The 288,358-nt window shown below is 41.1% G+C and overlaps 4 protein-coding genes across 16 annotated transcripts; 3 read left to right on the top strand and 1 right to left on the bottom strand.

Moving 5' to 3' along the window:
• Nucleotides 1–41,399: 41,399 nt before the first annotated feature.
• Nucleotides 41,400–70,206, top strand: HTR2A (5-hydroxytryptamine receptor 2A). Of its 2 annotated transcripts, XM_072342345.1 has the most exons (4): nt 41,654–41,888; nt 42,373–43,032; nt 47,371–47,571; nt 65,363–66,713. In XM_072342345.1, exons 2-4 carry the CDS (start codon nt 42,627–42,629, stop codon nt 66,160–66,162), a joined length of 1,407 nt encoding a protein of 468 aa, XP_072198446.1. In that variant the 5' UTR covers nt 41,654–41,888; nt 42,373–42,626; the 3' UTR covers nt 66,163–66,713. The 2 variants fall into 2 exon arrangements, with proteins under 2 accessions (XP_072198436.1, XP_072198446.1); XM_072342335.1 differs by having other exon boundaries at nt 41,400–43,032; nt 65,363–70,206.
• An 8,040-nt stretch (nt 70,207–78,246) lies between these two features.
• ESD (esterase D) lies at nt 78,247–85,643 on the top strand. 2 transcript variants are annotated; one of them, XM_072342879.1, is made up of 9 exons: nt 78,247–78,366; nt 78,602–78,677; nt 79,196–79,284; nt 79,467–79,565; nt 82,073–82,197; nt 82,456–82,575; nt 83,592–83,690; nt 84,483–84,650; nt 85,429–85,643. In XM_072342879.1, the coding sequence occupies exons 2-9, from the start codon at nt 78,610–78,612 to the stop codon at nt 85,507–85,509; spliced, it is 849 nt and encodes a 282-aa protein (XP_072198980.1). In that variant the 5' UTR covers nt 78,247–78,366; nt 78,602–78,609; the 3' UTR covers nt 85,510–85,643. The 2 variants fall into 2 exon arrangements, with proteins under 2 accessions (XP_072198980.1, XP_072198991.1); XM_072342890.1 differs by lacking the exon at nt 78,247–78,366 and adding an exon at nt 78,389–78,458.
• A 623-nt stretch (nt 85,644–86,266) lies between these two features.
• LRCH1 (leucine rich repeats and calponin homology domain containing 1) lies at nt 86,267–199,572 on the bottom strand. Of its 11 annotated transcripts, XR_011905976.1 has the most exons (22): nt 199,193–199,572; nt 148,045–148,189; nt 141,883–142,009; nt 137,519–137,624; nt 136,846–136,982; nt 134,429–134,556; nt 130,681–130,765; nt 129,371–129,476; nt 127,885–127,994; nt 125,698–125,765; nt 124,645–124,731; nt 122,566–122,655; nt 122,419–122,455; nt 120,330–120,443; nt 119,690–119,737; nt 118,889–118,961; nt 113,818–113,922; nt 108,352–108,461; nt 107,412–107,549; nt 106,227–106,304; nt 98,452–98,709; nt 88,310–88,847 (listed from the first exon to the last, which is right to left on the bottom strand). XR_011905976.1 is itself a non-coding variant. In XM_072359309.1 (21 exons), exons 1-21 carry the CDS (start codon nt 199,455–199,457, stop codon nt 88,734–88,736), a joined length of 2,274 nt encoding a protein of 757 aa, XP_072215410.1. In that variant the 5' UTR covers nt 199,458–199,572; the 3' UTR covers nt 86,267–88,733. The 11 variants fall into 11 exon arrangements, 6 of the variants coding, with proteins under 6 accessions (XP_072215410.1, XP_072215445.1, XP_072215436.1 ...); XM_072359309.1 differs by lacking the exon at nt 98,452–98,709 and having other exon boundaries at nt 86,267–88,847; nt 113,818–113,925; XR_011905978.1 differs by lacking the exon at nt 113,818–113,922 and having other exon boundaries at nt 86,513–88,847.
• Nucleotides 199,573–262,282: 62,710 nt separating this feature from the next.
• RUBCNL (rubicon like autophagy enhancer) lies at nt 262,283–281,750 on the top strand. The gene is made up of 15 exons (XM_072339218.1): nt 262,283–262,509; nt 264,521–264,629; nt 266,837–267,508; nt 271,004–271,089; nt 273,911–274,118; nt 274,755–274,853; nt 275,624–275,666; nt 276,047–276,179; nt 276,437–276,579; nt 277,210–277,274; nt 278,295–278,533; nt 279,239–279,300; nt 280,361–280,514; nt 280,636–280,726; nt 281,175–281,750. Exons 1-15 carry the CDS (start codon nt 262,441–262,443, stop codon nt 281,285–281,287), a joined length of 2,286 nt encoding a protein of 761 aa, XP_072195319.1. The 5' UTR covers nt 262,283–262,440; the 3' UTR covers nt 281,288–281,750.
• Nucleotides 281,751–288,358: the final 6,608 nt, after the last annotated feature.

Raw genomic sequence — 288,358 nt, 5'->3', positions numbered from 1 at the left:
CTTGTTTTCCAATGTACAACAGAAACAACAGGTTGCCAGCTGCAGAAGGAGAAAAATATCATGCATTTTCAGATTATGGCTTGGCTATTGTAGCTCCCAGCAGTTGAAATGCTCCCAACAAAAGAGGTAGTTGTGGAGTCACTACAGAAGAACTGATTCCCGTGATGGGATTTGAGAGGAAAAAAATAGAAGAAATGCAGGCTGAGAAGAGGTGGAGTCTTTGGAACAGCAAGAGCCTCTGTGGTTAAATGTTCAAATACCATGGCTTCAAAACAGGCAGCAGCACAGAAGAGAAAACTGAGGCAAACGTGAGAGACAGGAGAAAATAGACATCAAGGAGATGTTTGAAGACAAATGAATGAGAAGAGCAAGGAACTTCAGGTTGAAGTACCAGAAAGTACAATGGGCTATTGCAGACCAAAGGCAGAAGTAACATCACTGGGGGTACTGGGAAAATGGTCTCCTCCCCTTGTTTTATCTCCACTTGCCTGCGAACACAGTGGAAAAGCCTGATTCACTATACCATCATGCTTCTATCACACACAGCAATGCTGTTCAATTAGTAGAAAGCCCTGTCCTGGATCACTGCATCTAGCTGATGCAGAGATTTTCATCAGTAGAGCAAGGCATGACATGCTGAGAGCTTGACTATCTCTATAACTGATGTCAAATAGCTGATTAATAGTTAAGTACATTTTGTTCCATCAATAGAAAGCAGCATTTCCTTCTGTCCACCTTGGTTTCTTTCCCTGACTGTTGCAATGTACCTGCACATACATTCTAGTCCATTAAATTGCATGATGGTTTTGATATAGTTGGGCAAATAAACAATTACAATTGAGAATGTGCGCCTTTTTTTTTTTTTTTTTTTTTTTTTTTTTTTTTTTTTTTAATCAAAATCACTGTTCCACCAACACTGCAAAGTAAGGACTGGTAAAAACAGAAGAAATTGGTAAATACAGGTTTTGATTCTCAAGTTCTTCAGTCTGGATAAGAGTACACACAACACTTTGTTACGGACACACCTTTGTTCATTTACTCATTCATGCACATTAATCATACCTACACAACAGCTCAGTTCAGCAGGAAGTATCCTGAGTTTTCATCTTTCTAAGCACAATTTCATTGTGCTACCATGGTGAAGCAGAAATGTCATAATCTCAGCACATAGAAACCCCCTTTTCTTGCTATCAGACAAGTAGCAATACACTTTTCAAGCAGACAAACTTCCTTTAATCAGGAGCTCATCTTCCTTCCTACCTTACCCACTGATCTCATGCATAGCCTCAGTATAGTCCAGGTTAGTCCAGATAGAATGATATTTCCCCATGCTTTAAATGAGTTCACTTCGTATGGCTCATAGCAAGGAAAAATAAACCAAGTTGCATTGACTGAGAGCCTTTAGGTGCTCTTTGTTCAAATTATGCCAGCAAAATGAATGAGAAGTTGATGTGATTTCCCCTCTCTTCAGCTGACTTCAGTTCATCCCTGAATAGTGATAAATCATTGGCAGAAATTCGTTTAAGTATTAATGTATCTGGAGGGCAAAACTGTTTTGCAGTGCTGTCATACTGTAGTTTGCAGCGGGAAGGGTGAATGAGTGTGTCTGTAACAGGAGAGCACCCGTGGCTCTTCATCTTTATCTGTAAGGTCCTGTCCCCTGGTCCGCCTTTCATGTGACACAGGACTTGGCTTTATGACACCATATGCTCTGGTATGTTAATTCAGAGTCCTTCACACTTCTTTCTCTACAAATTTGGTCTTCCTATACAGCCACTGAGAGATGATAATTGGAGCACCAAAGCATAGAACAGAAATTTGAATGTAGTGCCTACTTCTTCCCAGTCCCTCCCTGTCATAGGCCACAGCTTTGCAGCACTGGGAAGGAATGGCTTAATCAGTCTCTTGGACTTCAGTCTGGGAGGAGGTGTCTGTGCTTGTTGACATCATTACAGTCACAGTTCTCAATGCAGTCACAAAATCTTTTCTTCAAAGAAAGCGCAAATTTCTTCATGCAAAGTAATATGGTCGAGTTTTACACCTTGCACCAGGGGAAGCTGGCAGGGGAATGTCAGCAAAAAAAAAAAAAAAAAAAAAAAAAAGAAGAAGCGTTTAAGAAGTCCGTATTGAAATGCTATCAGTATGTACATTTGAAAATAAATAAATAAATAAATCAGGCGAATAACTTATGTTATGGAGAAATTATGTAACTATCAGAATTCTTGCTCAGAAGGAGATTTCAATCATATACTTCAGCCCAGCTTTAAAGTGTTTGTGTAACTATTTGTATTTAGAGGTAGCCAAACCATCTTGATAGGGAATATAAGTGACGTTTTCAATTCTTACAGCTTCCAGTTTCACTCACATTGCACTTAGCTGCCTGTTTACATCTCACCAGATATAAATTTTGCTGGCAGGAATACACACAGCTTTAAACTGAGTGATATAAATTTTGCTTCTGGCTCTTTTTACTCTTTGATTTAAAAAATAAAAATAAAAAATAGAACAACAACCCATAGAGTGATTATTAAGCATATATCCACGCTGATTATTACAGACAGCTATGAAGTTATCTGCAAGGACTCTTCAGCTCATTACAAACCCATTACCCATATTACAGCCATCTACACAATACTCCTTATCAAAGAAGAGTTTTAATGAGGTTTTATCTGCAAATGTCTTTTCTCTCCTTCTGGATTTGAGAGGAACAAAGAGGAGGCTGGAAAGGTGATGCTGGCAACCTGCATGTGCTGAATCTTGCCACAGGAAGGCAAGCCCACACACCTGCCAAAGGATGTCGTAGCCTATAATCCAGCCCTCAGTATGTGGACTGTGACATCAATCTGGATGGCTGATGATGATTACCATGAACTCAAATCTCAGAGTGTGATCTATTCTAACTCCAGGAATGAAAAGGGTCTCTCTTTCCATGGTCAGAATAGGATTGCTAGTCAGATGAAGAAATGTAGACCCATTGTATAGAAACACAAATTAAAGAAGACGCTGTCCAAGCAAGAAGCTCATATTCCCCTTCTCATGGAGAGTGAATGCCTCTTCACAGAAGGAAATAATTGATGGGAGGAGAACAGAAGGGAGAGTCAATTTTCAAAATGACTCTTTTTTCTTCATTGAGTGATATTAGGCAGTTCCTATAGGTGAGACTTTGAGCACATATCACAGTGTTTACACTATAGTGGCTGTTCTGGGGATGATTTGTGTCATTACTGTTCATTCAGTAATGGATCCTTAATCTCTGTGATAAACCCAAGCCCATGGGTTTCTGGCATATAAGCAAGATTTCTACAAGCTTAGGAACTGGCATTCACAAAGCAGACTAGTATCAGGTTGTGAAAATAGGCTATCTCTCATCTCTGACGTTAGTAGCTCAAGGAACTATTAAGGTTTATTTATTACTGCTGAATCTTTCTGAGAAAATTATCAGTTCATATAGATTAATTCATTATTTTGCTTCATCCTAAACTTGCCAGATTGTATTACATTATCATACATTTCCCATCAGTGAATATGTTAGTGAGGAAAGTACCAAAGCTAACAGAGAAACAAGAATATCTTCAAGCCAATGTACCTTAGTACTGTTCTGCCCAATAAATGGGCTATTGATTAGAACCGAGCACTCAGACAAATTGAGCAGGAACTGTGCTGTGGTCTAGTGCTCAAACACGAAAACAAATAGGAAGCCACTCATCGCAGTGTGATTGTTATTCACCTTAATATTAGACTCAAATTCCTCGTCTTGTTAGGTAAATTAAATTTAAAACAATTAGTAATAGGATGACAATAATATATATGTATATATTAAATTCAAGACATTGTTTTTGCATTTTGAAAAAAGCAAGGAAGCAAGGATTTAAAGAATGTACCACAAACCCCTGCTATAGGCAGGGACACCCCCATATAGGCCAAGTTGCTCAAAGCCCCATCCAACCTGGCCTTGAACACCGCCATGGACGGGGCATCCACATGTCTCCTACAAAGATGTTAAATAGCACTGGTTCCAGCACTAACCCTTGAGGAATGCCACTAGGTATCAAATACCACTTGGGCACTGAGCAGTTGCCCACAGCTATCTGAGTTCAACCATCCAGACAATCCCTTATCCAGTCAGTGGTCCATCCATCAAATCTATTTTTCTCCAATTTATGGACCAGGATCAGTGTAAAATGTTGAATCTCACCAGCTTTGGACAGGATCACAGAAAATAAACAACATTTTGGTAAAGTATCTTTCTGGAATTGTCTTTATAACTGTTTAATTCTGAAGAAGCACTTTACATGACCAGTAGTGTTGATCTTAAGTCTTTCAAAAGGCAGTTACTGAAGCTGTCAAGGAAACAAGGATAACTTTCTAAAGGTGCAGATAGGACACCAGCCTGTGGAGCCAGCATATACACAAATCTGGACCAAATCATTTGTCCCACTTGGAGACTGTTGGCGAATATATCCAGCCCTTGAACAGGATGTGCAAGTGTGTGTATGGGAATCCTGCCAGGATTCCTAGATCCTCATAGAAATTTTGAGATTGGTTGCAAGCCCTGAGCTACCAGGTTGTATGCACCTTTCTCATACTTCTGCAACTAAACATCAGCATATGAAGCAGAAGATATTAACCCTGCACAAAGTCTACTGAGCATGGCAGAGTTTACTAAAGACTATCATAGGGCCAAGCTAGAAATCACATGGAAAACTTCCTCCCAGATTCTCTCCAAACATCTAGACAAAGAAACTCCAAATGATTATGTAAAGGAATGAATACTGTTCAAAATATTTAGTTATGATCGTTTCTTGACAAGCATGCTAAACACGAGTGTGCTTGGATAAAACCTAAGAAATTTAAGCATCACAGAATCATAGAGACAATGAGATCAAAAAGCACCTCTGGAGATTACTGAGCGCAGCTCTCTGTTCTAAACAGGGTAAGCTAGAGCATACACAATCAGTTCAGTCCTGTTTGCGCTTTGAATATCTCCAGGGATGGAGACTTCTATGGCCTCCCTGGGTAATATGTTACTGTATCCAGCTGTCCTCACAATTCTGTATTTCAGTTCATGCCCATTGCCTTTTGTCCATTTCACTAGATACCACAGAGAAGTGTCTGCCTCTGTCTACTTCATTCCCTCTGTTTAGGTATATATAGACATAAATAAGATCCCCCTAAGCCTTCTCCATGCTGAAAAGTCCCAGCTCTTTCATCCTCTCCTTGAATGTCAAATGCTCCAGGGAGTCCTTTGCTGGACTCTATGTTCATATCCTTCTTGAACTGGGAAGTCTAGGACTGGATCCAGCACTCCAGATGTGTCTCACCAATGCTGAGTAGGGTGGAAGTAGTCTAAGATCACGTATCTCATCTTAAAAATCTAGTTCACCAAAGCATTTCTGCAGCTCACAAAAACAGATGTTGCAACAAACATCTAAAACCCCATATATATAATTTTATATGATTAAACTTATAGTTTCAACACTATGTTTGGAATATATATTTTGAGCTTATTTTTGTCAAAAAAAAAAAAAAAAAAAAAAAAAAAAGAAGAAGAAGAAGAAATCTTACACTGAGCATAATGATATCATCATGAAACAATGTGGTCAGTTTTGCACTGCCTTCCTTTTTGTGTAAACAGAAATTAAAATAGAAATTAAAATTTAGTAAAAAAGAAAGATGACAACAAGGGAGGGAATACAAGGAGGAAAAAAAAGAAGCTGAGTTTCTTCATGATTTCCTAAATGTTGCTAAATCTCTAAATTATATTTGTCTGAATCATGGTCAATCAATTTCACAGCAGATGGTCGCTAACAATTTACATCCTATTACCAACAGCATCTCCAAAAACATTTCATCTTTTTTGTTCTGCAAAATCTACTACACAGAGATAGTTATTCACAAATCCTTAGGTATCTATCTTCTCATCTTTTGGCACATATAATATATTTGAAATCTCATGTAGAAGGTTTACTACAGAAGTTCATGATCCTTCCGTACTATGGAACGAGCTAATTCCAGAAAAGGGACAATGATCTACCAAAAGAAATGCTGTAAATTACAGGAAAATGTAGGGAACTAAGAAATTACAGGAAACTGAAGGGAACCAAGGGTCAATTGGGTTCCTTTTTAACCAGGAGTAGATCAAAGTGATTTGTATCTGATGTTGATCAAGGGACAAGAGGGTACATCAGATTTCACTGGTTTTCACAACATTAGAAGAGAATAGAATTCAGATTACTGGTCAGGCAAAGAAGATACCCTTTGTAGCACTGTACATCATAGGAAGATATACAGTGATCTCTGCTTTAGTACAGTTAATATTCCTGAGCAGTTGTATAGTTAGGCAGTTCACACCTTCAAACAATGCAGTCTACCGATACAACTGAGGAAAGCTCAGGCATCTTGCCAGCTACCTTCCTGCTAAGCACAGATTGAAGAGATCCTTCTGAAATTGTGTATCATCAGCCTACAACAGAAGGCAGATGGGTAGAGATTGATCACTTAAATGAGTGATTCCTGTGCAACACCTGGAATTTCTCTAGGCAGGAATTTTGGTTCATTAGTGCAAAGTCCTGCCATTCATTTTAATCCCAATATAGAAGAATAACCAGATAAAAATGACCACGTGGAATGGACATAATTGTGTTAATTATTATTATTTTCTGCAAAGAAGCTACTGATCAGATCTTTGAAATATTATGAGACATTATAGCACACTCTTAATGCTGAAAATGTTTTCATATGTAATTGTTCAGAAAAGGGCATTCAAAGGTAAATGAGGGCCATCATAGCAAAGGCTACTTGTTGTTGGAGATCTAATGTCTTTAATATCCTCTAGGTAAACAAAATTAGAAGTTATTAAACCTTCAATTAAGTCCTGTCAGATGTCTAGTAATTATGTGGAAGAAATACCATGGAAGATGAAATGCTAATAGAAATGGTAGATAATGAAATAGTAGATTATGAAATTACATATGGTTCAGTAAGTAGTAATACACAGTATATGAGAAAGGAGGGATAGATAGAGGTTTCCTAAAAAGATACCTATTGCTATCCTCCCCAGCTCATAGAAGTAAAATGGCACAGGGACACAAGAGCCAAAACATATTTTGAATTGTTTTTTTCCTGAAGTCTTCTTACATATGTTATATTTAATTAATTATACAAGAATATTAGAAAGTATATATATATATATATATATAGTATATATATATATATATCAGCTAATTTGACTGGGATATTATTGGCTGTTTGTGATTAAATGCAGTCTTATGATCAACAGGCAACTTACAGATATCCAAAAACAGACACTGTGGAAAGCTAGAAGTCATGTATTCTCAAATGGTATAAATCAGTGATATTCTAAAAAGAAACTTCTGCTAGAGATGATAGATTGGGATTTATGACACATTTTGTATTTCTTTTACTTATGCATTCATTTTTTAAAAATATTTTAATGTAAAAACAACTGCTTTAAATATCCCTGCATGTCACCACAGTCAGTCATAACAATCATAGCTGAATTATATATATAGCTCTTCCTGAGCTCTGAAGCCAGTGTTACCCTGAGATCATTCAGTAATGCATTCTTAGTCTATCTGGCCATGGCACCAGTTAGTGATGCATTCCTTGGCTTTCCTCTACTGGTACATTACACTGTGTCAAAGCTACACCTCCCAGCAACACCTGATTCCTGAGGAACAGAAAATTCAGGAGCTTTCTCTAGTGGCAACTATTCCAGTAATAAAAAATTTAAGTGAAGCCAGAAAAAAAGTCCAACCAATTGATCTGGTAGAGGAGAAATTAAGTTACTCGTTAGCAAGGCATGAAAAGAAAAAGAGATTTGTACATAGCACCTTCAGACTAAAGTAATCCTCAGTTGGATACTCTGAAATCAAACTGACCTAACTTGGAGCAATAGTGATGATTTTGCCAGTATTTCTTCGACAGATGCATGTTCAGCAAACAGCTGTGACTTTGGCATGTAAGATTGCTTAGGATCTTTCCTCCAGCTGTCCATAACTCTTCTTCTGTTGTTTCACATTTGACAGCAAAGCTGTTCCATAGCTCATGTCACCAGATCAGACAGAGGCAAATATAAGAGAGTGAGGGGACAGCAAAGAGATAAATTGAATGGGCAGGTACAGATTTTGGTACACACAGCTCTAATGGTGTCTACCATGTCTTGCCAGTCCTTGCTTGACAAGCCCTGGGCTTCTCCCTTTTACAAGTGTGACAGCCCTTTGTCACAGAGTGAGGCAAGATGATTAAATGGATCACCTTATTGAGAAGGGAACCTAACAGTCAGGGTAGCCATCCAGCCCTCTATTCTCCTTGAAAATAACACACCAGAGGAAGCCAGAAGCCATTATCTTTGCTCTGCAGAATATCCTGGGAATTTAGATCTTGCAGAAAAGTCAAAGAACTGATTTTTTATTATTATTATTTTTTTTAATTTCATCAAGAAACAGACATCCTGACATATTTAAGTTTTGCCATGGTTTCTGTCTTGTCAAAACATTCCCTAGGGCCGCTATCAGTGTTCAAGGCAGCAGTCCAAAGATCCTGAGGCTGAAGAAGTTTGAGCAAGAAAAAAAGGAGGTCTCAGGCCAGTGACCTGGAGGGCAAGTGGAAGCCCTTATGTTTCCATCTCAGTGGGATCAAACAGATTTTCTACCCCTTGTTCACTGTGGGCCATCTTGACTGAAGTGGAGAGACACATCCACACATCTCATCTTAATTTGTTGTGCTTCACACCCTGGGGCAAGTCCTCTGATCTAGTGTTGTTGTTCATTTTGTAGACGACCACTACAGAGCAGCTTCACACTTTATAATTAAGAGTGAAATAGCATTGCCATGAGGTAATTAATCTCAGTGTACAAGGACCCGCTATGAGATGCATTGTGCCCTGAAGGTGCCTATTCCCATTGACTTGAAGGAGAAACTGGATTTTTCAGACATAATATACATGTGAAATGAACCACTCATTTAACTAACGATAAAACTACATAAGGAACAAAGCTATTGTGGTATTAACACATAATGAAACAAAGATTTTCCTTTTTCTTTTCTTTTCTTTTCTTTTCTTTTCTTTTCTTTTCTTTTCTTTTCTTTTCTTTTCTTTTCTTTTCTTTTCTTTTCTTTTCTTTTCTTTTCTTTTCTTTTCTTTTCTCTTCTCTTCTCTTCTCTTCTCTTCTCTTCTCTTCTCTTCTCTTCTCTTCTCTTCTCTTCTCTTCTCTTCTCTTCTCTTCTCTTCTCTTCTCTTCTCTTCTCTTCTCTTCTCTTCTCTTCTCTTCTCTTCTCTTCTCTTCTCTTCTCTTCTCTTCTTTTCTTTTCTTTTCTTTTCTTTTCTTTTCTTTTCTTTTCTTTTCTCTTCTTTTCTTTTCTTTTCTTTCTTCTCTCTCTTCTCTTCTCTTCTCTTCTCTTCTCTTCTCTTCTCTTCTCTTCTCTTCTCTTCTCTTCTCTTCTCTTCTCTTCTCTTCTCTTCTCTTCTCTTCTCTTCTCTTCTCTTCTCTTCTCTTCTCTTCTCTTCTTTTCTCTTCTTTTCTTTTTTTTAACTAGGCAAAATGCTTACTTCATCTCCTTCCCTAACCACTCAGCCCACAGAGCTGAAACTCTTTTCTGGTAGGTGGCACAGCTTCTGGGAGGTGAATACAGAAGCTGGAAGCCCAGGTTTTCCTTCTGCTTGAGAGTGCTCTTTTAAAATACTCTATACACGATGCTGCATTAACAGTAACCACAGACCACTAGAGGCTCTTAAAAAAAAATGACCACGAGGCTCTTTGCAAGTGAGCTGGTAGTGACCCCCATAAGAGAGGCTAAGACATCCCACTCTAGCAAGGTTCTTTTTATTTTTAAAGCTGATGTAATTCAACCCTACAGTTTGCAGAAAAACTTTCAAAATTCAGCAGGGAGAAAGGCCTCAGGCTAAATAAATACTTTGTCCCATCAAATTGCTTTTAACTTTGGCTGAGTTATAAGCTGTTGAAAATCATAAGCTCCTCACTAAAGTTTGAAATCCTCAGGAAAAAAAAAAAAATACTACTGTCAAAGTGCCAAAGCAAGTTAAAACATAGGAAGGAGCACTGACATATTGCTTTATTACACTGCCAAGCAACACCAGTGAGTTCTGGAAGGTCATAGGAAGTGGGAGGCTGAGCCAGGCCTTCATGATCTTGCCATAAAATAGGTACTCCCACAAGGTTGTGCCACATAAAGTAGAATCTGGTCAATTCTATGGTGTCTGGATTAAAGGTACCCTTAACCAACCTCTAAAGATATGACACCAGGCACCACCCATCCAGCTTCTGCCTAGGATGACAATCCTCTCTGACCAAGTGCTGACACATCACTGTGGCACTGGATCACAAGACTGGAATTCTGATATGATTAAGTACTCCTGAAGAGAAGATAACTAAGTCATTATGACAAATATGTCTTTCAAGTATTTCTTATTAAGCAAACAAACAAACAAAACCCAACACAAACACACACAAAAAAAACAAGTTAAATTTATAGCCACCCGAACTGCCTTGGTTTTCTGAATAATTCTCCACATCCATCATGATACTGTCTACTTCTAATCCTGTATGCTATTTTTTCCCCCTGTTGTGATCCAGTTCATCCCACACAGTGTAATGATATTCCTTGCCTAGAAGAGCATAATGATTATACATGCAACCATGATATGACTTCTCCTTTTTTTGTGGCCTTATAAAACCTTTTGTCCACAGAAAACATTGATGAAAAGTTGGTAAGATAATGTGGATTTGTTCAACAACTTTTCTTTACTTTCTGAACTTACTACCAACTTTCTGCTTTGATAGTGGCACCGAGTAATTTTGTTTAATTTTCTTTACGGAAAAATGTGATTAAAATCAGAGAATGTATTGCCACTTAATTAGTGCCCCTATTGTTACTACATTTTACTCTCTACTAGCAGCAGTAAAACTGTTGCAGGTATCTTAAGTGATGAGGTAACAGAATGTGTATTGGGGGATGACTCCCCTCAGATTTTACTGTCATAAATTTTTGCCTACTGCAAGTAGATTCTTTGATTTTGTTTTTTAATTTTTACCTCAGTTTTGGATTTTAATTCCTTGTCTTTGCTACTAAATACATATCTTCTAAATGCCTTCACGAGCTTCACTGTATAAAATATTCTAATACTTAAAGACAGCAGAATTTTTAAGTTGGGCAGCAAAAATGCAAGTTAAAAACACCTAGTTCCACTATGACTTTCTCCCTACCATCAGGCATTCTGGCAGTAATGTTGCAGGGCCTCAGACACTGCTGAATGCTAATGAATAAGTAATCTGAGCTGCAGAATTTAGCTTCAGAGCATACAAAAACCTGAACTCAACTATTGCAATCGGATACAACTCTTAAAAATATAAAGGCAGATGAAAAGATTACTACAGGCAGTTCTAAGATAACTAGCAAGCTCATGTTAGGAGAAGCTTTCCTTTCCTGCATGAATGAAAAGTCGGTTGAATCAATCAGCCAAACCTGGCCAGACCAACACAGAACTGTGTAGGTATTGATTAAATGTTGTTTTCGTAAGAGAATTCAGGCTCAAAAAGTTTATCTTTCTAATGAGAAATAGCCAATGCGCCTCCAAAATAAAAATCTGAAATGTTCTACTCCTACTCTAAAATGCGTGCTTGAAATTAAGATGTCATAGATAAGTCTTCATTTTGATAACTTTCAGAACTTTTTATATGTTTATTTATATGTTTCACTTTATTTATTTATTTATATGTTATACATGTTTATATGTTTATATGTTTCACTTCACTTATAACCAAGACTTTGCATAAGGGAAAAACTTCTAGAAAGGTGAAGAAATAGTTCTATAAAGAACAACAATTACTCTAGATTGATACTCTAGATAGATACTAAAATATTTTATTGCGAAGATTTTGTACACAATGTGTGCAAGGTAGGCACTGAAACAGGAATAAACCTTCTTACTTAAGTGGAACCTAGAAGTCTTTGGCAGATGTCTTACCAGAAATGTCTAGATATTTTCATCTAACTTCTTCACTTTATGAGAAAGGCTTTAGTACAGCAGGGCTCTGTATGATGAGTATCCTCAAATGAGGACAGCTTTAGGCCAACAGCTCTTAGCCTAGAGCTAAGAAAAGAAATACACTCCCTTCACATTCAAACTCAAGGAGGGAGTTTCAGAGAGAAAGGGTGAAAGATGCCACAAAGAAGTAAAAAGTTGGCAATGGACTCAGAATCAAAGAGCAAAGTGCTGCACCATAGGGACCTAGTACAACTGCAGTGAGATTGTGCTTTCCTGAAGACAGCTTTAATTCTCCCAAGCCAATCTGGTGTCTGAGGAAAGGGCCCTTGGACAGGATCTCAGGCATCTGTTTACATCTGCCGAGGAAATTTAAAAAACAAAGGATATAAAACTTCCTTTTAAAATGCTAGCAGAAATTATTCCACCTGCCACGGCAAAGTAAGAAGTGACAAACTGCAGCTGGAATTGTACCCTGCATGGAATATTTTTATATCTAAAGAGGATTTTATACAGAATGTTTATCACGAATACAGCTAGCTACTGGCTCTATCACAGATATAGTATTTATTAGCCCAACACTTTGTGTCTTCAGGCTAGAGGGACTGATTGCATTCAAGCAGGAATCTGAGCACTAGTGGTCCAGAAGCTGTTGACCACAACTCATCTTCATGTTGCTGATGATTTAGTAGAGGTTATGATAATATCATTTTATCAACAAACCAAGACGCTGTGCCTAAGATAAAGCAGAGGACTGAGCATTCCTACAGAGAGTACAAAAATGACTTTTCATGGTTCAATAGAGAAAGAAATAGTTCCCTTAAGACTTACTATACTTTACAGAGACATTTCCTCAGTTGACTGTAAACATGTAAATGATCATAATAACTCGAGCATGACAGAGAAAAAGAAAAACTTTGAATATTTGTTTCTCAGAAAATGGCCTCTGCAGCACTCTTCCATAAATCACACACAACTTTTATGCAGATCACTCTACTTTGACAGCAAAATGAGTAGTGTTATTCCAAGATTTATAATAGTTAAGATATTTTATCTTTTCAAGACAACAGCTTCAGGCATCAATCAAAAAATATTAATTTACCTTTCAACCGGGAAAGACTTTAAAGCCAATGCAGAAAATGAGACACATTTTTGTGTGCCCAATGATGATTCAAACCATGAAGGCGTAAGAATGCTTTTGATAAACTGTTTGCTACTGTGTGATTGAAAGGGGAATAATCAATCAGTTATTTTCAAGACATCACTAAATCTGTAAGTAATGTGTACAAGATGCAAAGAGCATTCCGCAATCAAGTAGCTTGAACTTGGCAATGTATCATTTGTAACAACAGAGCACTGTAATGCTAATGTTTACTTTGGGATACATCATTTTGCCCACAGATAAAGGAAAAAGAATGAACAGCTGCTCCTTGGTAATTGCACTTGTCAATACAATACAGCGAAGGAAACAAAAGATAAATCAACAGATAATCTTGAGGAGTGTATAGCAATTTTCATAGTTTTCTTTATCTTCCAGGTCTTATAACTACTGAAGATCCTATACTCCGAGAGTACAGAAATGGGAAATGCTGTGGGGTTCTTACCCCATGGCATTCTTTATATCTTGCAGCTCTAAGAAAACATTTTTTTTTGTTAGGAGAAGTTCCTACAGGTCATTTCAGAATTCCCCACTGAAAATACAGCTCTTTATAAATAATAAACTTGGGGAAGAAAGAGAGTTGCTTTTTACTGGTTTTGTTTCTCTCAAAAGCTGCAGAATTTTTACAACTCTCCCGAAACTAGACTGCTGCATTTATGCTGAAGTTTATGATCTTATGGAAAACTAGAATACAATTAAAACAGCAGCAGAATTGACAAGAAAGTAATTCTTATTCAAAAGTACAAGATGGTAAAGCAGAAATAGGACTTTATTCAGGTACACAAATTATATTACATTCCATGAGTTTATGTTTTAATTGAGGTAAAAAGCACCTTAATTGGATCTAGACACATTTTTGGAGGGGAAAAAAAATAGGAGTACACTTATATTTTTAGGACACTGTAAGCACTACTGCAAGATTTGAAGTTGACAAAATGCTAGATCATAAAAATTATATACGTACAAAAATATGGTGTGCTAAGCAATTCTGTGATCTATGTGTATTACGGAGATTTGTATGCAAATCTAAGCTTTGCAAACAAGAGCAATTTCCCTGCTTGGTTTAAGGATTTAGGTGTTTGCAGTCAAATTGAGTCCATTTATCCAACAAAAACACATTCCTGGCATGTGAAACAGATGTGACATGAAAGTCAGGGAGGCTTTTTTTTTACCATGAGAACTAGTGCAATGTATGGAACATAAGTGCAAGGGACTAAACACATACAGTTTAAATAAACAGACTGTGTATTTGATGAGGATGGAGATGAAAAAGCAGGTCCATTGAAGTCAACTAGTGATGGAGATGCTCTTTGGTTTTTTTAAATGGTTCTCTTTGGAACACTCCTGAAGCATCTCAGCCACTGCCTCTATGAGGATGAACTATCAGAATGCATGTCCCTGTATGGCCCTTTCTGGATGACCGTATTTTCAATTTCATGATTATCTAAAGATGACAAATAAGGTTCAAACAAATGAATCAAGGAGTAAAGGTACAAACACAACAATGAATGATGGTTAGCAGAGCTAGGTATCAGTGTAGATGCAAGTAAATTAGGTGTGTGTTGTCGTGTATAGTGTGGTGTCATGATACTCTTAAATAGTAGTTCTTAACGCAGTCTGCTCATCTGAGGAACTGCTGAACTGAGTATAGAAGTATTTCTTTGTCTCAGAAGGATATGAAAATATTGATTCTAATGTTTTTGAGGCACCAAGATAATGACACATGAAAATCTAGTGCAGATAGAATTGTCGCAGAACTGCTGTTAGCACCTCATTTTAATAGCCACAATGCAACTATTTATTGTCACTCAAAGTACCCTGACACATCCGAGGTATCCACATAGGACTGCTTCAGTAAGTTAGTTTCACTTTGATTTTTAGGTACCCATTTGTTCAAGTCGTCTGTTCAATTCTGGTTTTCATGATCAGCGTCAGTAAATTTTTCACTTAGATGCCAGTTTCTCAATTAAAATATTTTCTGTAAATTTAACAATTTTTGTAAGAGAATCTATATATTTTTCCCCAAAGCAACCCCATTAGCTTGCCATTGCATACAGAGAAACAGAGGAGGTTTTATGCTGACAAATTTCATACAATCTGCTGACAACCAATGGTGTGTGAAATGTGCAGGCATAAAAACAAATTAATGTTAATTGGAAAAGGATCCTAAACATGTGCACTTATTTTGCCAGCACATGGTTAGGAAAAATGTACATACATTTGAGCTGCGCACATCACCTGTTTCTGTGCAACAACCTTTTAATTACTGTTTAGAGTAATTGAGCTTTATATCTGTTAACAGCATTTTCCCATTAGTATTGCAGATACTGTAACAGACACACAGGAGAGAGGGGAGGAGCAGTTTCTGTTATGGGAAGTGAGATATAAACGAACAAATAGGATAACATTTTGTGTCTCCCCTCCATTTTGTTTCCCTTCGTCCCACGCATTTACACACATAAAAATATGTATCTGTATTTCTCAGGAATAAAAAGAAATAAAACAAAGGACCTGGCCTTCCCTAAAGGGAATCTGGGTTAAACAAACTGATAGTAACCACAGACTGGACCTACCCTGGTATCCAGAGGGACAGGGTTCACTTTAAATTAAAACTGGGTTCTGTGTAGCATACATCTTTCATTGCTCAGAGAAGCTGTGGGTGCCCCATCCCTGGAGGTGCTCAAGGCCAGATTGAATGAGGCTCTGAGCTGGTAGCACTGGAACTAGGTGGGCTTTAAGGTTCCTTCCATCCCAACTATTCTGCAATTCTTATGCAGCTACAGTTTAGAAAAGCAGTACCTCCCAGGCCTTGGAGAGTGTTTTTGTTGTTGCTGATGGATTGTTGTTTCTTGTGGACACTCACAAGAAACTCATTTGAAATGAAAGAATTGTTTACTTGAAAAGATTTTAGGTAGCTGTATCCCTAAACTTACCTCATGGTAGCCTATGAAATACTGCCCAGCTGAAGAGCAACTGAGAGGCTGAGATAGTCAATCCTGGCTCAATAGTGTGATGAGTCAAGAGAGCAAACTTATTTCATATTCATGTGCCCAGTAAGCTTCTGTGTTAAAGTGAAGCCACTTTTATCTTTGTGCCAATTGTCTGATTGCTTGCTGACTGGGTTTATCCCCTCAGATGCAGTGCTGGCAGTGAAGCAGAGACATGGTGAGGAGCCAGGTGAGGAACAGCCTGGTGAGGGCATCTGAATGAATGCTGTTTCTATCTGAGAGAAAAAGCAGTAGGTGAGGGAATATGAAGTTCAGCCACTGGAGCATAGTTTTAAGTACAAATTAAAACTCAGAGGAAAATGTAACTCTGAAGGTGGGCTTGATGCTGGGCTTGATGCCAATTAAGTGGAAATGCAGCCTGAAACTGTCTGCCAGAGAAACAGCAGCTCCACAGCTCTGTCACAAAAGTCTGTTTCCTTCCCTGGAAGATGCCTTTCTCATTAAAAAAGCCACACTGCCTTTTTCTTGTCCCGAAATAGCCAAAAATTTTCTTCCTTTGGTTATGACTGTTCAGTTCTTCGTCATGGCAGGAAACTGAGTTTAACTGATGAGCTACAGTTGTAATTTTCTGGAGCCAGTTTGAGGTTCATGCACACTCATCAGGGGAAAAACAGAGCTGCATATAGCAGACGTGGTTTTAGTGGAGCCTCTGTGTGTGATATCCCTTCTACCCCACACCTACCCTGAAACAGTGCAAAAAGAAAGCCCAGAGCACCTACTGCTATTGAATTAACTACTTCAGCTTCTCAAATAATTAATAGATGATTGAAATGTTTTTAACAGCTCCAAAATTCAGTCTCCAGACAATTGCTGTCACTTTAGGTCACATCTCCTAAATGTAAATTGTTTTCTTCCAAGACAAGTATGAGCAGAAGACTTGTTGAGCCTCATACAAGCCTCTGAAAGTAATGTGCCCAAAATTATGATGTCAGTCCATGATGTCAGAGGTGGTGGTAACACAATAGAGGTTGGACCTTCCCACCAATATTCCATTACATTTTGTTGTAATGGAATGTAATAGATGGCAGCAGAAGGGCAGTCTGATAGAATGGTGTCTGGCATGGAAGTGCCAATGGAGCAAAGTTATGTCACTGAATTTCTTCATTTGGAAAAAATGTCACCCACTGACGTTCACTGATACTTGCTGAGTGTTTAAGGAGACCAAGCAGTGGATGTGAGAACAGTGAGGTGATGGGTGATGCATTTCAGCAGTAGCAGCAGCAGCAGTGAGTCAACTCCATTGGAGCAGATGTTCATAGGCTTGGCTTTCGTTCATCCCAGTAGAGAATGCACAGTGAGTGGTGGTCACTATGTTTAAAAATGGTGTAATATAGCAAAGAATTTGTTCTGTGTGTTATTGTGCTCTTTGTTGTAGTTTCAATGGAAATAAATAGGAGGCATTGCTTTTGCAGCAACCTATGTATTTTAAAATCTCACTCCAGAATTTTTCCTTCTGTTTGTTACTTTGGAGCATTTATAGTTTTCCATGATACAAATCCTCATTCCTAGTCTATGAATTTTGTTATGGCTTTACCTTTTAAGATCCAAAATTGAAATTACCCCAAGGTACTCAGCCATGTTGAACAGGGAGCGGCTTATAAGCAGATCGCTTGCTGGGACCTCTGGACTATTTCTGTTAGCTGTCACTGTCTCTGGTAACAAAGGAAAAAGGAAATAAATAATATCTGGAGTTTGTAGTGGATTAGAAGCTGAGTGCAAGTCGAGAACATGCTGCTGCTGCAAGAAACTTAAATGAAATTGTGGAATAGATGAACAGAGGTTTCATAAGTGACAAAGAATGTATTTTTTCTTCCTTGCACAGCACTGTTGAGAACCTCTATGCAGTATGAAGATGTAAAAATAATGGGAAAATACAACTTGCAGTTTACGAGAGTTTTAGAAAACAAACTCTTGAGAAACAATTCTTTCATCTAGAATAGAGACCTGAAAAAAAAAACAAGACAGTAGCCCTCTCAGAAATCAAAACCTACTATAAAGCTACTATTAGGATGAGAAGTAATGGCCTTACATTTCAGCAGGGGAGGTTCAGGTTGGATAGTAAGAAGAAATTACTCCTGGAAAAAGTGGTGAGGCAGTGGCACAGGCTGCCCAGAGAAGTGGTGGAACTACTGTCCCTGGAGGTGCTTGAGAACTGTGTAGATGTGGCACTGAGGGACATAGTTAGTGGGTACGGCGGGGACGAGGCAATGGTTTAACTTGATGAGCTTAGTGGTCTTTTCTAACCTTAACAATTCCACTATTCTAAAAGAGAAATATAGGTTAAATGTTTTCTGTGTCCATCAGGCGTATTTCAATATAAACTGTTCTCATAAAAATGACTGTAATTAACAATCTCTTGCACCAAGTTTGTAACAAAAAAATCTTTGTCACAAGAGATAAACAATCCAAACGTAAGGCAATACTCTTTTAAAGTAGTGATATGTGGAAACGTGGATCTTAGGAGTATTTGGCATTTTTAGCAAGACTACAGTGCTAAGGATGCACGTTCTTCCCCAAGGAAGATAAAATGCTAAAAAGACTTATTCAAGTCTCTTGCAGGATTAATAATTTTTGTAATTCATAGGTTCACACACGTGCACTCCTACACAGACAATTTACAGGGATCCCACCAGCATGGAAACAAACACACCAAATACAAATGTCACTGTCAACACCAGAACCTGCTAGACAGATTTCATTCATCAAATATCTTTTGATATTAGCTGCCAAGTAGACAGCTGTCCTCATAGTGAAATCTCACTTTCATGAATTCTGTCCCTTTACTGCAAACATTTCCTGCTAGTTTAGTAAAGATTGTGTATAATCATTTTTTTTCTCTATACTTCTGCTTATTGCACTTTCCGTTTTCATAGAATTCAAGAACCTTTCATTTTATTTTGTACTGTATATAGTGTAACCATATGGACACTATAAACAATATGCTAAGCAGACTTCTACAATGGAACAGCTGTCCTGGATTTGGTGTGTCAGCTTAGAGTTCTCAGGAGCACTCACTCTAAAACTGCTGGACCAGTTTTGCATTCCTTTGAGAGTCCCCAGCAAATACTCAGCAAGCACGAGCCTGCTCCTGGTGTGATGTGATCCAGGTGTTAAGAGGGAAGTAGGATGGACTTATGAATGGGAATACGCTGTTTCAGTGGTTGAGACTTCACTGAAAAGTAATGCTTTTTAGGCACTAGATATTCATTGCTGCTCCAGTCCCAGCATAGACTTAAACAAAAGGTGGGACACAAAATCCTATCATATATACTGTATTTTTTCCCTGTCTTAGGCCTCAGAATAAAAATAAGATGAAGTGGAAGAATAATGTGTGATGTACTGCTCATGATTTATCCTGTCAAGCCTGTGTCAGCGCTCACCTAAGATGAGTAGTTATGGTCTGTAACCCCTTATCACCTACCTATAGTGTTCAAGTATAAATTACATTCTTTCCAAAACCTCATAAATCCTAATTAGCCTTAACTCTGATGTCCTAGAGGCTCTGATTAAGGAGATCATAGTATCTCACTTTGCTGCAGAAGCAAACTACAGTGTTCGAAGAGCAGTCTGACATAAAGTTAATAACCTAAAAGCATCATGTTTGGACCTGATACCTTTAATTATGAAAATGATGGTTGTTCCATCTGGAAATTCATAAGAAGAAACAGAATGGATAAAATAAAAGCATTTGCAAGAGGATAGTGACAATTCAGCAGTACAGTTCTTGTGGCTGTCTCTAAATTCTTTTTCATATCCATGAATATATTTTATCTCGGTGTCATTTCCTGTAGGGCAATTTGTAAGCTTGCATCTAAATTATACTCTTACTGGCCTATAATTGGAGGAGTACTGAAGGGCTTACAGCATTGCTGGTAGGAAATGTTGCCTGAAACCTGGGAATTCCACTTTTCTTCAGGCTACTGTTTTGTCTTCCTATATTTAATGACTCTTTTAAAGACAAGGGGAAAGAAAGGTTTGCTTCATAAACAGTGTCATTATTTCCTTCAAAGATAATGGTATCTCACACTCTGTGCTTCCTTCCCTTTGTTCTAAACACATTCTTTATACTTCCAGTCTTTACAGTAAGGGTATCAATTTGCTATGCATTTCTTCCATGCAAACCTACACTCCTTTTTGCTTTTCTTCCTATATGCAAACTTATGCCACTCCTCAGATAAGTTTTTGGAGTATTATTTTGAAAAAAGAGACAGTGGAAAGAATTAGAGAATTCTCCAAATAGTCCTTTTAAAGAGTCTCCATTTTTATTTTCTTCCTCCCCCTTTTGCTCTTACAATCATACTTTCTAAGTAGGAAGCAAGAAAGAAAATGAACCTGTGTTACTTCTGAAACTATTCCTTTTTATTTCAATCTTCCCTCCCCCTTCCCACTGGGAAGGGGAATATGCCACCAAAATGCGTACCTGAAATGAAGACATTCTTTCCAACTTTCAAGATAATCTACTTCAAAGAATTTTTAAGGGAAATCAGTTATTCAGTTCTGATCATGGGTACATGTAAAGTGACAAGTTGAACAGTTTTCTCCTAGGGCACATTGAGAAACTCATGATCTTAGGTTATACCTAACATTTTCCTTTGGATTTTCTGCTGGTTAAAACATCTTCCAAAGGTGACAGCAAAACAGCAGCTGTGGGCAGTTTAACTACAGCTGAGTCTGCAGTAATGTCTTCTGCATAGATGCCTCTGCCTTACATATTCATGTAGCATTTACCCTCTGTCTGTCTCTTCTTGACTTAAATTTCAGCTCTTTGCAGTGCTGCACAGTTCCCCCAGGAGCTTTGGAAGGATATTTGTCTTCCCTACATGCACAGAAAAAGTATGCCTTGCACTGAGTGAGAAGATACTCATATCTGTGTGAAAACTGATTGCTCTATATTCCATGCCTACATTGTGAAAATATCCGAAGCCTTGGAAGAGCAAATGTCAACAGTGGCCAATTTAATCCCATTGCCCGTGCTTTTCCTGAAAAAAAAACAACAAACCTTCCTCTTTACTGTGAGCTCACCATATCAGACAAATGCTGGGAGCACAAAATTACTGAACAAGGAATCATGGAATCATAGAACCACTGAGGTTAGAAAAGACCTCTAAGATCATTTAGTCCAACTATCAGCCCAGCCCCACCATGCCCACCAACCACATCCCTCAGTGCCTCATCCACACAGTTCTTGTACGTCTCCAGGGATGGTGACTCCACCACCTCTCCTGGTGCAACTTAAGGCCATTACCTCTTCTCCCAGCTATATGTGTTCCTCACTGGACACAGCATCTTCAGCACTGAGCAATGCAGACATCAGGCATTAGAGATGGGGGCAGGGGAAGATTTGTGCTGTCAGGCTGAAGGCAGAAGTACAGTTTGAGGTCATGTCTCCACTTTTCCCCCGGGCATCCCATAGGATGACATCTGCCATCCCCCAGCCAAAACACAGGCATATGGTCTCTTAGCCAGTGTCAGCAAACTGAGTGGTGATAGGCTTTATTTTTCCTTACATAAGCAAATGACAACCGTTTTAAACCTAAAAAGTGTCACAACTTGATTCTACTTCTCCAAAGTAGCCCTTAGTTTCCATTTATCTTCTAACATGGAGAGAAAATAGAAAACTAAAGTTATTTCTTTATTCGTGTCACAGCAGTGGTCTGAGAAAATATATATATATATTTCGAAAGACGAGAGGTTTTCATTTTCTCATAACAGTGAACTAAACCTTCTCTAACTAAAAAAAGTTACAAGGAAAATATAAGGTACATGCTTCTGCTTCTATGTAATAAAGGACAGCAATTCCTCCCAGGAGAAGAAAGCAGCACTCCAAGAACTACTGTCCTATATACAACAGGATTTTAGCTATCTTTCTGGCACCAGAATCTTCCCTTCTGTGCTCAGAAATAGGCAAGGAAAAAAAGAGTGCAAGACTTGGCAATGCATAAAATGCAAGAAAACTGGAAGCTACCCAAAACAACAACAAAACAAACAAACAAACAAACAAACAAAAAACAACACTAACAAAAAACACCCCTCACATTTTTCACTCATTTTTAAATGATGAAATTATAATTATGTTGACAACAATGATGCCAGCCATGCAACTGTGGCACTGGATCTGCCTGAGCATGGTTTGGTAGTTGAGACAGCAGTGATGCCCACAGATTTATCCATTCCCTTTGCTCTCCTAAAAAGGGAAATTCAATAAAACAGTAAAAAAATAAACAAATCCAACCATACAGCTCTACACTTAAATAACAGGAGGCTCCTCCTTTGTTTTAGTAGGACTACACTAACTCACTGAGGTGACATTATAAGGCCAGGCCTGAAACAAGCATAAACATCTTAGTAATGACTTTATTTTAACCTAAAAACACCATTTCCTGAGATGCAATCAGCATTCTCTCAGCAAGACACATAAAGGGAAGAGTTGTTCTTTATATTTTTATTGGTAGTGAGTTCTTGGGTCATTAGGAAGCAAATAACTGTGCCACTACAATCATGACCTCATCTTCAAACAGTAAGAGCTTCTTAGTGTTGCTTTAGTGCAAACGATGCTCCTGCTTCTTCCCCTCTTTTGTGCGCAGTGCATGGCCAGAAAGGAGTGGGAGTTACTATTTGAGTTCATGTACCACGCATAAGCCTCAGGAGAGTCTGAAGCTGAGCCCATGGTCTCCTGATGATGCCAAATATGGCTTAAATTCAGCATGGGATGAAGTTCATACCTCTTGAAATTTCTGAGAGCAGCAAGACATGCAATTCTATAAAAAGAAAAAGAAACAACAGAAGGTGAAATGACTTGGCTCAGGATATCTGCTGTCACAGCTGGGAACAGCCATGTAGTGCTTACAGTGAGAGCAGGGCAGGTCTCACTGGTGACAGGTGACTTGACAAGGGGAAATGGCTTCAAGTTGTGCCAAGGTAAATTTAGGTTAGACGTTAGGAAACACTTCTTTACAGAAAGGGTAGTTAAACACTGCAATAGGCTTCCCAGGGAGGTGGTTGAGTCACCGTCCTTGGATATGTTTAAGAGCTGTTTGGATGTGGTGCTCAGAGATACGATTTAGCAGAGGGTTGTTAGAGTTAGGGTACTATGGTTAGGCTGCGGTTGGACTTGATGATCTTTGAGGTCTTTTTCAACCTGAGTAATTCTATGACTCTATGTACCAGACACCTGGCTGGGAGACTGTGCTTTTTTTTTTTTTTGGAACCATATCATCTGTTTTTTCATTTGCACCTTCAGAATGGTAGTCAATGGTGTAAGAGAAAATCCCTCTCAAGTGGGATATTCTGTGCTACCGAAGAGAACTGAACTCACTTAAAATTGAAAAAATAAAAAATAAAAAATAAAAAAAAATCCTTGAATATATACAAAATTGGAATTCAGGAAAGGCACTGAATTCACATTCTGTGGCACAAAGCACAAAGGTAGATGTTGACATTTACTTTTCTCACATTTATGTTCCTAAAAGGAATTACACTTTCAGTTTACACAGATTTATTGCACTTGATTGCTTACCAGCATTTGATAAAGTATTAAGAAGGTAAAAACAAGTTTTTGATGCCTATTATAAGGTCCCAAGCCTCTGTGGATTACGATGATGGAGCCTTTCCTCTAAAACAGAAGGGAATCTAGATGTGAATTAGCACAAATGAAATGGCTTCAGAGGAGGGAAAAAGAGGAAAGAATAGGTAAATGCTGTTTTAAGCCACACGCACAAAAGCACATCTCTGGGGGTGCATGCTGTCCTCCTCGGTTAGTGGCAATGTGTACGCTCTGTTGCACCTGAAGACCTCAGCCGTGATTTGCTCATTGCCTGCTCCTGAGCAAAGACCCTGGAGAGAAGGGAACTCGTGGTTCTGCTTTTCTGCATCCTGCGGCAGTCTGATAAGGTCATCCACTCTCAAGCACTGTGACTCTTCTAGAATTTTCCATTCTTACTTTGCAGTAATGGGAAAATTCAGGAGTTTGTTAAACAAAGGCTTTCTGCAGCACGTTTTGTTTTCTTTCAAATTCTTCAATATTTGAGGAAAAATATTTTTCTTAAATACTCCATTTATTTTATTTTATTTTATTTTATTTTATTTTATTTTATTTTATTTTATTTTATTTTATTTTATTTTATTTTATTTTATTTTATTTTATTTTATTTTATTTTATTTTATTTTTTCTAACAGTGTTTTTCTAAAGAGCATTTCCAAGCTTCTCTAGTAGATAGCTTATGTCAGTGACTAACTCTGTAATTGGTTATCATTCCAGGTGAAGGAATGAGCTTGCGTAACACGGGTTAATCCTGCTGTAGTCCGAAGAGGCTGGTCCAAGTAGTGACTATTCCAGGATGCTGTTAAGTTTTTAACACTGCACCACCATATCCTCTCTCTGGCCATGCCAGGAAGTGATGATGCGATGATCAATGCTCTCTCTGCCCAGGGAGGCAGTGGAGTCACCATACCTGGAGGTGTTCAAGGAACATGTAGATGTGGCACTGAGAGATGTGGTTAGTGGACATGGTGGGCATAGGCTGACAGCTAGGCTGGATGATCTCAGTGGTCTTTTCCAACCTTAATGATTCTGCGACTCTATGAATTGATAATTTACACTTTCTTTCACACTATTCAGATCAGGGCTACATTCTCCACTGGCAGTGGCATTAGATTCTGGATGAGGATGTAGTTGTCCGAGTAAACTTGTTTCAGTACTAATTTCCTTTAAATCCTTCCTTTCTGCAAAGACCAGAACAGCTTAGGAGCTGCCCACTGTGGCTAGATAGGAAATTGTTTCGATCAATTTCCCACTCTGTGATGATGACACATACTGTAACTCCAGTGCCTGACTCCTACTGCTAATTTGGGTTAACACAAATGCACATCATCTCAAAATCATTTGTCAACAGCAGTGTGAGGATGCCAACCCAGGCTGTCACCATGAGATAAAGATTAGTTTAATCTTCTAAACAAGAGGATGACATCTTAGCTGGAAACGATACAAACTGAGAAAATAAAACATTTTAATTTGAAAATGGGGTTATAGAGTTCTACAAAATACAGATGATTCAGGCAAACCAGGGTGATCTTACACTGACTTTATCGTAGTTCTTATAAATCATAGCTTAATATTGCAATTGGCAAATTATTTTGAATTCGGTATTGCACCTGACTTTGACGAAAGAAGAATGGTCAGAAATTGGCATTCTCTCTTTTTCCTCAGATGAATATTGCTCTGAACAGGTTTAATTGTGACTGTACAAAGAAAAATTACAGCAGGATTTTGGCTTTTGTTGTTATCCGTTGGAGCTAGATACTAGAAAAAAAAAAGAAAAACAAAAAAAAAAAAAAAAAAAAAAAAAAAAAAAAAAAAAAAAAAACAAGTTTAATGCAATATGAAACATTTGCTGCCATCTCTGTATTTTCTAAAATCCTCATTCATAAGATTCCCTGCTGTGGATTATTCCTGAAAAGGAAGGGGATAAGACTGTGGAAGAAATATTGCCTCTTATTTTCAGCCTGCTTCTCTTTCATCCTTTTATACTTGCTTTGCTGTAGAATTCTACAAAAACTTCCTGTCTATATCATTCCTTCATGGATATCAACATTAATAATTAACTAGATCAGATCTCTCCCGTTAAGTCCCTACACTTATTTGCACCTTTTAGAACTCTTGATATGTTCTGTTTTCCTTATACGGTAGCACCAAAGCAAAAGATGTCTGCACAGATACTCTGCCCTCCGTCTGCACTGCTTCAACAAGTAGGAACAGAAACCAAACACAACCCACAACTATTTAAATGAATCCAAGGTGAAAAATATTCTGCCAGCCTACAATTCGGTCCATGATTCCCACCTTTCTTTCCCTTTGGGGAACCTGCCTTTTACGCAGTAGAAAATGAAAGCAGTTCTGTCCATGTAGTGTGTTCCCAACATTTCCATACTGTATCTCCTTAACAAAAATATCTCACTGTGCCTTAGCATCCAGCAAGTCAATTGGCAACTCTCCTCTGGTAAGTCACTCTCATCTACTCATACTGTTCTCCCTCAGAGCCAGCTCAGTGCTTTGTTGTTGCTCATCAGTGCTTTGTGCTTTCATCAGCTCACCTGCTTTGTCATTCCTATGTGACTTCTACCTGGACACCTTCTTGGCTAGCATCACTGAATGGATGGTACTTATTTGTTTGATGGTGATGAGCTGATGATCTTTGTGCTCTTTTCCAGCCCTTAAGATTCTATGATTCTATGATTCTATGATTCTTGTACCAAAGACACTGCAAGAAAAACTGATCAAAGCTGGAGGTCTTCCCATCTCTTATCCTGTCTTCTGTCTCTGCTGATAGCAGCCACTACACATCTGCTGACCCTCGAATCAAGATGCACTCTAAAAGTAAGTTCCTGGGAATTTTAAATCCTTAAGCAGACACCACTTAAAGTGATTGCATCCCAAGTAAACTTTAGGCATAAAAATCCTCCTTGCTACTTATCAGAGCCCTGTAACTTGACCACTTGTCATTACAGACAGAAGAATTACTCCTCTCCTTAAGTGAAAAAAGAGTGTAGTTTTCTTTTTCAAACCAAAAGATGGTTTTGGATTTTTGTTGTTGTTGTTTTTCAATTTAATTTTGTTTTGTTTTATTTTATTATTTTAAGACAAAGGTTAACTACTGAGATCTTACAACATGGCTTGTAAAATGTAATCATAGAATCATATAATTATTCAGGTTGGAAAAGACCTCAAGGATCATCAAGTCCAACTGCAGCCTAACCATAGTACCCTAACTCTAATAACCCTCTGATAAATCATATCCCTGAGCACCACATCCAAACGGCTCTTAAACACATTCAGGGCGGTGACTCAACCACCTCCCTGGGAAGCCTATTGCAGTGTTTAACTACCCTTTCTGTAAAGAAGTGTTTCCTAATGTCCAGCCTAAACTTTCCTTGGTGCACCTTGAGGCCATTTCCCCTCGTCATGTCACCTGTCACCTGTGAGAAGAGAACAAACCCACTCTCACTGTAAGAACCTTTCAGACACTGGAAGAGAGCAGTAAGGTCTCCCTTCAGTCTCCTCTTCCCCAGATTAAACAGCCCCAGCTTCCTTAGCCTCTCCTCGTAGGGCTGATTCTCCAAGCCCTTCACGAGCCTCGTTGCCCTTCTCTGGACCTGCTCCAGTACCTCCATATCTTTCTTGTGCTGAGGTGCCCAAAACTGGACACAGTACTTGAGGTGAGGCCTCACCAATGCTGAGTACAGGGGCAGGATGACTTCCTTAGTCCTGCTCACCACACCATTCTTGATACAAGCCATGATGCCGTTGGCCTTCTTGGCCACCTGGGCACACTGCTGGCTCACATTCAGCTGACTGTCCATCAGCACACCAAGGTCTCTTTCCATCAGGCAGCTTTTCAGCCACTCCTCCCTAAGCCTGTAAGGTTACCCAGGGTTGTTGTCACAACCAGTAATACTGGATCCAAAGCAATACCCTGTAAAGACATATGTGAATAAGAAGCATAGCACTCCTTGCCATTTTGGCTCATTTCTCAGAAGTAACTTCTCAAGACTTACCTATGGCAAGGAGCACATGTAGTCAGAAAAGCAGCACGTTGAGTGAACAAATGGAATCAAAGTTAGTGTGGTCAAATGCGAAAAAAAAAAGCAACCAAAAGATAATATCACCAGGTGCATCAAATATAGTTTAAAAAAATGCCATTGGCCAGGCATCCCTTGGGCAAAACCTGCCCTGAAAATCTGCCCAAGCATAGATTCACTTATTCTCCCACAAGGTGAGAACAATTCAATATTGCGTGAGGTGCTGGGTATAAACAAATTGACACAGTAACACTCATGGGCAGTTCTGCTTTGTTTTGCTCATCTGTATGTGCAGGACAAGGTAAGCACCTATAAATGTTTTCCTGCCAGGAGCAGGAAGGGGGTGTTTGCTGGTTTACAGCAATCACTCACAGCCCATCAGCTTTGATTACTGAATTTCTTTGCATGGAAGATCTGCCCAACTCCTTGCTCATGTGTTCTGGCAGGCCTGAAACTAACTCTGCCTGTCCATATACCACGGAAACTACCAGCTGGATCATGAACACACAACATCTTGCAAAATGTGATAGCTTACATTGTCTGAAACCTTGCCTTAGCTCACACTGCTAGAACAAGGGGTGGTAACACTGCTATGACTAAGGAATGAGAGCTGTGAAGCAATGGAAAAAGGCACTTCCTACATCAAAATTACCCTTAGAGATTGAAGTCAATTTGCTAGACTAAAAGGTATTTTATTATCAAGGGTTTTATCCCTCCTGATCTGCTTTGTTACCATGCCATAATAAACCAACTAATGTACACACATGATGGTGGAAGATTTTTCTACCTTAATGTCTCCATCTTTCCAAGACACGCCACCCTATATCAAGACCAACTCTCAATTTAGAAGATTTTCCTAGAGCATCAGGGTGTTTTTTTTTGAGGTACAAAATCCATCTTTCACGATTCCTCTGATGAACCATGTAGCCTGGTCTTCTATCTCTCTATCACATTAGCCACTAACACCACCTCTGTTCCTCCTAGCAGCTCCTGCCTAATTGACATCCCTTGTTCAGCCTCTTAGTGTAATCCTCACTATACCCCTCAACAACCAACCTGCTCAAAAATGCCTTTCTCCCACTCATGCTCACCAGTTCTCCAGAGCATCTGCATCATCTGCATTGCTTTATTCCCTTCACCTGCCATCAATCTCCCACCATGCCTGTCATTTTCCAAACCCTTTTAGCACTGACAGGGTTAATGATGGAACAAAGCAGCTGGGAAAAGGAAAGGGCAGAAGCACCTGATTCACTTTTTCTTTTTTTTCTTTTTTCTTTTTTTTTCTTTCCCCTTTTCTCGTTTTCCCTGTTTCTGAGGGTAAAATCTGCAAACACAATTTCAAGAACTGAATGAGGTTGAAATTACACTGGAGGGGACAATCTGTTCCAGCCCAGAAGGCAGTGGGAAGACAGTCCAAGCGAAAACAAATTGTCTGTCCCCAGTTGTAAAATGGAAGAACAATAGGATTAATCATCTTACACTTAGGATGTAAGGGTTTGGCAAACCTATCCTGACTGCTCTATTACCACCAAAGTTGAAGTATTGAGACTTACACACAATGAGAAATCATAAAAGTAGAGCAGCAAAAAGGATGCGGGGGATGCAGGAAGAAAGATTTGAAAGGCAAAATATGCAAAAGTTGGGCTTGAACACATCTGCAAAAGCGGCATGGTGATTTTCTTATCGATATTTGAAGGGTCTGAGCACCAAGGGGAGTTGCCTCCTTCAGCAGAAGGGATGCAATTAGGAGCAGCGGATGAAATCACAAAGGAAATGCAAACTGCCCATTGTGGAGGGGAAAATTCAAAGTCTGTTCACACAAAGATGCACAAGGAAGTGGGTGTCCCGTTGCTTGGTGTGCATAGAACTAGACTCTTTCAGTGGAAATGCAATGCTAGCAGTGGTTCTGCTCTGCCAGGGATGTTCATTAGGTCACCCAGTGGGTTTTTCCATCTGCAGACTCAATGTTCTGGGTTAAGAGACCATGAATTCAGGATTTATATGTATTTATTAACACGGCACGCAATTGCTTCTTTGCTCTGTGTCCCACAGGGTGGCATTACTTTGCTTTCCTCTGATGCCAGCACAAGCACTGCTTCAATTATTGTTGAAGGAGTGTTTTTTTTAAAGCTTTTTCCATCCAGATATGGTAAATCTATCCTGGAGTTGTACTACTGTGTAATTACGTTTAATGCATTTGAGTTGGAGGCACGAAGAAGGTGGATGCTGTAGTAGCAGGGCCATGATGGGATTTTTCTCCAGCTGATGACAACCCCAGAGCATTTCCACTTCTCACGTTTTGAAGCTATTGGCTCATTTCTGTTCTTTGACAGAGAGGCTGCATACATAAGAGATGTGGAATGAAAGCTCTTTGCTGCTTACCTCATAAAAATCAGCTGGGTATATGAAAAACAAGACCAACAGCTCATTCCAGAAGCCACGGGAGATGCCCAGAAGGCAGAGTTTGGGCAGTACTTTGTTCATTTTTTTGGACATTACAGGAATAACTGCTCTCACTTACAGCGCTCATATAAGCTGGAGATGTTACAGGAACTTGGCACAACGTATCTAAACATCTCGGGTAAGGACTGCCATCCGCTTGAAAGCCTGCACCACTGATGGGTTGAGCACCAGGCTGATTTCTGGTTTCCATGACTCTCTACAATAATTAATTTTCCATCTTCTGGGTATTGATGTGGATGGTGCCCATTTGTTTATTTTGAAGAACCACCTACCAGTCCCTGTAAGCATTTTGTGCTCATGCCTTTGCAAAGCGAAGTGGGTATCACTTCTCTTGTGGCCAAAGTAAAAGGTATCCTGTAATGCATTAAAGAGTATGGCCAGAAGTTCAAGGGAGATGGTCCTCCCCCTACACTGCATCCATTTCTGGGCTCCCCAGTTCAAAAAGATAGGGAACTCCTGAAAGGAGTCCAGTGGAGAGTCACAAAGATGATAAAGGACATGGAGTGTCTCACGTATGAGGAAAGGCTGAGTATCATGGATCTGTTCAGCCTGAGGAAAAGACTGGGGGGGGATATGATAAATATTTATCAATATCTGAAGGGAGGAGGGAGGCAGATGGATAAAGTCAGGCTCTTCTTAGTAGTGCATAGCAATAGGACAAGGAATAATAGCCTAAAAGTGAACATAGGAATATTCATACAAGCATGAGGAAGAACTTTATGTTAGGAGTAACGGAGCATTGGAACAGAGAGGTTGTGGAGTCTTCTTCTATGGAGATATTCAAGATCCAGCTGGATGCCTACCTGTGCAACCCATTGTAAGGAATCTCGCAGGGGAGTTGGACTCATGACCTCTTGAGGTCCCTTTCAACCCCTGCAATTCTGTGATTCTATGCATGATTCTCCTTACCATTTTGATGATAATACATGTATTTTGATGCATGCATTTCTGTCCTGCATTCCCCAGCATAAATGTTGTGGGTGCCTAGTCTCCACTCCATGTTACTTGAATCGCTGTTGGTGTCAGGGAAATTGCTGTCAGGAAGCTGTGATCTGCTTGGACTGGACTTGGTAGCCACAGATGTCCCTCCCATCTTCAGCAATTCCACCTCTGTGAAAGAGAACTTCTTCCTTTAATTAAACCTTCCTTCATTTTTCTTGGATCATGTTAATTCCTTTGCTCTCCCATCACCAGCACAGGATAAATCAAGCCAGACATGGCATTTCATTAGCCTGGTATTTAAGCACATATTTACAGGGAAAGGCATTCAATCAGTAGCCCTCAGCTCCAGACTCAAACTATGCCAAGATGGCACACCCCATGGGTTTTGGCCATTAGAAATTAAGACAAGGCTCATCTCCTGTCAGACTCTGGGCTGGTGCCTGATTTGTGTTCAGAGGCAACTTTTTGGCTTCAGTTTTGCATTTTAGTGCCAGGCATTACATTAAACACTGTAGAGAGCATCGAAGCAGTGATTCCATGCAGTGCTTGCAGCTCTCCTGTGTGATTTTATCGATCCCACTATGCATGTGCCAGGTGTGTCTCAGAGCTTTGAAATGTTCCAGCACCACAAGAATGTTAGATTTCTGTTCCCCTTGCAGTGTGCTTCTTGGGGACAGCTTCTGCAGCTGTTGCAGCTCTCCAAGGTTAATGTGTGGTAGGGACTGCTATCCTCACTTTCAAACTGCCCTGTGCACAACTCCTGGCTGTGATGAACAATCTTTTGTTGGTAAACTAGTTGTATTCATGATAAATCTTTCCAACAAGACAACCATGAAAGGAGAAGCTCTCTTCCTGCTGCTTGTTCTTCTGCAGATTGTGAAATCCATAAGCTCCCTACAAATAAGCAGGCACATATAAACATGCTGCTTCTAATCACTGCTAGCCTGTGAGACATCCAGGAGCACCAGGAGCCTGCTGCTGTAAAGAGAAGATCACTGATCCCTATTCTGAAGTGTCTCCCCATTATTACCTGTGCAGCTAATTATGATTTCTTGCAAAGACATATTTTCTACTGAAAGCTCTCCTGCTTGCTCTAGGTTGTCATTTTCAGACAGGTTCTCCACTGTTTTCTTTCAGACTGACATTGGTTTTCCTGTGTCAAAAGTATTAAAAGTCGGTCTCAAACAGAAAAGCCTATACATACAGCACCTTCAGCAACAGCAGCATAGAATCATAGAATCATAGAATCACCAAGGTTGGAAAAGACCTAAAAGATCATCCAATCCAACCATCCACACATTACCAACAGCTCCCACTAAACCATGTCCCTCAGCACAACATCCAGTCGTTCCTTGGACACCCCCAGGGTCACTGACTCTATCACCTCCCTGGGCAGTCCATTCCAATGCCTGACCACCCTTTCTGAGAAGTAATACTTCCTAATGTCCAGCTTGAATCTCCCCTGCTGTAGCTTGAAACCATTCCATCTGGTCCTATCACTAATGGCACGAGATAAGAGGCCGACCCCCAGCTCACTACAACCTCCCTTCAGGAAGTTATAGAGAGCAAGATCACCATAGGCCAGATTTTCTCCTCTACAACATCTGGCTTGTACAAGTGGTTTTCCTACTGCAACTGGCTATATACTGAAGTGAAAATAGGAGAATTTCCACATCCATTCCACGTCCAAATCCAATGGATTTACCATTGGCTCAAACTGCATGACACTGCATTGACATGCCAAGCTCTCATTGGTTCTAAGTTCTCAAAAAGTTTTTCCTTCTATAGCATGCCTGACAAACCATAGAGATAAAATAGTCTAAGAAATACTGAAGGATTAAAAGGGCATTAAAATACAGGTCTGACAGTGTACAAAAGCCAAGAAACGATTAGAACTTTAAAGAGAGCCTTCTAAGACCCTGAGACTCTTTTGGACAGAGATATAATTTTATTATTTTTTTTTTTGTTGTTGTTACTTTGTGAGTTTTTGCATTTGAAGTAACAGACTTCAAACCACTGATGTGGGAAAGGGTCATTCCTGGGTTTGCAAAGGAATCCAGATGGCCACAGGAGACAGAACAGAGTTTCTGTTAAAAACTTGTATGAATCTGCTCATCTGATACCTGGGTCACATGAATCTTCATAACAGCTGATATATCACCCTTCCTTCTCCTTTATTCCCTTTATTCATCAAACACCAAATTCCTCTCTATTCTCTTATACATCCTTGTCTTTCTGTTATGCAGGTCCTGCCCCATTGCAGCATCCCATGATCCTGCTATCTCGTCTCCTTATTAACTGGAATATCTGCTTTCCTGTTTGCATTCAAAGCTCCTTCCTTTCTGCCTGTGCCTCTGCTCACCACATTGTAGGTGTGGTACAGGATTGCAAGTAGCACACTGGGTCTATCATCATCCCATGTCAAGCTCATCATCCCATCATCCCATGTCAAGTGTTGAATAGCACTGACAAACTACACAAAGCCCTTCCTTGATGGTATCCTAAGTGGATAGGTACAGGACAGCTGCCTGGGCTATGTAATATGAGCAGCCAATCCACAAGGGCTGTGCATGGTGTGAGAAGTGCTCACATCTGTCCAATTATGGGACTCCTTACAACACATAAGTCTTCCACTGACTAATCCCTAAATGTCTCTGAGGACATTTCAATGGATGAGTGAAGCAGACCAGCAGCTAACCAGGAGTTACTGGTGTGCAAAGGGATGATCTACGCATTATTTCAGTGATTCACTATGTGTACCACAAAAAGCTGCTGTGTTCTGTATTGCAGTAATTGACCTTAAAAAGTCACACAGTTGGAAGTAAGGCAATGACTTTTCCCATTTGACACCAGTACTCTTAATGATTCCATGTCCTCACTCCCATCTCTCATCAATGGCTTTCAAGGAAGCATCATTAGGAAAGCATATTCCTGCAAGAGAGAGACATCAGGCTCAGTTCATTTGAGAGTAATAGTCCAATAGAATTAATTTAACATTCAGATCAGAAGTGTCCTCGGGGATTCCCACCCTACCCAGCAAGCCTCTGATGCTCTCTTCACTTTCCTTACAATTAGTTTGTAAGCCATGCATGTGCTCAGTGTGTCCATGTAGAACAGACCCTTGCTTGGCCAACAGCATGGGTTTTCCTAGAAGAAAATAAAACAATTAATTGGGCTTTTACTGGACTGCACAAAACAGTGATTACCCATATATTAGATAGTGAGAGGGTACAATTGGCACTACATGAAGTGACTGAGTTCTCCACCTGTACTCAAACTTACAGTACTTGGTGTAAGTTGACAGAATATGTGCTTTTTGGATCCTTGGTGGACTCAGAAATGAGTAGGAAGAAAATGAAAGTCAAAATGTTTACAGAGTTATCAAATCCCACTGAAAATATTTGAGCTTTCAGTAGTATTCCACTTGTTTCCTAAGTGATCTAGTGCTTTAAATAAATAGTTTTGATTGCCTTAAGTATCTAAAGAAATACATTTGAATTCCAGTGATATTCAGGAGCTAGAGTGCAGATAAGGCAGTGACTGTTGAGCTAAGTGAAATAATAAACTCTTCTATTAATCAAACTGAAAGTTTTTGTGATCTCCCCAGGACCTTCACAGCTGAATTTTATAGACTCTGAATATAAAGATTCATGAGTTGTGTTAATAAATAAATAAATAAAAAGGTAGGAATGTGTCACCAACCACCAGACCAGGCTGTCCTGACCCACATCCAGCCTGGTCTTAAATGCTTCCAGGGATGGGGCATCCACAACCTCCTTGGGCAACCTGTTCCAGTGCGTCACCACCCTCTGTGTGAAAAACTTCCTCCTAATATCTAACCTAAACCTCCCCTGTCTCAGTTTAAAACCATTCCCCCTTGTCCTATCACTATCCACCCTCATAAACAGCCATTCCCCCTCCTGTTCATATGCTCCCTTCAAGTACTGGAAGGCCACAATGAGGTCCCCCCAGACCCTTCTCTTCTCCATGCTAAACAAGCCCAGTTCACACAACCTTTCTTCACAGGAGAGGTGCTCCAGCCCTCTGAATCATCTTAGTGGCCCTCCTCTGGAGTTCAGACACTGCTGCATCAATATGTAACACATATTTACCTATCTGGAGGTGACACAATTATTTAAACATATTTTGTCATGGATTTTGATGTTTTAAGGACCAGATGCCAAGAACACACATCTTGCACGTGAACTGCCATCTTACATGAGGTGACTGAATGGTGAGGTCCAGCACAGCAGTCCAGTGAATTAGTGCCCGTAAATTTAGTTACACAGAGCACTTCTGGAACTTCTTCTATTAACACTCCCAGTGAAGAGACTCAATTGCATTTCCACAAAGGCAACTGTTTTTCAATGTATGTACAATTAGGTGGAAATCAATCTTAAATAGACAGGCACTGTCGATAAGCCAGAGACAAAATGCCATGACTGATATTTAAGGACTCAATCAGCCAAAGTATGTCTATTACAGATCTGCACCTTCTTACCAGTCAATGCTGCCCCAAAGATCTTGATTTACTGCTGGCCTGTGTTTGCCAAAACATAACAACATTGACAGAATTTTTGCATGCATCCATTAAAACTGTTCAAATTGGTCAAGTTTAATTAAACAAAACCTGTTGGTAAGACAGGTTTGCCAAGAAGGAATAGCTATAAATGCATATTTCTTGAAATATAGCATATATTCAATAACAGACGTTTATACTGATGCTAATTCATGTGCTGCATGTTTTCCACTGTAATGATCCTAAATTACATACCGTAAATTAACAAGCTTAAAAATGTACTATCCTAGGAATAAGAGAGGGAAGATGTAACAGCAGTCACCTGCTAGTTTTAATACACTGCTATTTTAATAACAAATAGTAGCTATATATATATATATATGTATATATATAGCTGTTACATATATAAGTATATATATTTAAGATTATTACTTCAAGGCTGCAGCTGTTTGGTTCTGCAGTGTCTAGCACATGATGGAAGGATAAGGCAGCCTTTAACAGTCATGCAAGGCCCTCCACAGCCTGGCAGAAAGCTCACATGTTGCACTTCCGCAATATGGTGATGTTTTTGATCACCCGATTACAAAGACATAACAGCTGATGTGATTCAGGCTTTGGATGATGATCAGTGTTATTTGGGGCAGCAGGAGAAGACAGTGCATCTTTGAGCAGGAGACTGAAGCAAATCAAACGGAAAATGATCGCTATTTCTTGGCAATTTTAACCAAGAAAAATAAAATGAATAGATTTTCATACTAATGCTGAAGTACTGAGCTTTAAGCCACAGGACTTGCAGTGATGTTTGTCAGGATGAACTGAATTTTTACCTGTAGAGGAACTGCCCAGTTTACAAATCAGGTCATCATAGAATCATGGAATCATAAAGGTTGGAAAAAGATCCCTAAGACCATCTAGTCCAAACATCAGCGCATCCGTTCCATGTGCACTAATCCATGTCCCACAGTGCCACATCCATCCTGATCAGATGAAAGCATTACACTGACAAAGAACAACTCAACCTGCCAGCTTCTTTCCAGTAAAGCTGAAATGGAAATAACCAAATGGGTTTTAGTAAACCAAAGAGCTACTCAGGTCTCTGATCATATAAAAGCAATTGTCAGTTGTATAAATAGTCTATATTTACACCTGAGAGAAAGATGGGAAAAAGAACCTTCAGGCCTCTCTGAAACAAAGCACAGATATTTATAGAGGTTTCCATAAATAAGGTTGCAGAGTTCATTTTTAAAGCATCAGAGGCCGTTCATTGCTTCAGCACAAAAACTTAATGGATGCTTGCCAGTAACGTGGCCTCTAGTGGAAAACTGCTTCCACAAAATCAACATTATATGCACGAAAAAATTAATTTTGCCCAAGGCGTTCAGGTTTCCTCTGGGAATATCAAAGCAAAATATTTTCTCCACTACATCGACTTGACTGAAATCAAATGTTTCACTTTATTTTTTAACTGAACAAGAATATTTGATTCCAATCCAGTTCAATGTGAAACTGCCTCTGGGCTTGCTGCTACAGTGGATATAAATTGTCCAGGAGAATAAGGGAATAAGATAATTTGCATCACAGCCAGGTAGCTGGCTCTCAAGAAAACATTTTTAATTCAACAATGTTAAAATGCTACATTTTGTACAAAAATGATGAAATAAAATATTTGGGTACCTTTAGAAACTGAAGTTCCTCAGAGCTTTTTCCTCCTGTGGAAAAAGAAAATAATAATGATATGAAGAAAATGTTTAAATAGACAATGTCTCACAAGAGTGGGTTTTTTCTCTCTGTGATTTCCAGCCCACAAATCATTACACCAGTTTTGTGCCACAGAAGCTTCACTGAGCTGCTCTGGAACCACATCAACATGGAAGTGATATCAGGTTTGGTGATACTGGTCCCAGTGCACATCTCTAGGCAAAGATATGCCTTAAAGTGATGCGGTTTCTCACACTTACCTCCTTGTTGGGACTGTAAGTGTGAGGAGTGGGCTGAGGATCCTGAAAGAATAGTGTTCAGTGAGAAAGAAGATGCACTATATGGCAATAGGAATGCTGTACATCCATCCACACCTCATGGATATACAAGCCATTGCGGCTTTTAAAAGCAGCCCACGAGGACACAGAATTCAGCTTGTAGGGATCTTCACCCATGGGCTGCAAAGATGAAGGATGCTGGTTCTGTGTGATTTTTGGGAAGGTGATGACAATAGTTTCTGCAGCAGAATGGGTTGAGAAGATCAAGAGATTCAGTCTGAGCTCAACCGTGGAGCATATATCACAAAGAGAGCAGCGCCATTTAGTTATTTGTTCTGGTTTATAATAACAAGGCTCTGATTCACATCTCCAGGCACCAGAGCATGAACTGAAGCCCCAGTAAATGTAAACAGAGAAACCAAATAACTGCAGGTTCAACCATGACAAAAAATTATTCACGTTCCCCTTGCCTGACTTCGAGATATCAGAGTGAACGATTAACCTCTGCAGTTTACACAGTTACTGATTACACAATCTACTCAAAACATCAAGGAAGGCAATGATAAACTCAGAGGCTTTTATACCTGGAATTATCCTGAGAAAAGCTAAGTTTAAGATTTTCAAGAACTTCTCCTCTATCAGAAGACGTTGCTGAAAAGCCACATTTTTCAGGAAGCAGTAACACACACATGATGCCAATCATAAAAAACCTGCCCAAGTGGGAAGGTTAATGGCTTACAATATTTCAAAGCAGGGCTAGGGAACAGAAGAGGGGCTCACATGAATGTCACACATTGGTGTCTTCTGGAAATCAAAAAGCAGTATGTCCCAGTGCCTGCCTTGTTTCTGAAGAACGCCTTATGCCTAGCTGCAGACCACATTATCAGCACTTCAAGCTAAGATTTCACTTAATTTACATAGGCTGTAACAGACTGCAGCTGTCTTTGTTTTCAGAGCAGACACTGCCTGGGTTTTCAGGTCAATATGTGTGAGGCTCTCCTGCTGTCAGAGTGCAAGCTTGTTTGTTTAAAAATTGAAGATCATAGGACCTACAGTTTTCCAGAGGCATTCACCTTTAGGAAAAACAATGGTCAACATTGGCTTTAGATATTGAATACAATGCAGGAGTTGTATTTAACTGCCATTTCAATGTAGAACGCTCTCAGTTCTGTAAGGAGACGGGAGCACATTGGAAAGCCCAGGTACCCTCCTTTCACTGAGTTCAGCACAGGAATGTTGGATGCTTTTGGGTTGTGTGACACCTGTAGTGATATTACATGGAAGAAAAGCCATTTTCAGGTTTTCAGAGGGGGTAGTAGTGTTAAATGGAGATCTAGAGGTAACTAACAGAATATACTTTCATCCAGTAGAATACTCAGCGTACTTTGCTAGAAGACATAGGATCATGAGATTGTTTCTGACATACTGGGCTATACAAAAGTGTTTTCTGGCCTATCCATGCTTCACATGCAAGGAAGGATATTTCATCTGACTGTGCCTCAGGTTCACATCTGACAAATAGGACAGAAGACTGTTCAGAAGACACTCAGACATCGTGGTGCTGTGTTTACAGCAGACAAAAAGGAGATGTTGAATGCTTACCTGGAGATCTTTTGACTGTATCTGTACAGGTTTCCCTCATGGCAGCATCCAACTTGTTAACACATACTGTGTACATTTCTGACGTCCAGAGTAGAGTTACATTCTAAAATGAGACTTTGGATGCAAGGAAGGTTTAAATATCTGAGTTACACTACCACAGCAATGGGGAGTTGAAGCTATCCAGTGTGGAATAGGAAGGTGACAAATTCCTGCCTTTTTCTACACTTCAGGGATCTGCTTCAGGCCTACAGGGAGCTGCAGATGTTAATCCAGGGTTCACAAAACTTTTATACACAGCCTACACACACTATTACACACAGTGCATTCATGCAAGAAACTGGAAGACCTTGTTCTAAATCTCCTTTCTAGTCTTGGAGTGAGACAAAGGTGTACAGACCTGTCTGGTACAACTGGGCTTTGCTGGTGTAACCAGCCTCTGATCCACAGCTTGGGTACTTACCTGCAGGAAAATATCTCCCATTGAAACTATTACATTAAGGAGTCATTTGAGCTTGGAGGGAGCCATGTGAGAAAACAGCAGGACATCTGGTCTCCTCAGAAAGCACTTACACCTACTCCTAGGTGAGGGGTCTTGTGTCCCTCTTTGCAAGCACAAAACCACAGAATAGAATAATGGAATCATCAAGATTGGAAAAGACTTCTAAGATCATCCAGTCCTACCAACAGCCCATCTCCACCATGCTCACTAACCATGTCCCTCAGTGCCACATCTACTCGGTTCTTGAACACCTTCAGAGACAGTGACCCCATCACCTCTCTAAACCACCTATTCCAGTGCCTCACCACCCTTTCTAAGTTCTTTTCTAATATGTAACCTGAGTGGAATCATAGAATCATTAAGGTTAGAAAAGACCCTTAAGATCACTAAGATCACTAAGTAGTCATGGTCAGCAACAGTGGAGCACATCTGCAGCAGATCTGCCTTCTCACACTCGGGGCATCTTTATGGGGATAGCTGCTAAAATCTCTGGAGAAGAGATGATGAATTCCCTTGTTGAATCTCACTTGTCACTGTTAGGGTTAAAATGTTTCTTGCAAAATTCAGTGTTATCAGCCTTCTTTACCAGCTTATGCTGTCTGACAGTCTCCTGGGCTCATCTATGGGACTGAAAAACTTTAGTGTTGAGATGAGTCATTTCAGACATCCAAGTAGTAGCTGCTCTCTGCCTTCTTTGTCCTAATCTGGTAGCCGCTGGTATGGGCGTAGATGGTTGCAAAACTGATCCCAAAGAGATTTTACTGTGAGAGACTTTACAGTAAAGAATGCCTCATAGATACAGGGCGTGTGCCCTGGGACTTCCTTTGATAAAGCTTTGACCCTTGATGAAATCAGCACATAGCAGCCAAGCTGTGGCAAGTCTCCATGTGTTTGCAGCCCCCTGGGATCTGCAGGAGGGCTAGGGATGCTGCATGCCAACCTGAGCTATGGGAGCACACACCCAAGTCCTCAGCTTAGTTTTTGGCAAGAGTTAGTCTAGGGGAATTTCTGAGGAGCATTTGTGCTATGTGGAAAATGTAAGAGTTGCTTAATTTCACTTAATTCTTGGTTCTTGTGGCAGAATGGACTGTGAGGGGCTGATCTGTGGGGGAACACACATCCCCCCTCTGCTGTGTGCCACTTTGCCATAGTGACCTGCTTCATCTGGGATGCTTCTTTGGGGCAGGCTGCTGGGGTTTGCTGTAACATCCCCTCCTGACAAATGGGAGGGACTTCAGGCTGACTTCACATTTTTATAAATAGCCAATGCCAATTTGATAACACAGACTTGGAGTTAAAACTGAAGGGGACTGATCATTGTTTCTTCCTTGTAAGGCTTGTAGAATTTCCCCTGTACATGGGAAAAGCATTGCACTTCGGTTTTCTACTACTATCTATCACTGCGAGCCTTAGATTTCATCTCTTTAAGCCTACATCCTGTGAAACGCCGTAATTGCATGCAGCTGTGTTTGCAAGGCATCCTCTGCAAATGCAACGTGTGCAAAGAAAGTGTGTGAAAAAGACCCAAGCTCAGGACCTCAAAAATACACCATGAAAAACTGCTGGGTTGCCCTGCCTTCCCCCCCCCCCTCCCACCCAAAATAAAAGCTCCTGCTTGGACTGCCCTCCCCTGCCCGTCGCTACCTTGCAGTTTGTGACATCCAAATAGTGGGAGGTCTGACAAACCGAACGAGGCAGTGAGCAAGAAATTCCATTCCTGTCGAAATCAGTAATTCCTCCTTGCTGGCTGCTTTTCTTCGTGTGCGTGCTTTCTTCTGTGTCACTGTGTGCGAAGGGCTCCGCTATTATTGTTATTATTTTAAATATAGCTTGCCCCGGGGCGGGGGAATCGCACAAGGAAAGAGCCGGCGAGCAGCCTATCTCTCAGAAGAAAAGAGCGAGCCTCGCAGCACGGGAGCTGGCTTCACTCGAGTGTGCAGTTTAGAAGTCAAAACAAAACAAAACAAAACAAAGCAAACCAAAAAGATTGATTCCAAATGCCACCGTTTTGGAGGAGGCTGAAGAAAAAGAACCCCAAACTGGCTAAATGCTGAAGGATGCAGTCAGACAGGTCACAGAGCGAACCCAAACGCAGTTTGAGCTTGGGCTCTAAAGTGCAATGTAAGTCTCTCTTAAATTGTTTTGTTTTGTTTTTAAATCATAGTATTTTTCTTTTTCTTTTTTCTTTTCCATTTTGAAGCCAGGCTGGACCAAAAGGTAGAATTAGTGACAAAAATCAGCATGGAGCAGAACGTGTAATCTCTGATATGGGGCTGAAAATGATCCTGAAATGCAACAGAAGTCAGAGACTATGGGGCGTATTATGGAGGATGCACTATAAATAAGAGCATATCTAATTCTTTCAAGAGAAAGATGCTGGACGGAATCTTTAATCAACTTTCTTAACAGGGAAGCAAGAGCTCTGCTGTTTTGTATGGCAAGCTATTTTAATACTGCTGTGTTCAAAATTGTGTGATTACAGTTACCAATAGCAATAAGATGTAGCTCCAGAGGGGAGTCCTAGTGGCTGCAAAAGTTTTTTCTCTCTTATTTCTACAACATCTTTGCTCTCTCAAGCCTCACGTCCATGGTCTCTATCTTCCAGTTTGGCTTTGCGTTTTACCTGGGTTTTCAGTGCCAACTCTGGACTTCTTATGGAACAGCAAACAAAACATTTCGGCATTTGGAATAATTCTGGTATGCTTTTCTACGTCGTGCCAATGGTAAAAATGCAGTTGACAAAGGATTGGGCTCCACCAACTTCTGCCACGGACAGCTGAGGAATGCAAAGCCTGATGGTGACGAAGGGTGACCATTTCCTATTTTTCACCATTTATCTCACCGATTTCGGACTTAGCAATGGATACCCTTTGTGATGAGGAGAGCTCTGTGAACCCAACTGCAAACTCCTTAATACAAATAAATCACGAGAGGAGACTCTACAGAAACGTTTACGGACCGGGAGAGAATAATGTGTCACATTTCTGTAACTTGACTGCAGACTCCGAAAACCTGACCAATCTTTCATGTGAAACTCCACCATGCTACTCTTCCCTCTTTCAGCTCTCAGAAAAAAACTGGCCGGCTCTGCTGACAGTGATAGTGATTGTTTTAACCATTGCTGGGAATATTCTTGTCATCATGGCTGTGTCACTGGAGAAAAAGCTGCAGAATGCCACTAACTATTTTCTCATGTCACTTGCCATAGCTGATATGCTGCTGGGTTTCCTTGTCATGCCCGTGTCAATGCTAACCATACTTTACGGTGAGTACGAGCTGCGGGATCTGCTGCATGTTGAGGGAAGCTTTAAACATTGCATGCACGTGTTGGCATTGTTCTTATTTCGATCTTACTGTAATCACTCCATGCAAGAAGCAATATATGTAAGTGGCTAGTGGACGTAAGAACAGACTGATAGATATTTACTCATTTGCTGATGGAACTGTCTCAAAAATGTATATAAAGATGCTTTGTTCTCCTTATTCTTTCATTATTTTCCCTGGCTTATAAATGTCAGTAATGATGGTGAGAATATAGGGTCCTGCCAGTTACTTTGCTTTGCAAAAATGTGCGGAGGAACTAATGACTGCCTTTAGAGTAAAAGCTGGCAACCCCTTTAATTTTTTTAATGAAGTAATTCAAACTTAAAAATTCCCTTAACACCAACATCTTACTTAGACCTCCACTTACAGAGAAAGGCTGCAATAAATATTGTGGGAGTTGAAAACTGGATGGGAATTAATCCTGCCTGATTTTTACTAATATTTACAGACGCAAAGCTAAATATCAGCTACAATACCATAAGATATTTAAGAATTACATGAATTATGACTCACAGTCCAGCCTCTTGTAGGTGATTAATATAGCAGACCTTTCTTCTCGTTTGTACTGAAATCATTTGCAGCACAGCTCGCGTAGGAAAAAGCAGCAGCCTGTGTGTTCAGTGTCAATACTGTCTGGCTGTTATCATCCCTAAACTTTGAGGAATGAGTTTTCCAGTACCACAAGCAAGTGGCTATAGTCGAAATAGAAGCCAGACAATGCCAGGAGAAAAGCTAGGTTGTTTGCAAAGGTTTCTATAGCCGCATGGTTTCAGGAGTAGAGCTGTCTGAGTGCAAGACTGTAACTTACGAGAGGTTTCATCCAGCACACTGGAAGTTTATTTCCCGGTTTCCACATTTCTACATGGTGCTGACACTGGTTAGGGTATAAGGCTGTGATTCACTGCACTAATTGTGCAATCACTCCAGCAGTTGGAGAGGCAGTGTAAAGCTGCAGAAAACATCCATTGCATAAGGCGAACGTAAACTCTTCTTGACACTGCCTGCTTCCCTGAGACAAGCAACAGGGACTCCTGCTGGCCAGGTTCTGCTGCCAAGGAAACCCCAAAGTGCCCAAAGCCCCAACGGCTGGGGAATATCTGGGAGATGAAGACTGGGATTCCTTCAGGCAGTCCTGCAAACCTCCAGGGCGTGGGCAAAGCAGGAAGGCAGCCCACAGGCAGCATCAGAGAGGTGGTATCACATGGTGACAGAATGCAAGAGAACGGCCTCAAGACATGCCAGGGGGGTTAGAATGGATACTAGGAAGAATTTTTTCATGGAGTATGTTGGTTGAGCATTGCAACGGGCTGCCCAGGGATGTGGTGGAGTCCCCATTCCTGGATGTATTTAAGAAATGTGTGGATGTGGCACTAAGGGATATGGTTTAGTGATGGAACGTAGCTCATGGTTGGACTGGATGACCCTAAAGATCTCTTCAAGTCTAAATGATTCTATGGTTCTATGCCACCCATAGTGGTAATCCCTAATCAGAATAAGGGATCTTTGTAACAGGGGTCATGCAATGAGGGTGCTCCACCACTTTCTCTGCAGCCCCTTGCAGGGAGATTTTGACAAATCTGCTCAAAACAGAGTTGATTTATTTCCCTTAACCTTATCATTATTGTATGCAATTTCTATTGGGGTTCCTTGGCCAAATATCCTGCATAACAGGAAAGGTGTATATGCCTGCAGAGCAGAAAACACAGAGAGTTGAGCAGCACCTTTTCCCACTCAAACTTGTTTCTGAACATCTCTTGGAGATTTGCCCCATGGCAGCATGGAGATGCTGTTGGGTTTATTAGCAGATGCTTCTTACCTGCTGCAGCAGGACCAGGTACTTCAAAGGGCTCCTGATGAGCTCAGAGCTAACTCTGAGGCCTCAGCTGAGGTGCTTCTGACAAGGTAGGACAGTACACAAGGCCTTCTCAGCAATCATGCCTGCCTATAAACTTTCCTCTACTCTTTTCATAGCCCTTCTTCACTCAGTTTTCCCATATCCCTGGTTGCCAATCTTGGCCAGCTTCACTTCTCTACCTCCTCTCCTGAAAGGCCTTGGGATAATACACTTCTCTTCTTGATACTATCCAGGTACAACAGGAGAAAAATCTTTTCTCATTCCAGGTGCTATTTGCCTTCCCTTTCAGCCTCTCAACCTGACAGTGCAGATGCACAAGCATCACTTGCCTCTTCTTTGGATGGGTCTCCCTCATGTGAGCTCCTGGACATCATGAGTTCACATGAGTCATGTTTTGTTTTACTTTGTTTTGTTTTGCTTTGTTTCCCCTGGATAAGTGGAAGGGTGAATTAGGCAATGGCAAGAGGATAGCACAAGGCCAAGGTGCCCCATCCCACATGTCATTTAACATGTCCTAAGGTCCCAAGGTCAGCCTGGAGGCTGCACACTTATTGACTTACACTGCATCTGCAGTTGGCTCCTCTCATCTGCCTTCCTGTTCCATAGCCATGTAGTCTCCAAGGTTTATCTATAGAATGCTGCCTGCACTAGCCCCATCAAGGTTTAGAGCATGGACAAGAAGTCTAGAAGGTGTGACAAATCTGTTCAGAAAGAGAACAGGTGCACACTGTTGAGTGCTAAAGTAGTTTATGCCTTTTCCCTGTGCAAACTATCCTGACCTGACAGAGAGGCTGCTAGGAAGACATGCTTCTGAAATCCACTGAACGCTCTCCAGAGACTGGCTTCCTCTTTGAAAGACCAGGAAAAAGATAAAACTTATCCATAAGTACCGTATGGCTTATTAGAATCAGTCACATTACAGCCAACCAAGAGCACCAGGAAATAGGTCTCCACAGTGCTTAGAGAGAGTAAATGTAATTAGGCACAGACATAACTCCTCTACCTCTAATCCTTCTGCAGCAAACTTGGTTGTAATGTGTTTCCAAATGAGCCAGGCACTCCCTGAAAAAATAATATCTTCACACAACATCAGCTTTACCATGATCCTATGAACACACTCTTGGGCAGCTTGGGTAACATCCTAAATTAAATCACCAACAGACAAGGGAAGGTTAACTGCAAAATGTGCCCCAAGAAGACTTACCGGTGGTTCCTCAGGACTAGAAAGGACCTTGGAATGATGGTCTTACAGGGCTCTGCTTAGCCTGTGCCTGCTTAACAACTGGGATAGACTATGAGCTTGCATGATTTTGTAAAAGCCCAAGGTGGGAGAGGCAACAAGCACTCAGAGGAACAGAATCAGAATCATCAATCCCAAAAGAGAAAGTCTAAAATGAACAAATAAAATTTAGTGAGGAAAAATGCAAAGTTATCCACTTAGAAAGAGATATCAAACCAACACCTGCTGGGGAAATTAGTCCAGGCTTCAGAATGTTGAAATAGATCTGACTGTCAAAATGAATCATAAGCTAAGTATGCAGCATAAGTATGATGCTTTTATACAAAAGGCCCTCATCATTCCAGGTTAGATAAGTAAGAGCAATCCCTGCAAGACCCATGAAACAGTCGGGAGGCCTTCTCAGCAGCATGAAGAACAGCATCCAGCATTGGTCCCTGCAGTCTTAGCAAGATAAATTAAATAGATTCTGGGGCAGAGAAACAAGAGGCATAAAAGTTCTGTAAACATCATCTGCAAGCAGAAGATAAAGGCTTTACTTAGTCTGGAAGAGAAAAAGATAGACAAGACATGATAGACATCTTCCAATAGCTTTCAGTAAGGGCAGTAATCAATTATTCTTCATTACCAGTGGAAAGAACAAGGAGAAAGAAAGGCTTAGTTTGCAGCAAAGAACATGTGTGATTGATACTGATAAACTCTAATGTATTAGATTTGGATTGCTGTCTCAGAGGAGGATAACAATATTCACCGATGATATTAGAATATCCTCCTTATCTAAATATGTGGAAATAAGTTACCTAAGGGTAGGTGTCACAGACATTACTGATATGCAACTAAGCATATTTCCTTCTCCAGCTGACACCAAATCTAAAGTTTCAGTTTCAGAATTGAGAAGACTTTGTAGATCAGCAGGCATTAATAACACAGTAATCACACTAATGAAAAATTCTAATGGAAAACTGAGAAATTCCACACTTGCAGCAACAAAATTCTTTCTCCTTCCATAGATTTGCTGCCAATAATTCTTGATTACAATATCAAACATTAGGAAAAGTAGAGAAATTGTCAGACAGCTTCCTTACTGCCAGCTTGTGCTAGGAGTACATGTGCAGTGAGAAAAATGCCTCACAACAAAAGATGTGACTGCATCACATTATAGCTGATGTCAACTTTCTTTTGTGCAGGATACACGTGGCCTCTGCCTAGGAAGCTCTGTGCCATTTGGATCTACTTGGACGTGCTTTTCTCCACTGCCTCCATCATGCACCTCTGTGCCATCTCATTGGATCGTTACATTGCCATTCGAAACCCCATCTACCACAGCCGGTTTAACTCAAGAACAAAGGCTTTTGCCAAAATAATCGCTGTTTGGACCATATCAGTTGGTAAGTGAGCAATATTTCAGCGTGTAATTGCTGATTTCTAGCTTTTGAGATGATGGGACAGATACACATCTCAGTCTAAAACTGTGTTCTCTGCCTGCAATGCTTTTCTTGCCACAGCCTAAGAAGTGCTGTAATGTAGTAATTAAGCAATACACAATCAACAGTGACAACACGAAATGGAGGTAAAGCTGAGCAGCAGTTATAGAAGGAATACACATCAGCAATTAGACTGCTAGGTTCAGTTTTGTCTTAAAAATGTGTTTATTTCATACACTCTATAGCCATAGAATCATAGAATCATAAAATGATACCCTCTGTACACCAGAGTCCCTTTGCTTATTAATCCAGTAGAAAACACATCATCTTCTCTGTTCATTTTTTCCCAGTCTCAGGCATTGCTAAGTGTAAGCATTCTCTGCACAACATAAAAAAGTGAAGCACTCATTAAGTTTGTCAGTACTGCATTTGTCGGTATTAGTGTGTGGTGCCTGCACTAACAAAGTCACAGAAAGATCAGAAGGAGCAAATCAGGGGTTTGTGCACCTCAGCAGTTTTCTGTAGACAGTGGCTTGCTAGCAGAGCTTCTGAATAAGATCACTATTTAAATGAATTTAGAAAAAAAAATCTATTAGTTAAGCCCTTTTGGTTAGGATATGTTTTATGTCCTACAGCAGGAGCAGTTGGCTCTTTGATATCTTGAGACACAGATTTTACTTGTTATCACTGTGGCAAGTAATCAAACATAGACCCTATTTAATCTGAAAAATGCAACTCCTTGCTTTACTGAAAGGCACACAGTGCAGCATAAGTGAAGATGGCATCCACTTTTCTGTGGATGGTTAAGGACATATGCAAGGCAGTGGTGGCTGTTTGAAGGATGGGCTGATAGGATGAGCTCAATTTCATTCACACGTAGCACATCATCAATAGAACATGGAGGTTAAATATATACAAATGAAATTTAAAAAAAAAGGACCCTGAGGTGTGCAGGAATAAAGCAGTGCTCAGGTGCTCAGCTGTTAGACATGAGGAGATAGGCTGAAGGAAGACAGTGTCAGTTCCCTGCTTGGGAACTGGGTCAGGAATGATCTATGGAGAATGTAAAGTGCTATAAAACAAGCTATAAAGGGGTTTCTGAGCTGCCCATTGCCAGCATGGCATGTTGCTATATTGAATAAAAAATAAGTAAATTATGAGGAGACTTGCTAGATCCCGGATTTTTCATGCAACTTACTGTCAGTTGGTCACTGATCCTGTCTTTATCACAGCCTGACTCAGAATAGATTGGAAGTGGTTTCTGAAGAATGAGGTCATTTATGCATCATTTACTAATAGAAAATGATTTCTGAACAAAGAGGTCTCTATGTATCATTTACCAATCTTCAGGCTCTCAGTGCTACTTAAGAGTGGCAGTGCTATAAATTATTTAACATCTTGCAGGTTCACACAGGAACAGCTAGCACAGGCAGAGACAGTGGCAGGCACAGCACACTCTCCCCAGCTCACAGTGTGGCTGCAATTTCAGTGACAAATACAGAGGGACGGGAGTTTCTCAAGGTTTTGCCCTCCAGCATCAGTTCAGATAACCTTTGGCTTCCCTTGCCTCGACAGTTTGCAGCTCAGCTGGTGCCCTGTGAACTAGCACGATGCGTGAGATGGAGAGTAAGAAGACAAAGAAAGAAATGAAATGCCTCATGTTCCCCTGTGCAGAGGCTCATTTGGCCTGGAGAAAGCAGGGGGATCTTTCAGTCAGCTTAAATAGCTCCCTCACTGTCAACATTCTTAGTTAACCCACTTGCAGAGCCCTCTCTAGTATTTCTTTACCAGGCTGCGCCCCAATCTATTTTGGCTCTTTTTGTGTGGAAGCATCCCACGTCCAGGTCATCTTTGTATCCCTCTCTGAGTCTCTTCTATCACTTCTAACATTATCTTTGAGACAGGTGGCCAGTCTGTAATATTCAAAGCATGAACATATCACAAGTTCATCCAATATCACGTTTTCTGTCTTGTCCTCAGTTCCCAACTTAATAAGTACTAAAATGCTGCTATCCTTTAGGACACACGAACCTGAATGATGCACATATGGGAAGTATTCCCCTCCAACTCATGTACAACACTTTTCTTCCTGATGTTACCTTGCTGCCTGTTGGCTGAGATTTATGAGGAACTTCTACGGTTCCCATCCAGTCAAGGGCTACCAGCATGTTTACTCTGTTCCAGCATCCACACAGACAGCCACAGATGAGCTGACTGGCACTGGCCAACACAGAGGGCTGCCAGATGCTAACTTCCATCACCATCATGGTGGGAATCATTCACCTAATCCTACTGCTTGTTTCCCGTCTTTCAACCCATCCTTTACATGTGAAAAGATCCTTCTTCCTCTGCAGACATAGCTTAATTTCCTAAGCAGTTCCTGTGTTGTGCTTCCTGGAAATTCAGAAATGTTATACCAACTGGGTCACTGTCATACACCTTCTTGCTCCCACCTGCTGACTCCTGTGAATGATTCTGTCTGATCTGTGGGTCATGGCATTCTCTCTCTGCAGAGACTCTCCTCATATTTCCCAATCTACCCATATCTCTTTCATTATGACTTCTATGATATGTAAGTAATGAAATTTCCATTCACTAAATGTTTAATTTTCCCTTTGTTTTCTAAAAGCACAAATTCGTTCAGTGAATCTCATCCAAAGTCCAGTCGATTTGTGGTCATCCTTCTGTTAGCTGTTAGCTTCAGTGATGTACGACATATATAAAAAACAAGTTGCATAAAAAAGGACAGGCAGTTTGATTGACTTGACTTCTGAAATCTTGATTTTCTTAGTAAAAAACAAAAAAACAACAAAAATACTGTGCTAACATTTGTTTTTGCATTAGTGGAAGAAGAGCATTTAGACAGCAGCCTTTCTTTCACTAGACCATGTAATGCCACAGGCAATTGGTTTAAAATGGATTCTAATTACTGTAACAGATTCTAATCGTGTCTTTAATTCTTAAATCATCCAGTACCCAGGGTGGCTAGATAATTAGATTATTTGTAGCTGTTGAAGGCAAAAGCCCATTAAACACTGAAAATTATTCCATTTGTTTTAAAGCACAGAGGTCATTAGTGAGAACAGGTGTAAAATGCCCAAGAGTTTTCTCTTCCTAGAAAAAAATTACAGTGAAATGTATTCAACAGCATTTAGCTGGAATCTATAGAAATGTAAATAGAGCCTACACTGAAAAAAGACAGGTAAAGAACCTTCCAGTCCTAGGTGAGCCCAGGAAACGTACTGCTAGGCAAATCAGAATCCTCTCCTTTAAAAATTCTTGACAGGACGATGGGAAAGAGATCATGACCATTAAGCCCTTATAGATCTCATTCCTCTGTCCTTATTTCTCTCTATCCTTCTGTTAATGATGAAGTTTGATGAAGCTCAAATCCTCTTACTCTGAGTTTTCTCTTTGCTTATAATTTCTCACTCAGCCTACACATCTGCTCACTGCCTTCAGGCAGTCTCTGCTCTCCCCAGTCATCACAGCTTGGATTTATTCTGTGCTTCTCAAGCAGAAAAAAGAAAAAGCATGAAGTGGAGTTGGACAAAGTTGGTGAAATTACCCCCATATATCCCCCTCTTAGAGTTTTCTGGTTTGTTCAAGTCTAGTTTGGGGTTGGTTTGGTATAGGAAAAGGACCGCTTGTTATTACATGAAACATACTTACCAATATTGCAAGTAATTACACACAGTGCTGTACTCTGATAAAAGACTTAAAGTTGAGCACCTAAATATGGAAGTCCTGCCGCTAACCCTAAAATATCTTCTACGCTACACTCTTTATCAAGTTGTCAGTCTCTTTGCTTCAGTTTCTTCTTTAGAAAACTTGCCTTTGCAATTCATAGCACCATTTATCATCATTTTCTTAGTTAACACTTCTATATTTTTAATATATTTGTGAAATCATCTGAGAGAGTGAGCGCACAGTTTGCTCTGCCCAGTTTAAGGATCTAAAGGGCAAACATTATAGCTTTCATGCTAGGACAGTCCCTTGGAATCTTTTCTATATGTGGATGAAAATGTCACCATAAAAATAAAATACCATAAAGATACTGTCAAAAACTGTGACACAACATGTAGAGAAAACTGCATTAATGATGACTAAGGGTCATGGCACACAATTTCATAAATACAATATTAAAGCTTCATCATCATCTCGTAGGGATTTTCTTTGTTATATTTTAAAGACACACCATGAAACTCAGTAGTCAGCAAAAGTTATGCCAGTAGAGAATTCTTTGCCATACTAATGACCTCATCTGCAGTGACATCTAACAAGTAAATGAGCTCTTCATGTGCACGTTGTCAAAGAAAATCTAACATCAAATGCTGCGATGCACATTTCTGAGTTGACTAGCACATGTATTCCAGTTATGAGGCATTACTTAAGATGGTTTTGAAAGACATAAATATCATATTTCCCTATTCATGTAAATTTTTGCCATCTTTACCTTGTGACAGAATCCTTAGTTTGATTTATTTCTCCCAGACGAGTGAATACTTCTAATCCGACAGACCAACATCTTATCTGATATCTCTCTCTCATAACTGTGTATGTTAGAAAACTTGCATTTTTAGTTCCTGCATCTTTTTATTACATTATTTGACAAGGAGGTTTTACTAACCCTCTACTGTAAAAAGAGAAAAAAAACAACAAATTGGAATAGCATAGTGTAGAGCAGCATAGAGAAGAGTGCAATATATTGGAGTAGAGTAGAAGATAAGAGTAGAGCAGAGTAGAATAGAATGAAATGGAATGGAATGGAATTGGAGTAGTTCAGTTGGAAGGAACCATCAAAGACCATCTAGTCCAACTGCCTGACCAATTCAGAGCTAACCAAAAGTTAAGGTATGTTGCTGAGGACTTCGTCCAAACCAACCTTGAGCATGGCCAGGCATGGGACATCAACCACCTCTCTAGGGAGCCTGTTGTAGTACTTGACCTCTTTTATGGGAAATAAATATTCCCTAATGCCCAGACTAAGACTCCTTTGGTGCAGCTTTGTGCCATTCCTGTCCCATCTTTGTTCCCAGATGCAGAGCCCGGCACCTCTCTCTGCTTCCCCTCCTCAGAGAGCAGCACAGAGCAATGAGGTTGCCTCTAGGCTTTCTCTTCTCCAGACTGGACAACCAAACATCCTCATCTTCTCCTCAGATGATGCACTCTCCAGCACTTTTGCAAGCTTTGTTGCAACCTCCTGGATGCTCTCAAAGACCTTAATACCCTTTTTTATATTGCAGAGCTCAGAACTGCACAAAGCATTTAAGGTGTGGCCACAACAATGCTAAATGCAGTGGGAAAATCACCTCTTTTGACTGGCTGTCCATGTTGTGTTGATATTAGTCTATGTCTTTTCTTTCTGCTTTGACTTTATTGATAAGGGCAAGTTTTACACAGCAGATGTGTATTTTTAGTAGCACAGCTATGTGGAAGGAACAGTGTGAACCAGGGTACTGATGACAGAATTTCTTCATTGTCCTTTTCTTTATTTCTTTTAACTTGTCTTCACTCAGAATATCATGAAGACTGTGTTCCTCTCATTGAAGATACTGAAAAAACAAAAACAACAACAACAAAAAAAAACATTAAGTTCAATTGGCACAAGCTGGTCCTATTATCAGGATTCTTTGAATTAATAAGTAACTCTTCTTGGCTTGCAATAAACCCTATAATCAGCCAGTCTCACTTCTGTAGGACATTTCAGAGTAATTGGAATGTTTTAAGAAAATGGGCAGTAACAGTACAGCGCCTATTATAAGTTAAGTTATTCCTCCTTCTCTGAAAGGCTATATTTTTTGGCCAGTTGTGTATCCAGCACAGTGAATAATACATGGAAGAATCTAGAAAGGATTTCCACAAATGGAGAGGGGAGAATGAATTTATGTCCTTCCCCAAGCCAACATTTCTGCAGATAACGCTATGTGAGGTGTTGCAAAATGTAAAAGGGACATGTACAAAGGCTTCTTTGATAGATCTGGTAGATCTCTACAACAGTGTACAGCCAAGAGAGGATCCTGTATTGACCAAAAAGTTATTTGAGCATGTCTAATCAGAAGAACCTGGATTTCTGCATAGCAGAAGCCACTTGCAATATAAATAAGCAGGAAAGAAGTGTGCAAGAAATCACGTTGGATTTATAAACTCTGTCACCTGTACCCTGTAATTGCAATTAATAACCTTATAAATTAAAAAAAATGACATTAAAGTAAAACTCAATTGCATAAAGAAAAAAATATCAACAAACAGAAGTTTTAAGTCCTTTTCAAATTACAGAGCCATTTCACAGCATCTGTTATGCATTCTTAAGAATGAGAATTTATTAAAGCCGGATTTTGCATTTTATAATGTTAGGAAAGATAAAGGTATCACAGAAGTGTGCTTTAAAATGAGATCTATGCATTTACCCCAATTAGCATGAACGTAGCAAACTTCTACTGACTTGGGCTGCAATTAACTTTCCCCACGCATTTCCCAGCCTGTGCCATTGGTACCATTTCTTAGCAGAAGCCCAGCTAATACATGTCATGTCAGAGCTGAGACAACATATTCCTAATTACCTGCAACAAAGTTTGAGGTTGACTGTTCCCAGGGTAAAACAAGCCCCGCTCTTCATCGTACTGCAGGACATGAGGAGGGCCCTCCAGCAAACAGAGTAGATATTTTTTGCAATAGATACAAGAGTAGTTCAGAATTTATTTTTTTTTCATTGTCAAGGTGGTTTGTGACATTTAGCAGAAAGATAAGCCTGGGGAATTTTCCCCAACACATACATTGCAACCCGTAGGTAGCAAATATGGGCAGATATAATCTACCGTTTTTCTTCTACTCTCTTAACTCTGGTATTTTCCAGATATGAGGAGAGCACTGCCTGAACTCAGAAAAGAGCAATTCAGTCAGTGTGAAGGGCATTATCCATCAGATGGGCAGTGAAGTGTGAAGTAGAGTATCCTGAATCACTATATTCAGACCAGTATATGTTGGTAAGCTGCTTTATGCCCCATTTTTCTTTCCAAATTATACACTGTGGTGGGACAGCTATGCAATAACAAGCCATTGTTACAGCCCCTCTGTGTAACTAATGCAAATCTGAACATTTGGTTGGTGAACAGTCTCTGCAAGAAGCCACAGGAGGCTCAAGGAGATGAGACAAAGATTTGTGTGGAAGTGGAACCTTGGCACAGCCGCTCAGCCAGAACCAGGGCAGTGAGGTGCAGAACATGGACCTAAGAAGACAGTGGGCAGCAAAAATAATGTGCCCAAGGCCCCAGAAAGTTCAGAGCAGTGACAGGGGTGGTTTTCTATCTCAGTACAAAAATTGCTGTTAAAGAAAATAAAATATTAAACAACTCGTCTGCCATTCAGTGTCCAGCTAAACTACAAGAGATCAAGCCAAACTGCAGGAGAAACCTCAGATAGATACCAGCAGAAACCCCAAAGTCCAGTGGAGGGTTAAACAAGTGTTAAGCAAATTACCAGCATTTATCAAATTGTACAAACTAATAATTAAAAGCCCAGAAGTGTAAAAACTGGGATAGTGGAGGATCTTGTCACTCAGACTGCTCCAGGAGCCATCTCATTAGTTGCTTATGATAGTGGAATATCTAAGATCTGCCCGTAATTTCTAGCTTATTGCTACTATATTTTATAAAGCATTACTGCGCACTTAGCAGGCAGAGAGTATAATAAGTTAGCCCTAAGGAGCCTTCAGGAGCTTCACAGCTGAACAGCAGACTGATAACACGTGAGCAGGGGAGGTCTTGATAAAAATGTATTGTGTGTCTTTCATTCCTGAAGTACAATTATACCCAAATCTGTTCTCCTGGGGGGCTGAACAGCGAACGTGGCAGGAAGCCACCTGACATGGAAGACAAAAGGGTGATTTGCTAAACAAGAGGAATGCCACAAGCAGATAAGAGTTGATCCCACTCAGAGCCTTTTGCTTTTCAAAGAGCAACATTCACAAAGACAGTGAAAACTACAAATTTGTAACTTCTTCCAAGTGAAATTAAGCCATTGCTACAGGGAACTTCGAAACATCAGTGTGATTTAAAGAACATTAAATGTGCACACAAACAGGGAAAAGGATGTCTGACCTGCTATGGTCTGTTTGTGTCCGTCAGAGGAGAGCACCAATGTCAGCCCCCACTGTATCCCAGATGACAGCAGCACTGTGGATGCCATCTGGATGCCTTGGGCTCAGAGCAGATCAGCAGCCTCCCCCAGGATCTTCCTTCATCTTCTGTCCAAGCTCAGCCAGACATCTCTTCATTCCTTTCAGATTCAGGGATAGTCGCAATCTCATATGATTTGCCATTGATAGAATGGCTTGGGTTGGACAGTGTTGCCAGCCACTAACCCAGGAACTAGATCAGTCTGCCTATGGCCCCATCCAGCCTGGCCTTGAACACCTCCAGGGATAGGACAACCACAGAATAAACTTTCCTATCCCACAGATTTTTGGAGCTTCAGTGTGATTTCCTTTAGGCCCCATGTAATGTGGTACAGCATTCTCTCTCCCTTCTGGGAGGTTCACCTTGGTTGGAGGCAGGGACTGAAGCACTGACAGATGTGCAGAACAAACCAAAGTTCATGTAGGAGAACTGGCACGTGGGATTACATGCCATGCTCACCTCACCTGAAATGCAGTGCCACTGAAATGGACACTGGGGCAAGAAGATTCCAAGAAACCTCACCAAACCCGTACAAGAATATAAGTTATGTTGTCAAACTGTGGGGCTACCAGTTTTGTAGAAGCCTCCACTGCTAACCTATGCCCTTTCTTTTGCCCATGTGATAGTTGGTAGGAAATCTCCCTTGACCTAACAGATACAGCAGCACTGATACACTGTCAATCTTCATGCTAAAGGTCTCACAGCATTGGCCCCACTGATCTCCAGGGTTGGACTTAGAATCATAGAATCAATATATTCATAGAATTAGAATCATAGAATCAATATAATCAATATTATCAATGGCTTGGGATGGAAGGGACCTCAAAGGCCATTCAGTTTTCCTTCACACTGCAGGCAGGGTTGCCACCCACTAGTTCAGGCACTGGATCAGGTTGCCCACTGGTTGCAGTGTAACTACCTACACACACAGCTGTCAAAACAAGTCTGAGGCAAGTAGTAAAAAGCTTTGGATCATGAAAACACAGCTTATAGCTCAGTCATTTAGAAAATTCGGCACTCTTGTTCAGCAGGTGTGTGTTCATCTGTAAATGCGTGTGTGTCCATGTGAAATTAATGCTTATTTTCAGCCCCACTTCATTTAATGTGATATATTATGGTATCCACATGCTTCTGAGATGAGGAGGAGGTAAAGAATCATCAGCTTTCCACTCCAACAGGTTTGAAAATGAACCTGAGGTCATAGGCAGGTATCTCTGTCCTCTCCTCCCCCAGGCACTTCCCAGTTATAAAGCAGAAGGAAAAAGTGGGTTGAGAGGGAGCTAATGAGAAAGAGAAGTTCATTTCCAGATGCAAATCTAGGCTGATCCTACGCACAAACAGTCTACCCAGAGAGGCTGTGGGGTTTTCTCCTTGTGGTTCTAGGAGTGCCACGTGGATGTGGCCCTGGGAACCCTGCTCTGGGTGTCCCTGTTGGGGCAGGGGCTGGAGCAGAGGGACCCAGAGGGCCCTGACAGCCTCATCCAGGCTGGCGTTCTGTCCACGAGTTCTCAGTATCTGGGAAGATGGGACTGAGCATGGAAAAGTGCTAGTTCATCTGAGATGTGATGCAGTAACGGGATGCCACAACACTTGTGAATCACAAATATTTCCTGTTGACATGGAGTGGGCTCCTGTAAGGATAAGCTAAGGTGTCATCCTGGGAACTAAGGCACGGTTCTTGTTCAGGTGAACAGATCAATGCTGTGTGCCACCATAGAATCATAGAGTATCCCAAGTTGGAAGAGATACATAAGGATCACAGAGCCATAACACACCCCTCACTGGAGATCAGGTTGAGTAGGTTCCTATGAATCAGTAAAGAAGCAAACAATATTCAGGATCCTTCTAGTGTTGGTTTTTAACCTCCTATGTATCCCCAGAGCCTTCTGATGCAAAAGCAAAACTAAGATGCATTCTTTTACCTTCTTCTCCGTCGATGCATTTATAATGATTTGCATTTGCACAGTCATCTTCACAAAACAACGAGATCTTCTTTTTATATAAACATTGTTCTATTTACTGAGTCTAGGGTTGGGACCTTTGACAACTTTCTCCAGACTTAACACCACTAAAATATTCAAAATCACCTTTGAGATCTGGCTGAGCATGGTGAAAGGGGGATCCATCAAATCCATGGGAGATCTGAGGAAGAATCCAGCATGTGGTACATGTTATTCCATTCTTTTGCTGTGTACAAAAGAAAATTATTTACTAGGCAATTTGGTCTTTCTTATGAAGTTACAAAAATTCTGTTCTTCGATTGATATAAATGTTATAGTAAACAAGGAGCTGCAATTCAAGTATATCACAGAATCACCAAGGTTGGAAAAGACTTAAAAGATCATCCAGTCCAACCATTCACCTATTGGTAACAGCTCCCACTAAACCATGTCCCTCAAGACAATTTCCAGTCGTTCCTTGAACACCCCCAGGGACGGCGACTCCCCTGGGCAGTCCATTCCAGTGCCTGACCATACATACATATATATATATATATATATATATGTCATCTAAAAAGGAAATTTGGATATAAATTGATAAATTATCTCAATCTTCTGAGGTTTCCACTGCTCAAGGAGAACATTATTCTCTTTGCTGGCTCTAGAATTGAAAATTTTACATATGTGTGCCCAGTGCTGCAGTGTTCTAACTCCAGGAAAAAGGGCTTTTATTCTAAAAAGACAAGAGATTCAGTTAAAATGGGCCTGTGAGAAGTGATGGCCTTAAGCTGCACCAGGGGAGGTTCAGGCTGGTTGTTAGGAAACATTTATTCTTAGAATGAGTGGTGAGGCAGTGGTACAGGCTGCCTAGAGAGGTGGTGGAGTCCCCATCCCTGGCACTGAGGGATGTGGTGAGTGGGCATGGTGGTATGGGCTGAAGACTGGATTGGGGGATTGGGACTAGAAGATCTTAGTGGTCTCTCTGAAACTCAATGATTCCATGATTTTTAAGCAAGGGCCAAAGAATGGTTAGGAAAGAACTGAAAAAACAGAAAGTCATGTTGAACTTAGGTACCAAGATTAGCTCTGGGAGATTCCTTGCTTATGACCAGGCAGCACAGATTACTCCAGCATTTCCTTTCACCTTGGAGACCTCCTTTCTGGCCATTATAGTGAACAGAAGGGGAAGGCCACTCATGCACACCTACCAAGCTAACACGATTTGGTTGCAACAGCAAGGGTCTCTTTATTTCAACTTGGTCAATCAAACTGGGGTTTGTTCCCCTTTGCTCTTTGCTGCACGCATGAATGGCATAATCTGAAATTCTCAGTCCCTAATCCTTTATTTCTTTCTAGTTGTTTGACAAGTGCAGGTTTCTGTTAGCCCCCTTAGTGAGTGGATAATCATATTACACAGAAGGATAACAACTTCTCTTTCTCTGAGATAGCTGCTGGAAGCCAGTAAGCACCCTGGCAGAAGCTTCTGCCCAAATCAAAGATAATGTCACTAGATGAAGAGCAAAGAGGACTGGCGAAAGTGGAGAAGTTCAAATGGAAATTGAAATGCAGAAATTTGTATCTTTTCCCTCACATGCTCAAAAGGATGAGAAAATCCAGCAAGGAAAATGAGAGTGACTGGACATGAAGGACACATGATTGCCAGAAAATAGTCCTGCTGCGCAGATAAGAAAGAGGGTATGGAGTGTGTATGGGCAGAAATGGTACTTGGAATTGAGAGCAAGGAAACTGCTTCCCACTGTTTGATTCCTGCTGTATCTAGGAAATAGGACGGCACGTACATTCTGTAAGTGAACAGGATTATACTAAAGCAGTAAGCAACTCCATCAGCAGTTTCCTCTCATAACTCAGCCTACCCTGGAGCCCCGGATTTCTAATCACTGGGGTGATAAAGAGGCAGCTGGCCTTCAGTTCTTGTTCTGTACTGCTCCACTAATTCTGTTTCTATTTAAATTATTATCACACTCCTGCAAATTAACTTGGACAGACAGATCTCTGCACTTCAGGAAACGGGCTACTTTCAGAAATAGGTTTCAAGATCACAAATATCACCGGCAAATATACCAGGGGGGGCATTGCTACTTTTCTGATCTTATTTTTCTAAACTGAAATAGACCAGTTATAGCATTATATTATAATAAATGATCATTTACAATAAATTTTTCACACGAAAAGAGTTGAGTTTATCTGTCTCCCACTAGGCTAAATAATATGCTTTCCAAAATATTTTCTGAGCTCCCATCAGCAAAGCCATTTCAAAATTTGCAGAATAATCCAGGTATTAGCTGTTGCCCCATTACATGAAGCTAAACGTAGCATAGCTTTACTTTTGGTTGTATAAAATAGTTCACTAAAGACAGTGTTCCAATGCAAAGATACAGGAAGCCCTCTGCATGTGCCCTCTAACAAAAAAACTTGGCCTATGGACAGAGATAAGGGAAATGTCTGGACCTTCTCAGATTCCAGCCCTTTGAGGATGGTGTCTCTGGGATGCAGAAAGGAGATGGTGCTCCACCAGCACTGTGAATTGCTTTCCTCTTACAGAAATCCATCTGAAAGGAATATGGCATGAGGGTTTGTGAGAGAAAGCTCCTCACCCATCCCCATCCCCACCACCATGTGTATCTGCCAAGGGGAAGTTCCTGTTGGGGATTCTGGGAACCCTGCCTAAGAAAGGAAGAGTTTTCATGTTGAGTTACATGGAGACTCACATGGCGATTCCCAAAATACACATCGTTTTTCAACATATTCTTTCGCTGGTGGAAATTTCCGCTTCTATTGCCACCCACCAGCAAACCGCACAGCCATGCTGTCAGCAACGTGTCTGGGACAATTTGGGCAGCAATGACATTGCAGCAGTGAAAGGTTTGTCATGACTTTAGATGAGTCAGTTGGGAAACAGCACTTTCAGGTGCATGCAGAAATCAGTTAAGTGTTTGCAGGTCTAGGGAAACAATTACCTCCCTGGGTAACGCGTCAAGCAGAGACATTAAGCCAGGCTGTGTGGCTCTCCTGTGAATGTGTAAATGGAAGTGTACAGGTAGCTGATATAAGATCCAGACACATTTACATCCTTGATGTGCAGAGGAAGACATGGTCCCCCTATAATTCCCCCCCAACGTTGTTCCCTGGGGTCTGTGTTCCTGGAGCAAGCAGACTCACCCACACAGGAACATGGTAAATCAAATAAATACATCTTATTTTGTGTGACTATTTGGGTCCAAAATATTCAAAGCCATGTGTTGACAACGTTGTCCCAAAGCAGTGCCTCAGGATCTGGCCCTCGGCATGTCTGAATCAACACAACTGCTAAAATTTGAGCTGGGAAGGCTTCATATCTTTTCATGCAGAGGTGAACAAAGCTGCTGACCTTTGTTGAGAACCTGTAGCGAGATTTCTAAAGGTATTTCCTGCCTCTTGGACTGTTGTTACAGTGCATAATAATGCTCATTTGTATTCAAATCAATCAAAATGGGCATATATGAGCTGAAAGCATGGAGACATACAGCATGACTTACAGTTTCTGCTTGAAACTGTAGGAGACTTTATGGAAGGAACCTTGACATGATGTGTTCACTCCCCCTCCTTCTCTTCACCCTAAGTAGCCCAAGTTTGTCAGTGTTCTGGGCATATTGTATATTCTGGCTCTGATTCATTTATAATCTCAGGAGCTCAAGGCAGCGACAAACCTAGTTTAGCTGTCCACTTAAAGTGGTTTTATGGCTGCTGTGCATCTCTGAAGATTTGCAAGCCAGCAGTGTGTACCACTAAATCAACTTCTGTCAGTTTTACCAGGCTTTTGGAGAGAACAGCAGGAAGGATGCTATTGCTTTACTTATCAACCCTTGGTGTTCTTAAGAGCCTTTTGTCATTCTGAAGTTGTGCCCAAATGGTTGAGGTTTAATACAGGATTTATTACCCCTCTTCACTGTTTTTGTTCTGTCTTGTGGTTTATTAAAGTCTATCGAGTTTGAAACAGCCACCTCTGTATAAATCAAGCTGTATAAATAAATCACCTTATACCAGAGGTACATGATATTTAGGGTTTGTCCACAAAGGAAAACGTGCTGATTTAAGTGGGAATATTAACTGGAAATGCAATAGCCAGCATACCTCCACAGCTTGAATGGATGCTCCCATTCTATATCAAGAGCTTCCTTGAGCCTTTTATTATGAAGTTAACTGGTGAATCAGCATAACTGTTTCCCTTATCAATGAATGCATGAATAAAGCATAGGCTGGGACCTTTTATTATCTCTGTCTGCAGTATGAGTTCAGTCTTGTCCAGACCTCAGTATTGTGTGGCTGACATTCACGGCCACGTGTGATACCTCTTAAAAACCCCCTCAGAGTGGTAGACTTGGGATGCACAGGGAAGCTTCTTTTATTTACATTTTAAGAATGACTGCCATTGAGTTTTTTGTCCTCGCTGGGATGCATTTACCATCTTCATGCCACTCGTCAAAGAGGCACAAACTGTACTTCACTCAGGAGAGAAGTTTAGTCCCCACAGAGATATGAAAAGAGTCAGGTTGGAAATTAATATATTCCACACAAGAATGCCACAATATCACTTGTAGAATCCTCCGTCTGGACTGGTAAGTACACAGAAGACAGGTTACAACTGTCAGTGTTCTCTGCAACCGAAGCTGTTCAGATTTCATAGTGGCCAGCTACCTGTGGCTGTATGGCTGTAGGGCTATCAGCGACTGCTACAGCTCTGCTGTGAAATCTCCTTTGCACTTGAAGGAATCACAAGGAGACATGAAAAACTCCAGCTACAAGCTGAAGCTCATTTCCAATCAGTCACATTTCTAAGCCAGAAATCTAGATGTGAGGTTCCAGCTCTCCAGAACATGCTCACAGCAAAACAAAGCAGATGGGGAGCTGCTGCCCTAGTGTTTTGGGTGAGGAATTATAACAGACTTTGGCCTTTTCCTTGAAAAAGCTTTCAATTACGCTAAAAATATTCCTCTTTCTAGTGCTGCTGACTCTTCTCCCATGACTCTTGGAACAGCTGAACCATAAGGTTCGTAGTAATGAAAGGCATCTTTTTACTCTGCCAACATCATTGCTTATTTTATCTCTGCAGCTCACACGAGGTCCTTGAATGAACTGAAAAAAGCACAGCCCTGCTGTTATCTATGTTGGGCAGAAACGGACGGAAAACCTGTGGTATTGCTCTGAGAAGTGTTGTATTTCCTCACAGCTGAGATGTACTGTTAGGAGCACTGGGTGTGCTTTCAGTATCCCTTCATCTCATCCTATAAAATAAAGGGGGAGTTCGCAGCTTGCCCCAGTTCATAGAAAGTGTTCATCACCTTCAACTATTTGGGCAATGTGACACCTGCAGGTGACCTCTCCCATGGTGCCATCAGACGAAGGGCAGCTACTATAGGGAACCTGATTTAGCAGGGGCGCTGAACTTGATGGTCTCCAGAGGTTCCTTCTAACCCCCACAGTTCTGTGTTTCTGTGATTTTGTGACTTCATTTTTTCTAAGCAGGATGCTTCCCAGAGCTGCTGGAGCTTTCCTCACCCTAGGAGCGCAAATTTGCATCTCACATGTTGCCTTCTCAAAGCTCAAGTTCAAGCACGTGGGCTTGTGTAGCCTTGAAACAGAAATAGAAAAACAATACCGCAGGCTCTCCGTTGGTTTCTGCCCTGGGCAGATAAGGAGGGTACTCCTGTAAGATGGCCAAAGGCACTGCCATGACTCAGTGCAAAGCTGTGCAGATAAAATAAGCTACACTGCTTAGAAAAAGCGTGAGCCTTACAGAAGCCCCAGAAGAATGGAACATTTGAAGAGAACAAAAGCTTAATATCATTACTATAATTGTTGTTTTGTATTGTGCCTGAGCTGCAGAGCATTCCTGCAGGATTGGAGATCTGTTGGCACTGGAAACTCATGAAGTGAAGAGACAGCTCGTGCTTTCACAGAGCTATCAGTTTGTGCACTGGAGCTGGAAGAGGGAGGGGAAGGGAGGTAGAGGGCAGGTGCCATTTAAGTGCTGGTGGTGTGAAGACGAATGTCAGGACTCATCTGGGAAACAGAAAGAACATTCTTGAACACATTAGGGAGGGCACAGTATCATGCTGTCATGTCAGTCAGATCATAAAATGTTTAATTCATTTTTTCCCCAAAAGCCAAACACGGTACCCAGGGCTTCTTGTTGAAGATGCAGAGGGGAGTGGGACTCCTGCATGACACTGACTTTCCACAGGATTTGGACTCCCAATTGCTTTTGTCCAAGCAGGACTCTACGATTGCTTCACAACACCACTTTTGCTCTCTTTGTGTCACATCATCCTTTTTGCTGGCTGAATGTTGCCTCTCTTGGAGAGACAGCATCCGTCTGGGGGGAGGGGAGGAAAGAAATGTTAAAGAAAAGCCCAACCACAAAGCAAACATACAACAAACAGCAGCTGTTCGATTTCAGATGGGCACTAGCAGCATGTGCAGAAGTCCCCAAGGAAATGTTTGAGTGGACTTGAATGAGGAGAATGGACTTCATCACCTGGCTTTGTTGTTCCTTACAGAACAAGAACACAGCACAAGTTCCAGGGGAAGATGAGGTTCATGCTGCTGCCAATGCTTCTGGGGCTGTGCTTTTAGAGGTCAGCCTGTAGTAGATGTCTGGCAGTACCCAAAAGAGATCCTGACTGTCTGCAGGGTGCACAGCTTCTTGGGCTGTCTCGTATCCGTGTCTCTCAGTGCTTAATTTGTCCCCATCTTTCCTCTGGCCGTTGCCATGGAAAGTTTTTTTAGCATTTAGACTGTGGACTGTATGGAAAATAACCCAATGGATTGGGTTCATTCAGACCTGCAAAAAAAAAAACAACAAAATTGTCTTTCCTCCTAAAGTCAGCATTTTACAGTACCAAGGACACTTTTAATCCTCATAATAAATAAATAAGTAAATAAATGAAGATAAAAACAGCCCAAGATAAGACAACTCTTAATTCTGACCATAGAAAAGAAAGACAGGATGTCATCTTGATCACAGCTGAGAAAAGCCTTTGCCAAGGCAGTAGGAACAAAGGGCAAACCCAGAGATTGATGCAATGGGGCAAGAACAAAGAATAAGAATTTATGCTTTTGTTGCCACCAGGTGTTATGTGCCAGTTTGATGGCAGTAAACATATATTACCTGTGGCTGAGTTTAGTTGGATGGGAGAGGGAATGGAGATTAGAGTAACAGCAGAATCCCGTGTAATGCCTGTGTTGCTCTTCACCTGCCCTTCTTTGCTGGCGCCCTCTAAAGCACAAACCACAGCTTTGTTCAGCAGACTCAGCATCCACAAGACCAACATTTTCCACTGCATCCTTTCTTAGCATGGCCCCAATAAACGTGACACAGGGACAGGAGATGTGTTGTGTTGCTGCCAAGACTTAAAATACATAATTTTTTTCCCTTCCCCTGTGTAAATTCAGTTTCCTTCGGGATGTCTGTCAATCATGGTTCTACCTGCTAGCAATCATTTACGTTCTGTAACTGCCATTTCTTTAAGAAATAATCCGTGTATAGTTAAGGTTGTTTGTTTAATTTTTCTTAAAGATTGGAAAGCAGTATTTTTTTGTTTCTGTGTTTAACCGTCCTTTTCTCTAACCCACCTTTAGGTATCTCCATGCCCATCCCTGTCTTTGGACTACAAGATGACTCCAAAGTGTTTAAGAAAGGCCACTGCCTTCTTGCAGATGACAATTTTGTACTAGTAGGCTCCTTTGCGGCATTCTTCATCCCTCTGACCATCATGGTGGTCACTTATTTTTTAACTATCAAGTCGCTGCAGAAAGAAGCCACGCTGTGCGTGAATGACATTGGCCCAAAGACCAAGTTTGCTTCTTTTAGTTTCCTCCCTCAGAGCTCCCTTTCTTCAGAGAAACTCTTCCAGCGCTCTTTGAACAGGGACATGGGGTCCTCTGGGAGGAGAACCATGCAATCCATCAGCAATGAGCAGAAGGCTTCCAAGGTCCTTGGCATCGTCTTCTTTCTGTTTGTTGTGATGTGGTGCCCGTTTTTCATCACCAATGTGATGGCTGTAATTTGTAAAGAGTCATGCAGTGAAGAAGTCATTGGTGGGCTACTTAACATATTTGTTTGGATTGGGTACCTTTCTTCAGCAGTCAATCCACTCGTATATACGCTGTTCAATAAGACCTACCGCTCAGCTTTCTCTCGTTACATTCAGTGTCGCTACAAGGAGGAGAAGAAACCTTTCCAGCTGATTTTAGTGAACACCATCCCAGCACTTGCATATAATTCTAGCCAACTCCACCTGGCTCAAATGAAGAGTTTGAAAAAAGAGGCAAAATTGATGACTAAGGATTATTCGATGGTCACGATAGGAATACGCCATATGGATGGTACCTCAAAGGGAAGCATTAGTCCAGGGAATGAAAAGGTCAGCGGCGTGTGACTCTACCAGCTGTTGGCAGCTGCCATGACAACCCCAAGTGTACACTGAAAATTTCATCTCGTGGTGAGATGCTCTGAGAGTGCAAGAAAATCAGCCCTGTCTGAGAGACCCTCCAGTAACATCACATACGCCTCGTGTTATCCTGTTGATGAAAGGCAGGGTGGAATGGTATCAAATGTGCAATTTGTTTTCATACAGTACTTTGGCTGTTTTAAGCACAGGCTTTATTAAACTTATTTTTTTAATAAGATAAGGGATATATTTCTTAAAGAAAAAAAAAATGCAATTTCTGGTATTGTAATTATGGGCTGTGAAGAAATCTACGCATTTCTTTTCTCTTTGCAAATGAAAGCTAAGCTGTCCTTTGATTTCCATGCAGGGTAGGCTCCAGCTAGTTCATCTTGCTGCAGTGGGATTTTGTTATCATTAACAGAATGAGCACTTTATGGAACTTTAAATAAAAAGATGGTTAATTTACTAATATATATTTAAAATGCATTTTAAAGCATTAAAGAAAGATCTATTAAAACCTGTATAGATGAATTATATAGAAATTTTGGTATCGGTGTTTTTATGGCTATTTTTTTCTTCCGAGTGACCATTCTGAAATGTTAATGGACTTTTCCACCGCTTGTTCTGTGTTCAGATTAGCAGTCTTCAAAAGTAAATGATACTTGAATGATCCCCCGTTTCTACCACCATTCTTAATCTTCTATTTCAGGTCTCGCACTTTATTTCCATTTAAAAAATTTCATCTGTTCTAACGTAAAACTTCAAAGTAACTTTTTCAAAAGTCATTATTGGACTTGATTCTCTGCTCCTTCCCACTGGTGTTGACGGGGAAGTGAAGAGTGAAAAGAGTGGAAAATCAAGCACAGGACTGCTAAGTAATTTCAAGAGTGATTCCATGCCTCTGCTTGATTTCAGCAGGGCCTGTTTTAAGTAATGTCAGTGAAAGTTTTTCATGAGAAAATCCTTTAGGTGAAAGGTTTCAGCAGATTCTCTCTCAATGTTTCTCTTTGGTTTAAAAGGCCATTATGAAGGCGCCCTTCTGGATTTCTTTTAGTGCTCATAGAGTCTGAATTACTCAAAACCCGTTACTTGTTCAAAATTGTTTTCCCTTGTTTTGCTGTTTTGCTGTTACAGTAGGTTGCTCAGGAATGATAGGTAGCTTGCACTATTAGGACTCAGCCTTAATGAAATATGTTTGGGCAAAACGGGCCCACTTGAAAACAACAGGACTTATCAGCAACACCATATTCCACCTGCACAGCTCTAAGGGAAGAATGCATTACATAAAAAAACACCAAATATGTTGTCTGCAAGAATGTTGTCCGATGACTTTTAGGCTTCACAGACATTTTAACTAAAGTCAGTGGGACTGTGCTGGAGAGCAGAAACACAAATGTTGCATCAAGACTTCAGTCCAAGCATTTGATTCATTACATGAACTTTACAGCCATAAGTAGGACACATTCCAGTTTCAGATCCTGTCCAATCTGAAAAATAGTACTACCTACCCAGAAGTCAAATTTCAATGCCTGAATCATTTAACAAGTCCTTCTCTTGGAGCTGTTCAGCTTCCATAGAACAATTAAACAACCACTATGGTAAAGAGAGATAAACAAATCTCATTCATCCATCAGGGTTTGGCTCAGAAGACTTTCCATTTATAATATTGAATTCTTTGGTAAGAGAAGACTTAGAATTTGGGTGGTTGTTTGGCTGATTTCCAAGCAACCACTTTTATTATTCTTCTACCTGTTACCAGTAAGATAACTAAGCCTGATGAGGTTGCAGAACAGTTTCATTCATGGGCATGTAGCCATTAATGGTTATCACCCCAAAACTGGGACCTTTGGATCCCATGACAAATCAACTGGTGTAATCACTGTGCTCACCAAGATGCTTGATGGAAACACTCAGACACCAGAATCAAAACAAAAGAGATTTAGCAGAAGGAAAAAATCAGCTCACTGTTCCTCCCTTCCTACACCCTCCCAAAGCCTGCATGGCACATCAAGAGGGGTGCAAGCCCACAGCTCCACACAGGTAGAGAAGGGATTTCAGGGGAAATCTGAAGAACATAGCTGAGCATGAGGACAGCTGCAAAGCAGATAGGAACAGCGTGACTTTCCACTGTTTGTTAAGGAGTTTAATACAGACCCTAAATGAGCAGGTTTGAACCAAGGACAACCACCAGCTCTTATTACACCATCCAGCCAGCATCTCTCCAGGGTACCCCACAGAACAGGGTGTTCAGAACATCCTGGGTCCCAGACATCTCTCTGCAAATGAAAGATGGTTTTGAGGATTCACTCTTGAGAACTCCAGGGGAAATGTAGGGAGCAATAAAACCTAAGTTCTCTGAGTAGGGAGCTCTGGATCTTGCACCAAGCCAGACTGCCTTCAAATGAGGAATACTGATCAAAGGACTCCAAGTATGAGGAGAAAGGAAACACAGGTGCTACTAAAAGTGGAGGGAAATGCTACCTTTAGTGCAATTCCTTCAAATTTTGTTGCATTTCTGTCCTTTCAAGAGAAATAAGTGGAAAGGATAGAGAGCCCTTGTCCTGTTGCCCACCTGTGCCAGGGAACAGAGCTGGCTTGTGTACCTTAACATGTATACAGGCACCCGGCACTTTTGCACAGCTCAGTTCTTCCAGATCTCCTGTTGCTGTTCAGCACAGTCTCCCCTACTTGGCTGCTCTTAATAAGCTGCTGCTGAACATTTCACATCCATCCACTGCTGATGCTCTCTGCTTACCATCTGCATTTCACCCACATGGCAGTGTAAATCAGCCTGCCGTCTCTCTCTCCTTTCACCTTCTGTTCCTCCTTCACAATGTGAAATTGCTCAGGTTGCAAATACTGACAGGGAATGTTTCAATGCAAATAGAAAGGGTTTCAATTACTTGCTTGATGTTTCATTAGAAGACAACTCTGAACATGAAATCCTTTCCCGCTTATTAAAACAAAACCTGTGTTTGGAGCCTAAGAGACTTGACAGCATTTCTTTAATTAACAGCTGGAGGCAACATAACATTTATTTTTGGTTAGAAGCGGGGATATCTGATGCCAGAGATTGTAACACTGCTAGCACTCAGATTGATGGCTTTATTGAGCGGCTTCTGCCCAAGAAAGCTCTCTAAGCCAGGAATGCGCAGCAGATGAAAACCACGATCTCCAGCTCCTTATGAAGATATCTGACAGCTTTGGAAGGACCGATTCTGCCACTTCGCACCAAAATTTTAATAGATTTTTTCTCTGTGGTTTTGCCTTAGGGATGATGACAGAGTCAATGTCTGAATTTGTAACACCCACCGTGCCAGTTCTACAAGAGGATGTTAATCAGGAGATGGCAATTATAAGATGCTATACTGCTGCCAGATGTCAAAGTTCAGCCATTTCCAATCAGAATTTGTTTATAGGCTTGGGACGAATGCTACTGTTTGATATGACCAGCTTCAGAGCAACAACTCCATCTTGAAAAGAAAAAAGTGAGTGTTTTCATTTTGCATCAGACCAGAATGGAAATTGTGAAAATTCCCAGGAAAGAAAGAAGAAAAAAGACATTCACGTTGACTAGATCAGAGGTCAGGGCCTTCCCCTGCCATACAGGAAAAGCATGACAAGTCCATCCGTCACATCCACGTCCAACAGAACTGCTTCATCTGAAAAATGCTTTAACTGACAATTTTTCAAGCAGTTCTACATTTTATTACTGCTGAGACTGCATCTAAGAAATGCCCAAAGACATGAAGCTCACCATGTATCTCCTAAGCTGGTGTGCATTCTTTATACACTTCAGGGTAAAGCATCCTAAGTATCGATCCCATCCAGCCTATCATGCACTGTACTTATGTAATTATTGGCAAATGGTGAGATGCATTCTATTTTGAATACCTGTATCTTTGCTTATGTAAATACATAGAGAGAAATGTTTGCTGTATTTTGTAAATGCTGATGTAAAACAGTGTTCTAAAGCTTTATTGTTTTGCCAGATCCCACTGCTCATAAAGCAGATTAAAATATTCAAATGCCATCGGTTGTTTTATAAACTGGAGATTTGTCTTAAATAGTAATTTTCATAGAATCATAGCATGGCCTGGGTTGAAAAGGACCATAATGCTCATCCAGTTTCAGCTCCCTGCTATGTGCAGGGTTGCCAACCACCAGACCAGGCTGCCCAGAGCCACATCCAGCCTGGAATTTTAGTTGGGTTTAATCACCCCATATGTGTACATAGTACAATATCTGCTGAAAGCTAAGGTCGTGTTAAAGCTCTTACTGAACTGGCATAGAGAAAGAACGTGTTGCAGAATTTAACTCCATCTCAGTAGTCTGCAGCCCACAATGAGCCATTGCAATTATTCTTTTTACTAAAATAGCACTCCTGATGAAAAAGGATGCACTCTTTGGCCAAATACACATAGCTTAAAATACTGAGTCTCAGAAACAACGTAACAGTAATAAACCAATTATATAAATTTCCCCAAAATGTCACACAGTGAGATTAAAATTAGTAAGCGTCACATATAAATAGCATTACAACACTTTGCAAACATAAATAACACCCGAGTCACAGAATCGCAGTGCCATCTATTGGTAATATTTCCTTTTTCATAGAGAGTATTATAGCAAGAACTCAAACTGGACTTTATTGCTATGTGATTTTTCCATGGTAATCCTAAAACGAATGTATGCCTCCAACCTGATCTTATGGCATACATGCTCTTGTTTACAGCTACAACATGTATTAGACTAGTAAGGCTGGTGATAAGAAGTCTCCTTCAAACCTAGATTTGTCCTGATGATTCACCAAGCTATAAAACATGTAAAAGAGAGCATACAATGACATCTTTTAATCCAGAAGTTATCTAACAGATGTAAACACTATTTTAGTTACAAACCTGTGAGGCACCATAGAGTGAAATGCGCCTGGTAAATCCCTGGCACGTTACCACTCATTTTTGCCTCTGTAGTACTGATCTACTGGACATTGGCTCCAAGATATGATTATTAATTACATTAATTGGAAAAGTCACTGCCACATTTACCTGTTCTGACATACAGCATCCTGACCCTTGAAATAGAACAAATCCATCTTATCCATCTGGCACTCCAAGACCTAGAAGCAAAGAAGATATTTGGAAAAGAGGATATTTGGCCTTCAGGTTTACAGTATAATCTTCTGAGGCTGCTTGTAAATTTTATGTCATGCAGTGACATTCCTTAATTTAATCGCATTGTGTTCTGTATTGGTATCTGTAATTTAATCAAAGACATCCCATGTTATCAGACACTGAAATAGCTCTAGCAGTGGTTCTGTGAACCACAGTGACTTCCACTGAGCATTATTTAACCACACACATTCCTAATTTTTCAGTTGAACTGTAGTCTAAATTTATAGGATGGAGAAAATCTGTCAAACTCAAAGGCTTCATTCAAATTCAGTGCATCATTTTACATGTGTCAGGCTACTCAGTCTTCGCAGGACATAAATTGTAATTAACTCCATCTAAATTGCTTGAATTATATTGCTATGTTTCCAGTACAAAGCAAGGCAAAATAGGTGATGGCTCTGAAGGAAAAATAAATACTAAAACAAAGGATTTTAGTTGGCTGTGGAGAAAAATGAGTGTGGCCAGGTACTCTGTTTTACAAGTGTTGGACGTGTTCAGGTTTAATTTAAAACATGTAAGGTAACAAGTCTTGGGGTGAAATGAGTATGGAAAATCAGCCCTAGGATCTTTCCTTAAAAGATCCTCATATGTTAGTAGAAAAAGCTCCCTTTTTTTATTAACATCTGTTTTCATGGTGGGAATGCTTGGGAAGGATCCTATGCCAGCAGGCTTCCTAATGGCCACATGTCAAAAGACTTGCTTCCAATCAAATCATTAGCAAAGAGATGATGAAGTAGAAGAGCACAGAGTTTGTGTAAAGAACCTACATCAATCTATGGATGTATATACTGAAGAGAGTCACCGCCGATGTGAATCAATACAGTCCCTCATCAAAAGCTCTTAAATCATCAGTCTTCACCATGGTGGCAGGACACCAATGAGGTACTATGTTGAGTCTGTGGTATTTTATCTGTAGAAAACTAGAAAATATATGTAAAAGTGACAGTATACATAGTGGAGAAATTATTGCAAAGGTTCTGCAAAGAGGTTGTGACACCATGTGATGGCTCTGGAAATGGCAGATGGAATTTTAAATTGATAAACCTAAGGTGGTACAACTCAAGGTGATTTCTTGAAGGGGAAAAATCAGTTCTAGCTCTACATACAGAATGATATGCCTCAAACTGATTGCTATCACACTGGAATGAGATTTTTGTGTTATGGAACTGTGTGAAAATTGTGCATAACTTTAAAAGATGAGAGAAAAGCAACACGGACAATCAAAATCAGAGGATGGCGTCCATATCTATTACCCAACTTGACAGGGATTCTTCAAGGACTGTGTGAATTCATGAAGGAAGAATCCAAAGAGGATTCATTAGCATTCGGATTATACGTACCTCCAGCCAGAGATCTCAGATTGCTAGATGTTAGCAGGGTGCTCTCTGGAGCTGCCTGCCGAATTCTTGTGCACATTCTTCTACCAGGTTGCACTACAACTAAATGAAGTGTTGACTGGAATGTACCACTGGTTTTCACCACTACAGTTGCTCGAGTTAAGATTTCAAGCAAAAAATGGTGATCTGTGTACATATGTAACTAAACAGTTTCCATTTTTCTATTCCTGCTCTTCCATAAATGCTTGTCCAAGTCCCTAGAAGATGTCGAGGAGTCAATTCTTAGGTCACAATTCACTGACAATGTAAAGATTAGTATTTCACAAGTTCACTTTTGCTTTTCCTATTATATGATGAAAGTTCTGCAGTGACAGAAAGATTGCTAGCTTGACTACCCTTACACACTTTGCCACTGTTTCCAAGAACCCAGAAATAAAATGGTTCACGCATCTGAACAACTGCAGCAGGAAATCGACACTACAAAATAGAAGTTAAAATGATGGCTGATGAGCTTCAGAGCAACTTTCAGGCTGGAAAGCCTGGAGAAAAAAGGGTTCTGGGGAGATATATGATAGCAGTTTTTCAGTATCTAAAGGGGGGTGTATGAGAAAGAAGAGGATAGAGTCTTCAGCAGGATCTGCTGTGATTGATAGGAGAAGGGGAAATGGTTTCAAACTAAAAGAGATGAGATTTAGATTGGATAAAAGGTGAAAGTTTTTTACAGTAAGAGTGATGAGGCAGTGGTACAGGTTGCAGAGTTGGCACAGAGAGCAGTGGATGCCCCATCCCCAGGGACATTCAAGGTGAGGCTGGATGGGGCTCTGAGCATCTGATGGAGATGTAGGTGTCCCTGTTCATTGCAGGGGAGATGGCCTTTAAATGTCCCTTCCAACTCAAACAGTTCTATGATTCTATGATTCTAACTTCACAAAAAGCCTGTTTCATAAAGTCATTAATACTGAATCATTTAAATGACAAAGAAATTCAGATGGTCCCTTTCTCTATACAGCAAAAGCAAAACTCATTTTTCACTGTGAGTCAGTCACTGAGGCTGGGTACTGATGAGAGTCTGCTAGTTAAGGTTCCATGTGTAAGCTGGCTGACACAGCTCTGAAATGAAGCAGAGAAAGGGAGGCAGTCTAAAATGACTATTTACAGCAAATGAAAAGTATCTCCGTTTGGAATTTCCAAGAGAAAATCCTTCCCTTCAAATCCAACCAGTACAAAACAGCTCAGTTCACAACAGAAGCTATAATGTAGCTACACATAACATCGGTTTTCAGTATCAAATAGTTGTGGATGATGGGCCTGAGGGCAAGCCTGGAGGTGTCGTGTAGGGGATAATTTTCCCATTGCAAGAGAATGATTAACAGCCACTCTTAGGATCCCCAAGAAAGAATACAGACTGTTTCCTGAATGTGTGTCAGTCAACCAGGAAAGGATGAAAAAACTGAACTGTGCCCTGTTCTGATGTGTCCAAGCAGCAGGTGGATAATGCGGGTGGGTCAGATGAAGGCAGAAAATTTGGAAGCAGTGTGGTCCAGTAGGTACTCCACGAAAATATTCTGAATGGTTTCATGTAACTATGTGTAGTGTCACTGACTAAGTTTTCGTGTGAGCAAAAGTCCATGGTTGGACTCAGGAAATCCATATCTCAGTTCTCCTCATTCTCCTCTTAGTCTTACAGTCAGTGAACTCTTCAAGTCAGAAGCTTTGCTTCATTGGGCTTTGAACAGTGCTTTGCACTTTTGACCTGATCTCTGTCAGTCACAATAAGTTATTTCCTTTTTTCCCCTCATTTAAATAGCCTATATCATCAGTAGTTCAGAAGAGCATCACCCTTCTTTACTGCAGCTTCAATTTTTTTTATTTATTCCAAAGTCTATTTCTTACTGAAGCCTCTCCACAAAGGCCTATTATCCTTGTCTCTGTATATTTCCTACTGCAGGAAATACAATATTATATATATATATTTCCTTAGCTGTATATCTCAGATTGCACTTCATCCCATCACCCAGGTCGTTAATAAAATCGCTAAACAGTCCTGGCTCTCGTATCGATCCATGAGAGGCGTCAGTCTGCCACCTGGACTCTGTACTGCTGATCAGTGCACTGAGTCCAGCAAGTAAGCCAAGTTTCCACCCACTAATTGAGCCTGTAGCTCGCCAGTCTGATGAAAAAAAGACCAAGGGAAGTTGCTGCAAAGTCCTTGCTGAAGCCAAAGTATTCATCATCCATTGCTCTTGCTTTGTGAGACTTCTTATCACAAAAGGTAATTAAACAGGTCAGATAAGCCATGCTCTTGTTAGAACCATGTCGGCTGTTCCCAGTCCCTTTCTTCATGTACTCAGAAATGGCTTCTGGGAGGATTTGTTCCATAACATTGCAATGGACAGTGATAAGGATGATGAGTCTTTAATCCTTTAGTTTGCTGGATTCTCCTTCTTAGAATCATAAAATCATTAATGTTGGCAAAGGCCTCTAAGACTGTCTAGTCCAACTGTCGACCTATCAGAAATACTGTCCACGAAACCATGTTTCTTAGTAGCACATCTGCACCTTCCTTGACCCCCTCCAGGGATAGTGGCTCAACCACCTCCCTGTGCAGCCTATTCCAGTGCCTGACCACTCTTTTGGAGAAAAAGTTTTTCCTAATATCCAACCTGAACTTCTCCTGGTGCAACTTGAAGCTGTTCCCTCTAGTCCTATCAATGTTACCTGAGAAAAGATGCCAACCTTGGGACTGGGGTTCCCTTGGGAACCACCACTCATAACCAGTCACCAGCTGGATTTTACTCCATTCACCGCTGCTATCCAGGCTCAGCACTCCAGCCAATTCTTTACCCAGCAAAGAGTGTACCTTCCCAGAACAGGTCTGCCAGCTTCCTCAGGAGAATACTGTGGGAGATAATGTCAAAGGCTTTGCTGAAATCTAGGTAGTCTACATCAACATCCCTCATCTACCAGGCTGGTCACCCAGTCACAATAGGAGATCATGTTGGTCAAGCAGAACCTGTCTTTCACAAATCCATGCTGGCTCGGCCTGACCCTAATTTTCTCCCTCTACATCCTAACAACTTCTTTATATTCTCTCTCCACCCCTTCTTCCACAGGAGGTAGACCCTCCTTTTCTCCTGGAGCCTTGGGAAAATCTCCCTTGCTCACCCATACTGGTCTTCTTCCCCACCAGCTCATCCTGTGGCACAGAACAGCCCACTCCTGTGATTTCCTTCTGGACGAGCACCCAGGCTTTCCAGACACCTTTACTCTTCAGGACTGACTCCAGGTTAATTCTCACTACCAGTATCCTGAGTAGTTCCAAGTCTTCCCTCTGGACTACTCACATCACATCCTTATAAGAAGGACCCACACTGCTTGCTCCAAAGGGACCCAATGGCTCTTATAGAGGTGCTTTGCCACATTTTTACTTCTGCTAAGGGTCCGCATGAGGTCTTCGTTGAAAGGCCTTCTTGAAGATGGGAGCCACGTTTGCCTTCCCTCACTCAAGAATGAGATTAAAAAATAAAGCTTATTTAAAAATAAACATTAACAATAACAATAAACCTGGACTGTTCCGACCTTTTAAACACGATACGAGATGGATTTGCAGTGACATTGCAAGGACTCCCAGCGCCATACAAGGCATTTGTTTGTTCTTTTCTGTAATTCCACTTAGTCAGCCTGAATCAAATTGAATGGGGACATTCAGAAGACCAGTATCTTTTGCCCCAGTTTCTCTCGGGACAACACCAGCATCTTATTCCACTTATTCCAGAGAAGTGGGGGAGTTATACCATTACAGAGTGACAAAACACAATTGCTGATCTTGAAATCATCTCTGAAAGCAGAAGAGATGATATAACTTGATGAAAGGTAGATGACAAAACTGTTCAGGGAAACTCCTCCATATACTTATCTGTTTAATCAAATATGGTCCCTACTAATGACTGGATGTGTTTTGTTTTGTTTTGTTTTCCTTATAGAATGAGGAGACTTGCAAAGAACACAAAAAGAGGAGACAGCATTGACAACACTGTAACTTGCATTACATTGCAAGCAAGGCCAAAAGACCCATGGACTGAACTGCCTTGCTAAGTCTTTAATGAGCAAAAAAGAAGCAATACAAGCAAGAAATGGAGCAAAGAAGAAAAAACTGTAATGAAAGTAGATAAAACAACACAGAGCATGTAGTCTCCAGTCTCTGCAATGGGTTTTGGTGGAGAAGAAGCAGCTTGGGCAAATCATGGGTAAAGAACCACCTTGAAGGGAGAGCAGTGAAATAACATCACAAGTTGCACAGAGGTGAAATCTTGACAGTAAGGAAGAAAAGAGAAGGAAATAAACTTTAGGAGATCTCACTTCTATTTAAGACAAAAAGCAAGATGGATGGATGTGATAAAGAGTGGGAAATTGGAAAATAAATCAATAATAACGAAGTGGCAGATAAATTCCCTTTCTCCCCGTGTAAAGCTTCTGCCTTGAAAAGCTGAACACTCCAAGCAGATTACGTCAATACAGTCAGCTTGAAATACACTGAGGAATCATACCGTTAACAGCCATATATGCTGCTTCAAAATGACAGATAGGATGATATTCATTTAAGAGAATGTAGAAAGTGTGGCACTACTATCATCAATTACTGAATTATGAACAACTGCTACATGAGATGGTTACATCTGTCTTGTTACTTGTTTTTATGGCAGCTGAATGCCACAAAAACAGCTCTCTGGAGGGGTGTAACACAGTCCTCACGTTATTCTCCTATGCATTTATTTTGGTCAAATCTCCTGGCAAAGCAGGCAGCCAAATGTGAATACAGTGGTGTGAATAACCAAGGAGATAATTAGATCACATGCGAAAAAGCTACAGGCTGCTCAGGGAGGCTGTGGATGCCCTGTCCTTGGAGGTGTTCAAGGCCAGGTTGGATGGGGCCCTGGGCAACCTGATCTAGTAAAGGTATAAGTTTGGTGGCCCTGCCAGGCAGGGGAGTTGGAGCTTCATGATCCTTGAGGTCCCTTCCAACCCAGGTCATTCTGTGATTCCATGATCTGTGATTGGCCTAGGGGGTTATTTCTGTCTGAAAAGACATGCAAGATAATAATCAAGTCCTGACGTCAGGGTGATGTGGGGAGGTCAGGTAAGCTCATCAGTGGGCTGCCAATTGGATCCTTCTGAATACATCACTCTGAAATGGGAACAAATTGAATGGAGGTTATCTAAGAGACTTGGATAGGAAATCAAAATCTTATCAGCATCAGTGCTGAGATAGGCAGGTTTTATACTGCCAAGAGAGAAATAGCTAAAAACAGCTGCAGATACCATCCAAAATGAGATGTATGTAATGACAGCTGACTATATGTATAGGAAAGAAAATAGCCTGGCTGAAGTTTGGATCAAGTAACTAACTGGGCAATACCTCGGTAATAAGACAAGGACATTAAAAAAAACTAACAAAACATGCACAGATTGGGAAGGAAGAAAAGTGGAGAGTGTTTTAGAAATGCTGATGAAGAGCCGTTAATTTGCTTAAGGGCAAGTTTAGCCCAGCAGGTAGAAAATACAACACGAGCCACATGAGGGGCTTGCCCCGGCCTTGCAGGCGGAGCAACGGGAGGCCGTGCCAGCCCAGGAGCCGCCCCTTCCTTCTCTCGTTCGCCGCTCGGCCTCACCGCTCCGCTGAGGTAAAGGAGCGCGGGCGGAGGGAGTGGAAGTGGGGGAGATGGCGGTGATGCCTTGCGGGCCTTCAGGCTTAGCTATGGAGGGAGCAAAGGGAGTGCGTGCTGCCTGTGGGAGCGGGCCTTGCGGCTTCCTTCAGGAAGTCCAGCCCCTCGGGGCTCGTAAAGGAAAACAGACAGGCCCGGGGAGGGGCGAAGGCTTTCCTTTCCTAGTTTAACTTGCTCCTTTTTCTTTTAACAGTTAAGGCCATGGCACTGAAGCAGGTTTCTAGCAACAAATGCTTTGAGGGGTTCCAGAAGGTGTTTGAACACGACAGGTAAACGTTGCAGAGACAGCCGAGGTGTTTATCAGGGCAGAGAATCGATCTCATTGCTGCTCATGTGCTCTGTGTGAGGGCGAGCCCTGTGTGCTCACTAACAGCTGTATTTCAGCAAGGGGATGTTGCCTGTAGTTTTATCTGCCTTCCTGCATTTCTCTGTTAATGTTGAACGTGTTTACTGTACTGAAATGCTGCAGACCTGAGATAGGAAACCAGTGTTTTTCCCGTTTAAGATGGAGCTCTCTTACTCGAGTTGTCCTGTCGCTTTCTGTACAAAGTTCAGTTCCCTCTATTGGGTATTTTGCTTCTATGCACGCTTACAGAGTGCTGCGAGCAGACAGACAAAAGGGATGAGTTCATACTGTTCATACTTCATACTGAAGGCGAACACGGAGGCATTCGTGTTCTCATTTCTGTCTTTTGAATGCAACACACTGATTCTGCTTTCTCTTTTGGATGTTATCAGCCTTGCTAAGTGCATAGCGCTGATAACAAGGACTGTTCTATTGCTACAGCACAGAGCTAAAATGCAAAATGAGATTTGGAATCTACTTGCCTCCGAAAGCAGAAACTGGGAAGTGTCCTGTGCTGTATTGGCTCTCGGGTAAGTAAAATTATGACTTCAGATAGATAACCTTCAGCATATTTAAGCTACTGTGGCCTGCATGTTTATGGCTATAGGAATCCCTTCAGTTTTTCAGAACCTTTTCTGTCTGAAGGGTTTTGGAAACTGAAACGCTGTGGGCGATATGTAGCGAAATGTATTTATTTTTTCCTTTCTTCTAGGGTTAACTTGCACAGAGCAGAATTTTATAACAAAAGCAGGTTTCCAGCAAGCTGCAGCTGAGCATGGCCTCATTGTAGTTGCACCAGACACCAGCCCACGTAAGTTTTCACAAATGACAGAAGATACTTCAGTCCTTGTAATGAAGCCCGCTATCTTTTCTAATTCTTTTATCACATGTGGAAAACATGGCTGCGTAGTTTTCTTTGTTCACAGAACTGTGTTCAGCCGACATCTCAGGACCCTTTAAGCTTATCTGCCATGCCTTAAGCTAGCAGCATGCTGTGCCCCGAGCCCTGGTTCCAGCCTAGATGGTGTTAATACCTGTCTGCTTAATAGCATGCTGCTAAAAGTTTTACCTTTGAAACTCTTCTAATTGTTGGCACTAAAACTAGAACAAAGGGGCCATTGAACTGAGCACAGATGAGGAGAGGGAAAAGATGGAAAGCAGGAAGCATGTGTTACTAGAGTTGCTTGTGCTTTGTGGCTTGCTGAGACTTAAGGACCCAAACAAATGAAAAAGCCCACCACAAAGTGGAAAAAGTACCATCACATAAAGCTATCCTATTTACTTGTTACTGTGTACTGTCTTCTGTAGGCTATTAAGTGCATGTCTCCAGAGGGTTTTGGTCTCTAGAAAAGTTTAAAGCAAACCAGGGCTTTCTTCTGTGCACCTGCAGTAGACTGCTGGTGGGATGGCCGTTTTGAAACGATGTGCTGTTATTTGTGTAAGGTTGAGCTTGTGTGTGATATGGGAAACTTACACGGTGGATTTGCAGTTACTTGAAATACAGACTTGTGGGGACGCAGTGTGCAATGCTTAGTGTTTATCAGGTTCTGCTCAAGTCTCAGGAGTGCTGTATCAGAAGATAGACTGGATCGATGGGCCCAGCCAAACTGTATGAGTTTCAATAGGGCCAAGTGTCGGGTCCTGCATTTTGGTCACAACAACCCCAGGCAACCCTAAAGGGTTGGGGAGGTGTGGCTGGAAAGCTGCCTGATGGAAAGGGACCTTGGTGTGCTGATGGACAGTCGACTGAATGTGAGCCAGCAGTGTGTCCAGGTGGCCAAGAAGGCCAATGGCATCCTGGCTTCTATCAGGAATGGTGTGGTGAGCAGAACTAGGGAAGTCATCCTGCGCCTGTACTTGGCATTGGTGAGGCCTCACCTCGAGTACTGTGTCCAGTTTTGGGTACCTCAGTACAAAAAGGACATGGAGGTACTGGAGCAGGTCCAGAGAAGGGCAACGAGGCTTGTGAAGGGCTTGGAAAATCAGCCCTATGAGGAGAGACTGAGGAAGCTGGGGCTGTTTAGTCTGGGGAAGAGGAGGCTGAGGGGAGACCTTATTGCTCTCTTCCAATACCTGAAAGATGCTTACAGTGAGAGTGGGGCCGGTCTCTTCTCACTGGTGACAGGTGGCAGGATGAGGGGAAATGGCCTCAAGTTGTGCCAGGGTAAGTTTAGGTTGGATATCAGGAAACACTTCTTTACAGAAAGGGTAGTTAAACACTGCAATAGGCTCCCCAGGGAGGTGGTTGAGTCGCCATCCCTGGATGTGTTTAAGAGCCATTTGGATGTGGTGCTCATGATTTAGCAGAGGGTTGTTAGAGTTGGGGTACTGTGGTTAGGTTGTGATTGGACTCGATGATGAAGATACAACTTTATATCCATCAAGTTGTACAAGTACCCACAGTCCCTACCACTGCTGGACTCTTAAGTCAGAAAATCACTCATTGTTCAAGGGCACTTCTCTGCAGCAAATTCAGCTTTGATCCTTGCAAAAATGTGTTTGTATGCTGTGATGAGGTGACAAGTACCTGCACAAATTGACAAGGGATTGTCACAGGGATTACACGTAGGTTTGTAGTGTAATCTGACAGTGGTAAAGAACCCACGTCATGTTGAATTGCAGATAGTGGGAACGTCTTTGAGAAGGGGAGGTTATTATAGCATATGTCACATATAGCTTGAAATATTCCATTCTGTTCTGAAAACTAGGCTAGAAGATCACAGCTAATCAAAGGGAGGGTTAGAGATGGGGTGTACTGACTTTCAAGGAGACTTCTGCAAATTTGGTTTGAAAGTATAACTTTGGAAAAGAGGGTACAGAATCACCGAATGGCCTGGGTTGGAAAGGCCAGGATCATGAAGCTCCAACTCCTCCCACCACAGGCAGGGCCACCAACACCCACATTTAATATCAGACCAGGCTGCCCAGGGCCCCATCCAACCTGGCCTTGAACACCTCCAGGGATGGGGCATCCACAGCCTCTCTGGGCAGCCTGTGCCAGCACCTCACCACTCTCTAGTAAAGAACTTCCTCCTGACATGCAACCTAAATCTTCTAACTTCCCCCTATCCAACCTAAATCTTCCCTCCTTCGACTTAAAACCATTTCCCCTTGTCCTGCTATTATAAAAGGGAGGTGTGTATGCTTCAAAGTACCATATTAATGAGTGAAAATCTGAGTTGTCTTACTGGTTGGGGGAGTAGAGACATACTGTGTAAGAAACTAATGTCCAGGGTCTCTTGACGTGAGTGACAGATTCTCTTGTTTTGAACATCTAATAGTGGTGACATAATAGAATAGAATCCATTTTCATGGTAGGTGGCTGCAATATTGAAGGAGAAGATGAAAGCTGGGATTTTGGTACCGGTGCTGGTTTTTATGTGGATGCTACTGAAGATCCTTGGAAAACAAACTATAGGATGTACTCCTACATAAGAGATGAGGTAACTTTGTTGCTGGGTTATAGTGGTATTGTTGGTGAAGCTGAAGAAGGAATGGCTGGTAGATGAAACGTTTCCTTTTGGTTTTACAGTCTGTCAAAATTGGTTTCAGACCACTATCGTGAATATAAGAGTAGAACCAGAGATGCACCTCTGGTTTCAGCATCTTCCTGGCATTAAAATGTGTCAGTTCCTTGGGTGCTTCTCTGTCTAAACATATGAAAATGGCTTTAATGTTTTTATCCCTCTCTTCCTTTACAGTTACCTAAACTGATAAATGCCAATTTTCCAACCAACCCTGAACGGATGTCTATTTTTGGGCATTCCATGGGAGGTCATGGAGCTCTCATTCTTGCTCTGAAGAATCCTGGAAAGTACAAAGTAAGATATCATACAGGTTATACAAGGAATGCTCAGGCTAATCATAGAATCATAGGCCTGGGTTGAAAGGGACCACAATGATCATCCAGTTCCAACCCCCCTGCTATGTGCAGGGTCGCCAGCAACCAGAGCAGGCTGCCCAGAGCCACATCCAGCCTGGCCTTGAATGCCTCCAGGGATGGGGCATCCACAACCTTTCTGAGCAACATCTTTCTTAAAGACTGATGTTTTTTTTTTTAATTAATTCCTTTTCAAACAGACGAGGTATCTGAAATTGCATTCATCTTCTACTTTGTTCCTGTGTATTTGATTCAGGTTATATTTGCCTTTTATACCCATAAGGGAAACTTCTTATCTCTCTTATCTCTTTTGAGATATGCTTATTGATATCAGGTGTTTCCGAAGGAGAATCGGGCATTGCTGTTTGCGGGAAGTTTAGTGGCTCTGTCTTTATCTTGTGGAGCCAGTAGTTCAGAAATTTGTTCTCACTCTTAGCACTCAAATGCTTCTTGTATTATCAAAATGAAATAAACACTGCACTGAAAATGCCAGAATCCAAGGAGATGTTTGTGGCATTCCTAAAGAAGAATGTAAGAAATAGAGCTTGGATGTTTTCCCCCAGCACCTGTGGTCTGAAATGCATGTTTCCTGACTTCTAGTCCTGCAGTTAAGTTAGCTAATTCAGGAGATGCTGCTGCATGCTCAGGCAGGCTGAGCTCCATGCCTTAGGCCTTTCTTATGTTGTTCCAAAATGGAATTGGAGGTGAAATATGCTCTCACAACACACAGCAGGCTTATTTGCTGCTTAAGGGGATTGATGACAACATCCAGCATCCAATGGGATGGGGTGTCTAACACTTCATTTCGAAGCTTGGCTCTTGTGCAAAAAGGAAGTGAACACTGTGGTTCTAGGGAGAGTGTATAATAGGATCATAGATTCTATTGATTGAAATCACTTCTCATAACTCATGTTGTGTTTTGTTGCTTTTTTTTTTTCATGCTTTCTTTCCAAATAGTCTGTATCGGCTTTTTCTCCTATCTGCAACCCTATGCAGTGCCAGTGGGGGAAGAAAGCCCTCGGTGGATATCTGGGATCAGATGTAAGCAAATGGGAGGTATGTGCTGGAACTTGCAGGCCTTTAGTAATGCGTGAATGAGTGATCTGTGGATACATTGCAGCAGAAGTCTGGAACAAAACTCTTTGAGTTGCCCATGAGCTGATGGTGCTGTTTTATCCACGCTTGGGAGTGTAGTAAACACTGCACAGGTCTGCTGGGCTGGTGTTGCTGTTGCCTGACAAGCATAATAAGACAGAAAGCTCTCATCAAACTGACTGCTGAGCCTCATGGTATCTGCAGGAGCAGCCTGGTGGAGGCTGATGCAGAGGAGCCCATTGGTACTTGGAAATTGATATTCCATAGAACATGATTAAACCAGGAGTCAGGTTTTAGCTCTAGGTCCCTAATTTAGAAATAAAAGTAGTCTTACGAGCATTGCTAAGATACAAGCACACGGATATATTGGTTGCTGTGTTATTTGGGCATACATCGTTGTGCTAGCCTGCTGCAGGACCAGATGTTGTCAATCAGGTGCTTGGTTCAGGAGGATCCACTGCAAACACTTCTATAGTTAGCAAAAGACATAGCATAGACCTGTACCACCGCTCCAGCTCGCTGCAGGTGAGCCTGATGACTGTTCTGTCATTAAACACACGCTTTTTGTTTGAATTCCAGCACTGTATAGTTACAGGGTAGCGCACAGGAGCCTGATGGCTCTCCCAGGTTGTAATTCGATGTCTTGGTCAGTATAACACAGCACTCTGTACTTACCGTTGTTTCCTCACAGTCAGTAAATTCGGCCCGTTCTAACTCACATACGTGGGTGTTGTCTCCTTTTTACTTCTGCAGGCATACGATGCTACGCAGCTCGTGAAGTCCTATCCAGACTCTCGCCTGGACATCCTGATTGATCAAGGCAAAGATGATCAGTTCCTATCAGCCGGCCAGCTGCTGCCAGATAACTTCATCGCAGCCTGCACAGAGCGGAAAATCCCAGTAGTCTTCAGACTGCAGCAGGCAAGTCGCTTCCACAGACCCTGCTGTTGGGTTGATGCTGTTTTGTTGATGAGTTTGAGGTGTGAGGGTGTTTTGTCACCGGCTGTGCTTGTAGTGACCTGAGAGTCTGCCCCTGGCTGAGGAAAGGAACGTTGCAGTTTCAGCTTCCTTGTACCACTAGGTGGGGCCGTGGCTGCACTTTCCTCGCACCGATCTGATGGTAGCTCTGTCTGCTGTTAAATCTGCCAGTGCTAAGATGGAGAGGCAGCTCATGTAGCTGATGCTGCTGTTCACAGAATGGCTCAGGTTGGAGGGGACCTTAAAGCCCACCCAGTCTCAACCCTCTGCCATGGGCAGAGCCACCCAGCAACTCAGCTGGGTCCCCATCCAGCCTGATCTGGAGTGCCTCCAGGAATGGGGCACCCACAGCTTCTCCGGGTAACTGTACACATTCAGCCTCGTGAGGCGGACTCGATTTTGCTCCCCTGGCCCTGCCTAGAGGTTCAAGGATGCAGGAAGTGTGGGAAGCCTGTCAGGGACTTCTGGGGCAAAGAACGCATCGAGTACTTCAGCAGTTTCTGTGTCTGTTGTTGCCAGCTGTCCCTTCTCACTTACCAGAAACAGTACACCCTCCTGGGCCTTCCTCAGCTGACCTGTAGAATCCTTCCTGTTATTTTTCACACCCCTCACCAAATTTACTTCCATCTGTGCCTCGGATCGCGGTTCTTTTCAACCCAGGCCATTCTATGATTCTATGAACTATCTGCACTTGCTTATTTCTTTGTCGTTGTTCTTTCAGGGCTACGATCACAGCTATTTTTTCATTGCTACGTTTATCAATGACCACATCAAACACCATGCCAAGTTCCTTAACGCTTGAACTACACAAATGGGAGCGTGGGAGTTGAAGGGTACGGCTGAACAGAACGCAGATCGTGTGTTGAAGCAGCATCTGTAAAACGGAGCTCTTCTGATTGCACTGCTAATAAAAGTCACACTTAATTTGTTGCTTCAGAGTGTCTTGGATATTCTTGCATGCTTGAAAAGTTTTAACACCACGAAGGTGAATGTTGCGTTTTTGGTCGAGAAGAAAATGAATGGATGAGTTAATGAGCTCTTAATAATATGAATGTAAGCATTTGGGACCTCAGGCCTTGTTTCTAGTGTACCTTAAGCAAAGGCAGTGAGCAACAGCGTGCCGCTGCCACTAATGGAAGACCTGTGTTTATTTCATCAGTTAGCGCTACATGAAATCATCAGTGCCACAACCAGTCAAGGTAGTTAATTAAGCTGCACGTTGTGATTTCCTGTTCTGTACACTTAATGACCAACACAAGGGTTGATGCTCTATGAAAGGAAGCAGTCTGTGCTAAAGGAGGCAGTTTGTCTTCCACTCCTTTTTTGCTCAGCAAGAAACAGGCTTATAGCATGCTTGTGGGTTTCTTTGGTTTAATAGGACCATTCCTATTCCCCAACAGGATCCTATTCCTACTTGAGCTCTGCAGTTCCTTTACTTGGCTCACACATCCACCTCCTCCATCACCCACACAGTTAAGCTCTCCAGGCATTGTCTCTTTTACAACAAACTACCAGCCAGGCACTAAGCGGTAGCCATTAAGTAGCCATTAAGTGGTTTCTACAAATGATAAGAGTTTAATCGTAACTACAGTAAGGATTTCCTATATGCGTTATGTTCACTGTTTATGGCATTATCGATCCACCATGCACGTTTTATTGCACATATAAATAGTGTACAAAGACTCGTGAAGATCCTCTTTTTAGCCATACAGGTTAAGACTGCATTAAAAAAAAAAAAACGCCTTATTACAAAATAGGTAGAGCCATTTACAGCCAGCTTTGAGCAAATACCGACAGACGCAATCGGGAGGAAGAACGACATTTTAATTATGAAAAACCAAGATTCTGTCAAAAGAATAATTACAAAGCTGCCATATATACAGTGTAAAAAAATACTCAGGAAACCTGCGTTTTGTCCCTCGAGACGCGGAAATCAATATTCCTATTTTATAGTCCAGCTTTGAATGCTCTTTAAAACGTGATAAACTCTACCTCGGACACTTATATTTTCTTTACATTGCTCGTGCTCTGTGACAAGACGGGTATTTGTGCAGCTCTGCAGAATATTAAAATACATTTTAATTCAGCGGTAAAGTGCACAGTATGTTTTATAGGAAACAATATGCCATAGCTGCCCATCCAAGTTACCATTGTAAGTAAGTAAGTCACCGTTCCCTCTATAAAACAAATGCTTTTGCTTTGGTTGAAGTAACTGCTACCTCGTGCGTACTGGGTGCCTGCAGGCCTGCTCTGACTCCATACGTCTCAGTACAGACGTTGGCAGTCCGTGGTGTTACAATGCACAGCCTCAATCCAAATACTGTACTGAAGACTGAAAGCCTGCTGCAAACACACAGCCAACTTAGCCTAGATGTGCAGTAGGGACAAGTATGCGTCGTGCTTTCAGAAAGCCCTTAATACAACGCTTCATACAACGCTTTTCTCCACATTCACTTCCTGTGTGTTCTCCCACCACATCGCCTCATTTCCATCATGGTGCACATTTCCAACCACAGCCCCTGTGCAGCACAGGCTGCTCAGCTCACCTTTCCCTCCCCCCACCCCCCAACACACACCTCTCCCACCCTGCCCACCCAACTCACACCTGCAGCCTCTGTCCAAGCTACGTAAAGTGGAAGTTCCTTCCAGACACTGCGATAATGGCTGTGCTGGGACTTCTGGATCTAAAGATGACACTTTCATAATAAATTATGCTCCTGAAAAACCTTTTCAAAACACGTAAAGCAGTAATAAGAAAGAGGAGCTTCTGTCCTATTGCTGACATGAATGTCTGTAGGATCAGACCTCTGATCCTACTACAGAACGTTGTGCTCGATTAGGGGGGAACCCAGTGACCTCAGTGAGCAGATGTAAGACAGGCTCTTGGCCCTATTAATGACTTCAGCTCCTCTTAAAGGAATTAACGAGGGGTTTTTTTTTTTTTGGCTCCCTGTTAGCGTTCTTGTGCTCTGTTCTATTTGTTCCATGGTCTTTACAAGAAAATCAAGTTACAGTGCAAAAAAACCACAATCATATTTCGAGACCCACCATCCTCCTAACGCGCGTCGTTCATTTTGTTGCGGCTAAAAGTTAAACGGCTTGTGCATAGTAAAATAAGCAATCAAAAATATTCACATTTATTTTTCAAGTTCACCTCTTTTTTCCTACGTTAAACGTCTATATACAAGTCATGGGTGTGCTCTGCTTCAGCCAATTGAATCAGTGGGTGTGGGTGTGTGGGGGGGTTGGTTTGCAGGGGGGGGGAAAGTGCTGCTGGAATGTCGGAAATAGACGGAATGCAGACAGACCTTCATCGGTGTTCCACACATTGAAAGCTAACGCATGCCGTTCCAGCTTAGCTGTCCTTTCAACTGAAGCACCTACTTGGTTTGCTTTTGCTCTTAGGTATTAGAGAGTACGGAGATGGAGAGCTACTGCACCCCTGGTAGAATAAAAATTAACTAAGTATTTATATTAAAATAAAGTGTTTAACCACAAAAAAAGCAGTAATAAAATACAGTTTCCTAATTTACATTTTGCATCCAAAGGATGAATAACAACTCGCTAATAAATAATATTCATATAAATATTTTTTTTTTTTTGTGTGTCTGGATATTTTTAAAAGGCAATAACAGCCCGAAGCGACTGCAGGAAAACCTGACGTGGCAGAAGTCTGATTTACTCTCCCTCCCTCCAAAAGTGATTGTGAGGACTCTTAGTTTAATGACACGAAGGTATCTTGCTGCAAGACAGCTGCATACTCCACACATTTTTAGGTGGCAGTTTCAGTAAGTACGGTAACAAAGTGAGCTAGAAAAGCAGTGAGGCTCCAGTTCCCTCTACAGAATGTTTCCTTTTAGTTTCTGGTTTGTAGCTGGGCGTGCGTGTACAACCTCAAAGATGACTCTAAAATCAGGAGTGTCAGAATACTCTTGGAGCACTGTTATTTCAATGCAGTCTGTAAAGACGGGCAGTGATTTGATTCTTTGATGGCACAGTGGAGCTGGTAACAGCAGAGAGTAGTTTTCACGTGAATAAAGCTTGTTTCACTGTGGTTACATCTAGCAATGCTTGAACTGTTATGCTCACTTTTACCAAGCCCTTTTCTTCTAGGATGTGGTGTGGTAGGCAGAGCTTCTCCTAGAAAAAGACAAACAGAGGACAAGATCAGGTTACTCAGTACTCGTTGCAAACCCTCGCACCCAACAAGCAGGAGCCATTTCCTGTTTGCAGTTCAAAAGAGCTTCCCAGGTTTGGATAAAGTCTCTCAATTTGGCTCTCATTAGATCTATGAATTAGCGTGAAATCTGTTCATGTTCTGGGCCTACCAGGAAAAGCAGCATATTTGGTGGTCATTACAAGTATGTGAACATCTTAAGCTAGAGTTAGGGCTGCCAGGTACACGCTGAACTTCTGCCTATGAAGTGAGATAATGAAGCATCGGCCATCATTTGGGGATGAAAGGCTGGATTTTATCAGTCAAAAGAAGTTCTGCTGCTGAGCTCTAGGAGGGCAGGTCTCGGTCCCAGGACGTCCACCTTGAAGTCACCCATTAGCATTTACAGAAAAGTGTGTGCAATGGTGTGCGTTCAACAGATGGAGCATTTCGTTCTGAGTAATTAGATGTTCATTTTAAAACACCCAGGAATCAACTTCATTTACCATCAGGACACAGCAGTTGTGGCCGGGATAAAACCCACTATCTGTCCACACAGGCTATTCTATCAGCAGGCAGTCAAATAAGAAATACTTTATCTCCTGCAGGTAAAAGGAAACCACACAGAGAACTACTGCAAAAAGGCCTGCATGGAGAGGCAGCTTTGTCACAACTGGCTCCATCTTTAAGGAAGTTGTTAACATAACTGGGTGTTCACGTTAATGAAATACACGAGACTATGAAATCAGGCACCAGGTTCATAATAAATGACTACACCACAAACCATAATTACAACTGCGAGACTCGTTGTCACAACATGGAAGCCAGAAGTGTAAAAATGGGATGACAAAAACACACAGAAAAATAAAACAGGATTAAACACAAACATGTGGATACAACGTCTGGCTCACAAAGCCCCTCCCTAAGCCGTATGTTAGGTCACTCTAAACCACCACGTATGTGATGTGCTCTGTTCTTTCCCTTGCTTGCCTGTTTTCTGCTGAGTATTCTTGCATCTGGTGACGTGAGAGATGTCAGCTAAGAGTCTCTTATTTTACCTCTATGTAATCCATGGTCATCCGTCCCATTTCCTTACATGCGCACTCTACAGTTCAGACATCACTTATCTCTTCAACATCTCTCCTCATGACCTCCTTCATGCACAACCAACACTTGGCTTTCTTAAACTTCTGTCAGGTTCACTGAAACCCCTTCCACCCTCGACAAAAGAGAACCTGAACATGATACTAACTCACTTTTCACTTCCATTCCAAGTACACAACACGGTAAGTAAAACAATGTGAGAAGCATCCAACTGATGACCACTCTAAGGTGAGGAAAACCAATCACCCTCTACCACAGTATCAGCCCAATTCCAGTTCACAGCAGTTCTTCATCTCTCAGACTTCTCCTTTTCCTTAACAGCAAAATGAAACCACTTTGCCCTGGACTCTGACCACAACAAAACCTCAATGGGAGATGCATCCATGAAGACTTTTCCTCCTTTAAGAGGAAAAACTCCACAGTAATTTCTAATAAAACCTTCATCAAGAAGAGGGTTTTGTTTGAGCCCTACCCAAACCGCATCCGTGTTCGGTTTGAGATGGACCTATTCAACCTCCAGGCTGTTGGACAGCTAAAGACAGCCAACGTAAGAGATAAAACTGCAAACTTTATTTATTAACTACAGTACCTGAAATGTAAGAGTAATGTTTTTTTTAACACCTGCGATGGCTGGAACTAATAATGAATCTATTTGTATTTTATGCTCACTTTGAAAACTGTTTTCCATCTGTTTCAGGTTTTTATTTTTATTTTAATGCTTAAGATTTGTCTTTTGTTGTTGTTGTTGTTGCTTCTTTATTTTATTTTATTTTTTTATTTTTTTTTCCTTAAAAGAGCTCATGTGTTAATGTCCACTGTATCTTGGGTCACATCAAAAGATGCGCAGCAAGCAGGCTGAAGGGTTGGCCTTTACTCTTCTCTCACAAGGCTCCGCCTGCAGTACTCCAATGAGTTCCAGGGCCCTCAACATAAGAAGAACATGGAGCTGTTGGAGCAGGTCCAGAGGAGGCTCGCAAGGATGATCAGAGGGCTGGACCACCTCTCCTATGAAGAAAGATTATGGGAGATGGGCTTGCTTAGCCCAGAGAAGAGAAGGCTCCAGGGGGACCTCATAGTGGCCTTCCAGTAGCTAAGGTGGGCATACAGCAAAGATGAGGAACATTTTTTTTCTTTTACAAGGTATGCAGAGATGGAACAAGGAGTAACTACTTAAAAAATAAAGTGGGTAGATTTAGTTTGGATATAAAGAAGAGTTTTTTCATGATGAGGGCAGTAGGGCACTGGCTGTGGGTGCCCCATCCTTGGAGCTCAAGGCCAAGTTAAATGGGACCCTAGGCAGCCTGAGCTGGTGGATGGCACTGCCCATGGCAGGGGGTTGGGACCAGATGGTCTTTAAGGCCCTTTGGACCAAAATCATTTTGTGATTCTATGATGATAGCCTAAAATACCAAGCAAATACTTTCTGCACATACAGACCAAAGAAACAGTGTCAGAGAGATTAATTTTTTTAGAGTTTGGCTAAGTAGGTATGCAATAGATAGACAAAATCCATAGTTATTCTCTCCACTTTTAGACTTCTTTCAAGTGCCTGAGCACACCAGAGTCCTATTTTGCAGATTTGGTGGCATACAATGTGCCAATATTTCATTAGTTTTCCACTCTAGATAAAAGGCATTAACATTTAGTATCTGCGGAATCAAGCAACAGTTTAGTTTAGTGTTACAAGGCTGAAGGACAGGGATTTAATCCAAAAACCCAGGACTAACACAACTTACCTTGCTAGTTATTTATGTTTAAGAATATCCTGTATTTTTCTACTGAAGCCAATTTTGCTGTAAAAAGCAGAGTTGAGGACGTTTCGCTCAGAACAAAAGAAATTCTAAACTTGCTGTTTTTTGATACCTCACAGCATTCTAAGAGCTGTTCTTTCATCTGTCATTCTTTCTCATCAGAAACAGAGTTCTTGTTTTGTAATCAATTATATACACATTTTAACTAAAAGCATAAAAGAAATTCGTGCCTCACTTCATATTAAAATGAGCAAAACGAAACCCCACTGACCTGATCCAACACAGGTGTTCCTCCTTTAACAGAGAATGCATTATCTATGCCTTTTAGTAATCCAGTCTGCATATAGACAACCTTCCTGTGCCGTCATTTACAAGATGTACACTCAAGGGAAACTATTTATAAAGGTCTACATACAACTAGATCTGCACGACTATGTACTACGAGTCAGAAGCTTCAGGACGTGTTACTGTTTATATTATACATCATTTTGCGTTAGTCCTTGAAAGATGTACAAATGACTGCTTTTCCTTTTTTTTAGGAAGAAGATGGAGTTGTATAATTCTGCAGTTATTTAAGCATGTGGCTATGATGAGCTTTCCAAACCTCTCAACAAAACCCCGCACCATCCACTTCTGAAGATCTACGTCCTAGTATGCCATCCATTAATTCGCTTGTCTAAGCACTAATCGCTATCTCCAAAACTTTGCCAACAGCTTTCAATGACTCTGCCTCACGTATTTTTTAAATCACAGGCTTATTATAATACATTTAACTTTTCTCAGAGAAGAATCAAATCTTACTAAGGATGAAATTCAGAGCACACTGGTAATAAACTCAACTCTCAATAGAACAGTGACAGTGGGTCAAGATCCCAGCTGTCTGAGACCTTGTACTCAACCACCGTCCCTGTGATGTGGCATGTTACCCATGCTTTGTTCTCTCTTACCCTCCACAATGGATACCTTCAAGCACTGGAAACCACTGATGATAGAACTCTCAAAACTTGTCATTCTGAGAAAATAAACCAGCTAAACTCACCCATGTCCCCAAGGATTTTACAAGACTCATCTTCACTTATCTCCCCCTACATTTGAAAAGATTTCAGCTTATTTTACAGTAGCATTGAACGCATAACTTCAACATAGAACATGAATCATCTTTCCTAAAAACACCCTCGTCAAAACCATTCCTGAACAAAGCCAGAAAGGCAAAAGAATTTGCTACTAATCCTCAGTTTAGAAATCCTTAGAAATGATCACAGAGGGAAGGGCCATCAATCCACTCATAATCAATCCACTCTCTTCTGTCTAGTATAAAACATAGACCAAAATTTTTGGTACAAATTTTCTCCCTAGAAGCACAGAAGAGCTTCATTATTTTCTACAGATATACATCCACCTTAAATAGACACTTTCAAACTCCTAAGAAGCAAAAGAGCAAGTTCATCAAAAGACGAAAAACAACAAACCATCCAAACAGAGGAGGCACCAATCAGGCTGAGGCACAAAGCAACACCAAAAGACAGCACAACAACCATACCCACGACCATACACGTATATGTGTGCTGCCAAGGCAACTTTCTATTCCTGGAACAAAACTTCTGATTTAAGTAGTGTAAAATTGAAACAGGAATATGCAAAGAATACACCACAGGGTATGTGAATCTTTACACATACACATCTATTTGCTGGGACATTAAATGTTTTGAAAGTCAAGCAACTGTCTGAATTGGGTTATGCTAGGGCAAACAGCTGGCAACTCAGACCAGTTCATTAACAAGAAAGTAATAGCTGCCATTCAGAAGGGCAAGTAGTGAACTGCTTGTACCATAACAAATATCCTTGGGCCCAGACACCAGGAAAAACAGAAACAAAGAAACGGAAACCTACAAATTTGGCAAGAGACATTCTGTTCTTCCTCAGATGCGTAGAATATGTAAACTCAGATCAACAGGTAAAAATAAAATACTCATAAAACAATTAAATACTGGAATGTGTCGTTTTCTCCAAGTAAGGTTTTTTTTTTTGTTTTTTTTTTTTTTAAATAAAAGTAACTCCATACAATGCTTGTTATTTCATGTATGAAGCCAACCACTCTGAAATGGAAAGACACTAAAATCCCTACATTTAAACAAGCCAGTCAAACGCATAAGGCTTGAATTTCTGTTAGGTGAAGGCACATGGATTGCCCCATCCCTGCAGGCATTCAAGGCCAGGCTGGATGTGGCTCTGGTCAGCCTGGTCTGGTGGTTGGCGACCCTGCACTTAGCAGGGGGGTTGAAACCGGATGATCACTGGGGTCCTTTTCAACCCAGGCCATTCTATGAATCTATGATTCTATTAATACGAAATTATATATTTGTAAATATATTTTTGCTAATGTCTCACTGATGATGTCTGTATATGCCCAAATGTCCGGAAGTTACCATTTGAAACACAACAGAAAAGACCAGAAGATCAAAAAGCACAGTAATCCAGGCTGCAGGTATATTTCATCAAGTTTCTCTTTTAATTTCCAAAGGAAAGATTAGTATGTTTTGTTGACTCATACACTTGTAACCAGATTCAAAAATGCAAAAAAAAACCCCAAAACTCAAACCCCAACAACCCGGAACTTCATGACTAGAGCTGCAATTCTGTAGTTAGAATTATAGCCAATGAGATGCCTAAATATGTGCATCTTCTGAACATGCGATAAATTGCAAATATTTACATAACTGCATTTGCAGAGGATGGCTTTGGACCCTTTTACAAACTCTGGCCTTCAGCCACACAATTTTAAGGTAGACAATATATTTTGCCAAAATGTCTCATAGTTGTGCTCTAACACACTGAGAAAACAGCAACCTGAACGTGGAGGGAACAGAAAGCGCAAGAAGCTTACTAAAGACAGACACATGTTAAACAGTAAGAGAAAATGTACACTTACAGGGGAGATACCAGTCATATCGTAACCATATACCTTAAAATCTAAGAGATGAAGTGAAGGAATGAGAATGTTTTGTATCAGTCAAGTAGAATGGATCATTACCTGATTTTTTATTATTTTTTTTTTATATTGCTCTTTTCTGCGTTACACAGATTATGTGCTGGAAATGACAGTGGACCATAAAGCCTCGTCTACCACTTTTTCTAAACCTGTATATATGAGTGCTTTAATTTTTTGTAGTAACAGGAGCGAGATGATAAAGAGTGAAAACAATTACACAGCAATCAGAAAACTTACTTATGTCTATGGAATAGAAGACTGGACTGAATACGTATTTACCTGGGTCTAGTCAAATTCCCACTCACATTAAGTGTAGACTTCCACTGAACTTGTTGGGAACATGACAGGATCTATAAACAGATCGCAGCTGTAAAAGCTTGTTAATAGTTAAGTGCAGAAAAAAGGCATTGAACATCTACTACACTGCACTTGAACATACTTATCTTTTTTTCTGGATCAAGGAAAAACAAAGCCAAATCCTCACATCAAAATCCCAGCTGTAATCCAGTGCAAACACAATTCACTTGTACGCAAATTAAACGAATCCATTATAATTTGTATTTATTACTTTATTGCACTAAGGATGTAATGATCTCCAGAGGATCAAAAAGTAATTAATACAGTGGGTATAGTACAAATCTGAGCAGATCAACTGATGATGAAATCACAGTTTAGAAATGCCTGATGACCATGCTGTCACTGCAAGGAAAAAAAAACCCAACTGAATGGGGAAAACATGAGGTGGAATGTAATTCATGTCAGTGGTGAACGAATGAGACACTGAACAACAGCCTAGGTTGTTTTAAAGCCCAAAGTTATCCCCTTAGTCATGAGACTGACTGTAAACATCAGCTCTATATAACATTTCAATACTGGGATCTCCTAAGAGGTGAAGAATCACCAGCCAGCAGAACTCTTGGTATCCTGAATACAACACCACAGGAAGAACAGCATGGAAGCAGGACTCTGACTTTATCCAAGAGTCCACTAGAGTAGATACCTGCTATAGTTTCCACCTCCCTGTTTAATAGAATTACTGTCTTCAGGGAGGAAAAGACTGTCATTTTTCATACCCTTACTACATTTTAGAAGTATTCTGAGAAACATTACAATATTAACTCTTAATGTAAAGTAAGGATATGTTCTACCGCTATCTCTTTCCCTTTAAGATGCATGTATTTGGAAGTGTTATCAGCATCGACTAAGAAAAACACACAGATAACCTTTGTGTACAGTATGTATGGCTGTGCTTGTCACAGAGCAATGGACATCTTTCACAGTCTGGTCCAAGATGGCTTCAACTCCGTAACTCCAAATATTGCTTGTAATGATACACTTGCATTGCTGTACATAGTTAAGGCTGAGAAAAGTGAGAAAATATACTCCAAGTTAAAGACAACTGTCTGCATGGTAAGCATATGTATAGTTCAGACTTTGGATAGGTTTGAGAATCATGCATCACAAGCACACAAGCAGTTGTCTATGCTGACACACCTCTACAAGACTGATCAGTTATTTTTCTCACCAACCTACTGAACACTGTGAATAACCACGTAATACTAGACAGTGGCACAGATACGAACCTCAGGACAGTAGCGACAACTTTTGCTACTTGGTTTTCTCATTCCAAAGAATGTTAAAATACACTCGTACATGTGGATTGGTTCTACATAGGAAATGCACAACACAAAGCATTAACGAGGGGACCTGTTTATCACACAGGGCACAGGTAAAAACCCAGCCCTACAGAAGACAATGACTCTGCCTCAAATACATACACCGGATTATAAGTAGCCATACATTAATAGCTTCTGAAGTGATTTACGTCACTTTCTCAGTTTCATGGAAAGCAATACTGTTGGAACAAGACAAAACCAAGACCTTCTGAAAGTGGAATTTTTAACATTAAGCCCAGACTCTTTACTTAGTAAGTGTGTCTGCTATTGGAACCACTGAAACTAGGTGCACAGTTAGAAGACAGGTCTGCACAGGATGAGGGCACAAGCCCATAGCTATGCACCCAAACAACTAGCAAAGTTCCTGAAGGAACTAAGAACCTAGAAGAATTAACTGAATTCATACCAAGTCACAGAAGCCACTAATGGAATCATTACACGTATGCACTGGAAGCTGCTAGAACTGATTTTATAAAGGGCTTAGTGTCTATCAGTTGTCTGAAAGTAATTTTTCCAACTTAAAACAACTAACTACATCCTTCACCCTTCATACGTGCACAGACACACTCTCGTATTAAAGCCAAGAAAACTGGAATAGAACTGCATTTAGAAGCTTTTTAATACATTTTTACAAGCATCTAAGGAATTCCAAGTATTTATAACGTAGCCTTATATCATAATCATTAGCAGAGTAATCTGTAGCAAACAACTTCTTATGCTAATTATCTCCTAAAAGTCAGATGGTAATTTTGGGATGTAATAGCCAGTGGGAAATAAATAATTCTATTTCACAGCCACAAAACTTGATACTGAACTGAGAATTTCATCAGCAGCATCTAGCAGTAGTAAATATGGGCCTATAATTGAGGCTTTATAATTTTTAAGCCTCACTATGCCTATAGTCACTTTCCATTTGTATATTTCATGTTGATATAAAATAAAATTAATACTTGTCTTATTCAAGTTTTACAAATAAATTAACAGAAAACAGAACTGGAAGGGAAGTTGAAGTCATTCAGTCCAGTGCTCTAACCATAGGCAGAGTTCAAAGACACCAAAAGGCTTCCTGACCAGTGTGTCTAACCTAATTCTTTAAAACCTCCTAGAAGGAAAATCCAAACTCTTCCTAGACAACCAATTTTCCTAGGTACACCGTGTTTACTACACTTGTCAGACAAACAAACATTACCAGCAGTTTCACAGGTGATGAAACAGAGACGAGATAAGTGACAAAACTTGCTTGATGTCACACATAAGAATGACAGAGAAAGGAATCTAACAGTTTGTTCTCAATCATATTGTATCACATCGTCTTTTGTAATCTTCGTTCTAAAATACTGTAAGTAAAGTGCCTTGCATATGAGGTGTTCCTCATGCCCAGTACTAATTTACAGTCATCTTCAAATGTTTTAAAGCAGATAAATTCTGCTTTGTGAGACAGAGGAAGAAGATTATTCCATGGAATCTGGAGGAAAACAAAATATAAGTAGGAAAATAACTACTCCAGTATGGAATTTAATCAGAACAGTAGAGATGACCAATCATCTTTAAAATTACAGTACACCTTGTTAAACTAAAGGATTTAAAACAGAGAACTATCATTCAAATTACCGTTAAGTGCTCTTTAATATAATGCACACTTCATTGGCAGCAGCTCAGAAAATATTGTCACATCTGCTGAACAGCCACCTCAGTTGCTTCAATATCTGTAGCATTCTTGGATTTTCACAAGTTCTTCTGAATGCCTTTCACAAAAGCATATCTGTCTTTTCCTAGAAAGGGTTGGCTCTGTTTAGCTTGATATACACCTAGACTTCATTCAAAAGTGGAATAAGAGCTGTTTCAGTGCTTTACCACATTCAGTGTATAGTCTAGGCAACATAAACTATAAAGAGGTACCTAAGTTCTTAAACTTGAGCTGGAGTGGGGGGAAGAGGACTTGCCTTGAGATCAGTTTGTGATGCTAATCCCTCTCTCCCCTATTTCAAGAGATTAACAAGGATATTACAAGGAAGGGAAGCGAAGGAAAAGGGAGATTTTTTTAAGACAAAGGAAGGAAATTAAGTACCTGTAATTTGTCAGAGACAAAGCAGAAAGTTTGTGTGCACATGCGAACAGGTTATGCTGTTAGCACATTCCAGTGATAAGTTATAAACATCAAGACTACAAAAAGTATGTGGAAAAGACAAAAGCCTAATAGATCCCAGGAGCGAAAGGTAGAAGTTGATTGTGGGGGTTTCTCCCCGAGGGCGAGCAGAGTGTCAACAGTCTTTCGAATGTGACGAATATCCGACTGCAGGATGTCATACGGAGAGCAGAGGTCAGCCTATCCCGAAGGGCAGCCATTAGAACAGAAAAAAACAGTGCATAAAATTAAAAATACAAAAATATAAAGATAAATTATCACAATATTCTAGCATAAACATGTAGGAATAGTTTCTTCCTAATATTGCCTTAGTTGCTAGGCACCCCAGCTTTCTTTGGTTTCCTCTAAATACTGAGGCTATCAAACAATATCTGAAAGTCAAGTTAGAAGAGCTCAGCCCTTCAAACTCTTCCAAAGTTATGCCCAGAGGTGTGTGGGGGGGGTGTATGCGATCCATTTATTCCAATGGGATCTACAACACCTTTGTCCCTCTATGCCTTAAATGCTTACATAGAATCAGCTGTAAAATCTCACTTATACAATAGCAGACAGTGGGTTAGAAAGCTGTTAAAAGTACAAGCAGCAGCAGCATGAAATCTCAGGGAAGAAATACTTAAACTGTTAGAAGCGTGTAACATTCTCTAACATAACATATAACCAAGAATCTGGTATTCAAATACCACTTTAAAATGACATCCAGAGATGGAAACTGAGAACATCACCAGCTGACTACATTAACTTTAGCAAAGTTTCTAAGAATTAGACACTAAATTCTTTAACTAGCATTTAGAAAACGTATTAGCAGGTTAAACTTCTATATTCTTTTTGCAAAGTACCATTGACTTCATGAAGTATCTTAAGCTACCTATACAAAATGAGGCATTATATGCGAAAATAATACTGATACACACACAAAATATTTAACATTACACCAACCCAAACAACAACTTGTACTTTCACAATGCAGCAATCTAAAATATTGTACCATTTTCCAATGCAAAGGAGAATGTACTATCAATGAAGGTCAGTATTTTTGAAAGGAAATTATACAGGTAAGGAAAAATATTATGTTTTGGAGGAATTTTCTGAAGTAGTTGTTCAGTTTCACTTGCTTAATGAACTGACAGTGCACCCAATAAGCAAAGGAATACGTTCCAGTTCAGATGCCTGTTCTCTGTTACTGTGATGTTTCGATGTCGAGCTAGGAAGAAATTAACCTTTAGAATGTTTAAAAAGCTCTTCTGCCCTGAAAAGTGAATAGTGAAACTGGAAATAAGTAAAACTCTAAGACTTAAATTTTACTTAGGCCAGCTGACACGTAGGAGGGGACAAACACAGCCTAGCACAAGGTTGGTATTTCTTAACAGTAATTTTATTTAGAGCAATATGAAGTGCTGATGCAGTTACATTTGATTTGCTTTGTTTTTTAAGGATGAAACCTCAAAGATAGAACAAAACATGCCAATCTTATTTAGAAGCAAAAGAGGTCTAGTACCGCATTCAGCATCTATGGCGGTAAGCTGCTTAGCAGAAAAAACTAATTTCAGTTTAAACAAACAACTCGTTGACCGTGTAATAATGCATTGCACTCCCACTAAAGACACTAATAAGCCCAGTAAATGATGCTTTCATTCAGAACGAATCAAAAAATCCAACCATATCCGAAAACAGTCTCTGCAGCAGTTAAATGAAGAAGGAAGTAATTTTGGAGTCGGGGAATGAGAGCTGGTAATAGGCTGACTTTTTAAAACAAAGACCTAAGAACTTGCTACCACCCAGGGACCAACACACTGAGAAGTATACAGGAGATGCCAAAGCGTACAAAAACAGCCAACACGTGCTGAAAAAAGTTCCCAAACTGTCATGCGGTGCTTTAGTGAAACTCAAGGACACTTGTGAAAGCCTTAGCAATTTCTGATCATTGTTGCTTATATTTGTGTCCTGCAACAATTAATTATTTGCTGTTACACTCTCACCTTAACTAAAACACTCATATTCATCCATTTTAAACCTCTGTAACGCAACTCTAGAAGTTACCATAATTATACAGATGTTGTGAAATGAGAATACCAAACTAAAATATGATATCAATAGATAGTGAAAAAATAGGTGACGTTTACTTCAGTGCAACCCCCACACAAAGAGAAACAAATAAGCAAACATCCACCCACCTCAAGCATTGTCCTTCTCATTTAAGAGACTGCAATCAACCAGTAAGAACTAAAAAGATTTGTATCACTTAACCATTACATTTATGGACTGACTTGTCAAGTCTAACATGGCTATATCATACAGCTGTCAAAATCACACATGCAGAATAAACACAGAAAGGAGTGAATGACAAAAGCACAAGCTGCTTGTGTGCAGAAACCACCCTCATTCTACGTGCTCCTGCAGTGACTGTGGAAACAGACACACGTTTCAAAACCAACCCCCCGAGACTTTGATCCTAAAAAAAAAGCCAAGGGCAAGTTTTCAGAACCAGATGAAAGAATGAAGTCTGTAGTGTGTATGCACTGTACTCAAAATGCAAGTGGAGGAATCTCATAATTAGGGTTTAAATAGTGCAACTGGAATACTGAGCCACTTAAGTCCGTACTGTAGGGCAAACAGCATTCATTACTGAGCAATGGGTGGAGAAAGGTGTCCTACCTGATAAAACTTACTGTACCGCCATGGATATCTCATGATGAAACTATGGAAAAGTAACTGGTTGTGTGAATTGATCAGAAGATAAGCATAAGCGGCAATGAAAAAATACCTTGCATCAAAATGAGAAATGTAACTCCTAGAAGAACTACTAATAAAGATAAAGCTCTAGACACTCTGGCTGATTCTTTTACTCTGCTTTGCCAATTTTAGCATGCAAAACAATCTACTGTTTTTTTTGCCTGTTTTACTTAGTTGGTAATTCCTACACTGACACGAATCAGTCATCTTGAGAAAAACTTTGGCTGACATTGTAACAAAGTGGAATTGGTTTTCAGAGGAGGTAAGATATAGTAATAACCTCATCTGCAGGATTCTGAAGTCCCCAGAATGGTCACAGTGAAGGTCTTTTGTAATTTGAGCCTTCATGAGATTATTTCATATTAAAAAAAAACAAAAAACAAAAACCAACATTTCTTACCATCACTCCTATTTGTTCAATATGTGTACTCCAAATAGCTGACTGAAAACTTGGGAAACATTGCAGAAGACTCCCATTCCCATCTGAGAAATAACTGTATGTCTTACTAAATGCTGCTCACCACTATCAACATGCTGGAACACAGGAGCTCAGTAAATCTGCTGAAAAACCAGCTGTGAAAGATTTTATCACCATCTTTTATCAAGAGAAATTACCCCTGTAATATTAATAATGATAGCCTACCTTTGTTTCAAACTACGTAAGATTCACAAGCTGTGCATGTGTAAGAAAAGTCTGTCTTTCCTTACAAAAGTAATTCCTATATAGAATTTCTTTGACGTGGTCCCATAAAGGACTAAAAGAATGTTCACACTGCAAAGATATTCAATTAGTAGAAATGCGTAACAACGCTTGCACAATTTTTGCCTTTCAAATAACACTTTGCATTTATAGTTTTTTTTTTGCCTACGTTTCACTTGTAGTAAGGCATTATTCAGCCCACTACAGCTCAGCTGCTCTGTTGTTTTGATACAAACTTTTGTTAACATCAGTGGGTTAGTACAAATGACATCTAGAAGGAATGCAAACCAACACTAAATTATATTATTGATACGTAGGTTAAAAGTAGTCTACTCTGCTACTAGAATAAATACAGATTTCAGTGTGGTAATGATAAAAAATGGCACTATGTTTTCAGAATGCATATGAACAGTTATATGAGAGTTTCTTCTCATTACTAAAAAATGTATATGAATATTGTCACATTGTTGTGACTGTTGCTAGCATTATATTACAGTAGTATTCTCCCAAACAGAGACCAAAATATTTCATAACATTACACATATACTCATGTTACAATAATTCAGACTCTCCTGATTGCTTTTAATGCCTCTGAGATAAGGTGTCAATAAGAACAGAACTGCATTAGAATTGGCACTTCTGAAACTTCAGAGACCATGCTTATAAATGTGCAAATATTTAAATAAAGCCAAAAAATAGCTTTATTTTTGAACCACTGAGAGTATAAGATGGTTAGTACAATACAGGTGGTCACTGTAAGCAATGCAGTTGGTGTCAATAGTGGATTCACATGACACTAACAATCCATTCCCAGCACATCATTCTGAAAAGCGCAGGAGGGCAGGCACTGCTACTTGCCCCATTGCTGCCACTTGTTATCTTGGTATCAGCCAAGAACCAGGAATTTGCCATTCTATAGTTGTCAAAGAAGAGATTAGGCAATTTCACAGTTTTTTAGCCAGCAGTGTAAAAGATAACTTTAAAATACAGCTTTCTTTCACACTTTTCTTCCTAAGTAATGTTTGCTTTGAGGGTACTGCATAATATAACTGTCTTCAGGACTTCAGATACTTATCTGCCACTGCCACTTCCTCGTATCAAGAACAACTTTTTTATGTTTCCAATAATCATAGTTTACAAAGATTTCTGATACCTTGGAATAAAAAAGGCCCTAGAAGGAAAAAGTGGCAAAATTGGGCATACTCTGCTTGTCCTACCTACTGTTCTCACTCTTTTATTAGCTGACTTGTGCAGTAAGAGCCAGGCTATTTAGTTGCCTTATTAAAGGGTCAGTCATACCCTTAAAACATCCCTCTGCACATGATCAGGAGCATCATACAGTCACTAACAAAGTGATCTCAATGGGTGACCCACTGTACTGAAATTGTCCTCTGGTAATTAACAGCTTTGCTGTATCAGCTGGTGCAAGAAATCCCAGAATCATCTCCATATGAGGTCATTATATAGAGAAGTTACTGTTCCTTTATTCTGTGACTTTGGTCAATATGTCAAACCCTGAGGTTCATCACGACACACCTGGATCTGGATGCCTACTAAATTTTTCTGCCCTAGAAAGGAGTTTGCCAGAATCCTTCTGGAGGGAGCAATTCTTATGCAAGAATCAAATGCTGAAAGCCACGGAGTCTGTAAGACACTATGCACAGTAACTACTATAGCTGACTTTTGGTTTGCTTTTTACATAATTTGATAGTACACTATCCGAAAGCTGTGGAATTCATTAAACAGGGTGTTCTCCACTCCGTTCCATGAATAAACAACTCAATCTATGACAATTTTAAATCCACAAAAAGCAAACAAATAGTCCAGCAGAATTTTCAAGCTAATTCTCAATAATTAGCTCTAGGTATTAAAGAAAATCCCGAACCTACCAGTATTAGGATCCACCAGCGAAACATCTCTCCAAATAAGACACTTCCCAAAAAACAGGAAGGGTTCACTGATTCCTTTTGTTAGGTGAAGCAGCAATAAACACACTATCCACAGCTCTTCAGAAACTTCCTGCCAGCTGGCATACAACTTGATTTTCCTTATTCCCTTCCCTCTGGCACACAGAAATTTCTATTATCTACTGCCTAGTTCTGCAACCCTAAGGATTTTTACAACATGTGGCAAACATATATTTGCCAATTACCAGCACTGAATCAAGTATGTCCTCAGAGTATTTACACATCTATCATAAATTCACAATTGCAAGCAGTTTACTTAGCGTTTAAGTGAATTAGTATTTCCCTCAGGAGAAGGTAATGCTTCTTTGGATTCATAAGGATGGACAGTTTATAAATTATATTGATAAGATATGAATCTTTACTTAAGGTTCTGTGCAACAAAAAAAGCTTTAATAAAAGACTCAAAATTTCACAAATTCTACATTAATTTTAATGCAAGTTTTAAAGTGAAGCAATAAATACATCAAAAATGCCTATTTACGGGAAACAAAGGTGTGTTTCCAGAAAGTTTATTTTTATAGACATCCAGAACTGTTAACGACTGTTTATGAGGGTGGCTACTGATAGGACAAGGGGGAATGGTTTTAAACTGAGACAGGGGAGGCTTAGGTTAGAGATTAGGAGGAAGTTTTTCACACAGAGGGTGGTGATGCACTGGAACAGGTTGCCCAAGGAGGTTGTGGATGCCCCATCCCTGGAGGCATTCAAGGCCAGGCTGGATGTGGCTCTGGGCAGCCTGGTCTTGAGGCTGGTGACCCTGCACATAGCAGGTAGGTTGAAACTGGATTATCATTGTGGTCCTTTTCAACCCAGGCCATTCTATGGTTCTATGAAGTAATTAAATTAATTTCTATGATATAGGGTGCAAAGATTTCTAAAATTTTCTGTTTTATTTCTGTTTATGAAAGAACTCTTCACAACAACTGCTCATGGCCTTTTCTTTCCCAGGAAAAGAACCTGACGTGTATTCTAATTTACTCAATTACTTATATCACAAGACCAACTTCGCCCAGAAGCCCAGAGCACTGAGATTTTCATCTTATTATTTTTCATCTTCTTTGAAATGAAATTTTAATGAATTTCTAAATAGTTCTAACATCATAAATTACCTAATGACAGCTTAGAGGCCAGCCCATAACACTGAATTCATCACACTTACTATGAATCATTCCCTAGAGTTGTAAGGTTAAGTCTCCCTCTCAAAATTTCTACATATGGCAAAAATGAACTGTTACTTCCGATTTCCTCCAAATGAAGTGCTAAAATGTGGGTAAAATATAAATAAAACCGGAATTCTTTTCCAGTGTGAAATCTCTGCATTCTCTAAGAGTTGCAAAGAGGCCACAGGGGAGGAAGAAGACAGACAGAATATCCTTCTGTTCAAGTATTCTTGAAATACAGGCTAAGAAGCATTCAGTCTTAATCATAGTGTCATATGTATGCAAAGAAAAAAAAGAAGAAAAAAAGAAAAAACATCATGCAATTTCCACGTTTTCAATTAAAAAGATGTTGCATAACACTTCTACATTATTTTCAGGATCCAATATTTTAAAACAACACTTTTTTAAAGCATGCTTCTAGAGCATAAAAGAATCTTCAAACAATTCCCAAGGAAACTCTATAGCTCACTACATTATTTAGAAGGGCATTTTCCCTTATTATTTCCCTTATTAATTTGAGAACCCAGTGAATACTACCATCCTTAAATGGAAAGCAGAAAACACCACGCTCTGCAATTTCCCTGTTTCCACACCTTACATACATATAAGTCATCCTTACTCACAGGTCCATTCCATCCTTAACACACAGAATGGTTTTCTTCACATCACTGCAGGAGTGTTTCAGTACATGAGTGTGTTATTAGTCACTTTTACAATACATACTATTGAGTACGTCGCATGGTAAAAAAAGGAAAAATCAGCAATTAAGCAGAATGAAGCTTATCTTCTATAAGCAGCAGGTAAAAACGTAGTTATAGTTGTATATAAAAGAATGAGTAAACTTGTGCTTCATGACAGCCTTCTTATTACCCATTTGGCATATTCCTTAGGGCAAAAATAAGGCTGTGCTGGAGATAGAACTAAATTACAAATTCAAGACAAAATTTGCATTCGTTAAGTGCCATGGCATCAAACACTTAAATACACTATATCAGCATTAAATCATAACATTAAAAAAGGGAATTAAGTAAGATGTCCTTATGGTTGAAAACTGCTATTTCAGAAAGCTATCCTTCAACTTCAAGATATTCACGTGTTTTACATTTTTTATCATCTGGAAATGGTAGACAATTAAATTACCTCTGGTATCCCCAGCTTTCTACATGCATCCAGGAAGTTTTCAACATTCCTCCTGCATTTGGCCATGCTAAGTTTAGGCTGCAGAAACAAAAAAAAAAAAACAATAGATTACGGCAAAAGAACTCAATAAATCAATCCAATCAGTAAATCAGTCTTTTGTATTATTGTACTGATGCACCATTTGTTATATTTCTCCTGAAAATAGAGTAATTTTACTGAGTTCTTTTTTTTTTCTCTTCCCTCCCCTCACCCTCATCATTATAAAAACATACAAATACAATTACAGTACAAAAGCTGTGGATACTATGTGCTTTTACTTAGTAAAATCATCAACGCTTTGTAGTCTCTACCTATTTATCTCCAGTTTGTGAGGTTATAAAACCTCATGTTCTGTGATAGAACACATTTATTCTTCTGGACAGCAATTAAACTGATGACACATTTCAATGTACATTAAGTGGAACAGATTTCAATGTAATATAGCTTTTACAATTTTTCATGTTTTATGTACTCACAAATATAAAGTGGCTATACACAATCTTCATGTCTGAAGAAGAAATTTCCTGTTCCTGTTTAAAATTTGTCTCTCTAGGAACTATCTTCTCAGTACTTACAGAAATATCATGTTAGTAAACAAAAACCCACCACCCAAATCATTACTTTACTTGTTCAACATGAGATATGAAACAAGAGCAACTACTGAATACCCATTTAAACCAAGAATTCATAATAACATCAGGGATTTTAAAGGATTAATTTCCGAGGCTCAAGTCATTTGAAAGTGGTTTCTAGCAAGAGAATATCATCAATATAAAGCTGAGAAAAATGAAAAAGGTTTTTAAATATTCAGTATTCCAGGTAATAATTCAAGTCAGCAACAGAACTCCAAGATTTTACACCAGGAACTCAGTTTTGTGTATTTTGGCAATGTCATAACTCCACCAAAGATTTAGCAGAAGTAATTTAAACTAAATGACAGTAAAAGAAACTTGATGAGACCATCTCAGAAAATGGTTTTTCTTAACACCTGTCTTCTTGGAAACTCTCATGTTGTGTTACAACTTAAATAACCATGCATAATATCACATTAAGAGAGTAAGCTTTGTGGGGATTATTTGTTTTGTTTGTTTTTAAACAACGCTCCCCTACAGAAACAAAGAAAAATACAAGAAGCATTCAACTTACTACTGCTGGTGAAGGTACATGAATACTTCCTACTGACCGAGGTCGAATGTGATTTACTAAATGGCAGAGAACTACACCATCCATGAGAGCAGACCCCAAGTCTTCAGGCAAACATATTTTTAGCCTCGTTTCAATGTTCTGCAAATAAAGAACACATACACACTTCAACACAGAAACAAATAAAGAAGGAAAAACACATATCTTTTCTTAATCTGCCATGCTGCTAGATAAGTATGCAGTTTTGGCTTACTGGTAAATCCCATTTGTTATGTAACTAATTATTTAACAACTACAAAGCAACCCTCTCTAGCCTATGTTGGTTGCTGAAGTATGTAAACTCCTTTAAATGAAGTCTACATTTCAAATGCTGCTGTCATAATTTGCATTTATTTTTATATGCCATCATTGAAATTGCACTCTTTTTTCTAAATCAGCTGTACTACAGCAGCAGACTTGTTCCACTTAGCACATCAGAAGTCTTGAGTGTGCACCCTTCAAGTGACAATAACCAACCCTATTTCAATCATTCATTATCTGATTCAAAGAATGCCTGTATTTGTCCAACTTTCATTATGCCTTTTACTTGTTAGGAAATGCTTTATAGATAATCACTCTCTCTCAAGTGATCACTTCATCTCTTCTGAGGAAGTTACATAAACCGCTAATTCTAACAGCACATGGAATGCTCTATAACTGCGTGTCACTCAGGCAACACACATGACAATTTCCCATTTACAGAAGACCTTTTCTTAAGTACAAACATTGAACTGGAATAAAGCACTTCAAGAATGGCCTCACCCACGTTACTTACAGAGTTAATACTGTCCTATCTGTTGGGTTTCTTGTTTGTTTTTTAATATTTTCCTAATAACGCAACTTTCCCAAAGAAAACAAAAACCAAACCCATTAGATTAGCACAGTTCTACCAACACTCACGTACCTCACGCAGCTGTTCAACAAGCTCTCTCTCTTCTCTCATCTGTTCCATTTTCCTCCGGATTGTAAACTGTGGGTCTATCGATTCCAAATTTCTTTGTGGTCTTAAGAACACTGTGATGTTTAAGACAACAGGTTTCAGTTTAAAAACCAGCACTCTGATTTTTTTTTTATTTCTAAATGAAGCAAAAGCTTTCAGCACCATCTCTGACAAAAACATTCTCTGCCACAAGGTGGACAGCTCTGAACAGCACCAAATATTATCAGTGATGTCATATTGTGAACACAACGTTGCATAAACACACCCCAGTACTCCCTCTCATCAATCATATGTCTTTGGATGGTATGACTAACAATTAAACTTATAGTTACTTGGAATAATTACATGAAATCTCTGGACGTGTATGCCTGCATATGTTGTCTTTTGATGAAGGACTTTTTGAATGGGTCTGAAGAACAAGAAGATGTATGCACAATTATAGTTTCACAAAATGCAACCGTTGCTGCTCAGACAATTTATGTGCCAGCCTGATAATTACAGCAAGTGACAGTGCTTGAGAGAGAAGGATTATGTATTATTAATTTCCTGCCTCTCTCCTGAATGCAACATGACATCCTGGGCACCAATTAACAGAGTGCAAAGCCTATAAACCTTTTTTCCACTTGTTTTGCACACAGCTACCATTTAATCTTAATTTTGTTAATTTAAGGCAGCTAAAGATTCAGATTCCTATCCCACTGAGCCATTATTAGAGAAAAGCTACCCACTAAATGTAACAGCCTGTTTAAAGAACTTTGTCACAGACTTCGAAGTGGCCTTTTTGTGAGCTGGCTAAATTTCCTGCAAACAACAGGTATCAGCACAGACCCTTGCATCAAATTCAGTATCAACCTTCTCTACCTCTCTACAGAAGTTAACTACCGAGGACTAAACACATTACAAGCAGTTTTTTCACGATATATTTTCATGGAATATTATCCAAAGCTCTAAATAGTAAGCCCATTTGCTCTAGCTATGGCTGTTAAGATTGCACTGAACAAAGCTAACTGCAAGAAGAACATATCCTTCCCCCGGTTTAGCCTCTTCCTCCTCTATTGTGTAGTCAACAAGAGGATGGAAGGGTAGAAAGTTGCATCTGGGACAACTGCAGCATGCTGAAATTGCAGAAGAAATGAGAAGATAATCACTGAGTCAATCAGTAAGATAATAGAACAGTCCTTTATTTCCCTACGGGGAAAGGCAGGTGCTCATTGATAGGCTGAGTTTTCAAAATCAGTCTCTAAAATATGTAAAAAAAATAAGAAATTGAGATCTTGGCAGAAGGAAATTTCATCTACATTCTCACAAAGAAAAATGTTAATGAAGCCCCCAAATCAGTAGAGGGACAACGTATGAAACTGCATTCTCTAGCACCTCGCACTCCTGACATACAGAACAAAGTTCATATGTGAGAAATATTTTGAAATCCCAGACAAGTACATGAACCTGACACCTCATCCAATTTTAGGCAGGTGGAATAAGTAAAAATAATCTAAGCTACTTCTCTAGCCAAAGGGAAACAGGCACCATCTAAGGTAGCTCAGCAAACAGGAAGCAATTGTTGCTTGCTTAGTAAAGATGGAGCTCCTTACATACCTACAGGTTACTCATTAAAGGCACCAAGACACAATAAGTTATCACACGATTTCTTCCACTACTTGACTCACAGAGTCATTATTTAACTATCTTTTTGGGCAACTGAAATCTGTTACTCTGCTGTCAAATCAGTAAATTTAGGAAATGCCGTATTAAAGGCCACTTGCTTTTAATTTGAACACTCATTCATTACAGAGTTACTAATCTTTACCCTTAATCCCACTAGCACAGCAGAAGAGTTTCCTGGGAGAAGATGCAGAACTACAGATAATGCCTGCGGTGTGCTACATAGCTATCACCAGTGTCACCACCAAATAGCAGCTGTGCACTGGCACATGAACATGGTAACTAAAGTCATTTGTTGTGCTGAGCTCTCAGAAATAGTGTGAATAATATAACCATGCCTTGAGATGCAGCACTTTCACAAATGTAGTGGCACTTCATCCATGACTTTCTGTAAGGGCAAACTGCAACCCTGGAGTAGACTTCTGTTTACAAAGCACTCTACATCAGCAGATACGTGCTTCATAGTGTTCTGTACAGAGGTATATGTATAACTATGACTTCTGTATATATACATATCCAAACATCCAGAGGCTGTTAAAAATAGCTGCTGTAGCAACTGTTGTCATGAAGCATAACAATCTAAATATGTGACTTAACTAAGACATTTCAAAAGCATTACCTATTAATTTATATGACTTTAAACACTAGGAATTGTGGTCTGTGCACATACATTGAAAGCATGCAAGGTGAAGATTAAACCATTAGAAATAACTGAAATGTTATTTAATGGAGCATATGATTTATTTTTTCAGTTCTAAAGTAACTCCCAGGTTCTCAATGTACAGGAACTCTTAAACAATGAGTTCTGTTATGCTGCAGAACAGCACTGAAATAAAATTAGTTTTTAGTTGTTTTTTTTTTCTGGATTAGAAAATCTGTAACAATTGATAGAAGACTTCTAAAAAGTATTAAAAAACACTGATTTTAAGTAAAGACTTGCATCTTAGAAAGTCACTGCACAACTCTATACATTATTTCTCCCATATAAGAAATAGTCACTGCACAACTCTATACATTATTTCTCCCATATATTAAATATTTAAACAAATGCTCAAAGACTAATACCGTATTTAAAAGGCATCTGAATACCATTAAAGCTTTAGTAGCAGCAGCAACATGTTAGATTCTCTATTAAGGCATCATTTAATATTCATGTTCAATTTTGAAGGTAAAATGGACTTTTAATATGGTCTTCAATTAGTTTAGCTCTAGCCGTCCTTTGTTCAGACCTTAGCAAAGTAAGTATGAAATAGAATATGATTAACTATATTTAAAAAATAAAAAACAACTTGAAAGTATTAGTTAAAAAAGTTTCAGCTACTTACTGAATTTAAAGAGAAAATATTCTCATATAGGATGTTTTGGCATTGTTAAGTATTGCTTGCTTCTCTGCATTACACATGTTTTCCAGCAAGGGGAGCCCATACATCACAACATGCCTGAGGATCTACTTCTTCCTCTTTTACATAGTAAAATAGAACTTTTGCTTTCTGAATCCATAGTGAAGTAATTATGAAGTTACATATTATGTAGTTTCAACAAGCTTAATGGTTAATAATAAGCACTTAGTAGGTATTTTCTGTATTACAGTAAAGGAGATTGCCTTGTGAAAATGTTCATTTTTGTACTTCTTTGCAATGCATACAGGTGTATTACTTAAAGCTCATCAAGGATGGCGTATCCTAAGCATTTAGCTGACAACATTATCCATCAGAAAGGCAATTAACGATTTAACTTGCCTTGACTAATATATGACAAGAAGGGTTAGACAAGTGACAGGAAGAGCTGAAGCAAAGCTGAAAGGTTATAGTCAGATATCTTTGCTTGTTTTACCCAGTCCTAATTTGCCTAAGTAGCAGTGATTTATTGTACTGTTATTTGCTAGATTAACAACTCCCCAGTGTTATGGATATTGGTCTTATGAGACCTGTCTGTTGCATGCCATATAATCTGCCAGAAATTCTGGACTCTTCCTCCTCCATTACAGATCAGTTGCCAGAAATGACACTGCAGAAGAAATTACATTAAGTATTAAGATGTGATGGATTAATGTGATGGCATTTCAATATCAAAGGCTACTTCTAGTATTACATTATATATTATATGTTATGTTATATACATATAGTATTAGACATGGAGGTTAGCAGCCCCACCTGTGGCAGGGTGATTGGAGCTTGATGATGATCCTTGAGGTCCTGTTCAACCAAAGCCATTCTATGATCTATAGTAGCAAGCTGCACAGCAATGGTGCACAGATTTCAGTACTGGCCTGTGAACATCCATGCCATTAAGTTATTGCCTCCTGGCACAGTTTTGGTCTGTGCAAACCCACCTCTCTTCTACACAATGTCTTGGTACAGCTGGGAGTATCCTTTGCACAGGCAAAGGTACCAAAAGGTAAACTGAATGAAGCCATCCTGTTTTGGAAAGCAAAAGTGTTTGTTTTGGTACGGACTTGAATCATGCTGTGCCAATTAACCTCAGGGCCAATTTCTGGTTCATTTTACTCCCTAGCAGACAAAGATATGCCCAAGATAATAAACAGCCTTTCAAAAAATTCTGAATAGGAAGGCAACAGTCCTGATTTTAAAACAACATGAAAGATTGTAAAAGCAGTTTTCTGTTGTAACTGCCAAAAGTAATAAAGACTAATATTTGCATTTGTCTTCAGATTTGGATAACACAAGGGATGTACCTCCCCTAAACATATATGCACTAGGTAATCTTTATTGCTCACTTCATCTGAAGAGTAAAACAACAACAAATCTAGATTAACATAGACAATACTATTTACTGAACTCTTAAAAATATCACTAGGATTGAGACTGAATCATAAACTGGTAAATTGTAACTGGAATTTATAGCAGTTTATGCCTATATATAGAAGTAAAAAGTGAGTGTAAAAGCTCAGATTACACTGGAATATATTAGACCACCATACTCTGCAAATGTAAAATGACTAAAGAACTTGCAAGTCATGAAGAGCAACCCTTCATGTTATGGAGTCCTTAGCTATTGCCAGCCTTCCATGACAGAAACATTGACAAGATGACAATGACAAGAACATTATTTCTGAATTAAAAGCAGCTCGTAAGGAAGGAATAATACAGCTTAGAAGGTGTAAAATGCCTGAAGAGGCAATATTACAAAGAAGAATCGAGAGATTTCTTTTCTATATTGGGGAAAATGTGCTTATTGCTAGAAATCATTCACTACAGCAGTAATGTTGTTTATCTTTAGTAACAAACAGCTGGAGATTCCATCCTGACTAAGTTTCTGTTGGAGGGATGTCAGTGGTCTCTTGCTTATCTTATTCTTTCAGCTTTGTTTCTTCTTTGATTCCTACTCTAATTAAGTTAGTTATACACCTGCATCAACAACCGCAGATAGGAGCTAGATATTTTTAAATCAGATTTCATTTAAAAAGTCACAAATGCAGAAAAGACAGGAGCAACACCAATTGCTGCTTGAGTTCATAAACTCTTGTAAACAGACGCGGTAAATGTACCTGTATCAGAAATAGCTCTGGAAATGGGTATCACAGAAAAAGTTGTCTTGCCAGACTTGAAAACAGTGACTCTCTCCACTCATTTCCTTTTGATACTACATATTTGACAGAAAGTTAACACGCACCCCCTGAGGGGGATATCCCGTTATAAACATTTGCTTAAGAGTTTACTAGCTTTCATCCTTGGCTTATCGGATATTTGTCATATACCGAGTTTTCTGAAAACATAAAATTAAGTAAATTATGTATGGAAAACCTACCATTGTCACTGTCTCCTTCAGCTGGTATACTGTAGCTAAAGCTGTCCCATGTTTGTGCCTGTGTAAGTGTGTTGAAGGAGACAGGAGGAAGACTGAGGGATGGGTCTGCTGGAGGGGAGTGATAGCCAGTCCAACCATGGTGGTGTAAGGACCGGGGTGGGGGAAGAGGGCGGGCAGCAGCATTTCATAAATGGCATTAGGGTTGTATGGCAATGAAGATGCAATTCAAAGGTGATTAATACAAAATGCGTAATTTTTGAAGAAAAGGATGAAAGAAAGATGGTGCAGAATAAAAAGAACAGGTTATATGTTAGCATTAGCAAATCAGACACTGTATGTGCAGTTAAAGCTGTTAAGCTTAAAAAGATCATTGTAACCATAGCAATTCACACAAATTGTTTTCAACCATGTTTTAAGAAAAAGTACCCACAGATTTCACATGACGGTCTGACAAAAACCTTGAGCCTGTGAATCAAAAAGTAAATGCATCTCTGTGAAGTTTCAACATTCAAATTAAGTAGTTTGGCAAAGAAGAATTTAGTTATTTTTGCAACTGTTAAAAGAACACTACAGCCCTGAAGATAATGTACATGTATGCATGAAAATTTTGTTACACTAACTTCCCAGCTAACTTCAATAAGTAGCAACTACATGGAATTCTCATTTAATCCCCTGAATTCTTGTCCTGTCGAAATATGTCCTGTAAGAACGTGCAGTAGAGATGTTTTCTTTTTGCTTTAATCACTTAATAGTTTATGCAGCACTACTTACATTTCTCGCTAATTCCCACAACATTAAATCCCAATTTACAACAGGCCTGGTTCTGGCCAAAGTTCTAGTCCTTAGCAACGTTGGCAGACTTTCCAAGGACAAGAGTAGAGAGGTGCAACACATCCAAAGGAAGATCCAGAGTCAGTACTACAAACCTTGGCAAACCTGCTCTGTAGACAGCATTATAACAAGCACAAAATCACTCATAATTCAACTGGGCTCCCTACAGCACATAAGACTTCATGTGTCCAGAGATGCTGCAACAACAAAGCCTCTCTATCCTTTCTGCCTCCCGCTCTCCTACTAGTCATGATGACACCTCCCGTTTTTCCCTCAAATCCTACAGTGGACCTTTTCATTCTTTCCCTACCACACCTTACTTTACGCTTGTCTCCTGACATGGTTGTGGAATAGCTTTTGTCAAATCTCCACTGTGTAGTGTTTCAGAAATGGACATTGGTATCCTTAAAATATCTCATTGGTATCCTTAAAATATCTCATCCTTGTTTAGCTTCTGCACGTCATTCATCCTTTAAAAGCTTTCCACCGGGTTGCTACCTTTGATCACATAATTTAAATCTCAGCTTCCTTAACCTTCACAAAGACGTCACTCCTTAAAGAGGTTTTCCTGTATCTGATCCCAGTTCTCTACCATTTCTGCCACCAAAAATGAGTTCTTTCCTCACTTCTTGGTTTTCTATGTATGTACTTCCATGTTTCATCTACTTAACTGCACTCACAAGTCACATCCATTCTCCTCAAGCTAAACTAGAGACTACATATTACCTCTGCTCTGAATGCTAAACATCAAGCCTGACTACATAGAATCAAAAAACTACAAAAACCAGTAACAGAAGTCTAAGGTAAAGCCCAGTTCTCAATTTGTATCATTCCAAATTAGTAGTAGAGAGTTTAATGGCATAATTTCTCCTCTCAAAATTCTGGAATCTGTATTAACAAGATGAGAATTCAGACAACATTGTGTAAAACTTCACCTTAGACTTTCCTCCACATCTACCTGTTCAAGAGTTCTCTCACTTCAGATAAACACTTTTTGAAAGTCTCTTTATTGCTTCTGACTACAGAGACAACGGGTCAGCCAAACCTGAATAAACACAGCACCACTCAAACTCCAAGCAGAATTCAACATGAGGTAACAGAACACTGATTTATGGAGAATAATAAGCAGTCGTTAATTATACTGGCAACTAGGATTCACATGATTTTTCCAAAGTACACAGATCATGTAGAAAGATGTTTATATCTCATTTCAATGATTACAGAGAGAACTTTGCGAAACTCAGGTTTCTACAATTGGTATCACTTGATATTTTAATTCATTCATTAATCAAGCGCAGAAGATTTAAGCTTAGTAGCTATTCTGAGTGACCCCATTTCAGAGAAAAAGCACATCCCTGGAACAAAACTGTGGTTCTAACTGAACTTATACTTATTCATTCCTTTCAAGAATGAATACAAACTTGAGAAACCCATTCACTATAAAATATTTATAAGGATAAAATGATTTGATTATTTTTTTTTAAGATCTTATTATTTCCCGTGTAAACAACTGATCCTTAAAATAAATCAAGCACTATTATACCTTTCAAAACATTTTCTTTGGATACCGAGCCAGCCATCAGACATGAATTTTCCCAATATTTTGCCTAGCTTTAAAATGAAAGATATTCAGTCCTGAAAACATACAAGAATGTACTAATATAGCATATAATAACACAGAAGCTTAAGCTTCTGGTTTATCTTCTAGAAGCACTGTGTGTGATTCTATTCTTCTTTGAAGCATTACCTGAAGTCTAGAACATTTTACTTCCAGATTTGGAAGGGACATAAGTCATTACGAATCACAGAGGGAAACAAGATCAAATAGAAAGCAACATTCATTAAAAATAGATGAAAACAAACTGAAAATAAGCTCTTCAATTTCAGAAAGGTATCTTTGCGTACATTTTCATGGAAAAATTGTTTCCAATGAGCTCTACTAAATTTTCCCCTAAGGTAATGAAGAACTTGAATGGAAAAGCTATTAAAATAAACTGTACACTAAGCTGAAAAACTTTTCTGGATCAGAGAACTGCTGGACCTCTGGACCAGTTAGCTCAGCTTTGGGGCATTAAAGCAGCATGCAATTAAGAAGAGCAAATTAAGACTGTGAGAGAATGGCTCAAACTCACACAAGACTAGTACAAAAAGCTGCAAAAGAAAGACAGTGAAGGAACTAGTTGTGGCAAACTAGCAGGAAAAATGTACAGGATTCACAAATATGCCAGTATCTTGAGCAACAAACTACTTCCATCTGTACCTTTTTGCTTTGGTGCTGACAAAACAAATTTAAATACTATTTCTACTCCAACTACAGAGCAATAAGATGGGAAGCAATAATATGCAGTATCCCTACCCCATTACAAGGTTTTATTTTGCCATATTGCTTTACATAACTAATATACTGCTGTTCTATATGATGTTGGACTTCAAATTTTACTATTATCAAATTCAACTGCCTTACCACAGTATAAATCTAAGGCAACATCACTGAAACTGCACGCAATGAGGTAAAAGACTGCAGAAATGGCTCTCAGTTGGTGACTCTGTAGTGTATGATAATGGAAAGGAAAACAAATTTAGATGAATGGGTTTTCTATATCCCACAGCTGTGACCAAACAACAATATAGTATTGACATCGTCAGCGATTCAAATATATATATATATTTGTATTGGTACAAAGCAGCAAAACAGCACATTATAATCAACTGACGTTAAAATTCAATGAGGTTACACTGTTTCAATATACATGGAAGAACTGGAGGAGCTGTGCAGTTCTGAGTCTCCCATCACAAGCCTTGTAGGAATGCTGCAGGAGACTGCAATCCCCACAGTCCCACAGTCCAGTCCTCCTGGGATCTCTCTAAGGAAGATTAACTACGCTATTTTTGGAAAGTATATTTTTCCCCTTATGTATTACAGTCATTAGACATAGAATGTCCTGAGACAAAAGATAAGCCAAGACTAGGAAATGTGTTAAATTAACCTGAATACAAAGTCACAGTCTTGCATTCTTCTCCTACAGTACTGCTTCCAGTCTCTGGCAGAAGAGTTCACTTGCAGTTCAGCAGAGCACAGGCTACCTACTATGAAAGCCTATATTCTGATATTGCCTTGCATGTCTCTCTCCTAACAGTTGCCACTGGACTGAACAATATTACTCAATTTATGTCTTCTCAAGTCCTGAATGGTCTCATTTGCTGATCATTTAATCCATACTTTGTACGTTAAGAAATAATTCCCCTTCTAAAGCATCAGGATCAAAAAGGAATAGACTCAGAGTTTAGCACACGAACTATGAAATTCAGATGAACAGATCTGCCAAACTTTTATATCCTAACAATGCAGGAAATGTATAATGTTTTCTTCACTAAGCAAGGTTGGTTCTTTGCTTCGAAAACCTTCTAAAAAACAAATCTATGGGTACAGTTTCTTAAAATACATTCAAATATGAAACTGCTGCCATTATTGCCAAGATATATTGCTATGGAAGCGACAAGCTTGTAGTGGTTTACCAGCATTTGACTAGAAGCATTTGTGGTGAATGTGAGAAAACAGAATTACAGCCACCAAATGCTGAAGCATAGTTAAAATATTAAGGTCATTCTTTAGAGTTGACATGACTGAACAGCACTGATGATCAATACTGACCACATTAGCACAGAGAAGCACAGTTTACCCATAGCTTGTCCTGCTCTTAAAGGAAGCCCTCAAATACATTAACAGTTTATTTTGTTGACTCCCAGCTACTTTTTTCAACTCCCCTCCAATTAAGTACTGCATGTTAATGATTGTAATACAGATTTGGTACACTGCCAATTTGTTAAGCTCAGTTGCTGGCTGAAGAAAACATCTCATCTTCCTCTAACCACTACTTACACGATGCATAAGCATCTTCTAAACAAGCCTGATTATTCACATAATATTTTACCAACATATATTATCATCCTACATACACATATGTGTATTAAATGTGTATTTGTATGTGCTTATTTTTAAGTGTGTGTGTATAATTTATAAAGCACCTGATTTATCAGTTAGGGGTAAAAACATATATGCATTAAACAGAGTTATAAATTTGATCTCAAGTCAAACTTATAGACTTACTGTTCTACTCTTCAGAATACAGAAAGTGTTTCATCATTGAAAAGATGTAAGAAAAAATAAAAATATAAATATCTATTAGTAGCACAGATGTGAAAAAGTAGAAAAACTGGTTGATTTTCTTTCCCACATTACCTGATCGTGGCTTCAGGCCAAAAGGGATTGTGCTGTTTGCAGTAGGAGACAGCGTTGGATTTTTATCTTTGTTCTGTATAATTTAAGAACATAAATTCAAATGAGTACAATGTCCAGAATTATCACAGCACAACTGACTGGATAAAATACAAAACAATACTGCATGCTACAACTATTTCACCACAATCTGATCACACAGCCTTGAATCTGTAACAGTCTCCCAGTTGAATCCAATACTACTCATTTACTCACTCATTTATTGGAAAAGAAGCTGAAGCTTCTGACTAAAGTCTGCAGTATATTGACCCTGGCTATAAATAAGGTGTGATTGTTTCTCAGTTTTCTCCCACAAAACCATTTGTTTCCATTCAACATACACTTTTGTGGCACAGTGCATTTAGAAGAACAAGTTTAGATGTGTTTCTTTCACTGAATCAGAACTACCATTTTGCTTAGCTGTTTTCCCTGCAACATTGAATTCTGCCTAAAAGGCAGAAAGGTGGAAATTAATCATAGAACTCACAGTAAAACCATGATGGTTATACAATGATAACAAAGAAAAAATCTTACAACCAAACTCCAGAAAACAAATCAAATCCAATTTAAAAAAACAATTAATGAGAATGGAAACTATGGGAGTACCGTCACAAAAAACTGGGTGCTCATGAGTTTGTGAGCTGCTCATATACAGTGTAAAGTAGAGGAGGAAACACTGGTTTTGTACATAAAATAAGAAGATTCCATAAAGAGCCTACTGACCATCCCCATACTGCAGACAAACAATGTGCACTACCATCTTACCTCAGTGTGAGAGGGTTGGCCACTTGTATTCCAAACAATTATGTCATTCTGCATGATTGGGCAGAAAGAAAAGATCTTTTCAGCAAATGCACTGGTCATACAGAGTTATAGAGTATTCTAATCACAACAGCCAGATACTCGTTAATATTTAATACCTTTCATATTTACAACATTTTTCAGCATTGTGCTGGTTTGTTTTTTTTACCAAAACAATTTTCATGATTGATATATACTTTGATGCTAGGCTAACTGAAATGTCATTTAAAAATCTAACTGTAATTTAACTGATATCAAGAGTTAATAGGGGAGTAAAGCTTTTAAATACAGGTTTGAAGAGGGAAGAGCTGGGCTATCTGGATTAAGGGAGAAATCTGGCTGTTTATTATATCGAAGATCCGACTCTGATAATACTTATCTTTGACAATAATGTTTATTAAAAGAAAATGTGTTATTCTCAGCCTTTTTCCTGATAGGTTTTACTTAACATCCCATTTACATTTAGGAAAAGGAAAAACAAAAACAAACAAAAAAAATCCCACCACCAAGAATCCTAAAGTGCTTAAGCTTCCCTACCAGTGAATAGAAGACAGTGACTCATTCCAAATGTTTCCATATTTATTGTATCTTGACACCTACGTACCTGATTCAATGACCATTTTTCACCCTGTTCACATGTTCTCATTTCATTCTTGGCTTTCTCCATAATTAATTCCCTCCTCCTCTGAAATTCTAGTTCCTCTTCAGCATTTTCTTTCTGCAAGATATAATGCTCTTTAGATTGTGAATCACTGGGAATAGAATTGTATCCTTTTTTACATAACATTAATTCATCAGAACTATTTCTGACAAATACTGTGATGAAAAGGAAACTAAAAAGTAAGCAGACACTACATAAGTACAGTTCCAGTGCTAGAAGACCAGTTTTTATGCAAATCTAAATAAACTACTTGGAGGATATTAAAGGATTTAATAAACAAAGCTATTATGAGGTATACTCAACATGGACCCATAAAGGGGAAGTCCTGTCTTACTAATCCAATCTCCTTCCATAAGATCACTTTAGGCGAGCAAAGGGAAGACAGATGTAGTCTCCCTGTATTTCACTAAGGCTTTTGATACCACTCCTCACAGTGTGTCCTTCTGGACAAGTTTTCCAACCGTGAGATAAAGAGGTTCATGCTACGTTGGGCAATGAAATGTCTCAGAAGGTTGTAGTAAGTGGAGGACTAGAACTGGCTAGCAGAAAGTTACTAGTGGTGTTTCCAGGGCTCAATCCTTGGGCCATTCCTGTTCAAAGTTTTTACCAATGACCTGGATGCAGGAGTTGAATGCACCCTCACCAAGATGACCAGTGACGCTGTACCAAAAGGTGCTGTTGTCTCCCAAGACGAATATAAGGCCTTGCAGAGAGATTTAGATAGATCAGACCACTGGGCAATCATCAATGCCATGAAGTTCAACAAAGGTAAATGTCAGTCTCTGCACCTGGGACTGAGCAATGTTAGACACAGGTACAGACTGGAAGACGTATGTCTGGAAAACAGCCCTGCAGAAAGGATCTGGGACTGCTGGTGACAGCAGGCTCAGCATGAGCCAGCAGTGTGCCCTGGTAGCCAAGTGGGCTCTGTAGTATGGAAAAGATGCTAAAGTCCTTGAGAGCATTTAGAAGATGGTGCCAAAGCAGGTAAAGAACTAGAGGGCTTGTCCTACAAAAAGAAACTGAGGACAGGTGGTCCAGTCTGGAGAAAAGAGGGCCAAGGAGTGATCTCAATGCCCTGTGCAGTTCCCTGAGGAGAGGTAGTGGAGAAGGAGGTGCCAGGCTCTGCCCTTGTGAAACTATGGCAGGAAACTGTGGGAATGGCACAAAGCTGTGCCAGGGAGCTTCAGACTGGGTATTAGAAAAAAATTATTTACTGTGAGAGTCATCAAAAGCTAGAACTGGCTTCTGAAAGAGGCAGCTGATGTCCCACGCTTGGCCTCAGTCAAGAGACATTTGAACAATGCTTCATCCATATGCTTTAACTTTTGTTTAGCCTCAAAAAAGGCAGGTTGACCAGATGATATTTGCAGGTCCCTTCCAAGTGAACTATTGTATTCTACAAAGAATACTAATTCACCAGTCAAGGTACAGTTCAAATAACAAGCAATATATAACATACTATAAATTCCAAATCATACTTCATATAATCCCTCTGTAACTATGGTGACATCACATTAGGAAAAGAGTAATAATTCATTTACAAAACATTTTGGAGTTATCCTTAATGAATATTGTTTCTTATAGTAGAATAGGGATATTGGAAGAGTACAAGAATACACATAGCTGAGCTGCGAGCAGTAGCAATTGACTCTCATAGCCAACACAATACATGAAAAAGATGGCTGTACAGAAAGACGACTGCCTTTCTACAAACTGAGTGGAAAAAAAGGAAAAAAATAACATGCAAAAGTAACTGATAAACCCAGAAAATAAAGTGTTCACGTGTGTGTATATCTATGTCCATAAACACACAAACCTATTATATATATATAAATATATATAATCTCTCTCTATATGTATACACACACATACATGAACAACAATTGCATTAAAATTTTGAACAACTAGCTGTGTCCTCCACCCTACCACAGTTTTCCTGTACTTACTTGGTAGATTAAAACTGGATGAAATTATTGGCTCATTTCCTGTCTTACCCCTAAAAAACTTTGTAATACGTTCATAAACATACCTGACCAAGGGAGGACATCTCCATCTGCATTTGACTGCTATGTATAAAGAAACAAATGTGAATATGTAATTTATTTTGTAGAAACTTGAAGAATTGAACAAATACTTTTGTTTTGTTTTTTTTAAAAAAAAAGGTAGATAAACACACTTTACTGTAGATTCCTGAAATTCTAAAGCTGTTGCTGGTTCCATGGGATACAGATTCACATCACTGCTTTCTGAAATATCCATGCTTAATCTGTAAGGTTTGAAATAAAAACATTGCACTGGGATATAGCGTTGGTAATCATTATGTTCAGTATTCAGTTTCAAACAAACGGATACATAAAATAATTTTACTTGTGGTATCAACCTGCTCTATTTTATTTCTTATAAAAGTGTCGCCATCTTGGTCAAACCAATATTAACATCTGCAAAGTATCACTCTGAGCAATGACTTGTATCAAAACAAAGGGACCTGTTTACTACAAAGTCATGTCATCATATATAACACTGAAGACATCTACATTCAGCCTCTAGCATCCTGTGTTTTAACAAGATCCAAAACTCTGGTTAAATATCTAAATTTAATTTACAGTGCATGAAGATAAAGCAGACCAGCAACAAACTCCCCATAGCCAACAATTTGAAACAAAGCAAAGAATACAGGAAAGAGAGTGAAGGAAGTATCTGAAAATACGGGTAAAGATTGAGCCTGATATCCTTTTCCATTCCTGAACTGAATTGCTGTTAATATGCACAGAAGAAGTGCAGAACATTAAACTGTCTAGTCACTGTGGTCCTATTTCACAAGTTAAATAGTCATGTTTGTAAATGAAAATAACAGTAGTAGACATATTCTATATGGAGCTCTAATCAGTGTGTGCTAGGTATGCTTCAGCATCACCTACTGTTTCAGCCCATTGCTGCAAGCAACGATAAGGCATCCACAAGACAGAGAATGCAAAAATCAAGCTTCATTTGATACATACTAGGCACCCAGGAGTCTGTTAGCATAAAACAGACATTTGAATGGCCTGTTTAGCACTCGACAAAGCAAAAAGAAATACATGCATGCGATATTTGTAGTCATCTTTAAAAGCCATATTTCATATACTATTGTGCTATTGAAAGCACATCTGAACATGCATGGAGAAATGGAGATTGCATTTCATTGCCTTTTGAAATTTCCTAAGAAAAAAAAACTGTAGGAAATGTCAAGGCATTGTCTGACAAACAACAAAATAACAAATTTTATAAAGGCTAAGAGATTTTTTACTGTCACTTTCCTTCAAACCAGACAATTTTTCAATCTTATCTGCAACACTTCTCCTGAAAACTAATAAGTTTCAGATGAGATACAGAAGCAACAGAATTTTATCTCACAGAAACCACAGGACTGTTTCCAATTTAGATGATTTCTTTTTGTTAACTATTTAGTACTCAGTTCAAGAATTCAAGTATTCTCTACACGATTTAAAATAAAGCCAGATAATTCCTTCGCCAGAAAAACTAAAAAGAGTGAACTTCAGTCCTAAAAAGCAGAAAAATATGCTAAGTGAAAAAGGCAATATCAAAACAGACTTTTAAGCTACAGAACACTGTAGTCATAAAAAATGGCTACACGAACTGGCCAAGGAAGGAGAAACAAAGACTTTTTAGACTGGGGATGATAAGGAGGTGTCCATTCTTCAGAGAATAATAGCTCTAAAAAAGCTACATCATAAAAGCAAGGATGAAAAATTAGTTTCTTAGTTTTAAAATGAGCTTAATTTTTGAAAGGGATCACACAACGAAAAGCAATAGCAAGCACAGGGACAGATGCAACTGCAACAATCATCAGTTCTTTCAAGCAGGACAAGTTTAATTTTCTTTTATATATTTAATCTTTTGTTATTCTCAGACTCAGAGTAATTCCACCTGACCTCAGCCTCTTAAAAGACGTATATAAATTATACAGCCTTGCCTTCCATAGCCAGGAGAAATACCTTCACTAGTAGACTCTTCCTTTTTCTCTTTTTTACTTTAGAGGAAGACTACCAGAACTTCATCACTACCTCAAGTACCTTGTTTATGCATCCCAATAAGATGGAATGAAACAGAGACAGAAAACCTTCCCCAGTTCCAACACAGTGCCTCAAGTATTAACTAGAAGAGAAGTTTGTACAGACTAAAAGAGATATGACTACTCTACAGAAAACTCAACGAAAGTTATAAATACATAAGACACCTGCTATTTTATGCATACCTGTTGGGATCTTGTAATAAATCTACCGCTTCTCTTAGTTGTTCTATCATTGCTATATCAATAGTTTGTTCTTCTGACATATTTATTCTATAATAGAAAACAAAAGCATTCAAAAAAAAGAGGTAGAACAGCAACTATCAGGGGTTGTCTCTATTTCAATTTGTGAACTCTACCTTCTGACTAAGCATGCAGTTAATACAGTGGGAAGGTAAAAACAGTCTCTGTGCAAACAAGCAAGTGCTGAATTTATGTGAAGAGTGCCTTAAGAAAAAATCACCAGCACTCTGCCTCTAACAAAACTTCCCAAATGAATACACACTAACATAAACAAACGTGATGAACTAAGAAACTAAGATCTTTGCATATCCATTAAACAGACCGACTTCAAAAGCTGACTCCTACTAATCACATTCACCACACGTATTATTACAAAACGTGACGATTCTTTTGAACAGACCACAGCGTGCTTTCTTTTGCTTTTCAAGATTTGGTTTGTTTTTGGTTGCTTTCTTTTTAATTTATTAAAAAAAAAAAATAAAATCATCTGATATTTCTGCCAACTTTGGAAACACGCTTAATTTTTCCCTCTTTAGGACTCCACTGTTCTGAAGTGAGAACTTCACAGTGCACTATCATGCTAGATCTGTTTTATTTATGAACACTCATCGTTGACTGATGTTCCCTTACACTGCACTTGAGCTACTATCTATGAACCATTGACTGCTTCAGGGTTAAGTTTATGACAAAATAAGAAAAAAGATTTTGAAAAGGAATCCTGTGCATTAGATTTTACAGCTTATCAAAACACCCGATTTAAAAACCTGGGCTCTACATTGGTTAAAAAACGCCAAATTACAGCTTTATTAGCACATATACATCAGCTGTAAGCTAAGACCCACTTTCTTTAACATATAGCACACCACATTCACACACAGAAAGCTGCACTGCTGTATGCTTTTAAGTCTACAAAATTATTAACTGAGAAGAAAACACCAGTTTTGGTCATCTAACAAAATGATACAGTGAATTACTTACAGACAAAGAAATACTTACATTTCTTCTGTTTGCCATTGTGCGTCCTCTTCAATTCTCAGTAATTCATCACACTCTGCTGCTCTGCTCTGTAAGCAGACAAAGCGATATTAAGAACTGAACTTTGCAATTAAGCGAGTAGATAAGTTTTCCTTTCAGACTAAGCACTGACCTATTTTATTTAACAGTTTAGGGTGGCTAGTTGAAGCAATCCCACACTTCTGCTTCCCACTTTGCTCTATTCCCTTTTAAGATACTCATTACATGATCTTATTTTCAATGTCGAGATTTTATTGAGGTCAACAGCCCTTACTCTCCTTTAACTGTTAAAACAAAGTCAAGTAGCATGAGAATTCTTCATTCTATGTCCCAGATTTCATTTGTGCCTTTCTCGTGCACGCCAACAATGGTTCAATTCAGCACAACTCTAGCTCTCAGCTTATTTGCTCTCCTCCCACAAACAGCTACATTTACAGGACAAGGAAATTCCAAATATACAAACTAACAATTATGTATTTAATCTATAACTATTAATAGAATATAACCATAACTATTAATAGGATTCCTACTTGATAATTTTAACAGCTGTTTAAAAAAAAATAATAAATCAATCAAAGCAAATCTGACATGTTACAATTCAAATCAGTTGGCCTGATATTTATGATGCGATGTAGGAATAAATCACAGCTTCCACTGTCCTATTTGTAACTGTGAAATGCTATGTATTAGAAAATTAAAGTTCCTTATTTATGATTTCATTTACAACAGGAAAGAAACAGAAAAAAAGAGAAATTTTCTCTTTCTTGGATGAATTACTGAAGTAATTCAGCTGTCACTAAAGACAGCAGCTCTCTGAGTAGAAGTGTATTATACCAGCGGAGAATAAACAGCAGAGAACAAGCCTATCCTTTTTTTGTGTCATGGGCTTGGCACATCTGTCGCATCACCCTGTACCAATAAACACTATCCAATTCTGCCAGATGTGTCACTGAGGGGTATACCAGCTCCTTTAACATTCCCCAAGGATGACACAATTTCCAGTAACAATCTTTAGCAGAACAAATAAAGCCATTCTTCACATCGGTTTGGGTATTTTTTTTTTCAAGTTACTAACACAGAAACGAAGCATACAATTTTTCCCATAAGAATTGCACATTAAAAAAACTAGGAACTGTTCTAGAAGGCAAATCTCAGCCTCTGCCATATTTATATAGATACTACCTTACAGTATATATAGATACTTCTTCTGCACTGCCTCTGGTATTGATTTAACACATAGTTTTGTTAACCAGAAATTCAGTTTCAGAAGTCTCAAAATGAAGTAAATATAAACCAAAGAATACAACTGACCCAAATCTGCAAATGGAAAATGTCCAGGGTTCAAAATCCACTGGGAAAAATAAATAAATAAAAAAATAAATGATGCACTTATCTGTTCAAGTCATCAGCTACCGCTTTCAACTGCCATAATGCTAAGAAGATAACACAGAAAAATCCAAGAGCTTGCTCCAGCAATATCGTCATACTGCCATTCAATACAGTAACCTCTTTTACTGTACCACTGTCCACTACACATTATTTCATATAATACTACCTCATTACATGACAGAGGCTATTCCCAAGGGAATAGTATTTGCTAAGGAAAATCAAGATGACGAATGGACAAGAACAAGCAAATAACAAGCACACACAGACTATAACCTGTCAGCTTCAAATGTCTATACTTCTACCTTTGCCAAGAAAAGATGAAAGTATTCTAATCCCCTTCTATCTAGTTAATTCACCTCAAATGTGTACCAATGCGTTAACCTTTTTCCAGTAAGTTTTTAGAAAAGAAATCACTAAAGAACAAGCCAATGAAAGGTAACTCATTATGTGCTAAACGTTCAGTATAAATAATTCTTAGTCAGTGAAATTCTAGGCAATAAATCATTTGTCACCTTAAATGCTGCTGAGCTCAGATCTGTACTTGCAATAGAAATAATAAGCAACATGTATGTACTGAGTAAATAAAGTTTCCTGATAACTAACAGTATGCATGTCTTCAGAAACCACAGCAGGAGAAGGGTGTTTGTTTCTTTGTTATGTAAATGCTATGCCTCTGCTCTTTACACATTCAAATGTCTGCAGTTCCTCACTCCTGATTGCTCTGTACTTAGGAAAGCAGTTAAAATATTTTCCGCCACTAAGAACAGAACACAAACTTGCCTTAATATAGCTCATAAATTCTGTAGTAAGAGCATCTGATTCATCAAACCGGATTCCCGTTTCTCTTGATTTATCATTGACAAGCAAGTGAGATCCCTGATGGAATTCCACTAAAAACAACAATAAAAGAAGACAAAATTATTTCCAGATCAGCTGAAAATTTGTTACTCGTGAGAACACTATAATTATGAGCTAAAAACCAAACGAGTTCGAGTTGAAGTTCAAACCATATTAAAAAAGCCTCAAAAAAGTTCAGACTCTTGCATTCAAGGGAATTATGCCAATACACTGAGAAGTTTTAATAAATCAATATCCCTTGCTCAATACATAGATCAAAAACAGCACAACAAGCACTGATTGCATCAGTCATGTCTCAGCCACTGACTAGCAGTTTTTACGCAACTTAGAAGTTATGATGCTGTAACAAACACCCAAAACTCTCAGTCAGAATGACTCAGCCTTGCAAACAACACTAATCCACTGTTTAACTAGGTCTATATATATCTTTAATCCTCTTGCTTGAAACAGTTTGATCCCATAATTTTCTCTCTCATGTGGGGTGATAAACACTGTAGGATGCAAGTCTTACTATATGAGTTGCATATTACAACATTCTTATGAGAATCTCAACTGAAATTCATTTAATCAAGCATGAAACATTCATGAAATGCTGGTCTATTTATGTGTTTTCCAGTTCACTGACATTATCCTGCAATTTATCATTAGTATGTGCAGATCATAAGGAACCATCTTTTATCAGCACATAACATGAATGAAGGTGTAACCTCACTAAAATATAGGTATAACTACACACATAGTCACTCCACTTTTATACACTGCTAATTCAGAATCTGAGCTGGTTAAGTAAAGTTATTAGACATTGAGATTAATGACTTGGAAGGGAAGCGTGGTTTAAAATCATAGAATGATTTTGGTTGGAAGGGACCTTTAAGATCACCTAGCTCCAACCCCCCTGCTACAGGCAGGGACACCTCCCCCTAGATCAGACTGACTTTCACTTTTCTTCCTCTAGTGAGAAACAGAATTTAATAACCCTTGAGACAAGATGCAAGAAGTTGATTGAAACCATCACAGAAAACAACGATACTCAATTCAGTATAGTTTAAAACTGCTATAAGTAAGACATTTTTCTGTTTTAAATGACTGCATAAGCATACCTGAAAGCCTCTTGTATAAGAAGGCATTTACTACAAAGATATTAATTGTAAAACTTCTTAATGATTGATTATAATATCAGCAAGAAAAATCAACTTAAGCTGCTTATCCAGAATGAAATCAAACACCGAACATCCCAGTGAAAAACAGTGGTAATGATGATGGTTCAAAGTTAAAGTTCATGTTTTTAGACTGAAAGACTAATCAGTACTCGCTGTGCTCTGACACTTTCAGACTTCATTTACAGTCTTATACAGACTTATCAACAGAAATTTCCTGTTTTTAACTTCCATGGTTTTAATATTCCAACCTTTTCTTGAGTTACTATGGTGACCTGAATCTTCCTTTACAACCTGATCTTCTTCCACAATGTCTGACATTGGAACATTAAAGCTGATAGTATCTTCATCAGACGGCTAAGAATAAATCAGAGAAATAACAGTTTCACATTAAATCCAAGACTAACAAAAATGCACTCTTTCACTAACAAGCTATCAACTTCAGGAAGTGTAATAATGGAACAATAGTTTGTAAGCCTCTTTGAATGGAATGCACGTTCATACAGTGACGGAAAGACTTGCCCAAATAATTAGCAATGACTATGTTTATCTATGTTTCTGTATTTAACAGAGTATAACTGGATTCACTTTCTATGTGCTTTGGCAGCAATTGCAAATTCAGTATCTAAGCTTGATTCTTTCCAAACAAGTGTCAAAAGCAACAGACTTTTCCTCAAAGGAGGAGAAAATCATATAAATATAAAAACTGCAATAATTTTCATGTTTTTAAGTAGGAGGAGGCCTGTTTTTTATACTCAAGGCAGACCACAAATCCTTTTAGTTATACATTTTAGGCAGATCATCACTGAAATTCAAATTAATTATTTCTAATTAGCAACTCCAACTGCTCACTTGACTACCTAAGAAAAGACTTTCCAGGAATTAGTGCTCTGTTCAGCTGAGTAGAGCCTCAGAAAGAAATTCTAGGAAACGTGTAGCTGTAACTGCTCAGTACAACACACTGCTCTCAGGAAGTCAACCTTTTTCTTTGCCCAGTCACACAGAAAAACCTCAAGAAAAATTCTGAAGGCTTATTTCCAGCATTGCCTAACTACCACAGTGTGGAAACACACAGCAGGGATGCATATGAAGATCTGCAAAGATTCTGAAGCTCCTGCTCTCCGGTAAGCTACCATAACCACAACACCACAGAACATATCGTGACTGAGCAAACTCCATCTCCCACATGAGAAATTCAGAAGTCAGAGAGGAAACTACTAAGAAGAAGCCAGATGTATAGCATTTATATAGCATTTTTTTGTTTGGAAAGAGTAGACAGCATTCTGGTTTGGACACTATTTTCTAGATTATTACTTAAAACTGGCCAGAAATTGTACTGAATTTTCTCTGTTGCTGTTAGCAATTTGTGATCAAGTATCTCACTGCTATCCCCCAAAAACGCAGATACAAAACTAGAAAAAAAAATCCCAGTCTTCTTTTATCTTTGTTTTAAACTTCTGTAAGTGAGAAACTCATGCCGTGGACGTGGTTGCAGTTTTCACAGCTAAAAATGTAGCTATACATTTTAAGAAATAAGAGTATGGAGGAAGGGGCAGCTTACCTCTGTTGCTGACAAACGCTTATCACCATTGTCACTACCAACACCTGAATCTGAGTCCTTTTTACTTGGGTAGAGGTCATCGATGCTAGATGTGAACAGAAAACAACAGAAAGCTATCAGAGCATGTACAGTTAGAATTCCACCCCATTTTCACTTACTGAAAAATTCCAACAATTATTAATGTCAGTGAAGAAATCGTAGAATCCTCAGAGTTGGAAGGGACCCCTGAAGGACATCCAGACCTGTTCTCCTACAGTGAAGAGGAACACCACCACGAGATTAGTTTGCCCAGGGCTTGATCCAGCCTCACACTGAAATTCTCCAGGGACAGGACATCAATCACATCACTGGGCAACCTGTTCCGGTGACTCCCCCACCCACACAGTAAAAGATTTTTCCTTACAGCCAACCTAATTCTGTCCTCTTTAAGCTTGAAGCCATTTCCATTTCCATCACCTGTAGCTTTCCTGTAGCTTCCCTTTAGATACTGAAAGGCAGCTCTCAGGTCACCTCAGATCTTTCTCATCTTGAGGTTGAACAGCCCCAGCTCTCAGACAGTCATCGTAGGAGAGGTTTGATGATTATGGTGGCCCTCCTCTAGACATGTTCCAGCAGGTCCATGTCTCTCCTGTGCTGAGGACTCCACATTTGGAAGCAATATTCCATTATGAAGCTTCACCAACACAGAGCAGAGGGGCAGGATCACCTCCCTCAGCCTGCTGGCCACATTGCTTTGAATGCAGCACAGGACACAATTGGCCTTCTGGGGTGTGAGAGCACATTGCTGGCTCATGTTCGGCTTCCCATCTACCAGTACATCAGGTCTTTTTTGGCAGGGCTGCACTCAATCCCTTCCCTAGTTTGTATTGGTAGCATCGGATGCCTTGAGCCAGGTGCAAGATTTTGCAATTGAATTTGTTGAACCTCACGAGATTCACCCAGGCCCACTGCTCAAGCCTCTCCAGGTCCATCTGGATGACATCTTGTCCCTCTGGTGTGTTGACTGCATCACACAGCTTGGTGTCATCTGCAAACTTGCTGAAGGCGCACTCAGCCCCACTGCCAATATCACTGATTAAGACATTAGAGACTGATCCCAGCACTGACTCCTGTAGGACACTACCCATCACTGATCTCCATCCAGACATTCAGCCACTGACCGCCACTCTCTGGACTTGATCCTGCTGCCAGTTCTTTGTCCATCAAACAGTCCACCCATCCAATCCATATATTTCCAATTAGGAGGGCTGAATGTTGTCAAGTGCCACGTCAAAGGCCTTACTGAAGTCGAGATAGATGATATCAGTGGCTTCACCCTTGTCCACTGACACAGTGACACCATCGTAAAAAGCATGTAGGTTGGTCAAGCAGCATTTACCCTTGGTAAAGCCATGCTGGTTCTCTGGTATCACTTCACTGCATTTCATGTGCCTTAGCACAGCTTCCAGGAGGATCTCCTCCATGATCTTTCCTGACAGAGGTGAGACTGGCAGGTCAATAGCTCCCAGAGTCATCCTTTTTCCCTTCTCAAAAATGAACGTGATGTTGCCTTTTTTCTAGTGGCCACCAGGGACTCTGCCTGATTGCCACGACTTTTCAAATATCATTGGGAGTGGCTTGGCAACTACATCTGCTAATTCACTCAGAACTCTAGAATGCATTTCATCAGGACCCATAAACTAGCTCAGTACAAATACAAACCACACATCTCCAGCCTGCTAGTAGTAAAGTAAGATGATGGAATGATTGTTTGCTTAATCCTGAAAAGGATTAACAACAACAACAGAATAATCCATCCTAAAGGCTGTTGCTTTTGTCTGCAATGGACAAAAATATTAAGCTATTAGCCAAGTAGCACAGGATTCTGACTGATGTAATTAATCCATGTCACAGAAAAACTAAACTAGCTGAACTCAAACTGGAATCAACTAATTTAAAAGTAACCATCCTGGAGTCAACTAATTTAAAAGTAACCACTGATCCATTAAAAACGAACTGTTAACTCCCTGGAGCTTGGAGTAATTATTAACATAGAAACCTCCTTTTGAGGCTTTAAAATAGATTATGAAATTTAATATTTTCAGAAAATGGTTACAATAGTTGCAACTGCCATCTCTTCAGGCTAATCGCCTAATATGACCTCTGCTCATTTTAAAGTACACCAGCAGATGCAGTACGCTCATCAGTTAACTATATGTTTTCCTTTACTTCCTTTTCATTTGCAGTTCTGAGAGCTGTAAACCTAAATTCAGACTAACACAGCAATTTTGAAAAGTACTTTAACATAAACAAGGTAACTGATTCAGCTTAATCTCCAATTATCTGTTATCAGTAAACTCAAAAGATTGGAGACATTCAGTAGCCATCTGGATGTGAACCTCAGCAACCTCTTCTTGCTTGGGGCAGGGTGGGCAGGCAGATACGGGGGGAAGGGTGAGGTGTTAGACTACTTGAATCTATGGTATTCTGTGACTTTTGTTAGTGCTGTGGAAATCTTAACCACACTGTGTTTTTCCTTCTGATGTTTGAAATAATTCTCTAAAGCTAAGCGTCGTATTTTCCAACTGAACAAGACATACACAAGTTCAAGTAATTAACTGAATAAAATATATCATAAGAAAGATAAAGGTTAAATGGTAAGAATACATCCTCAAGCATCTGTTTTAGTGCTTACTCTGTGATAGAACATTGGACTGCTACTTATCAGCTGGTATCCTCTCTGTACTAGCCCTTTACCAGATGACTGGCAGGGAGTCTCCAAAACAGCTTTATTCTTTTCCTCAGAGTGTTAGCAGCAACATCTCTCTATTTCCATCAACATTTAGTTTTTACTGGGCATCCCCATACTTTTTCCATGATTGTTTAATATAAACTTCTCACACTGGCAAAGAAAGAGCTGGCTACTGATTGATTTCCAATTAGCTACAAAGATTCCCATAAAAACGATCTCTTTCCCTATCTATAATTGATCTAAGAAATTAAAGACATTGTCTTTCATTTTGCCAAATAAATTAATAATAAAATTTAATTTCAGATCAAAAGAATATTAACACCCACTCAATTCTCTTTGCTAGATGAATTATATTAGATGTTCAGATGAATTTATTTACCCAGAAGTGAGTGAGGCACTGGCACAGCTGCCCAGAGAAGCTTTGGGTGCCTCATCCCTGGAGGCCTTCAAGGCCAGGCTGGATGGGGCTCTGGGCAGCCTGAGCTGCTGGGTGGTAACTCTACTCACTGTAGGAGGGCTGGGGTTGGAATTTGATGGCTCTTAAGATCCCTTCTAACTCAAAACATTCTGTGATTCTATGAAGAGAAAAAGCCTAACAGAATAATAAAAGTCTGATAACACATATACCACAAAATGAAGCAAGAAGAAAATTTCTTTTTAGTATGTCAATAGGTTTACAGCGAAGTTCCAACACTATCCTCTTAATTACTTTCAACATATTCCAGTAGTATACTCGTAGGAGGTTAAATTTAAGCAAAGGCTTACTTCCAAGCTCTTTTCTCAAGTGCTGCTGACTTTAATCAGAATTAATTGTTAAAAGTACTTCATTTTATTTTAAATCCTTATAAGGATTTCACAAGAATAAAATAAAGCAAAAGAAAGTTCTGCTTGGAAAGGAACCGTCTAAATGAAACCTAAACAACAAAAACTGCAGAAGCTAAAGATAAAACCATTTTTCACTTTGTTCCAAGACCATAAATATTACATGCGAAAAGAAAGTTTGATCTTTATTCGTACCTTTCTTCCACAGGTTGCGGCAAATGTGGCTGTTCTATGGCATTAAGATACAGTGAGTCTGCTGTTTTAATCTGGCAGGCCTGTACAGTCAGATATTTGAATATATGCACCTTTCCCTTTGTACAAATCTGTTGGGAAAAAAAGATAGGTTTATATGTAGAAAAAAGCAATGTATTCAAAAATTTGCTTAGTGAAAAACTACTTGAAAACCAACTCATAGGGTCACAATAATTTAAAGGAAAACAGATTTTATTTTTAAAGAAATGATTAAGAACAACTTCAGTAAGTGAATCAATTGAGTGTACCAGTATGGATCCTCTACGAGAGAAAACAGCAAAAGAATGTATTTTATTTTGCAAAATCCAAACTCTCTCGTAAAGGATTATGATTAATAAAAAATATTTAGGCCTATTACCAACTGTAAACTAAGTAATTATTTTACAAAATTAGTCAATAGTAACATTTAATTAACCAACATGTTCTTTACATATTGCCATACTGGTTTTATGGTGTTCAGGCATCTTTATGATGCATTTCACTTGCCTTTACATTCTTTTTTTTGACTGTACTCTTTAACTCACATGCTTGATGGGTGACGAGAAGAAATGGCCTCAAGCTGTGCCAGGCTAAGTTTAGGTTGGATATCAGGAAAAACTCCTGTACAGAAAGGGTTGTTAAGTACTGGAATAGGCTCCCAGAGAGGTGGTTGAGTGACCATCCCTGGATGTGCTTAAAAACTGTTTGGATGTGGTGCTCAGGGATATGATTTAGTGGAGAGCTGTTACTTAGGGTAGTATGGTGAAGTTGTGGTTGGACTTGATGATCCTTAAGGTCTTTTCCAACCTGAGCAATTCTATGTTCTAAGCTTAGTAACTGCATTACCATGAATAGATAAAGAAAGAAGTTTCTCTAATGTAATAAAAACTCTCAAATACTTCAACAGCTGCTGAACTAAAACAAGTGTACTCAATAAACTTTGAATCTAGGGTCCAGTAAGTCAACAAAGTTGTCCTTAAGCAGCAAACAGAAGTTCCATTTGTTATCATTTCTCAGTGAGGTCTACATTCATAATGGGATCTTAATTTCCTTACACTGTAAATTTATTGTCATATATAGAGTAAAAAGAAAAAAAATTAGTCATGTATTTTCTACGCTGACAGGATATGTATATATTATATACAGTAAACAATAGCAAAAAAACTTCCTAGAAACTGGCTTTTATTAACCCAGAACCCTGAGTTGGAAAACCATGACTAGGGAAACAAAATCCAGGCAGCTCTGAACATGTGAAGGATTTGTTGCTCCAGATGGTCTTCAGGGCCCAATGAAATTTGTCCTCCTCCAAGGACAAAGAGGCCTCCCAGAGAAATCTTGATAAATCTGGCTGAGCAATCACCAACCACATGAAATTTAACAGGAGCAACTCTATATCTAGGACAGGGCAGTTCTGCATATGTATACAGAGTGGGCAACAAAAGGTTGGAGAGCAGTTCCACAGAAAGGGATCTTGGGGTTCTCGTTGTTGGAAACCAGAGACAGCAGTATGCACTGGCAATCAAAAGAGCCAACCATGTCATGGACTGCTAGGCAGGTAATGGAAGGGACTGTACCATGTTCTGTTTTGGTGAAGCCTCACCTCAAGTCCTGTGTACAATTTAAGGCACAACATAAGAAGAACACAAAACTATTAGAAAGTGCCCAGAGGAGGGCTATGAAGACGGTGAAGGGTTTAGAGGGGAAGACCTATGAGAAGCTGATGAAGTCCTATGGTTTGTTCAGCGTAGAGAAGAGGGGCCTCATGGAAGCCTACAGCTTCCTCACAAGGGGAAGGGACAAGCAGTAGCTTATCTCTTTGGCGACAGGGACCCACGGGAAATGCATGGAGCTGCATCAGAGGATGCTCATGCTGGTTATCAGGGAAAGGTTCTTCACTAGAGGGTGGGTTGGGCATTGGAACAGACCTCCCAGGGCAGAGGGCATGATCCCAACCTGTCAGAGTTCAAGTACTGTTTGTAAATGCTCTCAGACATAAGGTTTGAATTTTGTGTGGTCCTTCATGGAGACAGTAGTTAGACCTTGTGGATGCCTTCCAACCTGTGATACTCTCATTCCATGATGTATCCGGGAAGTTTCCCAACAACTTCTTTTTTTCAAAATTATACACACTTAAAGTTTCAGATGGAAATAGGAACAACAAAATGAACAGGCAGCTAACAACAGACATCTTCTAAAATAGCATTGGTTCAAGTACTGTACAGACACAGAATATAGGACACTTTGTCTTGTTTATATATCCACAACTAATGTCTGTCATTACTTGAGTTCAGACACCTGCCATTGCAGAAGATGACATTTTACAGACAAAGTTCTCAACCACCCAATGTCAAGGCACAATTTAAATGACAGATTTTACTTACTTGTGCTGGTGGAGATTGCAAAGGATTGTTCTCAAGCAGTAGTACTTGTAACTGCGTCATCTTTCTAAAACAAATGGGAATCACAAGCACCTTATTGCAGGAAAAGTCGAACTTCACCAAGGGAAGCTGTACTAGTTCTAAAAGCAACAGAAAAGACAAAAGGTATTCTATCTGTACTGACTTTTGGTCATAAAATAATATTCCTAAATAATCGTTTTTCTTTGTGTCATCAGAAAAGAAAAAGAAGGACTATTATTTCTTACATAATAAAATATAGGACATAATATTGTCTCTCCTTTCTCCCCCCTAACCCTAACCCTCCCCCCTTTCTAAAAAATACAAATCCTGACAGGAATTTTTTGTTTTCCTGTATAGAATAAAGGAAAAGATTGATAATGATACACGAGTGACAATAGATTTTAAAATACTTTGAAGCAGCTGACATCTGCATTCACAGGTAAGCATCAGTGAAGCTTAAGATACCTAGAATCATACAGAAAATTAATTAAAAACTTTAACATTATTGTCTCCAGTCACACAGTGACCTCAGATGGAAAACATTCCAACACAAGGTAGTTATTTCTTATTATTACTTACTCACATGACTAAAGAAGACTTTCAAAGTACCAAAAAATCCTAATGCCTTTATTATAAATCTTTTCATAACTCATACCTTGGGGTAAAACTTCGAGGTAATTTCTTCTGACATTCAGTTCTTTTAAAGATTTCAGCAGCCCTATCTGTTGTGGCAAAGTTGTGATTTCATTGCAGCTGACATCCTACAGCAAAAGAAACAGAAATAATGAACCTCTGTCTCCAAAGTGAGAAATTGTAGCTAATATGTTATTACCAGTGTAACATGTCATTAAACTGAAAACACACAACTATCTGCAGTCTGCCTTCAGTGGGCAAAAAGAGATATGTGAGAAAATATTTACATATTATTCACAACACAGAGCACATATTTATTTACTTTTGAAAATGTTGTAAATCTGTGCAAACATTCAGAACAGTTTAAGATGTTCTACATCTTTTTGCTCACATGAGTATTTCAGCAACACGATTATATAAACTGAAATGTGTTTGGATGATGTATAAAACTGTCACTGTGTGAATCTGAGTTTTAAAAAGATTCTTCTAGAGAAAATATTTAAGCAAAATCTAAAAATAAATAGAAAACAGTAATATCCTTCTGTAATAATGCTCAGAAAAGGCGTGTATTTGATAGTAGGCCACACTAAAATAGGGCAGGACTTGCTTGTTATTACAAGTTATTTAACACATTAATGTAACTGCTCATTCTTAGAGATGTCTCTTTTAGACAGGTTCTAAACAGGTCTGATTTTGATGGCTAAATTCACCTGGTTTAAGAGTCTTGGAACCTATGTTCATTTTAGCATTTCCAAAGGAATACTTGCTGTAAAGTTGAGCTAAGCTTTGAATGTTGCTAAACAAGTGAGCATTATTTTAAGGAATCATTTCCTATACACTAGCATTACTGTGAAGTATGATATTTTTGTGATATTATCACTATTGAGTTATCACAACTGCCATTAATTCATTCTAAAAAAATAAAAATCAACTTATTGGATTAAGTCAGCCTAAAACAAGATAGTTATCACATATTAGCTATCACTTTTACTGCCAAACTGTCTAAACTCAGTATGAAACCAGAAGGGCATTGAAACCTGTGGTTAAATGCCAAGTAATCTGTCAGTTTCAGTCACATTACTTTCTGAATAGAAATTAGAAAAAGCCCTCCATCCTACAAGAGCCAAGTGGGGTAATGCCAAATTTTCTCAAAGAGTTTAAGGGTAAAATCCTTAAATATCCCTTTCAGAGGGGATATTTATTGACTGCATCAGACAATGGCTTTACATTGCACACGGGAACTCTTCAATGACAGAATTCCTAAAAGTCATTTTTATCAGAGATGTTTCTTTCCATAATTTCACTGTTGCCAAAACTTCCTTCCCTTGTCAAAACAGAGTTAGGAAATTTCAGCTTTTACACAAGGAAATTAAAAACACCAGTTAATGAGTGTCTCTTTCACTCTAACTACGGTGCTGTTAATTGCAATGTTCCCAAATCATTTATTTTTAAAGCTTTGCTGTCCTATTTTCAATTTACAAACTTTAAATGAGTTTATAATTAGATACTCATTTTTAGAGCAAAAAAGAAAATGAAATTGCAAGTCACCTTGTGGTAGAGGAACTCTAGATCAAGTACACCTACACGTACATCAGAATGAGTCAAGGAAAGAGTTTTAAAGGAAGTGCAAATGGAATGTCTGGCATTGCGTAGCCTCAAAACATTCACAAAAAGACTAATCTCTTATGACAGCATGTCAGTATTCACCTGAGCTCTACAGACAGTCGTATCCTACTAATCCAACTTTAGATTCTACTTTTTTTCTTTTTTAATACTATGCATAAATAGAGAGACCTATTATATTATTTCCAGTTATACTACTATACTTCATGTGTCTATACGTGACAGTATTTATCTTAAACTTTCCAATTGCTTCAATAGTGTTACTTTCGTTATTGCCAAACTCAAATGCCCATGTTTTTCAAACCAATTACACTTTGGAGAAATGTGAACATTAGCGGTTTGGAACTTCACTTGGTGGGCATCCACAGACAGTTGAAATCAAGTCCAAACTACTCAGGTTACAGGGCTAGTCTTTGCTGAAGGTCAGACTTCTTGCATTAGCATCATTATGTCCTCATTGGTTGTTTCCTGGCATGACAATATGGATAATTTCTCACAATTAGAAAAAAGTAAGGCTCCCTGAAATTTAACAGCAACTTCTGTGGCATGCAGCTCAATGCCTTTAAGACAGCTATTGCACTACACAGAACCCTACCTTAAAAGAAAATGCAAAAATAAACAGCATGTAATATGCCAGTCATTCAACGTCACAGCTACAAAATGTTTCTAAAAATGTAATTAAAAAAGAAGAGAAAGAAGAAAGTTATTAATTGGAAAGACCTGACTCAGCCCGCAGGATAACTGTTGTTACCTTTCTAGAGCGACCACAGAAGTAAAACCTGTTTCAAAAGTTAGATTCAAAAAGAAAATCTATTTGCTATGTATTCAGATTTTACTGCAAGCAGCCTAGGAAAAGCCGTAAAACACTGATAATTTGAGGGTGCTTGCCAAAGTGCTGGTAATCCAAGAAACAAATGCAGCCAGTTGGTGTCTGCTGCCTCTTGGGACTGATCCCTTGGGTCAGGCCAGCATCAGTACTGCATGTGTCCCAAAACAAGAGCATGCCCTGCCAAAGGGCTGCCTGGTAGTGTCACCTGCAAGCCACATGCTATACAGGTTGGCATTGCTCTCACACAGCTGAACATTTCATGCAATAACAACTGTAGCATGATTTAATCTTTGTGTTTTTTTTCTTCCCTCTGTTAGTTCTAGAATAACAACCACCTTATTATCTAAGCTGCATCATGGTAAATATAACAATCCAGATACAGCTCTCAGTTCAGTGCCTCATCACAATTCAGTCGTTCCCATCTCAATAATGTAACTTAGTTCACTGGAAATGTTCAAAGTACTCACGGTAGTACCAACCTCAGTAATGAGGGCATCTGAACAGAAGCATGCCTAATCTAACAAGAATTGTTACTCACTCAGACTTCCTTCAGTTTAACAGTTCTGTCCAGTCATTTTATCCCCTAAGTTCGGACATGCTCAATACAGTTCAGCCATAAATAAGGCTGGACCTATAATCTCTTAATGAACCTATTTTAAGCACAATAGAAACAGTGCTACAGTCTGACGTGTTTTTGAAGGTAATTCAATCATAACAATTTCAGTAAACTGATTAAATCCCCTTAGAAGGTACTTCAAACTGCTAGATAAATTATTAGTACTTACTAAAAATTAATAACAATAGAACTAAGCTGGCAGTGTTTAACTCGAGTATAAAAGGTAACTGCTTCCCTCCCCAAACCAGATTCATTACAATAAATAGTATAAGCCTGACACCACAAGGTGCTGTACAAGCAAAATGGAAGAAAGGAGAAAGCTCTATAGTTGTTGCTTCATATGCGAGGACAAAATAGCAGCACTGGCTCCTAAAGCAAGGTTAGCTCAACAGAACTCAGCAGAGACATTCTTATAAAATGTCAATATGATAAGCAGGTACATTCAGATAGCAAACAAGATGCACATAATAAATGCAGCCAGCGGTGATGTCAGCAGCTGGGAGAAAGTTCACTTGTCATTGTTTTGCTCTGCATAAACTGGCAGTTTCAGAAAACTGTTTGCCAACTGAGAGGTCAAGGTGAATAGAAACAATCACAAGGCATTACACACGTGCCAGAGTGAGTTCAGGAAGCATACAACATAGAAAGATGTAGATAAAGGGGGAGGAAAGGGAAGCACTCATCTACATCATTTCTACATGCAAGCTTTTAGAAACCATATATAATTAAATACATTTTAAGTTAGGTACCAAACAATTTCTCCACTTTCTGATTCTCGTTTGTTAGACAGTGTATTATAGGTGGCACACTACTGCATTCAGAAACAGTAGTCATCCAATCAGCTTTGAAAAACGAAGAGGAATATAGCCTGTAAATCTGTTAAGACAGATGTTTGAGCAAATCTGCTTGACAAAAACAGTGAAACAAAATGCAAACAGACTGCTAAGACCAATGCCGTTAGCAGAATGCAGTGTGCTAAGCAGACAGCACTGAGAGAAAGGAAGAAGAGAGGTGGTATTGGATGACAGAACAGCTTTGCAGAACCTTATGCCAGAACCAGAAACACAGCAAAACAAGGAGCCAGAGCACATACTCAGTACAACTGGTAAGGAAATTAAACGTAGAAGATGAGTTTTGAATGAACAAAGGCAGTAACGCTGCTCAGAATGGTCCCGAAGAGCTAAAAAAGAGATACGCTTCAGAATTCAAAAACTGGCATTATAGTATGAGGCATCTGCTCCAACATCTTTGCAAAGAGTATTTTATTGATTCTAAATAAATACAAATAAAAAACATAATAGCAAAATCAGTAACATACCAGTTCCATTAACTGCTTTAGCTGACCTATCTCTTCTGGAAGGGAACCTAGCTTATTGTTACTTGCAATTAAGACTTTTAGAGGAAGACCACACAGGCAAGCTGGCAAAGAAGAAAGTTGATTTCGACTGCAACAAAACAAAGACAGAAAACAACCATTAAGAACACCAATGACATTCTACTGCACACTAGCATGAAGTTTGAGCTGTATAACCCCTTCATTTTGATGGGTCAGATTACCTGCAGATAATATACAGCTTTGGAATTGCAATCGTTAGGAAAACATTTGTAGATCAAAAATACCTGCAATTACTGACTAAACAGAATTGTGGAGAATTACCACTCTCCAACAAGGAGAATATAGGATCTAGCCTCTATGAGGATATATTAGTTATCATGCCATTTATTTCTCACTTCATATCAGAGTCCAACAAAACTAGATCAGCTCACAGGCTTTCCTGAACACCAGTGAGACATCTCTGCCAAGCACATCCTGGAGAGGTTTTCTCTCTTGTTCTGAAGGAAATGGCCTAAATGGATTATGCTCTCATGCTATGCTGTTGTTGTGTTCATTTTTCAGACCCAATCCCCAGTGCATCAAGATTTAAGCTTTTGTAGCATTTTTCAAGACCATGAGCATAAGCATTGGATCAGCAAATATAAAGATTTTGAAATTTCTCCATCAGGACATGTCCAAATATAACAGAAAAGAAACAAACACAGGATTGTTTTCTTTTCCTGCATGCATATGTGTCTGTGCTAAAAGACACTGGATAAATTACTGGAGAGGGAAAGGAGAACATTTTCATCAGTTACTCAGACGTGTCACCTTAAAATGCCAGCAATCAATAGGGCCGTAACACAGACATCAAGGTCTACTGGCAGAAGATACTGAACAGTACCATCCTAACGTGTCTCAAATACTTCAACATTTTGACTAAGATTCCAAGAGAGGAGGACCCTTCAAGCGATTAGACAAACATCAGAGATTTTTCTTTATCTATTATGTCTTCTGAATTCTCAAAACTATTACACTTTTCAGTGGGTTAATCCAACTCATTGTAATGGCAAACAGTTCTACTGTCATATGGGATTCGAACATACATTATAGGATACTTCTGAGACTTTCTTTCCTCCGGGGTTTCCACAGCAATTTATTCAAGCACAGAATAAGAAGATCCTTGTTAGAAATAAAAGCTAAGTGAGATCTATTAATTCAGGTACCCATAGCAAAAAACAAATTGGAAACAGTGCTTCATTCTCTACAAGGCTTCTAGTGAGGCATTTTATTTCTGTGCCTTACTTTTTTTCTAAAATAACTAAAACATTTTTCAGCAACTCCAATTTAAGGCATTCCAGCTTATTTTTGGGAAAAAAAATAAAGAGTAGAGGATTTCAATGATAAGGAATCACAAGTAAAAGAAAAACTTGGGGAAATAAACTACCCGGAGACCTTAGTTCTCATTCTAGTAAGAGTTACTCAGGAAGCCTGAACATAAAGATGACAAATGCCAAGTAATAATAAATGTTGATTTCTGGAGATTAACTCATAAAACACAAGAAGAAACTTTATTATATGCAAAAGAGTAATTCATCAGCTATCATCCTTCCAAGAAAACTTGACAATTTTTATAGAAAGCAACCTTTTATTTAATATGTATTAACCTATAAGAAAACAATGGGCCATTTTAGTTATCTTCAGTATGACTGTATGACTCCAAAAACCAACTATGTGTGACTGACCTGTAAAAACAGATTATAAATATAGCCCTGAGTAAAAGTCAACATTCAGGTGAAATAAAAAGAAATTACGTATAAGTTCTAAAAGTCAAGTGGTGTGCTACAAAACTGCGTACTGGGGTACAGCAGGATATATCCTAATTGTATAGCTCCACATCTGAAACCTATTTTTTTTTTCTTTATAATGTGCAAGGCTTATCAAGACTTGCAGGAAGAACTCTGGGGATGCTGTCAACTGCTTAAAACCTTAAAATCTACAGATTTGTTTGTCTGCTTCCTGATGTTTACACTCAAGCTAGAGGAGATTCAGATGTTACAGGTTACCTAGAACTACACAAGAATGTGATATGCATCTCATCTGAGCAATTGAGGGAAATACGAATAAACAGAATTCTTGATATTCGCATCTTCAATGAAATTTAAGGCTTTCACTTTAAGGCTGAAAAGTTATTTTGTCTAGAGAAAGTAAGGCTCTGGAGAGACTTTACTATGGCCCTCCAGTATTTGAAAGGGACCTGCAGGAAACCTGGGGATGAACTCTTTTATCAGAGAACAGGACAAGGAGTAAGTTGTAAACTGAACAAGCAAAGACTTAGATATAAGGAAGAAACTCTTCACTGTGAGGGTGGTGAGGCACAGGCTGCCTAGAGAAGCTGTGGATGCCTCATCCCTGGAGGTATTCAAGGCCAGGTTGGATGGGGCCCTGTGCAGCCTGACTTGGTGAGTGACAGCCTGTTCCACATATCATAGAATGGCTTGGGTTGGAAGGAACTTCAAGGATCATCAAGCTCCAACCCCCCCGCCACAGACAGGGCCACCAACATCCACATGTAATAGTAGACCAGGCTACCCAGGGCCCCATCCAATCTGGCCTTGAACACCTCACGGGACATGACAAATAAAAGGAAATTACATATAAAATCTCAAAACATTCAAATCAAATGGTGCACTCAAAGCTGCATATGCATGTTTCAAGTAATCTCAAACTGCTTCATGAAATAAACAATCACCACCATCCCTGTTACACAGGCTAGGAGACAAACGAGTATTTAATAACAAATTCAAAGATAGAAAAAAATGAGAATCCTCCTACTACCCAGAAGTAGCTGAAATACAAACAAACAAAAAAACCAGCAATCAATATATACTGTAGAATTAGACTATTCCATTCCTATATCTTCAAAGGAAATTAAGAATTAATCTATTCTATGATTTGGACTAGAGTGAATTACACGTGATTTAACTGAATATGTTCTGAAAAATGATGATTCACTCCTTTCAAAGAAAAGGACATGGAAGACACATAAGAAACACACTGTATTGAGCAGAAGTATTAGTTATATTTACATACAAAGACTGATACTTTCCAGTATCTATATACAAAAGTACTAATTTTATTAATATATGCTATAACTAATTCATTTAAATCATAACTCCCTTTCTCATAGACCACTTTTATTTTCCCTTCACATAGAAGCTGTAAATCAACATATATTATATGTTAGGCTTCATTAAAGTGCAATTATAACATGGAGAGTTTTAATAAGGAAAAAATTGGAAAACTGGGGTCCACTTGAAAGTGCTGAGAGTTGGCGGAGGTGATTGCCAAGCTACTTTCCATCATCTATTAGTGTTTGTGGTCAAACAGAGAAGTCCCAGAAGATTGGAGGCATGTCAATGTGACTCCCACCTACAAGAAAGGTCGTAAGGAGGATCCAGGGAACTACAGGTCTGTCAGCCTGACCTTAGTGCCAGGGAATGTTATAGAACAGATCACTTTGAGTGTGATCACACTGTATGTGTAGGATAGCCAGGGGATCTGGCCCAGACAGCATGGACTCACGAAAGGTAGATCCTGCTTGACCAGCCTCATCTCCTTTTGTGACTGAGTGACCGCCTGGTGGATGAGGGAAAGGCTACTGATGCAGTCAACCTAGACTTGAGCAAAGCCTTTGATGCTGCCTCCCACAGCATTCTCCTGGAGAAGCTGGAAACTCATAGCTTGGACAGGTATACTCTTTGCTGGATAAATTGGCTGAAGGGCTGGTCCCAAAGAGTGGTGGTGAATGGAGTTAAATCCATCTGGTGACCAATCATGAGTGGTATTTCCCCACAGGCTGCTCTTGGGGCCCATCCTGTTTAGTATCTTCATTGATAAACTGGATGAGAGGATTGAGTGCACCCTCAGTAAGTTTGCAAGATGACACCAGGTTGGGAGGAAGGGTTAATCGCCTGAGGATAGGAAGGCTGTACAGAGGGATCTGGATATGCTGGATCACTGGGCTGAGGCCAATGGGATGAAGGTTCAACAAGACCAAGTGCTGGTGATCACAATTCCATGCAAAGCTACAGACTTGTGGCAGAGTGGCTGGAAGACTGTGTGGAGCAAAAGGATCTGCAGGTGTTGTTTAACACTTGACTGAATGTGAGCCAGCAGTGTGCCCAGGTGGCCAAGAAGGACAATGGCATCCTTGCTTATATCAGAAATAGTGCAGCCAGCAGGAGCAGGGAAGTGATCATCCCCCTGTACTCAGCTCTGGTGAGGCTGTATCTTGAGTACTGTGTTCACTTTTGCACCCCCCATTACAAGAAAGACATCATGGCCCTGGAGCATGTGCATAGAAGGCAACAGCGCTGTGAAGGGTCCGGAGTGTAAGTGCTATGAGGAGAGGCCAAGGGAACTGAGATGGTTCAGTCTGGAGATGAGGAGGATGATCATGGGAGATCCCTCTACTGCTACCAGGAAAGGAGGTGGTGGCGTGGTGGGGTTGACCTCTTTTCCTGGGGTAACTAACATTAGAACTGAGAGGCAACAGCATTAAATTGCACCAGGGGAGGTTCATGCTGGATATTAGAATAAACTTCTCCAAAAGAGTGGTGGTACCCTGAAACAAGCAGTTCAGGGAGGTGATTGAGTCACTGTTGAGGAAGGTGTTAAAAAGTGTAAGTGTGGTACTAAAGAACATGGTTTAGTTGGCAACACTGGTGGTAGGTAGATGGTTGAACTAAATGATCTTAGAGGTTTTTCCAAACTTAATGATTCTATAAAAAAATAAGTGCTAGTTCTGTAATGCTGATGTTCAAGGACCAAAGAAATGCCCTGAAGTAGTTGTTCATCAAAAACAATGGGAAGCGTTAGCAATCTTGTTCAATCTTCTTCAGAATTATCCACAATTACTACATAATAGCCCAGAACTGTCGCTGCAAATCACAAGCAATTGTTTCTGTTGCTTAATGTATCATAAAATGATGAAATAAGACAGACAGTAGAGAGCACATTCTCCAGTCACCCTTAAAGCTATCATAGAATCACAGGGTTGGAAAGGACCTACAAGATAGAGTAAAAGGTAGTTGTACTGAGGAAGGTCATATTCAAGTGAAAACTATTTCAGGAGATTTTAAGTGGAGGGAAACATCTTTAATTAGTAAAACTTGTAAATTTTCCATTTTTTTGTGGTACTGACATTGATATATTGTGATATATCGTTGAATGTGATATCTGTTAGCAACTTTTGAGTATCCTGGGTTTGCAATGACTCAGATTCCATCGCTACACTGAGATAATTCATTCTAATTCCTAAATTTATGAAAATGTTCTATGCAAATTTTATTTCACCCAGTCCTAATTTCTTCATGCACATCTAACTGTAACACTACTTCAAATTTACAAGTCCTACTCCTCAAATGTGTGCAGGTACTCAGGATACATTCTGTTTCCGTTTTTAAAATTAGCTTTTCATGGCACATGAACCTCATTCTTAACTAGTATACTATTATATCTTCACTATTACAGCTTCTACATATACTCAACTGCAAGTAAACCTCCATGCCTTGACCCAGATGAAAATTTGCTGACATATATCCTCTCTCAAAAGCAAAAACACAATTCAGTTGCTCTTTAACTACCACACATTCTCAGTATTGTTTAGTATTCATGCACAGTTTTCCTGGAAGAGAGACAGAGGTGTCTAATTCTTTGTCACTTCTTCCTAAAAAAGACAGCAACTACAAATCAGTCATAAGAGGAGGACATTAGTGATAAAAATCACACTGTTCCTGTCCATACCCCTTGAGGAACATATCGGTCCTCTGTCCCTACAATAAACACACCTAACTTCACAAAATTTATTATCAAGTGTGAATGAAAAGAATCCAACCATGCTGTTTTAATTAACATTCTCAAATTCATTCAAAGAACAAGAAAAGGGTGCATGTTACTTCATCTGTCCTTAAATAATGAATGTTTTCATTTTAGCCTTTGCAACATCTTCGTGTAGAGAGCGACAACTACAAGCAATGACTTTTTTGCATTACGGTTTGCAATAAAAAGAAAAATGTAGTCAACTGTTCCAAGAACACAAAGTGCAGACAAAAACTCTTGACGCATTTGCAATTAAAAAGAAAATGTGGGAAACAAACTTACCTCAAATTTAAGTAAGTTAGCATCTGTAAGTTCACTATGGCATCTGGTATAATTTTAATACAATTGTGGTATAGATTTAGTGTTTCCAACGACACAAAATGGCACAACTCCGTAGGAATCTCTGTCAATCTGTTCTTTGATAGATCTGAAAAGAGAAAGTATGTATTTTTTAACCATCAGAAGTATATACTTTGAAAAATTATGCTTCTCTACTAAAATGAGGAAATAAATATAATCCTAAAGCCAGACAACAAATAAAGCCAATGTTTCATTATGCAAAATAAAACTAGCCATAACCTTTAGAACTTTGAAATGGAACAGACTGCATATAAAAGGGCAAACATTCAAGTAAATTTTATTTGGTCTAATAAAATGCAATTATTTGCAGGATTCAATGTGCTGAGAAAATACTTGAAACCACAATCCAGTAAAGACTTCAAAGCTCATATACTATGTCTCAAGACTGATACACAAATAGATATGTGCAAGAACAACCATTTTCTACCATTAGAAACCGCAAAATAGCCATCTACTCATACAATCAGAATGTGATCTGGAAAATGCTCATCTCTTAAGTGGAAGGAACAGTAATATGCCTGATCAAAAACAAACAAACAAACAAACAACAACAAAAGGAGATATGGTTTAGGGGTTTTCTGTAGGTATGGTAAAGGAAGGACAGTTGGACTAAATGATCTTATAGGTCCTTTCCAACCTTGTGATTCTATGATGTTCGATTGGAAGGATACAAGGAAAATAGATCGTGATGATTCCCTCACATCTTTGCTGCCACTAGCTCAAAGCTCCTTCCCTGCTCTGTCAGAGCTTGTTTTGAAGCTTACTTTCTTTAACTGCAAGAAGGTAAAGGATCCAAAGTTTAGCAGACACATTCCTAGAGCATCTCATCTTTTCAGGACCATAAAAATAATTTTGCTTCCGTGAACAAACTGGCAGAAGCTTGAAAATCTTCTTCATTTTGCCACGTCGGCTCAGTTTGCTGTACAGAGGTACAGCTTCAGCTCCAAACTATTGCCACTAGGAAAGTTTTATAACTTCTGGTGTTGTTCCTGTTTCCTGCAACACAAGCTGCAATTCATCACTCTCCATTCTCCTTGCCAGCCTCCACTTTACTTCACTTCCAACAATAATCCAGTCTCACTACTCAAACTTGACCAAGATAACAGCAATGGCCAACAAGTGCATAAAGGGAGAGCTGTCCCACTAACTCAAATGGTAACATGGTTGAATTTGGCACCTCAGTCAAAATTATTCACCTGTAGGTTACTTTTCAACAGTAATGCTTGAAATGTTCTGCTTTGTCTTAGGAGACTCGGACGGTGGTTAGATGCAGCATTACCTCTATTTCTACTTTCCTTCACTTCTGCAATCAAACCAAGAGATAGGAACTTTGTAAATGCCATTCTTTCTTTAAAGTGGAAGAAAGCTCTTCAATGATCCATAGTTTCAGTGCTTAACCCCCTCCTGTTTTCTGTTTCCCATGTGAGTAACATGGCATTCCAAAAAAATCCAGTGCAGGTTCCCTACCCTGCTGCCATGATGTCTGATAATAAATATAGCTAGCAACAGAAGACTGACGTGTTATGACTAAGAATCGCGCAAATGGATCTTCCTATTTTACAATCCAGTCTCAAAGAAAACCTTCCCCCTTTTTAAACCACACTTTCTGTAGTGACATCCCCAAACCATCGCTATCATTTCATCCCATAGCAGGGATGGAGCAGGGTGATTCAGTAGAGCAAATTGAAACTCAGCCCTAGTTTGGAGAGTACCTCCAGGGACCTGAGTGGTATGTGAGGAGTAGCCTCTCACCTTTACTCTGATCCTCCAAAAGTGATACACACATCTAAGACTGGGAACACATCAGTGTTACTTCTCTTCATGCTACCAAAGCTGCAGCCTACCACGCAGGCCATAGCTTCAATTCTGTTCTCATTTCCCTTCACATCAAATAAAACAGACTGCTGACTTGACTTTCCCCTTGGCCCAGAAAGAAATCAGACTTCCAAGAAATGGAAGAGCAACTAGATTGACCCCGTTCCTCTGAAAAACATTAAGGAACATAGTAAAATTATTTATTATCAATTTTATTACTATTTTTGTATTTTACGGATCGTTCTTATTGCTATCCTTTGTCCTCAAGGGCTTCAAGACTGTTAATCTGAAGAAGGACAAAACAAAATACGCACAGATTATAGCAGACGAACTCCTTCCTGTTATCCCTCAGGACATTGGTTTGTTGGACACTATGTGTATACAGCAAAGGAATTCAATTAACTTACAACAAAGGAAGTCAATTATTTATTATTGTCCAGTTATCACAGGTTTTGGTTCATTTCAACACTATTGTATCTATTGTTGCTTCCTAAATAATAATAAGAAAATAAAACTTATCTGCTGAGTAAGGCAGAGAGGTTGTGGAGTCTCCTCCAGAGATATGCAAAACCTGCCTGCGTGATTTCCTGTGGAACATACTGTAGGAAATGTGCATTAACAGGGGGCTGGATTCTCTGATTTCCAGAGGTCCTTTCTAACATTTATTACTCTGAACCTGTGGAAAAGCTATCTGTCTTATTAAATACTCTTATTTAATACTCAGTTGACTTTATTCAATCAGAAAAGAGCCTCTGTACATGATGCAGGTGAGAAGAAAGCCTGAAAGCTTCTAGGTACCTCTGAAAATTCCACAAAGCAAAGTACATTTTAAAGACTGAAAGTAAGGGAAACATTCTGCAAATGAACTCGATAATGTATCTTATTAACATATGTAAGTATTTACATAAACCTCTGAAAGATGCATTATTAGTTTGATGTTACTTGTACCAAGGTACTTTTGTCTCTTTTGGACAGAGACAGGACAAGGGAGAATGGTTTTAAAGTGAGACAGGGGAGGATTATGTTAGAGATTAGGAGGAAGCTTTTCACTCAGAGGGTTGTGATGCACTGGAACACATTGCCCAAGGAGGTTGTGGATGCCCCATCCCTGGAGGCATTCAAAGCCAGGATGGATGTGGCTCTGGGCAGCCTGGTCTGGTGGTTGGCAACACTGCACATAGCAGGGGGGGTTGAAAGTGGATGATCATTGTGGTCCTTTTCAACCCAGGCCAGTCTGTGATTCTGTCACAATTCAAAACATTTTCAGAAAGTCTTCAACAATGTTTTATTAGGTTCATTACTTCAGGAAAGAGAAGAATGCAGAAACTATTTTTCAGCAGCTATTAAAAATATTTTTAAGATACATTAGTAGTTGGCAAACTTCCACTTTTCTATAGTATCTTATTTTCCAGCTCCATATTTCCCAAATCACAAAGCTGCACGACTCCCTTGCTTCATTAATTCAAAAAAACAACACCTCAAGGCAACTAAAAATAACGCCGTTATCGTACAGACTTGCTTTTGCTACAGAAATAGAAAGGAATGGACACAGGTAGGATTTGGTAGACTTTAAAGGAATCAGTCAAAACTAAGCTGATTATAGTTTCTAATCCACAGAGTAATTCATCCATTGTGGTACATGAATGGTCATTAAAACTACACACGGGTTTAACTCGAGGTGACTATTTCCTGTTATTCCCTTATGGAACAGGCAACACAAACATAGACAAGTAGCCCAGCAGTGGGGAGGGCACCACAGCAAGCTTTGTGTGTTTTACATGGAATACACCATTCACTATTTTATTTCAAACACCTTTTGGCTTTATTTCATCTCTTCCTGCCAAGAACAAGTTTGTTAAAACTCCAAAGTAAAGGAATGGAACACACACACACACACAAATAAGCAAGTCAGTTTAGAAAACTATCAGACGGATTCTTGATCTTTAAAAGAATCAGTCCAATTTTGGAGCAACGACACTGCTTTTGTACAAAGAAATGTTACTATGTTGGAAGCTGGACAGGAACTACACGAAACGAGCACTTCCTCAGTTGGGAGTGAACAATGAAAAGCAAAATTTGAGGCCAGCAAGGAGCAACTCAGAGCTGGCTCCAAGCCATTTTGGGGGACTGAGCACAGGGCTCCAGGCTGTCATCAAAGCAGAGATGGCAGAGCCCACACTCAGGACATAACCTCGCAGTTCTTGGAGCCCCAGTGAAACCCCACTGCCGAATACAACCTTTGCAACTGATTTGTTGAGCACCTTGTAGGCAAACTTCAGAGGAAAGTTATGCAGGTAAGAACACTGGGAAACACATTTTAAAAAGACATATATAACACACAATAGAAGCGTATGGAGCTTTACTATTTTTACCATTCCCATGTTTTCAGCTGTCTTCTAGGAGGCCTACATTTCCATATGAGCTAACGGTACCATCACTGATAATTAAAGGCACAAACTGATGGTTCTGCATCTCAGACAGCTGAAATAAGTACTTAAATGCACTTTAGGCCTTCAGCAACTCTGCATCCCACCCATACTTGCTGTGGCAAAGGCAAATGATCTGTTATTAGCCTATTTTCCACCTAAGTGGTAGGATAACGCATTATCTTGTAGACAAATGCCACATATTAGCTGGGAAAACATTGCAGCATGACTATAAGATGTTGCAGACTTCTGAGATACACCCTAAAACTTGGCGTTATTGAGCAGAACAGCACATCTTACCCCCACAACTCCCCATCCCTAGCTAGCAGTGTCACTGAGTACTGCCCTGGAGATGCACCAGCTCATACTGGTGTCAGCCACTTCTACAACCAAAGATGCTATACACACAACAAAGTGAGTGCACAGACCTCCACCGAATCTTGTGTCCAATACATTCTGGCTTGGTCATAATAACTGAGACACAATGGGCAAGTGGAATTTCTTAAATAGGGAGAGAATTCAAGTTATTTACAGACAGATGAAAAATAACAGAAGACAAAGAATGCCCCTTAGAGTCAAAACAGTTTGGTTTCCACAGCAGTGCATGAAAAACACACTGAAAATTACTCTGAACAGATTATGAAGCAACACTGCTGTTTCACATACAAAACCTAAGCATTACTTTGTGGAGCTCCAGGAACTCCATGTATTACTGTCAATTGCCATTGCAGTCACACGTTGACCGCAGTTACCAGAAAGAGCCTAAATTCAGGATTTCAGATGTTGAAGCAACAGGAGCCTGAAGGAAAGCAACATTGAGAGAAGCACAGAGCGGAGCCTGGCTGAGATGTTACCGCAAGAGGGAGTCCCGCCCTCACAGACCCAGCCAACCCTGCAGCAGCGCTACCCAGACCACCTGTAAGGAATGGAAAGCACAGAAATAGCAAGGCACCCCGAGCAGGAAGAAATCCATACAGATCACTGGGTCCCACTCCTGGCTCCACACAGGGCCGCCCAATAATCTGACTCTGTGTCTGAGAGCGTTGTACAGGTGCTCCTAGGACTCCAGCAGCTTGGAGCCATGCCCACTGCCCTGGGCAGGCTGTTCTATGCCCAACACAAAAACCTCTCTGATCTGTCTGCAGTTACAGCCAAAGCAGTACTAGGCCTTGGTAAGCCAGGAGTAGCATGAGAAACTGAATGATACACTTGACAAAAACCTTGCATACAACCTCTCTCCTCCCCAGAGACCTTCACTTGTTCTGCTGAATTTCTTCTGCCGCTCCATTAGAGAATATGTGGATTACTTTTCCACAGCGCAACGTAACCTCCCAATAAAGTGCATTCATTGCTTGTGTAAACTATGTGCAATCCACATTTATTCTCAAGTAGGGCTCCAACTATCCTGAAACAACCCAAAGTCATAAGCCATCTCTTCCTAAAGCTAAAGCTGAGCAAACCTCAAGGGTGAGCAAGAAAAGCAGAGAGAATAAGGGAAGTGTCGACTCAGTAATGGTTACATAGAAACACGTTCTCATGGTTAACTCCGGCACGCTCCAATTCCTCAGAGACAAAGGAAATTGCTCCCTAAAAACACACTGAAAACCACTGCAATTCTTCCTGCAGAACACCATGGAGGTATTAAGAGACTTGGAAGCCAAACGCCTGCCATCTTGAGATAGAAAAGAAATACTGGAAAGCAAACACCTTCCATCACCAGAGTCTTTAATAACGTGTGATAGAAAACTCTGTTCGCAGACCGTGAAGCACTCTTCCCTCTCCCATGCCTTCCTCACCAGAGAGAAAATATAAGCCATTAACTTTCACACTCCTTAACAACCAGACCTGAGAAGCATCAATCAATTGCAGTTTTGTTCTAATTAGCACCAATTGGGCTAAAACTTCAAGGGTCTTCTCAAACTGTAGCAGTAATGGGAAATATTCTCTCAGTTCATAAGCTAGAAACTTACTCTTTGTTGATTTCAACCTTCAAAGTAAGTTGGTTTGTGGACAGTACTTTCAGGTACTTACAGTCTTCTCACACGAATAACACTCACATGAAATTAAGAAGCTCTTTCCCAAAAGAACAATGACCACAGCTTTCACCAAGTTCAAAAGAAAAGTTCAAAAGCAGTAAACTGTGTATGCAAACACACAATCCATTTCAGACAAGTCACTTACTGCGGGGAAGAGGGGAAGATCAAGTAAAAACACGCATTACATTCTATCCTAGAGACAGTGGTGGATCCCTGCAAGGATTTACTCTGCTGCCTTCGGTTAGGCAGTTCTTGTCTCAGCTGTAGAGATCTCTTTACTTCAGGTTGTTTCCTTTGGAAACTAACACTTTCCACCAGGGAATTCCCAACGGTGCACTCATACACAGCATAGATCCAACCTAGCGGTCTACAAACTCTCCAGCCTACAAACAGAATGCGACCAGAAAGAACAAGCTGAACACAATGCCATAGTTTTTCATTTCATACTCAGTTGTAAAGCCCATTACAATTTTTCCTCAAGCTGCAAAGAGAGGATACCATTTATGCTCTGCATTATCTGCCTTGGTGACTATTCAAAGAAGGGTTATCTCATATTTTCCACTTTGTAGAAGCTAGAACATAACTGATTTCTGAGAAGGAATTCACCTGCCCACACTACAAAGATGGTTATTTTTCATATCTGTATTTTAGTCTGTCAGATACGTTTATATGTAATTCATCTTTACACCTGAACTGTGTCACATTCTGTAACAGATTTTCCTGCAAACAAGGAAATTAAGACAAGTTATTTGATCTTTCGGCATATCAAAGGCGTGTAGACAAATATACGGTCATGCTATCTGATGCTAATTTACAGCAACAGAGAAAGCAAAGATTTCTCACTTAATTACTTCCTTTTCTGCCTGTACGTCTCGCACAGATGCCAGGGGTTAATCAACCTTACTCACATTATTCACATACTCCCCCTACAACCACTCGTAAACCCAGAAAAACTTAACAGTGGCATTTTACCAACACAAAGCTGCTCTGTACTATGAAAGGTTACTTACTCTATTTTGCACACCCTTAAAAAATGAGTTAATTATGTAGCTATTAGACAGGAGATATAACTTCATCTATCTAATCCAAGCAGGAATCAACAGAGACACAACCAGGGAATGAAGTTCCAAGAAAGAAAATCCTGAAATAAACAAAGAATTCAACTAGAATAACTAACCAAGATCAGAAAGAATAACAGGCATAGTCCATACCATCTCTATCCTTAAAACACAAGCAAACTAATAATCTTGAACCACTAAATCTGTCAATTTTGTACCAAGAGCCCCATCCCATATACCTACTTCCATGGTTCTTTTTGCATTTATTACAACCTCTGTCAACTTCCTAATTCTTCTGCTTTTAAAAGTCAAAGAACTTTTCAATGACCATATGTCACTGAATCACAGAATTGCTAAGCTGGGTAAAGATCTTAAAGACCATCAAGTCCAACCACAACCTGACCATACTAACCTAACAACCCTATGCTAAATCACGTCCCTGAGCACCACATCCAAACGGTTTTTAAACGCATCCAAGGATGGTGACTCAACCACCTCCCTGGGGAGCCTATTCCAGTGCTTAACAACCCTTTCTGTAGAAAAATTTTTCCTGACATCCAACCTAAACTTACCCTGCTGCAACCTGAGGCCATTTCCCCTCATCCTGTCACCAGTGAGAAGAGACCAGCCCCCCTCTCACTGTAAGCACCTTTCAAATTCCATAAGAGAGCAATAGAGTCTCCCCTCAGCCTCCTCTTTCCCAGACTAAACAGCCCCAGCACATACTCTCTCTCTAGTTATAAATAATCTAGGCAAAAATCACATTATGCTTGCCACTTTATTTACTTGGGTACCTAGGTGGAAATAAGCCAGCAGGAATTAATAGCGCTTGTGGGCCTGTCTCCAATCACAGTAAGTATCAGTGCTCTTGGCATGTAATAACTGCACAGCAGTGTATATTGAACTTTAAGTCCATAGTTATGAGCTGATTCAATTTTGCAGTCATCAATATACTCCAACATTCAATAACCAATACTTTCCACTGTAACCCCATAACTAGCTGACTTACCAAGTAGTATTTTTGACACCTTGGTCAATATAAAGGCAGATAAGAGTGATCCACTGGTGATTTAGTTGTCACTGTTTGCAGTTCTCTCTGTTCTTCCCTGCCTCCTCAATAATCTGAATAGGAAATTCACTCCTTTGGGAAGAAATCTAAAGAGATACCATAGCAGATAACATTCAACTGGTAACTCTTCCCTGAAGAGATGGCATTGCCACACCCCCATGTGACCCCTATGCTTTCTTAATGAAGTCTCATCTCTGAAACGTATTTATTCAAGGCTGATACAGATAGCAGAAAATGCACTGGAACACAAACAGCTGCTAATGTGCCTTGTGCTGAGCCCTCTGCCAGCATCACCCGCAGAGACACCGAGGGCCTTATTCAAAAGGCTACATTATCACAAGGTATATGGGCAATCTAAGATCCTACACATCTGCTGCGCTATAAATTATCTGCAGTTGATCCGTTTTCTGCATGCAACAGTGTTTGATTTCACATAAAGCTAATTTTAGCAATTGACTGAGTCCAGAAAAGCTAACTATATGTTATGCTTTTGGAGAATGTTTAAAAGGTTGGTCAAACTTTGTTACAAGGTTAGCTGAGGCTTGTGAGACAAGCATCTCTACATTCAAAAATGCCAGAATTAAATACATTTAGGAAACTTAAGAAACTACCTGCCATACATTGCACCTGAAACCTACCAGAATGATCTGCAGATTCCAAATTCTTTTACAGCTCTCTCCAGTATCTTACATGCTAGAGGTGTTTTCAGTATATCTGTCTTGTGAATAAGCAAGATCAAGGACATACCATGGGACTCCCTTAGAAGGTAAATCAAGTGAATACACATTACCTGATCATGGAATTAAGGTTGGAAAAGACCACTAAAGTCATCTAGTCCAACCATCTGCCCTCACCCCGTCATGCCAACTAACCACGTACCCCATCTTGTAAACGTTTCCAAATTAACAAGGATCTGTACAGAATGCCCGGCATTTCTCAAAGGGAAAATTAAATAAGCTAACTTTCTGCAATAATTAACAACAGTATAATTGGTTAAAAAAAATACTGGGGGGGACGGGGAACTGTAGGAGCAGAAAAGACTGACAAGACCTGGAGCAACATTCTGGGCTTGTTTCGATTGGGAAAGAGAAGGCTCTGCAGAGAGCTCATTGTGGCCTTCCAGTACTTGAAAGGAGCAAATAAACTAAGGGGGAAAGAGGGGGAGAAATGACTGTTTACAAGGATGGATAGTGATAGGACAAGGGGGAGGATGGTCTTAAACTGAGACAGGGGAGGCTTAGGTTAGATATTAGGAGGAAGTTTTTCACTCAGAGGGTGGTGACACACTGGAACAGGTTGCCCAAGAAGGCTGTAGATGCCCCATCCCTGCAGGCATTCAAGGCCAGGCAGGATGTGGCTCTGGGCAGGCTGGTGGTTGGCAACCTGCACATAGCAGGGGGGCTGAAATTGGATGATCACTGGGGTCCTTTTCAACCCAGGCCATTCAATGATTCCCTTTGCCATGCAACTGCACAGCTTGCTCCACTACATGGCACTTAATAGCAAAAAATACAGTGAAGTCCTGCTGCAATTCACACTTGGCCATGTCAAAAGTAGGAAAACTGACTAACACCACTCGCTGAGTGCTGGAAAACCTGTTTGGTGTCTAACTTCAATAATAACCTCCAGCAGGATATATGACATAACACTTAAGAAAAAGATTTCAGGGTCATGGATCAAGGAACAACTTCTGGAGTCATCAACAGAACTGTGAAATCACTGCCATTGACAGAAGCAAAGAGAAAGCAGAGCTGGGCTTCTGCAGCTACTTTCCTTCAGCAGGATGCTCACTTCAGGCAATACTTAACTCATTTGTCTTTATTTTTCCAAGGGCATAAAAGCATCGTTCCATTTCTGATTTGCCACAGCAGAGGCATATTTTCCATCAAATTCAGCCCCAATTCAGATACACAGCGCATACAAACTCCTTTCTTCCATTTGAGTAGGTAACAGTTTACCTTCTTCTACTTTGCACAACAGATATTGAAGAGATAACAACTAAGAATCATCCTGTCCATCCAGATTCGGAATGTTGATATAGCCTCAAAACTGAAAGTAGTATTTTCTTTTTATGGATTACTAATATGGTCGCTTAGGATCATACCCATGGTTGTTTCAGGACAAACTGACCAAATAAAGTTTACAGTATACAAACGTTCTGTTTTTTCTAAAGCATTCCTACAAATAAGGAGGTATTATCTTTAAATGGCAATGAAAGAAGAAATTACCAAACACATAAACACTTAAGGGCTTATGCATACAATGCAATAGAGAATTGACGGTGTATTAATATCAGTTATTCAAAGCCAATCCTCTTAAAATCACTTTATTACACCTTCCCATTTCCATAATTGTATGTGCATCCATAATGCTTTGATTTTCTTCACAAGAAAATTAACTTCAATTCAAATATGTACATATATAGTCACGTATATAGTCACTTAGGGAACTGGGTCTGTTCCCTAGGGAACTGGGTCTGTTTAGCCTTGAGAAAAGAAGGATGAGAGGGGACTTGATCCAGGTTTATAAATACCTGAAGTGTGGGAGCCATAGTGGCGAGGCTGGTCTGTTTTCAGTAGTGCGTGGGGACAGGACTAGGGGCAATGGGCTGAAACTTCAGCATAGGAAGTTCCGCACAAATGTGTGCAAGAACTTCTTTACAGTGAGGGTGACGGAGCACTGGAACAGGCTGCCCAGGGAGGTGGTGGAGTCTCCTTCTCTGGAGATATTCAAGACCTGCCTGGACGCCTACCTGTGTGACGTGGTGTAGGGATCCTGCTTTGGCAGGGGGGTTGGACTCAATGATCTCTAGAGGTTCCTTCCAACCCCTACAATTCTGTGATTCTGTGTTACTGTGTATGGATGTTACAACAGTTCTTCACTAACGAGAACAAAAAATAGAGGGAAATAAATTCCCAATCCTTGCTTATAAGCACTGCATATAAACACAAAGGTAAACAAAAAAAACCCTGAACATCATCAGCCTTGCTAATAGCCACATTTTAAACACACTAAGTAACCTTATTACACATGGAATAGTAAATGCATTGGAATGATTGCATGAAGATGTCGTTTAAACAGAAATGATTCCTTGACGTCTATATTAATATCAATCTCATTTCTTTTCTTCCGGCACACGGACATAAATCAACTGATAAAATGCTTATCACTGAGTTGCCTCTCGCTGCTTTTAGTTGGAGACAAGAGAATTTATTGCCAGAAGGAACAGTCTACATTTTCAAAATTGTTTCCGCATTCCCTCTATACAGACGGTCGCATTATTTGCACGTGGTGTCATTTCCAGCTGTTCTTTGGGCCTTACTGTTTTACACCAATTCACAACAGCTTACAGTGCAGCCTGACACCTGGCCAATGAGCAGTACCTTCCGAAACCACAACTGAATACAAAATGCACTCTCTCTGACAATGTTCTGGGCTTGTTTAGCTTGGAAAAGAGGAGGCTCTACAGAGAGCTTATCGTGGCCTTCCAGTACTTTAAAAGAGCAAATAACCTGGGGGGGGGGGGGGGGGGGGGTATAAGAAATAAGCACAGCTTTTCTTTGGCAGCCAAAAAAGCAAATATCTCCTAGGCTTTCATTCATTCCTCAGCAGCAAAGTCCATTTTAAACCTTTAAGTGCAATTTGGCTAATTGAGCAGTATCATAATGTGCCTTTAAAATAGCTATCATGAGTCATTCATATATTTCAATCCAATCATACACAAGACTTTAAAAACTCATAAGCAAAAAACTGCAACTGATGAGACAAAATACAGTGCTTGCAGTTTACTGTACAGACCTTTATGTACAGTAAAGGCAGATGGTGAAAGAATTGCAGATCCCTTCGATATCTATCTCCACAGTTGATAAAAACTTTTAGGTTTTCTAAAAGCTTTCGAGTGCTAAGTGCTTCCATGAAAATCCAGCTGAAGAATGACCTGATGTATAATCTTTGCTTTCATATGGGTTCCCAATATTTACTTTTCAATAAGAACTCTTGCTCTGAACTGTGAAAATAATGTTTGAGTCACTTGCATATAGCTTAGAAATTATAGAATGGTTGGGATTCTGCTTCTGTAGGTAGGGATACTTCCCCAGCCTTGAATACTTCCAGGGAGGGGACATCCACAGCCCCTCTAGGCAACCTGTTCCAGTGTCTCACAACCCCCACAGTAAGGAATTTCTTCCTAATATCTAGTCTCAATCTACCCTCTTCCAGTTTAAAGCCATTCCCCATCATCCTGTAACTACATGCCCTTAAAAAAAGTCCCTCCACAGCTTTTCTGTAGGCCCCCTTCAGATACTGGAAAGCTGCTATAAGGTGTCCTCAGATCCTTCTCTTCTGATGAACCCCAGCTCTCTCAGCCCATCCTCATAGTGGAGGTGCTCCAGCCCTCTGATCATCCTTGTGCCTCCAGCAGCTCCATGTCCTTCTTGTGTTGTGAGACCCAGAACTGGATGCAGTACTCCAGGTGGGATCTCATGAGAGCAGAGTAGAGTGGAAGAATCACCTCCCTTGACCTGCTGGTCACACTTCTCTTGTTGCAACCCAGGATATGGTTGGCCTTCTGGGCTGCAAGCACACATCGCCAGCTCATGTTGAGTGTTTCATACACTGACACCCCCCCAAATCCTTCTCCCTATGGCTGCTCTCAAGCCATTCTCCACCCAGTCTGTATCTGTGTTTGGGATTGCCTAAATCCAGGTACAGGACCTTGGCAGCTTGCCTTGCAGAACTTCGTAGGTTTGGCATGGGCCCACCTTTCAAACCTGTCCAGGTCCCTCTGGACAGCATCCATCCCTCTAGCAAAAAATAAGTTTCTGTTGTCCTTAGTTTAATGATCTACACACAGTTCACTAACACCATAATTAAGCTCAGTGAACTGGAAGTACATTAAAACATCTGTCAAATCGACATCTGAGCAGCCTGAATCCGGAAGGGAGCTCACAAGTTAAGCAATAATCCACATAATGCTTGGACTAATAGTTCAGATCAAAAGCCCATGAAGCATGAGGAAAAAAAAAACTCCCCAAGTTAACAGTGTTGAATCACAGAATGGCCCGGGTTGAAAGGGACTTCAAGCATCATGAAGCTCTAACCCCCCTGCCTTGAGCAGGGCCACCAACCTCCCCATTTAATAGTAGACCAGGCTGCCCAGGGCCTCATGCAACCTGGCCTTGAACACCAGGGATGGGGCATCCACAGCCTCTCTGGGCAGCCTGTGCCAGCACCTCACCGCTCTCATAGTAAAAAAACCTGTAGGCTGGACTCTAAATTGTTACCCTTTTTGTAAGGCACAGATGAAGTTAAGAACTACAAACTAAGAATCCAGAACAGTTTCACAAGTTGGGGAAACTGCTGTGACTCTGAGCTTTCAGAATTAAAAAAAGGCTTCTTCCCAAATTCAGTTGCACTGTCCAGACATCCACTCACACAAATTTCCAGCACAAATTCTCTCCAGTTTGCTTTGGCTAGGTTTCTTGGCTGCACCTTTTTGACTGAGGTTACGTGACCCCTGCCATAGCAACTTCCCAAATATGCTAAGCCAGAGACTCCTAATTCCCAAGGTTTTTCTACTAGTTACCACCCTGTTATTAATACTATGAATGAATTCAGATCAAATTCAGTCTGCCCTCTTTTCTGCTGAGAATTAATATTTTTTATTACTGATATGATAGATATTAAATGTTGCTTTAATGAACAAGAGATTAAAGGATTATTTGTCTTTAAATTTCTTACGGGAAGTTTTAAGCGCACAAGTTAACTTTGAAAAACAACAGCAATATAACCGCAGTCATTCACAGAGTCCTCTATTATACAATGATTATAAAGATGAGCATAACGTCAAGCCCAATATGTAAGCCTCTCAAGTTTTACTTCTCATACTTGTTTTGTTATTTGGTTGGCAACCCTGATATCCCAATAATTCAGAGAAAAAGAGGCCAGGAAAAGAGGTTAAGGGATTTTAGTTCCACTCCGAGCCTAAGCAAGACCTGCATATATATATATATGTGTGTGTGTGTGTGTGTGTGTGTGTATACTTATATATGTATGTTATATGTATGTTATATATGTATGTTATATGTATGTTGCTTTCCATTTCATCCCAAAACTCAAGTACATCCTGCACATTGACCAGCTCATCTACCGAATGGATTTCTAATTCACCAGAAATAACCAAAGTATTTTCAATAGAGGAAAAGAGTCCGTTAACACATTCTTAGAATATTGTAAACTGCTCTAACCTTGAAGTCTGTGGAAGTTGCCTAACATTAAAGCCTTCCTCACTGTAGATCAGAATTAGAAGCTCTGGTGTACAAGAAGGAAAATAAGATTGTTGTCATGTATAGTTGTCAGCTATGAAATTCCCAAACTTCTCATGCAATCCGTTCAAAGGGGTGAATTTGTGAGCAAAAAAAAAAACAACAGTTAATGATGTTCTCATCAGTAATATTGTGAATAAAGGTATTCACAAGCAACAGAAATATCTCGGCTGTTGTTTCGAACATTCAAGCACGTAACCCATAAGAAACATGGAAACCCAAATACTCAAGAAGACAGAAGGCCCCAACATTACTTCAATTCAGTTTGTTACTCCAAATATAAACAAAAAAGATGTCTGGAGCTCAGGAACATATCAGAGGGAACAGAAGTCTAAATTCACTTTTATACCCCTGTTTGCACAGCACAAGTTCACTGGATACAGTGTGTCACGTATATGCACAATGCACTGCTTTTCAAACCGAGCACACAACTTTGTAAACAAAACCTGTTATCCACCACCTATTTCCTACAGAGAAGAAACTTCAGTCTCTCTATGCTTGCTGGCAGGAGGTATGAAATCATTTAACCATAGTACACATTACAAGCCATCCTAGTACTATGAAGCCAAACTACTGGCATCAAATGTGTTCACCCACCTTAAAAATTGTTTTAATTGAGAGTTCCAAAATTAGTATTTGCATTACTGCATGTAAAGCTGAAGCTATTTATGCAGTGCTCAAATTAAAAATTACAGATCTGATACAAACTACTCTGCAGACATTTTAAAATTTAAGTTAACAAAACACAAGAAGAAGCTGCATATAAAGTTGCTTTTTCTCATCAATCGTGCTCAGTCTAATCCTATAATGGAAATGTTCCCAGCTCCATCGTTTACATTCATGTTTTTTATCACCAGATGAGAATGACTGTGTTTATCTACCTTGAATTTAGATCCACAAGAGTGAAAGGTTAGGGTTATCTCAACACTCCCCTTATTTGAAACTGTTCAATGTGGTGCGAGGATTTTGTGTGCACACGTGTGTGCATGAACACGAGTCAGCAGGAGAGCAGGTCATAAGGCTGCCTTGCTTTACTGCTCTGGAAATAAAAATTCAAAACAGGCATCAGATGAATGAGAAAGCACGATAAAGTTATCACTGTATGGTTGAAAAGTCTTTAGAAAACTTTACCTTTCAAAACGAGCTCTGCTTTAATGTTTATTTTGTAAGCTATTAAGTAATTCTATCCTCATCAAAGGGAAAACTTAAAAGCAGCTGTTCAACTGTACCTATATATATAACCTTGGTAAGTCAATAATGCTGTCTGCATTCTTCAGGTCAAGTAGTGGCCCACTAGATCGGGACCCAATAAAGCATGACAACCTACAGTTGATAATACTACGCTTCTTATGGCTGTAGAAACAAAAGCCAGTTGTAACTGTTGTCAGCTGACCCTGTGACACTGAGTGACTACTGCTACACTGGAAGATGAATGAAGTATTAAAATAATGCATACGGTGGATGAGAATATAAATTGACATATCAAATAACAGGTTCTAAAACACCGACATTAAAAGTCTTCATCTAACAAAGCAGGAGACAAGAGTATGAAGTTCCCAGAGAAATAAAAAGAATTTGCATAGGTTGAAATATGCCTAATGCTTTATACTGTAACCTAAAAAGAGGCATTCAGTAAACCAAATTAGAACATGCACAGCCATTCTGAACTCTCACCTACTTCAGAAGATAAGGATTTTTAGGTTATACTTAACAAGTTTATGAAGGAACACCACAGTGCTCAACATCAATCCTAAGAGTAAAAAAGATTTAGAACGTACAACAAGGAATGGAGCATTAACAGACCGAAATGGAAACCATTATACCTTCATGCAAATCCCTACAGCATCCTATTTTAAAGACTGCACGTATTGTTAGCAGTTCTGTTACAAAAAGGAAGGTCAAAACTAAAAAAGATGAATTAAGGGTAAAAAATAATAAAAGCACTGCAACAATTTCTGTACGGTGGAAGTTCAAATAGCCTAAGACTCACCAGACTGGAGCTAAACTGGTGGAAAGGATATGAGAATAAAACTAAAGAGTGAATCATAGACTCATAGAACAGCCTGGGTTGAAAAGGACCACAATGATCATCCAGTTCCAACCCCCTTCCTATGTGCAGGGTTGCCAACCACCAGACCAGGCTGCCCAGAGCCACATCCAGCCTGGCCTTGAATGTCTCCAGGGATGGGGCATCCACAACCTGAATCTGATATAGCCAGCAGGGATTGGTAACTTAACTGTCTTTTCGAATAGAAGGAAAAGAAGAAAAAAAGAACACATGGAACTCCTTAAAAGAATGTACAGAGATTCAAGAGAAGTTGAAAAATTTCATGGAAGAAATACTAAGCTATACTACGTAATACTGGACTATGCAGTAGTTACCATTAACATCTTCTCTCTTTCATCAGGGTATTAAAACCCTCACACAAGGACTCTGAGATTAAACCTAGAAGTCAATGCAATGACTTCATTAAAACTGCCAACAGACAGCAGTACGTTAGTACTACTGAGCAAAGTTCATTTATTTACCATATTCCTTTAGCCACACACCAACAGAAAGCAAGATAACAACTTGCCATTTCATTGCACAGATCATTTTTTGCCACCTCACCATGCACTTGCACATCAAAGCTGGGATACAGCACTTAATTCAAAGTCAGAATGATTTTTGAGACTAAAGTAGATATTTAATATACCACAATACAGTTCTTTAAGACTTTAACTTTAATGTGCATGACAGCCTGGCATTTTAAGATGATGGATAAATTAAAAGAAATAGAACTTATCATAGAAAATGGTTGCAGTCACTGTCAGTGTGATGATAACTTTGGGTTTGAATTGAATATAGAACTGAGTATATCTGATACAGTCTCTTAAGAACAGATCAGAAAGAGCTTCTTTATACACCATCAATATGCTCATTTAATTAGATAACAAAGAGTATTGTTTTGAAGCACGACAACATAAAAAGCCTTGACCCACACACACACACACACACATATATATATATATATGAATTGTTAGCTTTTTATGAAAAGCCAATATGTTTGAGTTTTACAAAGCAAAAAACTGTCCCTTCTCTGAAAAAGAGGTGTACAATGCAGATGTGTAATGTACAGAACTTCGCAGGCACTATTCTCTGGCCTAAACCACTGGACAAAGGTTGGAGTGCCCTCTCTGAAGGCCTTCAGAGAAGCCTTCTGTGCAGAAGTAAACACGTTTTATTCAATTAAACCAGCAGATGAGGAACCTGCATCTCATACCTCAGGGAGCACAGGTTTTCAAGCACGGTGCTGACAAAAAAAACCACAAAATCTGAGCTTCTATGAATACAGAAAAGTGTATCAATTTCATTCCATCTGGGATTTGATGCTCAATGTCAAACATTTCACTGGGGCCACTTGACTAGTTACATTCACCATTCTGCAGAAATGACAAGAGCTCAATAGTAACCACTGACATTTGCTTCCTCCTTTGGATCTAATGCTATGGTAATTTAGTCACACAGTGCTCTGCTGTCTGAGGGAATCGTGACCTAAAGAGAAGAAATGGGCTTGACAGAGTATTATTCCCTTGGCAAATTTCAGCACAGTCAATCAGTCCCCTGCAGCAACTTTTTCTGCAACAAGAGACAAAACCAAACCTTGCAATAGCACTGTGAGGGCTGATGAATTCTAGAGGAAAAGAACATTACAAGTCAAGTGTTGGTAAAACTTTAAAACATTAAAATCAGAAAGAGTTTTCAACAACATCACCTACTGACATGGGTTGAAGTAATTTCAGTTCCGTTGTTCTCAAATCCATTTTTAGATGAAATGGTGTTTGCTGTATAAATATTTGGGAGCTATTGGTAATAGGAGAACGGTTGGACTGGATCATCTTTTAGGTCTTTTCCAACCTTGATGATTCTATGATTCTATAGAGACTATGTTAATGTTTTTAAAACATAATGGCTTCACTACAGATTGACAGAAGACATCAATTAAGAGAGTAAAACCCAGGCTACCTGGCATGCAACTTGATCAACCTGCAAGCAAAAAAGCAACTCTAAACCAGATGCCAATTGCCTTTTTACTCACAAAACACATGGAGCTAATTACAAGATGTCAGAAGACAAGTCACAAATGAAGGCAGCAAAAATAGCTCTTTAATAAGTAAATTAGGGGCTTAGATGAAACACAACCTTTGCAAACTCACTTATATGTGGCCTATTTTATACAGAAACAGACTTTGTCTCTGTCATATCCAGGTGCTGCATGAAATCATGGACTGATTTCAATTGGAAAGGATCTCTAGAGTCACCTGCACCAAGCTCCAGCTTAAACCACACATCCCAACTTCTGTCTGGGTCCTGGAACAAGGTGCCTTATCACTGGCCTAACTCAGGGATTAGCAGACTGCAGAGAATGGACTTCATATGAAGCTGGAGCATCCACATCTTCAATAAATGGGTGCTACAAGCTAGAGAACTCACTCCCATTAGTCAGAACCCATATTGCCTGTAACTGTGCAGGTGGGAAGGGATTAGAATTTTCTATGATTAGTTATGAAAAGCATTTAGATATTTGTAAATGTTTAACTTTTCTTCTTATTATTATTATTATCATCCAGGATATTTGTTTTTATATTATTATCTGGCTTATCTGTTACATGGCTGCTACTCCTTCTAAGCATGCAGCTCCCTGATTCCCACTTAATTACATAACATTAATAAATCAATAAACCAGGGAGCTGTTTTTTGTTTTGTTTTGCAAAAGTTGCATGAAATGAACTGCTTTCAATGCAACAGACAACAATTAGAGCCTTTGAATATATCAGCCTTCACATTCAATTCTAACAGTCCCTAACAGATTTGTACAGATAATATAGAACAGCCTTTTTCCCCCCCCCTAGAAAAAGAAAGCCATAAATGGAACATTTCCATGGAGAAGATTCACTATTCAGTTACATCCAGTTAACTGAAAAATATACACCTATTTACAAGACGTAGACTGAGAAATATTCACCTAAAGAGGCACTCTGTGCCTCCAAAAACTCCAAATGCCTTCATTGCTAGTCACACTCAAAGCTAACCTCTCCATCCTCTATGTCTTAAAAGTCTTACACTAGCCTGCTTTCATAGGATCTGCCATTATATTCAGCATAATCACAAATCCCACGCACATGCATTTTAATTAAAAGCAGATCTAAAAAGAAAGAATACATTGACATTAACTAGACAATAGCTGTGTAGCTTTGCTTAACACAACAGTTCATAGATACAAATGAAGAAAGAGGCTTGGTTCAAACACTTGCATACGAACAAGTGAGTTTCAAACTCCTTTCACAGCTGCAAATGTTCAGGTTTGTTGTGCGCTGCCGAGTAAAGTATAAGAATTTTTACCTCTAGGGAAACCAAATGCAAAGTCAGTTTCAGGCAGACAGACATACAGGTCTTGCCTGAGCAAGTTTACCTCAGCAAAACCAAAATACCTCATCTATGCTGTGTTTTGCCAGCGCTGCCCACGCGCAGTTACCATGGTTAAAGAAATCCAAACCCATGCAACTCCTGCTACTGTTTTCTTCCTTAATTGTGAAAATGCTTCAGCCTGGCCAGATGACTTTAGGTCTTCTGAACCAACATTTTTCTTCCCTGAAGAGCTTCTCTACAGACATAATAGCAGAAGAAAACCAAGCATGAAAAAAATGTTTAATTAAGTTGAAAAACGTTACATGATCTCTAACATCATCTTTACCCAATGAGTGCCTTCATAAATGGAAACCTGGCTCGGCGAGCAGGGGAGACCTTACACACTGCACACCCCACAGATCCCCCAAAGATTTGCTTCTGTCAGCTGCCTCTCTCAGAAGTGCCTGGTAGGAACAGACAGAGTTACAGATTAAAAAGCGATATTCTGTTAACAAGAAGCTCTTCTCTATCAGAGAAATAAAAACCAAGTGCATGAAACTCAACTAATAGACCCAACTTCCTTCCAAATTCCTCTCAGGGTTCCCCCTTGGTACTAACACTACAATCCGACAAACTCAGTGTCGCAATCCTCTCAGAAGAAGAAAAAGCAATACTTTAATTTCTAGTATGAAGACTGGAGGGAGAGATGGAATTAGATCATTCAAGGCAGAAGAATGTATTTGTGAGCTCTATCTTAGATGGATTAAACTAAAGAAACAAGAGAAAGCAAGCAGCCATTACACTATTAAAAGATTACAGATTCAGATTGTGAAGTAATTCCTGGAGTAAAGAGTTCAGATAAAAAGTCGCACAAATAACACAAAAAATACAATATTTAATTTGGCAACTTACTACCACTTTGCAAATCTGAAAGAAGGACATCAAAACCAGGCACATAATCTATTAAAATATATATCATAGAATCATAGAACGTTCTGGGTTGAAAAGGACCACGATGATCAACCAGTTTCAACCCCATGCTATGTGCAGGGTTACCAACCACCAGACCAGGCTGCCCAGAGCCACATCCAGCCTGGCCCTGAATGCTTCCAGGGATGGGGCATCCACAGCCTCCTTGAGCAACCTGTTCCAGTGCTTCATATCCTCTGTGTGAAAAAAATTCCTCCTAACATCTAACCTAAACCTCCTCTGTCTCAGTTTCATTCCCCTTGTCCTATCACTACCCACCCTTGTAAACAGCTCGCTGTTTCCCTCCTGTTTGTACCCTCCCTTAGGAATACAACTTGAACACTTGAAAATCTTGTCTTTGTCCTCCAACTGGTACAACTGGCTCCCTGCAAACTCAGTGCATAAACTAACCTCAGTGCTACTTCAAAACAAACAAAAATACATCCAAACACCCACACTAAACAAAGACTGAAAAAAACATACCTTGTGTTCAAGTAGCACAACAAACATATTTAAAGCAATGGAATTCTGGATTTGTATAAGGGAAAAGTTGTTGATGAAAGTGAAGATATTATGCTTACAACACGGTCAGATACAAAAGAATCAGATCTCATTTCCTGAGGAATGTAATTAAGTTGTGGAATTCCTTAACTAAAGTTATTCTGCTATGGTAAGAGAACTATAAACAACATTGAATAAATGAGTATGTGTGTGTGTAGTACTTCAAATATTCACAGGTATGTTTTCAAATAGGTTAAAAACACCTGTGTCAAAAACAAAATGGGTGTCATATTCTGTAGTCGTTTCCTTTTGAGGCTGTGAAGCTGATGACAAACTGCATTTGCCAGTTGCAGAAGATACAGTATCCTCGAGTTTCCATAGGGAAAAAATAAACACTAAAGAGCAGAAACAAAGCCAAGAAGATTTACTGTACAAGGAGCTCTTAACAACCACTATACGTTACAAAGCAGTTCTCAAGGCTGAGGCTTTGTGTACTCGTATGAATCAACTTCTTTAAAACAAATTTCATAAGATCTGAGATGATTTTCAGAGAGAAAAGTCACAAAGAATCTGTGGTATGCTACAGAAATGTACTTATTTACATAGCATTAAAAAGACAAGCCTGTTGTTTCCAGAATGCCCTATGGACTGCGAATGACCTTTTCTTCTAACAAAAAGAAGTGTTTTGTTCAAATTAAACCAAAATTTTCAAGTTATGGGGCATTCAGTTATTAGCCTAGTTAAACGAAATCTATATTTTCTTGCCACTAAATTCTAACTTTAAATTTCCAATTCAGTCAACAGGCTTCTATTTTGCAAGGTAAAAATGACATCACCTGCTAACAATATCACTATTCCAAAATTATGGGGAATATAACGCAGGAAAAGCAGTTGCTCAAAAGCCAGACCTACTCAATCATTGAAAGTTTACATGGTTTCAGAGGACAACTAAACAGGCTAACACTAAAACCACAACACTTACTTCTGAGGTCCATAGAGCTGTTCCTTCTATTACTGATTGTCTTTGCTAGTCAATAAAGAAAACACAGAGAAGCCATTAATTCTATATAGCAGGTAGTAAAACACCAACATATGTACCCCCAGTGTGCCCCCAGTGGCGCAGTGGTATAAAGTGCTGCTTGTGGCACCAAAGGGCCCGGGTTCGAATCCCCCCTGTGGCGCAGGGGGTAGAAGTGCCACTTCGCTACACAGGGGGCTTGAAACCCAGGAGTTGGACTCGATGATCTCTAAGGTCCCTTCCAACTCGCACGATACTATGATACTATGATGATGATATGATGATACCCCACAGAATACCCGAGTGAAATTAATAGCCTTTTGTATTTTGCAAATATAACGTCACTCAGAGACAAACATACAGAAATATTAATAGAATCAACAGTAAATCTCTTTTAGTTAACTTAACAGACTTGTGCTTCACTTCTTTGTAATAGCTCATAACCACTACACACATAATTTAGCTGTACAGTACTTGGTAATAACATAATACAAGCAGCATACTTAACTAAGGATACCCAGACTTCTACATACCATGTTCATTTGCTATGGACTCCTAATTTGTTTTTCATCTGATAAAACACTCATTTGCATTCTAGAAATAGGCTTCTTTTTTTTCTGTTTTACAATGGTGAAAAACTTTGTAAGATGTGATACAGGGTCTTAAAGAAATGCTGACATTCAGTACAGTGAACTCCAAAAAAAAAAATCCAACCAAAAAACAGGAACGTGTTTAAAAAGTAACCAATTACTTTTGCACTTGTTTGCTCACGAAGACACAGGCATAGTGTGCCCTGGTGGCGCAGCGGTAGAATTGCCGCTTGCAACACCAGAGGGCCCGGGTTCGAATCCCCCCTGTGGCGCAAGGGGTAGAAGTGCCGCTCTGCTACACAGAGGGCTCGAATCCCGGGAGTTGGACTCGATGATCTCTAAGGTCCCTTCCAACTCGCACAATACTATGATACTATGATGATACTATGATGGTTTGAGTCTCTCCATTTATCTGTAACACTGTATGAACATCAAATTCCTTTCACTGTCTCAAAATGAAGTATTAATGGGAGAAAATGTTCTGACAAATGCCAAGCCTTCACCTCAGTGGCACAACAACACAATGAATAAAAACAAACACTACCTTCCTTTGCTGCATCAGCACACCTGGAGCTTCTAATATGCCAAAATCATTTTGTTTGTTGGCTACAATTCCAACAAACCACCAAACGGAATTACCTCATGTCTGGATGGCTAAATATAACACCTCAGTCTTACACATCAACCATTCTGAAACCACCAGAATGAACAAGCATTATGAAAAACTCATCCCATTATGAACAACTGAAATTATTTCCCTTTAGGGTAAATTCATTAATGTGCATTCTTAACCTAAAGCTAAGAGAAAGGGGGTTGGGGGGAAAAGAGCACTACTTTTAAATAGGAAAGAAAGGACAACTCACTAAAAATAATACCTGGAAGTGCAAAGGCAAAATGAGAAACATTATTTTGCCTAAATCCACAAATGTAGCTCAGAAAATAACTTGGGGTACCATAAGGAGTAGCTAAGAACAAGCACACACGCAGCACAATGGTATACACAATAGAGATAATTACTGTCCTGAGATCAGAAAGACCCTTCCAGAGCTCTTGCTTTGTGTGTGATATTAGGAGAGAATTCATGGATCAGTCTGGAAACTAACACCTCACCTTCCAAAAAATCACAGGATCAAAACCAAATGTACAATCAAAATGGCCATTTGCCAGATTTCCACTAAATCCAGACTGCAGATTTAGTGATAGCCAGCCTGTTTTCTCCTTACCAAACTTCCTAATCAAAGCTTCCATGCAAAAGCTACTTGGATTTCATTGACAAAAAAATATGTTTAGCCATGTAGCAGCACTACAGCATGCAATGGTCCACAGCAAACCATCAGGTAGAAGGCTTGTACAGCGCCCTTAATAAGGTGAAACCTTTCCATGCTGCTTGTTAATAATACTCACTGGTATTGCTAAGTTAAAGCTTACTTATTAATAAAATAGCTTTTTTTATCATTGATCCCATACCTAATCTATTTGGTCTTTTTATGACATAAGAACTTGCACTACTACTACACTGCCACTCTTAATAACGTGAGTTATGAGAAGGTGATTGAAGCAATTGAAATAGCCCAACTAACAGCTTCAAACAGTCCGGTTGTCACAGTACTGAAATATTAAACCTATAAGAGTGATAGGCTACATAATAATCACTGCTTCTGCACACACAAACAAAAACACCTGCAGTCTCATGAGGAATCTGTCAAACTCTTTCCTGGTACTGGAAATCCCAAGCACAGGATGGGAGGAGAATGGCTTGGAAGTGGCCCAGAGGAGAAGGATTTGGGGATGTTGGTGGATGAAACACTCAACATGAGCTGGCAAATGTGTACTTGCACACTGAATAAAAAGTGTGACCAGCAGGGAGAGAGGGAGGTAGTTCTGCCCCTCTACTCTGCTCTCATGAGACCCCACCTGGAGAACTGCATCCAGTTCTGGAGCCCCCAACACAAGAAGGACATGGAGCTGTTGGAGCAGGTCCAGAGGAGGGCCACAAAGATGATCAGAGGGCTGGAGCACCTCCACTATGAGGACAGGTTGAAAGAGCTGGGGCTCATCAGCCTGGAGAAGAAAACGCTCTGAGGAGACCTTATAGCAGCTTTCCAGTATCTTAAGGTGGCCTACAGGAAAGCTGGGGAGGGACATTTTATAAGGGCATAGAACAATAGAACAAGGGGAAACTCCTTTAAACTGGAAGAGGGTAGATTTAGATTAGATATTAGGAAGAAATTCTTTACTGTGAGGGTGGTGAGACCCTGGAACAGACTGCCCAGTGACACTGTGGATGAGCCTTCCCCAACCTGGAAGCATTCAAGGCCCAGCTAGTTGGGGGTTGTGAGCAACCTGGTCTAAAGGGAGGTGTACCTGCCTACCGCAGGGGATTGGAACTACAAGATCTTAAAGGTCCCTTCCAACCCAAACCGTTCTGTGATTCTATGATAATATACCCTTAATTTCACATAGGAACCATGGAAGTACAAAAGATAAGTCCATGTAGATGCTTATTGCTGGTACAAAGTACCCAAGCAGTGAAGCTACATCTCACAACTGTAGCAACACAGATAGGTTCAATCTCCTTGATACTAACAGCAAGAATTTATCATCTATGGGAGGGGAAAAAAAACAAAAAACATAAAAACTTACTGCTGCTTCCAGACTACAGGATACTTCCAGAGATACAAAGCAGAGCACAAAAGTCAGTCATGAGTGGCTCCAAAAAGATTTTGCAAAACCATAGCTTTGCTGTAAAACATGCCATCCCTGTTACAAAGTGTTGCCTTAAATCAGTAAGGTACGAGGACCAGATCCTGTACTTTGGCAGTGAGACACTTCTGTAACGTTTACAGATGATGTTTATGGTCTGTGTCAAAACCATAACAAACTATGCTTTATGTCTTAACTAGAGCTGGTAAAACTCACGTAACCTGTAATATTACTTGGCAATGTTCCATCACACTGTTTATTATGGAGTCCCTAAAGTAAAGGAAGCAATCTGACACTGTCCATATTATCCAATTACACAATAAAAAAAGTTACTTAACAAACTGTGACAAACACAAGTCAATCTCCCTTCATCGAAGCACAAAGAAAAAGTACACAGAAAAACAAAGCAGGAGAGCATTGTGTTTTAAGCCAGAAAGGGAGCAGGTGATTATGAAGTATGTCATCTAGGAAGTGAGAACCAGCCTTCTAAGAATACCGATTTACATAAAGAATAAAACAAACCATCTGTGCTTCTGAGATAGAAATCATGTTATAGAGCTCTCCACTTCAGCTGCTGCCTCTATTAGCAAAACTAATTATGATCTTAATCAACCACATAAGCTTTATTAAAATAAAATCAGAAAATAATAAGCATCAGTGCTTTCTGAAATTCATATCACATGCAATTACAACTTCTATTTTGGAGGCAGCTTCTCTCACACAAAGAATTTCTCATGTTTTCAATGTTTACAATGACATAAACAATGAATGACACAATCGTTGCTATTTCCTCCTTGGAGGAAACTGGATTCTTCAGGGGCAATGCTGAAAAACCAATTAATTACAGAACCATTAAAAAACCTCACATCCAATTACATCTTGCAGATTTTCTTTCTCCTCACACGCAGTGCTTCATCATTCAGCTGTACAACAGCATGGTCCCTTTGGATAGCTGAGTTCATAAGCTGGCCTCTTTACAGAGAGGAGACAACACAAGTGGGATGATAAGTAAGACAAGCATACCTAGACTTACCTACAGTTTTCAGATAAAATTCCATATTAACAGCACTTGTGGAAGTGGAGTGGAGTGGCAATAAGGCCTAGAGAAAGGAGAAACCTTAAGGCACACTTCTTACCTAGTTGTGTTTGCACATTTACCATGGTTTGTTTTAAATCCCTTTTGTAAAAGCTTCTCATGCTTACACCTAGAAAGCACTTGACCTCTCCCCCACTCCATTTTCAGTTTATTATGCAGTTTTAAGGCAAATATATATATATATCTTAATTATTAATAATTAATATGTAGGCTTTGCGCTACAATATAGTGTGCACTTATATCAGTAACACTGTTCGTCTTTTACAAAGTTATTAGGACTCTGAAAGCATTAAGATCCAAAAGTGAAAGCAGTTTAATTTCCAGAGATGATAACCACCAGAAGGACATATCAGCTTCCAACACAGCTAAGGGTGTCAACCACTTTTTTGAATATCAGGCCTTTAAAAGAGGAAAATTTTGTTCTGTACGATCTTGATACAGAAAAGCTCGCGGGCAGCATCTAGCACTGAGAAAGAGAAGTAAACTAGTCACAGATAATCAAAAATGGAGGATGCAAAGTTTATTTCCAACAGAGAGCCAAAAATGATGCACCGAGGGACTTCAGGACTCTTTCCTACCCCAATACAGTTAGCAGGAGCAGCTACTCGCTAGCAACTTTCCAAGTCACATCAGTCACAAAGCAGAGCAGCATTTCCAATAGCACACTGTACAACATACAGCTCCCTGCAAGTAAATGCACAAAGGGACTGGACTGCTCTGAACACTGTCATAGGTTACCATGACAAACACCCACAGCAGCACAGACAGCTGCTTGCCAAAGGGCAACACTCAGAAGGGAAAAAAGAAGAGCTCACTAGGATGGACTAAGCCTTGGTGATCAGGTACAGGGCACAACCAGCCCCTTTCATGACATTCCTATTGTCCTTTTTCTCATTCCTCCCCAACCCACTTGGATTTCTATTATACTATTTAAATGCTTAACTTAATAGAAAAAGCATTTAAGGATGATTAAATAAAATTTCAGTATATTATTGTCATTAAAGAGGTAAGAAGTTTTATGACAGATGAATGCAGCAGCAAATTATAGTGAACTCTTAAGACGACTGTGGGCTCGGAGCAATGCTGCTCTCCTTCTATAGCACAACTCTTCTTCCCTCCACTCTCATCCTTTTTTCATTTTCTTTCTATTCATTCCAGCTCTTGTTCATGTATTGTGCTGACATTTTGATGGGTCTTGAGATGCGAGTGCATCCTCCTTTATCTTGATCTCTTATGGCCTCAAGTTGCACCAAGGCAAGTTTATGTTGGATATTAGGAAACACTTCTTTACAGAAAGGGTAGTTAAATACTGGAATAGGCTCCCCAGGGAGATGGTTGAATCACCATCCCTGGATGTGTTTTAAGAGCTGTTTGGATGTGGTGCTCAGAGACATGATTTAGCAGAGGGTTGTTAGAGTTAGGGTACTATGGTTAGGCTGTGGTTGGACTTGATGATCTTCAAGGTCATTTCCAACCTGGGTGATTCTATGATTCTCATCATATTTCTAGCAACAAACATCTGCTGTGTGTGTTCTACAGAGACTGAATGCACAGCAGCAAGGACTGAGAGAAGTCCACTCGGGATACCTTTGACAGGCAGAGGAACTAAGATGGTTTCTTTAGTAACCCAGGCAAATACCACCATTGCAAGACCATTCCTTTTTAACCCCACAGAAAAACAGAGCTAGTAAATAGCACTTAAGCTTCCTTTTACATGCACCAAGCATCCCTACATCACAACATTACAATGGCAAGGCTGTGAGTAAGACAAAGCTGAGGAAAGGAACAGCTGGCTCTGTTTACAACTCTGTAATTAGAAAGCTATTCAAAAATAAGTATTTTACCTGAAATGGGTATTTTCTTTTAATTTCACGTGATGAAATCAATGGTTCAGCATGCTATGGAATGCTCCTTATTATCAAGCAATTTTGTTTACAAGCTGTATCAGCTCTATTAAAACAGTAGGAAAGTATCTTTAATACTTTACATGGTGTGCCACTGCATTGTTTTAAAGAAAGTCAAGGTAAAGTCTCAAGTTATATGTGCTCACCAATTGCATCATCTGAAACAAAATCAAGTTCTCTGGAGTTTTTATCTGAGCTGATTTCTATGGTATTTCTACAAAGCTCCTGGCAGGTGTCACAGTTCTCTAATACAATTAACAGAAAGCTGCTCTGAGAAGAAAATAACAGTTTTCTGAGGCCAAGAATCAATCGGCGTTATTTACTCCTCCTAAAATCCTTCAGTATTTCTGGAGTTTAGGATAGGTACTTGGCATCTCGCGGCATAGAAAAGACTGACCCCGAGGTGGAATTTTATGGGTTTGTTCAGCCAAAAGTACTCGGAATTAGTTTTTTCCAAGATACCACATATTTAATTATTTGCTTCAAGTTCTGTAACCCATATTCAATTTGTAATGCAAGCCAACAAAGCTAGATTTATAGGGGAAAGACTGATTTGTCTGTCTCAGCCCCGATGTCATCCCTCAGATGACATATTACTTTCCTAAGGGAGGATTATCAGGTAGGGAGACTAGAAAAGGAATCAGAGGAGGGAAAATGCATGTGGCAATACTATTGAAAGTGGCAGGGAAGGGATAAAGAAAAGAGAGAGACAGAATCTCTCCCTTCTTTACTGTAGACAGGCACTATTCCAAAAACCAGGACAGGAAGCCAGCTTCTGTGTGAGGAATCCAACACACTCTGTTTATTTTTGGTTTTGCTGCAGTCTTAAGAATAACATTGCCCAACACTCACAAAACCTAAGAGCAAAAGTTACAATTCAGAAAACATGCCTACGCTGGCAAAGCTCAGACAGACACTCTTCAGTGGTGCAGGTCCTCTGTAAGTAACAGTGTGGATCACAAGCTAGTACCAGCATACTTTTGCTATATCTGATAGTACACAAAGTTCACTTAGCTTCCACTACTAGTCCAAACAGACAATTCCCACCGTAGCCCAAAATGTTTTAAGGCAACTATCTTTTATTTAAAACTTCTTTCACAATTCAAAAGTGATTGCTTTGCTTACAAGTAAAGGCTGGGCTTTCATTTCATTAGTCAAAACATTTATTCTCTGCACTCCTGATGTGCTTACAAACAGGATTCAAATCCAGTAACGAAAAAGGCTCAGGTCTGCTGGGAATTCAAAGATCACAAAAAATAATGTTGTGCCCAAAAAATGGGTTTACTTTAGCCTTGGCAGTCATCATCATCCAGAAACTGTTTCTATACTGTGGTTAGTCTATTCATTATTGTCAGCCACAGGATACTGATTTGTTATGTTGTTTGAACGTTCTGTTGCCTTTTTTAGTGTAGACCTCTATTTGCTTTTTCCTCCTTCCCTAGCGTCCCAGCTTCACTCTCATTCATTTCACAAACAATTCCACAAGGAAACCACAAGCACTGCCACAGCCTCAGCATAACCCCTATGAACCTGCCTTTTCTCCCTCGCAAACTTTGGGAACTAAGCATCTCAACTATCAAGGCATGAACTCATTCCCAATTCCCAAATTAAATGTCAATCAGGAATATCCCCAAATGCATTTATAAATATATCCTCCTTCTAAGTTGTTAGTTTGGAACTTGACTGTAAGCCAGATACACAAATCAAGTACTTTGTGGGAGAGAGTAAAACATTCATATCATGAGTGAAAAAATTACCCACATGGATAAAAGCTACCACTGCCACCCCTCTCTCCATACACCGTCACTGCAAAATGCAAAGACCTCGAGTAATACAAATAAAGCCTTCCAGGTGAATATTCTACTCAGCTTAATGTGCTTTATATTAATAACCAGCCATAAATCCAACACCTTATTTAGTTTTTTAATTAAGCATGTTTATCTAGCTTTAACTCTTCAAAAATATAACTAAAAAAACCACAAAAACAGTTTAATGCTAATGTAAGTTTAATGTAAGTTTAATGTAATGTAAGTTTAACTTACAGAGCATTACTAAAAAACTCTGGTGACAATAAGATGGAATATCACTTATGTATTTCAGAAACAAATCGTAACTCCATCTCACAGTCCGGGCTAGCCTGTTCCATTTGCTTATCTCCACTTCCAAAAGATAACGCATGTTCCTTCACTTAACAGACATCCTTGCTTAAACCACTCTGGCTATGTTCAGCCGACAAGTTCCTTCTGGGTTTCTCACAAGAGCCATACGCCTTCCTCAGTCTTCTTTATTCCCTCAAGCTTGCCTGCCACTATGTAAACAATTCTGGGAAAGTTACTGCTGGAGTTATTCACTTCTGTTACTGGGAGTAATTATAAACAAGCCCCACATGAATCCTGAGATTAATGGAAAGTTCTCTCAACTCTCAGGTCCAGCTAAGACCCAGTTGTCATCTCCAAACCTCTCAACATACACAGAAGTGTAGATAATGGCAGGACAAGGGGAAATGGTTTTAAAATGAGGAAGGGAAGATTTTGGTTGGATATCAGGAGGAAGTTCTTCACTATGAGAGTGGTGAGGTGCTGTCACCTCAGGCCCAGAGAGGCTGTGGATGCCCCATCCATAGAGGTGTTCAAGGCCAGGTTGGATGGGGCCCTGGGCAGCCTGGTCTGATATTAAATGTGAAGGTTGGTCACCCTGCCTGTGGCAGAGGGTTGGAGCTTGATGGTCCTTGAGGTCCCTTCCAACCCAAGCCATTCTATGATTCTATGACTCTACTGATTTTTAGCTTCTAAACAACACAGTCTCATGTCATATTCCCCACTGTGGAACACAGTGGGCCCACATTACTATTACTCACCTTTAAATTGATAACTGCCTTAAACTTCCTACAACAGTTATTTACTTATCACCTTTCCCATGTCCATGCCTTCCACAGACTTACTGTGTTGGATGTTGGGGGTATTAAAGGAACGACTGGATATTGTGTTGAGGGACATGGTTTAGTGGGATCTATTGGTAATAGGTGAACGGTTGGACTAGATGATCTCTTAGGTCTTTTCCAACCTTGGTGATTCTATGATTCTATATTCTGTTGCAACTCAGAAAGAAGCAAGTCCTGCAGAGCCCCACAGCAATAACTAGTAAGAAGGAAAAGTGCAATTCTAGATACATACAAAGAAGTGTTCCTGCTCATCTGGTTAAGCCAGAAGTGACAGAGCAAGCAACAAAGATGTAGAGACACAAGGAATGAAGTTTTTCAGCCACTCTAAAACAAGCACAAGTTTCCTGAACATAATATGCATATTTAAATAGCAGACTGCAGAGTTCTTATCAAATTTTTTCTTTAAAAACCAGCAGAGTTGACATCCTTACTATTAACCTGTGCAACTCTCACAACAGCATCATTCTTCTACACCTTTTCAATTCGGCCTGGATAAACTTAACCTGTCTCTGCCCAGAGTTTACATCCATTCATGAAGATCATCTGAAACTGGTAAGACTGAAAACAGGAAAAGTTCTGTTCTTAACCAAACAGCTTTCATCTTTGAATCTCTGCGTCAGTCAGCCAGGCCCTCCTTTGAAAAGCTGCTTAACATTCAGTTTGGTTTTGTTTCTGGCTATTGCTTGTATTTTCAGTAGTTACAAATGAAAGAGGATGTTCTTCCAGGAAATCCTCAGTTTCGTGTCAAAGTTTCATAAACAGTTAGATTGGAATAGCACGCTGAAGCTTTTATGTAACTAGTTTTGTTCAGTTTGGAAGCTATTGTTCTAAAGAAACTCTCTCCAGTGAAAAAAAATCAGCACAACATCTCTTCCACCTTCAGTTGCAATGGATCCAAAACACAGCGAGTCCCTGTGATACAGAAGGCCCAGCAAGACAAGTTCAGTGGGAAAGGTTTCCTACACCTTTGTTTCAATATGATTAAAGAATACTTGAGCAAAATTTTAAGCAGTTATGTGTAAATAATATTACCATGTGTTGAAATATTTAGCCTAACACTAAAGCTTTTCTTTCAAGATGTATAATGTACATCTGTTTTGACTATATACAGCCACTACTGAGTCCTCATCCCCACAGCTCCCTTAGGCTGTCTAAGGAGACTTTCAAGCACATGCATCCAGCACAGCCAGGCATACATTTGTGTGAGCATTACACTACCCTGACTTTCAGCAGCCATTATTACAATCTGTGAAACGTTTAAGAACAACCTGGAAGTTACATAACTAAGGGACAGCCCTGAAAAGGGCAGAACTTTTCTCAGGTTTACCGCTTTGCAAACAAATAATCCAGTTTTAAAGCATCACAGTGCCCATAGAAAGGATGTCACATATTCAAGCAGCACTTCTCCAGCTTCACAATACAACAGTGAATTCATGCTGATGCTTCCTGTATGCAGAAAGGAAAAACAGCGCTGTATAACTGCAGACTCAATGCCAAGTTTTTGTTAATATATTGAATCACTTCGAAACAAATAGGTGGCAAATCAGAAAAATCAAAACGAAGTGACAGCAATCCACTGGAATTCAAGAGCAAAACATTTGGTTTCTACACAGGGAAAAGCTGGGAGCACCATCACATACAGGAGTAGAACGTAATCAAATAATGGGATCAATAAGGAATTAGCAACAAGCTAACAAGATGGTCATAAACACTTTAGCACACTCTCTCAGATCCTAAGCTGTCTTGGAAATATCTCCATACCTAACATTACAGCATATGTGGAACTACTGATAGATTTCATTAAATCACAAGTGGAGGGGGAAAAAAAGAAACAGTATTTTTTGCTATACTTGAGCTAGAATACTTAGAAAACCAATTGCACATGGATGCTTACAAAATCTAAAAGTTTAGGTTGGGATTTTGAGACGCTCATTCCCCCAGGTTTTACTTTTTGTGTAAGGAGAAATAATAGGGGTTTTAATTCAGTTGGCAATAGCCTACTTCGAATGAGATTGCTATGAACTTAAATATGTAACAAAGTATACTAGAGCGTTACATAACTACATGAAATTGTAACCATGTAGAAGTTACTGCAAAAACAACACATTTCCTTTAGTGTAGCACACCAAGTAGCAACCGAGCTCAAAGTGAAACCTGCATAACTGCTTTGAACCAACTGTGCATAAATGGCAATGGTTTCAAGCTGAACCAGGGGAGCTTCAGGCTGGACATTAGGAAGTACTACTTCTCGGAAAGGGTAGTCAGGCATTGGAATGCACTGCCCAGGGAGGTGGTGGAGTCACCGACCATGGGGGTGTTCAAGAAACGTTTGGACGTTGTGTTGAGGGATATGATTTAGCTGGGAAGTATTGGTGATGGTTGGACTGGATGATCTTTAGGTCCTTTCCAACCTTGATAATTCTGTGATTCTGTAAATCACAAATCTTTGCTCTTAAAACTTCCAATGACTGCACCAGGAAGACCTCCAATTTAAATTACTGAGGTAACAACTCTTTTGTTTTTTCTCCTTTCCAGCTACAAGAAAATCCAAATTTGAAACCCACATGCCCAAAGTGTGTATGTACAGTTCTCTCATGTGCCTATGTACATGTGCTTGAAAACCCCCTGCAAATGAGAGAATGCAATGTACGACGACTGAGGCAGTTCTTTATTCAAGAACATTCTTGTTTGAGAAACTGCTTTACACAAGACCCTGGTGAACAGTGATTTCAACAGTCAGTATAGTTTGAAATATTTTGTCTGCATATAATAATGTAAAACTGAAAACAAATGTGCTTTTTTAAAATGTGAATAGTTACCCCAGGGAGCGTCTGTTCAGGCAATGCATTCGCATGGCTTGACTGTGGCTTTATCTGGCACACCAGCACACCACCTTCCCTACACACACTTGTGCTTGAATAAGATATAGATATGCAAATCAAACAAGGATAAAAAGTAACAGCGATCCCTAAATTATTCTACCTCCAAGTCTCAAAACGATTACAAAGCACATCTATTGGCCAAGCAGCCTCACCAAAACAGGGGAAGCTGATCTGGCAACGTTAGGACACACAAGTATCATCTGACAGCCCAGGTCAGGGTGATAGGAGCTATATCTCCACTTGTATTTATTTTGTTAACTTTAATATTAAAATCAAAGATGAACTAATTCATCTCATTCACCTGAACCATACCAGAAAGGCAATTACGCATTGTTTGGCTCCCTTAATATAAATAAGGCACATAAAAGTAGCAAAAGATTTTTCCACAAAGCCATAAATTACTAAACTCAGTTACAAACAAGAAAGGTACTTCCAAGTGCATTGCAGCGTCCTTCTATCTAATAGAAGCTGAAAGCTACTGTTTGCTGATAGAAAAATCTCTTTTGTTTCCAAGTTAAATATTTAACTACTTAACAAGAAAGTGACAAACAACTTAATTTTCATAACTGTAAAATGAAGGTTGAAGCAAAAGAGGAGAGAAACATTTCCAACAGGTGCCCTAAGATTTAACCTTGACATCTGACTCCTGTTCCACATACAATGAAGATACATTCATTGAGCCGTTCCAAGTTAACTGCTAAAACACTGTGCAAAGCAGATTCCCACTATATAAATTACAAACTGTGTGGCAGTTTAGTAAACTGCAGTAAAAATGGATAGGGCTGCACCTGTAATACAGTGTTTACTTTGTTGCGTTCTGAGAAACCAAGAAGACAAAGCTTCTTTAATAAAAAGATCACTTCTACCACGGTGGAAATCCAGTGGAAAGTCCCTAAAAACATTTCAAATAAAGCAGTGAAAGGCTGTTATTTAAGTACTGACTTCCTCCAATTAATTCAATGCCAGCTACATGGACTGACAAACATTTTAAACTGAAATTAAGGAACACAGAGTAATCATAGAGTCACAGAACCCTTAGATTTGGAAGGAACCTGTGAAGGCCACCTAGTCCAACTCCCCTGCAATGAACAGGGACAGCATAGCTACACCAGGTTACCAAGGCCTGATCCAGACTCACCTTGAAAGTCTCCAGGGATGGGGCATCCACAGCTCTGGTCAACCTGTTCCAGCACCTCACCACACTAACAGTAAAATACTTTTTCCTTATATCCAACCTAAGTCCATCCTCCTTGAGTTTGAAGCCATTTCCCTTTGTTCTATCACCACATATCCTACTAAAGAATCTGTCCCTTTCTCTCCTGTAGCTCCCCTTTAGATACTGAAAGGCTGCTCTTGTCCTTTCCATGTTGAACAGTCCCAGCTCTCAGCCTATCCTTGTAGGACAGAGCCCACCCTGTGGATCATTTCTGTGGCCGTCCTCTGGATACACTCCAACAAGTCCACAGCTCTCCTGTGATGAGGACTCCACATCTGCACACAGTACCCCAGGTGAGGCCTCACAGTGCAGAGCAGAGGGGCAGGATCACCTCCCTCACCCTGCTGGCCACACTGTTTTGGGTGCAGCCCAGGATACAGTTGGCTTTCTGGGCTGCCAGGGCACATTGCTGTTTCATGTTCAGCCTCCCATTCACCAGTACCCCAAGGTCAAGGGGGAATGGTTTTAAACTGAGACAGGGGAGGTTTAGGTTAGATATTAGGAGGAAGTTTTTCACACAGAGGGTGGTGACACACTGGAACAGGTTGCCCAAGGAGGCTGTGGATGCCCCATCCATGCAGGCATTCAAGGCCAGGCTGGATGTGGCTCTGGGCAGCCTGGTCTGGTGGTTGGTGACTCTGCACATAGCAGGGCAGTTGAAACTAGATGATCATTGTGGTCCTTGTCAACCCAGACCACTCTATGACTCTGTGATGATTTTATGATTCTCCATGGCCCACAACACATCATTTGCAGGAGCTCATGATATGCAGGAGTGCCTGAGGTGAATTAAATGTACTTCAGCTAGCAAAACTACATTAACTACATTGAACAGGCTCACATTTGAACTTCCTTTGCACAGGTGGTTGGACCAGATGACCCCTGGGAATCCTTCTTAATCCAGGTTATCCTATGATCCCATGAAAGTTAGACCAAGTCAGAATAAGCCTATAATACACTTTACTATGTGTATTTTAAATCTGATACTTGCCTTTTAATTTACAAAAAATATTTTAAAAGGAGCTGATTCTGTGAAGATGGAACTAGATTTTTACTATAGGTTTCCATAGAGAAAAGTTGCTACTAACAATAAATACCAGCCAACCCACAAGTGGGAGAACACAAAAGATAAGAGATATAAATGAAAAGAAGGGAGCACAGCTCTGCCACCCAAGCAAGAAAGACAACAGGAGAGATATGTTTTAAAAGACGACACAGTCATCTATAGTGAAACTAATACAACAACTGTCTTTAATTCAAATACCTACAACATGTTTAGGTGCAGCCATCACATTCTATTGAATATTGGCATCTCCTTTCATTGCAAAGTTTATGCAATAACAAGGCAATCTCAGCACCCATATGTCTTTTCTGACACAGATGTTTGGATGCTTTTCTGTTTGTCCTCAATCCTTCCTAAACTAATCCTCCAGCCCTACTTCATAGAATCATAGAATTACCCAGGTTGGAAAAGACCTTGTAGATCATCAAGTCCAACCGCAGCCTAACCAGTACCCTAAATTTCTACTGCCTTAGGTAAGAGCGCCTGGACATTCATAACACCAATTCACCTTAAACTGCAAGGCTACCTAGCATTCAGTTCCTTTTATGTCACTAACATTTCTAAACCTGTCTTCACGTACAGGCTGCAGCACCAGCACATAAGAAAAACTGATGTCATCTGCATTTCACCAAGGGCGGAGGTAAACAAACACTTTCTTAAAATGAGTTCCCAAGAAATCCACGTTTCATAAAACCAAAACATCCTGTTTCTATAAACAGAACTGTCGAGCAATAACGTTCCAGAAGAGATGCTCAAAAAGGAATTGTTAATTTAATTAAATAACTTCTACTGTATTTAAGGTGTTTTTAGAAGTCGAAAAACTCCTTCACTTTTACATCCCTAACTGAATAGAACACTAAAAGGATATACAAAAATGTTTGCTGAAGCAAGGAGAACACCTCAAATCACAGTACTCAAAGAAACAAACCATGAACTGCATTTGTTCTAACACAAACGGCTCTTTGAGCCAGGTGGTGCACCAAATTTTTACCAAGAAACTCAGGGATTTAAGATCTTAACACCAGCCACAGTCTCATTTACCTTAACAGTTGATTTTGAAATAATGGTTCATATGGAGTTCAGCAACTCAGATTACACTGCAATTACTAGACAGGTTCATGCACTGTATCAGATATTCATCCCGGTAGTCATTTGCACCTTAGAGTCAGTGGGAGCTTGTGATTTTCATCTCACCAAGCTTGCACTGTCACTTCCCAAGCCTATGATTGCACGCTTCATGTTGTATTTTTCAGTTTTCTTCTGACAGGGTTACATTTGAGTTTGCGTCTAATCTGCTCCATGGTCCTTGGATATCTAGAACTTGGCGCTAGTATTACTTGCTGTAACGCTAACATCTGTCACTGCAAATTTTATCGACAATAATTTTGAATCCCGGGAGAAAAAAAGTCTAGAAAACCGGGAATGATGTTGGATTGAGAAGAAATAAACCTAAAAATTTGTTATTATAAGCTAAATTGCTTTCTTGATGAAATTGTTCGGTTCTTCCGACTAGGCATCAGATGGACACTGCAACCTAATCTATATGACTGGTGTTCAGGGATGAACAAATCAGAAGGGCTCTTCTGGTAGATGGTATGCTCAGACTAGTTGTGTTCTTTAAATATATCCAAGTATTTTTTTTCCATGCAATAGTTTTACATCCTTATTTTAAATTAATGCATGTACCCATCTAGTAGTTCAAGAAAAGAACAAATGATTGTAAGTTGAAGCTAAAATTAAAATTCATCTTATTTCTCTTATTTACTTGCAAATAAACTCTTAATCACACTATCATCACTAGGTACTTTAGGATCAACGCAGTATAGAGAAGCCGAACATTTCTGGTGTAGACATGAAGAGTTAATCAGGGTAATTTATGACCAGCATTAGGCAGAAGGTCAAACTGTATCAACATAAATGTCTCTTTTAGTATTAAGACACGTCAGCTCTTCCATTCTTCAACAAATACAATCCATTGACCCCAGAATGAAAACAGCAGCAGGTGAAATAAGGCAAAGAATGACAGAAAGGATGAACTGTAAATGCGTTATTATATACTTAAAAACAAAACAACTTTACCAGTTTATTGTCCCCTGCCATTTTCTTTTCTGTAAAAGTGCTTCCTGTGGAATTAATTACACAGTTTTGTGGTAAAGAGAGTGCTCATGCTCACATACCCTCTGCTAACGACCACCAAATAAGAAGCATGAAAGAAGTTGAGACATAAAGAAAAATACATTGATCATCCTATCCTCAAACTGTACCTATTTAATGAATCAGTGATGCATTTAGACATGACAAAATAAAACTGCATCATGCCTAAAGTAGAGCAGATAAAAAACTTTCGGTTGTAATATAACACATTTAATACACACATACAGCAAATGGACTAAGCTTGTGAGCTATTACAGAACCACAGAATGGCTTGGGTTGGAAGGGACCTCCAGGATCGCCAAGCTCCAACACCCCTGCAGCAGGCAGGGCCACCAACCTCCACATTTAATACCAGACCAGGCTATCTGTACAGCACACCCGAGCCTTTATCAAACCTTTTACTGATGTCAGATTTTTCAGATTTAAATAGCTGCCCCCTTCTGATTATTCCAAACTCCAAGTGATGCAATCACCCAAAGTATTCAATAAAAATTCAGAACACTGCATGTAATACATGCATACGTACATATACAGTAATTGGTTGGGTTTGGGCTTGTTTTGATTTTCTAGTTAAATCCTATTATACTGGACAGAAGCACGGGGAAACTTCAAAGACTAGCCCTGTTCCCCACACACGGAGTCTGAAATGCAATGCTTGTGTTTCACCATTCCCATAGCAACAGCATTTCAATTCTTTATTTCAGAGCCTTCCCCTGTAGGAGCTAAACCACACGTTCATTCTTACTCTCCTTTAAAGTGAACTTGTAGAGAAGCCTCTCTTTTTTCAGGCTACCAATGCTTCCCAGACAAACATGACTTACACTTTTGTGATAAACTCGATGTTAGAGGTATCACGTGGCCATCTCTCCCACAGCTTAACCTTTAAGTGCATAACTGAAATGCTTCTGTGGGACTACCAATTACTGCAGCTCTTTTACTACCGCACAAAACTGTTCAACACCAAACTGAGCTATAAGACTCCAGAATCCATTTTTAGCCTAGGGCTCTAGGCCAAGAATAACCTTTTCAGTTCTCTAGGAAGACAAACACACAAAGATATAAAAACTGACAGAGGGAATACAGCACTTCTTGCCAAAAGAGTTAGTATTTTAAAATATATGTTTCTGAAGATCATACTCTTTCGTCTTACCTGATTCTTAACCTAGGGCAAATCTTCAATAACATCCTTTTAAAGACTAAGTATTTCTGAACCATACTACCATCTTTCTGTAACAAACACTACTACAGAACAACCTCTCCGTTCTTACATTGCATTAATACATTTAAAGCCACTCTGAAGACCTGGAATCGTAATGAAAGCTTCCAAGTTCCTATCTTTTACAACAGCATCTTTCAGAAGATCTCAAGGAGAATGACTCAACACCCATTCTTATGGACATCTTGTATTGTGTTCACCAAGCTGTAAAAACAGAAGGCAGGGTACCAAAACTGGTTTCTTTTTAGAGTTGTTTGTTTCTGCTCCTCATGCTCCCTATCAGTGCAATCATGGATAACTTGCATCTTTATAGAACATTACATAGTAAGAGCAAAGTTTGCAAGGTAATTTTTAAACAGAGGCACAGAACTACATCTATGCTGGAACCAACTGAAACTAACTGAAATAATCACTTAAAAGATTATATATATATTAGCACTTAATATAAATACATAAAAGGCTTTTAAATTTATCAGTACACAAGACATTCAACTTATTTTGTCCACCCTTAAGAAGGTCCTGATTGGTTAGAAGTTTAATTCAGCACACTCTAATATGCCAGTAGTTGATATACAATAAGAAGAAATATACAAACAGAGTAGCTGCCTCGTCTCTAAAATCCCTTAGTACAATTTTAACAAACCGTAGTTCGTTTTGGTTATATTATCCTATACCACTTGCATACAATATTTCCTTTGAGGAGCTAGCAAAAGATCATCTTTTTTCATGTCGAATTTGAATAAGCATACCGAGAAGAAAAAAAAAAAAGAGAAAAAACATGGAAGAAATACCCCATTGTTTTAAAAAAAGAATAGGAATAAAAGAAATTAAGCCTTTACCATGATGGTTTTCCACCAAATGTTAAAGTTCCACTGAGTAGAAAGATGCGTTATATAATACAGCCACAATTCAGCAGCTCTATTAGCTTCTGCAATATTTTGACTATGAAAATGTACCACCTGCTCAGAAGATATTTTAAAAGGACATCAAGAACCACAAACAATAACGAGCTTCGGCATGTTGAATAACATGCTTCAGCATGTTGAAGTTACGTAGAAACTAGGTACTGGTACCCATAGGTCTTAAAGTAAGTTGAAGTGCGGCAACACCATATTTTATATGGACTCCACAAGCAAATTCTTGCATTTATACCTTTCTGCAAAAAGACTAGCAAGGGGAAAATTGCACCTGAGGTATAATGACTGAGCGACACAAAGAATGTGAGCAAGAAGTGAAGACAAGACATTAGTATAGCGCGATCCGAACTGCCTGGTAAATGGAACACAGGCAAAGGAGCAGGCATTCAGCCAGGCCAAAAGTCAAATCTTGGAACAGAAATGGCAAGCGATGCTCACCAAGTAGGGAAACAACACCATACATAGTGGAAGGCAGTACAAAAGTTTTCTTGAACTTGGATGAACTCAATAAATAAATAAATAAGCCTCGGAATCACAACATCCAGCAAACATGGGAAACCTGAGTATAAGTCTTGCCCCCTAAGCTATCACAGCAGCTCAGGGCAGCCTTCAACCCCAGCTGCTGAGAAGACTTCTTTCATCTTTCATCAGAAATCCCATCCCAGAAGTCTTCATCCCAGCCAGTGTTCTGTCATTATACAACATGTGAATGACATGATGCTCCTCCACTCCCACTGAACAGCACTGTTACTATGTTTGCTGCATCTTGAAGTGGTTAAATTGAACAAACTCATCTAGGCCTCAGTGTTCTCAGAAGAAGGGATTACAGCAAGGGCATGACACATCACGTGTGAATCGTTTTATCTACCTTTTCTCCTATTATATTTATAAACAGCTAAAGTTCCAAAGTAAAACAAGAAAGTCAACTTACTAACAATTCTGCTTGCCATTGCAACAGTTTCACTACCTTTAAAACTTCAGACGAGGCTACAAATGAACTGCCATGATTGTATTTCTGGTATCTTGCCTCACTTCCAGTAAACCTCATCTGAGTGTACGTTCTGCTCCACTTCTTTCCTTACAAGATTCATCTCCAATTCAACTTTCCTTTTCTATCATATTTCTTGCCAGCTTTCCTCAACTCCTCCACCAGTTTCAGTGATTATCAGTTTATTTCTATGCACACCTTTTACAAACCTGTTCATTTCTCATCACCAGCAACAGATCCAACTGGGCACTTGCACTACTCACGTTGAATGTCTTGCATTTCACAGCACTGAAACTTAGAAACAGAAGTTTGATTTCCTCCCTAAAGCAGGAGTCTCAGATCTACCTTGCTGTTGTGATGTGGTGATCAGGGATATGATTTAGAGGAGGGTCATTAGGGTAGTACGGTCAGGTTGTGGTTGGATTTGATCATCTTTAAGGTCTTTTCCAACCTGGGCAATTCTGTGATTCCATGATCTGAAAATGGTTTCAGAAAGGAAGGGTTATCAAGAAAGGTAAGTAAAGTAACAGATAAGAAACACCTTCTGACATACTTCCCTGTTTGTTCAGTACAAACAATTCCCTCCATTCAACAAGGAGTACAAGTTTCCAGGCTCCAGCCTCGATATGTAACTACTGCAACTTGCACTAAGGAATAAAACCACTCACCTACAGAAAACCAACAAAAAAAAACCTTATCCATTCAGCAGCACAAATCACTTCAGAGTGCTCGACTTTCACATTCAAAACCTCCAGCTACTTCTAGCGTCCTCTCTAACCATACCCAGAAAAGCTACCTTACAGCAGCACCAAAAAATCCTCAGCAAGCTTCTAACTAAGGGGGTCAGAATTCACACAGCAGAACATGAAACATTTCATGTGTCTTCAGTAGTGAGTGCAAACCTCAAATTAAATGCAGAACTAACCCTCACTCGGGCTCTGCCAAGATCATCTTCTCACTCCTAAAGTTTGACTTCTTCCTTCTTTAAAAAGTATTTCTCATACGGAGCAGGACAGAAGGAAGAGAGACTGTTATTGTTATTTCTATTTTTAAATAGTTAGGAGGTTTACAGATATTATGGTGCTCTGTACCATACAAGGTAAAAAAGGAATAAAACAGCAAGCTGGCCAGCAAGATACCCTTGGGGAAAAAAGGGCGGGGAGAAGCATTGACATTTTAGAACTGTTCTCACAGGGACGCATCTCCCCACAGATTTAGAAGAAAGCAATAGTTCCTTCAGAAGCTTAACTCCTCGGTACCTTTGCAAGGATCACTTTACAGGGACTGGTACTACTCTGTTCAGTGGGTCTTCTGCCTAACAAAATACAGTCAAGGTGCTATAAGAAATCAGGAGATGGAACACCCATCTCCACCTTTGCCACTGATCTGCGCTCTAAAGCGAAGACGTTTCTGGCTCTTTTAAGTTTGCATATTGTTGAACAAAAAGTAAATGAGCAGATTATTTTCCTAATTCTGGTCTCACGAGAAAATGATAATGATATTTCTCTCTCCTGTTTCAGAAGTGCCGTTTAAATTATTAAATCACACCGATTTTAACTGTGATTTCAGTACCCAACCAGTGTGGCAATTTTCTCCAATCTGAAGATGCCTCACCAGCACAGCCAGCACAGCCCGCTGCCAGAGGAAGCCGCTCATCCCATCCTTCCCAGAATGGTCATTCTGATATGCAAAACAAAAGTACCAAAGGCTTGGCTGCTCTTGCAACGTTGTAGGCAGTGTCACTGCTGAAAGCCACTGGCCTCTCCTGTAGGCAAATGAATGCCAAGCTTTCTAAATTTAAATTCAGCAGTTAACCTTTTGCAGTATGAATTTTAAACAATTATTTGCAGCAGAAGATCCGTAAATGTCATCTGTTAGTTAAATCATTTCCTCCATGTTTTTCTAATCTCTGTTCACAACATTCTGATTGCTAACTTAACTGCTCAGAAAATCAGTTTTTTCCTCAATTTTACAAACACAAAGTATTCAAAGCCATTACGTTCAGTCGAGAACATACAAGCTCACCTTCTTGCTCACAGAGCCTTTCCATTTGCAGTCCAGAAGGCCAACTGTATCCTGCATGACAACAAGAGAAGTGTGACCAGCAGGGTGAAAGGAGGTGATTCTGTCCCTCTACTCTGACCTCTTGAGACCCCACCTGGAGAACTGCATCCAGTTCTGCAGCCCCCAACACAAGAAGGACATGGAGGTGTTGGAGCAGGTCCAGAGGATGGCTATAAGGATGATCAGAGGGCTGGAGCACCTCCCCTACGAGGACAGGCTGAAAGAGCAGGTGCTCATTAGCCCAGAGAAGAGAAGGCTCCTCGAGAACCTTAGAGTGGCCTTCCAGTTACCTGAAGGGGGGCTACAGGAAAGCTGGGGAGGGACTTTTTATAAGGGCATGGAACAACAGGACAAGGAGAAACTGCTTTAAACTGGAAGAAGGCAGATTTAGACTAGATATTAGGAAGAAAATCTTTACTGTGAGACATTGGAACAGGTTGCCCAGCAAGGTTGTGGATTCAAGGCTAGGACGGGGCTTCGAATAATCTGTTCTATAAGAAGGTGTCCCTGCCTGTAGAAGGGGATTAGAACTATATGATCTTAAAGGTCCCTCCCAACCCAAACCACTTTGATTCTTTCACTTCCACCACTTCATACATTTCCACTCAGTATTTCACGCATTTTTTCCCCTCATTTCTTACCTTCTGCCTCTGAATAATATCTTCCTTACACCCTTTTTTCCTGGTATTTTCTGATATTCATTCCAATTTGGCACAGTTGATTCTGCCCTGGTCTCTTCCTCTCCCTCAAGTACTTTGCATTTTCAAAACTCTTGTATAATAACTGTAGTCAGATTCACAATGCCTCACCTGCTGTACAGATGCCTAAACCAAAATGTCTTTTGCATGAAAGACACAAAAGAAACAGACCAGAGGAAGGAGGAAGAGGAGACACACAAACCACACAGGATTACTCCGTCTCTGCCTCCCAACAAGGATTGTAACTATATGAGCCTCTCTCATCAAAAACACAGCAGTTTCACTAAAAGCACATGAGAAGGCACATGTAGCACTTCTACCACCACAACAGCACTTTCAGAGCTCCCCAAGTCAGTCATCTTCAGGACAAATGGGCCAAGGACACACGGTGACAAGATTTTCACAAGAGAAATCAATTTTCATCCATCTGTATGCAGAGCGTGGTCAAAGACGCTTTGGCAGTTCTAGGTAGAGCTGTTTGAAAAACAGCTACCCTAAATTGAAAGTTAACATTAAGGGTAAGGGTTCAACGAACAGCTGAGCTTGCTGCAGCTGTAATTCAGATGTTCCGCTCTCCTTCCCGCTGTGATTTCTATGCTGTCAATCTCTTTTACTCTCAGCTGTTGTACTTTTGGAGCTTCCCTGCCAGCCAAAAATTAAAACAAAATAATAATTTAAAAATAAAAAGAAACATCACATTGGGGATGGAGATGAACACATGCACACAGCCCCTACAGTCAACAGTAGAAAGCCATTAATCTTCCCAAGCCGCATTCTGAAAGGGTAACCAGGCAATCGAGTACTTCTAATTTGCTTTCATGTAACAAAAGCCACCCTGAGCTACTTCACTTTATTTAGTGCTGAGAAATGCCTACCGGCACCTGCAAAGTCACTGACCGCATTTCAGCTATGAGAGTATAAATCTCCTGACAAAGGAGGTAACTTCCAAAAGCACAACTTGCTACACTCCACACAGCAAAAGAGCTAACAGACTCTTTTCAACAGGAGTCAATAGTCTTAATGTTTACATGATTCACAAACCAAGCGGACATACATTGCCTTGGGGAAGTGAAAACATAACCAAATGGTTTCAGAGTGGCACACAGAAGTTTTAAGTGCCTAACTATGTTTACGGTCCTCAAAATCCATTTAATTTGATAAAGCTTCTTCATGAAGGGAGCATTTAACAGGAGGGGGAACAGCTGTTTACAAGGATGGATATTGATAGGAAAAGGGGGAATGGTTTTAAACTGAGATGGGGGAGGTTAAGGTTAGAGATTAGGAGGAAGTTTTTCACACAGAGGGTGGTGACACACTGGAACAGGTTGCCCAAGGAGGTTGTGGATGCCCCATCCCTGGAGGCATTCAAGGCCAGGCTGGATGTGGCTCTGGGCAGCCTGGTCTGGTGGTTGGTCACCCTGCACATAGCAGGGGGTTGAAACTGGATGATCATTGTGGTCCTTTTCAACCCAGGCAAGTCTATGAAATATTTCAGCATCAGCCTTATAAAATATCTATGAAGCACTGCTTGTCAGAAAAAAAATAGTTGGTGAAGGTAAAGTCTGAAAACTACTTCTATACTGCTGGATAAACAGCATCAAAATTGTGTTAAGTTCTTAGCCTTGATATAGACACAAAAAAGAGCTGCATCTCATAAGTTTTGGCTGCAGAATAACATTCAGTTCACTTGTGAGAGTAAAGAAGTGCACTGCCTCCTCTTCACTTAATACACAAATAACATCTTAAGTGTAAGGGAATTAGTAAGACTAGAAATAAACACAGGAAGGTTGTAAAAAGAGACCATTTGTTGGATATAAGAATAAATAACTTTTGGGTTTGTTTGTTGGTTGTTTTTTTCAGCTGCCTGGTTTTATGGCATTGTTTTATTGACAGGAATTTTGGATAAGGTGATCAAAATACAAATTCCAGATCACAAGCAGTAACTACCCAAGAGAATTCTTAAAAGGAAAGCGACATATCAAACCTCATGTCCAAATAATAACCAAATACTGGAGCCCATTTGATAGCTACTATGGGCTCACGAAAGTGTGCAGTAGCACAAACGAACAGGTCTGTATTGGTGACATCCATACCGGTGTAAAGAAGACATAGAACATTTATAGGAGTCACAAGCTTCTCTCTCATCACAACCAAGAGCAAGTAATCCTTCCTCATGTGCCTAACCCTGAAAAGGATGAAACAGGGACCCGGGAGGAAAAGTTCAAGGGATCTATCTTCAAACAAGCGGCCAAAGCCTACAGAGGTTGAAGTGATACAGGCAGTGATACAGGCAGCCCTGGATATACATTTAAGTATCAACTTTGAGGCTTTTTCTTCCTCTTTTATAAACGAACATGCTTATAGCATTCCCAGTGGTTCTGAGGAATATAATTGCATACTATTACTTAAGAACTATGTGATTATTGCACTGCGGTCTTCTGCATAACCCACCCTGTAATAAAAGTGATAAGAATAGCATTTATTGTTTTTGAAATGTTTTTTTGCAATTCATCCACACTGATGTGGTTTAAAACATCTGACTAAACTCAAGATCCTCCACAGAGAGGATGTACTTTCTTCTAACCATAGTGCACACCATGAAAACTCTCTCCTGCACACAAGATACTTCCATACGGTTCAGAAGAGCAGGTCATGCTCAGCTCTTGAGAAAAGCTTTCAGAAACAAGAAGGGAGAAATGGATGAAGTGTGGGAAAAAAGAAGGCTCCAGGGAGACCTCATTGTGGCCTTTCAGTACTTGAAGGGAGCATATAAACATGAGGGGGAATGGTTGTTTACAAGGGTGGATAGTGATAGGACAAAAGGGAATGGTTTTAAACTGAGACAGGGGTGGAGGGGGTTAGGTTACATATTAGGAGGAAGTTTTTCACACAGAAGGTGGTGACACACAGGAACAGGTTGCCCAAGGAGGCTGTGGATGCCCCATCCCTGGAGGCATTCAAGGCCAGGCTGGATGTGGGTCAGGGCAGCCTGGTCTGGTGGCTGGCAACCCTGCACATAGCAGGGGGCTTGAAACTGGATGATCCTTGTGGTCCTTTTCAACCCAAGCCATTCTATGTCTTCATGATTAGAAAGTCGTACACACGCTCACAGAACTGTGTGCCTATGCAAGAGGTATCCGATGCAAAGGAAAGTTACAGAAGAAAGAAACATTCTAAGAAGCTGCAGTAACAGAAACTGACGAGTGAGAAGCCTCCGCAATTGCTGCAGAATGTAACTACAGTAAGAACTAGAGAAGTCAAATGATTTGCTCCCAGCTATTAAGGCAAGCAGCATACATTCCTTCTGCAAACTTATCAACTGCTGCAAAAACTCCGACCCCTAACTTCAAGAAAACAAAAACAACATTAACAGAGCATCTCAAGTTTAAGGCTTCAATCTTCCTCAGGCTTATTTAAAGCACTAAAAACATTTGCAGAAGACAAGCTTGATAACATTTTATTAGTCTGGAGACCGTCATTGTCTCAGAGTATGAACTCTGAGTACCCAATGCTAAGACACTGTCAAGATGCAGACAGGGTTTCATTCTTTTGAAAATCCCCTTCTCCTCAGAGAACTCAATCCCCTGCGCTTGTCTCCTCAGTCATGGATTGGCTTCATTTTTCTGTGAGATTAATCCTCTTTAGCAAACAGAACGACTACTCCCACCCCAAACATGACTTCGGAGACATCGGGACATCAAATCCAAAAGTAAAAGTCACTCGTTGCAAGGACATATTGCAAGCAGTCCAAGAAAGCACTGTTTTTGTATCGTGCACGTCTACGGAGAGGAAGTGAGAGAGAAAATTCCCATCAAGAGTTTGTCCTGAGAGTTACAGAAAGCTGGATTTAAGCCAAGCGTCTCTTCTGTTTATATATTCTACTTATGTAATGTAACAAGTGGAAAGGAACACAGCTTTTCGGAAACATATCAACACAGAACTGAACCCACAAGGCAAACAATTCTCACTCATCAGTTACAACACGCTGCTACAAACAAAAACATAAAGCAACCATAGATTAGCACACGGTTATCCTAAATGGGAACAAGGAATAAAGGACAGTTGCTACGGAACCGAGCCACGGGCCACACCACAACGCCACTTACACAAAGCAAAAAGAAAAGGAAAAACCCCATTCTGCATTTAATTTCATATTCTGTATCTTCTGTGTAGCTTCTGATAAAACATCTTGCTTTGTGAGACGAGCTGATAGTCATTTTTGTTCTGACTGCATGCAGTTCTATTACCACGCACCTCACGGCTTTGATCACCAAGTTGCTTTACTGTCAGCAGAGCAATTCATGCCACCAAGCAATACATTTCACTGATGGATGAAATGAAGTTTCCTACATATATCTATTGATAGGAGCACACACACGATCTGTGAAATCCATTCAGCAACAAGTGACAGAGCTAAAAAAAACAACTAAATTTGAAGTACTAGAGACGCTGCTCTGCTCCCTACCAGCTGGGACAGACCCCAGCATGCAGTAAGCAGCTATGTTTCTACAGAGAGAAACACACAGATATCCTCATGTGCAGGAGTTAAGTGGGAGCTGGGTTCATGTTATCACATGCTTGCATGCAGGTATAGCACCTGCCGTTCTGTGGGACAGGAACAAGTGATTACTTGCCTGCTCCTTTACTGTTACAACACAACTATCTTCAACAGGCAAACGGGGACACAAAAGGGCATGTGGAGGTGGTACAATAAATATCTTCAGAGCATACCAACATTCTTCCAGCGTGGGTTTCTACTGCTCTGCCAAGTGACACAATGCAGAGAACAAATCATGTTCCAGCCCCTTACACAAACAGGGGCAGAAAACCAGATTACAGTTCCACTGCTGGTAACTGCTCCTTGAGATGTGAAACAAGTGGGCATTTTCTATGTTGGAAGGAGGGACAAGGTGAACACAGAGTGCAAATGCTTCCCCTCTCTACACCTTTCCACAAGGCCATTAGGCCTATCTCCTCTGTGAATGTATGTAATGATGGTGTCCCCTACTGTAAAATGAGTACAGCGCATGTAAAGATGATCGCTTTTGCCTCGGAAGACAGCATTGCATACAGAGCTGGAAATATTGCTGCCTGACTTTGTATGATTCTACTTACATGATCTGACAGCAATAGGACAAGGAGGGATGGCTTTACACAAAAAGGGGAATTTTAGGTTAGATGTTAGGCAGAAATTCTGTGTTCAGAGTGCTGAGGCACTGGAACAGGTTGCCTGGCAAAGCTAAGGGTTCCCCATCCCTGGAGGTGTTCAGGGCCAGGTTGGCTGGGGCCTCAAGCAGCCTTATCTTGTGGATGCCAACCCTGCCATCTTTAGGGTCTTTTCCAACCCAAACCATTCTAATGGCTTTAAGGATACAAGAGTGGATGTCAACCTTACTGCCTGACAAGTACCATTTGTGAAAGACAGCACGCTCCCTGCAGAGCAAAAGTGCTCCTCCACGTGTAGCAAGACACATTAAGAAGCATTCGTGTGCATCTTCATGTGGTTACACACAGACCTTCGCCCCTCCACGACAGGTGGGTGCACCCACGCTGTGAGAAAGTATCCAACCCAACATGAACGCGTGTTCCTCACACAACCACATCCAAAGGTGAGCTCCAGGGAGACACAGAGACGTGCAGTCCTCAAGGTTAGTGCAGAAACCAGGCGTAAGGCTGAACCCCCCCCCCCACTCTCACAGCTCTGCCTCACTCGATGCGAAAGCAGCCTACAAGTACATGAGTGTGCGTGTGGGGAGGTGGGGGGTGGCTGCAGCCATCTGGGAGCCAACACCTACCTCAGGCACGGCGCTGAGAGGGGGGTGAAGATAAGAGATAAGCTCCACGCAGAGCGATAAGGTCCACGCAAAGCTGCTTGCCCCAGAGGTTGAGTTGGGAATGGAAGCAATGCGCCTAAGGGGGCGAGGGCGAGGAGAGCGGGACCCCTCGGAGATCGAACGGCCCCCATCTCCCTCCCCTCGCCTTCCGAAGGTGGGACCCCGGCCGTCCCCATCCCCTCCCGTCCCCTCTGCCTCACCTGCCCGCACCGTGTCGGAGAGGTCGTGAGTGAGGGCTGAAGCGCTGCGCGGGAACTCCTTCAGCTTCCTGCCGCTCAGGTTGAGCCCCCCGGAGTGAGCCGCCTCCTCCAGCGCCCGCTCCAGACCGCGGTTCAGAGGCTGCAGACCCAACGCACCGCCGCCGCCACAGCCGCCGCCGCCACAGCCGCCGCCGCCCACCCCGCCCGCTGCCACCGCCAAGGCAGCGGCGGGGAAGGGCTGCGGCTCGCTTCCCAGCGTCGCCATCTTTCCCCTCACCGAGGGGAACGCCAGGGGCCGCCGGAGCTGCCTCGCTCTCCCTCTTTCCTCCTCCTCCTCCTCCCGCTCGCTCGCTGTGGTGGTAAGGGGTGGGGGGAGCGGCGGCGAGAGCAGAAGGCGGAGGCGAACGGGGAGGGCGAGGCGCAAGCACTACGCATGCTCCGCCTCGCCCCCTCCGCTTTCCTTTTCCCCGACGGAGACGCGCAGGGCGGGGCGCTGTGGCGCCACCTGCCGGCGGTGCGCGGAGCGGCGCTGTGCAGGCGCTGAGGGTAGAGCGCGTGTGCTGAGGTGGAAAGACTCATTTGGAAATTAAAAGGTGCAGAGGTTCCTGCTGCTGCACCTGGTAGGCCCTGGGGAGAACCTGCCCTGAAGAAGGACTTTCTGAGGCTCGCTCCAGCCACAGACGCAGCCTTGTACTTGTGTATGGCTCCTGGGGTTCGGTCTGCCCCAGAGAGACTCGCTCTGAGGGGGAGAGTCAGTGTGACAGACCAACTGCTATGGAGAGTTCAACAGCAAGAGCTACAGAGCAACAGAAGGCAGAACTGCCACAAGAAAGCACCTCTGGAAAACAGAGATCACCACACAGAAGCATGGCAGCCACAGCAAGAAACAGCCCTGGTTAAATGAGGGAGAGATGGTGCTGGGGGTGGTGGGCCTGTTTAAATAGCAGCACTAGAATATCCATCAAAAATTGTGCCTTACAACCGAGATATGCTTAGGAGCATCAGCATTTTTCTTTTATATTGGGCATACATTAGTGTTTCGGGCACTTTTTAATAGGGTAGTCTCACCGTAAGGAAAGAGCTGTAAGGTTAGATGGGTAGGAGGGAGGTTATTTTACTGTAAATACTTTTACACTGCACATATAGTAGAAGCCCCTTGGCTAAATCCAAGTCCAGACTGCCCTCATTGCAATTCTTTGGGTCTGATGCAGAGATTTTGGGTTCCAGCATAACAAATTCAGCCTCCTACCAGTTCAAGAAAACTATGGGTGCACCAGAGAACTGTTCTTAACATTGTCACTTATAACAGCCTCTAGGTGAAGGAGAGATCTTCCCCGAGGAGCACAACTGTCACCTCATCCACAGTTGTGTCCAGACATCACATAGCTTTTGACAGAGCTTGGTGGTGGCTTATTAAGACGATATTTCCCACAAATTTCCATTAGTCATAGCTTACTTTGGCTTTGTTCCAGCTTGGCGTTGCTGCTGGAAGAAACAGGGAAACAGATGAATAGCTGCCTCTTCTCAGTGATATGAAGAAGAGCATTGAAGATCTGTAGACTGAGCTGAATAAGATGTGAATAAGAGCAACTGCCAGGCTTCCCCTATAATGCATTTTTCTATTTTATTTTATTTTAATAAACTAGGTAGTGTACTCTTCTACAGTTAGAGATCTAACTGTAGACTCATAGAATCACCAAGGTCAGAAGAGACCTCCAAGACCATCCAGTTCAACTGTTCACCTATCATCAGCATTTCCCACTAAACCACATCCCGCAGTACAACATCTAAATGTTTCTTAAACACAAATGACATTGCACAGTAGACTTCCTGTGTATTAAATCCCCCAGCACCGTGGAACTTGCTTTTGAAACTAGTAATATGGAGCTATGCAGTCAGCTGCATTTACTGAAGGAGTTCCATGCCAGGCTGGATGGGGTCCTGGACAACCTGGTCTAGTGAGTGGTTGGAACTGGATGGTATTTAAGGTCCCTTCCACACAAGCCATACTGTGATTCTATAATTGTCAATGTAATGGAGGAAAATAATATAGCACTGAAACTTCTATGTCTGTTTCTGAGTGCTGTTCCAGATCTCAGTCCATTTCTGTAGATAAAAAGCATCAGAAATAGGAAAATAGATCAGTCACAGCAGCACTGATTTCCTGTCCCCATACAGATGTGTATGTACAAGGTCACACTCTGTGTATTGCCTTGGGTTGGATTACGAGGTAGGCACAGTCTGACATAGCAACAAAGCTGAACTGATGGCAAGCTGCCATTGTGGGCAGCCCTCACATCCCTTACCCCCAGCTGCATGGTCTTGCCATTTCTTATATGACAATGTTCATGTTTTTCCAACCCTTCAATGAGCCAACCTGAAGACAGAGCAGCTTAAAAATTCAGTGTGGAAGAAAAAGAAAGCAAAGTGTGCTCTTCAGTAAACACCACGAATGTAGCAGAGGACGGAGAGACACAGAAGACTACATGGGTGTAGCAGAAGAAGCTGACTTTAGAGGTGGCTGTCAACTGGGTCACACATGATGGCTGTGACAGGAAAAATCCTATTGGAGTTGAGCAGAAAGCTGAGGAAGGCCATGAGCCATGAGCCTTTCAATTTCTCCTGCCTAGGATCCTAAAATGGCAGAAAGAAACAAAGATCCATGTGGCTAAAGAGGATCAGAGATGCCTCACAGAGTAATGTGTGAACTCAGTGACTTCAACATACAGATGTCCCCCTCACCCCCAGTGTTATTTAGAGGTGTTAACATGGGGTCATGTCACACAGTCAAGTTACAAGGCTTTCTTCATGTGAATATCCCAGGCAGACAGTTTGCCTGCTGCAGAGGCTGCAGCAGCACACAAACATGAGGCCAAGTAGAGAATGGGCATCACTCAAAAGATGAGGCCACATCAGTTTGGTGAGACAGAAGTCGTAGCTAAAGAAAAAACCATTTATACATCCTTGATAGTTTGACTGTAATGGCACTGGGACTAAGATAACGATCATTTGAATCCCAAAAGAAAAAGCATGCAGGCTGACACATCAGGTGGCACAGATAAAAAGCACAAACTCCTGATCCTGCTTGCAGTATGCCTAAGGCAATTGCTTCACAGCAGACACACCAACAAAATGAACAGCAAACCCAGAGCGCACCATGCATTGCAGCTTCCTTGCAACAAAGCTGCTAAAGAGAATTGGAAGGGCAGGGAAACTGTGCCAGGAGACAGCTCAGACAAATCCATCTCTACAGTACATGCCTCACAGAATGCTCAGAGTAAAAAGAGGAGGAGAGGGAAGGAAAGAGTGCAATGAATTGGTAGACACAGGAGATAAAAGCAATGGTATTGATGCTGCTATACAGATATAGGTACGATGGAAGAAGGGTGGGAGAAATCACAAAATCACCAACAACTCTGCTCTCAGCTATGAGGTCATGGAAACAGACCTGAGGGTAAAATAAAACCAAGATGAAACTGTCTTAGCATCCCTGAAACAGCTGATTTGAATACACATTTAAAGGCAACACAATGACATGCCCACACCTGAAGTATTAATTTAGTTCAAAGACTGTTAGCAGTTGTAAACTAGCAGAGTTTCTTCCCAGTTTCCCAGGTGACTTTGAAACATGCAGTGTGATAGAGAGGTAATGCGTCCACAGTTACCACGAATCCACTGCTGAAACATAACTTCAGCAGAGATTCAGTACAGATGTATAGGTCTGTGACCTGGGTAGGAGGCTTCCTCTCCAAACAGGAAGAGCCAGCACACTGTTGCACCACAGTCGATGGAAGAAAGGCACACCTAAGCTGGGAAAGGAACATCTTGTTGGATTTGAAACACTGTCTGGTAGGAGAGGAAGCCATCCAAGTAAGAAAGAACCTGTCTTCTAATAAAAATAAAGGAGATAATTAGTTATTGTCACTTGACAATGAGACAGCATTCACAGGAGGGCTCTGTTGGCAGTTTCACAATGCATTCAGTGTATGCTGTCGAAACACACAGTTTATATATCTGTTGCAAGAAAACTATGCGAACCTGATTTCCTACCCAGAACAGATTGTTAGCACAGAGACATGGGATTAAAACAGAAATACAGTCCTCAGCCTTTTGCAAAACCTAGAAAATGTAAGGAAACAGAAGATGCCAACTGAACTCCAGTTTCTAGGTAGAATCTAGGAAGTGTCAGGGGCACATAAGGCAGGGATTTTGTAAGATCCGTGTTCACAGCTGTCGGCAAGACAGAAGGTAAAGTGCTTTGTGACCCTGTTAAGAGCAGAAACATTGAAATCAAAGATTGCTAGGTAGGCAATTGTGATATACATGGGGGAAACAAAGGCCTAAAAGCTAAAATCAGCAATACAAGTGAAAAAAAAATGACTACTTGAACATCAGCTCAAGTCATATAATCATGGAATCATGGGATCATTGAGTCTGGAAAAGATCTCTAAGATCATCCAGTCCAACCTACCACCAGTAGGTAATTTTATTTTACCAGCACTGTATTTGTGCATTTTCACCACTCAGTCCAACCATGTTGATACTGCTCAACTGGCCATAGTAAGGTAAATTTGCAAAAAGGGTGTTCAAATATCTGCCATTGAGGGGAAAAGCAAGCATGCATGCAAGTCCTGAATGGGAAATTTCCCATTCCCTGAATAGGAAACTGGGTTCTCTGTTTTAATCACTCAATTTTTTAATCACTTTTCATGCTGGTGCATCACTTGTTATGTACATTCATATATATGTAGTCAAGCTGTATGGTGTTACAGAGAAGCAGAGTTTGGCCCCTGGGGAAATGCTGCTTTTGTTCACAGTCAAGGAAGGTGCTGGGTGAGGGAGAGGATACCCCGTATACTCTATTTCAAGAACTATAGGCTGCATGGCATTTGAAGAACATACATGTCTAAGAGTAGCCTCCAAATACTTCCTAATGCATATGTGATGATAAAGGAGACTTTATCCTGGAGTGCTTAAAAGTAACTCCAGTCCACATTTACCCAGTGTCTGCTCTCCTGTAGATGTTATGGGATAGCTTTTAGAAAACAGCCACAAGGAATCAAGATCAAATTTTCCAGCTTTAACTGCAGTTTATGTCCTCAGCCCTTCTATAAAAATCAAGGCATCAAGAAATTCATACTGAACATTCCAATGGCAATAATTTTACATAACTAAAAAGAAACACAACATCTTGCTGTAGTTTAACCTGACAGGTATTTCAGCATCATTCAGTTGTTCATTCACTCCCCCTGTCCCAGGGGAGTGGGGAAGAGAATTGGGTAAAAGTAGAATCTGTGGGCTAAGATGCAACTGTTCACTAAGATAGAGAAAAGGAAAAGGTTAACAGTTGTGACTGTATATGACTACATATATATATGAATGTCTACAACAAGTGATGCACAAGCTCACCACCTCCTGACCAATACCCAGCTTTCCCCCAGGTAGTGGGGGAGAAAGAGACAGACTCCCATTCTCATCAAAACTCCTTCTGCTTGATGTCGTATGGTATGGAATATCCCTTTGGCCAGTTTAAGTCAGCTGTCCTAATTCTGTTTCTTCCCAGCTCCCTTTGCTGAGAGTGGCCCTAGCTCCATACAACACTTCTTAGCAGCAACTATAAACATCCACGTGTTACCATTTGTTTTTCTCCTAGAACCAAAAACATCATACAAGACACTGAAGAAAAACTGCATCCCAGCTGAAACTAAGGCACACCTACTTGTTTGAGAGAAAAACAGACTCGGCTTGTTTCAGTGAAAGCCACTAACACATCTAAAATAACTATAATAACCCTGTACCTATTAAGCATGTAAGCAACCTTTAAAGGCATTTAATTCCATTTAGCTAGAGAATACAACACATTATTTAGAGAAATCTGCTCTTCATCAAGCACATAAAAAACCCTCCATCCTGAGAACAGTCACTTAGCTTTGGGCATTATCAGTGGAAGTAAGCCCAGAAACCTAATATACCCTATGCTGACACAGAATCATAGAATCATCAAGTTTGGAAAAGACCTCAAAGATCATCCAGTCCAGCAGTCCACCTAACACCAATATTTCCCCACTAAACCATGTCCCTCAATACAGCATCTAAGCGTTCCTTAAACACCTCAACATGGTGCCTGTCTGCCAGAGGAGGACAGGATCTCAGTAGACTTCCAACTATAGAAAGGATGTTGTCCAATTACTGAGCTTCCCTGTGCCAGCTGTTCATGCTGTCCCACCAGCAGAGCTTCTCCTCATGATGGTGTTGCACATCCCACCAGCACACCCCAAGTGCTGCCCCCATGAATCCCCAGCAGCTACTCAGCAACGTGCTTCCCACTGCCCATGTCCCAGCTTGTGCACTGGAGCCCTGGAGACTGACAACCCAGTCTGGTGTGCAGAGGATAACCTGAGGGTGTCTGAGAAGAGGAGGTGAGACCGCATTAAACAAAGACCTCATTTCACTACACAGTGCAAAAAGGCAGCTGCTGGCCAGAATATCTCAAATTGTAAGTACTGAATCATTTTTAATCCACATCGGCTTACATGTCTGGTGCCTGAGTGCATACAGGGAAGAGGTATAATATCAAGGAGCACAATGGAAATATTAGGTTCCTCTTGGGAGAAAATATCATGCAGTTCGTTTACTGACTGCAAAAGACAGCTCAAAATTTGTTTACATGGAATAAATCCAGGCTCTTGCTGGGCAGGCAGCACTCCTTCTTTTCACTTCTCCTCTTTCTCCAGATAAACACTGTGGGACTGGGCAATGCACACCCAACAGGAGAATTTTCCTTCCTGGCAGATGGAGTTACAGCTTGATTTTTGGCATGGTGAAATAAAAGTGATCCAGCTAGCTGCAGAGTTTCATAACCTGCATGTGATGGAGGCCAGGATGGCCTCCAGGGTGGACATCAGTTGCCTGTAATGAGTGCTCTGTCATCTCCTTCTCTTTGCGCCTTCAGGTGTTTCCTTCAAATCAATGTCTTACACTCTATTTTTAACAATAGGAGCTGAAAGCTGAAATGGAATGGGTTAGTGAAGCGTACAAGGAGAGAAGGGGAAGGAAAAGCAATTTTCTACCCAACCCCCAATCTGTGATCTGAGCATCTCTGTTAATATGTAAAACACAGAGCAGCCGGTATTGCCTACATTAGATGTAGTAATTAGAATAGAGATGCTTTTACCATGTGTTGCTTGCAGCCCTTTTGCTAAAAATCACCCAAGTAGTAATGCACACTGATAGTCCTCAGTGGCTCTAACAGATGAGAGAGAAACAGAATAAATCCCTGAGATAAAGCTTTCATGGATCTTGCTATTCTTCCCTGAGTTAATCTGGGCATATTAATGGGAAGGGTACATTGTTCGTGTTTCCTAGAAGCCTGTAGAGCTGTTCAGAAAGGATGACAACAGCTAGCAAACAAACTGAAAATGAGAAGTAAGAATGTGCTGGTCCTGGAAAGCATTCAGGGTCTTGCATGACAGATAGGAGGGAACAGAGATTACCTTTAATTTTAAAAAATGGAAATAGAATTAGAGATTGTAATCAACGTTTTACTGACTTTTTTTCCCCCAAAAAACATCCTGCGTTCTCATTGCTTGCAAAGAAGCAACTGATTGTTCCAACACATTACACTGATAAATTGTTCGAGTGATTGCAACTGCAATGCAAATACTTTCTGCTCTGAAGACATTCCCTTCTCTTTAATTAAAGCTAATATTAATGAGGCATGGTTTAATAAACCACTACAGAAGTTTTCTTTTGAAGTCATAAACCACCTTTCTTTGTTTCTATACAATACAGAGCAATGGCAAGCTACTTGCTTTTCCTCTATGGCACCTTAACAGTCCTTCAGACCAGCATGTTCTGAAAGCTGTTTGCTTTCAAAGCCTTCTTCTGCTTTTGAGCCAGAGGACCACATCTCTGAGAGTGCACCTTCCAAGGGTGTGTGGGCAGTGGAGACCAGAGGAACATCATCAACCTAAGCCGGTCCAGCTGTCACCTTATGCAACATTATACAATCATAGAATCATAAAATGGTTTGGGTTGGAAGGGACCTTTAAGATGATCCAGTTCCAACCCCATGCTGTAGGCAGGGACACCTCCCTCCAGACCAGATTGCTCACAGCCCCATCCAGCCTGGCCTTGAATGCTTTCAGGGAGGGACCATCCACAGCCTCTCTGGGCAACCTGTTCCAGTGTTTCACCACCCTCACAGTAAAGAATTTCTTCCTAATATCTACTCTGAATCTACCCTCTTACAGCTTAAAGCCATTTCTCCTCATCCTATCACTACATGCCCTTATAAAAAGTCCCTCCCCAGCTTTTCTTTTGGCCCCCTTCAGATACTGGAAGGCCGCTATAAGGTCTCTCTGGAGCCTTCTCTTCTCCAGGCTCAAGCTCTCTGTCTGTCCTCTCAGCCTGTCCTCATAGTGGAGGTGCTCCAGCTTTCTGATCATCTTCATGGCCCTCCTCTGGGACCCTCTCCAACAGCTCTGCATCTCTCTGTCCCTGTTAGCAATGGGACATGGGAGCTTCTGATCCAGTCCCTGGGTGTGTTACGTATGTCAGGAACTTATTGACAGCAACACTGCTCATTTTACCCACAGCACCTCCAAAAGACCCAGTGCCTCTCACACACGCTGACTTCAGTCAGACCACAGCTATCTAACCAAATAAATGAGTAAGACTGGTTTCCAAACAAGCATGTGTTTAAAGTCTAATTATCAGATGTGCATCACGTTTGCAACTCCACAGCAATAAAACCTTTGCACACTGGCTGGTACTCATGCCTTCAACAGAACACCACCTAGTATTAAGTCAAAAGTCTTAACAAATCTAAAGACATTGCAGCACTTTTGTAAGCCAAAAATATAATAACATATATAATAATAATATATATAATATAATATATGTATAAGCCTCCAGAGAGGAATCAGGCTCGATTTACAAGAATTCATTTTTATTAATCTGTACTGATGGATGATAATGATATGCAGATATCAGCTCCTTTGGAGCCTTATGGCATTTTTCTGTCATTTTGCCTATAGCTTATGTGGGCTAACAACTCTATCATTAGGGAACCATTGAATTGTGGTGCTCAGGGATATGATTTAGCGGAGGGTTTTTAGAGTTAGGGTACTGGTTAGGCTGCGGTTGGACTTGATGATCTTCAAGGTCTTTTCCAACCTGGGTAATTCTATGATTCTATGAATCTGACTTCTGACACGGCTTCAGTATCCTTCCAGTCTTCTGGAGTTTATTTCCATTGTCAAGGTGTCTTCTTAATAACTTTAACTGTGAAAGTGTTGTCATTTCTCTACTATTCTCCTGTGATGCAAATGCAAATCCTGCTCCATTCTAAATAAAAATGCACATTCAAAAAATGTTTTTCCTATACAGTATCACTGACATCGGTTTTGCTTGCTGTTTCCAGTGATGAGACTGGAAAACATTGTCATTGCTTCTAATAACTGAATGCCTTCACGTTATTCTGTTGTCATTTACAACATATATATTTTTTTCTGAAATCTTTACTGACTGTTTTCAGCACTTCATAATTTCCTGCTTGCATGAATTTCTCTTTCCCTTTTTTTTGTTGATGTCTTTCCAACAGCTGATTTCCTTCTGCCACTGAATCAGGATTAATGTTTAACCAAGCGGTCCTTCCCTGAGCAAGGGGGAAATTGGATTATTTTTCCCATTTAAATAAAATTCTCTGAAATGCACTCACAGATTTATTATCATTTTTTTTTCTACCTGTGTTTTACATCCCATTCAATTTCCTTGTAATTTACCCCTGCTTCAGGAAATTAGTTTTCAGAATAACCAATATACGCACTATTGGTGGCCAGTGTTCAGCACTTGCCCTACTGAATATAATCAGATCGTGATCACTGTCCCTGAGGCAACTGAAGCTTTCCAGTGTAGCCATTAATTTCTTTATTTTTATTGTAATAAACAGAGACTGTAATATCATGCCTGAGCCAACAGCTAAATTAAAGACACACAGATGACATTAACTCCAGAAGTTCCTACCTTTGGATTTCACAATACAAAACAGAGTTCTAAAATAAGGCTTGAGGGAAGCCTTCCCACCCAGCTTCATTTCTTCCTGGTCGTGGCTCTTTGTCCAGTATCAGCCTCCTACAGTTCCTCACAGAGCCCAAAACCATTTCCCTCATTTTCTCCTTCTTCTCTCTCAATCCCAAATTGCTCACACGTCCCCAAGAGCAGCCTTGAATCTTTCCTGTACTTAAACCAAACCTCTTCACTGCCATAAAAAGAGGGACATGGAGTGGCAGAGAAAGACAGGATCTGAGGCCATGGTAGTGTGGAGCTATCATAATACAATGTCCAGAATGAATTGCTTCCATGCAGATAGGCTCCCAAAGGTATTCAGCTCACAGCTGCAGCAGAGATCTACAGAGCATATGCTAACTGCATTCTTTCCACTGAAAGGCCTATAACTTGGCCATATTTGGGTTCATTTTTCTGGAGATAGGAATTATACGAAAGTTGTCTACTGTTCAGTTTCACGTTTCTCCTTTAAATCTCAGGGGCCAACTAGAGTTCCCAAATGAAAGACAGAAATTAACACCATCAAAACAATACATTTTTTCTACCCACATTCTTGGAAGTGACTGAACTGTTTTATTTATGCACTTAAATTTCAGCTAAATGAGCAGAAGCCCAGCAGGGAAATTCTCATTTCCAATTGTAACAGTTTGGCAAAGTTATAAGCAACAGAGAACAGGAGCTCATCGTGAAAAACATTAGATGAACAACAGTAGACGGTGCCATTATTAACACAGATCTTTTTATTTTTAGATTTCATATAAAATCTTTATTAAATATGCAGAGAATTTGTTTTACTTCCAATTTCCACCGCATTTACATGGAACCTCTGAAAGCTCTGGGGAATCGATGGGAGCTAAAGCACCAATAAAAGTGCAGACCAATTTCTGAGATGAATACAAGCTGGGTACCTTTTGGAGCTAGCTTTATTTGTAATATCAAAGAGGATGTTGTGAAATTAGACTTACTGGTTAGAATTATTTTAAGAAAATATAAAATACACCAGAAATCTAAGGGAACTAAAACCTCAGCAGCTTTTAGTTGGGCCTATGTAACAGTACCCACCATGGTAACAGAGAATCTATTTTAATGCTTAGAAGAAAATGAATAACAATGAGAGCACTGTAAGAATATGAATAAAAGAAGAGCAATCAGGGAATAAGCAATTAGAAGAAAAACACATATAAATGAGCAACATAGGACAAAGCATTATACCCTAAGATTTACACCATTTACATGGATAGACAGAAATTCAACTGTGAGGAAAAAGGTTGGGAAGCTCACGTTCTGTGTTTCAGTAATGAGTAAATAATAGAACATCAGGTCACAACGGATGTGCACCAAAGACAGTTCTTAAGCAGTTGGGGTCCTCCAGCCTATTGAGACTTGCATTAGCCATAGCCAAGTGCAGTCCTGGCCTTGTTTTGTGCAAGCTGGTTGCAGATCTCTTCTTTTCCCAAAGCTAAACAACAAAAGTAACAAGGAGACAAACAAACAAACAAACAAAACCTCTCATACAATGTTCTTGGTTCTTTTGTCCATCTCTATGGTAACGTTTTTTACTCCTTTTAAACTTCCTCTTCCCTTAGAAGCTCAGTTACCTTTCCAGGAAAGCACAGGCAATTTTAGCAGCTTCTTTCAGCAATCTGAAATTGAGCTGTTGATCAAGCTCTGTTGTATTTTTTCCTTTCTGAAAAAGCCTGGATAAACCTATAGAAAAGAAATCCACCAATGGTTAGGATATACATATATATATATATATATATAACCATTGGTTTTATATATGCATATATATATATGCACAATAATCATATTGTGCATATAATGCATCAAACTTCTCTCTCAGGATGTCTCTGAGGGGGAGATTCCTAGAAGGTAAGAAGTATCCTTTATGTTTGCCCTGTTCTTACTTTCTCTCCTAGGTATCTGCTGGTAAACATTGGTGAAGACATGACAGTGACCCAGATGGGCTTCGGGTATAACCCATTAAGGCCAGTCTTCTATTCTGATCAGAACTGGGAAACAAGAACCTCTGGCTAAGCAGCAGCCTTGTAACAAGAGTGTTTCCTCTGCTTCTCAGAAACAAGGAGCAATCAGCTTGCCTCGTCCTTGTATGGCTGAAGAACATTGGTCTCGTAAGCAAGAACTTGCAAAGATTTCAGGTATATCTGCAAGGATGCACAGTCATATTTCCACTAAGTTTTACATGGGACTGCAGGTTGATTCTGCTGTTTGCTTATTTTTATTGCAGTTTCCAGCAGAAAAGTATCAGTCAATGCTCTCTGTTTCCTTCCATGTTCTGAACCATCTACTGATCTACACTGGCTAGTCAGAAGTATCACACTCCATACATGCTACCGTCTCCCTTGTAAAATTACTTCCTAAATGAAATGCAAACACAGTTTTAGCACTGAAGTATCTTCCCAGGCAGACACATTCTGAAGAACACTCATCAGGTTCCTCTTGTCCTGATTTTATTTGCTATATTTATATACCTTAGGTAGGTAAATACACCTACCTACGAGCTACTTCTTTGCCTTCACCTCACAACATAACATTTGAATTCTTGACACCAGCCCAGTGAAGCTGTAATCTCTCGTTTTACAGACTGGAATCTGAAAGAGCAAGACCAAGATACTACAATCAGAGGTTTTAAGCAGGGATTAGTCAGGGATTGTGCATGTGGGATGTGATAACCCTAGATTCATGTATAGTCTGGAAGAAGCTTGGAGAATAGCCCCACAGAAAGGGAACTGGGGTTTCTGGCTGATGGTGAAGGGTCTGGAGAGCGAGATGTTTGAGGAATGGCTGAGGCCCCCTGGTTTGCTCAGCCTAGAGCAAAGGAGCTGAGGGGAGGCCTCATGGCAGCCTGCAGGGACCTCACAGGTCAAGGTAATTTAGATTTGGCCGACTGCTACTGTCACCAGGTGAATGCAGGCATCCACACTATTCTTAGCACTTCAGCACTTCTATACAAGGTCAACCCAGTGCATTTGCATTGCACACATGGCTCTGAATGTAGTGGAGGCATATGCTTCAAAAGTGGGTCACAGCAAGATGATGAGAGCTAAATCAAACTGCAGTTATGCTTGTATCTAATCTGTTGAGCTAAGACTCTCAGTGTACTTTGAATATTTAAGCTCTAGTAGGAAGCATTCGAATATAATAGCAAAACAGCAACAAAAAGATTTCTGCAAGTGTCTTTGTTTGAGTGGGGGTCGGACCAGATGACCTCCAGATGTTCCTTCCAACCTCAGTCACTCCATGATTCTGTGCTCTGTGTAGTCCCAGAGCAGCTATCATTAGAGAAAACTTTAAGAAATCAAGCTATTAACAAAACTGTTGTTATAAGTACATCTTGATGGCAAATGTCTAGTTTGAAAAATAAAAATAGGAGACAAGCCTGCAGCGATGGCTTGTTTTGCTGAAGCCATCCCTAAAGAGATCAGGCTTTTTGCAGAGCCACTGCTTATCAGCATGGCAAGGTATCACCTGGTGTTGGGCAATGCTGTTAACCCAACAACATAGGGATGTGATGGTCCACATCATCCCCCCCTGCCACAGAAACTCTGTTTTCATTGCATTTCCACTTTCTTCTTTCTGGAGGTCTGGAGGCATTCCAACAGCACTGATGTCCATGAGCAGAATCCTTCTGCAGAGCGCAGAGGTTGGAGAGCAACGCATTTAGCACAGCAGAACTACATGGCACAGTTTATAGGATATAAGCAGGCAGATATCTACAGATAGCATTTTTGCTCTGAGTCACTAGGGCCAAAACACACGGAAACAATGTTTAACATTTGCATTCCCATAATATTTAATTCCACCGTCTGGGCCTTTTATCAGTAATGTAGATTATGAATACAGATAGATTTAGAACAATAGAAGTGTGAGACTGAATACTGATAATCTCCTGTTAATTTTTAACAGAAACAGCAACGTAGCATTTCATTCCAATGAAAATGACTCAGAACCCATTTGTTTCCAGCGAGGCAGCTTAAAAGATCTAATAGAAATAGATGTTCCAATGCTCAGCATCTTGCAAAAGCTGGATTATGCACATGCTTGGTTATAGCTGAATGCAGTAGAATTCCCAGACAATGGCAGTATAAACGCACTCATCTCCCATCATCCTTTGAGTTTTTGGATCTATATATTTTTAATGTGTTACTGCAAAGCAATGAGATGTGACAGATAAAGCTATTCTCTAGACATTACTATTGATACAAATTTTCCCTCGAGTCCAAGCTGTCAGGTGCTTGGAGAGGATACCCCAGTTTTTGTTTTCCTCCAGTGGTAGATACAAGTAAGTGAATGGAGAAAATAACATCATATAAATATAGAATCATAGAATGGCCTGGGTTGAAAAGTCAAAGATGATGTACTTCCAACCCCCCTGTCACTAGACCAGGCTGCACAGACAACATTGCCCTGCTGCAACATCAGTGTTGTTGGCTGGAATCAACGCTATTACTTCTAACTTTGAGACTATCGTTTCCCTATTCCTTTCTGTTCAGAAGATTACAGTGGTTTGAGAGCTATCACCAAGAAAAAATGCAGCTCCATTTTTATTTTTTTATATGGCAGCCTGTAAGGTGGGAGAATGCCAGAAAAAGGTCATTTCTACTATTGCTTGGCACGTTTTTCAAGGTCCAAGGTAGCAATAAACTTGCTTTTTGTGATGATATCCATATAGCACACACACACAAAAAAGATTAACTTGAAACTTAAGCTAAAGGCATCCCAGAAGGAAGAGTTTCAGTAGTCTAGGGACCTTCAAAACCTTAAGCTTAGCAAACACACAAGGCACGTAAAAGTATTAAAACACCTACCTACCGGGATCAGATGCAAGTAGTGAGGAGCTTTAAAGAAGGAAATTATACATTTAAAGAGAACTTAAAGGCTTAGTCATGAAGTAGAAATTTTGGTAATGTTCCACTAGAATACAATGCATCTGTGGAAAATTTGCCACACACCACATGAATCAAGTTCTCCTGGAAAGGAATAGAGAGGTTTCAAGTCCTTCTGCCTCCATGCTTCTCGTAGATGCATGCAGATTTCTAAACCTTTATCTTTCTTACACAAGCACTTTATATCAGCCTTGCTTGACTCCAACATGTGGCAACAAATCAATCTTTTATTACATTTTGAGTGCCCTAATGCTATTTAGCTGTAAGGAGAAGAGGGTGCTTTGCCCCCTGAGCCTCTGGCTGGGGCTGAGGGTGCTCCAGGCAGTTCCCAGGATAGGAGTTATGGTAACTGAGAAGCAGATGGAATGTCCTTGTGAGAAACAGTCCTGCCTTTCTTCAGTTACCTGTTACACCTGTTACAGAGCTCTGGCAATACGAAGGTTGGATGGAGTTTCAATGAAGCTTTTCCCCAAGTATTCCTCACCTACAGCTTCTTGGGGCTGATTTGATAGCCCGTGAGGAGGAAGAGCAGCAGTGTAGGTCATTCAGCACTCAGGTAGGCCTACAGAAGAGCTGCAGCCATGCAATGCCACCTGTATTTAATGCAAGGCAACACTGAGACACAGACGATTTCCAATCATGTTGTAGTCTTAAAAGCCTGTAACTCTTTTAGCTGCAATGCTGAAGGAGCCGTCACAGTGGCAAAGTCACTTGAAGAGCAGCTCTTTCAGTGTCAGTGACAGCTCAAGCAGTCCTATTTGTTCAGCCTGCCTTCCAGCCTGCCCGCAGAGTTATCTGTGCAGTCAGCCAGGCAAGAAAATGGACTGCAGTCTAAAGCAATGTTGATTTGGTCTGTGGGTATTTTTCTTGTGGGGTTTCTGTTCTTTGCATGTTTTGCTTTGTTTAAAGCGTTTAAAGTCGGGCTCAGTGTTTGGACTGGGAGGAAAAGAGAGTGAAATGGTTTAGGAGAGAACAGAGAGCTAACAAGTTGCCACTTGCTTAGCATGTCCTTATGCACCTTATGCAGGATATTGCAACACTGCAGGGTGGAAAACCTTGTAACCCTCCTAACTAATTCATTTTATCATCAGAGTTTGGATCTTTTTTAATCTGAATTTTCATAACACACCAACCTTTCCAAGAACATACTTAAAACTGCCTTAACTTAGCGCTATATTTACAGGATAGAGAGAACAAGAGGAACAGTCTGTTTTGATTAACAACTGGTTTAATGTTTCTTGGACCAGAGGCATTTCTCTGTAGTAAACATTGCTGCATTTATAATTCATAAGCACAGGGAGTGCCAAGTCCCACAACGAGGACAAAGGTAAGATTGATTTTGTGCCTTGGCTGTACATTGCCATATGGCACCATGTTTTCTTTAGGTTGTTTTCTGATGCACTGATTATTTACTCTGAATTTTCTTGTTTTGCTATGTGCATTTGTACCAGAAGGAAATCATATCTGTATTTCATTTTCACCCTTCGTATATGATTTTTACTCCCAACCATTGCCTCAGATGTACCTATTCCTGAGTGTTCTCTTTGGCTTGCTTTCCAAGCGATTTTCTGCCTCTACATTGAAATAAAAAGGGCACTGCTCAGGAAAGCTTCAGCTCACTGAATTTTGGCTAAGTAGGTGCCTTGGCTGGACACTGCCCTGTAAACACACACTAGCAGCCAGCAGAAAGCAGTACCTCCCCTGCAGTAAAGATATTGAATATAAGGAAAAAGTCTTTTACAGTGAGAGTGGTGAGGCAATGGAACCAGTTTCCAGAGAGGTGGTGGATGCCCCATCCCTGCAGACACACAAGGTCAGGCTGGATGGGGATCTGAGCACCTGATGGAGCTGTAGGCATCCCTGTTCATTGTAGGGGAGTTGGACCAGCTGACCTTTAAAGGTCCCTTCCAACTCCAAGGATTTTATGATGCTATGATTTTATACCTAGACAAGCCATGCAAGACTTTTCGAGCCTTCTTCACTGTTTGTTCCTTATTAAATATACATACATATATATAGATATATACCCAGAAGTAACAAAAGAGAACAAGTTGCTTTGTTTTACCAAAACATTTCTGGACTCGAGGAGATTTACAATTACTTGTGGAGATACTACCAGCCACCATCTCGACCTCCTCCCCAGGAGCTTGGATGGATGGGGTTAGCAGTGATGACGGAGGCCAGAGCAACTCCCATTGGGAGATTTCTCACCAGAAATCAACTTGTTTCCAGCTGCAAGAACCAAGACCGCTTCCAGCAGCAAGACATCAACTGTAGAAGATATGGATGCCTCACCCCTGGAGGTGTTCAAGGCCAGGTTGGATGCGGCCCGGGGCAAGCTGGTCTAGTGCCCTGATACAGTGGCTGGCAACCCTGCCCATGACATGGGGGTGGAACTGGATGACCTTTGAGGACCCTTCCAACCCAAGCCTTTCTGTGATTCTATGATTCTATAGGCTGGGACAAGCTGGTTCTTTGTCATATGCTGGTATTACCAAAAAGAGGATCGTTCTCACACTGTGTGCTCGGCATACATAAAAAATAAGTTATTTTAGCTTATTTATCTGTTGTAATAATAGATTCTCTGAACTGAGAAAGTTGAACCATTATTTGAACCAGAAAACATCTTTTTTACTCAGGCTGCATGTGCTCTTGTTTCAGTCTTTGTAAGTCTTCCTTTGAATCAAAATTGAAAGCATGACTAAAAAAAAGCTATATGTAGATATTGGTTTAAAGTTGTGGTTCAGTGACGAGTGATGTGGTATGACAGGTAAATTTGCCTCTTCCTTGCCCTTTGCCCTGCCTCTCTAACAGCCAACCACAAGTTAATTCAACACTCTGATATGTACTAATCTGCTGATTAAATCATTACATGCCCATGTCGAAACATCATCAGTCACATCAGAAATAAACTGGAAAATACAAGGGTGCATACCTAAATTTTGCAGGCTGCTATGGGAACGTATTTTCATCTGCTTGGCAAACATAAGAAGTGAGATTTTGCCATGATATTCTTATGCCTCTATCAGATGTAAGGACTATCTAGATGTAGAATACTTAAAGGGCTCAGTTCTTCCCTTTCTTCTACCAAGTGAATTCTACAGATTTACATTTAGATGTAAACTAAACTGGATTTTAGCAGAGCTGGTTGCAACGGATCTTGTACCGGGTCAGCTTCTTTCTTGACAGCCTGTACTGCTCACCAGGACTTCTGCACCCACCAAAGCTCCTGTGCTGATGCGTGCAAGTTTAGAGACCACCAACTTCATGCTCCAGGCTTCAGAGTACAGTCAGCTTGAATCATAGAATCAGGGAATCATGGAATCATAGAATGGACTGGGTTGAAAAAGACTGTAATGATCATCCAGTTTCAACACCCCTGACATGGAGCAGGGTCGCCGATCACCAGACCAGGCTGCCCAGAGCCACATCCAGCCTGGCCTTGAATGCCTGCAGGGATGGGGCATCCACAACCTCCTTGGGAAACCTGTTCCAGTAAAGAAGAATGAAGTTCCAGATCACAATGATAAATTTAATTATTGCCCAGCCTTTTCTTTTAACCCCCTGTGCCTTTGGCTGCTTTCCTCAGCTACTTGCTTATTTTATAAGAAAGTATTGCTAATTCTCACTCACCAAAGATCTCCTCTTTTTTCCCCTACCATTAGCTACATATGGGTTAAGAAAGCTCAAGAGTTTGGGGCTTTATTTACATTTGACGAATGACAAAACAGCACAAACCTAATCCTTTCTAATCTTAGCTCAGAACAAGTTAAAATTTGGTTGACGAATATCCCTAGACTTTGCAAGCTACTGTCGAAACTTATTTTCCTGTTTGGCAAACAGACAAAAACTGAAAACAGGGCTAGTGCTGGAGAATAGGAGCAGCACCCAACGCTGGGCTCTCTCTCACTACATTATTATTTCTCTGCCAAGTGACAGACCCAGAGAATACACAGACGCCCGGAGCTGGCCTTTGGCAGAATTTGACACCCAAATGCAGAGAAGCAGTGCTGGAAACAAATGGTTGGTCCCCACTGGCCCCGGGGGGTTGTCTGCTATTTCAGAACTGAAAGGTTTATGTCCACCTACGAGCAACAGCAGCAGTGTGTTTGGGCTGTTCTGAACACATGTTGGAGAGCACCCATGATCCTGGAGCACGGAAATCCCCAGAGCATTGCAAGCAGTTCAGGCTGAAAACCTCCCTAGTGCCGTTGGGGCAGCCTTCCACACTGAACTCAGCAGAAATGTTACTTGCCTTAAGACCTGCTGAAGTGGTTCTATTGGCCCTTATTGGCCTGGACCCCAGGTGACCAGCCCCTTAATGGCACTTGCCCTCCACTTTCCATGCTTAGTGAGCACCATAGATGGATGGACTGCCCGTGACATCATTCAGTAACACAATTCTTCTGGAAAAACAAACAAAAAAGCTGCATTCATTTAAAAAATACAATAGACTTTTCCTATTTAGGTCTGACATGCTTCACCTGGAAAGAAACTGGGAGCAAATGCACGAGCAAATAAAACATCCATCCAACTATGGCAGAGATGCAGCAGCAGCCAGAAGCCTATATATGCACTGAGTGAAAGGCAGAATCTTATGGTGGATCTTCAGTGCATGAGCAGGGCCACATCTACCTCAATGGAAGGGAGCGTGTGAATGATTTGGGACAAATCCTCGTTGTCTAATTTGAGATGAACACAGAGAGAGGTCTATACCTGAATTCGCACCTCTATAAGCGAAGAATAAGGCACTTCTAAGACACAGATTGTCTTATTTTACATGCTGCCATCTGCCTTGTCCCAGTTTTCTTCCTCTCTCTAGCTTCCACTGTTCCTTAAGCCCTGTCAAGCAGGGTAACCAGAGCTTCAAGTCTTCCCCACTTATATATGGGGCCAATATTGACCACAGTAAGAACACGAAAAACATCCTGCAGCCTCATACCCGCTGCCTTTTAGAAAGGGCTAAACAGTTTCTGAAAGCTTCCAGTGCCACCCATGATGCCTCGCCATTCATTGCCATTTTCGGGTTTTGCTCTTGTTGGGTTTTGTCCCTTCTGCAATTATCAGTGTTTTGTGAGATCATGTTGTGTTCTAAGCGCTTGCTGACAGCCTGTTTTTAATCCTTTTGAGGGCGTCTTTTGTCACTCCCTTTGTAGACTATTGCCTCTCCACCTTACATTTATATTGCTTATCTTGAGCAATGTCTTGGATGAAATTGCAGGAAAAGTTGTTTCCTTTGCATCTCAACCCCACCACAGCTACTGAAGGTCATTTGTAAGTGAGAAGTAGGAGATGAGAGGGGTTGGGTACCCTCTGAAGACCAAGTTTCTGCCAGGCTGCTTGTGAAGTGGCCTGGAAAAATGGCAGTGTGTATGTGTATGCGTAGGAAGGGTTTGCCCTGGTGTGCCTGTGCTGGCTCACTCTTCCTAATGGTAAGTAATGTTAGGAGCCCAGTAGGGAACTGTCATGAACTCCAAATGGAGCTTGTTTTCCCAATCACTCAGCACTCTTGCCCCAGTATAGAGTCTGCCCTCCAGATCCTCCCCAGCCCTCTCTCCCCATTGTCCTGTGTCATGCATCCATCTCTATATCCCAGCTCACATGCTGCCAGCAGATCTGTACAAGGTTTTTTGTCTCTGTGTGAACTCTACCTCCTGCTGATCACTAAATGATCTTCAGAGCTATTTCAGCATTTTATCTTCTCCTGCTCTGAGTCAATGGATAATGCAGCAAAAGTGACTTTTGCAGCTGGAAATGGATGGGAAGAGATGGGGTCTTCTCAGAGGCAATGACACTACATGCCATGGATGTCCCAAGATAACAGGTGGGAGATGTGACCTTGGAGTCCTGGGCATACAGGATGCATCCTGCACCACAGAGGCCAGGTTTGCCCTTGGGGCAAGGAATGAAATCCCAGAACTTCCTTGCTCACCTGCCCTTGCCCTCTCTCCATGTTCACTCCCTCCCAAGCCACTTCTCCCCTGCTGCTGGCTCCCAGAGGCACTGGATGATTTTGATCTGGCTGTTCCAGTTTTGTTGCATTCCTGTCGGAAGCACAACGATCACAGCAGATCCTCTGGTATGATCTGTCACATAAGAAGGCAAACCATGGGTCTGAGCAACTGCTGCATCTGTAACAGAGCAGGAGAAAGCCATTCCGGGTCTAAGGGCTTCTATGCAATTCTTCTGCGTACAACTTTCATTTGCTTTGGATTGTATCTTGGTGACTACATTTAAGTCAAACTGTCTGAGACTGATGAGTGGTTTTTTGGTGTTTTTTTGGTAGAAAATGGAAGTTTTCCACAGCTTTCCAACCCATTTCAAAGCAAACCTCCATCTGGTCCAGAAGGAACCAGACTGGTTTGGTTAGGGAAATCTTGACTTTGTTCATCCCTCTGAAGAACATTCCTGCCTGCCTTTTCATCACAGAAGAAAAAGTGCTTCCTGTACTTCTGGGGATGAGAAAACAACCTGAAACCAATGGTGAAAAAGAAATGTCTCTTTTCTCCTTTTCTCTTTCCCACCCATAAATAAAGTAGGACAGACTTGTTAGCAACCGTGGGGTTTCCCGGACAAAACCACCAGAACTCCAAGCATGTCCTCATTGCCCCACAGTTGTAAAACCTGCTTCTCCAATCAGATTAAGGCTGTTCTGGGATGGAGGAGAGCCTGAAAGGCTTCCAGGCAATTTTCTCTTCTTGGAGACAGGCTGCCGTGACTACAGCGCTGCTCATTTGTCAGAAAGGATCAGCTCTGCAGGTGTCATCCCACAGCAGCGCAGGCCTTCCACCAAAGGGATGAGGACAAAATGACCTATTTAATCAATCAAATTGAAGAAACTGCTTGTAGCTGCATTACCATGAACCCTCCATGTCAGGAAAGGACACGACACTTCAAAAAGGAATATCTTGACTGCACCTGCACTGGGGGTGGTTGCTCTCCATGCATGGCACAGCCATCAGTTCCATGAACCACCATGGTTCAGCCCAGCTCCAGCCTTTCATCCTCTGCATGTGTGCCCAGTAGAAGTCAGTTTGTGATGGTGAACAGAGCAAGTGCATGATTGCATAAGATTTTGCCACGTTGCCATGACCACTGCCCTGGTAAGCCTGTTCCATGCCTGCCACCCTCTGGTGAAGAACCTTTTCCTAACATCCAACCTGACAATCCCATGACATCTCCATGCTGTTCTTGGGTTCTGTCGCTGCCAGCAGAGACCAGAGATCAGTGCTGCCTCTCCACTCCTCCTGCCTCTAACCAACACACATACTTCTGGGGGCTCAGGAGTAACAGCTTTGCTCCTTCCAGTTCACGACTAGAGAAAAGACTAGTACTGACTTTTAAGGGAGGGTTTGGTTCTCTGTCCTAGTGGATCCATGATGATGTCACTTATCAGCTTCTGATTCTCCAGCCTCTGATCATAACTGTCTCCATCAACTCATGGTGCCTCAAAAACTCTCCTGCTGCACAGCTCAGGGATCCTTGGGGCAGTCCCAACGTTATATGACCACGTAGCTGCTTCCCCTCACCCTTGCAGAGATCTCCTGACTCACTCACTCACAAGTGGATTCATGTTTTCCTGCTATTTATACGCACAGCATCATCCCAGCTGTGCACCAGGGTGCATGATGCACACTATCATGACCTGACATCTTTCCCCGTATATGTGCATACTTGACTAGACCATGAGTCAAGGCAAGCAGAATCGCGTGGGATGCTCTTTTGAGTGCTAGGCGTGCATTCAAAACTGCCATCTGTTGGGACCTTCAATTGAGATTAAGCCGATGTAGTTATTCACAAGCTATTACGTGATGCTCTATCATATCTGAATGAACCAGACATTCAAATGAATTTAGATGAATTTATCCATACAGTGCTGCAAACCTTTATCACAGGAAGATAACAAAGCACAGAAAGAAAATGATGACTCCAAATCTTTGGTGCTTATCATGCAGGGTTTTTCTCTTGGGTTTGGAATTTGTTTTCCTCTATGGCTTGCATTGAGGACTTTGCTATTTTCTGTATTGATCATGTAAAGTCCCTACTGATGTCAGTAGAAGTTTCAGTTGCAGATAAGGGAGGAATGGTAAATAGATCTGCAGTGCATAGAGAGATAATATTATAGCACCTTTTAAACACTTGAATTAAAAATAAAATAAAATAAAATAACTCTATATTTGGCTGGTACCTAAATTCCAGGGATTTCAAAGTGCTCTGCTCAGTACCCAGGCAGAAGGCTTCTACCAACAATCTGATGCTCCTTTTGGTGGGACATCAGCAGCTAAATGATAACCTGTTCTTCAGGAAAAGACATAGGAAAGAAGAATGTCCACAATACAGGAGAGCTGGAGTCTTACCCAGCTACCAAGTCTGGATGAAGCAGGTAGGACTGTTCAGAGCCAGCACCCCAAGCAGTGCTAAAGGGGCTGAGCTGAAGGCACAAGGACAGTGCCATAGTCCAATGTATCCTCAGTCCCCAAAAGAGTCTTTTTATCAGCTACCAAGACCAGGGACCAGCTTGATCTATCAGACTTAGCAAGAGCACTAAACATTAACCACCGCAGTCAAACCACTGAAAGAAATTTGTAACCATCCAAAAGAGGACTTCTCATTTAGAAGAAATTTATCAGCTCAGACTGAAGAGTATCAGATCTCTGGGCTACAAAACAGACACATCTCTCAGGGTTTATCCGATGGAGCAGCATCAAAATGACCTCAAAGAGGACAGCAGTTCCTCTCAGATGGGTGTTGGTAGAGAAGATCAAATGCTTTTTTATTGCCAGTGTTGGTGATGAGCATGGAAGCATTTATCAAATTTCTCTTATAGATTACTAGCATACAACACTGAATACACCAGGGAGTAATTCAGATGTTTTTCAAGTGTTGAAATGGAAATATCAGAGGACTCATTCAAGTAAAAGATGACTGTACATTGTCAACCTCCCTTACTGCTAACTGCTGGAGCAGTGCAATGTGTTAGAACTAGACTTTGTCAGCAGTGGTGGAGATGGATGTGCTTTAAACTGCATCACCATAATGCTACTTTTGCCTTGGCTTTACAAAGTGTTTAGTCACAGACACCTTGAGCTCAGAAACCAGCTCCCCTGTAATAAGTAGTCAGATGTGTCTTTGTCCTCAAATCTCATTTCAAGAAGTAATATGGGGTTTCCATACATGCTTCCATTCACAGCAGGACATTCTTACTCTCCTTTGAAGAGCAGAGAATCAGAGGAAAGCAGAATTGGGGTGATAAGCATATGCTGGGAGGAACGCCGCTGTAAAACTTGCAACAAAGGCTTTCCAAAACCATTGCAGTGCCAGAGCAATTATTTTCACAGCATCTATCATATTATAATCCTCATCACACCTCCTCCCACCTGCCTGAAGGTTTATTGCCAGTGTGGTTTGACTGGTTACAGAAAAGGGCCTCGATATGGCCAATGTCACTCCCTCAGCTAAAGCAAATGTTTACAGGAGGCTTGTTGCATTAGTTTCCTACATCTGTCCTTTGTCCATCTTCGGATGTCCATTTCTAGTCCATTTCAGGCTGGATGGGGCTCTGAGCAACTTGACGTAGCTATAGGTGTCCCTGTGCACTGCAAACAGTTGGATTACATGACCTTTAAGGTCCCTTCCAACTCAAATGATTCTATGATTCTATGATCTAAGTCTTCATTCTCATTGAGCAAGCATAGGAGGAAACCAAAGGTTGGCAGCAAGGACAAGGAAAGGTGGCACTGCAGGTGTAGAAAGTGGGAAGGCAACCAAGGCTGTGTAGGAGGCAGGATATCATTTAATGACAGTGACAGAAGGACATCCAACAGTACTGCTTCCCAGAAGGACGTCAGTGACCTTCTCCACAGCACCACATCTCCTCCAGCACTTTGATGGGAACAAGAAGGGTTGTCCATCTTGCCTCTCAGCACCAATGGAGAAGGTGACAGTGCAAACTGCTGAAGAAGAGGAAGCAGAAGTTGTGGCAGTAGCAGGCAGAGGGGGAAGAGGAGCTGCTAGAGGTGCTGGGGGTTGCCCACAGTATCAGAGCATACCTGGGAATTTGTGGGCTGACAACATCCCTTCCCCTTTGGGGCTGCCTTAGTGTAATTTTGCAACTAGATATTGATTTGCAGCTACATCCTAGGGACAAGGGAGAAGTCCAAGCAAACAATAGTTGAAACAAAAAGGCAAAACCAAGAACAAATGGGAAGGGGGTAGAAGCAGTGTAAGCAAAAGGAAGAAGAGAACGGGGAGTTGTGACACTTCTTGAGAAAGGCTCTCAATGAAGGGAGCTTGGAGAAGGCTTCTATTGCTGAGAAGCACTTTGAGTTTAGCAGTGATGTCAGGCCCAGGGTTATAAACCATATGCATCAGATCCTTGAGTAGTAGGAGATCAGCTTGAAGGCCATAAAAGACTTCCCTTTTTTGTTTGTTTGCTTGCTTTTTGTTTGCTCTTTGTTAGCTTGTTTGTTCAAGAAATGGTAGTTAGTTTCACTTTGCCTTCTGGTTGCTTGGCCTTTAGGGCTTATCCAATTTGCATCATAAAGCCTTATTTTGTAACAGCTTTTGTGATCGTAGAATTTTAGATTGATTTGTGTTGGAGGGAACCCTTAAAGGCCATCTAGTCCAACCCCCTGGCATGAGCAGAGGCACATTCCATTAGACCAGGTTGCTCAAAGCCCTTTTTGCATAATAGCTTTGATTTTTTTCAGAACCGAGTCTTCCCAGTAGTGGTGCAATGACGAGCAGTGCAATGGCAGGGATCAACTGGCAAACAGGGAAAACTTGAATTATTGCTGATAAAGATTTCTGATAAAGAGCATGTAATTAACAGAGTGATTACGTCAATCATTTTATATACTGTTGATCAATGTTCTATTTTGAGGGCTGTATAGATGCTGTAAGTAAGCTCTTAGTAAGCTCTTTGTAAGCTCTTAGTGCTGCAGATATGGTATATACCGAGAAAATTGACTGTATTAGTGTATTTATAGATCTCCAGTATTCTGGAATTTGGAGTTTAACAACATGCTGAGGAATGGACATACTGATATGATAAACTTTAGTCAGCCGTGGGGAAGAAGAGGGCTGGTAAATCCAAAAAGGCAGGAGGCACTGGGAGACCAGGACAAGTGCATACATTTATGGAGGGATGCTCTGGGAGGAGCATTGAATGGGATTGCACACCTGGGAGTGTGCAGTTCTGCCTGTACCTTCCTTGAGGGTGGGCTGGAAGGGAAGGATGGAGCTGAGGGGTGCGGTCTGCTTGCAAAATGGGTGAGATGAATGAGTGTGAACAGAAGTTCATGAGATGAAGATGAAACAGGGTCTAGCACTAGGAGAAAGGCAGCCATCCATCTGAGCTGCTGCCCATTGGAGATTCTTCAGCATCAGTGGGGAAAAAAACCTTTTTCTGCTGTTTTCCATGCGGGTTTTGTTTGTCTGTTTGCTTGTTTGTGTAAAAATAAGGAAACTTTGTGGACTTCAACCTTCGCTGATGTGTTCTGGTATCACACAAGAACATATGCAAAATCTAATCCAAGAACACTGTCGATCAAAGTGCTGCCCTGCTGCTGCACCAGATTGGATACAGCTTTTGCAGCAGGTTTTCCCTTTTTAGATAATGCTGTTTCAATAAAAAACAGAAAGAAAAAAGAGGAGAAACGTGCATTTATTCAAATGAAATCTTCCATTCTGGACTCACATGCCAGGAGACCCCCAGGTGTCAGCCTAGAGGAGTGGATCATTTCTTTGCCTTCAGAGAAATGGAAGCAGTGCTGTCTCTCCTTGATAGCTCCTCACATGCCTCACTCTGACTTCAAGAGCTACTTGGGTACCTGTTTCACAGCGCCTCTACCCATCAGTGTAACAGCAATGGGAGTTTTTTGGGTAGAAAAACACGACGGTGAGAAGCGGCCCACATTGTGTTTGATTCATGCCGCTATTGGGGTGCATCACTGAGCCACTGGGCTGTCTGAAAACTTTGCTGAGAGCAGCTGTGCACCTCAGACATCCCTGCAGCTTTCCCATTTTGCTGCAGCCAGCTTAAATCTGGTGTTGCTAGGATATGTCATCTTAGAGAACATAAACCCCACAAAGTCCTCCTGACAAGAGGATTAGAAGAGCCTGTCTACCAGTGGATTATGTATATGAATGAAGAATAAAATCAAGCATAAGTTGCTATCTTGCTGGTGAAGATGATGTAATTCTGTGGATGCAAGCATGGAATGGTTATCTGTTGCTCAGCCCTACACAATAATGCTCTGCTCCAGCTGTTCTCCAAAGGCACGTTTCTGCAGAAAGCCAGTGTGGTTGTTCAGACACCACTGCAGACTTCTCCATCATATAATTAAATGTAGACAAACCCAAAGTACGCATAACAAGTCACCACTTGAGGTAGTCACCCTCACTTCTCATTTATTCCACATCCTTTTGGAGATGAGTCATCTCATCTCGAGATGGGTCAGAAATCATGCCATCAGAGGGCCCATTTCTCTCCACAAACCAAACAGATGAGGCTTTGACCCACTTGCTTTCATGGCTAGAGCTCCACCAGGAGTTACATAGCATCATGAGCAAAGGCACTTTGCCAACCCCACATATCCACAGCATGTCAACGTGCATGTATGACCCAACAAAACAGGATCTGTTTTATTTGTTTATGTGTATATATGCTGCGTATATATTTTGTGTATATATAGATATGTTCAGGTTGAATATTATGAAATATTTCTTCTCAGAAAGAGTGGTGAGGTATTGGAGAACAGGCTGCCCAGGGAGGCGGTGTCTCTGGAGGTGCTCAAGAAGTGTAGAGATGTGGTACTGAGGGGCACGGTTAGTGGATATGGTGGGGATGGGTAGACGGTTGGACTAAGTGATCATAGTGATCTCTTACAACTTTAATGATTTTACAGTTCTATACACTGGCCTATATTGTTTTATTGTTTTATATTGTTTTATTGTGTTTGTGGTGCTCAGAGATATGGTTTAGCAGAGGGTTGTTAGAGTTAGGGTGCTATGGTTAGGCTGTGGTTGGACTTGATGATCTTTGAGGTCTTTTCCAACCTGGGTAATTCTATGATTCTATGATCCATCAGATTCAGGAACCTCCATTTCTAAGCAAAATTTCCTCTCTAAGCATTAAATTAGAGCTATCAGAGGAACCTTTGGGCCTTTTGTCTGTTTCCTAACTTCTCAAACATTAAAATGTTGGTTTCTAGCAAGCAGCCTTGGACTTTGGATCTGTCCATGGATTGATGTAACTCAAGCAACAAGCAGAAGTTGAAGCAGATACTCATTAGAATGTGAAGGAATCGAGGAATCATGGTATCTTCCTGATGCTCACCTCTTGCTGTAATCCATGTACCCTATTCATTTGCTACTACACTGACGCTCACATGCCTATGAATAGGCATTCTCCCATAAGACCATGTGTTGGTTCCCTGTGAACATTCAGGCTATTTCAGAGTCTCTAAGATCCCAGGTGGCATAAATCAAAAAGAACAACAACAACAACAAAAACACTAGACAGGGAATTCTAGTTCTTGTTTTCTGTTGTTTTTCCTTGAACCAGCCATTTCTATAGAACAATCCTCCTACCTTTGACAACTCCTCAGCTCAGATCTTCCAAAGGACCACATATTCTCTAGGCTTTCACAGAGAGACAGTTATGGCAAAGACAGTCTGAGGTGATTCTGTCCCTGCTGAAGTAGGGTTCTCTAAGGCTTGCTGGACAGAGAGCTCTCCCATCAGATCCATGTCCTATATTACCTGGAGTTTTTATTCAGGACAGAGCTGAAGACAATTGATGAAAAACAGTTCTCTTTCAGATAGGTCAAATCAAAGATAGGATGCCTTGCAACACTTAAAAGCCCTTGCTCTGGTTCAGGAAAATCACAGAATCATAGAATGGCTTGGGTTGGAAGGACTTCAAGGGTCATCAAGTTCCAACCTCTCTGCCAAAGGCAGGGCCACCAACCTCCAGATCTAGCACTAGATCAGGTTGCTCAGGGCCCCATCCAACCTGGCCTTGCACACCTCCAGGGAAGGAGCATCCACAACCTCTCTGGGCAGCCTGTGCCAGCACCTCACTATTCTCTCTGCAAAGACATTCCCCCTGACACTCGATTAAAACCTTCCCTCGAGCTTAGAACTACATTCCCTTTTCCTATCATTGTCTACCCAAGTAAAAAGTTGATTTGCCTCCTTTCTATAATCCCTTTATAAATACTGAAAGACTGCAATGAGATCTCCTAGAAACCCTCTCCTCTCCATGCTGAACAAGCCCAGTTCCTTCAGCCTGCCCTCACACGAGAGGTGCTCCAGCCCTCTGACCATTTTTGTTGCCATCCTCTGGACCCTCTCCAAAATGACAAACAGGCCACTATGCTGCTGTACAAACTGGCCCGAAGGCTGCTCATTCCTGTCTGTCTAGCTCTGCTCAGCACAGTGAAGGACATGCTAATTTTAGATTCATAAGTAGATGTCCTTGAGGTGTTTGAGGCAGATGCCTTAAGACAAAGGAAAAGGTTTGCAGATCAAAGTACAACTTTGATCACCCAGGACATTATTTTTACGGGGTGAACTAAAACAAACCACCAAGAATTTCACAGATTCGAGCATAATAAATAGGGCATGGAACTATAGGTGACATGCATGTCCTCTGACTGAGTTTCTGAATTTGGAATTGGCTTTCTCAGCTTGAAAGCTGCTGAGTTGCACAATTCATCGCTTTGCCTGTACAAGGTAACCCTATTGTTAATAGGAAGTGACCTACTGGTTAAAGAGAAAAGGGTGCCTATGTCCTACATGCCTATGTGTATTGTGTATTGCTTCCAGTGCTGTTGCTGAGTATCATAGAATCATAGAACTACCCAGGTTGGAAAAGACCTTGAAGATCATCAAGTCCAACCACAGCCTAACCATAGTACCCTAACTCTAACAACACTCTGCTAAATCATATCCCTGTGCACCACATCCAAATGGCTCTTAAAGGCATCCAGGGATGGCAATTCAACCACCTCCCTGGGGAGCCTATTCCAGTATTTAACTACCCTTTCTGTAAAGAAGTTCTTCCTAATATCCAACCTAAACTTGCCCTGGCACAACTTGAGGCCATAAATATATAGATATAGATATATAGGTATAGATATCTCTTCTTTAGACAGATGCAAACAGATGAATTAACACATTCTCTTTTGACTTATCTGCTCAAGAACATTGTCGCTCGGTCAGCTTCATTCTTTAGAGTGTGCTTTTGGGTACAGTGAGCCCAAAGAGTCTCAACAGGAACGATCACAATATCAGTTGGCAAAAGACACAGGCACTGATGGGCAGAAAAACTGTTGTGTTTGTTCAGAGCCACAGCAGCTAAAGTTCCTCAACTGAAGTGGGGTGCGGGATTCTCATAATGCTTCAGCAGCGTACAACAAGATCACTGTGAGACAAAACCTACTAGACAAAAGAGGCTTCAATGTTTTGTTCCTATCCTTCAGTGGGTTCTGAGTTTTGAATAGCTATATTTTAAATTCACCTTGACAGATGTGAGGACTGGAGGCCAAGATTTCTGCCATGTCCCAGCAAGAGTAGCTCAATCAAAGCCATCACAACGGTCGCTGGGGCACCTGTATTGGCAGCATGGTTGCTGCTGGAGGTGGTGGGGCTGTGTAGGGCTGATGAGACACGGCTCTTTCCCTTGAAGATAATGAGGGATGTTAAAGAGGCTGGCAGACAGCAAGTAGCTGCAAACATGAGTTGATAAGGGTGGAAACTGCTGACCCAGTTTTATGTATGTCCAGATAATCACTCACAGGAAAAATTCACATGGAGAACAAGCTCTTTTTTTTTTCTCCTTTTTTTTTTCCAAGCTTGAAAAACAATTAAAAAAAGAAAAAGAAAAAAAAAAGAGAGAGGAGCTGGATTCCTTTTCCTGCCACTCTCAAAAACAATCATTGTTTTCCCTCTTCCTGCACTGCTAAATCACATCGTCAGCCTTATCACACTGCTTGATTGGACAAGTCACATGTCAGCAGCAAGGCAACGTCACACTGGAAGCAGCAGAGCCCTTGTAGACATACCTGTGCTTGCAGCAATGCCAACAAACCACAGACTCCGCTATAATATCCACAGTAGCTGCTTCCTGTCCCTGCAGCCCTGAGTGTATTTCCTAAGCCAGGAAACTCATGTAAACATTCTGCGGATCACAGAACTGTCTTTCAAAGCAGAAGTAATCTGTGCTGCAAAGCTCCCCTCTCCCCCACAAATAAGGAAAGAAAAGATGTTTTCAGTCGTTCCTATGGAGCCAATATATGTGTTTCAGGGGTCATTAATTTGAAATCCAACCTTATGGAAAAAAGATTAAGAGCAGCACTGTACTTTCTTCTGAATCTCCTGCCAAGCTTTGTTTAGAAACAGCATTTTACTGATGTCTCACGCACCATGGAAGCTGATTACACATAGCAAAGAGCCTGACTGCATACTAAGTGCCATCCTATACTTGCATAAGCACACCAAAAAAGCCTGGCTTCTCTTTATTTTAGGATCTGCTGAAGCGGTGGCAAGCAGTTGAATTCCTGCAGCTCAGCATGCAGCACCGCATAGGAAGTGAGCTGTATTCTGGGCAGCCACCTTTGGGGTGGCTGAGGTCCCACATCAGCATCTAGTGGCCTTGGGCCACCCACATCCTGCCAGGCAAATTCACCCAGCCCTTCTCCTCCTTTAACTCTTTCCAATGAGAAACTACCAGCCTCGTGGAGATGACATTTTGTGCAAGTACTGAGGAAAGGTCAATTGGGAAGCTGACAGAGAGGCAAGAGACGACAGGGCACCATGGCTGGCTGGGGAGCTATAGTTGAAATGTTGCTTCTGGGGAATAAGGGACAGAATGTGGGAGGTATGGAAGCTATGGGAAGCTGTGGTGCCACTCCAGCGAACTACAGCATGGCTAAAGCTTAAAGAGACCACCAGAGGTCATTTGCCCAGAGCAGGGTGCCCAGGGCTATGTCCAGGTGGCTCTGGAAGATCCCAGAGGAGGAGAACCCACAGCTCTGTCACAGAAGTGCTCCTGATGTTCAGAGGAAACTTCCTGTGCTTCAGTTTGTGCCCATGGCCTCTGGTCTTGGCACTGGGCACCACTGACGGAGCCTGGCTCTAGCCTCTGGCACATTCCCTTCAGGGATCTCTGGACATTGATGAGATTCCCCTTTGCCTCCTCTTCTTGAGCAGCAGTCCCAGCTCTCTCAGCCTCTCCACATGGGAGAGGTACTCCAGGCCCCTTGTCATTTTGGTGGCCCTCTGTTGGACTTTCTCCAGAATGCACAGGTCTTTCTTGCACTGGGAAGTCCATAACTGGACCCAATACTTCAGGTGCTGTCTTACCAGAGCAAAGGGGAAGAATCATCTCCCTTGAACTGCTGGCAATGCTTTGCTTTATACAGCTGAGGATCCCATTAGCCTACACTGCTGCAGGGCACACTGCCGGCTTACATTCAGTGTGTATCGGGACACCAAGCCAGTTGCTTTCCAGCTGGGTGCCCCACAGCACACACTGGAGCCTGGGGGGCAGTTTCTCCCCACATGCAGGACTTGCTGGGAGGTCAAATGTGTGCAGGTTTTCACTTCTTGTGAGCAAATCATGCCTGATATTAGGTATTGTGGAAGATTTTGTCCTTCTGTGTCTCTCAGGTGTTCATTTCACTTACCCTTCCACATCCAAGTAAATTACAAAGAATTTCAGGTCATTATTTCATAGAATCATGGAATGGTTTGGGTTGGAAGAGACCTTTAAGATCACGTAGTTCCAACTCCCAACCTTACAATCACTATCAATTATTTTGCAGTCATGACAGGTTGAGCTACATGATTAACTACAGCTAACGATGCTGTAATAGCAGCAGCTACTTCCTGTTAGCAACAACTGTAAAAGGAGGAACAGCACTGCATCTTACCAGGCCATGTCTCCATCAGGCTGCCTCATCCATGGCTTCCTTTTCATGTTTCAGCCCATACTGCCCCAAGATAATATGACAGAAGGAGCTTTTGTGGTTGCTTTTGTATGACTGCCTTTTACTGGGTCAAATCACAGCCTGTGATATGGCTCCAACAGCAGACATGATGAGGTATAAATACAAGATATGTTCATATATTTACAAAGAATACAGCCCAGTCTAAAGGAGGCTCAGTGCATGCAGTGAGCTTTCTTCCTTTACAGTCAGCAGAAGAATGAAGTCTGGTGTGGTCTCGTGGTGGATGGATGCTCTCCTGGGATGTCTACAGCTGCCCAGCCAACCTTAGAGGTGTCAGGATGTGCTCTGCTGGCCTCAAATGCCACTACAAGGAATTGCCACTGGCTGGATGTGCAGGCTGTGGCCAGATGTGTGCCTCCAGCCTGAATTGTACACCTCTTGGAGAGGGGGCTTGATCTGACAGATCCCCAGAGTGGAGATGTGAGGCCCTTGGCAGCTGTGAATGGTACAGTTACTAAGAGAAGAAGGAGTAGGTTTGTTCTGCGAGCAAATCAGACACTTGGATGGGATGGACACACTCCAGAGAAGATACATAACTTGGATGTCTGCGCCCAGAAAATCAGCGGGGATGTTTTTGTCTCATCAGTAATAGAGGGTTCTACACAAGCTTGCTGACCAAGTGGTGTGCTGCCTTCATGGGATGGTAGGCACAGGATTATCCACACAGAATGTCTTCAGATCACTTCAGTGCATGAAATTCCAGCATTCCTCATAATTGTAGCGATGTAGAATCATGGAATCATAGAATTATAGAATGGTTTGTGATGGAAGGGACAACAAAGTCCATCCAGCTCAGGACATGGAGGATGCAGGGCCAGACGTGGCCCTGGGCTACATCAGCTGTTCTCAGAGCCAATGCAGCAGTAGCAAGGAAATGTCAGATTACACACAACCTCACTGCAGGAGAAAAGTCACAAACCAGCGATGCTGGGGGAAAATGAAGGGGAAATGGATAGCAGTTTCCTGTTGCATGGACTTGACCATTGCGGTGATGGTCCTTTCAGAATGGATTTGAGGAGAGGATTCTGTGCCTTCTTTCAACTCTCCCAAAGGTGCCTGCAGACAAGGTGATCTCACCGGGTCATTTCACAGTGATGACCTCTGTTCCACAAGGTACATTTAAGTATTCCCATTACCCTCAGCAGAGATGTGGCTGTGTAAACCGAGGGCTGAAATGGACCCATCAGAACTGAGTCAAAGCAAAAGAATCTGGTTCTCCCGTTGGGCAAGGTACTAAATAATTCTGTCATCCTGGTGCTGTACCAGAAGAATATTCCTCCAGCTCGTAGGTAATGCCTGTCTGGATATTTACAAACATCCTTTGCCTTGGGCAGGTTAAATGATCAGAGACCAAACCTGATTAAAGCCTCGCATCTCAGTGATATGATAAAATCCTTCCTGACATTTCTCATGCCATTTATAATCATGACGTCTCTTTCTGTAACTCTCTCACATCAGGATGTGGTTTTCCTCTTTTTTTCTTTGTCTAAATTTGGCTGATTTGGTAGGATACAACCAGGGTAATATGAAACAAAATGAGATATGAAGGATTCTAATGCTGGCAATCCTGTTCCTATATGATATTTGGATTAGATGATCTTAGTGCTCTTTTCCAACCACAGTGATACTATGATTCTATTATTCTAATAGCACAACCTATCAGTAAGATATGTAAGAAAGAGTGAGAAATAAAATGTATGGGAAGTTCAGTTTCTGTGAGAATCTTAGGCTAATCAGGATGCTGCTGATACCCTTCACAGCCTTTTCTGTGAAAGCAGACTGAGTACATCAACCATCTTGCTTGTGACTATGCATTAATGCTGCTGTAGTTAGTTATGCATATAGCCCTGGAACAAAATATGCACCAGTTGAAAGATACACACCTCTCCTAAATTAAAAACACCCCTAGATAGAATGATTTTAGCATCGTGTTAATCAGATTAATATTTCAGCTCAGTGAAAGAGCTGGAGAATCTCTGATGAGAGTTATTTGAATAGTTACTGACTGTATATGAACAGGCTGCCCAGAGAAGCTGTGGGTGTCCCATCCCTGAAGGCACTCAAGGCCAGGTTGGATGAGGCCCTGTGTAGCCGGAGCTGCCGGGTGGCACTGCTCATGGCAGCAAGACAGGGACTGGATGGGCTTTGAGGTCTCCTCTAACACAAACCATTCTGTGATTCTATGATTCTACTTTGCTACAGTCACAAGGAATTCTGGAATTGCATGCACTGAAGTGATCTGATCTTCAAAAGAAGGAAGCTAACTCAACAAAAAGCAGGAAAGCACAGCAAAAAGGAGGAGCTGTTTTGGAGATGGTGATTTTTCTAGGCGTGCCCAGTCCCAGGTACCAAGCAGTCTTCCAAGGCGTATTGACATGATGTAATCCAGCTTTCTGCAACACCTTTGTTGAACTCTGGCTCAATGATGACAAGAATATTGCCAGGCACCAACATAACATGTTCATGACCCAGCATCACTCCAGAGATGCTGAGAAGGACTTAGGGGTTTCTGGTTGATGAAAGTCTTAAATCAGTGTGTGCTTGCAGCCCAGAAGGCCAACGATGTCTGGGTTCCATCAGAAGAGGGCTGGCCAGCAGGGACAGGGAGGTGATTGTGCCCCTCTACTCTGTCCTCATGATGCCCCATTTGGAACACTGCATCCAGGTCTGGGGCCCCCACTGCAAGAAAGATGTGGAGCTATTGGAGAGGAGGGCTATGAATAGGATCAGAGGGCTGGAGCACCTCTTCTCTGAAGATAAGCTGAAGGAGCTGGGCTTCTTCATCCTGGAAAAGAGAAGGCTGTAGGGAGATCTCATTGTGGCCTTCCAGTAATTAAAGGGAGTTTATAAACATGAGGGAAAACAACTTTTTACAAGGCTAGATAGTGACAGAACAAGGGGGAATGGTCTAAAACTAAAGGGAGAGAGATTTAGATAATATGTCGGGGCTAAGATTTTTACTGAGAAAATGGTGTAGTGCTGGCACAGGCTGCCCAGAGAGGTTGTGGATGCCCCATTCCTGGAGGTGTTCAAGGCCAGGTTGGATGGGGCCTTGGGCAATCTGATCTAGTACTTGATCTAGTGCCTGGGGGCAATCTGATCTAGTACTTGATCTAGTGCCTGGTATCCCCGCCCATGGCAGTGGGGTTGGAACTTGGTGATCCTTATGGTCCCTTCCAATCTGAGTCATTGTATGATTCTATGATACCTTTGTCTTTTTCGTCCGGCTCCCACCTGCAGCATTGTCCTTTGGTCAAAGAGAAATTAGAGAGTTTTTTAGTTCAGAAAAAGGGCAAAGATATAATGAATTTTCTCAGGAAACGATTTAACTCAGACCCTCTCCCTTTACTGGGCAAAATTAGAGTACTGTTTTCTTTTAATTGCTTTCAGAATGAAGGAGGGACCTGTGGAGGACTTGCCTGGGGAGTTTGTCCTGATGTGAAGATAAACTCTATCACCACTGCTGCCAGAAGGGCTGCTCAGAGCAGAGCAGCCCATCAGAGGTAAATTATATCTGAAGATTTATGGCCACCAAGCCATATATTATATGTGTGTTGCCTCCTTTGAGTAGGGGAGAACAATTACAATACGCTTCTGACACCATCCTCACCTTGCTCATCCACTTACTACTTTTTTAGCCCACATAATTTGTAAGCTTTTGTCCTGTTTCTTTGTGCTGTGTACATAGGAACATACCATAGCCTCTTTCCCCAGCCGCACAGACTGAGCCAGCCCCACCGCAGCAGTGAGTCTATGGGAAGATGCCTGCACAGGGCAGGGCTATACTGTGGCACCAGCTTTCCCAAAGTGACACCACAAACATGAAGGAGGATACACCGTGGTCACAGTTTATCATCACCCAGCTATGGTGGCATGTAGGAACACTGTGACCATTTGTTCTGCAGGATATGGTGATCCCTGCACAGGCTTGGATCAAAATGGACTGTGCAAGCTCTTGAAGTGCAAACCCTACTTGTCCAAGCAGTGAGTCAGGATAGCCCCAAAGCTGTCTCCAGTTAAAACGACACTTACTAGCTATGAAACTCAAGTTGGGACTTGCTGCTACTCAGAACTGGATCTTTACAACTTGGTGCCAATTTACCTTTCACTTGCTAGGCCAAACTAAACATGGCCATGATCACAGCAGAACCAGCTCACGGGAAAACAAGCTCCCTGTTCCTACACATCACCACCCTAAAGTGAATGTACTGCACACACAGATCAGCTTTTTTACTCACAGAACCACACTTCAGCTGCATATTCCCCATGGTTCCTAGAGTATTTTCATTTGGACACGTGCCTGTGGGCTGCTTGTTCTGTGATCAGTGGCGCTTGGTCCCTGAGTGACTGCAGAGGTCAGAGGCTGGTGGGAATCCATTTCTCTCTCTGTATAGAGCAGGGCTATCAGCTATCGAGCAGGGCTGATCAGTGGGGCCGTGTGGGAAAGGGCCTGTCCATAGAACCACAACAAACTGATGGATTACTGCAATCTGAGCCACCTGCCAGCTGCTCAGACTGAACAGCCTTGCCCTTGCAGCTGCCGAGGAGCAATGTTCCTCCTACAAACATTGCTTGTTACCCAATAAAGTCTCTTCCAACAGACTTAATCACCTTTCTGCCCCTTAGCATTCTCCTTCCATGGCGTCTTTCTGAACAGCAGGACTTTTTGCTGTATCTCATAAAGGTAATCAAAAATGTTTCATATTCTTCCTGAACTACATTCTGCAAGAAGAAAAGTAGACATTTTAAACTGAATTTCCACATCCATGCACTGGAGAACTCATAGAATCATAGAATCACTGAGGTTGGAAAAGACCACTAGGGTTATCCAATCTAACCATCATCCCATCCCCACCATGCCTGCTAATTATGTCCCTCAGTGACACATCTACACGGTTCTTGAACATCTCCAGGGATGGTGACTCCACCACCTCCCTGGGCAGCATGTTGCAATGCCTCATCTCTCTTTCTGAGAAGAATTTTTTCCTAATATCCATCCTGAACTTCCCCAGGCGCAACTTAAGGCCATTCCCTGTCCTGTCACCATTACATGAGAGAAGAGGCCAACCCCCACCTCAACACAACCTTCCTTCAGGCAGTTGTAGAGGCTGATAAGGTCACTCCTGAGCCTCCTCCTCAGTGTGAACAATCCCATTTCCCCTAACCACTCCCCATAAGATTTGTGCTCCAGACCCTTCACAGCTTTGTTTCCCTTCTCTGGGCACACTCCGGGATCTCAATGTCTTTATAGTAGTGAGGGGTCCAAAACTGAATACAGAACTCTCAAGGTGCAGCTTCACCAGAGCTGAGTGCAGAGGGACGGTCACATCTCTGCTCCTGCTGACTGCACTACTGCAGTTTCAGTGAAACTATAACTAGGAAGGCTTTGATTTCTAGAAAGGTTTTTGTGGGCAACGAGGCAAGAACTTCCACTGTAAAATAGCTCACAGATCTATGGGTCAGTGCACAGAACTATAACACAAGAGACCTCTTGTTAGAATCCATTTTCAGCTTTATGTTGGAAATCCTGGAAAGTTGGTTAGGAGTCATAAAAGACCAATGAAATCACACTTTATGCTTTACTTCAAGACCCTAGAGATGAAGCATCCAGCTCTTTCCTTCATGTCTTGTGATATGCGCTAGTGTAAAAATTCCTGCCTCATTCTTAATGTTATTTTAAATGGGCTGAATTACAGCCATTGGTTTCCATTAACCCTTGCCCTCCTGAAGAGCCCTTCACTTTCTCCCATTTGAGGCAATCATGCATTGCAAGGCTCTCCTCTCTCCACTTTATTCTTGCGATCCTAAAAGAAGGACTCTCCGGTTTGCCTTAAGTCCTTCAGTATTTGCATGGCTCTCCTCTCTGCAGCTTTCAACAGCCTTTTTTGTATGAGTGCTGCAACTCAGAATCCAGGCTGCCCTGCTGGGGCCCTCAACTCCCGGCCCCAGATGCTCCCAGTGAGCTGCCTCTATCCCTGGCCACGGTCTGCAGTCTTCATTCTTATTTGGATGTCCTCTCGTGTGGCTGGGCCAAAGCAAATCAAAGATTACAATGAGACCTTTCAACAAAATTGTTATTAATATGTACTACGGCAGTGCCCAGAGCTCCAGTTGAGATGCAGACTGAATGTGCTGTCTTGCTAGACATTGCCTCTGCCCTCAAGTGGAGACAGCTTCTTGGTAAAGTCTGCCACGCTCCCCTGGAGTACTGTGTTGCTCAACATCCACAGCTATGCTGAATTCAGTGGCACTGACCGTGCATCACAGAACTATCTGTCATGAGCGGCTGCAGCAGCAAACAGCCAAAGTGATCTGGTTAAGTTTAGAATCACTCCGCTCCCTGTAAGTGTGATATTTCTTTAATCGGTTACAAAACAACAACAGGGAAGAGAAATAGCAGAAAAAAAAAATCAATGGAGTTGCTTGCAAGTCCTTCATAAAAACCTTATTTCTTCTACTGTACTGGTAGATGAGGACGTACTGTGTGCCCATATGTATGTGTCTAGTGAGACCTTGGAGGACTCAACTGATGATGCATAAGTTAACTGATAAAAACTTTGCTGGAAGATGAGTAAATCAGAATGAGACCAGGTTACTCTGTTTCTGCTTTACTGAGCTCTAGTATTAACACATTCTGGCTGTTACTGGAGATATATCACTGCACAGGAGCTTGCTGACCTATCAGAGCCTTCAGAATTTAATGAATGATAATAAACTGTTGAATATAAGTCTTTCAGATCAGGTAGTAAATTGCTTTTGAACCTGTGTTTGAGCATGAATAAGTGATGGATTTACTTTCATTGGCGCTACATCCTTCTCCGACCTTGGTCCTTGGTCAGAGCATTTCTGTTCTGTCTCAGAAGTGTGGATGGGAGCACACAGTCCTGGGAGCTAACATGCAAAATGAGAGAAAGATCATAGCAGGCCACATATAATCTCTTGGCTTATAGCTCCTTTGTCTCTGCGTTCAGTCTCATTTGAAACAGGTTGATAATACTGAGGATAAATGAGCCATTAATTTTAATTTACGCTCATTTTCAGAAGTGGGTTTCTCTAAGCATTGCAGAATTCCAAACTTCTTAACCCAGGGCTTTATAGAAATAATTTATACTTGAGCTTTAAATATAGACAAAATTATAAATACAGAACAATAATGTCTGTCTGCTTCAAGACAATGACACATTAAATCTTTCTCGTAGAGACTTGCTCAGCTTCGGATTAGGTTGGAACATTGGATTCTTTAGCCTAAAAATATTCCGTTCCTTTGTGCTTTGTCTTCTTTCCTTCTATATAAAAAGGCTAAATTATGGAGCAGATTTTCTAGGACTGTGTCTTCAAGTACTGGGGAAATCAATGCAGTTATTTAACAGCTGAAGAAGACTCCTATGTCTCTGGATATTTCAGGCTCTAACTCAGAGAAGAAGGTGAGGATGCCAAAGCCACTGTTAACATGGACAAGACCCACTATGGCTCCTGGGTGCTGAGATGCTCAGTGCCACAATGCTCTGTCTGTAGGAGAAGAAAACACAGCCCTGAGTTCAGGGCCCAACCTCCTTCCAACAGAAGCAGAGTGGGTTTCAAGCCCACATTTACCTGCCATGCCTGATGGAAAAGCTCTGCTTAGCCCCAGGAAGCTGTCTTACTTTGCAGCAAAGCTTGAAGGTGACAGCAACAGAGGGCATACAAGAAAGAGCATAGCTGTAGTCCCCAGATCATGGAACTCACCAAGGGGGGAAGAAAACTAGTTTAATCCCTACTTCAAGGGCTGCTTATGCAGATGAATGCAAAACAGGTAAGCTGCCAGTGGAAAAGGATGGAATGCAAGTGCCGCTCTCCAATGTGGTTTGAGCCCCGATGGGGCCAAGGGGAGCAAGGGTGACTTTGGAGGGATGTCCTCTTGGTGATGCCAGGTGGCCTGAGGTCTGTGGGGTGACAAAGAGTCAGGCTTAATTTCAGCACTGATTGCAGCAGCAACAAGCCAGGGCCCAGAGATCTGAGTATATTTTAGGATGAAAGCTGCCACGCACAGCTAAATGACTGTGTAATAAGGCATCACTTTAATCCAGTAAATCTCCATTACGAGCTAAGTATGTTTTCCTAATTAATGAGAGGGTGACTTTGGAGAGTGGATTAACCACATGATCCTCACTCACATGAAAGAGACATTCACTGCTGCATCCTGGACTTTGTCTCATATCTTCGTTTCCCCCCTCAGAGCTGTGCCTGCCGGCAGCAGTCAAATGAGATCCATTTAAGGAGAAACGTTTTTACTGTCAGCATTTAGGATTTAGTGTGCATGGCTTGATCCTCTTGTTATTTGTAATTCCCTGCTCAGTCATTTCACTCCGTGCTGCAAGAGCATCCCATGGTGCTCAGACCAGGCCAGCTGGGCAGTAACATGGTGCAGTTACAGCAGAGCCTCTTTCCTGGAGATGAGGAATGTGATCTCAGGACTTCCTGGGCAGAGAACAAAATACATGGAACAGACAGGGCTTTTGAGCCCCGTTTTCTGCTCCCTTGGGCTGCTGCCTTCCCAATCATCAGGGCAAAAATCTCCTTTTTCCTCTGGTTTATGTTCAGCTGCCACGAGCTGTTGCCTCCCTTCCCCCTGCAGCCCCTCCGGGGCTTTGCAACAGCTGAGAATAACAGGAATGCAGCAGCTCAGGTCACCTTCCCCTCTCCCCCCTTCAAAACACTTCCAACAGGAAAGACACAGCCTGGATTGCTATTGCTGCACTGTTTGGGAAATCTCCTGAAATTCACAATAACCAAGGTTGAAGGTGGGGGGTGGAGGGGGATTTAGAGGTGTATCCGCAGAGCAGACATCCCTGCCACTGGCTGAAGTAGCCAAAAAAACAAGCTGCTCTTCCCCACTGCCACCCACAGGCAGCAGCCCATGTTCCCCCTGGCTGTACAGAGGCATCTGGCTTGGGGACTGCACTGTAAACACGATCAGCTAACCAATCTTGGTTTAAAAATAAACCTTTTCCTTAGTCCCTTACTTCAGTTATTTCAATAATCCACTTCATGGCCCAGCCACACAGGCTGCTGCTTTGGGGGGGGTAGGGAGGAGGGGAATCTGTTCCATTTCAGCACAGACCCCCTGCTCCAGCAGGCTGCTTTAGCACAGCCTGGATATTCCTACTCCCAGTGGGCTTCTTCATCATTGGGTTGGGTATTAGGAAATATTTCCTTGCAGAAAGAGTGGTGAGGCAGTGGCACAGGCTGCCCAGGGAGGTGGTGGAGTCACCATCTCTGAAGGTGTTCAAGAAACATGGAGCTGTGGCACCCAGGGACATCATTTAGGGGCACAGTGGTGATGGGCTGACAGTTGAACTAGATGTCTTAGTGGTGTTTTCCAACCTTAATGATTCTATGATTCTTAGATTAATACTGATCAGTATTCAGGTGTGATTGTATGTCCAAACATAGACACGCTGCTGTGTGTATCTGCTGAATCTGTGAGATGAGGCACTAAGTGCTGTTAATTATGCTGGTCTCATCTTGGAATCATAGAATGGCTTGGGTGGGAAGCGACCTTAAAGATTGTTTAGTTCCATACCAGCCCTTCCCTTCCTATTGGAAGTTAAAAGTGACATCTTCCACATGTAAACATTGCAAGGACAAGGTTACCTTATCAGCATTCCCGTGAGTCTGAAATTCAGTTCAGTAAGCTGAATTAAGCACCTCATTTAAGATCCTAATTTAAGAAAGGCTCCTACTGCTTTTTTTAAGGAGAGAGACCCTACTGGAAGTCCTATGGCTATTCAGCTCTGGTGGCTTCTATGTCAGTGCAGCTAAAGGTGGAAGTTCCGCTGTCGATGGTGTCAGTGCCCAGAGGTGCTGATGAGGCTTCGTTTTGTATCTGCAGCAGTATGTGGAAATGGCTAAGAAGGCTAAGCAGCACTCCCTCAAACCTTACCTACATAACACCATACCCAGAAGTACTCAGCCAGTGTTGTTATCAGGTGTTGGGACACAGACTGGAAGAGCAGGTTGAGACAGAAACTGCTTGACAGACCAGTGGGATGCAAATCCAGTTCACTTAGGTTACAACTGAAAGGCAATGGGCTCACTGGATGTGCTGGCTGAATGGTGCGTGGTACAGAAGGCACTAATGGAGATCAAAGCTTGAGTGTGAAAACGAGATGAACTACAGGAGTGAATATCTAGCTGGGAGTTGCTACTTGCAGTACACAGCTGCTATGCCTCCCCAGGTGATTTGCCCTCTTTAAGGATTAGCTATGCTCAGTTGTGTCACATCCACAGGTCAGTCACTAATGGGCACAAGAACATGGACCATACAAACCATACGCACGCATACGTCATCCCATGGAACCACATTTCTCAGTGGAGGAAACAGACGTGACGTGAAGCAATGAAGTGACATTAAAAACTGGAACATTTACATTAAACAGGAACAGTACAATGTGTTGGATTATGGACTATCTTGCATGGGGAGTAACCTGAACTTCTTGTATGCAACAAAAAATGGGATTAAATATTCAGAATGCATCACAGGTAATAATTTGTCATAGAAGATGAGACAAACAGAGATAAACACACTGGTCTTCTTCCCTGTTTAATTTCTATGATTCTGACAATGATTAATGGACTTATTTACCCATATTCTGTGTGTATATATATATTATATATATTTATAAATATATGTATACAACCAACCAAAAGAAAGTCAAGTGTATTAAAAACACTTAACTGAACTCACCTAGCTCTGTTCATACAAATAAGGCAACGAAGATTAACCAAACAACAGCTACTTGCTGGTTTACCTGAAAATACCATTGCAGCCGCTGCCTTTGCAACAGAGTCGCAGCCAAAGCAAACTTCTAAGCTGGATCTACAGCACAGCCTGCTCCACACGTGGTGTTTATACTGATTCCAGCTATGTTGACTCTGAGGAAGCTAAGGGACATTGCCCTGGTCCAGATGCTTCAGCTATATTTCTACTGGAACTCGCAGCTACCCTATGGAGAGTAGTAGTGTTTTGACTACAGGCCTGTCCAACCCAAGCAAGGGCCTTAAATTATCTGACCAGAAGCCAAACTTTCTCTGACCTTTTTCAGCCAAGGGATGAGAAACTTGGTTGCTTTGCCCAGCCGAGAGGGACAGCAGCCTTAACTTGAACATTAGCAGACTTCTGTAGGCACTCTTTTAAGTAAGACAACTTGTTTAAATGGAGGTTGATTCTTCAGCTGGTCAGACAGCATCCTCAGTTGACACCTGCACGTATTTATCTCCCTGATTTGTTTTCAGTTTGTTTCTTACATTGGAGAAAGGTATGTGAAGAGTGCTTCCTAGCTGTTCTTCTTTCCCTTTGCGTTCCGCCTGCACACTGACCTTCCAGCTGCCACTTTAGAGGTACCTGATATCCTCCACTAATAGTAAAAGGGAATCATCAAGTCTAAAGAAGGAGTTACAGATCTCTCTAATGAGGACAGGTGCACTGTTGGATATTAAGAAAGATTTCTTCTTTGAAAGAGCAGTGAGATTCTGGAACAGGTTGCCAAGGGAAGGGTCATCATCCCTGGAGGTGCTAAAGAAATGTTCAAATGTTGTACTAAGGGAAATGGTTCAGTAGGAAAATACTTCAGGTGGATCTTAGAGGTCTTTTCCAACCTTAATGGTTCTATAATTCTAATAATAGAATCACCGAGGTTGGAAACGACCTCTGATATCATCTAATCCAACCATCAGCCCATACCCACCAAGCCCACTAACCATGTCCCTCAGTGCAATATATCCACAGTTATTGGACACCTCCATGAATGGGGACTTCACCACCTGCCTGGGCACCCTGTGGCAGTGCCCCACTATTCCTTCTGAGAAGAAATTTTTCCTAATATCCAACCTGAAGCTCCCTTGCCTTTGAGATTAATGGAGGCATCAGATATGGGAGGTCTGAATGCTGCATATTGAGTTTGTCCTTATAACTCACAATGAGCCATATATCCTCTCACAGGATATATGATTATGCCATTGTCAGCTCAGAAAAGCATTTCTCTTTTATTTACCTCCAGATATTCTCCTTTACTCCATCTCAACTCTTCCTTACCTAATTTTCCCCTTAAATTCAGTATTGATAAAGCTGATATCACGAGGCAGCGTAATATTTTTGTGACTGAAGCGCAGTTTCCTACGCGTTTTGGAGAGTTACACAACCTAAATGCGGAGTCGCTTTTACTGCAACTGTAAGTGTGAATGGCAGCTTCCACTGAGATAAGGTGCCGATGCCAGCAAGCTGTGCCAGGCCAGGTGGAAGTAAGACAAACAGCTTACCTCACTCCTTTTGTACCTGCCAGCAATATCAGCACAAAGGTTCACTGTTCCTCTGCTTACTTATGGGCTTCTGCACAGTCACCCTTGCAATCTCTGATCGTGTTGGTAACAAATGTCTGTTTACCAGTTTCTTTTTCAAAAGTGGAAAAAAGGCCTTCAAAAGGTGCAGGCATTAAGTCTACCTTCCCTTATCTTGCAGATGGCAGTGCTTGAATTCAACAGTGATGAAGACGTCATTTCATACAGATTCAAATGAAATAAGCTGGCATGGGGGGCGACGTAGTACAGCTACAGTACTGAGTGGTAAAACTGAGATGACACAGATATGTAACTGTGGTTTCATACCCCTCTTTCACAAGTAGTAGATTTGGAAAAGGTCTCTCAAATGGTTCCAAGAGACTCAAGGATCATGGCCCAGCACAGGGATGTTTCAAGCTCTTACATTTTTGGGGGGACAGGATGTGCTGGAGAATCACCAATCTGCACCCCCGCACGCTGTCTCCAAGCGGGTTACCTTTAAGAGCGACGGATGTGCTCCAGAGTGCTGGAGCTGGAGCTGATGGAGACGGTGTTTTATGGACCGGCTTTGAGGGGCCGGCGTTGTTCCCCAAGCTCCAGGGATGCTCCACGGTGTGAGAGGCGGGCTCTGCCTCCCTCTGCTGGGCGCTGGAGCCCCGCAACCAGCCTGCAGCTGCACGGCAGCGCTCTGGAGGAGGGAGGGAACCTCTGTTGATGGCTGTGCGTTAAGAACGGGGCAATGTCCTTTAACGGCATCCTCTGCTGGTAGTGTGTCATTGGTGTGAGCCCGCCTTTAGGGTTTTCCTCCAGCCTTTAATTCGGTGTGAGGGAAGTAGGGCTTGCACTCCAGCTGTAAATCATTCAGAGCATTTAAACAGGGTGCCTGGAAAACACAAGTCTACTCCTTCCTAATACATGCAGTAATGCCACACAGTATGACTTGTTTTTACCAGCGGCATGGATAGGAATGCCTTTGATTCCTAAGATAAATCTAACAACTGCAATCTCAAACATTCCAGCACAGGTTCAGCCGTGCACTCGCCAGCCACAGGTTATATACATCAGTATCAAAAGTAAAATCATGATCATAGAATCATAGAATTGTTAAGGTTGGAAAAGACCTCTAAGATTATCTTGTCCAACCATCAGCCCATCCCACCATGCCCACTCACAGTGCCAAGTATAGGCGGACAATCACCTCCCTGCTCCTGCTGCCTGTTTTATTTTTGATATAAGTCAGGGTGCCATTGGCTTTCTTGGCCACCTGGCCACACTGCTGGATCATGTTTAGCCGGCTGCTGACTAAACCACAAAGCTCCCTTTTCTACCATGCAGCTTTCCAGCCCTTCTGTACCTGTAGCAATGGATGGGGTTGTTGTGACTAAATTGCAGGACCTGGCATTTGTCCTTATTAAAACTCATGCAATTGGCCCAAGCCCATCTAGATCCCTCTGCAGGGCTTTCCTTCCCTCAGGCACATTTTGGTAGGTATGGTAAAGAGAGGACAGTTGGACTAGATGATCTTACAGATCATTTCCAACCTTGTGATTCTATGATTCTATGATTTTCTCCACTTCCTTTACCCCAATAACCATCCCAGGGAAAATTAATACAAAATGTTCACCTTTTTGAAAAGACAGAAGCTGGTATTTTTTTGATCAAAAATGAAGTTGTCCTTATACAACATTAGGTACAAAATGTGACACAACAAATATGTTTGGTTAAGTACCAGACAGACAGCAATATTTGAAGGCTATACTCTGCATAGGCTGGGAACTGAAAGTGTTTGATATTATTTAATAACCTATAAGCAAAGACGCCTGTATGATGTTTTCTCTTTGACAGCTTGTAAAACTGGGAGACTGAAGAAATATAGCAAAATCAGAGAAGTTCTACATACATCAGTTCTGTTTCTCACATGAATTATCTCTGGCTTTTCAGTAGACCTATAAACTGCTTTCTTGATACCGAAAGAAACTGCATTGTACTGGGAGTTACTCAGAAGCAAGCACTATCCTCCCTCAACATCATGCACAATCAATAAGGAAAGGTCTCTGTGACATTTTGACAGTGCTTGTGAACACTGCTGTTTTACATGCATGGTCTAATGATCTCATTCTAATCTGTTGGGCATCAGGCATTCCTATAGCTACAACCAACTTATTCCCAGGTTAAGCATGGAACAACGTCAAGGCCTTCCATCTCTCTACAGAAGATTTCCTGTTGGTCAGGGAGGATCTGGTCAGATAGCATCCAGACTTACAAAGACTGAGAGAGGATCAGATTAATGTTTATAAATATCTAAAAGGAGGTGGGAGGCAAATGGATGAGGCCAGGCACTTTTCAGTGGCTCACAGTGACAGGACAAGGAGTAATGGCCCAAAACCTGAATAAAGGAAGTCCCATACTAATATGCAGAATAACTTCTTTATGGTAGGGGTGACAGAGCACTGGAACAGGTTGCCCAGAGAGGCTGTAGCATCTTCTCCTATGGTGAGACCTGTCTAGATGCCTACTTGTTTAACCTATTGTAGGGTACCTGCTTTAGCAGGGGGCCTGATCACGATGATCTCCTGAGGTCCCTTCCAACCCCTTCGGTTCTGTGATTCCTGATTAAGTTAGTGCTTTTCCTAAATAAACCTGGAAACACTGGCATACTTTCTATTCTCAGGATACCAGCACATTTTATTCCACAGATTGATTAGATCACCTAAGTCAGTTGAGCTGGGTTTTGTCAAGAAATGGAACAAAGCATTTTGGAGAACTCACCAGCACTTCCCCTCTTACTCCAGGCCCCAGGAAAGCAGTAATTGGAAATCTTATTTTAAAAAGCTACCTATGAATGTCTCAAACACCTTAATTATCAACTCGTTAAATCTAGCACATTCTTATTCCTAGCTCAACTATTGACAGGTCCCACTGCTGCTAAGCAATGCTGCGAATTGAGGAAGGATTTTGTGCTCATTTACCTCCAAAACAAGAAGCCTGCATTGCTGCCAGTGTTTTCGTTACTAATTATTCTCAGTCATTTCCTTCATTCAACCTCTCACTTTATGTTATGAACAGTTCCTATGGAACCTATGAGCTACGCTTTTCAGTGACAACTATCTGAGACTCAGCTGGAAAAAGACTAGACAGGAAAAAATAAATAGTTTTATGGTTCTGGAAGAGAGGGTTCTCTACACACAAAATGAACCAGTCTGGGGCTATCCCCAGTAGCTGGAAGATAACGGTCTCTGAAGTGGCTGTATGTGATTGATAGATCCCCCTGGTAGGTGATATGGATTAACCGCATCTGATTACTACTAAAGCTCTGCCAGGATCCCACTGTGGGACTGGAGAAGCTAGGACTGGTTTCACAAGGGAGATTAGAGGTGCTGTCAGGTCTCTGGCTGCTCTACAAGCTGGCTGTAGCCTTCTCTATAGTTTGGACCCCACCTTGTGCTGCAGAAAAACTGGATGGGGGGGCTGATTCTCCATATCTCAGGGCCATGACCCATGACACTTGATCTAGGGCTCAAGCTATTCTGAAGTAGCTGTCATGGAGCCACAAGAGTGTGGTTTTACCATGGAGGATGAGCCAGAGGTTAACCCTGATCCAGGCTACTCAGCCATGGCCCAGGACAAGCCCCATGGCACACAGCAATGAGATGAACACACTTGGTGTAACCAATGGCATAGTGATCTTTGGACAAATATAAGGTGATAAGTGTGGTTCAAGGCCAACCTTGGGGGCTGGAGGTTCCCAATAAGACTGGTCAAGGCACCTATGTCCTGTTGTCACTCAGGACCCCAGAAGGTGGAAAAATCCTTCACCTCTACACAACTCCCTTAGCCCTTGAAGGTTCTCTCAAGTCTAAATACAGCACTGGTCTCTTTATCTCAATATACATAAGCTTCATTTCCGGAGATACAGTGAGTGGTTTACCAATGAAGAAATAGTGAAACAGTAGAAAGCTTTGACCAATAGCATGGTTGCCAAATGGCCCTCCAATGCCGGCCTCACCAGAGCTCTGCAGAATAGTCATCTCATTCAGCACGGAAGGACTCGTCACTCAAGGCTCCAATCCCATGAAGTCAGATCTATGTCATTAGCTTTTATAAAAAGGAATCAAAATGTCAAGCAAAGGGAAGAAAGAAAACAAATATAATTCACTTAAATAGAGAACAGAAAGTGAATGGAGGGGGAAAAAAAGAGCAAAGGAGGAAGCGTAAGGAACACTGCATGCCTGAAGCCAAAGAACAAATCTTGCATTTACTTGTGGCATTCAAACAGAGAAAGAAAATTCTACTGATTTCTCTGAGAACAGAATCATACCTTGGCTTGATGCCTGCAAGACTGCAAAACAGGATATCTATGTTTTCCGTTCAGAATAACCCCACATATAGAAGTGATTTCCAAAGATTCAGTACCACCCTCCTTTCTAGGTCCTCCTGCCTGTTGACAATTTTCATCATCATCACTCTTGTATTTAGGAGGGTTGGTGGTTTATGAGTTGTACTTCAGGGATGTTACCCATGCAGTCTCTTCTGACAAACAACACAACACTCATCCCTTTAAAGTGCACAGTCACCTGCCAGGCCTTCATCCAGCTTCAAGGACTTCATTGGCCACTGAAGTCAACAATACCCAGTACCTTCACTCCTCACAGCTAAGTCATGTCTCTGGGCTCACCTATACTATCAACATCTCTGCCTTCAAACTAGATCACTGATTTTCTTTTGAGGGATCTCTGAGCTATTTCAGTTTTGAAAAGTAACCAAGAAAAGCAGTGGTATGGACAGCAGATCTACTGACCATTTACATTTACTACTCCTTCAAAAAAAGCTTAGGATATCTGCACATCGTAACAGCTCAAAAGCACTGTAGGCATAATCAGGAAGAAAAAAAAAACAGAACTGGAACAAGACAGAAAGATATAATAGGAAAAGCAGCTGTACTAACAGCTCACTGTTACAACAAAGGCAGAAGAGAATGACACCACCAAGCACATCCTATCCTTGCTTTTGCCAAATCTGTTACTTAATGTTGGATTCTTTGTTGTCAGATTAACACCTCCCCCCCCCCCCCAGGTAATCAAGGATATCTGTTGTCTCTCTCTCTTGTTCAGGTGTCTCTCTTGTTCAGTCATTAAGCTCACAGCACAGTAGGACAACACGTCCCTGAGAATGGATTTCTTGGCCAATAAACTCTATGCTGAGTGGGGTTCAAAGCAAGGATTAGCTGTCTGTTTCACCTCCCCTCATGTGAATGTCCTGACAATTCATTTACAGACTCAACTTATTCTCTTTTGGGGTTTTCAATTAATTTTTCTTTCACATTGCAACTTCAGATAAAACAAGCCTGAGCACATACAGGTCCAAGTAGCCCATAAGATGATGCCTGGACCCTCAGAGCTAATTTCCATGTGTAATTGCCATTCCTCACAATGAGGATGAAATTGAATCATAGAATCATGTCATAGAATTATACAATAGCTTGGGTTGGAAGGGACCTCAAGGATCGTCAAGCTCCAACCCCCCTACAGAAGTAGGGCCACCAATATCTATATCTAATGCCAAACCTGAAGCTTTTTCAGTGAGAATGAGTTGCATGAACACTGCTTCATTCAGAGAGCACAGCTCTTTGCTTCCCCATCAGTGAAATGCAGCATTTTCTCCAGTTCCCACTGAGTTCCCTGTAAAACTGAACTGAATAATTAATGTTTACAATTTTGAGAAGAGGGTATGGCTGTTCCTCCTGTTTTTTCAGCTGTTCAGATAGGCAGCAATATTGAAATAAGGCTTTTTGCAAATAGTTCTAACCATGTGTTAATAATCTGTAAAGTTGTAAATTCAAAGGCTTCCAGTACTGACACAAAACCACTTGTGGTTATTGCAGTCATTGCACGGTTCAGTTTACTTCTGAGAACTGATAAAAGACTGCAAACCCAGAAGACTGTTTTCTCTCCAGTTAATGCCAGCTGACCTAAGGGTCAAAGAAAGTTGTCCCTCCCTACAACCTTGCTTACTCAAAAATTCTGAGCTTCTTAGGAGCTGTTAATAGCTCATTTTAGGGAATACATTACTAAGTTTCCAGTATAGCTGCACTCTTACTATTGGACCCGCACAGGGAGGGTGGTGTCCCTTTCCACATCAGGAAACAGTTTATGTTACGTTATTCAGTGCAACAATTTTCCTTCATTGTGAACTGATTATTAAGAACTACACAAAAACTTCACCTAACTTGATGGCAGCCGTAGAAACACTACCAGTAGCCCACCTTTTAACATAATTGATGTGCTCTGCATGTTAAATGCTCCAGAAATATCATAACCTCAAGCACTCCTTCACAAAACTCCCTTCTTTAATTAATAGTTCTACTTTGCAGTACCACAACACCTATAGGTCTGGTTTTCTCAGTTAAAACCATACAAGTACTAAGCTAGTACAGCCATGTGGGGGCACTTTGAATGAAGACGCTCCCTGCAGAGCTGTCAGATGCTCCTTATCCATATTTATTCACATGTGTTCCCCAGACCCCATAAGATGAAACCCCATAAGATGAAATCTAGCTTCTGGTTGACGCTGTGAAGAGCTGATTTGGTTTGGCTTTTGGCCATTTGCGTAGATCTTATTAACGACAGTTTGGATCCAATGAAACCCTGTTTCCAGCAGACTCCAGAGCTTCTATTAACTCTGTGCTTTTGCGCACACAGAGAAGTTCAGTAACAAGTTTGTATTTGAGAGCAACTCCAAACCCAAGCTCATCAGGCAGTATGGGCACGCCTTGCACTGCACTATACCAACTTCTGCTGTCCACCGTGGATTTACAAATTGGTGTCTAATTGACAAACAACTGGAAACCTCTACTGTCTCCTCTGCATTGTAAAAGAAACTTCTTTTCTCATAACTGGTTGCCCTGCGCCTTACAGGTAATTTAGATATTATCTGAACTGAAGGGTTTTGCCAGCCGAAGCCCTGCTAGTGCAGGTTTCTGCTGGCAGCTTTGAACAGCTGCCAGAAATGCACCTTGAATAAGCCATGGAGTGTGGCAGGAGGGACTTAGGATACTAAGACTCACTGTGTTCAACAGAGAGAAATTACATAGGGACACTGAAATGGGAGATGCTTTTCACATTTCCTCCCCTACCCCTTTCCGCTCTGTCCCATTTTCACTGTGCCAGGTCTCAGATATGTACCTCTGCGGGTTCACTTCTCTAACCCAAGAACTATTTCATATTGGGGGAGACGACTTCCCTTTCACAGCAGTGAACTGTTAGATGATATCAGGCTGAAAAGTGAGAACTTGCACATTTAGTCACCTTGTTTGCTCAGATATGCTCTTGCCACTGATACCTCACTTCATATGAATCTCAACCAAAAACTCCACACCCTATCAGGAAAAACAGTTCCTTAACTTAAACACTACAGCAGGACACAGTGACTCACCAAAGAGCTTTTTCTTTAATGACAGGTGGTTGAAATAGAGCCTTTTTGGATTTGCAGGAGATTCTGAACTTTAGTTTGCTCCAGGTCAGTATGTAAACAGTTCAATAACTTCTGACACCCCAAATAGGTGGTGTGTGCTAGGAGTTGGTTTGGTTTTACTGTTATAATCTGTAGGATTAATATTTGTTTCCAGTTTAACTGTAATCCTATAATATTTCAGCAACATTTTTCAGCTATAGAACTGACCTGAAAGCAGCTGGTTTTAATATCTTGGAAAAGTAATGCAGTCCCATCGGATGGTATTAGAAACAGCTGATATTCTCATTTACACCGCCACAGAAATGATGAAATAACTTGAGGTGTTTCTAAGTCTGTTAGTACTTAATTTTCTGTCTCGGTATAATAAAACTGAAATTCTGATGCTTCTTGTCATTCTTTTTTTCATCCATCAACAAAAAAGGCAACTCATTTGTTTACGAAATTACAGAGGGCATTTCTGAAAGGAAATGGTACGGATGGAAAACTATTCTGAATTGCTCAAAGTAGCAACAAAGTGATACAGATGTTTGAGGGATGGTGATGGGCATCTCAGGGGGGAAGCAGAGTGCTGCGATGCTGATAAATACTGCCCTTTAGCTCTGAATTTAAGAGGAAGCATCAGTGATGCGTGAAAATAAGCAGTCTCCCTTTTACAGGCCATGTGATGATACTGAGGTACAGTTCAGCCCTCTGATGGATTTATTGTGTTTAACCAAGACTGATACTGAGACAACAGTTAGAAACTGTCCTTGCAGCAGCCATGGAAGCAATAAAGGCTCAGGCATGGAGTTGCCTACTCAGGTCTGCTGGAAAGGCCATTGGCTTCACTACAGCACACAAAGCATCCAAGAATGAGTTTGCAGCATGCTACCTGGTGGCCAATTCATTTACATTAATTGATGGACTCTGAGGACACCAACTTTTTTTTTGAATTAGCTTTGGAGTTCCCATTCCCCCATCAAATTCTCCTCTCCACCCCATCCTTTGGCTGAGGTGAATCATGTGTGTGCACAGCTGTGTGGCAAAACAGGCCAAGGTATTGAACTGGTTGGCAGACAACCTCAATGCTGACTGCTGTGTTGGTACAGGGCTGGGTCGGTGGTAAAGGGAGTGAGTGCTCATGAAGAGAGAGCTGAGCTGGGAGAGCAGCTTCAGCAGCACCAAATTGAAACTGGGGTCTGACACTGCATGTGTCGCAAGGAAACGAAGGGAGCCAATGTAGCGTGCAAACAAGTGCTGGCTTACAACCCACTGGCACAGGCTCAACCATGTGCAGGACAACTTACAGCCAAAGCCCAAGCCCCTCACAGAGCTGCTACAGAAGTATTTTGGGCTACACAAAGAAAAGTGGGAGGAAATTAGAATTTTAACTAAATTTGGCGAAGTGAGGTCATTCACTGTCACCATATGAGTGAATTCAAGAATAGATGTTTTCATGATGTATTTTGGTGAGGGAGAGACAGCATAAAGCCTGCAGCTGGCACACTTTGTGATTACTTCCATCCATGCTTCGACGAACCAGGCATGGTTTCTGCTTTCCCATCCAGTAAAGCATTCTAAACAACATATTCATTCTCTGAAGCCTGGAGCTGGGACCCTAATTTAGGTCCCTGCAGCATTCATTTTAGATCTCTTTCAGATCCCTCCTCCTTGGAGGTCTGAACCACAGCCTGACATGCATGAGCACCAGCCTGCCTTAGGATTGTGGCTCAGAAGTGGAGCAAGTGCTAGGTGAAATGTGTGGGTCCTCACCTAAAAGATAGGGGCAATGCACCAGGGTGGGTGACAGCAGCTGGTGTGACATGAAGATCTGGGAAAAGCATGAGTGAAAAGAATCCCTGAAACCACCTGGGAGGATATTTGGCCCACAATGGGTCATGCTGAGGAGGAAACAAACTGTAATGGAGTTTGCTTAAGAGATGGCCATCAACTGGATTAAATAGTAACCTAGCAATTACCAAAGAAGTCAGCACCAAAAGAAGTATGAACAAAGCATCCAGACTCATGATAAGGGTAGAGAAAAAGAGAGCAACAGTCTCAGCTGATCTGATGGTGTGAGAAACCACCCCATTAGCACAGGATGGGTGTGTTATGGGTTCCTGCAGCTCTGTGCATGTGGGAGGGGTGGGGGTGTGAATTTGGGGGCATTATTCACAGGTGTGCTGAAGTATTTATATGCATTTGTTTCCATTATGATTTATCTGTTGTGTTGCTTTTAGGGATCCTAAATGTGAAGCAAAGTGATTGTCAGGTAATTGTCATCAATAAATCACCCATTTATTACTGATGCCACTGGCAATAATGCAGAGCCGAAGTGGAAGTAATGCTGAAAAACCTTCTGTACAGCTTTGTTCATACAACTCCTCCCTAAGAAAACACTTATTTGGAATTCTGAATTAGTCAGTAATTCTTGTCCTCCTTCTGCAGCTTTTCATTCCCACTCAAGGCAGACAGGAGAACATTCATTAGCCTAGACCAAATAAATATGTCTACATGCGAGGAATTCATCTAATAGTGCTTATAATGCTATTCTACTGTCTTGTTTTGTTTTGTTGCTATTTATCTACTTTGGTAGTAAGAAAACTAAGCCAGTTTGGCTAGCCAGGTAGTTTCCTTTATGAGGAAATGCCTCAATATCAAATGTCAGATTTCACTACATTTGCTTCATGCCAGAGGGAAAAAAGAAAAGGTTTCATCCAACATTACTAAATTCAGTGATGGTCGTGAGCTGTTTTTCCATTTCTAGTTGGAACTACAAGTGTTGGCATATTCCTTGCAAAGGTTTTTTGTTGTGTTTTTTTTTCAACTGATAATTTTCACTGACACTGCAGAATATTTATTCCCTTTTAGCTGGTATTACGAGTTTATATCGCTTTGTACTGAATAGCTGCAGAGCTTTTTGACCCAGAGCTTTGTGCTCCAAGATTGACTTTATCAACTCATGGAACCATGGCCCCAGATGGAATTCAGGCTGCGTGGACTAAGCCACTGCTCTTAGTGAGATGAAGGGCTTCTTGTGTTCCTGAAAGCCATTCTCCTCTTCACCACTTAATCACTTGGGCTAATAGATGTTACAAGATATTACTTCTGCAAGCATTGCTTCTTAGTTAACTGAACTACATTTTCATCTCTAAAAAAATATCTTTCTGTATTCTCTATCACCAGAATAGAATGTCTGCACTATATGAATTAACCTGCTCTACCACAACAAGAAAATTTTTCTGACTGTTTTGCAGCAGAATCCTTGCAATTTCCCAAGGACTCTGAGCAAACACTATCCCAAAAACAAGGCTTCAGGCTCTGCCTATAACAGGAACGCCATGCCAGTTTGTAAGTCAATATACATTAAACAACAGCACAACTGTCCTGGAGATCATCCTTGACTGTTTTTGCTAGATTTGTTTAGTTAAACAACTTACTGTCGCAAGTAGTGAAAAGCAGAAGTTAATAATTTCAGTGTACAGATTGGTTCACGTTACAGCTGAAGGGACAGCAGGTATTTAAATAGCAGAACTCCTGTTTAAAAACAGAAGGTGGAAGTGAGTGATTAGCCATCTGTTTCAATGGTGCAGAAATGTGAACATCTGCACTGCCGTCAACACTGTTAACTGCAATGAAGAGTACCAGTGGTAACTACTTCACAACCTAGTAGGAAGACAAGAAACTTGGAAGGAAAAAATACTTTCTTGTTAAATCTGCACAAGTTCTGTGTTCTTTGCCGTGTAAATATTGCCCTACAAGCAATTTTGTAATCATAGAATCAGAGAATGGCTTAGGTTGGAAAGGACCTTAAAGCCCATCATTTCCAACCAAATCTGTCTGCCCGGGGTCACATCCAACCTGGCAATGAACATGTGGTAGAGTTCTCTATTCTTGGTGAAATCAGCAGGGGAGCCAACAAAACTGCTGCCTTGGATTTCTGGATGGCAGAATTTGAGCTATTCAGGACACTGGTAGGAAGGCTCCCTTGGAAGTCAGACCCGAAGGGTAAAAAAGTCCAGGAAGGCTGGTTGCTCCTCAAGAAGTAAGTCTTAAAGGTATAGGAGCAGACTATCACTCTGTAGCATATCATAAGCCATCAGGGAAGAAGACTGGCCTGGATGAACATGGAACATTTTCTGAGGCTCCCAGAGAAAATGAAAATCTACCTCACGTGGAAGAAGGGATGGGAAACTCAGGGAGAGTACAAAGTCATTAGGATGTACGGGGAGTGTATGGGAAATGGATAATCACGGCCTGAACCTCTGATAAATCAGCTGAGGCAAGTGTTGGGTCAGCTGTGGGAGCACAGGTGAGAGTAATTTAGCTATGCTCCGGGAAGGGTTGGAGCTTCACTCCACCTCCTCTAGACCTCATTTAAGGGCTGACCACCACTAAGGCAGTATCTCTTGGAGACTGCTTCTTGGTGGAGGTTGCCTCGGTGGTTCCCAGCAGACTGAAGGCTTCCATATAGGTGAGTTTTTTCTCTAAATAACCTTTTGGGTATTTACAACTACCATCTTTTTATTATTGTCACCATACAGAGGAGAAAATTAGAAAGGCAAAAGCCCAGCTTGAGCTCAGCCTGGCCAATGTAGTAAAAGACAATTAAAAACATTTTAGCAAATATTTAAACAATGCAAGGAGGGCTAAGGAGAATCTCCAGCCTTTACTGAATGGGGCAGGAAGCGTGACCACTGAGGATAAGCAAAAGGATGAGGTTCTCAATGCCCTCTTTACATTTGTCTTTAACAGTCAGACCACTCACCTGGAAGTCTGGGAAGAGGAGCAGGATAAACGCCCCCACAATTCAGGAGGAAACAGGGACCTACTACTCCATGTAGACTCTCACAAGACCCTGAAACCAGATGAGATCCACCCAAGAGTGTTCAGGAAATTGACTTGGGGTTGTTGGTCAGTGCTTGGCTGAACATGAGCTGGTATTGTGCCCATATGGTCAAGAAGGTCAATGGTATCCAGGTTTATATCAGAAGCACTGCAGACAGCAGGAGCAGGGAAGTGATTATCCCTCTTTACTCTGGTGAGGCTGCACCTTGAGTACTGTGTTCAGTTTTGGGCCCTTTACTACCAGAACAGACACTGAGATACTGAAGTGTATCCAGAGTAGGGCATTGAAGGGTCTGGAACACAAGTCTTATGGGGAGTGGTTGAGAGAACTGGGATTGCTCAGCCTGGAGTAAAGGAGGTTCAGGGAAGACCTTATTGGTCTCTACAACTCCTTGCAAAGAGGCTGTGGTGAGGTGGGGTCAGCCTCTTCTCCCATGTAATGATGCTAGGACAAGAAGGAATGGCCTTAAGTTGTGCCTGGGGAGGTTCAGTTTGAGTATTAGGAAAACTTTATTCTCTGAAAGAGTGGTGAGGCACTGGAATGGGCTGCTCAGGGAGGTGATTGAGTCACCATCCCTGGAGGTGTTCAAGAAACATTTAGATGTGGTACTGAGGAGCATGGTTTAGTGAGGAAATATTGGTGGTAGGAAGACAGTTGGACTGGATGATCTTGGAGGTCTTTTCCACCCTTAGTGATTTTGTGATTCTATGATTTCTACCTAAAGCAATGGGTATCCACAGCTTCTCTGAGCAGCCTGTGCCAGTGCCTCCCAGAGCTTTGAGTAAAGAACTTTATTCCTAACATCTGACCTAAATATTCCTTCTTTAAGTTTAAAGCCATTCCCCCTTGTCCTATCACTGTCAGTAAAAAGTCACTGTCCTACCTGCTTTAATTATTGGAAGCCACAATAAAGTCTCCCTAGAGCCTTTTCCAGGCTGAATGAGCCTGACTCCCTCAATCTTTCTTCATAGGGGAGTTGCTCCAGCCCTTCGGTCATCTTCATAGTGCCACCTTTTCTGAGCTTATTCTGCTCAGCATTCAGTAATGATTTTCTTTCATAATTATTTTATATGTATATATTTAAAATTTTTATTTCATAACAAACAGCAGATGTTGCTAGGACTTATTTTAGAGACTGACCTTTTAAGCAGAGGCCCAGCAGCCGGAGGAAATGGCATAAGAAGACATTACAGATTGCTCTCTGGCATCATTACAAGGCAGCTTTGTAGGGTCTGCCTCTGAGAAGTGGATCTCTCCCAGCAGCCTCTCTGACACTTCATAGGGTAAGGCGCCCTGTGAAAATACCCAGTTCTTCCATTATTTCTCCTAAGAACTGCTTCTCACCAGAACAAATGAAGAATCACTTCCTCATCACGCAGCTCCCCAGCTCAGCAATTACAAAGCTCAGACGTCAGAAGTCAAGCTTGTCATTCTGGGAATAAAGCATTTATCACTCATCTGTCAGGAGTTAAACACTTGAATCAAAAAGAACCATACCTTTCCCTTTGTTCTCTTTAAATGAAGGAGAGAGCTGAATGTAAATTTGTACTAACTTCACATGTTCATTAGATTCACATTATTTTCCTGAATGTCCCAGCAAAGACTGGAGGAAAAGGAGCAGCGCCTACTGGTTTAACGAAACAAAACCATTTCTCTACAATTGATTAGTGATACAGCTCTAGTTCCTCTTTTGAGGCAAAGCTGGTTTAACAAGAAACCAGCCCCATTCTTTGCCTAATCTGTTTTTCTTCTCACACACAGCTTCTCAGCATGATTACCCGTGGAGCTATTTCATTAAATAACAAAATTTAAGAACAATCTGTATTAGTTGTTTACATTTGCTTTTAATATGTAGGCCGATTACAGAGGGACTGGTGACCGGCAAGTAGACATCGCTATAGAAATAGCTATAAAACATGAAGGGCAGCATTGAAGACAGGAACTTCTTTGGCCAGTCTTACCATCAGAGGAAATACATGATGTATTCACTCCGATGAGACATGGAGAAATACAGTACCATTAAGTATCTGTTTTCTCAGTGAATCAGTGTGAGAGCTCTACCCTACAGAAAGGGGCTTTACTACAGCAGAGGGAAACTTGTCAAATGTCTCAGTTTCCTGTGCCTTCCTGTGATTCACCCTTCTCACTTATTCTATTTAGTGCGCCCATCCGGAGGAGTTTTAATTCACAAATTGCTATGCAAATCAGGTTTCTAAATATTCAGGGGCTTCAGTTGTACTTGTCAGTAATTGGTACGTCCCAGGTTACGCAACAGGGTAAAAACAGAAGTTACGTGTATGTGCGTGCACAGATGGTATTTTCCTAATGTTTAAGATGCAGTACAATCCCAGCCTTAACAGTTGTATTGGTACAATTTACTTACTACAAACATCCCAAAGAGATGGTTTTCCAACTGTTTCTGATGTTCATTTCATAGCTGCAAGGATCAGCCTTTTCCCAGGATGCCAAGTTTTCCCATCTGCCTTTCCTCATCCCTTGGAAAGCTATTACAGTCTGTTCTAATGGAAAACTGGAAGGTGTTCTTTATTCTTTCTTTGACCTCCTGAGGCCAGTTCTGTTCCTCAGAAGACTGGCTCTGCTCCATCCTTCCTTCTTCACTATAATTTCCTCTGGTTAAAAATAAGTACAGACAGAAGCTTGATTCTGCCTTGTAAGGGCAATTGTTTCACCCCCTCTGGGACCATTAAGAAGGTTTAATCAAATCTAAAGCATCAACGTGTGTCAATTATTGTTCAATGGATGTAGCATAAGATTAGTAATGTACAGTCAGAGATCGTGAACAGGAATAGCTGTGGTGCTTTCAATTTGCATTGCTATTCCACTCTTACAGGCTTCCAGACTACAGTGATTAAATGGTGTAGCCAAAGGCACTATGGTCTTTGGTAATAACATTTACCATGTATTCGTAAAGAAATATTTGCTTCAGCAGAGCAAAATGTGTGTTGTTTGATGGATACGTGCTCCAGTAATGTAACATCTCCAGCAAACCAAAGCTGTGATAGCTAGCTCAGGAGCAGACTGACCCAGCAGCAGGCAGAGAGCTGAGAACGCCATTACAGCAGTCTTCCTTTGCCAGGGCATGAGCATCCTCAGCCACGCTTCCTATTGTAACACAGATGCCTGCAAACCAGCATGTTTGGAATTCTTTAGGAGGTCAGCTGACCACCAATTTCCTGGATGCGTTTGGCTTGTGATAGTTATCCTACCCTTGTAATTATTTTGTTTTTACACGGAATTATTTTTAGTCCTCATTTTGTCAACATACTGATGGTATTTTTAACTTTCAGCCCATTTCTGGCAGTTTTTTACCTGTGAATTAAGAAATACATCACTTCTCAAACAGTAAAATTCAGTTCAATTCTACAACATTAGCCCTAAAAGAAGAAGACTTCTTCAGAAGTCTTCAAAATGGTACTTGCCAAGATTGAACTACTTTAGCTGCATGATTCAAAATACTCCTTTCCCTGTTTTAAAAAGCAATTCTGCTCAATTCATACAGTTCAATACAAACGTTATGGAGCCAGCACTGTCTTAAACTCCATTCAGGAGCAATGCCTTGAATGCGCTTAGCTAAACAGTACTGGAGACACTATGGATGCTGGCTTTCAGCTTCCCACACTGTAGCTTAGAGGGCTCAGTGAGCTATATATGTTGAAGTTTACAAGGCATCAGCTCTCTTGCCCCTGTTATATGTTGTGGGAAGTACAAAGATTGCCCTGTAAAATAACATTTATATCAGTTCTTAATCCACCACCTCTCCTCCCTAATTCTTTTTTCCATTGACGGTGGGTGTTTTTTGAGGGTTCCTCAAAAAACAGGCTCCTTGTTTTGCTATATGCAGTGCTATATGCGCTGTTTAGCTTGTTTTTTCCCTCTTCCAGTGTTGAGTTGTTCTATTAGGGTAAGATGTTCACATGCTGTGCCCCAGCCCTTGCTGAGCTGCCTCCTCCCCTCCCCCCAACCCCATCAGCTTTAAAAAGAGGCTGGCACTTCCTTCCTCTTTTTCCATGTGATTCCGCATCTGCCAAGTTTTCTAATGTTTCTGTTGGTGACATCCACAAAAAGGGTATGAGGCAATCCAAGAGTTCCTGAGACATAGATAGATAGATAGAGAGAGAGCAGCAAATGGGCATGACAGCTTTTGAAATGATATCACATTCTTCTCGCATGTTAGTACTTTCAGGTACATTTACCATTTTGCAGTGATGTACTGCTTTTCAATGTAGCGGAAACTAGTGGAATGCAGTACATACTATAGAACCAGAGAAACAGAGAATCATTAAGGTTGGATAAGCCACTAAGATCATCTAGTCCAACTGTTGGCCTATCACCACCATGCCCACTAACCCTTTCCCTGCTGGTTTTTGCCAGGCTTCAATAAGAAACCTAGCAGAACTAGGAGTGTGCCTGTAGCTTTTTCCTCACTAGCTGCTCTTCCTTGCCTGAAAGTGGTCTGAAAAGCAGCATTTGTTTTTATACGTAACGGTATGAAATTACCATTTTATAGCTGGGAATTTGAAATACGCAGCGCTGGGTAACACAAAGACCAAGTTCAGACAACAGCTGCGCAGCCTGGCCAGCAGGGAAACCTATGTTTACACAATGTGAATCCACTGCACTATTTGCTGGCCAAGTCCAAATCTGTGTCTGAATCATGCCACCACAATATAAAAAGGCCGGCAGTGACTCCAGTGCTTCTGGAAGCTCATATTTTCAGCTGCAGCTCTGTTTTGTGTTGGTACTTCTGCTTATTCCTGTACGGCATAATCTGGACTCTGTGTCCTTTCTACTTCCTCGTGCTTTGCAATTTCTTAAGCTCCTATGCATAGTTTTCATATTTTTTTATGGGCAATCAGCAACTTCTAAGATCTCCAAAGAGAGCTCAGCTTTATTTTTAGCTTCAAGTGGTGACTAGGAACTGCAGTTTGAGCCCCCTAAGACTCAGAGCCTGGAAGATGCCTCAACCCTTGTACAACACAGAAGGATAACTACCTTCCTTAGCAATGTATCAGGTGCAATAAACACTCGCACATATACTCCCCCGAGAGGTGTGCGGGTTATCCTGCCGCCTGTATCCCGCATCCCCCCTCAGCCAGCACTCCTCATTCACACCCCATTGACATCTCTTTACGGGCAGGGCAATGTTTTGGGTTGTTTTCCCCCAAATTGTGCAGCAGGACCGGCATTCAGACCTCAGGGGAACTGGGTTGGTGCTGCTGGTTGCTCTGTGAGGGAAAAAAGAGCTCCGGGCCGACAGACCTTTTCGTTAACCGAAATCCTCACTGACAGGGATTTATTTCGCTTCATCCTCTCTTTTATTTCGGTCAACCTCGGCAACGAGAGGCAACAGGATTTTATTTGTTCCCTATTTTTCCACAGGTTCGCCTCCCTTCGTCCCCAGCAGCCCGCCGTGCACAGAGGCGGGCATTCCGCCCCTCAGCACCGCCCCTTCACCCGCGTCCCTCCCGCCCTTCGGAGGCCGGCAGGCGGGAGTGCGGGCCGGCCTCAGCGGGCTGAGCTGCTGGGAGCTGCGCGGAGCGAGTGAGGAGAGGGGCCTGGAGGGGGGATCGGGGGGACCGCCCGATCTCAGCGCCCCGTTTACTTCCAGGTGCGACGACAACGATGAACGTGTCGCCGTCATGTCTGTCCATGCAGTGGCTGGGAGCCTTCAGGCAGCGCGGCTCCGGAAAGGTGAGGAGGGGAGGCTGCGGGATGGAGAGTTTCAGATGGGGTTTGACCCCCAGCGTGGCTTTCGACTGGGCTAAATAACCGAGATCTTAAAAGCGGAGCTGAATTTTAACGCGTTCCCAATATTGAGGAGGTGGGAGGAAAGGCTCGACTGCTTCGTGTTATGGAGAATTTGGTTTACTGCATCTCATGCAGCTTCGTTGGCTGATTTCCTTCTGAGTGTTCCTTAATTACTTGTTGCTGTTCGGTAGTTCAATACTGACAGAGCTTTATTATCTGTGGCATAGCTGAAGTCGCAGCATCTCAGGAGAAGACATTCCCTTGACATCTAATCTAAATCTCCCTTCCTTTAGTTAGAAACCATTCCCCCTTGTCTACCCATGTAAGAAGTTGATTTCCCTCATGTTGATAAACTCCCTTTAAATATTGGAAGGCAACACTGGAAGAACTGTTCTGTCAAGTGTTATCAGTAATAGATGTATAAAGTCTGCCTGCACAATGTTTCCTCTCTTTTAGAGAGGAAAAATAAAGGCCCAACTGGATACCAAACAGTATATTTTTCTAAGTGCTGACACTAAATATTTGCAATTCAGCATGCTTGCTCTGAAGCGTTATTCTTCTGTTGAAAGAAAGGGAAATGCTTTGTGGTTTTGTAGTTTGGAAACTTCTGCTTTCCATGAGTCTGAGGGTATCTGGGCTAAATCTGACATCTGGATCACCTCACTCTCCCACAGGACCATGAAAAGGGAAACGTGGGCTGGCAGAGGGCAGCTACCTTTCTTGTGCCTTTCTCTTTGTATGGAATCACAGTGATCCTGTATGTGATCCTTTAGTCACTTCTGCATGGAGACATCTAACTGTGAGACAGTATGCCCTTCAGAACCCTCAGGGTCAGATTGAATAGGACCCTGAGCAGCTTGATCTAGTGGGTGGCTGCCCTGCCCACAGCAGGAGATTGGAACTGGATGGGCTTTAAGGTCCCTTCCAACCTTAGCCATTCTATGAAGGAAGAAGAGGTTAATGCATGACCCGTACAAAGAATATGCAGTTTTAGGCAGTTGACCTCTTGCTTTGATGGTCCAGGTGTACCTTGCTTGCTTATGGGGGTATTTTAGTGCATCTTCCCTCAGTACCCGTGCTAAACTGCTTACCCTGATTCAGCTCATGCTGGTTTGACAGTGTGATTGAATCTGGCTTAGAGGGTCAAAATGGAAATTGGAAATGGCGTGACCACACAAAGCGAAGTGCTTATCTGCTATAAATCTGCTCAATCTGTTTGAATGTGTTCACATTGTTTTTTTGCCATCTTAAACGGGCCGGCTGTATGCCAGGTCAAGTGTTGTCCTGTTGTGTCATCTGCTTTGTGCAACCATGTTGCTGACGTCAGCTCCATATAGTAACGTTATAACAAATTAGGCTGCAATGGGTGCGTGACCGCATTTGATGTCAGTTGATACTGCTGGGTGATCAGGCAGCTTGGAGGTCAGGGTTTCCTATACAGCTAAACTGGCCTTTCCTTCCAGCTGTACACTGCAGCTCCTTGACTTCCAGGTAGTGGTAATCTCTTCCAAGCAAGAAAACAGGTGAGAGAAACACGTCTCTCTTTAGAGACATGGTCTGCTTTATCTATCTTGTTATTTTATAATTATTAAAGCTCTAGTCATCACAGAATCACAGAATGGCAGGGTGGGAAGAGACTTTGTGAGTCTTCAGCCCATCTCCCCCCACCCAGCCATAGGCAGGGCCACCGACCTCCACATTTAATACTAGACCAGGCTGCCCAGGCCCCCATCCAACCTGGCCTTCAGGCTTGGACACTGAAATTCACTTGCCTTGTGAGGTAACATGCAAAATACAGAGTTAAGATGCCAGTGGTCTTTAACAGAGCATGCATTTGATGAGACTCCCAAGCAAGCAGCAGCCTTAGCTCTTTGTCCGCTGACGGTGAGGCTGAGGTGTCACTACCAGAGTACTGCTGTCCTATAACCAAGTTTTCTGTTTGTTCTTGTCCTAGTTAAGTGCTGAAAGCCTAAAGGTGGATTTTACCGAGTCGGCGTTTTCTTCAAATCTCTCGGTGAGGATTAGCTGTCTTGCTCCGACACCTCAAATTTCAGTCCTTTCAGGTACGCTCATTCATTCCAAGATGCCTCCTGGGGAACTGTACTGGTATTTGTAGTGCTGGTAAAATCTGTTGATCTTGGTGTGAGCTACACAACTGCAGCCTCGTTGGAGAAAGAACACTGCTAATTGGCTTTTAACATGGGACAACATCAAAGTGCATTGTAGGGTTCGGAAGGAATCGTTTCTTAGGTTTTTGTATTACCATAATTACTCACATGACTATCAGTTACGGAATGGAAATTGAGTTATTTTTCAAATTGGAACCAAGCTATTTCTGGAAGTAACGTAAGATGCGGTACTGGTGTTTTTTTTATCTGTTCTTTTTCTCCAGGCTTAGCAGTGCAGTAACCTGTGTTACAGTTTAAAAGCCTGCTTTTTCTTGAGTCGCCTAAGAACATTTGTTTAACAGATAGAGTCAGCACAGCTGTATGATTTATGCTCTGTGGTGCTGGGGAGTGAATAGGAAGGCTGTCAGGATGGCCTTTGCAGTAGGAGTGAAGAGCAGAATTGGAGACAGTGTAGACAGACTAAATGTTGTGTCTTGCATGGAAAAGTTTATAGCTCAGAATCATAGAATTACCCAGGTTGGAAAAGACCTTGAAGATCATCAAGTCCAACCACAGCCTAACCATAGTACCCTTACTAACATCCCTCTGCTAAATCATATCCCTGAGCACCACATCAGGGATAAGCCTCAGGTTACAGTATTCCTGTACAACTGAAATCCCTGATAATTACCAAAATTACGCTCTTTTTCTTTAAAAGATCAAAATATATTTGTTTGAAAATCAGCTGGCTTTTGTTTTCTCATTCCTGCCTTTAAACTATACCATGGTTGGCTGTGTTGTCAAGGTGCTTCCAGCACAGTCTGCTTTGCAAATGCAGTCAATAAAAAGCGCTGTTTTGCTGCTGTTTGTACAGGAGCTTTGTTCCTAGTGGCTGGTCTCAACCAATGTTAAAGTGTGGTGAACTAATTTTGACCTGGTTTCCTGAGGACAACTTTGCAGGAGCTCTTGCAGTACAGCTTGAAGACCACGTTCCTAACAGTTAATTTTTTCAGTTTCTTTCTTGAGGAGGGCTTGCTGTTTATAGACTTGCTTTTCCAGACTGCGTGTTTCGTTTTGGATCCCTTCATTACTAAACTTTCTTATCTAAGGAGCAGTTTGAGCACACGCTGCTTTCCAGGGGAGTTACTCATGGGGAGGTTTGTTGTTTTCTCTTAAGATATGCCCAAGGAGAACAACCTCTGGGCAAAGTCTGTAGTCTGTAAGCTTTACTGCTATTTTCACTAGTGGGGTTTAACATTCCTTGTGGTCTGAACTAACAGCCCTTTGCCCTGGAAATGAATCTCTTTGATTGTACCTATTCTTAGAATTTTACAACAGCCTTATCTTCCCCAAAGGAGACAGCTGTTAGCTTTGTTGTGATGAGGCTGATAGTTTCTTCTGAAGAACCTAGATTCCGTGTCCAGCCTCTCCATTCTGAGATGACTGCAGTTCCTATGGAGCTTTTTGTGGAAGGTATAGGATTCAGGTTCAGTTTATTCATTGCTATCTACTGATTGCAGCACGCCCTCCTACGTCGCACTTCTGCTGCCACTCAACACGGCTTTCCAGTTTTCTGTTGATCTCCAGTTTTGCAGTAGATCACGTAGGGCCGTGGCTCACAGAGGCATTCTAATGAGCTCACTGTGACAGAACTGATATCCTGTAAATGTTGCTGCTCCTGTGTAATGGACCAAAGGTTACTTTAGCCTTTGTGATGGAGGAGTGTCTGACTAAACTGAAACATGCAAGGACATGCCCTTTTATTTCTAGCTGTGCATGTCTTTTTCTTGTCATTGTACTGATCCTGCACTTGTCTTGCTGTAATGTGAATTTCTGTTTATTGGCAATAGAACCAAACAGTGGGTAGCAGGGCTCTAAGTTACCTAACTGTAGCTCATTGGGGCTTGCAGAGATAGTTTGTTTCTGAGCATGCTGACAATTGGCCGCCATTAAAGTCTTAGCTGATGTTTGTCTAGAAGAAGCATTCTTTACTGTTGGTTTATGACTTGGCCTTATCAGCAATAGAATTGCTTCCTGATTGCTTAAAGCAGAATCCTTCTTGAATGCACATAGTCATGTGTGCATTCAGTTCTTCCCTTTCTTCTCATTTTTTTGCTATTATCATCTCCTAACTATCTTTCTCTTTTTTCTTTTTTGAACAGATGAATATTCCAGGCCAGCTGTAATTGGACATGCCGGAAGTTTGGCATCGTACCCAGATAGTGCTGAAGCTATCAAAGACATCCTGGTGTCTGTTCTAAGTGCATCTGGTCTGAAGCCCTCTCTGCTGTCAGAGCACACCACCATGCAGGGAGCTGAGAACCCTGACAGTGATCTGGAGCGATGGGAGGAAAGCAGCAATGGGGAGAACGATGACGACACTGACAGTGATTCTGTACATCAGAGCACTGCCTGCACACAAACAGACGTTAGGTTTACACGGCACCGAGCCTGCTGGGACAATACAAACTGTGATTCCTCTAGACCTGCCCTGGATGCTTTCTTTCATCCATGTTATTCCGACAAGGATCCTGCTACTTCTTCCCTGAATGGCTTCACTCTTTCAGACATATCCCCTCTGAAGCGAGACTGCTTTACGCAAGTGACATTAACGGGAGGCACTGTCACTTCAGCTGTTGTGCATCCTGGAAAAGAATGCCAAAATCTTTTCCCTGAACAAGACTTGGCTTTAACAAGGCTTCCTCCGGATTCAACTGTCAGTAAGCCAACGGATCTATTTAAATACCCTGCTGCTTCAGAGCCTGCAAAAGTCAGCAGTGCTGACAGCAGTTCTCCCAGTGTGTTTTCCCAGTTGGAGCCATTCAATCAAACAGGTAACTTGACATTTCACACATCACTTTATTGTTTTGAGATTTCTGTGCTAGGAAAGGAAAGACGATGTAAATGAAACTGAAATTGGCCCTATTTACTGTGAATGCTAATGCTGTCATTCAAAACAGGGGGGAGGAAAGAAAGAGGAAGCTTCAAAATGAAGGAGGCAGTGAAACCAGGCATTCTGGCTTGCAGTGCTGCCTGTTGACTCAGACATGCTTCTTTGGTATGCAGCCTCCAGTATCACTGAACTGAGATCAATATAGAACATCCCGTGGATGAGACTTCCAATAGCTTCATCATTTCTTCACTGCTGCTTTTCTTCTGAAAGCAGGTAGCATAGATCTTAGTGGGCACAGCCTCCTCTCCCTGTGTTTGACATGAACTAGAAGGCAGGCAGTCCTGCAGTTCTGCTTTTACTTATTTTTTTGGAGGGAAGGAATTAACATCCATCCTTGGTTTGACTAAGGGACTTGTACAGGAGCTGGACTACTTTCACTCCTCTTCCCTTTCTCAGTTGAGCTGTCTCAAAGCCTCTCCAGATCCAGATCGGATTCTTTCTAACCCGTACTAGTTTCAGTCTGTATGGATGCCTGTTCTGCAGACTGATGGTTGCTAATGAGTGTTGGGCCTCCTTCTGTTCCTGCAGTGGTATGGAGCTCAACTTTACTAGATGCTGTGTCCCAAAAGGATGGTGCAACTGAAACCTTTTTTTTGGGGGGGCTGGAAAGAGGAGAAATGGGAAGAAGCAGTCAGCCTACCTTTGTGTTATATTGAAAAGCAAAGGCCTAGAACTGACTCTCTGTTAAGCTCTGTTTCCAAGGTCTGATGCTTCCTAGCTGTTTGCTGAAGGCACCTCTCAGGGCTCGAGTTGGCAGCGACACCTCAAATTCCTCTCTGAAGGAATGGGAGCCTTTAATATTCAGAGCTCTGTCATCCGGAACAGGCTGTTGTCAACTGTTAGGACGGCGGAGATGCTGGTTGTTTGCTTCCTCTGGGTATTTTGTTTGCTGACCCAGGCTGGGTATTTTGTTTGCTGACCCAGGCACAAAGCGTTTGAAGAGCGCTGGGTAGAAGCAGGGAGAAGGAAACCACACCCCATGCTGGGAGCTGGGTTCAGCCAGTCACACAGGTTTTGGGAGCTCGGTCTGGGAAACAGCCAAGGCTCCAAATGTCATCAGGGACCACAGGGCACGTGTATGAGAGTAAGTTGCATGTGACTCAGGTTTCTGGCACAAGTGGGACGTGTCATAGGTTTCTGTTGGATCAGTAATGCTCCTGCTTCACTGCAGAGGGAACATAGGAACACAGCAGCCAGGTGGCTGAAGAAGCGTGACCTTAGTTTTAGTAACTTATAATCCGCAGTGCTGTGAGACACTGTGCAGTAAGGCAGGCTCTGCATCAGTCCTAGGCTTCTGTTCAGTACAGATTTCATCTTTCATTGTCGCTTCCAGTTGTTTAAATAACTTCTGGGTGGTCCAGAATGGGTGGTGTTAGAGACTGTGAAGTGTGATGTGATTATATTTCCCCCCCCACACACACACACTATGATACTCAGGACAATGAGGACAGGAAATGGAATGACAAACTGTAAAAGAAGAAATGCTTAATTTGAGGGCAGGAATTTCACAGAAGGCATCTGCTGTTGGGCCTTCTTTTTGATTGCTGTTTCAAACTGGATGGTAGATCCTCACTTCTGTTTCTTATTGGAGAACAGGTGGGGGATGCTCAAGAAAATGATTTGAATCAAAATATATGTATACATATATATTTTTTTTTTTCAATGAGATTTAACAAGGTAGCTCCTTCTGCTGATCCTGTGAGACTCCTGCTAAAGCTTGTCCCATTTTCACACTTTTAAGGTCCATTCTCCAGCGGCCCCATGAGACCTGAAAAAGCTCCATGGTGCTAATGGAGAGCGTGTGACAGATTTGTTGAGGCTGCTGTGTCACAGGTATTTCAGGAGACTTGTTCCTGCATTTAACCATTGGGTACGCCAAGGTCATTTCCTTCTGTGGCTGTAAGCTCTCCTTCCACAGCCTTAGCAGCCTCCGGGCATTGAATGGTGCTCAGAGACAGAAGCCAACCACGTCACTTTGAATCAGACCCAGAGTGAATCCTGATGTTGGATGCACTGGACTCCTTCCCTGTAGTCTGCCCGTGCTGCTGAAATACAGGGCTAGCACAAAACACTCTCCCCATGCCTTTGACTGGGAAGTGGCTTTGCCTTGCACAGTTCCTGTGCTGCTCACTTGGTTGTTGCATGACTCCAGAGGTCTACTGCAATTCTCTGTCACATCCTCTGTTTGCCACAGAGCTTCTGGGAATGGGAGTAAAACTTTTCACAGTAGTAACTGTTCAAGCTAAGTGTCACAGTACAACTTGATCCCAGGAGAACCTGTCTGTAGTGATGTATTCTGTGTTTTTAAGTGCTTTTACAAAATATGCATTCCTTAGCATGGGTCTTTATCTAGTTTTCTGCCTGCTTTTATACTGGTCATCCCAACCACATTGCCTCAGCATGGACATGGCATCCTCCTCCATAGAGAAGTGAGGGAAGCGGAGTAATTTCTACTGGTAAATCTCTTGAGCAAAATGTAAATCTCATTATGCTTCCTGTTGAGATTCCCCATTCTTAATTCCCCAACTCTTGATTTTACCCTAACTTACATTCCTGGGCAGCTTAAGTAACATGTGACATGCTGTAACTCTTCCATGGTTTCAGTGAGACATGGATGTTCCTTTTTTTCCCCCCTATTTCTGTATAGCACCAGTCATCATGTGGTACAGAACGTCATTTTCATGTAAAACAGAAGTAAGTTGTATTTAAAATTATGAAACCAGAATTGTTTTTCTGCCTTATACTCTTAAAAGATGGAAGAGGGGTGAATAAGGTAAACAGGAGAGAAAGCTCCATTAGGTTTCACAGTTACATATCTAAATCATATGTAAAGATAAATAATATTTTCCTTTCCTTATTTCTGCTTGTTTTTAATTAGGAGGATGTTTCTTATCTCAACTGATAAGAATATAGGAAAAGGGCCACCACAGTGATATCTAGTTTCAACTGCCCTGCTATGTGCAGGGTTGCCAGCCACCAGACCAGGCTGCCCAGAGCCACATCCAGCCTGGCCTTGAATGCCTCCAGGGATGGGGCATCCACAGCCTCCTTGGGCAACCTGTTCCAGTGTGTCACCACCTTCTGTGTGAAAAACTTTCTCCTAATCTCTAACCTAAACCTCCCCTGTCTCAGTTTAAAACCATCACTATCCACCCTCATAAACAGCTGTTCCCCCTCCTGTTTATATGCTCCTTTCAAGCACTCAAGGGAGCATATCCTTCAAGGAAGGATATGGTAACATGAAGACAAAATTTCTTCCAAACTGCTGTAGCTGCACAAGACCAGCAGTGATTGAATGAGTCCTGTAAGTCTGGACAAAGATTCATCAGATATTGGTAACTTATTATTACTGAAAAAGTTCTTGTTATACCCACAGGTTCTGCTTCCATTTTGAATGTAAGTGCTGTACCCGTGAATCGTACGTTGCAGGACATCTTTGTGCTTCCAGAAGATGTGGAGAAGGTGAGAACAGCAAAAAATATATTATAATAATGATATTTTCCATTTCTATAGGTATGAAATCAGATGGCATGAAGCATTTCTCAGTAGCTGCTGTCAGCTGCTGTCATCTCTGTAGGGACTGTACTGTCCAGTTGACCTTAGTTATCAGAAAGTTCTTTTTTTCCTAATCTTTACAAATTCTGCATTTTCCCTCTTCTTCCCGTTGTGAGTCCACCTACAGACCTAAAATACCCGTATCTTCATTTGGGTTTTCCTCTTGGTCCATCACAATTGAGTTTTTTTCCATTATTTTAAAACGATAGACATATTTTAGAACTGTTTGTTCCACCATTTTCACAGAATCACAGAAGGGTTGAGGTTGGAAGTGGCCTCTGGAGGTCATCTGCACTGACCAACCTGTTTAGGAAGGGCCAAGAAATATAGAATCATAGAATTACCAAGGTTGGAAAAGACCTCTAAGATCATCCGGTTCAACCATCCACCTAGCACCAATATGTTTTTCCCAATGAAATTTCACAAGGACAAAGTCGATTTGCTCTACCATGACTTTAAAGTAACTATCCAACTTTAGGTTGGATATTAGGAAGAACTTTACAGAAAGGGTAGTAGTTAGGTATTGGAATAGGGTCCCCAGGAAGGTGGTTGAATCGCCATCCCTGGATGTGTTTAAGAGCCGTTTGGATGTGGTACTCAGGGATATGATTTAGCAGAGGGTTTTTAGAGATAGGCTACTGGTTAGGCTGCGGTTGGACTTGATGGTCTTCAAGGTCTTTTCCAACCTGGGTAATTCTATGATTCTGTGATTCTATGATTCTATACTAGTGCATGTCACAGTAGAATTTTTCAGAGACACATGCATACAGGTGGGATTTACACATGATTTTACCATCAGGTGGTGTGAAGAGCCTATTTTCTCTGTCTTTCCTTACGAAGAACATGAGTGGTTACTTTAAAAGAATAATAAAATGAATAACTGTAACTGCAACATCTGCATTAGTTTAAGCTTGGCAGCCCATTTGAACCTATAAACTAAGATAAAGGTGACAAGATAGAGCTGTAGCACTTAACTCTGTGTGGTAAATAAGTTCTTGATCTTTTCCTATGTTTCCCATTTCCAATTTTGGGAAAAGAGAGGTTAATACGTGTAATTAATTGTAGTGTAATTCTAGCTTTAGCCTAGTAAAGCTGATTTTCCTGGACAATAGATATGTGTTTAATCCCATGTCCTGGGCCCAAGAAATACTGATATTTGTGTGTAGCATGGATTTCACTGGCGTGGTAAGTTCTGCATTTGATTTGAAGCTCTCTGTGCCCCTAAGGTGCATTTAAAGGAGAGAGGGTAAAAGGGAAAAACAAGCAAATGAAAAAGAGGTTTGCAAGCTAAGTTTTACATGTTGCTTTTGCAAAAGGTACTTTGGAAAGGAGGTGGTGTATTTCTCTACCCGCAGTGTGGTTACCAACACCAAAATAATTTGCTCTGTCACCAGGAGACCAGGGAGCAGATTGAAAAACCCGCTAAGGTACACAGAGTGTCAGGAAGGCTGAGTGTTGTAATCCTGTGCCAGGAGGGATGTGGGCCAAGTGATGTAGGAAGACATCCCACTGTGATGTGAGTGGGAGGGAAGGGAAATGAGAAGGTGTCACAGCTGAGCTCCTTCCCAAGGTGACGGACCCTAGCAGCAGGAAGAGCTGAAAGCTGATAGTCCTGCTGTGTATAGGAGCACCAGAATCTGTATTGCTTCACAATTGTTCTCAGATAAACTCCTGACTGCTTCTGTCAGCAAGACATGCTGGTATGCTGTGCTCTTCCTCTAGCCTGGGGTTAACCAATGTGTGCAGCAGCTTTTGGATCTTCAGAACGGCCTCTTTGCCTCCTAAAAGGAAAAAGTGCATTCATTGCTTTCCTTTGTTAATGGCATGTCCAGAGATTCACTGAAAGTTGACTCTGGAGAACTAAGCAAGTGATATTAATCACCACTAAGTGAAAGCTAGAAGTTTCTTTAAACACCTAGAGACTTCTGAGATTAATGTGGATGATAAGAAAGGATTTGGCTCAGGACAGTAAGAATGCAGTGGAGATGTCTGCTGTGCTCTATAAGATTGAGGGTATTTTTAAGCGCCAGTGCCTTTCTTCATGCTTGTAGGTGCTGCCATAAATACTGACACAAGTGGTAGAATTTCCTGATCTTAAGTCACTCCAAGAAAACTTGAACTATTCTGCACACGGAATCTCTACCTTTAGGTACCAGCGCGGGAACTAAGAGGTTTGATTTTGAACAGTGCAGGTACACACAGTAGAGGGGAGAGAGAGAGGGGGTATGCTGAGCTTCCATACCACCCATCAGATCTGAGAACCTGCAGTCCGTCTTATAGCCTATCCCTTCTGGCCTCATCCACATTAGCATGAATGCAAAACTGCTTGTACTCAACTGGCAATGATACCATGACTTGAAATTATATGCTGTTAAATAGGATTAACATTTGTATATTAAAAAAGGCAGCGTAACTAGAAGCCCAAAGATGCGTACATATTCATCAGTTAGGCATGTAATTAAGTTCCTTTGTATCTAAAGATGGGCAAGATAAAAGTAAATTGTGTATTTTAATCGAGGGTGAGACAATTATCTGGGCAGTTGCCTTTAGAGTATTGTCTCCAAATTGGCCTTGGGGTGGTTTTTTGAGTGTGTGAATGAAAGGTGAAATAGTCGTACATTTTCATTTCTTGAATAGAAAAAGCATGTAGAAAATGACACATTTAATGTCCCCTTAGGTGAATATTGAATGTACAGCATACTAATGAGTGTTCCTATCTTGTGTCCAGGAGAATGCCCACTTCTTTGTTGCGGATATGATTATAGCATCCTTGGAAAAGATGAAATGTAATATCCTAAGCCAGCAAGCAGAGTCTTGGGGTATGGATGAAACGAGCGGGTCAGATGGCAGCTATCACACTGATTCAGAGTTATCTTCTTATCCCGGAGAAAAGAAGTCTGATTCTTCTGTTGCCTCCACAGACAGCGGTTATGAAGGCAAGTTACTTCATCTGTAATGCAGCCTTTTCTGGCAGCCATTGCTGTGTATTCTTGTGCAAGAAAACACCAAATGAACTTGGGTACTGCTTGCAACCGTATCTCCTTGTCAGCTTTTTTGAGCCTCTCCATACTTAAATCCTCATTTTCAGGATTTGAAGCATAGCTTTTTCATCCTGTGCTGAATTCTGCAGTTTGCAGATCAGGCCATGCAATTGGTTTGAGTGAAATTGCCCTGAGTATTCATGTACATTTAGTTTGAATCAGGTTAATAAGTGTTCCTGGCACTGTAATGCTTGTGTCAGCACATGCATTTTTAAGTAGATTTAAATCTCTTGAGTAATACAAGTATTAAGAGGCGTAACTTAAGCCTAGATGACAGGATGAAAATGAATGGTGTGTGCTTGGAGAGGCTGCTGTTAAAACTTGTATTTTAGTTTCTAGAAGCTTCTCCCTAAGAAACCAGGAAACATGCTATGTGACAAGCTCCCAGGACTTCACTCTGTGTGTCTCAAAGTCTTGCAGATAAAGGCTGTGTGCTAAAAGTTTAGGGAAGCAAAGAAAAGTGAAGAGCATAATTGCAGCTACTCTGTAGATGCTGGATAGCTTTATTGGTGCCTTCTTTGTTCTGGTCAGGCTGTGCCATGCTGATGGGCAGCTCCTCAGTACCACTGCATCACGAGGCTACTGGACTTCCTTGCCCCAGTGACTCAGAGGATGAATATGTCATCATTGGTAAGACTTTAATTGCAGAAACAGCTTTATTGTTCAGATGAGTATGTTGCATCACTTGGAAAATTTATTGACCTTAGTAAGTGCAGAGATTGAATGGCAAAATGGAAAGAGCCGTGTAGACATGAGTCTTGGTAGAAAACATGCAGAAACCCCTGGGTGGTGCAGGATTTCCTTTCTGCAAATGAAATATCTTTGTTGGTCTGATGGATTACAGCTATGCTTAAAGCAAATTAATTTGGGTGAACAAATGAGAAACTCGCATTTAATTTACAGCCTCAGCCAACTGTAGCAGCGTCGTTTGGGAGAATTTAGGACAGTATATTATATGTTTAACTAGAAAATTATTAGGCTTTAGGCAGCTCTACCTCTGATCTTGGACTAGAGCAGATTATCACTATGCCTTTAGTTGCCAGTGCTCTGCTCTTCTTCAGAGAACCTGATGTTTCTCTGCTTACCTTCTGGTTTTCACATATACAGAAATATGAACCCTTACAAGTGGCCTGAGCCATGTTTAACCTCCATCTTATTTTCTCCTGTTAACAGATGATTATTATTTTTATTTATGTCTTAACTCTGCAGAAAATCAGGCTCCTCGTGCCTTTTTTTACAGCCTTAGGTTATTTCCCACATCTAACAAGGGTGTTGTAAGGATGAATGTATTAGAGACTGACACCTGTATTAAAACACAAGATGGATAGATATAAAACAGTGCTGAGTAACAGAAGCTTTGTTTCATGGATAATTTGATCAAGTTTTCTCCTTTACCACAGAACTTGAACACCTTGAAAATCTGTCTGTGACCTCAAATGAAAGGTAATGCTTTGCATTTTCATGTAACAGCCTTTGCCATTTAAGCCCGATGCAGTGGCACTACCTTTTCTGCTGGGTCTGGTGACTCTTCTCGATGGGTTGGGGAAAGGTGTGGGAGTGGAAAATTTGGTACTCACCAAGGAAGGGGAAGGAATGCTGCTTGACAACAAATGTTTATGTGGTACTTGGCTTCACAGAGCATTCATCAGTTCCTGGAGTCTTGCTAGAGGGCGGTGTCTGCGGATCTTCTAGGGCCTGGGTGTATCAAAGCAAGGGAATAGGAATGAAGGGATGAAAGACAGCTCTTCGGGGATGCAGAAGAAGCAGTGAAGCTGTTGATGTCATGCTGCCATTTTTCACTGTCTTTATTGCTTAACTTTCAGGTCGTCTTCTGAACCAGGCAGCAATTCTGCTGAAGCAACGGCTCAGGAGTTGTGCAGAGCTTTCAGAAAACAGTGGTTGCAAACAGAATCTGCAGTGCAACTGTCTGGCTGCCTGAGCTCATCTAAACAGAGAGTGAGTCTGAGCCGAGAACAGCGGGCTCTTTATTCTGTTCCTCAAGTAACTATCTCACTGCAGTTCTCTCCCTGTTACGGATAGTGGGAAACCCTTCTGTTGGGACTGATGTGAAGGAATTTAAGTGTGGGAATTGCATGCAGGTCAAAATCAAAGTTTAAAATCCAGAAGCACAAAGGGAGAAGACTTCTATCATTTAACATGTCTGGGTATGAACGTATGGCTGTTCATCTTCATGAGTTTGTTTTACCCAATAGTCTGTGAAAGAAGAGATTCCAAGAGAGCTTGAATCCAGTTTGAATCTGGCTGAAGAAATAAAGCTGCTGTCTAAATTAAGAGGATCTTCTGGCTGGTCCCCACCAAGATCTCAGATTATATTTAGCATTCACCCTTCAGTCAAGTAAGTCTAATTAAGTGAGTACTATCAGTATAGTGATGGAGGATTGTCTGAAACATGCTGAAATTAATGGAAGGAGCCTTTAATAGAAGCTAAGATTAGAGCTATTGCATGGGACAGCTTTCTGCAGTGTCTGTCAACAGCTTTGGAAAGCAGATGGCATATGTTTCCCCTCTGTTGGCACGCCTTGATTAACACAGTGTGTGCACTTTTACACGAAGGGTATGGAGCACGGTCCTGTGGGGAGGGGCTAAGGGATTGGGATGGTTCAGTCTGGAGAAGGGAAAGCTTAGAGGAGACCTCATTGTTCCCTACAACTCCCTGGAGAGGAGGTTATGGTGAGGTGGGGTTCAGCCTCTGCTCCCAGGTAACAGCGGTAGGATGAGAGGTGATGGCCTCAAGTTGCACTGGGGGACATTCAGGTTGGGTATTAGGAAGAATTTCTTCTCAGAAAAGAGTGGTAAGGCATTGGCACAGGCTGCCCGGGAAGGAGGCGGTGAAGTCACCGTCCCTGGAGGTGCTCAAGGAAAGGGTAACTGTCCAAGGAAGGGAAAACTGTCTCTAATGCTGGGGAAAATGATAACAAAACTGCATTTTATAGTGGAAGGCATAACCATTTATCTCTGTATGCAGGAGAGATGCAGTGGTAGCTGCCCAGAACTTTACGTGTGTTGGTTGTGGAACCCCAATAGAAAGCAGTAAGTATTATCAAAAGAGAAAAGAAAAAAATATACTCGTAAGTGATAATCAAGCTGTAATACTTATCAACATAGATATAGCACAGTTGTAGAATATGTCTGAGCTAGAAGGAAAATCTCACTGCTGGCCGTGCCTACGATAAAAAGGGGTGTTGTAGCCCATTACCACTGCTCAGCATTTCATATTGTGGACAGAATACAGTACTTGATACTTGATGTCCTTGTGAGACACAGTTAAAATCAGTGACAGTCAACAACAAAACAGAGAAAGCTACAAACAATTGAGCCTTGAGGCTGGAAAATACTATTTCAACATTTTACAGCAGTTTCAGAAATTATTTCTCTCTTAATCTTGATCACAAAATCCTACTTGTCTGAGGTGTATTTGTGGTAGTTTTTGAGAACTGCTAGACAACGTGGTGATTTTTCAGGTCTGGTAACCAGACCTTATGTAAGAAATCCTTGAAATGGCTTTCAGGACCACTTGGAAGGGTCTGGGTCAGTTGACAAAGAGCAGTATTTGTGATGGCCTGTAAAATATGAAGATTCTGTGACAGCACGTGAACTTGAGCAAGCACGAGATGCTGAGAGAGCTAAGAAAGAAAGGCTTTGAGTGGAAAAAAACAATTACAGAGATGTAACACCGAGATCAGTGTGTCTTTCTGTTCGGTGGAAGTATTTTGCTACTCTTCTTTTTGGTTCTGAATTTGTGATATTTCGGTGGTGTTTGTGTTTTGTTGTGTAAAGTAACAGTGGGTTCTCTAAGACTTCATGGCGATGAATATGGTAAGCTCAGTTTGATAGATGCTGAAGTGAGGAAAACCTTCTCTTCTAATGGAAAACATGAACCTCATGAACGTGTTTACCACAACAGCTCCCCCACTTTGAAAATAAATAAAGACAAGGAAATTCCTTGCCCTTCTCTCCATTAGATAGGAGTTATTTAGACAGAACCGGTGTACCATCAAGAGGTACGTTCCCTAAATATTCACAGTGTCATTGCTACCTGTGTCCCTGCAGAGTATATCAGGAGACTCCGCTATTGTGACTACCTGGGGAAGTACTTTTGTGACTGTTGCCACAGTTATGCTCAGTCTGCAATTCCTGCCCGAATCCTCATGAAGTGGGACTTCAAGAAATACTACGTATGCAACTTCTCTAAACACCTCCTGGACAGTATCTGGCAGCAACCGATTTTCAATGTGTCCTCTATTAACAAAGCCCTCTATACGAAATCTAAGGAAATGGACAGGGTGAGGGTAAGTGGCGGATTTTCTTACGTTTTTGAAGTTGTGGATCTGAGACTTTTTGGGAAGGACTCTTCAGAGCCAGTTGTCCTTGCTGTGCGTGGGGGAAGGGGACAGAGTTGTCCTTTCTACACTAACACTTGTCTCATCACCACTTCTGGGACTTGCCCTCTCTCTCCACAGATAATGAGGGAGCAGGGAGAAGATTGCAGTCTATGCCAGAAGTTTCATTTCTTCCCATCTACAGGAGGCATTTCCTTAATTGATTTTAGTTCACTGAATAGCTGCAGTAAATATTTACTTCTGCTTGGCAACTGAATATTGGACAGTTCTGGAGGTTTTGAATGACTCCTTAATTTTACGAGTCATTATTAAAACACCCTTAACTCTTCTGAAGGTTGCACTTCCTACAAGGAGGGCTGCTCTGCTGAAGTTCCAAGCTGCTTTCTTATCTTGCACCTTGGTGAGCTGATGTGGAGTGGTTGGCATCACCAAGAATTGTTTCTCTTGTCAGCGAATAAAAGTAGTCTCAGCATTCCTTGTCCCTTCATGCATTAGAAAATCCACTTGTTAAAGTTTGTGCTGAGTGTGAAATTGCTTCTTTCCAATTATGAACAATACACTCACGAGTTTCTGACTGTTTTTTCTCACTTAAAAGTGATACTCTTTCATTTACAAATGTTTTTTTTTTTTCTTCTTCTTCTTTTCATCTTTTAGGAGACACAAGAACAGCTTTTTCATTTAAAAAAGCTATTGAAAACCTGCAGGTTTGGTGAAAGGTACGGGCCATGATTATGAGTGAAAAGTAGCTTATAAACCACACATATATCTGGTATATCTTGTAGTCTTCTTCTCTAGAGACATTTGAGTGCAATTTTCAATGAGCTAATCTGATAATCAGTGAAAAATCTGGTAACAGAACTTCCTCCCATTGCACTGCAAATGTTGAGTGAAGAGCAGCATTTTAAGTGGTAGCTTTTGTATGTCTTTGGTTGTCATTAGCTCCTAAAAGGCCAGATATTATCTACCTCTCTGAGATGTTGTATTGAAAAACCAACAAGCAAACAAAGAAGATCATTAAGTGTTAATTAAGATTCCTTCTAGAAATTTGTCATACGCTCAGTTCAGTTTGTTGCATCCAAATATGAAAATGAAAGTAGTAACCCAATGTGATAAATGCTAGAATATGAGGAGGCATAAAGCTCATCTTGCTTATTGCTGCAACCTGAAGATCTTTGGCGTAGGCCTTCCCAAACTAAGGGCATAAACAGTGGTTAGACACGTGAGTGATGAAATCACAGCAGAATTGCTGACATCAATAAAAACAGCCATGAACAAAATAAGACTTAAAAGTAAGTTCTGTTATCGCTTCGATGTGGATTTCTTTAAGAAGGTCATCAGTTATATATTGTTCATCAAAATGAAATAATAGATACTTTAATGTCTTTCTTCTGCACAACGCTGTGATTCCATTATGGAAATAAGCATGAAGATCTTCACTGCACCTTCTGTAATGGCCATATGTGGGATGTAATAGTTATACGTTCAGTGTGAGGAAGGACAGATCCCTTTCTACTTTACTTGAAGATTTCTGGGCTAACTGCACATTGCAGTGCCTGAGGAGTGCACACTTAAAGTAGACATTTTATTCTAAATCCTAAACCCTCAGTTTTTGTTAATGTGAGCTAAGATTGGGAGGGGAGGAGGTAGTATTTAGCAGGAATCTGCTTTGTGTGATCCCTGAGTGACTGGAGAAGTGAAAGAGGCTTATTTTTAAGACATGCTTGAAAGACATCTTTTGTAAATAGACGTGGATTTTTTGGGGGGGTTTCTTTGCAGTGTACTGAAAGAATTTGAACGGGTTCCCAGCCATCTGACGGAGGAGCTGCATCTCTTCTCATTGGATGATCTGGTGAAGATCAAACGAGGCCAGTTACTGCCCCTTCTTAAAGACATTCTGAAGAGCTCCACCTCTCACGTTGATGGCTGTGAGGTAAGGAAGGGTTGGTACCCTTGGGTCCTTGGTGTGAGGAATAGCCCTGTTGACGTCCCCAAGTAATTTTTCTCTTGGATTAAACTTAAAAAGTAAACCAGCTTTCTTTCCACTCCTGTAGCTCTGTCAAGCAAAAGGATTTATCTGTGAATTCTGTCAGAGTGCAGATCTGCTCTTTGCATTTCAGATTTCCAAATGCAAAAGGTGCACAGGTACGTTCTGAAGCAAACACTTTTCCTCCTTCTTTGTGTAAAGCTGTTCCAACTGTTACTGTAGGACAAGACTGAGAACTTGCATGTATATTTGAGAACTCTTAATAGTGTGTGTATTTGAAAACCAGCCTGTGGCGGCTGTCTTGTACCAGTAAATTCAGAGAGTAAAAACAGGGACTTGTCTGATCATAATTACAGTTGCTGTGGGAGGCTGGATCAGTGCTGTTCTGCTGCTATATCACATTTCACCAACATTCACTGTAAATCCTGGGAATCTTACCAAAACAGTTGGTCGTAGTTGTTACAGTGGTTATTGTTGCTCTGGTTTTATGCTGCTTCTGTTTACTTTTACACTTGGGTGAACCAGGCAGAACATTCTTAAAGGAACGTAGCTACTGATTGATTATTTTCTTTCCCTGAACGTTAAACTGCTTGTGTTTATAAACAGAGTGCAAAGCGTGCTTTCACAAAGCCTGTTTCAAGGCTGGAGGCTGCCCCAAATGTCTGCGGATCGCAGCTCGGAGGACGCTTTCAGAAACTCCATCACAGGTGCCTCTGTGAAACTGGATTCCTCTGATGATTGCTCAAAGCCAAGTCTTCAGGTGCATGACTGAGTATTGAATGATGTTGTTTTAGACATTACTATTTTAAATGCATGTTTCCTTTAGGGGAAAAAAAAAAAAAAGAAAGGAACCAAAAAAAAAAGGCCTTTAATACCATCCCTGAAAACTCTCCCTTAAGGAGTTTCGTCTTAACTGGTGACAGAAAGCCTGGATGTTAATTCCGGGAGCAGCATTTTGTTGCTGTTTTGTTCTTATATGTAAGATCTTTAATATTGTATTCCTTCCGTGTAAAAATGATTCTTCTCTGTAATTATGCAAATAATGTATAGATAGTAAACGAGTCTTGGAAATCCTTACCTGTGTCAGATTTTGGAAGTAGAAAAAGTGGTAAAAAATGAAGTCATTTTCATGTAAGATTTTACTATATAAGAAGCTCGTCTGCAAGCTCTATGTAGAAGCTGATCTGAAGTTCTCTTCTGGCAAACACTTGATGTGAACTATGGATTGTAAGTTTGTATTTTAAACTGACTTACAGCAGCTTGTGGTGGGTTTACACCTGCTGGCTGCCAGGTACCCTCCCCACTGCTCGGTCACACTCCTCAACAGGACAGAAAGAGGAAGTAGGATGGAAAATCTCATGGGCCAAGATAAAGACAGGCAGCTCCTTTAACAATTAATGTCATGGTCAAAACAGATTGAACTTAGAATCAATGTTACGTATTGCCAATTAAAAATTGAGTAGGAGGGTGAGAAACAACTTACCCTTGTTTTTCCCAGGTTAACATTACCCAATTCTTCCCTCTTCTCCTCTCATCCTAAGCAGTGCAGGGGAATAAGGGCACAGGTCATGCCATAACAGCAGAAAACCTCTGTTCCTTTCTCCTCACACTTTCCCCTCACACGGGATACAATCCTTCACAAACTGCTCCAACAGTGGGGCTTTCTCACAGACTGCAGTTCTTCAGGCTAAACCTGCTTCTGCATGGGCTTGCCACAGGACATGTCCACTGTCTCTACCACAGTCCTGTCCAGAGAAGCCTCGGATCTTGCAAGCATGTACTTAAAGCTGTGCTCTCTCCACGAAGATGCCCTTAATATTTTGAACATATCATGTTCATTTTGCATTTTGTTCTTCCTCTCCCTGCCTTCTGGCTCCAGTATTTTGTAAGGAAAAGGACAGCTGTCTGTAACCAGGCTCTATTTAAGTCTACCTCTGTGCTAATACTCACAGTATGTGAAGTAGTGGACTTGCCAACTGTTCCTCTTAGCTCTTTTTTTCTGTGGCCCAAAACAGACCAACTACTTACTGCTCAAGCAAGATTATCATCTCTTACTCAGCATCACCAAAGGGATATTGACGTAGAGTAAGACGTGACGAGAAGAATCCTGCTTATTTAGCTGAGTTAAATGAGAATTTACTCTTGCATAACATTAAAGTCGGGTGCACAACTAACTGAATCACATGAAAGGCCTTGCTGTAGGGATTTTCTGCTTACAAAGGAGCTCACTTGAATAATCCTTCCATGGGATAACCTGCGGGGTAACTTAATGCATCTTTTTCATTATTCACATATTTAGAAGAGCTAATCTGGTTTCTGGCTGTGCTTTTCACAAATGCTTGAGATATACAGATGTATGCAGTGGTGGGGAGCCAGAGGTTGAGTTTCACATTTTACATCCACTCAGTTAAGTCCAGGCTAAGTCCAGGTCTCCATAGAGCATGTACAGCTTATCCTGGCTAATCGTAGCTAAGTATCACAATGTGAACTCAGCGTTTCCTCATCGGTTGAATACAGTTAATTACAAGAGAGTATCCTTGATGAATTCGAGTAGTTAGAGGAAAGACCCAAAAGGATCATTACTGCTATAGGTCAAGTAAAACTAGTAAAAACATTCAGCTGGTGGCAACAAAGCAAGAAGAACTGTTGGTCACATGTTGGAAGCAATAACAGGCTATTATTTGCTATTCTGGGGGAGTGGACTGAGGAGGGTCAAGACTGGCAGCTGCTGAGACTGTAGTATTGTTTCTGTAGTGAGAAGCAAGGCATGGGTGACTGAAGCCTGTACCTATGATGTGTTCTCAGTGCCACCGAGGTGAGTTTCTTATCAGCTGCCATCCTGGGATAGCACAAAATAATGAGATCAAAACTGAAAACCTGTCTCCATATCTTTTTTGTGTATGGTGATAATGTGGCTTTGGCAGGAAGGAGTGACTTCTATGCTCTGTCCTCTCTAGGTGTCTTTAGGGCATAACTGGCTAGGGATAGGGTTAGGAAGGCTGAGGCCCAACTGAAACTAGGCTTGGTAAGTGGTGCAATAAAGAACAAGAAAGGCCTCTACAGGCACATCAACCAGAAGATAAAGTCCAAGAAGGAGTACCCTTGCTAGTGAGCAATACAGGCAGGCTGGTAACAATGGAGAGAGCTGGGGCTGTTCAGCCTGGAGAAGAGAAGACTACAGTGAGACCCAAGAGTAGCCCTACAGTTTCTAAAGGGGGCAATTACAAGAAAGAATCTTTGGCAGGGTCTGCTGTGATAAGATGAGAGGAAATGGTTTCAAACTAGAACTGGTGAGACTTAGACTGGATAATAAGGAAGAAGTCTTTCTTTGATGGTAAGGGTAGTGAAGCACTGGAACAGGTTGTCCAGAGAGGTGGTGGATGCCCCATCCTTGGAGACATTCAATGTCAGGCTAGACAAGGTTCTAAGCACTTGACCTACCTGTAGGTGTCCCTGTTCACTGCAGGGGATTTGGATCAGATAACCTTGAAAGATCCTTTCCAACTCAAACAATTATATTATCCTGTGAACTGCGTTCTCTGAATCAAGTTGTGAGGTTTGGTATTGTCCTAAGAAGCTTAATATTATTGAGCATGTCTCCGTAGGTAAGTCTTGGAGTTTGATTTTTTACGAGGTTAGACTAGACTATAATGCAGATCCAAGGTAAGAGCTGTTTAAGAAGCAACACTGAACACCGATGCAAGAGACACAACTGTTCAGCCATTGCTCAAGCAACATGAACCAATGCCCCTTCTATCCAGTGATATTCCATGATGCCATGTTTACACAACAGGAGCACTGCTGAGGATTCTACTGGCTGTATGCAGTTGGAGACACAAGACAGAAACCTTTTCCTAGTAGCAGCCTGTCTTACTCTGCTAACAGAATTCAAGATGATTGAACTACTGATTTCCATAGGAATCGGTTTTCAATGGGTACAAACATCTCACTCTTGTTGCTAAGTTTTACTTGATTTTGTAGCACTTTTGTTTATGCTGTTACATGTATTTTTCTTTTGGTTTCAGTTCTAAGTGGTCCAGAGGTGGAAGTGCTTTGCTAAGACTTATTATTTGCAGTCAAACCAAACCCAGCGCTGGCCTAGCAACAACTGGGACTGTCCAGCTGGGGGAATGTGGGACTAAATGTATTCCCTGAGCACGCTGAAGGCATGGGAAGAAACAGCAAAGCACCAGCTACCTGAAAAGCCAGCTGATTTATACAGAAGAATCAGAAAGTAGTTGAAGAAGTTATCCAGTAAAAAAAAGGGTGATGAAATCAGGTTTAAGGCGGAACTGAGTCAAAAATGGCAATTTACATAGGCCTAAATTCCCATGGGTCTTTACAGTAAGGTTCTTTCCATTGCCTAGAGGTCTTCTCCTCAGATCAGCACTAGCGTCCTATCTAGGTCTTTTTTATTCACCTACTAAACTATTTTTACCTCTTTATGGCCCAGCGGAATTTCCTTCAGGTATGGTGATAGAATATGATAATATAATATGAATGTATGTTGTGGAGGGACTGGTTTCTATATGTGAGAATGCTATTCCACAACCTGAGAATAAGGAGGCAAATTCATTGTGGTGGTGTCAGCCAGAAGAATTAAAAGGAAGAAAGAAGAAGGAAGTGGAAGAAAAGAGAAAGAAGAGTAAGAAGGAAGGAGAAGGAGAAGGAAAAAAAGATGCAAAGCAGAAGGAAGGTGGTGTTGTGGTCAATTCAAAGCAAGCCAGTAACTGAAGCAGCTGAGAAATGCTGCTCTTGTGTGTTAAGGAGCATGGTGTGGGAAAGGAGAATTTATTGGTGCCTCACCGGTGACTGGGAGCTGTTTTCCTGTGCTCTCATCTCAGTCCAATGGTTACTGTAAATCAAGTTCCTTCTCTCCAGTTTCTCAGAAGGTGAAACTAGATCAAAGCTGGAATGGTTTCGTTGGCACAGAGTATGTTTTCAGGCTTCCTACACGTTTCGTGGATGAGACAAAAGAGCACAAGCAGTATTTTTGTGCTAAGTCAGCAGAGGATATGTTTATGCTTCTTGTGTAGCAGATTAGGAAATTCTCTAAGTCAGACCCAAGTAACATCTGGTTGTAATAGCAATGGCAGAATAAGCTGCTCAGCAAGCACAGTGCTGACAGGGCCAGACCATTTCCAAGCTGGGAATGCAATCCACATGGGTCTGCATCAGCGTAGACAAAAGTGTGGGGGTGTACGACTGAAGCAGAGCCCCGTGGCTGCTTAGAAGCACACAAAAGATTGACCAGTCTCTGAAGTAAGAAAATCTGAAGAGATGAGTAGCCTGAGAAAAGCGTTAGCATTCTTTTGCAGAGCAGAATGGAAGCAAAGTGGAGCTGAGTGTAAAGCAGCCCCAACAAATGCTGGTTCAGCTGGAAGCACATCCCAGATGTAGGACCGCATCCTGAGCTGAGGCACATCGTTCTCTCTGACTTTTGGAGACACAAGAGGGATGCAGGCAGACTTTCTCAAGAAGGATGAAGAAGGGTGAAGAGGCCCCGTCTATCCCCTTTGGTAAAGAGAAATGTATTTCATCCATTTTAGCCAAGATGTTAGCGGCTTCGATCATCAACCACCTCACAGAGCACGCTTAGAATAGGTGTTCTGAATGTCCAAGGCCACACTATAATGCCTTTAAAGGTGCCTAGCACTCCCTGTTGTTGTACAGCACTGTGTTTATATCCATAGTGCTCCTTTAGTCAATTCCAGTGGTCAGACTGGTTCTGTTCCTGAGCTGGAGAGGCCAAACCCCTTGCCAGATTGATGGGAAAGCAGAAATAACTACCAGTGTATCCAACATACTTCCTATTTCAAAACCTTTTTCTGTCTAGTTAACAAATGCACTTCCCATTTTATAAAGCAAATGCATGCAACCGCTGCTTCAGCAGGTGCTGGCTGGTGCTGGCTGGGACCCTTCCCATGCCTCCTGCAGCTCCAAGCTCCTATACAGGAGGTGGGAAAGTCCACAGGAAGCCCATCTGCTGGCCTTCAGTCCAGCCTTTAGGCTTCTGCTGCTCACTTGCCACCAATGCAAATATGCCTGCATGTCATTGCCCCCAGCCGTTGTATCACCTTGGGCAATTATCCCAGGCCCAATTGCCATCCAGATCTCTATTGCTGCTCCTCCTCTAGAGCAGTGTCCCAAGCGACTCTACTTTTCCAGAGCTTATCAAGAATTAGCCTCTGACCATCACTAACAAAACCAGTTGTCCAAGTCTGACAGTAGATGGCATCAAACTTTCCTCCCGGTATAAAAAGCAAAGCAAAACCAACCAACCCAAACCCGGTCTCACACGGCATTAGAACTTCAGGTGAAATACCACTAGAGGGAGCTGGCTGTACGTAAGTCAATTCAGGTTTATGAACTGCAGGATTAAGCAGGGCGATAACTGTCTTAGTGCTTTGGTTCCTCTGTATTTATCTGGCCAATGCAGTCCTAATGGACAGCCTCAACCTGTGCAAATGTACCTCAGGCATAGCCATGCAAGCTGCCAGATCTGCCCAGAACCAGAGGAAAACACCAAGTGCTAACCTCACAGATGTCACATTGACGTGCTTGGGCTGCTCTCCAGTCCAAAGGCATCCTTATAGAACCACCCCAAGCTGGAGGTGAGCATGTGTTCATCCTGGGGTGTCCATATGCAACAGCTGTTCTTTTTCTTCAGCACGGCACCCATCATTTGCTTCATGCTACTCTCACACCACCAGATGTGCCCACCTCTCTTCCTACATTGCCGTAACTGCTTTTACGAGTAGTCCTCTGTGAAGGACACACCAAGTGCCAACTCCATTGTTGCCAAGCTAGCAATGCAGAGAGGCTGGCAGAGGGGTTGTGCATCTGGTCCAGAAATAATGACTGCATTTGAAACTCTTTCAGTCCGTGATATTTTCTATTAATTAGTCCTGGGAAGCTTTACAGCCATTCCTAAAATAACTCAAGAAACTATTGAAGACATCCCCAGAACATCTCAACATTAGCAAATGCTTTTGGAAGGAGTAGGACTACCATTCCCTGAGGGCATAGTAACTAGGACAGGGGCTGACACAAACCACCTCCTGAAGCCAGCTTGCACAACCCAGCTCTTATCTGTTCTCAGCCAGCCAGCTCCAAGCTTAGATCACTGTAGTGAGTGCCCCTGAGTTCTGTTAAACCTCTGAATTCCCCCTTTCGGTTCTCTTTCTCTTTCTGGACCATCCATTTCTGCTTTTGCGTTTACATTTATCTGTCTTCTTTCCCTATGCACGCTGCCACCAACCCCATTCCTAGCAGCCCATAGCTGGGTACTCGCACTGAATGCGCATCCAACTAAACACTGCTTCTATTAAAGTCTCAGCACAGATAAAGCAGTTTGTTTTTTTACTATCGTTAGTAGAGCAAGTGAAGAAAATGTTGTATTCCATGCAGAGGCTGGAGCACTTACCAGGAGGTGAAAAGCACTCCTTATGCTGAGGCAGTTTCGACTCCTTGTGAGTCATCCCAGCAGAGCACCAGTCAGTAGCAGGAGTAATGCGATGTGGAGTTGAAAGCAGATGAAATGATGGGGAGGGATAGGGGGCTGCTTTTCTTCCTATGTACTGATGCTACCTACCTGTCATCAGACATCCAGGACTTACAGGACAAGAGAAGTCTGCAGAAGTTGCCTTTGTGGCCCAATGCTGATGATATTGTCATAGGAGAATGGGCCCTGCCCTTGATGTTGCTGACACATTTTATACAACAGTTATTCTGGGACACGTTCTGTCATCTAATCACTGGAGCAGGGATGGTGGTCTATGGGCCATCCA

The sequence above is a fragment of the Excalfactoria chinensis genome, chromosome 1 (assembly GCF_039878825.1).
Source record: "Excalfactoria chinensis isolate bCotChi1 chromosome 1, bCotChi1.hap2, whole genome shotgun sequence".
NCBI lineage: Eukaryota > Metazoa > Chordata > Aves > Galliformes > Phasianidae > Excalfactoria > Excalfactoria chinensis.
The sequence above is the reverse complement of the archived record's forward strand: the minus strand, read 5'-3'. Positions and strand labels throughout refer to the sequence as shown.

Coding starts and splice junctions, on each gene's coding strand:
- RUBCNL (XM_072339218.1), top strand. CDS start 262,441: ATGAACGTGTCGCCGTCATGTCTGTCCATGCAGTGGCTGGGAGCCTTC. Junction 276,580..277,209: donor AGCATTCACCCTTCAGTCAA/GTAAGTCTAATT, acceptor CTCTGTATGCAG/GAGAGATGCAGTGGTAGCTG. Junction 278,534..279,238: donor AGGAAATGGACAGGGTGAGG/GTAAGTGGCGGA, acceptor TTCATCTTTTAG/GAGACACAAGAACAGCTTTT.
- HTR2A (XM_072342335.1), top strand. CDS start 42,627: ATGGATACCCTTTGTGATGAGGAGAGCTCTGTGAACCCAACTGCAAAC. Junction 43,033..47,370: donor AATGCTAACCATACTTTACG/GTGAGTACGAGC, acceptor TCTTTTGTGCAG/GATACACGTGGCCTCTGCCT. Junction 47,572..65,362: donor TGTTTGGACCATATCAGTTG/GTAAGTGAGCAA, acceptor ACCCACCTTTAG/GTATCTCCATGCCCATCCCT.
- ESD (XM_072342879.1), top strand. CDS start 78,610: ATGGCACTGAAGCAGGTTTCTAGCAACAAATGCTTTGAGGGGTTCCAG. Junction 79,285..79,466: donor TGTGCTGTATTGGCTCTCGG/GTAAGTAAAATT, acceptor CCTTTCTTCTAG/GGTTAACTTGCACAGAGCAG. Junction 82,576..83,591: donor AGAATCCTGGAAAGTACAAA/GTAAGATATCAT, acceptor CTTTCCAAATAG/TCTGTATCGGCTTTTTCTCC.
- LRCH1 (XM_072359309.1), bottom strand. CDS start 199,457: ATGGCGACGCTGGGAAGCGAGCCGCAGCCCTTCCCCGCCGCTGCCTTG. Junction 137,625..141,882: donor TAAAGCAGTTAATGGAACTG/GTATGTTACTGA, acceptor CTTTTGCTGTAG/GATGTCAGCTGCAATGAAAT. Junction 88,848..106,226: donor GAAAGCTGGGGATACCAGAG/GTAATTTAATTG, acceptor GTCTTTTTCTAG/GAGAAGCTCTGCCTACCACA.